The following is a 250,870-nucleotide window of genomic DNA, read 5'->3' on the forward strand; positions in this document are numbered from 1 at the left end:
TTTATATGGGCATTGGAAAATTTTTGTTTGCAGAAGTCTCCTATTCAACTGAATAAAATGAAATTGAGCCATAAATTGCCCCTGGAAAACAAAAGCCTGGTGCCCACAGGCCAGACTATTAAACTACAGGACTTCATGTTATAAAGCTGCAGCACACAATAGCTGTCAAGCTCCAATCTTACAGAAAACACTCACTGTATTTATGGAAAGCTGAATAAAATGGAATAAAATATGAAGTGATCGTTGCCATGTATGACAGCATACTAGAAGACAAGATCAAATACTTAAATAAGAAAGTGTAATACCAACGAAAGCATACAGTAGATGTTTGTTTTTTTAATAATTCATTTGGGGCCTGCAATTTAAGACCTCTTGAGGGAGCTGTGAAGTGCATTTGACTGGGGGAACCTGATGAATGGTGAAGGGACAGACTCATGGAGTGATTGTGTCAAATGTGAATGATTACAATACTAAATGAAATATGATTAGCAGCTGTACATTAAAGGAGCATGAACATCATGTCCTTGAGTGGTGATTTATTATATAGGGAGAAGCAAGCCAAACAATTTTGATCACAAAAAAACTGATCACAAAGCCAGTTCTTTCCCTTAAGGTTTATAATGGATCAGCATTTTATGATATTCATGGAAGCCAAAAGAAAATGTTTTGAATGAGGCCTTTAGATAGAGCAATATTTCTTAAGCATCAGAGGAATGTTTTGTTCTATTGAGATACTCAGAGTTAAGTTGACTGGCCTCTGGGATATCTTACTGTTTTACGAATTGAGGGCCAGAATGTGTTTTAATATATTTCTGGCTTTATATGAGTGTGTATGTTGATGTTAGTGTGTCTGTGATACTGTCTTGGATACAGACAGTGAAGGAAATCTTAATGTTAGTATCATCTCACCTGTCAAGTAATGTTGTTAATAACATGAACAGAACAATTATAGTATTTTTAAAAAAACGTATTAGAAGTTTTTCATTTAATATTAATATTTTATTTCAGATTTATATAAATTAACAAAAGCAATTTTTAATAGTTTTAGTTAACAAAAATAATGCTGGTTTGGAGAGGGTGAGGGGATTAAAGGAGTAGATCACTCAAAAATAAATATTATTGACTCACTTTCATGTGACCCGTATTCCAAAATCTTATTACCTTTTTCTGTTATCCAACACAACAGGATATAAGTTTTGACCCTGGTCTGTTTCATACAACAAAAGCAGATGAAAACAAAAACAACAACAACAACAAAAACATGAATGACTTTGTTTAACAGCCATGGTCACCATTGTACTGCAGCTTAATGTTTTAAACAAAGGGAGTTAATTGGTAAAATGATCAGCTGACCTCTCGAAACCTCCATATATCAGGCCACCTCATACCGTACTATTTGTCTCTTTCTCTCGACCCAACCCCCCTCATCCATTCAGCAAAATTTATCCAACATTCTCTTTCTTTCAGGTTGTATCGAGGGGGTCCTAATTGTCTGGCCTAAATATATGATTGAGACGGTACCTCTTTTATAAAGCTTTTATACAACTGTTCAATGAAAAACAAATGGCAATGTTCAGTAACTAAACTTTTAAACACAACGTTGGCAGTTATTTTGTTTACTCTTGGTCCAACAATGAAAACTAATGTGCTCCGCACATAAATAGTAGGCTTAATATTGTGCCAGATTTAATAATTCATTCCCTCTATTTATAAATTATGGGCACACGACTTAGGAAATCCGGGGAATGAAAGAGTAATTGTGTGGACGTTTTAGTACATTGAGGGAACAAGTTAGTAAATTGTGTGCATGATCCATTTATTTTTTCTTGCATGTCGTGTAGAGCTCCATAGAAAAAAGTTCCAGTCCTGGTAAAGCCACGTCTCCAAGCAACACACAATTTCCTTCCTAAATAAAAAATTTACAAATCTCACCAACACAATCACTTGTCGCCACCTACTGGCATAACAATGTGGTGTAGGTGTTAAAGGTTTTGTTCACCCCAAAATTTTAATTAGCTTTCGTTTTACTCACCCTCGAAGCATCCTAGGTGTATACGACTGTCTTCTTTCAGAAAAATCCAGTCAAATTTATATGAAAAATTATCCTTGCTATTCCAAGCTATATCATAGTAGTCAATGGAAGTTGCAATTAAACAGTCCACGTCATCAAATAAAGCTTGCGCATTCATTATAAAACGTGCACAGATGGCTCTGGGGGATGAATAAACTCCCCCTGTAGTGAATCCACGTGTTTTTGTAAGAAAAATATCCATATTTCAAAAGTAATAAACACTTGTCTCTCACTTCAATTATCTGTCATACGTGGATCCGTTCTGACAGATGACACAGCAGTTAAAATGCGCAGCGCGTGCCTCTGAGATATGCTAGTCTGCAGCACGTTTTATAATGAATGCGCAAGCTTTATTTGATGACGTGGACTGTTCAACTGCAACACCTGCTGACTACAACGATATAGCTTGGAATCGCCGGGATAATTTTTTATATAACTCCGACTGGATTCGTCTGAAAGAGGAAAGTCAGACACCTAGGAAGCACAAGCTAATTTTCAGTTTTGGCTGAACTAACCTTTTAAATGATTCTGTTTGTGGTTGTTATTTAATTTTTGAAAAACGTTATGACAGAAAAAAAAATTATGTCTGTTTTTTAGTTGAATCTCTTTCAGATGTGAATGTAGGCTATTGTGCTGTGGTCAAACCACTGGCAATTCTTTATCTGAATGAAGTTATGTGTACCTGTTTGTGCACCTTATGTTTAAATACATGAACTACAATAGACCTACTTATGTGGAAAGTTTGAAAAGCTACAAAACGGCTACAGTATTTATAGTGTTGAGTCATTTTCAAAAGCCTCAGTTAACCTTCAAAGTCTCAGACGAAACAAAAGACACTTTCTGCTGCCCAACATAATATTAAAGGTGAACAGACATACAATGATATAAAGGTGTGTTAGAGCTGGAATCTTCCTGTCCAGCCAGCAGACCCAAACTCCATGACCGCAGACTATTCCTTTTCTCCTCCCCTCTCTATTCTACAGGTTTTTTCACCCCACTTTTTTCAACCTTTTCAGCAGCTGCTTTTTCGTTTATCACACTATTACATAAACCTTGGAAAAATGTGGGAGTGGAGCTTAACTTCCCAGTCAAAGACCATCTTATGCAGGATTATAATGATTAATATCCTCAGTAATAGTATATGGTTAGCTGTGAGAGGTTTTCTCTTCCCAAAGACATTTTGTTCACCAAAGAACATCACAGATGTTTAGAGATCAGGTCACTTTTGTGACATTAATCCTTCAACATTTGGTCTAATTAACCATTTAAAGCTACTTTCACAGTCAAACTGAACAGATTAAGTACTGACCTACATAATGTAACCACCAGGTACAAACAATTCAAAAACAACTTTTGATTTGCAGTTCTGGCAATGATATTGACCTTAGATATGGTGAACACATGGAGTTGTTTTAGAAAAGACTTAGCTAGAAGAAAACAAATTGTGCAAACACTTCAGGGCATCTGGTGAGTGAATCAGAATAAGATCAGGGCTTAGAGCTACTCTTTTCCTAAGAATTGCTCACCCATGTGACTGTAGACCAGCACAGAGATAGGGACAATAGAAATAGATGAAGAAAAGAGAGAGAGAGAGAATCCAGACCTAAAACGCTTCCAGATTTGGAGGAAAAACAGAGAGATAATAAGAGAGAGACTTTCCTCAGACATGAGCTCAGTATCCTGCTTCACTTATGTTTCACTGCTGATTGATGCCCTGAGGAGGCCAGAAAGTGGACTGTTTGAAGACTAGAGAATAAAAACTTGGAGTACTGCTGCAACTTAAATTTAGGGAATGTGAGATTTTTTGGACTGACAATCTGACCCTTTATCCATAAAACACATCTCAAAAAACTAGGTCACTTGGACACATTTTTTATATTCAGCTGGATTCTATCAATCGCAGAATCCATACAGACTACACACACACACACACACACACACACACACACAAATAATGATACACACAAACCATAGAGTAACATAAAACTTCATATTACACTAATCCATGACAATTATTTAAAGTTATGGTGATTTATCAAAATGCTCAAATACTCACAAACCTGCACAGATGTATTTGAGAAAATTAAACGATGTGTCTGAAGACTTAGAATACTTGTCTGTTTTATTATTCACAATGGGCCAAAAAATGTTTGTGCCTTTTCCATCTTTATTTCATTCAACCCTTCATCCATCATTCTGTCTCACTGCCTCAATGCACGTATATTCTGAATAGCAGACTTTTAGTGCAGAATATGATGACTATGCAAATGTCATTAGGAAGATGTCATTCTCTCATTGTAGATTCACATCATGGACTTTTATTGCCTTTAGATCTTTCATCTCATTTCAGTCCGTACTTTTGCATTGTTTGCAAATGGTTTGGTAGCGCAATTAAAAATAAAAAAAAAAACATCTGCATTTGTAGCACTGCACAAGGTCTGTTCCAGTAACCATGGATTGTTCCTATAAACAATGAAATAGTGAAAAAGTGTGATCCCTGAGAGAATTTTATTTTTAGTTTATGGCATTAGGCACAAGACTCGCAGCCATCTGTGGTCAGAGTTTCTGTCACACTGTTCTCAATAAATAATAATTCACCAGAACGGTGACTTTTTCTTGTTCTTTCTTTCTTAAAAAAATAAAAAATTTAATAGCATTAATGAAAAAATAGCTAGCTACATCATTCGTGATAACATGCCATCATGTGCAATATACTTTGAAGTGCTTTTTAAATAAAACACAGTGGTAAAAAATACAAGGCTACAATCGACAAAAAAACAAACTCGCTGTCAGCTGTATTTTATTAAATATGACAGATATTTTTAAAAGCCCAGAATGACCTTGGCACTTTCCCTCTAAATCCATTTGAGAGGAACGTGGAATTTAATTAGGAAGAACTCAGCTTGGTTGAGTTCAGCATTATCATCCACAGAACAGATGTAATCACAGCTCACAGGAGGCCAGTGCTGTGCATTTTTTAACACATCATAATGAATAAGCATTGAGTCATGAAACCAGTGACGAATATGTCTGTGAATAATTAATATGTCTGTAAGGAATGAGATCTGTATATAACATATACTTGCATACAGTATAACTAAGCTGCCTGTATATGGTAATGCTTTAATATAGGGACCAATTCTCACTATTGACTAGCTACTACTTATTAGCATGCCTATTAGTGACCTATTGGTAGTTTATTAGTACTTATAAAGCACACATTCTGGATGACCATATTCTACATCCCTAATCCTATATACCCAATACCTAAGCTTAACAAATACCTTACTTACTATTAATAACCAGCAAATTAGGAGCTTATTGAGACAAAAGAAAATTAATAGCAAGAACTGGACCAATGTGACCATATTGGACCAGAATGTGTGTGTGTGTCTATATATATATACATATATATATTTATTTATTTATTTATTTATTTATTTATTTATGGACCAGTATGTTCACATTGGTCCAATTGGTATTCATATATAATATAAGGCAGTTTCTCTTTCTCAGTCTTTCTCATATTTTCTGCAACAATCTCACATTGACATCACAAAATTATCATTGCATTAGACTCTAGGCCAAATTTTCCTGAAAAGTTAATTGACCAGCCCTGGACTAACAGTGTATAAACATTTGCTGTTTTTTTCATTAGAATCTTATGCTGGGAATATGTCTAATTTCAGTCACAGTGTGGTAGGACATGGTGTGGCGTGATCCGCCTGACTCTGGCAGTGTCTTGGGCACAATGAAGGCATTTATAAAGCTCAGACGAAGTGAGACAGAACTGCTTCTGCGGCAGAGTTCCTGGCAGATTCACGGCGGTTTAACACTACCGCAGCTATTCCCGTTGAGCACGCTCCAACCATTACTGCACCAGAGAAAGCCCAGTGTAGGTCCACCGTTGGCCCAGCGTGGGTCTCTTCCAACTGCTTCAGTCCTCCCAACACTTACTGCATATGGAAAGCATGTGTGATCCTCCTCCCTGCATTAAATGAAGACCAAGTTGCTCTAAACATTTCCACTGTTTGAATATTTTGCACACCTTAGGAGTTTGCAGCAACACTCAGTTATAATGAAAATTGAAGCGTGTTTATGTATGTCCTCTTTCACTCTTCCTCTCTAGCCTTCATCCTGCTTTTATGTATGATGGTGTTTAACGGGCTTTTAAAAAAGACCAACCGCTCTGTGTGCCCATGCCAGTTAAAATGGATTTGTCAGTATTTGCCTCTTTTAAACACTTTGAAATGCTGACATCACTGTTCTGGACATCAGGAGATCCTTGAATGGATCCAGAGTGACTCAAAACTTATAATCCTCCTAACAGTGTGATACATTAAATGGCCTTTCACCAACATAAAACTGCTTCAAGGCACTGAGCTGATACAGTATATTGAGGGTGAAGTGCAGATTATTGTATGAATGGTGAGCTGATATAGTCTGTTAGAGCATAGAACAAGCAGCCAAGAGAATATTTTCAAATTGTCATGATATCAGAGTGATTTATGCTATGTTACAACACTTTTCGAAACTGGCCCCCGCATATCACCATAACCTTCAATGCTCCGGCTACATAATATTTACCCAATGTTTATCTGTTAGGAATCTTTTTTATATAACACATCAGTTTCCTGGCAAAACCAATGAGTCCTGATAAACATCATGGTTTCAACACCTTTTATTCTTTTTTGTAAATTTACTGAAGCAATCCATTATTATCATTGAAAGAAAATGTTTTGAAATTTTCTAATTTATCTTACTCTGTTTTCTCACTTCCTTATTTCTTCTCACACATTTGTCATTGGCACTTGCTCTCTCTGTGTGTGTATTTGAAGCAATAATGTATTTGATTTCTGTATTTGATGAATTCAATTAATTAATTTTATTAAAGTAAAATTCAAGTTGATGGATTTAATACAAGTAATAAATGACTTGAAATATGCATTCTCCCTTTTTCACATATACAGACACAGAAACACAAAAACATGACCATATTGGTAAAATGTGAAATAATGAAAATGTATTTAATTACAGGAGACAAATACGCAACATACAGTACATGGAGTGCAGATCATTGTGGTCTCTAATAAATGGCATCTTAAACTTTTAGACACAACATTTATGAATGGGGATATTAAGTTGTAAAAAGTTCTCATACATTTAATAATTTATTCATATGTTGAAACGATTTTGTTATTATTAATGTACCAATGTAACTTTTAACTTTTATCAATAGGAGTTAATGGGATAAATTGTAACAAAACGATCAGTCTGTTAAAGAAACTGAACAGTATTTATATAATTTTTTACCTCTGATCCACCACAATGTCAAACTGTCCTGAGCGCGTTCACAACATCTGGCCTGTGACGTAAAATAGATACGGTTTAGCAAAAAAAATCCACTTAGTTTGATATCAAAATCATCTTCCATTGTGATGACCTGTACTTCTGTACATGTATCTTTAGATCATCATAGTGCCAGTGAACACGTCCAGGATCTCTCTGCACTGTATAAATAATAACTGTTTTATACGCGTAACAGATTGCTTCAACACATGCATTCAACTGCTCCAGATACGTTGACGTATCGCGGCCCATAGAAACATTCATTAATGAGGCATCTGCTGTACTTATATATATCTATGTCTCTACTATACCAGATAAAAGATTATGTTTATCTTTACATGTAACATTGAGGCTGGATGGGAAGCTGTACAAACCTTCTTATTGAACTGAAACCTGCAGAGGTTAACTGGGCTAAAATTACCTCTTGTGTGCAGAAGACAGGATAAAGTGCTTCAAGAGCGCTTCAGACAAACTTGGCTAGAACATACTGGTATGATTGAAAATGAAGATACAAAGACACTGGACTGTCAATGAAAACATCCTTTGTAAAAAAAAATTGCCCTTAAAATCAGGTAAAATCAGGTATGATGACTGGGACAGCATTGGAACAGCATTCATGCAGATTGTTGAATGGTCAGCAATGATTGAAAGAACACAGGAAGTCAAACTCCAAGCTTTGCAATCCAAAACTTTGCCTTGCAACAACAGGACATTTGGGAATAAGCACGAAGACCATGAATATCTGAGAAACTCGGTATCTAAAACTCAGGGTTCAGGCAATGCAGTGAGGAAGGACACTTGGTTCGTGATCGCAAGCTGAGCTTAAAACATCAAATAGATGATGAGGACAACCTGTTGAAGAGGTTTCAGCAGTTGACAGCCAAACAAAAACAGACTCTGCTAAATGCTGTGGAGCCACAGGGAAACTGAAGAACCTCTCTCTGCAGCACCAGCTAGCAACATCTCATCCAAAAGCTGATGGACTCCACATGTATGCAAACAATCAAGTGAAGACACCATACAGAAGCATACACAGAAACCTCAACAACTGAAGCCAAAGATGATGTACAGTACTAGTAGGCAGTGCTGCTAAACAAGCCATAAAGGAGAGAGGTTAACATACAGTGGCATTAAGACAGCTTCAACAAGATGCACAAACAGTTTTACATCGTAAACAGGTTAAAGGTGAAACGTGAAGAAAGCAATTGTCATTGTTAATGGAAGTAGGAATAAAACTGCATGATGATAACCATTGCAGTAAGGATAACTATAAAGAAAATGGACTATGCCCTTTTAAATAGGTCACAGGCCGGCCCATGTCCAATGAGAATCTAACATCTGACAGCCTTGTCCATACTGATGAAAGACTCAGCCTGGCAGCACACAATGCCAAGAATCAAGTTTTGGCACCTTCAAAACAGGGGCCATGGTACAGTGCCCAACAAATGTGTCACAACAAAAATACAGGTGGGAAAGTCCAATTGAGGATCTTTTAGTAACTGATGCAGCAGTTAAGGCAGAGGGAAACAATGAGTGGAGTGATGTGAACTTGCCATGAGGGATAAATGGCAGTACTGTTTTTAAGAATCCAGACAGGGTTTTTAGGCTCTAGCTTGTCGCCTGAGGACGAAGACATGAACATATCAACACTGATAAACACTGTAGTGTCCTGCCAACAGGTTTGTTTTTGAACAGTTTAATTGGTAATTAGGCATATCTTGTTTAAAATCTTTTCATTGAAAAGGTACATTTCCCTTTTCTCTTGTGTGTGATTGCAGGTGTTCCAGCTTTACAGAGGATGAGCAAAGACGTCCAACGCTTGGTCCAAACTGCACTGGACACCTGGATGAACATGCCTGAACATCCACACAACACAATGACATTTGTCACTTGCACAAGATCCCAACATTAAAATAAAAAAAGGACTTAGACATTCAAGATAATGCAAACCTCACCATGAACTCTTATTCTGTCATCTTAAGCAATGAAGCCTGTATGCAGCATTCTGTATTCATGATTACTGAAAAGTATGTTTTGTGATCAAAAAGGGCGGATTGAAAGATTATGTGTATCTTTAGTCAGATGCATTTAAATTGTTAATGTGTCTCAGATGCAATCAACTCAAACTGTTTATAAAAGTGTGTCCCAAATGGCCCATGTAATTATCCATTAGGTCATCATTAGGTCAATGCATCATGGACTCTCCATGGGAGAGGTCCTATCAGGTCATCATGAGGTTTCAATATCATTGGCACTCCATGGGGTGTTATTGTATTGTTTGTAGCACATTTGTTACCAGGTATAAAGGTCTGTTCTCAGAGATACTTTGGGTTAAGATTGTTTGAAGGATGACATGCTAACATCACTGCTGAAGAACTACTACACTGCGACCTTCAATAAATTCTTCTCCCCACAAGACCTTTGGTCAAGCTTACTTATTTTATGTATTAGAGAAATCTAGTACATTGGTGAGCCACCCAAACTACTGCTCAGCCAAATACAGCAAAATCTAACACAGAGTGCGTCAAGCGCCAGATGTTGTGAACGTGCTCAGGACAGCTGGACATTGCAACGAAACAGAGGTAAAAAATGATATAAATACTGTTCAGTGTCTTTCACAGTGTTTTTTTTACTCTCAAAGCAGTGGAGCCCATTGACTGCCATTATATGACTGACAGACTGCAACCTAAGAAACAAAGTCACCTACATCTTTTTTCATTTTTGGGTGAACCATCCCTTTAAGCACAGAGCATGGAGAGCCCTCTTGTGCGCAAAAACACGGAAAATATCTTTTCTGCCAGACAGATCATTATTTACAGTCTTATCCATATTTGTGTTGGTAGCTGTTGCTCTGTCTCTCTCATTTTTCTCCCTCTTCCTTCTGTCAGTTTAACCTTTATTGCTTGTTATTTTCTAATTTTTTGAGATGGCACATTTTAGATTGCTTGACAGGGAACAAGGCGAATCTCTCTGTCTCTCAGTCCTAAGGTACTCATTTTTTCCACTCATTATGACAGAGCAGTATACATACTGAATCATCCTGTGTCTGCCTGCAGAGTCGGTGTACAGATGACTGCAGTCTTTGGCTTCTACTCCTGCTGTGCTCCTCACTGACTAATAACTAATAAAAGCCACTAGGTTTAATCCTACAAAAACACTGAAGCAGGGAAGCTTTAAAAGTAATATAACCCAGAACAACCCATTTAATACTTAGGTTGACTTAACATACGGTGAAATATTGGTAATGCAAAAGCACAGATACATGTATTTTAATGATCTGTTTCAGTCATATATTCATACTGTATATACATAATATGGAACCTGACATACTAACTTTTACTATTAATTAAATAACTGTTACATAAAAGTGTTTATATAAAATTATTTATAAGGAATAACCATAAATATGACATGACAAAATTAGTAGCGGCAGGCACACGCTCCCTCATTTAGAATAAACCTGATTCCCATCCCTAGACGTCTGTTGTGAGCTTTGCAGAATTTTGCATGAGAACTTAATGCAAACATAAATACGCAGTACACAAATGCAAATGATTATAAAACATAATTAATAAAGGCATATTTTAGTATGGTCTTTACACAAAAATTGGAGCAGGCAAAGACTGAGCCACCTTAGAGCAGCCTTGACTGTGTACTGTATGTCAGGGTTTATTTTAGGCCTACTTGTGTCTCAGGTCTCAAATGCCCTGCACAACATTTCAGACAGAGAGGATCAAACAAAAGGAACATGTGTTCTGGAAGTTTCGATGACTTCTTACAAGCAATCCAAATCCACATGTGTAGCTCATTAGATCCGGTGGTTCTTTGTAAACATAAACATCCTCTGATCTCACTAATATGTACTAGCACTTTGGGGATTTACCAAATTACACAACGGGGAAGGGGTGCATTAGTTTATTTCTTTATTTTATTGTTTACTTGTTTCTTGTTTGGAAATCAGACAATGTGAGCCATTCTTGCTCACTGCAGAGGTTTTGTTTCCATTTGTGATCTTTGGGGAATAATCGTAGCATAATCATTTTGGCACAGTTTGAATGGAGGCTGATGCGCTCAGACTCTTAGTAATGGAGGACAAAATGCCCCATGTAGGCTGTGTTGTGCTATGTGGATACCATTAGTAGACAACAGGAGAAGAGTCTCATGCTGAAGTTATGCCAGGAAAGACTGATGAGTGGAAGATGAGGAAGCCCTACACATAAATATTACAACTGCCACTGATTATTGAGCTCATTCAAATATACATTTTAATTCTGATCTGACATTTCACATTCTTTGGCATACACTGAACACATTTATCATCTGACCTATATGACCATACCTGAGTAAATATTGGGCCAATTCGAGTTCAGATTCTCTCTTTCTTGAAAGATTCTTCAGTAAAGAGGGTAACTGCAGGACTGTAATGTGCGTGTATGTACATTAGTCTCAGAACATTTCCATATGGAAAATGTATAAATGAATAAAGGGGTTGTGAGGGAAGCAGTTGACCACAAAACAGCTGGAAAAATCTCCTCAGCACTTCTTCAACAAACAAGTCCAATTCCTTCGATTCTCCCTGAGGAGACTTACCCCGTATTCCATCCCTCCCTCTGCCTGATTGCTGTGGACCTTTATGCATGGTGAGGCAGATCTTTATCCATAATGGCAGGTTATAGATAAAGATACATAATTTCTGCTGAGTGTGATTCAGTAGCTTTATGAACACATAGTCAAGTGGCCCTGTTTTCTTTCTCTAGGGTTCATTAACATTCTTCTCACAGCACATTTGATGCATTCATTCAAACTTTGTTGTAGTTGTCCCAGGGTTGTTATTTTAGTTACAGCATTTTTATTTACAAATGGATTTGGTTTTTAGTCTTTTATTTTGTATTTTTTTGTTTAATTAACTGATTCATTTGAATGTGTGGCTGTTTAACTATGATTTCTTCCAGGGATCAACATGGCTCCCAGAATTGCGTCACAAGGCTTTTTTTAACTTAATGGACTTGTAAATCTAGAGGTTTATAGAACTGGGCAGTAGAGCAGCTATCAGAAAAAAAAAATCTGGTGTTAGGTCACCATTGGACTGATTTCCTGGAACATGTGTGTGTGATAAAGGATAAACTCTAAGGGACCGAAGTCTTGATTAACCTTCTGACGCATCAGGGAGCTCATAACCAGAAGAGATTTGTAAGTTTTCATGCTTGTCTAAGCTCATCAGTTGTATTCCCTGCGTGCAAGTGCACCTGTTGATTGTTACATTCAACTTAGATTGGGACAGTGATAGCTTTGTAACGTTTGGTGGCCTCACATGTCGTCATCTGGCCCTTATTATTGGCGTTTCCACTCCAGTGACAATTAAGATATTTTCTAAAGTTCAAAAAGGTATTACAAAGGTTGTCCATATGTGCTGTATTCCTAGTCTTCTGAAGCCACAAGATTGTGTGAGAAAGAGACCAAACTTCAAGCTGTGAATGTGAACAAAGCTTACAGGAAAGGAAGATTATCAATGAATAACATCTCAAACTGTAGTCTGTTCTTAACACACAGCATTGTATGACTAAAGATGACCATGGGTTATTTTAACTGCTTTTATGGCATCTTTGCTGTGCTTTTGTGGTCTTTTTGAAGCTTTAAAGTTTCAGTCATCATCATAATTTTTCAGCATTTCTCCATTTGAGAATGAAAATCAGGTTTAGAATGACATGAGAGTTGGCAGGATATACTTTTTTGGGTGAACTATTATTTTAATACGATGCTTTTTTTTTTTAATGAAGACTGCATGCGTGTGCCTGTCCTCTCAGTGGTCTTCTAATAGGCTCTGTAGAACATGATGTCGGTGTATTCTGTTTCATGGCCCCACTGGCCATGTTCCTCCAGCATCTGTATCTTTTATGAGCGTCTTGCTCAAAAACTTCAGTAATTGAGTCTTATTGCCCTGCAGAAAATTCCATGGATTAATGATGAAACAACTGTTCTCCTATAATTCTTCCCTCAAAAGATTAGAACTGGCCTGGAGTTCCAGTTCATTCAAGGTTCAGGGCATTTAAGTCAGTGCCCATTTTATCCTTGCCAAGCTGATGGCATGAATTCAGTCTAACCACAAAGGAACCGTGTGCAGCCTTCATTTATTTAAGAGGCCCATCCAAGGGCGACATGATGACTTCAGTAGTATTTATGATGCATCCTGTGAGTGAAAAGTCTGGCAGAGGTGTGCAACTCACAACATAAGTCTCAGTCATAGTTTGGGAAGTATGATCATTTCATGCAAGGTTAAACTGACCTTAAAGTTAAAATGTTCTATGAAAAATACTAGACAGCTAACATTACTTGTTACAGACCCCTGTTATTAAGATCATTAGCAGGGCAACAGTAGGGGAAGTTCTCCAGGAGCTGGCATCGTTCCATCCACTGGGGTTTAAGAGACGGGCTAAATGTGGAGAGAGAGAGAGAGAGAGAGAGAGACGGCCCCCTTGTAGTGGATATCTGTAGGAGGAACATTGGGGGAACCAGGTTCAAAGGGGTACAGGGCGTCTGAGAAGAGGTACTGAAGACCATAAAATTAAAGAACTTATAAAGAATAGATTCTAGTGGAACGAATTCCAGTGTAGTGGAAAACAAGACTCCTTTTCTTTCTCTCTCACTGATTTTCTCCCAGTGTTTCTCCACTCTAGTGCATGTTCTGTTCTGCATCTGTGCTGATTATTATTACAATTTTTTTTTTACGGGAGTTTGAAGGAAAGCTATTATTCTGCAGGAACTTTGTCTCTGTATCAATGAGATGGTAGGGCACACATCCGTAGCATAATGAAGATAGTTCACTGCGGTATTCCCTATTACCTCATACTCACAGACAAATACCAGACTGGGGGACTATTTGCCAGGATTTAATGTTGTAAAAAAGCACATGAGTGTCTTGAAAAGTTTGTGTTGTGTGTGGTGTGTCTGTTCGCGTGTGGGTATATGTGTTTGCTTAAGAGCCATATGGTGAAATGAAAAAACGCTGGCAGTGTCTGTACAGTGTCTGTAAAAATGATGAAAGACGGTTGTAAATCCAACAAGGCTGAGCAAACGAGGCTTTTCAGGGCCAACATCTGATGTGATCCTCCATGATCCAAGTCTTGGAGTGTATTTGAGAATTTATCTTCATACGTCATATATGACATCACCATTTTTGTTTGTGACAGTTTCCACAAAATATTTGTCTTTTGGTTTTCTTGGAATGTGTAGTTCAATAATGCCTTGATCTTAGAGTATATACGTGTGATCTCACTGCTGTTCACCCTCTGAGTCTCTCTACAGGGGCCCTCGCAGGAAAAGTAGCACATCCTGATGCCGAAGCAGAACATTTTCTGCTCAGTCTCATGCTCTGTCACTCAGACATCCTCTTGAGGTAATCAGCATTAGTTGCTGAGAGACCTGTCTCTGAGAATGAAGACCTCCAGTATAAAGAGAAACACCTCCTATAAGACAAATTGAAGAGGGAAGCATGCAAGGTGACCATCTCCAGTGTCTGTATTGTCTCAAATGAGGACGCCCACATTCTTGGCTTTCAGCTCTTGCATGAGTTTATGACAGATTGCTGTAATATTTTAAGTAATAAACTGAAACGAGCATGTGTCATTGCAAAAGAGAGAATAATATAAAGATATAAGTATTTATAGAAACTGTTGGGGAAGTGAATGATAAATGCACACTGTAATGTAATACAATAATGTGTGTATTTATATCCGTATCCTTTTTTCACAATAAGAACTGTTATTCTTGATAATTTCACAGTTTTATTGGTTATGCAGGTGTCAACCATATAATATATATATAATCTATCCAGCACATTATATATATATATATATATATATATATATATATATATGCAAAGGGTCAGCAGATTTACAGCTTTAAATTTTTCTGCATTTTTGTTGCAGTGTTGCACTTTATTTTATCTCCTGTTTCAAAAAAAAAATACTGGACAGTGTTCTGCCTTTACCCTGCAATGAAAAGTGCAGCTAAAGCAGTTGATTCTAATAAAAATAAAGCAGCCTACATAGAAAATACAAATTCTCCACAATATATTTAATGTTTAGCCATTGTTTTAATAAAAAGTATCCTTTATTTGTTTTGTTTAACTTTATCCCACCCCCACTCAACTACTGAGATTTTTAGTTTTTCACGAGTTAGGGTTAAATAGCTACATTTTATTTAATTATGAATTAAGTTTAGAATTAAATTGAACGTGTTCTAAATAAGTGCAATGATCTCATAACAGTAATTTTGGCACCTCTTTGATTTCGAGTTTAATTTACCTTCCAGCCAAATTGTGTTTTGTAGCTTTCAGAAGCCCAGGTCTTTTAATGTCAAGCCCTGTAATGTGTTTTGGCTTTTAAGTGAAGGAGTGACGGGCTTGTAATTTGAGCGTCTGACCGGGGGTATTATTATCTAAACCTAGCACAGAGTCTGAACGGTCCAGATGTTCAAACAGAAACCAGGAAGGACACGGCGAGGGTCTGTGTGTCTCACGCCTGTTGATTTAGGCAAAAACACAGGCAGGAAAGCGGACTGGAAAGTTGCGATATCAAACCGAGGACGATTCTGTGTGATTTAGCTGTTTCTGCGTCGGGAGTGCGCGGTGTTTGGCGCTCTGGACATGCGTGGGGCTGGAGCAGGAGGGCTTGTCTAAAGTTTGAACAGCAGAGCTGAAGGTAGCCTACTGTCGACTGTGATAAGACAGAGATGGCTATGATGGCTTCCCCTCTGTTCCTACTGATAGTCTGTCTGCTCTCGTTGCGAGTCGGAGAGGCTTTCTTTGCGGGACCCCTGCACCCAGAGATGTCCAACGGCACCTTTCATCATTATTTCGTGCCGGATGGCAACTACGAAGAAAACGACGATCCCGAGAAATGTCAGATGCTGTTCAAAATGACCGACAATCGCAAATGCACCCTGGACGAGGACCAGGACTCGGTGATCCGGGACGATTTTATCATCATCAAGCGGCACATCGAGGACGCGGCGAGGGTGCTGGAGGGCATCGGGAAGAGCATCTCCTTCGACCTGGACGGAGAGGACAGCTACGGGAAATACCTGAGACGGGAGACGACCCAGATCAGCGAGGCGTTTTCTAACTCCGAGAAGTCTCTTCTGGAGCTGGAGGTGAAATTCAAACAGAGCCAGGAAACTGAGCTGAAAGAGGAGCACAAGATCAACGACGACTTCCTCGACATGATCGTGCACACGCGCGACGTCTTGAAGGAGACTCTGGACATCTCGCTGGGACTGAAGGACAAGCACGAGCTGCTGTCGCTCATCATCCGGAGTCACGGGACCCGGTTGAGCCGTCTGAAGAACGAGTACATGAAGGTGTAGAGAGGACTGTCTGTCTGCCTTCAGGAGCCTACCCAGGCAAACCCTTACCCTATGGCAAGGCTTTTTAACATTCATTCCTTCAAATGAAGTGGGCTATAGTAATTTACTTGTACTTGTTTTTAGTAAATAGTCAATTTTCCCAATAAAATTGTCCCAATCGTCTTTAAGTAATAGTACTGAAGCTATATACTGCACATAATTATTCAGTTCAAATTAATTTCTATGAAACACTAGGGTCAATCCTATCTCTTATTAGTAATATATAGGCTACTGTCTCACTAGTAACACAACACACACTGGTCTAACAAATGAAGCTGAAATAGTCTACATTTGTGACCCTGGACCACAAAACCAGTCATAAGGGGCCATTTTCTCAAAAGTATATTTATACATAATCCGCGAGCTAAATAAATAAGCTTTCCATTGATGCATGGTTTGTTAGGATAGGTCAATATTTAGCCAAGATACAACTATTTGAAAATCTGGAATCTCAAAAATATTGAGAAAAAGGTTTTGAAAGTTGTCCAAATGAAGTCCTTAGCAATCCATGTTAGCAATCAAAAATTATGTTTTGATATACTTACGGTAGGAAATTTATGAAATATCCTCATGGAACATGGTCTTTACTTAATATCCTAAAGATTTTTGGCATAACAGATAAATTGATAACTCTGACCCATACAATGTATTGTTAGCTATTTCTGCAAATATACCCTTGCTCCAGGGTCACATAAGAACTAGAGTAAATAGTTAATAGTTACTATGAAAACTGGACTAGATGCCAGCAAACATTGGAACACATACTAGTCCAGGAGTAGGCAATGTCGATCGTGGAGAACCAATGTCCTGCACAGTTTAGCTCCATCCCTGAAAAAAAAAAAACTAGCAGATCTGTAGCTTTACTAATCCTGAAGACCTTGATTGGCTTGTTCAGCTGTGTTTGATTAGGGTTAGAGCTAAACTCTGCAGGTCAACGGCACTCCAATTTTACCTATCCCTGTACTAGTCTGAAGTTAATTGTTAATGTCTGAACCACGGATCCCTATAGAACTCACTGGAAAAATATTTGGAATTGTTTCTTGTTACTATCACCATAGTTGTAAAATGTATTAATCACTTGGATTGCTTACTAAAAGAAGTACTAGTAACATAACAATATGCTTTTTTTTTAAGGAATAAATGTTATTTCTCTGTAACTACTTGGCAAAAGTGATGCAGCTATTCTGTGCAATAAATGAAAGCCAGTATTCACTTAATAGCTGCAATCATACATGATGGACAACCATTAAATGCTTTAAACGTGGCAATACTGCCCTTAAATTCTAGTCATTAACAATATTTGCAGCTTATGACTGGTATCTCAGTCTAACCAATATAGAGGCTTTACCTCTCAGAGTAGACATACGAAACACTGAGTTAGTGTCAGCATTGCGTCACTCATTATTTTCTCAGATAATTATGTAGGGTGTATTTGCATTTGCTCATTTCCATTGGCATTACTTGAATGTTTCAGTGAAAATTCATGTTGGTTAAACAGAAGGAATATAGTTTTCATTGTACAAATGTTAGCTGTCATATTAATATTTAGTTTATATAAGAGCATGTACTTGGAATATTTTTTAAGCATTCAGTCTGACAATCCTAAAAAATACTGGCATATTAAAAACATACATTTCTATTATTATTATTTTCTATGATACACTTGGAGGAATAAAAACACAATTGCTCTTCTTTGTACATGTAATTAAGTTTTATGTGCCCTAAGAAATCTATATATTTTATAATGAGCTTTTAAAATATTAAACTGTGAGTGTTTATATTTATGAAAAAGCATAACTGTATTCATTTTATGAAACTGTATGTATTCTTGTAATCCTCTGAGAAGTAATGGGAAAAGGACGATCTGGGATGACATATTCCAGACAAACCAAGATGACTGCGGGCAGGATTATTGGACTTGAAGAGTTCTACCATGTGTAGTTCCATTCCTGAGATACAGTATATATTGTGTATATTCCTTTTTGTAATAAAAATCTTTAAGATAGTATCTGTGTGAGTGAGTGAACTGCATTTTTCTAAAACATTCCAGAAAAGATTTAATGTAATAGTTGACCCCAAAAAAATGAAAACTCATTCATCCTTAACTCAGGCTCATGTTGTTCAAAAAAGTTGTATGACTTCTCTCATAAAATATATGAACAAATTATTAACAAATCATTCCTTTGAGTTGGTTGTTCTGATTCACTAAATGATTCATTCACAAACTGGTCTGATCTGGATCCTGAGATCAACTTGATTATAACAGCTCAATGAAGAGGGAAGATTGTCAGTGAATCATGCAGTTTTGTTTGTTTCACAAATATGTATCTTAACTTAGTGCGCATGTTGTTTGGATCACATGATACATTTGTTTTTTTTTTAGTTTATTTTAAAGCTTTCCAAAGTTACAACACTGATGGCAAAACTATTCAGAGGCCTCAAAACTATTAAAATAATTATATTGAGATTGAACATATTATGAATTAAAGCCACACAGGTTGATGCAGAACTATTAAGGTATGAGCAGTATGGTAGTTGCTCTAAGCATATGCAGGTGTCACTTTGTTTCATGTTAAAACACTGAAATTATGCATTACAAGACAGAGTAAATGCTGCGGTACTGCATCTCTCAGTTTTAGTGTGTGTGTGTAAGAGAGAGAATAACTATTAACTAGTTGCTTATTAGCATGCACATTACTGGCATAGTGACTATTTATTAGTATATAAAGCACATATTAATGCCTTATTCTGCATGATCATATTTTAGATCCCTTAATTTATGTTTCCTATTCTAAAGTGTTAGCATCTCTCTGTCTGTCATGTACACAGGCCTACTTCACACTGTACTATATATTATTATTTGAATTAATTTAGAATGAATGAATATATATTTCAATAAAATGCAGTATAGTAGGATATGGAAACAGTGTAGCATCTCCACATGACAACTGCAATAAAATGTAGTCACAAATACAAGCCTGGAACAGAAGTTATCGGGCAAAGCTGCACGTAATTTTGGCAGATGTGTCACATACAGTGGCGCGCACACAGCACACATCTCAGTGAGTCAAGTGTGTGTGTGTGTGTGTGTGTGTGTGTGTGCAGCAGCAGCGCTACAGTGCAGCTGACCTATCACCCACTTCCAGCACTGTGAGTTCTCACGCTTCTCAGCGCTATATAAGGCTGTAATAACCGAGCATACCTTACCCACGGCTTCACGGTAAGTGTCACATGCCGTTTCTGTTTTCCTCTTTTCTCATCACATGTAAATAACGCAAATGAAATTCAGTGGCTGGGCTGCGTTTAGTAAACAGGACGTTGGCGTACATCAGCCTGATGGATGAAAGATCGCTTGGTGTTGTTGAGTTTGTTGTAAGCGTCTCGTTATTTCCTCATGTAATATTTCATGAATGGAAAGCTCTTTAGTCAGTCAGCTGATCCACATATCATTTACTAAAGCGCGCGACAAACAAGGCGAGTGCTAAAAATACCCGGAAACAACAAGGCAGATACATATTTAGCTATCCATTCAAAATAAAGACAATACATGTTGAAGTTGAATTCTTTCTATTTCATGGCAACTGCAGTGAGTGTGTGTGTGTGTGTGTGAGTGTGAGTGTGTGTGTGTGTGTGTACGTGCTGTCGTAACGCTGGAGGCGGGAATGTGTTTGTTTGCAGAGTAAATGAATTGGTGACCTTTCACCTACTTCCATGTTCCCTGAGACACATGAGCTAAAGTGCTTCCACATTACATAACCAATGCTCAAAGGTCTGCTTAGGGTTCAGTGATTATATAATTATATCTATTTCATATCATGGACCCAAAAATGTGATTGTCGCTTTGCTGCCAGATAAACAAGTTATTTTCAGCTATTAAACCCTATTTGTAATGTGTGAGAAAAAATAAAGCGTTATAAAGATACCATGTTGTTTGCAAAAATTAATAATTGGCATTAGTAAAGTGCCAAAAAGTAAAAAAAAAATATTTGTATGAAGCTGACAGCACAATAGTGTTAAACAGTATATAAATCTCAGAAAAAAACTATGCCTTTTAACAGAATAAAATAAAATAAAAAATAAAATAACTGGAATTAATGGATCAGTAATACTGATAGTTGACATTCCAAATGTACTAAAGACAACTTATGACATTATCAATATTGTTAAGATGATTATGAGACTTTGAGCAGTGGATAGTGATTAATATATCGATTCTATCAAGTTTTGCAGAGTAATCTGTTTGGAATTGTAGTGAACATTGATTTGCATTTTTGAAAGAAAAATATCCATATTCAAAACATAGTAATCTCTTTAATCTAGCTTGCGCTCATTGTTGTAAATGAAGCTGTTCCGGGGGAATGACGTATGAGTTCGGCTTTGCGCATTCGCCACTTAGAAGTTAAAAACACGGAAGCACATTGGAGAGATCAAAACAAAACAATGGTCATTAATTAGAAGTACAAAACGAGGATTTGTAAAGAAGAATGTCGGAGGATTTCGATTTAAGCCAAGAGAAGACTGGTCTTCCTTTGCTAAAGTAAGGAAGCTGCTTCTTTTGATGCTGTTAACAAACGTTGGTTTTCACGAGACACTTTTCTTTATGGAAGGGTGCTTTTTATTTAACTTCTTTTGGACTGAAGCAATGCAACACCCACTGACTGCAATGACAGCTTGAAAATAAAAATGATCAAATAAAAATGTTAATATAACTCTGACTGGATTCGTCTGAAAGAAGAAAGTCATATACACCTAGGATGCCTCGGGAGTGAGTAAAGCGCAGCCTAATTTAAATTTTTGGATGAACTAACCCTTTAAAAGTTTCTGTAAAACTGTACACATTAGTCAAAATTCTTCCTACTAGTGTAAAGTAGAATTGAAGTGCAGAGTTCAGTAAGGCATAGTTTGATTAGTATGGCAGTGCTAAAGACATAAGGTCACCTTTGCCCCAGATTAGCCTTGCTTTTATCTTGGTTACTTTGATGTAATACTGTTTGTATTAGTGTTGTTATGCACCCTTACAGTCATTCAGATAATTGAGTTCTGGATGACGTCATTGCATTAATCATTTATCAAGAGCTATCTCAAATGCTGGGCTGTCAGACAAACTGTGACATGCAACAAATCAGTGACCTGCCTTCTCTATAAGAGCAAATTAAATTAAACAGTGATAATAATAATAATAATAATAATAAAATCTAGACTGGCTTGTGATTTTGTTGGGAACAGTCAGCCTAATATGAAGAGAACACACACTAACAGATTTTAATTTATGGTTCTAATGCACTACCGTTTAAACATTTTATAAAAGAAAAGAAAAAAAAAAAACATTTATTCAGCAAGGATGCATTAAATTAATCAAGTGTCTGTAAAGTCTGAATGTTACTTGACACACCTGTGTGCTGCTCACATCAGTCATCTTCAGTGTTTACAGCAGCACATTTCACTGTGATGACTCATCTAATTATTGTCTGAAAGGGTGTGGCTGTTATATGAACGCAATAACCTCTCGCTTTCTTTATCCTCAGACTAACAGCAGCTACTAACAAATCAGGATGTTGTCCTATCTCACTCGCTGGATGTCCAGAGGTGCTTTCCAGGCACTGAAGGGGACAAGCAGTCGGCCTCAACTGGTCAAGACACCTCATATTGGGAATCAGACTCTGGCAGCAGCTCCTCTGCCCTTCACTGGGGGGAGTCCAGGAGTAAGGCAGGCCCGGGCACTGGGCCAGGAGAGACTGCTGCAGATTGATTGGGATGATGGGAGTTGTAGTTTGTATCCATTCACCTGGTTAAGGGATAACTGCCAGTGTCCTCACTGCACGCTGCAGTCCGCACAAGCACGCAGTCTGCAGTTCTCAAATCTGGACGTGCACACCGGAATGGACCAAGTACAGCTGATGGACAATAAGGTTGGTCTTGGTAAGCAAAGCTTAAAGGGACAGTTCATGCTAAATAGAAATTTGTCCCCATTTACGCATTATCATGTCATTCCAAATGGATATGTCTTTCTTTAGCAAAACACAAAAGATGTTTTCCAGAATGTCCATGCTGCTCTTTTTGATACAATACAAGTGGAAGGAGAATAGAGCTGTTGCGTCCCATAAATATTGCATTGTGCTGTATTCCAGGTTTATACACTTTATTCCCATCCACTGTGGTGCTTTATTGTCATTTTTAGAGCTTGATGGCCCCATTGATTTTCACTGAATGACAAAGAACAGGCCTGTTCACACCAAGAATGATAACTATAAAGATAATTATACCGGTAATCTTATAATCGTCCATACATCAACACAGTAACGTTGTGTTTATTGTAAGAACATGCTCCTGTTTTGTCATCTGCCACTTTAAATGTCACAGTTTTTTTTCAATGTTGTTCATCAGTTGGAAATAAATAGTTTTGAAATTTATTCCCACAATATTGTTCCTCTTTGCCCTTTTCACTATACTGTAGCTGTTGTGTGGACTATTCTGTGTGGGCTATTTACATTTTTTTAAATTTATAACTATTTTTAAATCAATATATAGTTAACATTATAGTTATAGTTTTTTATGTGAATGGGCCTTTAGTCATAGAAGTTTAGAAACTAAATGAGTGAATGAGAAATTTAAATTTTTAGATGAACTATTCCTTTAAACCTGGCACTGTATTAAGACATTCTGAAACTAAAGCTGCTGAACATGTAACACAAGGAAAGTTTTCTCCATGCAGATTTAATTGTGTTGACCAACAGAAAGCTGCTGGAAACTTATTTCTGTGTGAGCTGTGCTTCACTCATTGCTAAAATAATGATAATGGACGGTGGATAATTTGACTGCACCTTAACACTGTATATCTGATGTACTTTTGTAGTATTTCTGGGTAAGACAGTTAGGAAGTCTCGTGTAGGCTCCAGCACTATTAGTATCTCACTAGTACTATGCTAGTGAGCAGCTATTCAGGGGTGCGTTTCCCAAAAACAACTATGGACGCAAGTTCCATCATTACCAATAGAGTTTAATTGAACTAATGACCAAAGTTAACTAGCGATGGTTTGGGAAACACACCCCTGGTCTTTTTACACCAAGTCATTGTCTAATAATCCATAAACCTGTTTTTCTGAACCTCATCGTAGGTGTCCATTACCTGGCCTGATCAGCACAGTAGTGAGTTTGATCCTGACTGGCTGAAGAAACGCTGTTTTTCCTCTGAGGCAAGACAGGCTCTGCAGGAGGAGCTCTTCCTTAATGGTAGGTTAATTGGGATCTGTTAGTCTTCATTGCCACAATATCTGTATTAGCTATGTCCCCTTTTTTTAGCTATATAGATCTTTAATCTTTCTATGATTTATATGGATATTATGAAATAATGTATTTTATATAGCAACCTGGGGATTTTATTTTCTGTACTGCATAAAGCTGCAGTTGGGTCATGCAGCCAAAACACTCTCAGCCTGCTGTTGTCATTATTCACTCGATGTGCCGCTTGAGAATATGTGGTGAATCTGCCTCATACTTGTTCATATCCTTATATAACAGTCCTTATAATGGCACACTTTGTGTTAAAATAATAAATCTGCCTAATTTTTTCAGTAAAATGTTTTTTTTATATTAAATGAAGAGTGGATGGGTTTTGGTTTTTGTTTTATTCATTTTTTTGAATAGCTCCATATATAGTTAAAATGCACTCATGTAAGCTAATATTTGTGCTATAGTTGAATTAATGTGTGGTCTGGACAGCAGTGAGTTTTGTAGTGCAGGCACTTCTCCTCAGAATCGCCTCTGAATGGAAAGACTTCTCTCCACTTCCTGCCTCATGGAATAGAGATTTAAGGCCATTTGAGAAGAGTGAGCTGTTGTGCTTACACCAGTCTTGAGGGATGCTGCGGTTGGAGCAGACTGAACAATGTGTCTGCCAGGACAAGCACCCTGCACATATTTGTGTGTCCTGAGATTTTAAGATTACATTTTGAAAATTAATGCACGTCACTGGGGTTTTGTAAGTGATTCGGTTAGCCACAAATGTTCTTTAGTCTTAAACATCTTACTGTTGTTTTTAACTTTGTGATTTTCTCTTTGAAGTTCAGGAAATTGTGCTGTTGTTTTGTTTAAAGGCACAAAAGGCCTCCTCTTGTGCCCCATAAATCAGTGAAAGACAACCAATAAATTTCCACGGTTTAAAGCGTAGACTACACATCACAAGTGTCTGCTTCTAGCTGAGATGTAAAACACACAAGGCTTGCATGTGTTTAACAAAGCTCCTTAACTGGCACACAACATGGCGAGTTCTGCCCCTTGTTTTAAGACCTCCCATATAAACTGTCTCCAAACTGTCTGAAATAGACCTGTAAAGCTCTCACCTTGCTATAACTCGTCTGTCTTGGGCAGTGATTTCCCATTAGCCATTTCCTGATAGGTTAGCACCATTTGTAGACAAATGATGTGTCTTCATGGTGTTACTCAATCTCAACAAATGAGAAGGACAATTTTGGCTGCTGAATTCAGCTTTTTTTAATCACAAGAATAAAAAGCATTTTAAAATATACAGTAACATTAAAACAGACAATACAGCTACTGTAATGACTGCTGTGTCTCTTATGTTTAACAAGGTTGCATATACAGTATATTTCATGAAGTTGGAAATAACAGGCAATTAGGCTGAATTAGGTCACACTAGTATATTGCACGCTAGGATTTTTATGACCCAGTGAACTGATTCACTTAAAGGAGTTTTTCAAGTGTGGCTGTAGTGTCTCATTTACAGGAGGGCACAAGTGTGCTTTACTGCGGACACAGCATGTCCTGGTTCAGCTGACATCATGCATGCAATGACATCATGATCCTTCAGAGCACCAAGACCGCATTGTTTCCGTCTTAAGTTCAAAAACAGCAAAACAGTCCCATTGCTGCATTAGATGAAAAACAGTTCACCCTTCCCACACAGAAAAAGACCACACTGGCACAGGCCAAAGATTAAGATTACTTAAATAACAGTTGAAAAAGTACTTTTAAAACCTTATTTTTCCAAATGGCTCATGGAAAACGAATGGCTTGACTCGAAAGAGGTGTCTTACTTCATTTTCTTGAGAAGCACATGGTACGTGAACTGAATATTGGATGCTGCGCACATGCAATTTGAGTTACTCAAATCAGATAAATCTATTTTCCATATCCCATTTGGAAATGATCTCTGTAAGTGGTTTGTTCTCTGATTGTGAGCTTCTGTCTGCCCTGCTCTTAATGAACTCTGCTCTGTGCTGAGCTCTCAGTAGGGACTCTGTTGACAGAGTTTGACTGGACGTAGCTGCCTGCCAGTTACAGCAGCCACGGCTTCACATTACCATAGCTGGAAAAATCACAGAGGCAATGCTGAAGGAAACTGTTCAAGCACACATAAGCTGACACCTTTCTTTTCCGGCATGCCTTTTTGTGAATAAATGTATGTGTTTCCATCTGTTTTAGAGACTGAAAGGGTCATTGAAACGTAATGTCAGTCTTTATTAAAGCATCTCAGAAGCCGCAGCTGGACAGAATGATAGCATGAGATTAATCTCTGTCTCTGAAGTCAACATTAGCACTGCCAGGAAACCCTAGTATGTCACTGAGACAGAGAATATTACACATTACACGCTTATAAGAGCTGAACATTACTGACCTGGACTGACTGAACCACTTCACCCTGGGCTCAGTGCCCAGCTCACTCGCTCTCTTTTTTTGATCAAATTCGTACCAGAACCTCAATATTGCTATGAGATAGTGGGTGTTTTCTCTGCCTTGTGTGATTCATTTTTGGTTTTGTTTGCATTAAGTTGATTGCATGGTTAAATGATTGCATATTCGTACTGCATGTCAGTGTATATCATGACCAATTTAGCAACATGGTTTCCTCTCTTTTAGGGTTATGTCTGTTTTCAATGCATTTTGTCAACTTGTCATTACACATTTTATAATAACTGTGGTTGGTATTAACAAAATACCATTCTAGTAGTCTGCTGTGTTGCCTTCAGCTTCTGAAGCCTGAAATAGCAGCATTTTTAGGTGACTCCAGCAAATGCATTCAGTAGTAAACAAGCAATGTTTCATTTTAGTGCCTCTAGTGATGCCAAACAGAAATGCATTAATACCCGTATTTCTAGGTTTCTTAAGCATCCCATTTTTCAGTTTAAATTTTAAGCCCTCTATTTACCCCCACTGTTTTAACTTTATTTGTATTTTTATGAGTATGTTTGTTACGAGCCACATTGAAACAGCTCTTATATTTATGCTCATAACCATGGATATCCTGCATGTCTGTCAGCTGTGGTTAAATTTTAGATGCACCTTTCCCTTCCAAGTAAAGTTGGCTGAGTTGGCATTATGGCTTCTACCTAGTCGAGGTTTGGAATATACAAACTTTATTCATCCTGTTGAGGTGCGACTATTCCTCTGAGATAAATACATCTGAGAAATCGTAAGCTTATTCATGCACATCATCATGACAAATTATTTTGAGGGGAGTATCTGTGTCAGGTGGAAATATGCTACCATTCCATTTTTTGTTTTTTCTTTATGTTTTCCAAACTCCCTGATACTCACCAAGACTGCATTTATTTGATCAAATCAGCATTATTATACAATAATTTAAAATAACTTATTCTGTTTAAATATAAATATATTCAACATTTTAAAACGTCATTTATTCCTGTGATGGCAAGTACTCCAGACTTCAGTGTCAAATGATTCTTCAGAAATCATTCTAAAATGCTGATTAAGAGCTCAAATCGCCTTTATGGTAAAAACAGTTGTGATTTTGGTTTTCAGGATAACAGTTTTAATTAATTAATCTTCATCTTTTAGCATTATACTGTACATGTATTTACTGTCACTTTTAATTAAATTAATATATCCTCAGAGAATAAAAGTATTCACTTCATTTTTTTTTCTCTGACCCCAGACTAATTAATGGTGGTGTACATGGCTTCTTAAATCGGGAAATAATTGGTCAGGAGTTCCTGAACTATATTTGTCTCTGGATTCTCAACTCAACAAATTCTCCAGTGGAACAGTTTTCTAAATCGAGAGAAGCTGAGAAAGAGGTGCGGGACTGAAAAATACTTCTTCAGCACAGAGGTCCAAGCAGTGAATTACAGACATCAGTGCAGAACGCTTGCTCTCACATGCATACTTCTCTGGAGGCCCTTTCTGTGAAAGTAGACACAAGAACCAGGGTTTTCCAGCTGTACTGCTTCAAACAGGCAGGCCCTCACACAGTGTTCTGACCAATGTGTTCTGGCCTTAACCCTGACACACACACACACAATCCTTCATTATGTTAAGACTCCTGGGATGGTTATAGGTGCAAAGTTTCTATCATGTGTTTATTTGCATTGTAAATCAGGATGCTTAGAAAACGAGTTTCAGATACACGAAAGATAGAAAGAGAAACATGTTTAGCTTGGAAAGGATTTTAGCTACTTTTTGAGTAATGCTGACATCATTCCCACATAATTATATAGACAGTTGAGCCACTGTTGACTTTGCTTTCTATTTTAACACTGGAACTTTTATTGCAGAGTTTCCTGAGCTATTTTATTTATTTAATTTTTATAAAAAAAAAATGTTGTGGTGGAACATCAAGAGGTTTGTGAGTTGCAAAAATTTTTTTTTTAATCAAATCATAAAAAATATAAAATTATGAAAATTAGTTTTCTGTTTCTTCATGACACTTCATGACACAAGACGCTAAGTTGTGTTATTTCTCTGTGATGTTTTGAGTTGTGGATTGTAATGTTAAATGCATATCTGTGTTTCAGAGCGTGAATATTGGGATTCAAGTCTGCAGATCCCTACAGCTGACTTTGAGGAAGTGCTACACGATGACAAGGCTGCCCTGACCTGGCTAGAGGCTCTGAGACGCATTGGCATTGTCTACCTGAGGGGGGCGCCGGCAGAGCAGGGCCAGGTGGCCAGACTGAGTCAGAGGATTGGCTATCTACGCCTCACCTTTTACGGGTATGGACTATGGCTTTGGCTGCACTCTAATTAAAACAATGAAATGCCTATTTTTAGATAATCATAACCATTTAGTGAGCAAAGACACAAACAGAGGCAGCAAATACAGTCATTGGACTTGGAAACAGTGCAGTAATAGGAGTCATTGTCATTCTGACAACTAGTATTACGACTTACCCAGTGATCAAGAAGTTCTAGATGGTTGACTGCCTATTTGCGTAGTGCAAAATATGCAAAAATGTTCAGTCTGTCACTGGAAAGTATATGAAAAATAATTACGTACATTTCAAATCCGGTCAAACTTCAATTACAAACTCAGTGGTAGTACTGTACGTTTCTCAAATCTACCATTTCAGAAATTGTTCAACTGATTTTGAACATCTGTGACTCTGTGTTTATTAAATTGTGCAAAACTACCATTTATGCCAGAACTGCCATTCTCACTCCAAGATCTACAAAGAAAGACAAATAACTTGCTGCAAAAGGGCACAAACCCATCATTCATGGAAAACGAAATATGGTGTGATGAGTAATGTGGTCTGATCTTCCACCCTAATGCGTTACATCTGGACAGGTTTATAACTGAAGGAAATAAAAAAGCCCCTCAACCCACAATGATGAAAACATGGTAGGAGATATGTAGTATTCAGGACACCCAACGGAAGCAAAGGCCATTTTAAAGGACCAGGTGCATCTTATAACCACGTTTTTTTTTCATGAGATTTTTATTTTTTTTGCTAGTTTGGTGTCAGAGAGAATTTTATGTAATATTTTTGAAAATCTCTTATGCTCACCGCTCGCTCAGAAATACAGCAAAAACAGTAATACTTTGAAGTTCAAATAGTTTTTTTTTAAGTATGTTTTCTAATATTGTCTTTACTGTCACATTTTTTCCACTTATTGCTATCTTGCTGAACAAAAGTATTAATTTTTTTTTTTTTGAAAAGTAAATGATCCTAAACTATACATATAGCTTGTTTCTCAAATGCCAAAACTTGTTAGACAGCATTTTAAGAAAGACTAAAATTAGTCAATAAATGACCTTAACCTGTCATTATACTTGGCACTGGTATGTTGTCAAGTATTTAAGTTATTTTGCCCATCCCTGAGAAGAATAATGGTTGCTTTTACCTTTATCTCTAGTCCTCAAGTCATATTTCTGTTTTTGCCACATGCATCTTGGCTATTGACTTGAGATTAATGTGCAAAATTGGTAATGCAACCACAGAACTGGACCATAGGACTGTTCCATTTAAATATGATTATCATGGATGTCACAGCATCCTCTGAAGAAAGCATTTCGTGCTTTAACTGTTGGCCAACATTCAGAACAATGTTCTGTTTTCAAAGAAAAAAGAACCGCCTCTGACGGCATCTGAATGAATGGGAAATGATGTGAAAGAGCTTTGCTTTACACTCAGTTAAACTTGTTCCATTGCTCTAGACGTACTGAGCCCATTTTAATAATCAAAAACCATTGAGATTCTGATTTATTTTCTTGCCAAACACCAAGGCCTCTCACAAGATCATGTAGAAAACATTTTTAATAAGTAAGGATGAGTGAATGGAAAGCCCAGCCTAGGAAAGACAGATAGAGGAGCTGGAGAAAAGAGACAGAACAGAGACGGACACACCGTGAGCTTCTGGCTGTAATCACAAATCCATGCATGTGAACTCCCTCCCAGCTGACACCTGTTGAGTGACAGGCTGAATGATTTAACACCGCACTAGCCCCAGGAGCTCACTCAAACTGGCCAAAAAGCAGTGTACAAAAAGCACTGCGTCTGCCAAATCAAGACTTCACTGGCTAGGGATCTTCAGACTGAAAAAGGGAGGCCATGGTGTGTCTGACATGGAGGATTCTGGTGTCTAACATGATCTTATTGATAGCACTTATCTGCCTCATTTCCTTTTGAAGAGCCTCAGATACTCCTCTTTCACACTCTTACTTCCTTTGTTTTCAATTTGATAATTTGATTTTTTAATAGAAACCTAAAATTAGTCTACCAAACCTCCTTTTTTGGTGGGTACAGAGTAAAAAAGTTTTTTTAGGAACAAATTTCCAATAGTGTCTGAAGAACTCAACTGTATCAAAAAGGCTGGTTCTGGATAAGTGTATTTATTGTTTGTTAAAGTCTTGCAAAAATCTATTTCTTATTTTATTGGTGTCTTCCAGTAAAATATCAAAGAAAAGAAACAAAATTGCGTAAGACTTGTATTCAGATTCAGTAAATTTTAGGCTTAAAACAAAAAAACAAACAAAAAAAAGTTCATTTACACAGATTTAGTTCTGAAATAAAAAAGGATATTATTATATAATAGTAATTACAAGTAGTCCTTCTTTGCTTTGCAGTGAGTAGTTTCAAGATTTCACTACAAAAAAAATCATTATTAATCATTAAACATTTTTTTAAATCATTAAAAATCATTATTCATTTTCATTTCTGCTTTGTTCACTTAAGTGATTCCTTAGTCTTTAAATTTACTCGCTAGGCCGTACCAAATCAAACAAGCATTTTACTGCTGTGGTTTCCGACAATAAATACATGGAGAAATGTAATAAAACTTTACAAGGCCATAGTCACCTGTTCTGATGCATCGCCCCTCTGTGATTCACAGACACACATGGCAAGTGCAGGACAAGCCCATGGCTAACAATGTTGCCTACACTTCTGGAGAATTGAGCCTGCACACAGATTACCCTGCTCTGCACCATCCACCTGGAGTGAGTACACACACACACACACACACACACACACACACACACACACACACCGTACTGTAATGCGTTACTCATGAAGGTGAGTATATGCATTCTTTAGATCAAGATAGGACTTCCCTTTATTGTGCCTTTTTTGTAAAGAAATTATTACACCCTTAATAGATAATAGAATACATGATTAATTTGACGAGAGGACTGCTGTTGTAATTCCTCTGGTTGTAGGTTCAGTTCCTGCACTGTGTCCGTCAGGCTGATCAGGGCGGAGAGAGTGAAGTGGTTGATGGGTTTCACATGGCGGAGCAGCTCCGCAGGGAGGACCCTGAGGCGTTTAACATCCTCTCCTCGCTCAGGGTGGATTTCACAGACAGCGGTGCTGACTACTGTGCCTTCAGCGTGCAGTCCAAAAACCACATCATCGAGTAAGACAGACTGTGGCTCCAGCAGAAGCATACATACTCACATAATCACGCATAGCTAATGCAGTGGATTCACTTTGTCACATCTCATCGTCATCAACACTGACTATATGTAAATAATGTGAAACAGCGCCATCTCATGGTCAGTTATAGAACTGGGATTCATAAGAGCTAAATTTCTACAAATTAATGCGTTTATAAGGTTATACATTTGCTCAAATCAGCCTAAGCTGGTTGACTGGTCTTAGCCGGTTCAAGCTGGAAGCAGGTGGTTTTATCTGGTCTCCCAGCCTGTCCAGCTGAAGAAGTGGCCAGAATCCCTCTAAAACCAGCCTGCTGACCAACTATGACCAGCTGAAACCAGCCAACCATCTTAGGCTGGTTTTAGCTGTTTCTTCAGCAGGGAAAACTGTACTGTGGTTGCTCTTTCCCATGCAATTCTAAACAACAGCAATACACTGTAGTAGTTTTCATAAATGCTGGTAACTTTCAATACAAGCTTGTATGTAATGTGCAGTGTGGACTCTGAGGGTCGGGTGACGAGGATCAACTATAACAACGCCACACGAGACTCAGTGCTGGATATGCCTGTGCATCAGGTTCAGCCTTTCTACTCGTCTCTAAAGGCCTTCGTGGAGCTGCTCAGCAGACCTGAAAACGTGTTCACGTACAGAATGGAACCAGGTCAGTCTGGCCAGACACAGCCACACAGTTCACCTCTTTACCTAATCAGATTACGGTTGTTATAGCTCACGTTTGTAATAAAGTTGACAGTCATAACTGCATAATAGGCAAAGATGAAGGGTTTTAAGTTTATGAATTTGGGATTAGGCTAAGGCTATTTTAAATCTAATGCCAGGGTTTTCAAAAATGATCCCTAGAATTATCCCATATTTAAAAGATTTTGCATCCCAAATGCTTTTCCTTTCCTCCTAGTCCTCTTACTAAACCAAATATGACATTGCCTGTATAAATATGGGACTGATGCTGGTTGTTCATTTCATCTCCGCGCAGGTGACTTGGTGACTTTTGATAACTGGCGTCTGTTGCATGGCCGAAAGAGCTACCTGTCACGAGGCCAGAACTCAAGACATCTTGAAGGAGCATATCTGGACTGGGATGAGGTCATGTCCCGTCTCAGGATCCTCCGGAAAGCTGTCCGTGGAGATAGCTAGACACTTCTCTTCATCCGTTACGATAGGAAGCAAAGCTGATGTCTAATCCGTTCTCTGGTTTTAGGCTGCCGTTGCTTCCTGATAACTTTAAAAACATCTCTTCACTGTCGAAAGCTTTAGGGCCTAGGGACATTTTCAGTTTTGGCAAGTGGATATTTGTTCTTCTGTAGTTAATATAATACTATAATTGCAGCCTTTTACTGAAGGCCTCTTGGAGTCTTTGGTTCTTTCTTGCACTTCATTTTCTTTGTCTTTGTGTGTATTACCTGTTCTTTGGTATAAGGGACAGTTTACCAGAGGTAATTCGGTTTTTGTCTTCATTTGTTAATGACGATCACAAGTGATGGTGAAAATTTGTTTAAAATGAAATGTTTAGCGTATGTATGGACAGCTGCCCAAAATATGGTACTAGTCTGAACTAATACAGTGGGTTTATTCTAAAGCACTGTTTTCATCAGTTAGTCCATGTTGTAACAAAAGTGACATCTCTGGCACAGTTTGAGATTTACTTTGTGATGTGTATATAATTTTCCCTTCAAGCTCTTATGTATTTCACAGATGGTGTCAACCATTCTAACAGTTTTTAGCCAACCTTTGATTCTTACAGGGATTATTGTTTTAACGGTCAGTACTTTCCTCTCTCCTCCACACAAACATTCTTGAAAGACCAATCACGATTAATGGTAGTTGGTAGTTTCCCCTTTTATTCTCTAATGAACCATACAGTTTATATTTGCTTGTATTGTAAATCGAGGTTTGGACAATGATGACACATTGACTCTTAAAGAGAAAATGTTTTTGAGGTATTGTACAGCAAAGCGTCTCTGTTTTGATACACTGTATGGAGATTGGATAGTTCATCAGTACTTGTATACTGATTGTACACCAGTAGACCTTAAGATCTTTGATACTTGAAAGGCCTTAAATATGAAATTATTAAAGAAACAAAGAAAACTGGCCAATGCAGCAACAATGCAAAACTAGCTCATGTGGCTAATGACTCTAATTAGTCAATTAGTTACAAACCTGCTATAGCCTCATCTTTTGTAAATACACAATGTCGATATTTAAAAAGCTCAGGATTTTGAGCACCTCCAGTAGGCTTTTTTTGGATGGGCCTCTACATAAAAATGCAATGTTTGTAAAAAAGAATATGCTGGAGTTGTAGAGTTACAATGATAATGATTTAGGAGGACGCTGACAGAGATTCTTTTTTTTCCCAAAATGCCAGTAAAATATATTTATAATATACAGAGATGTCACATTCTTTTTCATGCATGCACATACATAAACTCACATGCTGTGGTTATACATCTGCTGGGACAGTTTTTGAATATGCTGCTAATATAGATCTCCAAAATGTATAGCTGTGATTATTATGTTAATGTTACATTTATATTTGATGATTTTATAGCTAGTTATTCAATTGCTTTTTAAAAGCTAAATAAGTTGTTATATGATCAGAAAAAAAAATCTAAGAGGCAAATATAATCCCTTTTATAAATAAAAAATGTATTATGTGACCACTGAATAATAATGAATGCAGTAACAATATGCACAGTCCCAGAATCGGGTTTGACATCTTTTATTTTCATATTGCCAAAGCTGTACAGGTTCTATAAATATTTTTAAATGCTGAAATATTTACATCCATGTCTCTATTGTTTTTCCTTTCTCTCTTGTTCTTAACAATACAGACTAAAATGAAAGCCCAAATAATGTGCAACTGTATCTCTCTCCCACTTTCAAACAACAGACCTGATCCACTGTCCAACTCAAAACACCCGTTTTTTGGGAGACTCTGGGAAATCAGTTTTGTGCTATATACATCTCGAAACCAATATTGAGTGGGCTCAAGTCCATTTACAGTCTGCATTCAACAACTCAATTTAATGGAGATGCGAAACAACACTTAATACATGTCAATGATTAAAAATGTGAGCAAAACATAAAAAAACATTAAAACATGTAAACGTGACAGCTGTGCTGCCAAATCTAGTAGTCAAAAAGAGATGAAACGAGAAAATCTGCACCTCTGTGAACAGACACAATCTCTTGCCATCTGTGTTTCTAACACAAACACACACAATCCCACAGACACACACACACAGGACATTTTGGACAAGACTTTTCCATCACTATTTAAACAATCTCCAAATGCAGCTATCTTATAGATTAATAATGCCTTTTTTTTCATTGCGGTGTCAAAATAAGGACAACAAATGAACAGAAAACATGATGCCTGATCAGGTCTCTGATCTCCTCATTATGAACACAGGAGGACATAACTTGGTACCCACTAGTGATAGTATTGCACATCTAGAAAACAAACTACAGTATTTCCTTAACATTTTAGTTGCGTTTCCAGCATTGCTTCAGAAATGAACAATTCTTTTTTTAAATAATCTTTTTTTTTTTTTCAAGTGACATGCAAATTTAACACAGCAGTTCACAGACAGGGAACTTTACAGCAGAACTAGTACAGTAGTTTGAGCTTTTTGAGCTAAAGAGATGCACAGACCTTAGACCACTTACAGCAGGAAGAGGAGGGCGAATGGAACATTTACGAATGGGACAGCTGCTCCGTCGCGGACGGTCAAGGCAAACCCCTCATACGTGGCAGCGCTAGATTGCAAAGACTTGAACATTTCACCCACCACAGACAGAACAGACTGGAATTAACAGTACAACTTTGCACATGGATATTAAATACACAGCCTGTTGACTGATATCAGAGGGGGTTGAAGAGGGGAAAGTCGTTTGCCTGATGTCTGCATGCCAGTGCCAACTCGCAAAGAGCTGCGCATGGGATCTGCATGCAACCAAATGCCTCTTATTGAAATAAATAAAAGTCTACAAATGTGAGGACGTCAACCAATAGTAGTCAAAGTCTGTTCTTCTTCTGGTTGGTCCATATTATGAGAATGAAATGCCAGCATTTTAGTGTCCAAGGACTGGCATATTATATCAGATACATTATATGAACAGGTTGTTTCTTTTAGGATGAATGTGTAGAATATGTGAATGCATCTACATTTGAATGGGTAGAGGAGCAGGGGTCTTTAAAAGGAGCTTGGCAGGAGTGTCAGCTTGTATTGAACAGGAGTAGTATTTCAGGGAGGTCAGGAGCTGAGGGGTTGAAGTGAACATAGGAGAGAAGTGTGCTAGCTCAGTAGTGGACGAGGGGACAGCATCTTGGGCTTGCCCTCTGACTCTTTCCCCTTGACCGCCGCCATGTAGGAGAAGAGGCAGAGCACCGAGTAACAGATCTGGTGTGCCTGTCCAAGACAGAACAGATAACAGCTGTTATGGCAAAAACAAACCTACACATCGTTCTATACCATATTGTAGGGCTGGGTAAAAAGATTGATTTCCTAGTTAAAATCTCTGTAATCTTTATTTGAACAATCCTGATTCATTCTTAAAATCCCATGTATGTTTCTTCTTCTTCTATACCTGTATTTTCTGTACTACTTTTCACTGGTGTCACACCTTAAAATTAGGTATGCACGATATTAGATTTTTGCCGATATTTTTCAAATCATTTAGGTCAATAGCCGATGCTTGTATATATTGCCCTTTGTTTTGAAACAACACCAAGCCTCTCCTGTGCAGAAATGATAAACAAATTATTTTTTAATTTTGGTTAGTTTTGAGCAAAAACCTATTTGTTAAAAGTAATAAACTTTATTAAAACTTTATAATTTTTACGAGAGTACATTGAAAACCTTGAAAATAACTGTAATAAAATCAGTCTCTGCAGTTTTTTTTTCTCCTTCAGACAGGTTCAGTTGAAACCTTAACATTTTATTTGTAACAATTCTAAAATTCTTTAAGAGCTCCTTATATTTAAGTTCTCATAATCTATTTGAATAAATCTGTATATATAAAATTATTTAATTTACAAGTGCAATGTTTTGGTTTTTATGCAAGCTATAGTTTCTCTATAGCTTGTGCTAATGATTTATACATATTATTCTAGGTTTCTGTATACCCAGTATTTCAAAACAATTATACATGCAATGAAAACAGTACTTGGTATCAGCAGGTACCAGAAAATAAAAGTATCGGTAGCGGCCAATTCTGGAAAAAGTGGTATCGGTGCTTCCCTACTTTTTAATCAAAAACATAAAGCTGGATTAGCATAGTAAAAATCAAGTCAATGCTCTATACAATAGAGATTGAATCAAAGCAGCTTTATAGTGATAAACAGGAAAATCAATTATGCAAACTCAACTATGGCAACAATTCAGATTCTGCTGTAAAGCAGCTCTAAAAGACAACAATTTAGCTCAAGTCAGTTCAGCATTTGTTTAGTTCAGATAAACAAATTACGATCATAAATTCAATTCAGCTATAAGCAAAAATAAGGAAAATCTGTATTGATACCCAGCTCTACTGTGTAGTACTTTATGAATACTGAAATCTTACCATAGGAGTCTTGTACTTATGGATCACCACTTCTTTAGTTTCAGGAACTGCAAATCCCAGTGCAAGACACAAAATAAAAGTTCAACAGCAGTGGAATAACAAATATTCAATATTCAAGGCCAGGGGGCAGAAACGGGGAGAAAGAAAGAATGATAGAGACAGAGAGAGAGAGACAGAGAGAGAGAGACAGAGCGAGAGAGAAAGAGAGAGAGACAGAGCGAGAGAGAGACAGAGAGAGAGAGAGAGAGAGAGAGAGAGAGAGAGAAGGGGAGGCATACATATGGCCCATGACAAATGAATATTAATAATCTATATTTGACCCCTGCACATTTCAGAAAGAGCTACAGAGCACTGAATCTTGCAGCAGAAGAGCAGCACTCATAAAGATCATATGACTGAACAGGATTTATCATCAGTAGACGTTTCCCACAAGACTGAGAAACTCTTGTGCAATGAGGAACAGAATCAAGGTAGGCTCAAGGAGGAGAAAGAAAGCCAAAGGAAGAGTGGTGGGGGATAGATGGAGAAATCAGAGAGAGAGAGAGAGAGAGAGAGCAACAAAGGGAATATCATTGAATTTTAAAGTTGTAAGGAAATCCGGGGTCTGCTGGGTTTTTCCATCACTTATGGTATGACTTTTACTACAAGCATGAGTGTGTATGAACTCGAGTGTAGGAGAAGTGACATGTGACATCAAGGCAGTGCAGTGCAGATGAGCAGTCGACAGCCATTAGTGGTGAAAAAGGATGTGTGAGAGATGATGACATGAGGAGGAGAGGTTAAGAAAGAGAAGAAAGGATAAAGGTGACAGCACTTTACCTGCTGGAGAATGAAGGTTTTCATAGCAGCAAGATGAGGGGCGGATTACAAAAAGGAAGCACAAAGACACAGCACTAACCCAGTCTAGAGCCCACTCTATGACTACAGAAGAGACTTCATACACTGCACCTCCCTTCACTCTACAGATCTGCAAAAACGTCCAGTCTCTAAAATCTTTACTCGTTTTATTCATTATCTAAATCTAAAAAAGACTTCTATTTTGGAGACTGACAATTTCAGTTGAAGTATCATTAAAGCAGTATTCTTGATGAAAACCTTTGCAAAAGATGCATCAAAGGAAACAACTAGCTGATCAGTTAATTCGTCACAAAAGAACTTGAACTGTGCATTATTTCCTCAAATCTGCTGATGGTGTGAGACCTTATCCACCAGAAGAATCCTTTTCCTTTTCCTCCTTCTTTTAGCTAATAAACCGAGCATTTCTTAACCAGTTAACACTACATAAAGCTGTTAGCTTGCCAACTGAAGATGCACTGAAAACACAAAAAGGGAAAAGTTTGATTTAAATGCTTTCTATAATACAGTGTTATATGTGAATAATAAAACAATATTTTAACAGACTGTGAAATTTTCACATTATAACCAAAAAACAGATGACATTAAAACTGTCATATTTGACTAAATATAACTAAAATTTAGATCTAAAAAATCTAACCAATTGTTTCAATAGATGTTTCAAATTGTTTTTAAAAATGATCATGCAAATTAAAAGCATATTTGCAAAAAAATTGCATATTTGTTTAAAGATCACATTTTATATTTTACTATATTTCTATTACATAATTTGTGTTTTTACAGATGAATGTTAAGTGAGCATTTCTAGATGGCAAAGTACAAATAGAGGAAATGAGCATACATCCTTAAATATACAATCTCTGGTGTCAATACTCTAACATTAATAAAATATTAATAATAAATACACCACGGCCCAAGGAGAACAGGATTCTGCAGGCAGATAGGATCTGGTTCATTTTGGGGTGATACGTTTCATAATGTCATTCACAGACTGTGCATTACAAGAGCAACAGCTAAAAACAACACCCTACTGTCTTATTTATAACCTTTGTTCCTACTGTAAAGCTCATACAGACCTCCACATCTAACAGTACTGAACATGATAACTCAATCTGCTCTTCATGTGACTGGGTTACTGCTGTGTCACGTACAGGCCTAGAATCAAAATGGGGGTAATTACCAAACTCCTCCAGGACAAAGACTCCTTTCACTGTATTGCACTTTTTAATGTGACTCAGCTCTATGAAAACCTAAAAACAAACAAAAACAAACAAAAAAACAACAGGACACACTGTTACCAACTCAATCACGCACTTGTGGGAAAACAAAACAAAAAAGTATTTTCTGAAGAGATGACAATCTGGACAGTTAGTAACTGTAAACTAGGGAGAAACGAAGAAAGAACATGATAAGCAAGCTGTTGGAAAGCTATCAGAACTAAAATATGACTGCACAGAAAGAGAAGTTTCCATGTTGACAGGATTACATGGGCCATGAGCCGTGAAAGTTTCTACACCTGAGCAGCATTATGGGTCAAAAATACCCCCAGATCTATATTTCTTTTGTCGTTTTTACATTATATTTAATTAATCAACAAGTCAACACCATAGCTCTTAGGAAAGTCTATGTTTCAAAAGAAGCACTGTGTATTAACAATACTAGTCCAGAACTGCATTCATTCTGCACTACTCATGACGTGTTCTTGATTCACTTGGAGACTTGTATAACAGATGTATTTTTGAAGCACTTAAGACTAAAGAGCTAATATAAACCCTGCAGCTGTGACCATTTGCACCAAAAGTGGGAACAAACTCATGGCACTGATCCCCCTACGTGCTGAAAGGGCCCATGCAAAGATGTCCATGGAAAATTTCATCATCAGAAACGAAGACAGACACACAGACCAAAAAGAAACCAAAAACTGAGACAAAATAATACAAAAGACATCAAAAAAATCAGGCGTCTGCCAGAAAAGCTACAGTACAAGGAAAAGAAGGAAGAGGTAAATGAAAATGGTACACTAAAAAGCAAAGACTGCAGAGGTTGTGTACCTTCCGCTCCTTGCAGGGGGAGAGAGCATGGGAGAGAAACGGTTTGGATTATTATTGGACAAAAAGAGCACAGAACACTCTCTGGTGCTACGAGCCCACCCTTACAGTATTAAACTACAACCGCTGATTCCATCCAGAAGGAACAAAGTCTTTGTACATTAGCTGTTAATATCTTCCATTATGTGAGTGTTGAATCCCTGATGTGTTCCCACCCCATTACCCTCCATGCCTCCTCCACCAGCAATGAGGACCAGCTCCCTCACACAAGTCTACAGCCAAAACCATTACGACACACACAACTACACTACATAAACCATTTGTACAGTTTCAAGAGCGCTTAGCTCTTCTGCTGACATTTGACTTGTTAGCACTCTTTAAAAGCTCAAGTAATTGACTAGTGACCACAGGGAGGCATCCATGTCCTCAATATTAATTTAGTTTTTTTTTTTTTTTGTCCAGCTCATCTAGTTCCAAGCCTGTCATTCCAGCTCCTTCTTCTGCGGAACAGTTTCGGTGACCAGTTGACTTCCATTTTTTGGGACAAAAAAGCAAACATCTCTCAAAATATCTTCTTTTAAATTCCACAGAAGCAAGCGAGTCATACAGGACTGGGACGACATGAGGGTGAGTAAACGGGTGAACTATCTCTTTAAGTTCTTACGGCAGTGGAAGACTATAACCTAAGATAACCCAGGCAAAAGACCTATGTTGGAAATAAAATAAAAATAAATGACTTATTAAGGTTTGCATTGTTTCCTAATTGGTCCGGTCTTTTCCAGAGTTTCAGTGTTCCGTAACTACTGCTTTTCTCCTTGAGGGAGTTTTTTTCAAATCAAAAAGAAACCAGGATTTTGTTTTCTAGACATACATTCAGTTCGCATTAGAGTTTTATGAACAGCAGAGTAACAAGAGACAAATAACCAGGTTAAATAATCCCAGAACAGCAATATTAGCTGCAGCAGAAGGCGGACGTATGGTCTTAATCACTTAAAATAGAATATATAAAACATGTATTATTAAAAACTATTACCTGATTGTCTCCCATTAGAGCCAGTTTAAAGCATATGTTTTTATAGTTGGTTAATAAAATGTATTAGAATGAAAAAAACTCACTAAAAGTGGTTTTAAAGTGGGTTTTTAATACAAAATGTATTTTTTCAATCTCCCCAACAATGTATTTTGTACATGCTGAATATGTTTTGCACAAGGTTCTACGTCTTACCTCTGGCACACCACAACAAACCGACTTCACACCAACACTCACAAGCCGTAAGGACCAGAGCTGGGCGCCGTGACCATTAACACGTCATACTAACACACACAGCAGGTGGCATGTTCTGACATTTGACAAAGTAAATCTCTGCTTGTGATTATGCAACCCAAAAACAAACATCCAGCAAATAAAGCCAAACAACAACGGAAAAAAGACAACAGCTATTCCTCTTAAAGATTCTTCAGGAACAACACTTACAGACTTTTTCCACATCTTTATTTATTTTAGAGTCTAATATTAAAAAAACAAATGCTTCATACTTTAATACTTTAATTATTTAACCTTTTAGGGCAGTTTCTTATTACTTTGTCAGTTGTTCCAAAAAAATTCTCAAAGGAAGTCAGGCACAGATAGAAAGAAAGAGTGAGAGGATGGAGGAGAGACTTGGAGAGATGATGAGATGAATACAGATGAGAAGTGGCAGAAAAGAGAGACAGGATTGGATGGGATGAGAATGAGAGGAAGGGTGGTGTTGAATCTGGCAAGCACTTGGTCATGGTTATGATAAAGGCAACACCTCCTACCTGGCTGTGCATAAATTTGAGGTTGATGCCTTCCAGCGTGACCTGAAGGAGACCACCCTCCCCTGTCTTCATGTCCTGTACTGGAAACTCGCCTCCCAGCTCTGGACCTACACACATGAAAAAAAGCAAATCGCAATGAGAAATAAAACATTAATAAATACTTTGTTTATTCCAACAACAAGAAGCGGGATATTATATATCCAATAATACAAGGAGTAAATTGGGCCACTTTCATTGAGATGACTGCCAAAACCCATGCACTACAGTTCAACAGTTTGGGGTCAGTAAGAATTGATACTTTTTATTCAGAAAGGACACAACAAATTGTTTACAAGCAATTGTAAAGATTTCTATTTTGAACCACATCTTGAAAAATCCAAAACAAATATCTCATGGTTTCCACAAAAATATTAAGAAGCACAACTGTTTTCAGCCGTGATAATAATAATAATAATAATAAATAAATATTTCTTAAGTACCAAATCAGCATATTAGAATGATTTCTGTAGGATCATGTGAAACTGAAGGCTGGAGAAAATTCAGCTTTGTCTTCAAGGAATAAATTATAGTGCTGTCAAACAATTCCAAAATAAATCTGCATCCAAAATAATTTGTTTACATAAAATATGTATGTGTGCGGTGTATATTCATACATATAATTCATGTATTTTCAAAATATTGACATGTATTTTCATATTTATATATTTATAATCTCATATTTTGTATTATATATAAATATATTGAACATATAAACATAACATATGTTTCTTAAATATATACAGTACATGCATATGTTTGCATTTATATATACATAATACACTTACACATTATACACACATATATTATGTAAACAAAAACTTTTATTTTGGATGTGATTAATAATTTGACAGCGTTAATAAATAACATTTTAAAATGGATTCAAATAGAAAACAGTACTGTAATTTTTTGATCAAATGAACGAGCCTAAATAAATAAAAAGGTTAAAAAAAAGGTTGCACTTTATATTAAGTGCCCCTAATCCCTGTGTACTTAAATAATAATTAAATGTGTATGTAGTATGTAACCACAGTTTAAGTACACATAGTATCTACAGATCTAATATTTCTGGAGCTACACACATGTAACAATCCTCAGGATGGTTTGTGTAAGTACAAATGTGTAACAGGACATTGGTAACAACACTTTGTTTCACTTCACTAAGTACTTGTGTAGCAGGAATTATATAACTACAGTTTGTAACAACGATATGTATAAGAGTAATTGGGGCAGGTTTAGGGATATTTTAAGTGGGAGGAGTTGGATCTAGAGTTGGCGTTGATGCACCACTGTAATAACAGTGTACTCACATGGTAACTCCTCAGGAACTGTCCACTTAATATAAAGTGTAACATTCTGGACACCAACCACAATTTATATGTAAACCTAACCAATTGGTTGCTGCTGTGTAACATCAAGAGTAATTACATGATAAATCTAATGTAGAGGGTAACACTTTCTTTACCAAAAAGTGCTGTTAGTCCTGTTACAGATTTGTACTTTTATTACCAAAAAGTGTTGTTACCAATGTCCTGTAACACATTTGTATTTAAATATACCATTCAGTGGGTTGTTACAAATGCGTAGTAGAACAAACATGAGAGCTATAGATACTATGTACAAAAATATGTACCGTATTTTTCAGAATATAAGTCGCACCTGAGTGTAAGTCGCATCAGTCCAAAAATACGTCTTGACGAGGACAAAAACATATATAAGTCGCACTGGACTATAAGTCACATTTATTTAGAACCAAGAGAAAACATTACCGTCTACAGCCGCGAGAGGGCGCTCTATGCTGCTCAGTGTAGGCTACAGGAGCAATAATCAGCATAGAGCGTCCTCTCGCGGCTGTAGACGGTAATGTTTTCTCTTGGTTCATGTCAAATAAATTTTGATAAATAAGTTGCACCTGACTATAAGTCACAGGACCAGCCAAACTATGAAAAATAGTGCGACTTATAGTCCGGAAAATATGGTACTTACACTGAGGTTACACATTACTTACACATCTAGTTACTGTGTAAGTACACAGGTATTAGGGACACGATATAAAGTGGGACCAAAAAAAACATAAGACACAAAACTCTTGAATGGTTGTGTACAAAGATGCACAATGTACCTGGTTTGATGCTTTGTTGTCGTGCGGCAGCACGCTCCATGCTGTCTTTAACACAGTAGTACAGTTCCCGACACTTATCACACAAAAACACAGAAACAGAGAAAGAGAAGTACAGTAACTGATTCCAGTTTCCACTGACTATGCTGAAACAATATCAAATTTGTGAACTGAGAATGAGATATTGTCACATTTTGAAGTATGTGTTGTGTGTGCACTACAGTAGCCTTAAACTGATGTTTGTCCTACCTTCTTGGTGTAGAACTTGTTAAGCTGTGTTTCTTGACCGTTTCTCCTCCACAGACACAACACTTTGGTCTTGGGACAGTAGGTCATATTTATGAGCTTCTCATACCACCAGCGCTCATAGACTGTGCCGATGTTACTGCGCAATACGATGCAGTCGTCACACACCTATCACACACACGAGGATGAGGAAAGAAAGAGTGAATGCTGATTTACAATATGTTTTCATGCAGACTTGTTAAATAGAATAAAAGGACACACAAAACTCATACCTCCATGAAAAATATATCACCAGTTGTATCAGTCCCAGCATGCACAACGAATGTCTGCTTCTTTATGTGCCGGCTGCCACTTGGCCTGATGGGAAGCTCCCGGCCACTCTGCAACAAAACAAACGGTCAATCATTCACTCATCACCTGATCTGGCAACTGGTTTCCATCCAACAGCTGTAACTCTTCATTTAAACGGCTCTTACCAAATGTGCGAGGCGGTCCAGGACTTCATTGACCTCTTGACTGTGTGTGAGGCCAATGTGAGATTTCCCCATGAGACGCCGTACCTTCTTCCTGATGTCATTTTTATTGACCTAGACAACAGCAAGAGTTAATTTTAATGTAAGTTCATATTTTTGCAGAAGCCGTACAGTAGTACTTTTTTCCCAGTAGTCTTTAACGAACAGACATTTCTATAGAAGTTATTTGAGCCATAAATCCTTTGTAACATTATAAATGTCTTTACTGTCACTTTTGATCTAATTAATGCATTCTTGCCAAATAAAAGTACAGATTTCTTAAAAAAAGAAGAATGAATAACTGACCCCAAACTATTCCTGTATTTGAATGTAATTATTTGGTAACACTGAATGGCTGAATATATGTCACAACTGAACCGTACACTTTAAAAATCTCCATATTCACTTAAACCGATATGCGTATACCTTTATCATAAGCATGTAAGCGATCATGTTATGCAGAAGAGTGGCCAGTAGTCTGTCCTCGTCGTCCTCCAGTCTCTTGCGGTCATGCTCTGCCAGAGACAGATACCTGAGAGACCACAGCACAGTCGTATTTGTACAACATCATCCAAACAAAACAGCACAGTTTACATCTGAATCCTAGCATAACTAAATAGCTTCTAGCTTAAACCATTCCAAAATGCTGTCATTCTTCTGGAGCAGAACATGTGAAAGCATTTCAGCACGGTCGGATGGGTGTAATTTGTACAAAAGCATGTGAACAACCAATATGCATTCTGCCATCAGTAAAGTATGTAAACTGTTGAAAACAGAGGATTATGAATGAAAGAGACTCATACTGGACTAGTTATGCAGATGTTTTTCCATTTCGATTCGGTGTGAACACTAATGTAGGCACTTATATAACATACTAACCTGTCAATCATTTCTTGTGGTCCCTGATCCATCCCCATTCCTTCCCTTTCCAACATAACGGCGTCCAGGAAGGCATCCTCCCAGAACTGCATCTGATCCCACAGAGTAGAACGCTCCTTACCTAACGCATACACACACATTTTCACTCTTAACTCGAGTAAAACAGGATTTCAACATAACACGCCAGCATAAAACACTATTTATTGTAAATGTAAGATGTTCAAGATATGTATTCAAATAAAACATTAACAGAAAGAGACGTCAAGCACCCAAAGCAACTGCGCAGCATGCTGTAATAAATAGAGCTCGCCATCAAATCTCATGAAATTAATTTTAACACAGAGGTAACACACGCCTCCATACATCTGCTTTTTGTTTCAGCATTCCCATTCTCTCAGGCAGCTTTTATCACACAAACACATTTAATTACAAAATAATGTTGGCTTATCTGATCTGTCTGGCTTGGGTATTTTAATTCTCCCTTCATGCAAACATTACCATGCACACACCAATACATTCAAATATATTTCATTTCTTGGAAGAACACACACACACACACAAAAAACACCCTACATGCTCCATACAGTACTTTGTATGGATGTGAGGGAATGCATGTAGTGTCTAATACTACAACTTCACAATCCCAAAATACACACATCCCAAAGGTCAGAGTTCAGGCATACTCAGAGAAAAGGTCTCCATGGCGGCATCCTCCAGTTGGTCCCAAACTGAGCTTTTATCTCGCCCTTCGTGGCATTAAGCGGAAGAAGACAAAGAAAAAGGAGAGAGAGGGAAAAGGTGGTGGCCGCAGAGCAAAAGTCAAAGAATGTGTTAGTGTTAGAAGCAAAGCTGTGTGCTGTCAGAGATTTGCAAACCAAAAAAATCACAACACACTGGTTATAAATGAGGACAGCAAATTAACACAACACTTCTCTAATGATCAGAATATTAGCAGAGTTTACAGAACAAACTGCTGAAAACATTGTTCTGAGCCGCAGACATGTTATTACAACTTGAAAACACTGAGGTTATGGAAAACCTTTGGAAATACCTCATCATTTTAATGAACACAGACCTTAAAAAATATGCCAAAGTTGATTACTAAAGCCGTGAGAACGGACATGAAAGAAGAGAAGAAAAAAGGAAACAAAAGGCATGGAGGGAAAGGAATGTTGCATGGATTAAGGAAGCGGATCGACTCTTACCCAGCAGCCCCTCACACAGATAGATCCTCATGCTAACATCCTCGAGGGGCGGAGCTGGTGCTCCCTTATTAACACCAAGAGGCTCCTTCACTCCTGGCTTCAGCTTATGAGTCTTGCCCTATATGTGTGACATTGACAATTGTCCATATTCATTATTTTATTATCCTTCATTTGATTGGATGCAGTGAAGAGGAGGACTAAAACAAAGAGATCCTCACAAACACAGAGCTGGTCGCAGGGTTGGTCTCAATCTCGCTGTCAGACAGTGTGCCCCGGGACAGGTTGAGATGTTGAGCATGTCTTCCTGTCAGGCCGTCTCCAGCAGTGCTGCTCAGGTCACTGTCCGCACCCAGCGTCTCACCTGAGCTGTTACTCACCTACAGATCCAAGGTCAGAGGTCAGCAACAGGACGGCAAACAAGAAGAATTATGCAGCTACTTAATGGGATAATCCCTTATAAAAATGAAAAATCTAAATGTTGTTTAAAATATGCATGAACTGAGATTTTCTGCAAGACGACAATAAGCAGATTGTTTTATACCAAAGTTTGAATTGTTAAAGACATTTTTAATGATCTTGAGAAAAGACTGCTACTCAAAGCTGCAAGTATTTGATCAAAATATAATAATAACAGCTAGGGCTGGGCAAAAAAATCTATTTTTCGATTAATATCGATTCGATATTGATTCTCAAAAGCCACGAATCGATCTTTTCCGATATATGTTTCAGCAAACATTTAAAAGAAGATCTGATTAATGTGAATCTTTTCATTAGTCTTCTCCACTAGATGTTACCTTCTTATTTACCTTGCACAATGTCACAACAGAAAGCCTGTCACTCACTCATTCAGTGCTTATCATGGCAGAGATACTGCTGACAAAAACCAACAACAAAGCAATATGTGTGATTTGCAATGCTCAAGTAAAGTTCTATAGTAATACTAAAATCTGTGAAAGAATTTGATATCACGCGTAAAGGCACCATCATTTCCGTAATGAATGAATGGCGAATGGTGCAACGCACAGTTTTGTCTACACAAGCGTGGACTACGCTCAGGTGTTTTCAGCCTCTGCCGTCTCACTATGACGATATGAATACACAAGTCCCTTCATTAGCATTTTACCGTTTAACCTGACAAAACAACCATCATATCACATGCACAGCAGCTGCAAGTTCATCATTGAAACCCATCAAAATAAACGTTTGGTTTAACGTGAAGAAACTGTCAAAAATATATTACTATTTACAGTAGCAGTCTTAAGATTCAATATAACAACAAAGCTACTACTACTAATAATAATAAATATTAATAAATCTTTATTTTTAAAGGAATTACCACATTTGTGTTCGTTTTAATTTTATCAGTAAACCTCTGTTGTGCAGCACTTAACATTCTTATCAATTGTCTGGTGATCAGATGAAGGCATAAAACTATTTAATTTATCCTAATCAAACAAACAAAAAACATTAGGATAAATTAAATAGTTTTATGTCTTCATCTGATCACCAGAAAAATGTATAAGAATGTTAAGTGCTGCACAACAGAGGTTTACTGATAAAATTAAAACAAAAACAAATGTGGTAATTCCTTTAAAAATAAAGATTTGTTAATATAATAATTTATTTAAATAAAGAAAAATTAATAAGAACATTTTATAGGGCCCAATTATTGTTTAAAAAACCAACACACACACACACACACAAAGGTTTAAAATGCAGGCCTGTGGCACTTAATGTCTTTTATAAATTCACCATTTTTTATAAATGTTTACTGTTAATTTTTTGGAAATATCAATAGCATTTGCATGAAAAATATAGTCACTGAATATAATAATAAATACAAAAAAATTGAGAATCAAATTGAATCTAGAGCTTATGAATCAAAATTGAATCTAATAGAGACATTTGAATAGATGCCCAGCCCTAATAACAGCAATTAAAAAAAACAGATTTCTAATTTAATATATTTTAAAATGTAGTTTATTGCTGTGAAGGGACAACTGAATTTTCAGCATCATAACTCGAGTCTTCAGTGTTCAGAAATCATTCTAATATGCTGACTGGGAGCTTAAGAAACATTTCTTATTATTATTCTTTGATGAAAATAAAGTTCAAAAGAACAGCACATATTTGAAACTGAAACCGTAAGTAACTTATACATGTATTTACTTTAATTGTAGACTAATTAAATGCATCCTTTTTGAATAAAAGTATTAATTTCATTTACAAAAAACAAACAAATCCAGAGTTATTGAATGGTATTGAACACCCCAAAACCTTTGAACGGTAGCGTATAAATCGAAAGTGACTCAAATGAATAAAAGCTTCAAGCTTGGGCTGTCTTTTGTGGACAGACTGGATCCTAAATTCCTAAATCATTCATTCACAGGATATTAGATATAAGATTCAGAACTCTTGTAATATTGCATATGAGTCGTATGGACTACTGTTATGGTCAGTGAGACCATTCTCCCTAAAATCTAATTTTGTGGTCTATAGAAGAGAGAAAATTATGAAAGTTTGAAAGGAAAAGGGGGTAAAGTAAATCATGAAATAATTTGAGTGAACTATCCATAAATATAAACAGAAAGTAACAAACTTGTCTATGATACAAGATAGTAATAAATAAAGGCTGTAAAAACTGTGAAACAAGACTGTGTGTGGGAACTACATATGATCTGGATGGTATTTTAGGGAAAGGATGGCAGTGTCTCTGTAATGGCCGTGTCCTACCACTGTGCTGGCCTCAGAGTCCTGGCTGGTGCTTCTCGTCAGAGCAGGAGGCTCGGAGCTTGCCACGGACTCTGTATCACTCTTCTGCAGAAGGGACAAGCAAGAAGAACAATATGGACAACAATACGTACAGGTATTTTTACATGCATTCATCCATTTTTAAATAAAATAGTCAAAGTTTTAAGATTTATATCATGGTATTAGGTTAAAACCCGCCTGTGAGCCAGACGTTACACTGAGGCCACTGTCAGCACTGATCTGTGATTTCTTTTCCTCAGTGTCTCCACCTTCCAGACGCTGTTTTGCTCCATCAGCCCCTGTAGAAAACACATGATCAGCTCTTCCATCCATTAATACTCTGCACAGCATTCTGGGACATCACATGACTAACAGCGAGCTGAAGCCATCTCTGTTCTGGAGAGGGACAGTTATCGATTTCACCGAGGAGAATAATGCCATTCAGCCGGCTGCCACTCATTAGACTACAAGGGTCAGGCAGAGAGTAACAAATAATGCTTGCGGTCATATTGGGGAAACTCACAGAAGCAGATCAGAAGAAAGTAGCGCAAGATATCCCAGACACACAGACAGAAGCAGTCACACATGCAGGCAAACACAGACAATCAATCAGACAGGAGGAAGCTTCAGCTACAACTAGCGCACTCACTGCTTCTTAAATGAAGAACCTGATATTGCAATGGCAAACCCCAGCTTGGTTAAAATTGATTATGCTGTACTGTATGATGCATCATGAACAAATACAATAAATAATAATAAAACAAAACAAAAAATTCCAAAGCTGCATTCCAAATCTTCTGTAAAAACATTTTCTTTCAATACTCAACTGAAACAGGTTACTGAAATGTGAGATAATGTAGTTTATCTCATATTTCATACTTGCATAAAAAGTAAGATCATTAATTAAAAGGAGGTGGAAAACCAAATACAACACATGCCTGTGTTCAGTCCTTGAGACTTAACTGTAAAGAGAACTGTGCTTCAAATGTACATTTATTTACATGACCTGACAGCAAAGAAAAATTTTATAAATGTAGAAAGTCGTAGATAGAAATGTAGATAAATCTATTTCATCGTGGTGAATGCTTATAAGAAAAGTTGCCAAGTTAAAAACAGAGCAAACCAGTCTAGAGCAGGGATGGGCATTAGTACCAGAGTACTACAAAGAGACAGCATTGGTTAATAATGAACAATTTTGTGATTGGTTATACAGTACAATCCCTTGTTGTCTGATTGCCATGATTGGATGCCACCTACGCATGGAGGCTGACTTTCAGTCCACATGTAGTGTGTATACACTGAAACACGTGTTTTTAAAAAAAAGAGCTAAACTAGACAAAAACAATATTACTATGACAAATCATAAAAAACACTGTGCTCATGGTGTGAGACGCTTAAAAAACAATGATGTGATACAATGGCAATAGAAGGCCTTCTGACATTCTGCTCATTGCCCACCCAGAGTTCTCAAGTAGCCCAAGCTAATATGTGTCAAGTACTCAAGCTGTCAAAATTACCAAAATGCACATCCCTAGTCAAGAGTCAGATTTGCACACTTAGAAATATACTGGCCCAAATACTGATTTCATTTCAATGTGATTTAAATGGATTGGATTGCATTTTTTTTTTAGTTTGAATCTATATACCTTGCTCTTTATAAATAAATGCAAATTAATCATTGGAATAATGTTTGGCCCACATGTCTAAATGGGCTTTCTGAAACGTAGTTGAATATTTGGGGGCCAAATCTGCTTCTCCTCACATTAGAAAGTGGGGTAACACTTTCTATGAAGCCTGTATTTATAATACATTATAAGGGTATCCTTAAGGCATTATAATAAATGCATAATACATTATAAAACATTATAATATGTTATATCAACTCATGAATAATCATAACAACAATAATAATACATAACATTTATTTCCGGTTATAAGTTTAAGTATGATTATTTATAACACAATAAACAACATATTATATCTACTTCATTTACACTATAATGGACTGTATTATATCTTGACAATGTTTAAGATCTGCACAGTATCTTACTACAGCTTGTGAGTGATTAGATGTTGAGTGTTATTTGAGTCTTTCCTGTGGAGCTAATGTTAATTAATTGCTGTGAGCTTAATACTCCAACTGAAAAAAACAAAATGTTTTATATGGTTACATTTTATTTTGATTGTCCCCTTAATCAATCGACTATAAGTGACTTTGCAACTACATACCAACTACCTCTCATTAGAGTATTAGTATTCTCAAGAATGGTAGAATCTAGTATGCTAGAATAAGTTGACATACTTGCAAAGACACTTATATTCAGTTTATCTGTTGGTTGACCATCACAATAAAGTGTTAGCATATATTTACAGCAGCAGAAATACTAATACTCCAATGACTGCTAGTTGACATGTGGTTGCAGAGTTACTCATCAACAGCTGTCTAAAGGGTACTATCAAAATAATACAAATAATAAACTGATATTACAATAAAAATAGTTCAAAGCAAATGTGTCATATTACACATTCATCTGATTTGATATTTGATCTTATGGCTGTTTGAGATAATTTTTTATTATTATTAATATTATTACTATTTATAAGTGGACTTTGACTGCTTTAAGTAAAGTAGCATCGGAAAAATGGTAAGATATGAGACTTATAATACTTTATAACTATGAGAAATATAATACATTGTAAAAGTTGATGCAACATGTTTATTGTGTTATAAATCATCATACTCTTAAAAGCTATAACCACAAATAAGTAAATATTATAATATATTAAAACTGTTCTTATGAATATTCACTAGATGATACAAAATATTATAAGTTTTTTTATAATGCATTCATTATAATGCCTTAAGAATACCCTTATAATGTATTATAAATACGGGCTTCATAGAAAGTGTTACCGAAAGGGTTTAAGGGAAGAGGACTGGTGCAGATAGAAAGTCTCTGTTTGCAAAGTAAAGTCTAATTGGGTGCTTAGGGAAGTGATCTTACTCTGTTCTTTTTCCAAAGCTTTTTGCTTTCTGTTATCCTGGTGCTTGCTCCACAATTCTACCCAAGATGCAATGCAAGCAAGGAGAGAAAGACAGAGAGAGAATCAGAGAGCTGGTTGAATTGTCAGATATGGAGGATGAGCTTTTTTCTTTTTTTTTTTTTTTTAAGAGAGAGAGAAAAATAATAATAAAAAAAATCAATAAATAAAACTGAACAGGTGCAAATTGTAATTTTCCAAAACAAGGATGTTTTGCAATGATCACACAACCATATGCAAGCTAAATGATAGATCTGACACGTCATGTAAAACCATCCAATCATTTATAGCTAATGAGGTCCCATTACAAAACATCCTAAGCTCTGCGACCCTGTTCCTGAAGAGCCAAAATGATAGATTTCACAAAATCAGCCTCATGCCTTGGTTTTCTTTCCCCATTCTTGTCATCCATAATGGGCAATGGCTCTCCAAGGCGAGGGTGGAGATGTACAAGGCGTGAAATGAGGACGACAAATCAGCCTCACAGCTGTTGGATGAAATGAGGTGTTGCAAAAGCAGGGGTACATTCCGTAGAATTGCAGGTGCATTATTACCAATGACAGACAAGGCAAAGTTATGAGGGTTGGGCTTTGGAGAGGTTGAACGGTCCCCTGTACACAGACCCAGATATGACCACCAATCAGAGGCCTGGGCCTAAAAATCCACAAGCCAGACATCAGTGGTTAGCTTTAGGGCTCATCATAGGACTGTTAACAGGGGAGGCAACAGCTCAGGACCCTTTTAAAGAGAGTAGTGGTACAGTCCAAGACCTTCACCGTCCCACTTTTTCACTCTTAGCAGCTCTTTCACTAACATGCATCCAATGGATTTAAGGGGAGTTGGGACTGGCATACAGGATTTGAAAAAACACGCTGAACATTCCAGAAGTCTACATAAATTGGGTTCATATCCATCACAATATTCCACTAATATGTCTACACAAACCAATGCCACCTTAAAATTTAGCTGGCTCCAAAAGTTACTGAACTGGAGAATTTGACAACTGTTTTTGGAAGGAAAACTACAACGTTTAAACTAACAGTTCACCCAAAAAAAGTAATTTCTGTCATTTTCTCAGCCTCATGCCGCTCCAAACCTGTATGACTTTACTTATTGTCTGGAACACAAAAGTTTTTTCTGTCCATGAATGAAGGGTCTCGTGATGTTTTAGACCCCAATGACCTTCAAAACAACTTTTTTTGTTTGTTTTCCACAGAGGAAAGAAAGTCATACAGGTTTGAAACAACATGAGGGTGAGAAAATGATGGTAGAATTTTCAATTTTGGGTATAGGAACTCTTCAGCCAACTTAGTTCTTAACTTCAGGCAGAAAGTTTGTGTAGACAGTTAATGAAATAAAGGATGCAGCCCGAAGGGACACGTTGCCCCTAGGGAGTTCAAGGAACGTAACAAGCAGTTTGAAGGGGGGCATGCAATGGGGTCTACGGTTTACACACCAATGGAAGCAATAAAATTCTCCTCGTTCAGACTCCGGGTATCAAAATGCTGTGAAGATTTTCCAGAGGAGGGTGGTGGCAATTGGATACGGGGTACCAGGAGCACACCAGCTGCCCTGGCGTTCTCCATTCGACCCGATGGGCTCTCCTTACTGCCCGGGCTGCTAACCCCCTCCGTGGGGCTCCGTTTCCGCTTCTCTGGGTCTGTGAGCCGCAAGTGGGCACCAAGGAAACAGAGCACAGGAAAAAGGAAGAAGAGGAAATAGCAAAGACACATGGAGAAACAAAGGGTAGAAGTTAAATCTGAAGACATGCTACAGGTGATTCTTTTCTAAAAAGGTACGAAAAGGAAGGCTGAAACCCAAGGATTTGTAAAAGTTACTGACACCAACATGGACACGGCTGTGAAGAGGAACAAGACTCTCGAAAGCAAAAACTATTTGTGTTGGTACATGTCTATTGCTCTGAATGCATGCAGAAACCACGTTTGTTGCTAAATATTCACCTAAACATTTAATTGGGACATTTGAATGAGAATTACCTTTGGTTTGGTAGTGGGTGCGTGCTATCTCTAGCAGACTGAAGACACTGGCCATGCCTCCCAGGCCAGCATTAGTGTATGAGTGCTCCAAACTGGACACTGTGCACTTCAATAGGTCCAACATGCCTTTGTACACCTTCCTGTTTATCTCCTTTATATACAGGCACACAAACCACATAATCAATAAAACAGAAGTCAAATATTGGAGCCTTGCTTCGGTTCAGCACGTCACTTCTAACTCACCACATCTCTTATGACTTCCTGCTGAGCATCCTCTTCTGATTGGACCGACCGGTTGAGTTTGCTGAGCACAAAGACTCTGAGCTGTTCGTTCTCCAGCAGGCGCCGTACTTTCTTCATGTTGAGCCAGCCCACCCCCTGCCCATCGTGCACGCTCTGGACCACCTCCTTGAGAAACTGCTGGTTCTCACTGCACAGAAAAAAAGACCAGGTTTAACCGAGGAAGAGCTACATATTCACTTCATAGGCCCTCAACAGAGCACAACAGAAGTACAGAAGACGGTTAGAAAATAAAATAACATTTTAAATCCCAACTATTTTGTTGTTCTGAGGTTATTAATTAATGGTATATTTTTAACTATAGGTTTTTATTTTTAACACTATCAGTCAGGACAGTCAGTAAGCTTTCTTTTATTTGCATTATATTAATAAATATAAAAAATTCTGTTCTTTTGAACTTTCTATTAATCAAAAAATCCTCTGGACATTAAACATTAATAATGAGAAATGCTTCTTGAGCATAAAATCAGCATACATACAGGATTTCTGAAGGATCATTCTAACGTCATCACAAGAATAAAATACATTTTAAAATAAAATTTACATAGGACCATGTATATACAATGATTATAGATGAACAGTGTATTTCTAAATATTGTTATATATCAGTGATGCGCGGGTCAATGTATAAACAACCCGCACCCGACCGACGTTTTCAACTAACCCACCCGCAACTCGGACCGCAAAAAAGGAAAAAGAAAATATTGTACCCGACCCGCTTCTTGACCCGCATTTTTTACAAGTAGTAAATGCTCATCGTAGCGTCCTTGGGCCATAGACGTAGGAACTAGGCAAAAAAAAAAAATAATAATATGAAATACCTTAATATATTCTAATTTTGTCAAGAATGATAAAAAATCGTCAGTAAGCTCATAATCTGTACTAAAATAGTCTAGTCTGGCTATGTCTATTTTGATGTTTCTGCCAGTTCAGCAGACAGTGAGGTTCGGGTTTGTTCTGATCAGAGCTCGTGAGAGCAATGCAACTGCAATTGCACATGCAATGCAAGTGATCGTGCCGTTGCTCCCCAGTCTTCACCTTTTCTCTTGCTTCCTCCATCTCTACATGCAGACTGAGCTCATGCGTCATCTTCGCGCCAGTTATTCAGCCAATAAAGTGAAGGCCTATGTATTTCAAAATTGTGTCTAGTACTATATAAATTACAAAGGTTTAATTGGCATTTTTATTTCAAACGACCCGACCGACCGTGACCCGAATATCATTAAAAATATTTTTTGATGACTAGTGACTGCGGGTGACCGCGCATCACTGACACACATATACAATGCTGTAAAAAATGTTTCTACCCCCTTCATTTGTTTTTTCTTTTTTTGCAGGTTTGTCACTCTTAAATGATTCAGATCATCAAACTAATTTTTATATTACACAAAGATAACCCAAATAAATAATGATTTTATTTATTAAGGGAAAAAAGCTGTCCAAACCTGCCTGGTCCTATGTGAAAATGTAATTGCAAAAAATATGCAAATATGGAAGAAAAAAAACGGAAGGGGGCATATACGTATATATTCTATTATTTTAAAAGCACAAGGGGGTGGAAACTATTTTACTCTTTTGATATATGCAAGATAGTGTTTTCTTGCTTGGAGTAATCACATCTACTTGTATTTTTCTAATTTGTAAGATCCTTCCTTCAGATAAAGACACATAAATGAATAAATATGAGGGTCATTGCAGTACCTGGTGTTGTTGGATCTGCCCTGAGGAGATGGAGACTCTCTTTTGACGGTGGGACTGTGCTTAATGACAGAGGGTTTCTGATCTACCAGAGCTCTGGGGGCTCGAGAACCTACAACAGACCATACACTTCGTCAGACTGGATATAGAACTTATATGTACGAATGTGTGTCACATGAAACCTGCTTCCATGTGTTAACACCAACCTATCCACCTCCACACAACCCCTGCATAAACACTCACAAATAAAGCATGAATTTCTTTTAAATTCGTTAGTAAACAATCCACTTGAAAACACACATCAAATAAACACCACAGCAGAAACACAAAGACGACAGCATTAAAACACAGTGCAGTCTTAGACCTCTACACAGATGTTTTAACCCCGTGTCTGGTAATGGGACAGATTTAATAGAAGTAAAGGGCAACACACATACAGCTTTTAATAGACTTAAATACACACTAAAGCAACTTGCTAATATTCCTTTGCACCTCAGTTTTTTGGACACTGCAGTTAGGGAGTTTTACATGACTAATGATGCTAACGCTGACAGTTAGAGGTGCGACTGAAGGACTGGAGCGGTAAGGACAGCTACGGGAGCAATGATGCTGGTTGGAGCGCACACACACACACACACACACACACACACACACACACAGGCAGAGAACAGAGTGAGAAAGATCAGTGGAAGATTGGACGAGTGAGAAACAGACTTGATGGCAACAAGAAACACAAAAAAAGAATGAAAAATGCCCTATCGGTTCAGATGATCATACTCCACACACTTAGCTGTGAGTGTAAGGCAACAGCACACTAACACACAGTGTGTGTCTATACAGCCTCTGTGCATTCATCTGAACATTTACTTGTGCATGGATGGTTTGTGCTGCATACAAGGTCATTAACAGATGGACATCTTCACACATATTTCACACTGTGTGCTTAGATTGCACGTAAGATTTGGCCAGGGAATATTTTCAGACAAGACTTACACGCCTTATGATGAAAATATAAAAAAATCATATATATAATATATAAATATTTACCAGTGCAACAGATTTCAACAGTGATAATAATAAGTAATGTATCTTGAGCACCAAGTCAGCATATTAGGATAATTTCTGAAGACTCAGGGCCTGAAAACTGGAACAACGACAGCTGAGAATTGATAATAAACTACATTTTAAAATATATTAAAATAGAAAACAGTTCATTTAAATTTGAACATTACTGTATTTACTATATTTAATTTTATCAAATAAATGCAGCCTTTGTTACCAATACAACAAATCTTACTATCCTCAAACTATAATGTATAGTCAGAAGGTCAATATGGGAACAAAAAGACGGGATGATCAGGACACAATTGTTGTTCAGAACAATCTTCAATAACCCTGAGTCTGTTTATTTTGTGATAATTACTGAGTAATTGCCCCTTTTTTCCCCGCAAAATCAACACATTTATTTTCAAAGCCACTTTCTGCATAGATCTGCACATTCTGGACATTCTCTCACCCAACTTCATCTAATTTTTAGGATAATCCATAATCCAAACCCAGACTTTCTATATAACACAGCACAAGTTCTTTTTCTTTTTAGATTACAGGTCTAGTCCATCAACAGAACAGATGCCATGTGAAACAAAAGAGTCAAACACACACTTGACAGTGACTGACATCTGACATTAGGAATGAGGAAGCAATGGTGGAACAGGATGCTGGGAGATGTAGCTGACTGGCTTTGGAGAAGCATGCAGCTCACGCAGCAAAGGGCAGAACCCACCTTCTCCACTCCCCGGGCCGATCTCTGTTACAATCTCCATTAGAGAATTTAGCCCAAATACTGGACACAGAAGCCAGAATTAGTGCAGGGGTCAAAGAGGGGACAGAGAACAACACCGGCCCAGACAGAACCAGTCCAAACATCAACCCACAACCACAAGCACCGGACACATGTACATATACAACAGAGAAAACCAGCAGAGAGCATGGAATATGAAAAAGAGAGAGAAAGACTGAAATCAGAAAAATATAAGCATTTCACACTCCATTCCAACTCCATTCATAAAGAGAGAAGAAAAAAAAAAACACCATGGCATATAATGAGCAGAAATATTATTTAAACAATGTGTCAGTTCTAAATAAGTAAATTGTGCTTTTCAAAATAATTTATAAATGAACTTAAATATTTTTATTTTTAAAGTTGCCATGAAATAAAAAATGTCACTATTTGGTAAATGCATGTTATACATTATAATGTAAACAATTAATCTGTGCATGTTTAATTTTTCAATTATTTTATTTTTTTAATCAAATGTCATAACTCATAAATCATGTTTTTTTAGGTGGCCAAGCAATACTTCTCTAATCATTTAGTCCAATTAAACATAACAAAATCAATTGCAAGTTGCATTATTAAAATCCAACTAACAATCAATGAACAGAACAAAGTCCCCATTTTATTTGTATTTTTTTCCCCAATAATCCATTATATTGGGATGTACAGTCCAGATGCTGTTCCTTCCGTTTCAACTTTAAAGGAATGATCACATTCAACATGACATAAAAACCAGATTCATTCTGCTCAGTGTGAGTTTTTAAAATAAGGATAGGCATAATTATTTGCTTTATATTGTTAATCATATTTGTATTTCCTGTGAGTTTTGATACTGTTTGAAAAATATGTGCAAAAATTTACTTTTAGGATATAGCAAAGGGGGCAAACTGACAGAGTAAAACTACTGGAAGGACTGTCTGGTCGATAAAGACAACACAAGGGTGTTTGTGTGTGTGTGTTTACTGATCATTAAAAGAAAAAAATTAATCATGGAATGCTGAAATGCAGTGTGCTTTCGTGTCCTGGAGTGCTCTATTGCTTTTCTCCTGTACCCAGCTTTAAAAGCAGCAATACTACTGCTCTGCTTAAAGCGCCACACTATCTGTTCATGTAAGCTACAATCCTTGACATATCATTGATTTATTTTAAAACACCTACACAACCACCAGACTTCAAAGTCTCCTTCATCGAGACTTTGGTGGAAACCCATCGACCAAGTGTAGCAGAAACCACATTTCAGTTCTGAAGCTGATCAGAGCTTGAAATGAACCGAGAGGCTGCACTTCTCCCAGCGTGGTTTTGTTATCTTTCAGGTGGAATTGAATTGGAACAGACCTCAAATCTGTCTCCAACTGAGATGACACACAAATAAAGGAAAAACACACCGCACACAACACAAAGGGCAGTCAAAAATCATCTCATTCCATTCCTATGGAAACATCCTTTCAGTATAGAAAGAAAAAGGTTTTGAAATGCAACCACAAACTGGCTGTCGTCTATTAAGGTGCCACCATTATTATGTTCATTACTAACAATCACAGAATAGGAGGAGGAAAGGCATAGTGGATATATGTGAGCACAGATATATCCTCTTCCAAACTGCTGTCCCACAAGATTTTCTTTTCCAACCCTGAAATAGCACACATTATCAGTTCATGACAAGTGCTGTTTGGTGCTACAGTTGAGATTCAGGGGTGTAAAAGAAAGCATCAAGGACAGGAGTTAGGAGTTTCTCATTCTCTCAGGACTCAAAGGGTCTATATTACTAGAAACAGCAACTGGTTTCATCATTAGGGCAGGCTACAGATATGAAACATACCAGGACTCTCGGGACTGTCATCAGCATCGTCTGAGCAATACAATCATCCAAAATCATAAACAAACAGAAAATAAAGTCAGCAATAACAATAACAGATAGAAGAACTGAGGTTGCTAGTTTAGAAAGTGACTATATGTCTACACCACTATTTTCCACTGAATCAGTTCACAGTGCAAAAAGGAGGCAAGATATTCAGCACTTTCAGGGCAGCAACACTGGATAAAAGACATGGAGGGGCAAAGAAATCAGGCAACATTCCCACAAACCTTGATCTGTGTCCTCTGTTAAATCAAAATTAAAATATTCTTTAAAAGAAACGCAACAAATCATAAAGGAAGAAGAGAAAAAGTAGAACAATGAAAACTAAGAAGAAGAAATATTGCTTTTAAACAGCTGAGGTTGAGCCTTTCTAAAGCTAGTGCCTGTACTAAACAGATGTAGTGTTACTACAGAGTTACTGGAGTAGAATTAACATCTACTTATTTGACCCTTAAATTACTTAAATTCAATGGATGTTTTATAACAAGTTCAATCTAATTGGAGTGATTCAACTATTAGTCACACTGCCTTCGTAAAGCCAGAGTTAAAAAAAGAAGAAGGCAGGGAAAGGAAAGATGAGGGAAGCAATTGGAGAGAAGGAGAGGAAGAAATAGAAGAAGAATAGAAGATAACTGGACTAAACTGGAAAAATGAGAAGGGGTGAAATGAGTGGATGAGCGAGAAGGTCGCATGGAGAGATCTGGGGGGATGTGTGTACCTTTGAGGCTGGGGAATGGCGTGTTCTTCTCTCGAGCTTTATTAGGCAGAGCCAGACTGGACAGACTGAAACTGGTGCCATGGTTTTTATACAGGTTACCTGCACACATACGATTAAAGTGAGACGTACAACAGGGAACACACAATTCTGGGTGACACTGTTTAAGTTAACAACTTTATTAATCTCACAAGGGGCAATTTTAGTGTTAAATGAAAATAATTTGTTTACTGTTTTTTTTTTTTTTTTTTTTTTATTAAAAATTTTTATTATTTATTTAAAGTACTGATCCTATACTTTTGAACGGTAGTGTGTTAACAAATATTAAAGTTGAAAGAATGCAATGTAACCTTCTAGTATTTCTCAATCCTGTTAGCGTTATTCTCTTTTGTCAAGCAAACATATTCAAACATTCATTTGTGTTTCCAATATTTTTATGTCCAAATTTGCAACGTGAGCATAGGCTACTAAGGAATGAATAGAGGTTATGTTAAGCTGGCCACTCACTGGCGAAGGACATGAGTCCCCCGAAGCCATCGGTGCTGTTGTTGGAGATGGTGGAGTTCGGAGAGCTATTTCTGGAGTCCCCCTCTCCATCAGATTCACCCGGTAGCTTCAGGCTGCTGGGTCTCAATGGACGAGACGGTCTAAACACACACACACACACACACACACACACAATTCAAGGAGAGGATGTTGAGAGCTGGTCTGTGCAGCAGATATATAGATTCTGAGTGCTTGTGTAGGATTATCTCCAAGTACATACTTGTTGCCATTGAGATTCTGGTTGAATCGCGGTGTGTAACTCTCCTCCTGCTCATCTGCTTCAGTATCCTCCTCTGAAGGGAAGCCATACTGGGGCTCAAAATAGGGGTTATCATAGTCTCGCCTTTTATTGGATGGGTCAACAGGGACCGGATCAGGGGTGGGTCTTGTAAAAGGTGGAGCTCCCAATCCTGGGACAGAGTTAGGGAGGGTTATGCCTGCTGTCGCCTCCACCTCAGCGGGTTCCTTCTGTTCCTACACAAACAAACAAACACACACACTTTACAGATCACAGCTCATTATGCTTACTTCTAGCTTCAGATGTACACATGTAGTTTGGGGACTGACATGGTTGACTCCCTGTATGACTGTACTGGGGCTGGAACTGGCCGTCGTGCTGGAGCTGGAGCGCAGTGGCTGGCTGTCCGCTGCTTCCAGGGGGCCTTCTGGATCTGGGTCACCGTTGTCCCCCTTATACTCTTGGAAGTCATGAATCTCTACCTCATTCACGTCTTCCAGCGCAGCATGGGTCAGGGTGTCAACATCTAGAAAGAGTGTAAACATAACGATTATGAAGCCATTATTGGTGAGAAGAGGTAAGAAGAAGAATCTATTGTCAGGAAAGTGATTAAAAAAGGAGAAGCTAACTTGGGGTGTCCCCTTGTATTTCCCCTTTGATCATCTCATTCACAAAGTCTCCAAGAGACGAGTAGGAAGAGCTGGAGTCATCGTATGCTTCACTGTCACTGCCACTGAAATAAACAGCAACAAATAATATAGTTTTAAATAGACAATAACAAAAAAAAGAAGAAGTCTTTTCGAAAGAAGAAGTCTTATGCTCACCAAGCCTTCATTTATTTGACTACAAATAGTGACAAACAGCAATGGTTTTAGATTATTTTGATTTAAAAATAAACCTTTTCTATTTTAAAATGTAATTTTATGATGGCAAAACTGAATTTTCAGCAGCCATTACCCCAGGGTTCAATAACTAATAATAAATGTTGAAAACAGGATTCTTTGACATACAGAAAGTTCACAATAACAGCTTTTTTTTTCAATAGAAAACTTCTGTAACACTACACTACTAACACTACTAACAGTCTTCTTTACTTTCATTTCTAAACAGCTGAAAACATATGCTTGCTGAATAAAATTATTTAATCATCTAAATTCTTGAAAAAATAAAATTATAATCCAGACTTCGTGCATGTATATGTAAAAAAAGAATGAGTTTAGGTAAACGTGAATAAAGGTCTACTGTATGCGTGTTAGTGAGTACAAAGTATGCAAGGATGAGTGTGTATTGGGTGTTTTTTAACCTGTCATCTGTTGGGTCTGAATCAATTGTCTCATCCTGCAGGGGTCCACTCAGCGCCTCTGCCAGATGAGAGTTCCCATCGTACACACGGTAGAATACTGGCTGTAACTGGTGGGCATACCACTTAGGCTTATCGCCTATTAGAGAGGGGTCATACACATCTGAAACACACACACACACACAGTATAATTACTGGCTACATACAAAATGGGAAAAACATAATGGACACTCTTCATAGTGAAACTACATGCAGGTAAGAGTAAAGCTGCATTTAAAATGCAACAAACAGCATACAGACTGGAAGTCACAACTGAAGAGTGGGCTGAGTGGAGTTCTCACCATCTGCAGATATCAGACTTGATTTTAGTTTTGCACTATATCTACTGTACACACACACACACACACACACACACACACACACACATGCACACACATATATATATATAAATACTATATGTAAATACTGTAACTTGTGCAAATATATAATGTGTGACCTTCTGAACAGATATGATTTATTTACACAAGGTGAGAATAAACTATAATCTCTAATTTTCATAAACAACTGATAGTTCTCCAGAACAGGGCATTTTAGTAACCCATAATATGTCCCTTCTAAAAGTGTTGGCCATCATTTTTATGGGCAACTATTCATACATTATTCATTTATGCTAACCATGGTCAATAAAAACAGGTTCAATTCTCTTACTGTCAGTGTCTTCACAAATTGAAATTGATAACTATTTGAGAAGTCATCCCATATGAACTAGGGGGCGAACTGTGACAGTCTAATCTGGGGGGGGGGGGGGGGGGGGAATCTGTGAATCTGTGTCTCTCACTGTTATGAATCCTTTGGAAAGCCAGGTTGGTGGGGCTGAGAGCCCACTCTCCATAGTACTCCACTGCCTGGGTGTGGGAGAGCTTTTCGGTGAATCCATTCCGCCGCGGCCTAGAGGCCAGGAAAGACGTGGCCTGGAATGCCACCACAGGACGGGGGAAGAGCCGCAGAGTGCGAGTGTGCATCTGGAACCCTTGCAGCACATTTGGAGAGTTGAAGAACCTCACCATCGCCACCCTAAGGAGCAAAATTAAAAAAAAATTAACATTTCTATTATGTACGTTATATGGCAAAATGGTACAAATATTAGTATCTTTTTTAGGCTTGGTTCAAATACTGTTTTCTGGACCACTAACAAATGCAGCAGGTCTTATTTGCTAATTATTGTGTGGACTATTTATATTCATACATACAGGAAAATAAAAAACATTTGATTTACAATTTGTTTTTAACCTTATTCTAATGTTGATGGATTTGAAGTATTCCAAATGAGGGACAGCACACCCAAGGACAGAAATGTGCATAAAACATGCCCAAACCCGTTTTTTCATAAAAGCAATTGTATGCAGATATCACACACAAATCTGCATGTATACACGTTGAATGAGACCCATTGATTGTTTAGAAACTCATGGAAGCCTACAAGCAAACATTATGACCAGGTCTTCCATATGTTTAGAAAGAAGCATTATTTTTAGCTCCATCTGGTACTTCAAATTACACCGAAATCATGTTCTATTAATCTTGCAACTCTACCAGCCACTAATTCATGTCACATTTGATACAGTTAGATACAGTATGCTATATGTTATCATACCTTGTGGCAACATCAACTGAGTCCACATCATTGCCATATATGAGTGGGTTGAACTCAGTGGAGGAAGGGGAGGCTTTGTCACGACCAGGGGGCAATAAAGACATCTCTTGTCCATCCTGAAACTTCTCCAGGTTTAGAATAGGCTGTGTGTTCAGACTCATGCTAGCCAGAGCCTGCACAGAGGAGTCGATGACACAGAGCAAGAGAGAGAGAAGTGGAGGAGGAAGATGGATACAGGAAAGATCAATTTAACAATGAATCCTGACAGGAGAGACTGATGTAAGAGCACTATCGCCTCAGGCAATCATGTCTCACACTGGAGGCTTACAGTTACTAAAAATCGAATGAATTGCAAAGTTAAAATCAGTCACTATTTTTATTCATACAAGATTGCTTGTGATTAGATTTAGGGGATAGTTCACCCAAAAATTTTAATTCTGTCAGAATTTACATGCCTTGATTTTGGTTTATGGTAAGCTGAAGCTCAACCGTGAACAAACCCTGAATGGTTCACGCACAGTAAACAAGTACATTTGAGCTTTGGTTTACGATATTTAATGAGATCTATGTCAGTGTTGATAGATGAATCATATAAATAAATCTAATATAAATCATCATATAAAGTCATTATGTCTCTTTTGAAGATTAACATGGATTACATTTACAGTACAATGTCTTTATTGTCAATGTTTTGGTCAAATGTGAACTTGGACATAAGTAGCACGGGTATATTTGTAGCAATAGCCAACACTGTATGGGTCAAAATTATTGATTTTTCTTTTATGCCAAAAATCATTAGGATATTAAGTAAAGATCATGCTCCATGAAGATATTTTGTATATTTCCTACTATAAATTTATCAAAACTTAATTTTTTAATTTGTAATATGCATTGCTAAGGACTTCATTTGGACAACTTTAAAGGAGATTTTATCAATGTTTAATTTTTTTGCATCCTCAGACTTTCAAATAGCTGTATCTCGGCCAAATATTTACCAATCAGTTTTCAGATTATGTAAAAATCTCTGTTTCAAAAACCTGACCCTTATTTTGTGGTCCTGGATCACAAATGGACTTTCAGTGGAGGGAAAGAAATCTCTCAGCTTCCATTACAAATGTCTTCGAATGTCATTTGTTTTTCGAAGAGAAGTGATGGATGTCTTATGGATGTGGAACAATATAAGGGTGAGTAGCCGATGACAGAATTTTCATTTCTGGGTAACTATCCCTTTAAAATACAGAAAAAGTAACATGGGGATAAGAGAACGCTATTGCCTGAACCGACGGTGTTGCATCAAAGATTTAATAGTCAAAATGTTAGAGGGAAGGGTGCGTCACATAGAGCCATTAACAAAGCACTCTGGGAATTCTGCCATTGCTCACTCAATGCCTCTCAGCTGGCATTCCATCAGACCCTGGTCTCGCCACGCCATTTGGCCGGCACCAAACCAATCACATAATCTCCTCCAGCTGCTTACGATGATTTTTTGCTTTGGGTTATGAGCATAATGTAAGTGAGATGTTGCAATGAAACATGCTCAAGCCAAACATAGTGCTATGAGTTAAAATGGGCTATGTAGGGCCTTCATTGCAGGGAGGGAAGAGTGCAAAGAGTTAGGGGCAATGGAGGCAAACAGAGTCACAAGTGTGTGTGGAATAAAAAAGTATGTGTATGGCTTCAGTATTTGTTAAGTATACAGAGAGTGTAGGGCTACAGGTGTTAATGAAGTGGGGAGAGATTATTTTTCCGTGCACAGTCAAAATGCAAAGATTTGTGAACCTTGGAATCAGAGGCGAAGATCTGCTTTTGGGTTATCACAGTCAATCTTACCAGACACTGAAGGACACAAGAAAACATGGAGGAAATGTCACATGACTGCCTGTTACTGAGAAAGATTGGGAAATCATGTGACCAAACATGAGTGGAGACAATTCAAGGATGGGGAGAAATCACACAGAGCGAAGACAAAACACACCATGAACTGGACAGTATGAGTGCACACAGGACATAAAACACACCGATCTCAGGAAAATCAGTGGGTTATCAGTTGGAAAGGGAAGCAGATCTCACACAAACTTGCCATTGAAGAATGTGTACAAATCTCAAAATTTGACTGCAAACATTGTTTGGTAGGTGCTAGTCAACATAAAATGACATTCTCAACCTCACATTTTAATGTGATGCTTTTCAGAGTGAAACAGGATTTTCAACAAACAAAAAGTGAAACAAGTTGTTCTTTTTGGTTACCCAAAAAGAAATGACATTCTATTGAGATATATTATGACATTTTGTTCCTATGAATGTGCATTAAGGAATGAACAGAGTAAATGTTGATTTCATTTTGACAGTATGGATGTTACATAACATTTACTTAAAATCTAAAGCTAAACTGAGTGAGAAACAGAACTGAATGACAGTCACAAGAAAAGTATGATTTCCATATTGGCTCATAGAGCTCTTGAGCTACTTTGTGTGGTTCATGAATGATAGGGCAATAATTAACATCTATAGACCACTGAAAAAGATGACCTTCAATCTAAATCAGCTTTTCGAACAATAATGATCTGAAGATGAGAACCTGACTCATGATGATTCATAATGGTGAATGAAGATTCATGACTCATGGTCTGTGAGACACAACTGATGATTCAGTGTATTGACTATTTTGGCTTGACTTATTACAATGACAGCATGATAATTACGTTGGATGCAAGATGAAAAAAAAAGGTAAATCAATTTGGCTGAGAAATTCTGTTGCAGACCAGCAAAAACAAAAACAACAGACTGTGACCAAATTAAATGCATCTCTATTAAAAAGAAATGAGGAAGGACAGAGTTGGTCAGTATATGACAATGATTAATGACAACACACGGTTTATATGAATGGGGTTTGATTAAGCTCAGAGGTGCCAGAATCAGGTCAGAAACTCTAGATAAGGGACTATGTGGGATTGTAAAGGGTTAAGCGAGATAACTAGAACCATTATTGATTCTATAGATAGGGAAACTCAAAACTTATTACCTCCAAGAGCTGGAACAAAAAAAGGGGAGAATATACAGTGATTACAATACATATGTGATCATATAAAATATGAATCCGTCAACATAAACCCCAGAAACATCAGAAAATGTCAAATTTAATATCTGTATTTAATTTCAAATGACAGGGTTTAAAAAATCTCTTTGCATTGCCAGCCATCTCCTAGGTTTAAATGCAATTAGACTTGGCCATGTTTACAGCAGCTGTTAGAAGACAATATAATTACTATGCATTTCTTCTAGAATCCAGTTAGTATCCAATTCCTATTCAGAGCTAATGGTAGGGCTCCTCAGAGAAAAAGGACCATCTGGTTCGCTTACCTGCTTTAAATGTTTCTTCAGCTCAGAGGCCTCAGGTTCAGGAAGGGGAGGGAGAAATTCTGCGTTGCTTGGAGCAATGACCTACATTGATAAAGATATAGAAGCAACATAAGACCACTATAGTATATACATAATTCATTGTTAAAGGCTTTACAGAATGGTAGAATCTACAAGCCCCTGTCTGGGTAGTTACAGATTGATATACCTTATTGCAGTCCAGATCCACTAACCAAACATCATCAGGCATCTTAAAATCAGACTTGTACAGGAAGAAACTGGCAGGCACACCAATGACATATGGAGTAGGTGCTAGCAGGAGCTAGAAAAATAAGATATGTGTGTGACAAATCAAGAGAGCTTCATTATTTATACACCAACTGGTCAAAAAAGACATTGTGGTACCTGTTCTGCGGAGGCCATGCAGGTGGGCAACAGTGGAATGACAGGAAACATGTACTCAAGGGGGTAAATCATTGCAACAAATGCCATGACGCTCATTGAGAGAGCGTTATAATCTCGAGACTGCAATACCACCTACACACAGCAGAGGGTGAGAGTAAGTCTCCCGGTCACTGGACAAAATGATCATGATCAAATTATAAAATCTATACATACAGGTGCATCATAATAAATTAGAATGTTGTGGAAAAGTTCATTTATTTCAGTAATTCAACTCAAATTGTGTATTTAATAAATTCAATGCACACAGACTGAAGCAGTGCAGGTCTTTGGTTCTTTAAAAAAAAATATTGTGAATTGTTGGCCCTCCGAAAAGTATGTTCATTTACTGTACATGTACTCAATACTTAGTAAGGGTTCCTTTTGGTTCCTTTTTAATTACTGCTTCAATTCAGCGTGGCATGGAGGTGATCGGTTTGTGGCACTGCTGAGGTGGTATGGAAGCCCAGGTTTCTTTGACAGTGGCCTTCAGCTCATCTGCATTGTTTGGTCTCTTGTTTCTCATTTTCCTCTTGACAATAGCCCATAGATTCTCAGGTGTAGATTATCTGTGGGGTTCAGATCTGGTGAGTTTGCTGGCCAGTCAAACACACCAACACCATGGTCATTTAACCAACTTCTGGTGCTTTTGGCAGTGTGGGCAGGTGCCAAATCCTGCTGGTCAGCAGAAGGAAGCATGAAGTGCTCCAAGATTTCTTGGTAAACAAGGCAGTGACTTTGTTTTTCAAAAAACACAATAAACCAACACAAGCAGATGACATTTCACCGCGAATCATCACAGACTGTGGAAACTTAACACTGGACTTCAAGCAACTTGGGCTATAAGCTTCTCCACCCTTCCTCCAGACTCTAGAACCTTGGTTTCCAAATGAAATACAAAACCAGCTCTCATCTGAAAAGAAGATTTGGACCACTAGTCAACAGTCCAGTTCTTCTTCTCCTTAGCCCAGGTAAGACGCCTCTGACGTTGTCTGTAGTTCAGGAGTGGCTTAACAAGAGGAATACGACTGTACAACTGTAGCCAAATTCCTTGATACGTCTGTATGGCTTGAACCCAGCCTCAGTCCATTCCTTGTGATGCTTTTTAAAATTCTTGAATCTAGTTTGCTTGACAATCCTCATAAGGCTGCGGTTCTCTCGGTTGGTTGTGCATCTTTTTCTTCAACACTTTTTCCTTTCACTTAACTTTATGTTAACATGCTTGAATACAGCACTCTTCAACAATTTCTTCTCTTTAATGTCAGTCTTCAACACATTCACGAGAGGAGCATGCGTGTGATTATGTTGACCCAAGAAACCAGCAGCCAGAATTTTCATTTTTGGGTGAACTATCCCTTTAATTAAATTGGCCAATAACTGATACATGACCCTGGAGCACAAAGCCAGTCATATGTAGCACAGGTATATTAAATTGAAAATCATTAGATTATTAAGTAAAGATCATGTTCCATAAAGATATTTTGTAAATTTCCTACTGTAAATATATCAAAACCTAATTTTTGGTTAGTAACATGTATTGCTAAGGACTTCATTTGGACAACTTTAAAGGAGATTTTAATCAACATTTTGATTTTTTTTGCACTCTTAGATTCCAGACTTTCAAAATGGTTTCAAATATCTCGGCCAAATATTATCCTATCCTAAAAAAACTATACATCAATAAAATCACAGTTTCAAAAAAGGTTTTGTGGTCCAGGGTCTCATATGGTACTGGTAAATAATGCATCCTTATACAGTGAGGTAAATGTAAGCATCACCACATCACAGATGCATTATGATACAGATGCATATTGTATTTCTGTACATTAACTGTGGTGGCACCATGTTCTTTGACATAAGTTGGTGTACCATAAAAACAGTACACAATTATAGTAATCTATGGGTCTCTGTCATCTGATAGAGATTTGGTTGTGTTCCTCTGGCCATCCATACCTTGTGCTCCAGCAGAATGCAGGCCAGGACCTGCAGACAAGCATCAACTCCCAGCAGCTCCAGGGGCAGGTGGAGGGGGAAGTCTACAATGCTGAAGCGGGAAGGGTCTGGAAGGGCAAAGGTCAGGGCAGGCTGCAGGTCATGGGGGAGCACTTCCACATCAACACGTCGCTGACCAGCAACAGGCACAGGGGAGCGCAGCAGCCGATACACCCATGACTCGATCTCCCTCAGGTCCTGAAGCACCTGACTGCCCTTTTCCTTTTCCTCGACGGAGAGAGCCCCTGTGAACACACGCCACATTGTGTCCCTGAGGGAGAGAAATACACAAATACACATTTAAAGTGTTTGATCAGGATCAGGGTTCGGGTTCAAAGGAACAAGTATGACAAGCTCTCTTTCCATTGTTTTGTCTTTGTTCATGCTGCTCCTCAGTTCTGTTTCATTCCTTGAAATTATTTAACATTTAATTGTTCATTAACTAGTTTTTTAACTGTCCAGTACATTCAGGTATTGCCTTAGTCTAAATGATTTATTCTAGCATCTACACAGAAAACAGAAATAGCACAAAAACAGTGGCAGCTGGCTTCTACTGTTCAGGATTAAACTACTAATCACTTGAAGCAAAACGAAACAGCAGTGACCAGGCACACGGTTCAAAAGCTCTACAAGCACTAGACTACAGCATAACATACACAAAAGTGGTCACTTACTGTTTGCATTACCATATATTCTCATTCTTAATGCAAATATCTAATCGGTCATTCTTGCATCAGCAAATCAATGCATAATTACCTTATGTTCAACTGGCTGAATTATGCAAACCAAACATTAGAATGAGGAAGAAAATATTGCTGCACGGTTAGTCAAAATAAAACTATCAAATCAAAATACTATGCTTTAATTTAATAATTATATATGTGACCCTGGACCACAAAAATCAGTCTTAAGCATCTTGTGAATCTGAAAGCTGTATAAATGATCTTTCCATTGATGTATGATTAGTTAGGATAGGGCAATATTTGGCCAAGATTTGAAAATATTATTTGTATTATACTATTATAAAATATTATACTATTTGAAAATCAGGAATCCAAGAGTGCAAAAAAATCAAATTATTGAGAAAATCACCTTTAAAGTTGTCCAAATTAAGTTCTTAGCAATGCATATTACTAATGAAAAATTAAGTTTTGACATACTTACGGTAGGAAATTTACAAAATATCTTCATGGAACATGATCTTAACTCAATATCTTAATGATTTTTGGCATAAAAGAAAAAATTATATTTTTGACCCATACAATGTTTTTTTGGCTATTGCTAAAAATGTACCCAAGAGACTTAAGACTGATTTCGTGGTCCAGGGTCACATATATGATGTGTGTTTTACAGTATAGTGTGGTGTACAAAGTGTACAAATTGTGTCCTTACTCTATGAAAACTCTATGAAGGAATGTTTTCTACACATGACTTGAACCATAGGATGATAATAACAGAGTGGTCTGAGTATCTCAAGAGCCAGCTAATCTTCTGGGATTTTCACATACAGCAATCTCTAGTTTGTCTGGGAAATTGGACCGTACAAGATTGGTAAGGTCAGAAATAAACATCACAAATCCATGGATCCATCTTGCCTTTTCAATCATTCAAGGAGCTGGTGGCAATTCTGTAATTGTCTGGGGAATATTTTCACAGAATCAGAATCAGAATCAGCTTTATTCTCAATAATACTCTCAGTATAACTCAACAGAGAATCACTGGTATCAAGTATAATGTCCAAACCAGTTCTAAAAAAATAGTACAGTGCCCTCAGAAACTTTAGATGCTCCCTAGTCAAAAAGGGGTTTTGGATAATATCAGCATAAATCATAATGACTTCTTGCCTTGAATGCATTACAGTAGTGGTTCTCAAAACCAGGAGGGCTTAGCAAGGAGGTAGCAGGACGGCTTAAAACTATTTAACATTAAATATTTCAGTTTGTATTTTAAATATTGTGTTGGAAAATGGTGGGGCTTCAAGTCAAAAGAGTTGATAGCATTGAAGTAACTTGCAATAATCAATGAAGACCACAAATTATTTTCATTTTGCTTATAATAATGGTTTAATTTTGTCAAGGCTTTTCAAGTCGATCATTTTGGCCTACATAACGGTTCATATCAATTCACTGGAGCTGAAATATACAAGCTAAGCGTCTAAGATCCAGACAGGCCAGACTATGGCTGTGTGGGCTGAGTAGAGGTGCTGCAGTAAGTCATAACTGGTTCATCTGAGAACTCCCACTTCTCTCAGCTGCTCTCTGAGAACAGTCAGTGGCCTCAATCTGTCATCCAGCCTGTCTCCACCAGCTCCACGCACTCGCTCCAGCTCTTAAAGTGTTTTGTTCTCTCGCACTCTACCTGTCTTTTTCCTTCTACAATCAATCAATCAATTTGTATCGGCAAACCCACTGAGACATCTTCATTAATTGTGCTGTTGCTGCATACATGTAGTTAAATTGTTGCATATTAACACAGGCCTGTTAAGGGACACAAATGCTAATGAATATCGACTCTCTAGTCTAGCCAACCACAGCTGCGCAATGAAAAGTGATGATGCTAATCTAATATTATAATATGCAAAATAGTTTATGGTATTCAGGATTCCTGCATCTGAAGTTCCATGCTTTTATATTCCTTCCTGTCTTCCAAAATCTACAAAAAAATAAACTGAAACATGCACTACTCTTCAAAAGTTTGAGGATTGGTAAGATTTTTAAGTTTTAAAACGTGTTACGTGTTAAAAACCACTGTGCATTTGTATTGAGTGATAAAACATTTTTAGGATTCTTTTTCATTAATAGAAAGTTCAAAAGTACAGCATTCACTTGAAATAGAACTGTTTTGAATTATGAATATATTTACTGTGTATATTCTTTAATCCTGGAAACCACAATTTCCTCAAACTTCCTGGCTATCCATGACCACGGGTGTCCTGCGTTTCATTAAATGTGGACATCAAATGTGAAACTTAGTTGCTGTAGTGGTTTAAGTGAAAACTGATTTCTGGTTTGTCCATTAGGCCAGTCTACTGACATATGGTTATTCTCCCACAGAATAGCCCAGCTGAGAGCAGTATGACGCATGATGGTTTATCATTACAAGGTTGAGTCGTGCATACTGAAAGACCACAAATGTGGGTAAAGCCAAGGTCACTGCAGTACTGCGAGAACAAGGTGACTGAGTCAGAAATGGCCTTTAAAAGACACATTCACTGAAAAGGCACATAAACACACGGAACATTATCTCATTTTATCGGAGTCATTTATATTTGAAATTTTCAATGTAATGTGACATAAGGTCATATATGTTTGAGGCTGCCAAGTAGGTAGGCGCACTAATTAAAACAATAATTTAGAGTGTACTTAAGCATGACAAAAGAATGCGTTGATCAAATAACAGTCCATTAGCCAAATTGAAGGCTGTTTATTGTTGGCAAGCCAAAGTTTATTAATATTTACAACAGCTAAAAGCGAAGTTTGACTCGTTCTATGAATATAAACAAATTCATGCTTTATGTTGACTGCATGATCAAAAGGAGTTTAAACACAGGGACACTCTGATTCTGTATCAGTACATTAAAGGGTTAGTTCGTCCAAAAATATGCTTTGATATGAACTCTTTCTCACAATAGACACGGAAGAGAAGACAATGCTGAATAAAGTCGTCGCTTTTGCTATTTTTGGACCAAAATGTATTTTCGATGCTTCAAAAAATTCCAACTGACCCTCTGATGTCACATGGACTAGGCTACTTTGATGATGTTTTTCTTACCTTTCTGGACATGGACAGTATACCGTACACACAGTTTCAATGGAGGGACTGAGAGCTCTCAGACTAAATCTAAAATATCTTAAACTGTGTTCCGAAGATAAAAGGAGGCCTTATATGTTTGGAACAGCATAAGGGTGAGTTAATAATGACATAATTTTCATTTTTGACCCTTTAAAGTAATAGTTTACCCAAAAACTTGTTGCAATCCATTACCATTACCAATGGATCCTCTGCAGTGAATGGGTGCCATCAGAATGAGAGTTTAAACAGCTGACTAAAACATCACAATAATCCACAAGCTGCATGTTTGAAAAAAAAAAAAAACTATCAATCAAGACTTTTTCAACTTTAGACTGGCTCAAGTCCATAATCCATAAAATTGCTTTCTCCAATGAAAAAGTAATCTAGACTAAATCAAAAGAAAAATCCACACAGATGAAGCACCGTTTACAAGTAATAACATGTCTAAAACTGTTTTAAACATATTTGTCGGTGGATTTTGATCTTTGTAGACAACAGGAAAAAAGCATAATGGACTCATCAGTTTGAAGTTAAAAATGTTTTATTGATGGATTTATTTATTGTAAACAAAACACATTTAATGGACTGGAGTTGTATTGCCTGTGGATTAGTGTGATTTTTTTTTTATCAGCTGTTTGAACTCTCATTCTGATGGCACCCATTCACTGCAGAGGATCCAATGATCAGTAAGTAAAGAAATGCTACATTTCTCCAAATCTGTTCCAATGAAGAAACTAATGCATGTTCATTTTGGATGACCCAAACATTTACATTTTGAGGTCAACTATTCCTTTATGAATAAAAAGAACAACATTTAAATGAGCAAGCCAAAGTACATTTTTATTCATAGTATCACCTCCTCATCTCTACAAAAAGCTCTACACTCTAGTCTACACAATGTTTAACTAGCTAATTATGGACTAACACCAAATACAGCTAACTGTGGACTAAAACCTAGCAAAGTAAATCTAGCAGTTCAGTTTGAAATGGAGACGACTGAAATCCAGCTGAATGAGCAACATAGCATCTACATGGAATATGTGAACTACTGCAGATCTGAACACTCGACACAAGCTGCTATGCTGGATAAATTATTCTCCACACTTCAAGCAAATAAAAGGGGCTTGGCAGGGCAATTCAGCTGCAAACAAATTGAGGCCTGCAAATGCAACTGTGGCTCATGGTGGATGTGGTTGCTAGGTTACGCAAGAATAGACTCGGCTGAGGAAATCACAGAGAAAAAATACTTTCTACTCAATGCTTATTGATCTGCAACAGAGTGATATCGTACAGACTGTTTAACAATATACACTGAAGGATGTAGTAACCGTTACCACTGTGATATGTGAAGAAGATCTTAAAAGCTCTCCTGTGTGGAGCACCGCACTGCAAGGCCACTTGCACAACCCTTCTCTCCTTCACACTATCCCAGACCCTGTCACATGTAATCGCTTCTTCACACTACTTCCTTCTCGCTCGTCGTTCTCTCTAAGTCACAAGCACCATCACACATCCTTCCACTTGTGACTTCCTTTTATAAAATCATCAGCACCTTGTCACTTGTCAATTTAATCACAGCCACGACACTAACAATGTCAAACCCTCTTGGCATTGACAGAGTAACATATTTAAAGACCTAATACACCCCCAAAATTAGAATATCCTCATTGTCTACTCATATTCATGTTGCAAGATGTCAATAGCTATTTGTTTGTTTCAGTGTAATATCACCACAAACATTTGAATCAGTTCTCTCACATATATCAAGACATGCCAGGTTTGAAAGCATGTATGATGATGAGTGAGATCAGAGATGTTTTATTTTCTTCAGTGTATGACTTTAAAAAAATAATAATTCATTGCATCACTAGAATATAATTTTTTTTGTATGTGTGTGAATTAACTCAAAGCAAGAAATAAAAATGGAGATACTAGCAGCATTTGTAAACAGAGAGGCAGAATGTTGCCAGTTAGCATCTTCTGGCAGCACCACAGTGTTTGACGCTTACACGTCTACTGTAAGATATTGCAATACATTGCAGTCATTAGGCATCACTTCCCTGCACAAGTATTATCTTGCTGAATCTTAGGGTAACATTACATATGTGCATACTTCACAGAAAAGCAAAAAGAAGGCTGTTCTCACCGCTGTGTGGACTTGGCAGCAGCGGGTCTCTGGTTGAGCCGCTGGCTACAGCAGTCCACCATGCGCTTGAGGATGTACAGACACTCTCTGAATGTAGAAAAGAAGGGGTAGTGGCTCAGAATGCACAGAGAGGTTAACGTGCTGTTCCGGTTCTGTGGTGCCAGTCGACCACTGCGTTTGGATCGTGGAGACTTTCCACTGCTGCCTGGCTCGCCTGGTGGCAAAGTCCCATCTCCTGCAGGGGGCAGCGCAGATTCCCCTGGAAGAGTCAATGTGGAAGGGTCCGATTTCTCCTCTGTATGAGGAGCCTTTTCTCCTGTATAAAGAAAAATATTAAGGAGAAATTATTACAGCTATAAGTATTCAATTTCAATAAAACTTTAATAATCAGAACAGATGTCTAACCGACGTTATTAAAAAAACTTTAATATTTAAATAATCTATTGCTCAATTAAAAAAAATAATAATAATAATATATATATATATATATATATATATATATATATATATATATATATATATATATATATATATATATATATATATATATATATATATATATATATATATATAAAAATTTAATTCAGTTTTTATGATTTAATACACATTTATTTTCAAAAGCAGTGGTAATCAGTTAAATGCAAACAACTTTAACTTAAACTTTAACTCTTTTAAAATACCATTTAAATGTACTACATTAACAGACACATGCAGAACATCAAGACTTCATACTTAAACAGCAGTCTTTTTGCAGATTACTGTTCACAGACACTACTGCATATCACAATACTTTTGATGCATTCATCAACATTTTTTGCGAATTCCGTGATATTACATGTTATACGTGAAAATGGTTCTGCAACATATAACTGCTCCAAAATGACCTCTCACCTTTTCCTTCAGATCGTGGGCGGTGGTGGCCCTTCTGGAAAGAGCGGTAAAAGTTGAGGCAGATTCCGTAGCGAGTGATACCTGAGTCTTTGTCGGTAAGAGTGAAGACGAAAGAGGTGTCGTCACGAAGACTGACCCGGCGCTGGCGGATGCTCAAGCAGCCCTCAGGCTGGCAGAAGAAGACGACGTCAGGGGGCAGAGGGAAGTCATTGTGGTCCTCCAGTGGATAGCGCCTCAGCAGCTGAGGTGTTTGTGCCACGCTGTCACTGCTGGGTTGCCTGGTTAAGAGAAAAAGACTGTAGTGAGAGACAGGAAGACAGATCTCTGGCTTTTCTCAGCCCCAGCGCCTGTTCTTTTATGCATATTATATATATACACTACTGTTCAAAAGTTTGGGGAATGTTTTTTTTAACTAATACTTTTATTAACTATATTAACTATACTTTTGTTCACAAAAGATTTATATTTCAAATAAATACTGTTATATTAATATTTTTATTCATCACAGAATCCTGAAAAAGTTTGTAGGTTTCTACAAAACTATTAAGCAGCACAACTGTTTTCAACATTGATATTAAGATTCATGTGACACTTAAGACTGGAATGATGGCTGTAGAAAATTCAGCTTAGCCATGAAATGAAAATAATTTTACAACATCTTTGTATTCTCACTTCTGGAATGTTTCTATTATTTACTAAATGACCTCGTTCTAATTATAAATGGTCTATAATTCAAGATGTAACTGGTTTAATAGTTCAGTTCAGTATTTCTATAACAATTTCACAAACTCCTTGCAGCTCCCTTACAAACACCAGTTTGGAAAACAAAGGGTTATGGGAGTGGGGAACCCCGAAGTTTGAAAAGGGCTGCTCCACAAACATATTTCCCAAGATCCATCTTTTGTTATTCATTGTATTGTGATCTGATGTCAACACTACTCCAGACTTCATCATGATAACATACAATCCCATTTAACATTAACTGACAGCGTACACCTGAGGCTGGATGCTTGGAATGAATACACCTGCACAGGTCACATACAAACAAAACACACAATCAGTGATTCAATTCTCCTGACAACAATTTACTTAAGCACCTATAGAACCTATGTCTGAGCCCTATAGACACAAGCACGCCCACATAGCATTCAACAATCTCCCTTACCTTGCTCCAACTACCACTAGGTAGTCCAGGAGGCGGGGACACAGTTTCTTTTTCTCCATCTCTGTATCAGGAGTGTCTCTAAGTCATGGCAACTGAGCAACCATCAGCTCTCAGGCAGGCAGTCGTCCAATCAGGTGCAGCACAACTAGGAGTTGGATGATCGAGGCAGGCAGTGGCCAGTCATTGCAGTATATGGTGTGTAGGAATGGGGCCTGTGAAAGAGTAACAGCAAATAGAAGTAATCCATCACAAAGCAAATGCTCTGCAGTGAAATTAAACCTTCTGCACTACCACAAAGTAGAGACCTGCAAAAAATATATTGGGGACCCACGGGACCCAACACAATCTCAATTGGGGATCTCAATAAGAAGTTTTCAGTTGTTATTTTTATATTTGCAATATTACAATGGCATCCTCAAAGAGGGAAGTTTTGTAAGGAGGACGTGTGTCTTCTTCAGCAATGAATTTTGGGTACACACCAAAAGATAATTGGGTTGATTTTGGGCTAATTTCCCCCCTTCCGACAATCCTAGCTCTGTCCTGATTATCTTGATGGTTCTCAATCCATGAAAAACAGAAATTCTGATGTGTGGGAAGAACCCCGAGGACAAACGCGCGCACGCTCTGGAGATTATCACGTGAAACAAAACAATATCCAATCAGAAAGTGAATTATCACGTTCTTAAAGAGTGATGTAAGATCTGTCCCCGCTGTCTCCACGACTTCACCCAAACCCTTTTCTTTTTTTCCCCATGAATCTTTATGTGAAAATCATTCCAAATGCTATCATTGTAATTTCTTCCTGCATATCATCCACCATGCTTATTCTGAAGTCTCGCGAGATTTCGCGAGATTTCCTGTGTTCCCAGTGAAAATCTGTTTGTGTGTGGTGTGCTGTGTTTGTCAAATCATGGCACACCACACACTAAAGGAGCAAAACGGTTAAATCTAGGATTGTTTATCCTCATGTTTGTGGTCTATCACATTTTGAAAATCTTATAAGATGTAAAAAATCTTTTGGTGTGTACTCAGCATTAGTCTTTTTAAGTTAAGTTTTTTGGAGGGGTTTTTTGTTGCCGAAACTGAAATTAAAGTTTTCATATTGCTGAAACAAAGTATTGGTAATTAAACTTGGGTAATTAGGTAATTGAATTCTTTATGCTATTCACGGTGTCATGAAAGGCATATTTTGTTGTTGTTGTTGCTGTTGCTGTTTTGGTCACATATGTCAGAAGGTGCAGCAGTACTTCAAAATACTTGAAATGCTCCAAAAATATTTTGTGCCTGACTACTTGTTTGAGTATTGGATTGATAGTAATTTTGCAGTGGCACGTTTATGCACTCAAGAATAAATGTACTGTCCATACTAAACACTGAAAAGGATGCATAGTGTTCAGTTACAGCTACATACCACTGGAGTATGATTGATATATTTCTGACAGCAATCTTTACAGTCAAACAGAGTACACTGTTCAAGCCAAGCTTCTGAAGTCTCCACTAACACATCTTGACTGGAGGCTCAACTTCAGATGTAAACACACACACATTCTGATAAGCTAAAGGGATTGGAGCCCAGTTGTATCCTCACCACACAAATTGCCCACTTGTGTTCCTCATAAGCTTGCATTCATATGCATGAGCACATGCCTCAATGTAAATACAAATGAAAGCATGCTCAAATTTCACACAGGACAAACACACCTTGCATAATATCCAGCTAGATTGGCTGGGATGCTATCAATTCTACTACTGTTCAGTAAACCTGCTAGATGTTTGTGATTAGAAGAATGTATCTATTATCTGTATCAAACTGCAACTTACTCAAGCAAGACATTTCTGGATGAGTATATTCTATTAACTAAGCAAATACGGTTTTGAAAGGCTGTAAACAGAATTATGAAGTGAGAGCCAGACAGCCTTTCACAAGCAGTTGCTTGCAGTGTCTGTTCAAATCTGGGTCAGTGCATGTCTGAACTTCTGGATACTCTGCACTGCAGAGAGTTTTCCATCGTGCTCTAACACACAGACAGACACCTGCACCCTCCATCTGACAAACAACTGCCCAGAATTCAAAAGCCTATTTAAACTTATTTACGAAATTCATGATTTTTTTTTCCTGGCGCCTGCTGGAATACATTTACATGATTTAAGTAAAACAAAATAAAAACATAATTTCTGTGCAGATTTTACATTGTTGCGGCACGTCTAGTCACTGTGACTCTGATTGGTCTGCAGGCTCCAGTCTGTTGTGATTGGTCAACCTGAAAATAAAACGCACCTTATTTAACAGATTTCAGCTCCTGAGGTTTCATTAGCAGCTGTAAACAGTTTAGATCTACGATAACTCAGTTGTTGGTCTTGGAAGTCTAAACAAAACAAAAAAAAGTAAAACAAAAAAAACAATGCATCCTCGACATCACTTACCAAGCTGATCTTTGAGGGTGGATAAACCAGTAGGCGCATTATGCAAATGTGTAACAGAGTGATGCAGCTAAGTCATGTAAATAATGGCAGGACTACAAAGCATTTCAGGCAAGTGTTTTCTGCTGGCGAGAACTCCTATTGGCAAGGACTTTGTGTTTTGTAACTCTGCAGACTGTTTACATGAACAAACAGCTATATAACACATTAAAGGAAAGGTAACATAAATGTAAAAAGCATAACAGGTGCCCTTTAAATCCGATTACAGAAAGCAGTATCTGCCGATATGATCACCGATACCAATCTTTTAAAAGTCTTCTTTTTTATCATGTAGAATTATTTATATTGATGATCCAATCAAGATTTTTAGACATTTATTCAGGGCCTGAATTTTATTTTTGAAAATGAATTTTGAAAACGAATCCCTCTCTTGTGGGAGGATTTAAAAAAAAAAAATCATTTGAGGGGGCATTTTTCAAAAAATATATATTTATCTCATTTAAATGTTTGATCATGCACTGTATTTTTGTTTTTACAATTGTGTAATTGTTGCACAAAAGCTTACAACAGTGCAAGCCTGATTTTGTGAGCCGATTTTCTTATTTTAAATAACATACATCGTTCATGGGTTTTCTATTACATATTTCAATAAGAGACATCATTTATGTTATATTAAGCTATCCATGTCTTATTACACGGGGATCCCTTTAAGAATTTTAAAATTATTGTCTTGTTTATCTAAAAATGCTCTTTTCCTTTGAATCTATCCAAAAAACCACAGCCTATGTGTTGGCTGTGAAACACAGTAGACTTTTATTATATGCACTTATGGTGTAATAATTACTAAATTTTAGTGTCAATGCATGTTCAGATTTACGCAAACAATGCGCTGTTACTTTAATTCAGCGCTTGCAATGCAGCAAAAATAGACTCGGTGCGGAAACGATCTCTGCGCTGCTGCAGACGCACCGCTTCTAAACGCACTGCCAGACCGCAACCGTGTGTGCAGTGTGAACACTTTAATCTGTTAACATACACACATATGCACTGTAAACAAAATAAAGTGAACCTGGCTGACATTATGTGTGTTTGTGTGAGTATTAATGATCGCAATGTCTCCAGGAAAGTGTGCAAGCCTTGAATGGTTTAAACACTGGCAAGAATTAAAAAGAAAAAATGCAATTTATAAACTTTAGTGACACTGTCTAAAGCATTATAATTATTTAAACTGTGCCGGACAGAGACTGAGACGGTGTCGCTGCATGTCATGGCAAACCTCTCACGGCAGGCGCCTGAGATCGGTTTTATGAGATCAGCCTTTCTGCAAATGTGCAAAGAAACTAACATGACTCTATTCTCTATTGTGGCTGGCAACAGTAAATATTCTTGTCAAACCTATAATTCATAAGAATTAATTAAACATTCCTCAAAACATGAAGAAAAATGCTGCTATCCTCAAAGTCCATTACACTCAGTCAGATCCTCTGGAACATTTTAATTCTGGAAAGACCAGAAACATATTCATCTTGAACCTTGACTCAAACTGCTTTTGAATGACTAGTCCAATCAGCAAGTTTGGCCTTGTCTGAAAGGATGTATTAATCCCTGGTGTGAGATGAACTGTAGCATTCACACTGTGATTAGTAGCCTCCTCTTTCTGCTGGAGTAGCATTTTCTGCTCTTCCTCCATCACTCTCAACAGCTCAGAGAGGAAGAGGTGGTGAGAGGGAGGGAGGTGAGAAGATGGATGGTCTGTGGCTAAGACATCAATAACGCCTCGGTTTCTTCCTCTAAGCATCACCCAGGTCATCTGACACCAGGACCTCCATGCTGTTCTTTTCTTAAATCATAGCTCTCACTACTGATCCAACATGAATCACTTGCACTTGGAGCGGAAGCTTCTAGGAGCTATGGGATGCACTGGGGCAGGGGTGTAAAGTACATGAGTTATTATACTTTAATTATTTCAGGACTTTTGTACTTTCCCAGCGGAATACTGAAACTGTATACTCTTGCTCAATTACATTTCCAGTTGAAAAATGATGTTTCAATTCTCAGAAATTTATTTAGACCTTAGACCTAAAGTATTTTTTTTGCAGCTAATTGTGACATTAATCTTTTCACTAATCTAACCATACAATAAAATTACATGCCAGTGACAAGCACGTCCCTGTAAATGGCACTGGGACATATCTTTCACTGCCAAGACAAACTACTGAAGATGGATGAACTTGTGAATAGACATGTGAGAGTATTGGGTAATGCGATATATCAGGGTTAATGAATATGCACAATATTGTTATCGTGGGCACTTCTAAATACCATGAATAATTATATATTACAATTTATTCCAAATTTGGAATGCATTTTCATTCCCATCAACTGTTCAAAATGCACAACACTACTGTATGCTGCTTGCAAGATGCGTGTGCGCTCTGATGTAAACAAGCGCGCATGAGAAGCACATGGGGGAACACATGAGAGACACGCTGAATGAAATAACATTCACTCTCTGACAGCAGATGGCGCTAAACTGCAGAAAATACAGCCTTTACCCTAGAGACCCCACAAATAAAGCAGCTGCACTACTTTTTAAAACGTATTTAAATGGCCATTCAGATTTGTGGATTTGGTAGGGTGTTCATCACAGTGCCAAATATTTCGACTTAATAGGCCATTTATTTTAAAAAAAAAAAAAAAATTTATCTGGACTTCACATGCCCTAGATATTGTTTGAAAGTGTTTTGATTCTTTATTGTTCATTCACACTTTACGTTAGGGCTTCATTAGTTAACATTAGTTAATTCATTAGTTAACAAACTGCCAATTAAAAATTCTTCTGAACATTCATAAATCTGTATTTCAATATTTAATAACACGTTGTTAAAATCGAAAATTGCAACTGTGTTATTCAATGAGCTAACATAAACTAAGACTTGTATTTTTTAACAAATATTAATAACTTAGCAAATGTAGCTATTGCTCATTGTGATGGTTAATGCATTAACTTAGGTTAACTAATGTGATCTTATTGTAAAGTGATGTCTATTGATCTTTATAGTTCTTTTGCACTTTAATCTGTGTAAAATGTTTAAATTTATATATTTTTCTGTATTGCTTTATTGTATTTAAATGTTCAGTTATTTTTGTTTTACGAAAAAAAGTTAGTTAACCTGTTATACTGTATTATGACCATTTTTCTGAAACTAAATTTAAATACCGTGATAATACCATATACCGTGACAAAAGCATCAGCAATTAATCGCAACAGGAAAATTGGATACCAGCATATCCCTACTTGTGTACTATAAAAGTATTTTACCTCTATTTTCTAAACAAATGAACATATCTATGGCTCCTTTTTTCTTTTTTATCCACCTTTTTCTTCCATCAAGAGCAGATGCGGCCATTTGTAAATTCTATGGGTCTGGCTTATAGGTGTCCAGCTATTTTTACAGCTCATTTTATTGCTTGATATTAAAAACTGGTGTGTCTTACCATATTATTTAAAAATATTATCTTAATTATTCACACTGTTTTATAGTACAAACAGTTTTCCATTTACCGCACGTTGTCATACTTCTCGTTATTTCCCTATAGTGGTTGATTAAACGGAAGCCTAGCCCATAGACTTGGCGTGGAACAAATCCCAGACCTCGTCAGCTCCAGGGAACCTATGCGTTTACGTGTCTATGGGAAACGTGACATGATCTCGTGCCCTGTCAATCATAGTGTGTCTGCCTCATGGCTCTACAATCAGCCTCGGGTAATGAGATTCCACACGGTCACCGTGGAAACCAATACTGCCTCTTTTCATGAGCACAGCTGTGACGGCTATTTTAAACAGACAATACACTGTCCCAATCACCATACACACAGAAAGACAATGAACAGCCTTTGGCCAATAAAGTGAGCATGAGCAAAATGAAAATGAGCAAGGCTAATTGCTTCTTTCTCTCCACAGAAATGAAAAAACATTTGCCTTAGCAAATCATAAATGAGCAATTGCATCGGGTTAACCACAAAAGTGCACTCAGAGAAAACCCTTTCATCTCCTATAAAGGATCTGACTGAAGTTTAGGGTTTTTCATGCATCGGAGCCCAACATTGTGTTAAAACTCAACTAAACTGCATGACTGCAAAGAACTAGGGATGCATCAATCTGAAACTCAGTAACTGTATTGGCTCTGATACGGGAATTTTCAGTCAGGTAAGACCGATCAAAATCTGATATAGTGCGTATACTATTCTGTGTTTTTGTTAAGCCCCACAAAAGGCACAAAAACATTATAAAGCACCATAATGTTTTTGTGCACTATATTTCAAGGGTTCTGAAGCCATTCCATAGTTTACTGTGAATTATAGATGAATATTTAAGTCAAGTTGACGTAAACTCTTCTCCCCGCTCCGTCTGTCTGTCATACTCCCTTTAGCATTCAAACTGTGTGCATTCAAGAATTCAAAATGTTTTTCATGAATGTATTTTACAACAATACAAAGATGTGCAATGTGTAAAGCAACATGTAACAACTGAACAGATTGTTTTTATAAAATTATTGTGCACCCATGATTTTTCTAGAATAACTTCTGCTGCTGAATTATCCACTAATCTAGTTTATAATAGTGTTTTTGTCATAGATTATATATATTGTTTTCATTTGTTATTTTTCATTCAAATGAAGTTGTCTATATTTATCAGAATGTGTTTAACACACCAAGAGTAGTAGTAAGGTCAACCCACAGAAGTATCGAAAATCTACATTGATTTTATAAAAAACATAAATAAATGTAAAAAAATTGCGCTGGTATCGGATCGGAATTGGCTAATACTGGGTTTATATCGGATTGGTTGTGAAAAATGGTATTGTTGCATTCCTACAAAGAATACAGAGAAAAATGTTAAGATGTCATCGAGCAATTTAAGGGACGTTTTTGCAAAACACACAAACAAAATATTTAGAAACGGGTTTAATCTACATATAAGCACAAGATTTAAAATGTAATAGGCTATTAACAACTAAACTAACGCATACCCTTACTATGCTGACAAGCAATACAATTATGCATTATTTAATTCGTTGTCTCAACTTGTCGCCACGCACGTATATATCACAACTAGGGGTGTGTGATGGCAGGCCAATACTCACACAAATATGTAAAAATGACATGGTAATGACTTGGTCTAGGTAAGTATTAACTTAAGCCTTAAGTGATTGTAAATAGCTGGGAGACAACTGGATGTGTGGCAATATACTGGATCCATAAAGTGTCCTAAAGTGACAGCAACCTAATATACCTGCTGTTGTTTCTGTGTTGATCAAACAATTAAAAACAAAGTAAAGTCTCTTACTGCTCTTGACTAAATAACTTCTGTAGCTTTAATAAAAAAAAAAAAACTTGTTTATACAATGAAGACTACAATTCTTTAAAAAATATATATATTTCTGATAGACTTTCCTGAAAACTAGATTTTATTTATTTGTGCTAGAGCAATTTGTTCTAATTTTATTATTAAGCTTTTACTTATGTTAGTTAGGCATCTGTATTTACCGATTGTGATTTCGTAATTCATTTGTATTTATATTAATTTAGCATTAAACATTTTAAACAAATTGTGACACTTAAATATAGTTAAAATCACTACATAAATCTAAAATTAAATACAAATTAAATGATAAATCAATATCTAGCTGATGGAAATCTCTCATATTTTGATCACAGTGCAGAAAAAAGTAAAAAACTGAGATACAGTTTGAATTTAAAGGTCTTATCTTTAAGAGCTGCATGTTCTCCAACATGTGCTTCAAGACAACAAAACAAATAAAAGACTATTCCTCCACCTAGAAGACAAACACTTCTCCATTTAAACACACATACAGCAGCATAATGAAAGGTTTACTGTAACAAAACATGAAGAGCAATTTATATCTCGATGAAGTGATCTGTAGAGGAACTCTGAAAAGTCTAAACCTAAACATGACACTTCTTTTATCATTTGATGATGCTCTGTTCTAAGAAACTTAGCAGCAAGTGATTTCATGTTTCAACAATCCTCATATATACCACAGGTTATATCACAGGGTTACATAGGTTTAACATCACCCCGAAGCTTTTTTTTAAATTCTCAAGACTCTTAAGGTTTTGCACCCCCGGTTTTCACAGCTGGTTTATTTTTTTATTTTACTTTTTTACTTTCATTTATCTTACTTTTACTGTTACATCTTACTGGCAAGGTAACAAAAGGTAACACAGTCCAAAATCTAAATACACACATAAAAAAAAAAGTGCAAACAATATATGAGGTTGTTTGTTTGTTTTACACATCCATCTGTGACGCATCAGCACATGTACTTATTTTGGCACACATATTCACACTACCTGTGTCAGCATCTTCACTGAGAGTACAGTTTCTCACCCACAAAAACACAATTAAAAATGTGAATTTTACCAAGGCAACCCTTCCAAAAAACATAAATATTTTAACCCCGGGAAGCTATTTTTATCGGGGAACCTCCTGGAAATGCGCTTGGGCTAGTTTTGAGAAGCAACTGGGCAGGATTTGTTGTGAAAACCTGGCAACCCTGATCTGAACACACATGCTGGAGATATACTTCTAATTACAGGAGCATCTTGATGAGATGCGAATGAAAAACGCATTCGATATTTTGCACAGCCCTATACTCAATACCCGACTTAATATAATTTTGCCCCATACAATATTTTTTGCCTATTAATAAAAATATACCCCAGTGACTTAAGACTTAGGTTTTGTGCTCCAGGGTCAAATACTATAGTATGTAGGGCTGTCGTGATAAACGCAATATTGTAATAACGCACTTTTGACAAGCAAATCGCAGAGGAAAGATGGCAACCGCAGAAACCGCGGCAACCGCAGTGTTCAGTTTTTTTTTTTTTTTTTTTTTTAATAAGGCTGTGGCCTTCTTGGTTTTTTTTTCAGTTTGTCACTGTGCTTTCAATGTTAAATAAATTAATGATACAATATGGTTACGACTGTAATTTTCTCGTGAGCCGTTGTAGCTTTATGGTGCTTCGTTTGTCTTGAATAGGCCGGCTGAAACGATGGGAGGCGCTCGATCTGGTCCCAAAACCTAATGTCACGTCGCCAGTTTGGAAACATTTCGGCTTTCAACCCAATGAAAAGGGCGAGCCAGCGAATAGATGAGCCGATATGCAAGATTTGCTGCAAAAAGGTTCCTGTGACGCGGCAATAATTTGAGGTCATCGGGACATTCTAAAACGCTTAACATGAAAAACGCTTTAGAGCATGAGCAGATAACGATCATGAAAGAGCATGAGCAGATAACGAGCTCACACATGCTATCTGCTTGAGGAGTGCATCGACTCCAGCGTGAATCCACTGTCCTGGTGGGCCAGTGGTGGCGCGATAATCAGTCTAGATTTCCACTGCTGTCCAAAGTCGCGCGCAAAAATGTGTAATACATGTTAGAACTCTTTGATTTCTTAAAAAAAATTTTACTGGAAAACGCATGTTCTTGTTGCTGTTTGGCATTTAATAATAAACAAAAATGTATTAAAACGTGTCTCTCTGTCAGTTGAAAAAGCAACAATATATGCTACATGACTCAAAGATAGAGCTTTGTATGCAGCAAAATCAGGATAAATTAGGTATGAAAAAAAAAAAAAAAATGGCAGTAATACCGCATATCGCGCTATTGAGCCATCCATAATAGCCGCAGGGGAAATTTCTTAACCACGACAGCCCTAATAGTATGTAAATCTAAACTTTTATTTTGAATTGATTAATCGCAGCCCTACATAATAGAGTGACCTATTTACCCTCTGTTCAAAATAAATATGTCTGTCAGGCTTAATTTAATTTACACATGCTGTGACAGGCATACAAATCTGAGCAAAGTTTAACTAATACTGATAGTAAAACTAATAAAAATGCTTTTGTTAATTGAAATAAAGCTGCAATAAAATACAGTATAAATATTAGATGAAAACCCCATACAAAAAAAAAGTAAACCAATGAAATAAATAAAATAAAATAAGCTGAAATAAAATAAGTTGAAGTCATGTAAGCACTAAAACTAAAATTGAAATATAAATATAGCTAAACAGAAATAAAGCCCTACAAAATTACTAAAATATAATTAAAAATGAAAACTAAAGATTAAACAATATGGAACAAAAATAAAATTGAAATGCACTGTAACGGTCAATTCATCAAACCATTTTATAATGTACTTCTGTAGAGGAAATACAGTGTAAATTACTTTCAGTTGTTTTATGTCACAGATGTGTGTAAAATGTCTTTGATGAAAAAGGTCTTCGACTAAAATTTGAGAAACCACACTTGTAATTTTTTTTTTAAGCTGACATTTTATGGGAAGAAAAAAGTCAGAGCCAGGGTTTTCATAAAACACAAGCAGGCTAAATTGACTGGTTTGTACCCTTTTTTTGTTGTTATGTGCTTAATTCTGACAAGAAGCTGCATTACAAAAAAGCATGGTCATGCCCAGGGTATAAATTTCGACTTACAGTAGGGTGGACAACAAAAAATATTATTTTCTCAAGAGCAATATTTGAAGGTGACACAATTTATACAGCTAAAATTGTACTCGTAAGGATATGTATACACAGAGGAATGGCTTACTACTATTTGTGCAGCAGGAAGACCATGCCGATTTAGACAACTTCAAGCTGTTGTGGTCGTGCCGTGTCAGCGCTCGTGTCTGTTGTAGACATTACTATCAGACGCAGTGTTGCCTTTTCCCATGGAATTGGGCTTCTTTATCACTTATGCCGTGGATTGTTTTTCATGTCCGCAGGTTGAAGCGACCCCAATAACGTGTATTTTAGCCCCCAGAATACGATTTTAATCAGGGGACCTACTCAAAACGTGGATAGTTTGGGCTAGTTTTTTGTAGCAATTGGGCGGGTTTTGTTATGAAAATCCGGCAACACTTACCCTCAAGCAGGTAACGTTATTATTGCTAACATAGCAATATATTGGCATTTAATATAAATAATCACTTCATTCAATGTTTAAGTTAATAAAATAGCCTTGACAGCCTTACTTGCTGGAGTACCACAACTATTGACTTTCTTCTCTCTCACCGGACTCGTCTGTGTGTGTGTGTGTGTGTAGGTGATGTAAAAGAGGAAAGCGGGCATTTGGACCAAAGCACTGAGAGGCAAGGGAGGGGGAGACTCAAAATGTTTCTAAACTTAACATTTTTCCCCTATTTGTGTTGTTTTACTACTTACTTACACAATTATTTAAAGTATAAAACATTGTTATTTACAATGCACAGCATGGTTTTTAATCATATTATTAGGGGGGACAACACTCAGATGGGGGTGGTCCTGTTCCCCGGGAATTTCGGCCTATGATCATGCCTAGTAATAAGTTTGCAAAATTGAGATGTACTACCTAACTGTAATTTCAGGTCTAGTTGTGATAAAATACAGTGTAAACTGTGAAAGCCAGTGGCCATGCATTACTCAGACTTGTTCATGTGGTAGGAGAGAGGCTGAATGCCAAAAGCCATCCCACCCGTTGGCAGCACACATGCTCAGAGCACACCCCTCAAGCTACTGCTGTGCTCGAGATAAAATAAGCCTTTTCTGGCAGTGCTCCAGCCAGCCAATCAATAGACAGACAGCAATCCTATTGGTAACTAAAACCACCCTCAAAGAATCTTAGAGCTGGATTTCTCACAGGTAGTTGATACTGAATATTTATGGGAATAGTGAAATCTCAAATATACAAAAACTTGCTGATAAAGATCTCCATCATTTCTCTCTGAGGATATACAGTAGAGCAGAACCACACTTAGCAGGAGAAATGGCTGTGTAATTGCTTTCTAATCTCTAAAATGAGCTTCACTGCTCACTTCACTGTGCATCATGTGCAATTCAAACTAAATTCTGTCAGGAAGGAAAACCTAACACAATGACAGATTAAATCTTTGACATAAACATAAATCAGGATTAAGTGTGGAGAGGAGAGGCCATTTCAATCAACTCAGGACCCAGCATTCTCCAGTGGCCAAATCAGATCAAAGCCACAGACACTTCAGTCTGCCCACTCCATGCTTGCGCACGCACAGAGTCACAGCACCATTCACCACTGGGAGCACATAGTGAGCAAAAGGATGAGCTGGCAGGTTTAAATTAATATTGTCCTAACAATCATAAATATAGCCATGTTAGTTACTTACTTCCGGTGCTCAGAATACAAACCTTTAAAGTGATAGTTCACCCAAAAAGGAAAATTGGATGTTTATCTGCTTTCCCCAAGGGCATTCAAGATGTAGGTGACTTTGTTTCTTCAGTAAAACACAAACTGAGATTTTTGCAGTCCGTCAGTATTATAATGTAAGTGGATGGGAATCACAACTCAAACATACAGTAAAACTAAACACACACACACACAAACAAAACCAAATTAAACCCTGCGGCTCATGAAATTGATGTGTAAAAGACAAAAATCGATCAGTCTGTGCAAGAATCTGAACAGTATTTATATAGTTGTTGTTTTTTTACCTCTAATTCATGCAATGTTTGAACTGTTAGAAGTCTCTCGATCGCATTCTCAAGCAGGGCATGAGGCTTCTTCTTCTTGCTTTATGGCAGATCGCAGACTTATAAGTGCATTACCGTCACCTATCTTTCAAGTGTACCATTGACACTCATAATTGAGATTGAAGATAGAGTGTCAATGGTCCACTTGAAAGATAGGTGACGGTAATGCACTTATAAGTCTGCGATCTGCCATAAAGCAAGAAGACAACGACGTCCCATTCACTAGGGCTGTCGTGGTTAAGAAATTTCCCCTGCAGTTATTATGGGTGGCTCAATAGCGCGATATGCGGTATTACCGCCGTTTTGTTTTTTTATTTTTATTTTTACATACCTAATTTATCCTGATTTTGCTGCATACAAAGCTCTATCTTTGGGTTATGTAGCATACATTGTTGCTTTTTTAACTGACAGAGAGAAACATTTTAAAACATTTTCGTTTATTGTTAAATGCCAAACAGCAACAAGAACATGCGTTTTCCAATACATGTTTTTTTTTAAGAAATCAAAGAGTTCTTACATGATGTATTACACATCTATTTGCGCGCGACTTTGGACAGCAGCGGAAATCTAGACTGATTATCGCGCCACCACTGGCCAACCAGGACAGTGGATTTGCATTGGTGTCGATGCACTCCTCAAGCAGATAGCGTGTGTGAGCCCGTTATCTGCTCATGCTCTCCTGGGTATGGGCACTGACGCGGAAGTTGTCCGTGACTTCAGCAGGTATGCCTGTTACTTTCATGGCTGTATTTTACAGATTTCGCAAAGGCTTCAGCTACTCCTAACTGTCGACCGGTACCGGTCTGAGCTGTTCTTTTTGATGTTGCTCCGCAACCTGATGCTTGAGGGAGCAGCTGCGCTGGATGACAGGGGACACTCTAAAACTTACCGCGAAAAACGCTTTATCACTTATGCCGTGGATTGTTTTTCATGTCCGCAGGTTGAAGCGACCCCAATAACGTGTATTTTAGCCCCCAGAATACGATTTTAATCAGGGGACCTACTCAAAACGTGGATAGTTTGGGCTAGTTTTTTGTAGCAATTGGGCGGGTTTTGTTATGAAAATCCGGCAACACTTACCCTCAAGCAGGTAACGTTATTATTGCTAACATAGCAATATATTGGCATTTAATATAAATAATCACTTCATTCAATGTTTAAGTTAATAAAATAGCCTTGACAGCCTTACTTGCTGGAGTACCACAACTATTGACTTTCTTCTCTCTCACCGGACTCGTCTGTGTGTGTGTGTGTGTGTAGGTGATGTAAAAGAGGAAAGCGGGCATTTGGACCAAAGCACTGAGAGGCAAGGGAGGGGGAGACTCAAAATGTTTCTAAACTTAACATTTTTCCCCTATTTGTGTTGTTTTACTACTTACTTACACAATTATTTAAAGTATAAAACATTGTTATTTACAATGCACAGCATGGTTTTTAATCATATTATTAGGGGGGACAACACTCAGATGGGGGTGGTCCTGTTCCCCGGGAATTTCGGCCTATGATCATGCCTAGTAATAAGTTTGCAAAATTGAGATGTACTACCTAACTGTAATTTCAGGTCTAGTTGTGATAAAATACAGTGTAAACTGTGAAAGCCAGTGGCCATGCATTACTCAGACTTGTTCATGTGGTAGGAGAGAGGCTGAATGCCAAAAGCCATCCCACCCGTTGGCAGCACACATGCTCAGAGCACACCCCTCAAGCTACTGCTGTGCTCGAGATAAAATAAGCCTAGGGCTGTCGTGGTTAAGAAATTTCCCCTGCAGTTATTATGGGTGGCTCAATAGCGCGATATGCGGTATTACCGCCGTTTTGTTTTTTTATTTTTATTTTTACATACCTAATTTATCCTGATTTTGCTGCATACAAAGCTCTATCTTTGGGTTATGTAGCATACATTGTTGCTTTTTTAACTGACAGAGAGAAACATTTTAAAACATTTTCGTTTATTGTTAAATGCCAAACAGCAACAAGAACATGCGTTTTCCAATACATGTTTTTTTTTAAGAAATCAAAGAGTTCTTACATGATGTATTACACATCTATTTGCGCGCGACTTTGGACAGCAGCGGAAATCTAGACTGATTATCGCGCCACCACTGGCCAACCAGGACAGTGGATTTGCATTGGTGTCGATGCACTCCTCAAGCAGATAGCGTGTGTGAGCCCGTTATCTGCTCATGCTCTCCTGGGTATGGGCACTGACGCGGAAGTTGTCCGTGACTTCAGCAGGTATGCCTGTTACTTTCATGGCTGTATTTTACAGATTTCGCAAAGGCTTCAGCTACTCCTAACTGTCGACCGGTACCGGTCTGAGCTGTTCTTTTTGATGTTGCTCCGCAACCTGATGCTTGAGGGAGCAGCTGCGCTGGATGACAGGGGACACTCTAAAACTTACCGCGAAAAACGCTTAACGTGGCTTAATGTACTTAAAGACAGTGATATTAAAAGACCAACCTCACTAAAAATCATACTAATAAAGTATACTATCTATAAAAAAAAATCAGACGAGCATTGAAAATGAATGCAACTTGTTTAATAACACGTTAAGCCTTTTCCTGCCATAGAAAACCGTTATAAGAAAACACTTAATGTACTAAGACAGTGATTTTTAAGAAACCAAACTCACTAAACATTATACTAATAAAGTATACGATGTAAAAAAAAAAAAAAACTGTTGAGCCCTGATTATGAATGCAAGTCGTTTAATACGTTAAGCCTTATGATGATTTTCTATGGGAGGAAAAGGCTATGTGTTATTAAATGCAAATTCATATTCAGGGATCATCTGATTTTTTTGTAGATAGTATACTTTATTAATATGATGTTAAGTGAGTTTGGTCTGTTAATATCACTGTATTAGTACAATAAACCACGTTAAGCGTTTTTCACGTTAAACGTTTTAGAATGTCCCGATGACCTCAAATTAGATGTATTGCCACGTCACAGGAACTTTTGATATTTTTCTTACCTTTCTGGACATGGGCAGTATACCGTACACACAGTTTCAATGGAAGGCCTAAGAGCTCTCGGACTAAATCTAAAATATCTTCAACTGTGTTCCGAAGATGAACGGAGGTCTCACGGGTGTGGAACGACATGAGGGTGAGTCATTAATGACATCAAAAATCATTTTGATTTTTGGGTGAACTAACCCTTTAAGTCTTTAATCGTGATTTCCCCTCCCAAATTCACCAGTTAAAATATGTTTTATTTTTCAAAATTCTATTCTATTAATTATTCTGATTATTTAAATGAAGACTATTTTTTTTTAAATTGACAAAATGTAATTAGGGCTGGATATCAATTTTATTTTATTAAAGCTGCAGTCGGTAACTTTTGATGCTCTAGCGGTTAATAAACAGAACTGCTTGCGCCTTGCGGAAGAACATTGTAGCCAGAGCTACTTCTCTCTGTTTATGTCAATGAAGAATCACAACGGTACTCCGCTGCGGTACTCCCGAAGCAATCTAAAATAGTCCGAATATAAACACTTATTATAGATGTACACTAATGATTCAGGACAGGCTAAAAACACGGTTTGGAAAATGGATTCATGGTGTACTTGCTTATTATATACATTTTGTAAATCTTGAACACACAAAAAAGTTACGGACCGCAGCTCTGATTGGTTGTTTCTTACTGGGAGCGGATGAATTTCTGCAAATGGCAATAGGACCACTGGGAGGAGCCAGAGGAGCTTGATTTTTTTACGGATTATCTGTCTAATATTCTACTGTCAGGACATAATGACAGGTTTCAAAAATACATTTTTACAAAAGTTACCTACTTTACCTTTAATCCCAATTTCGATTCAGACATTTAGATATCAAACATATTTATTTTGTGTCTCTTTCTTCAAAACGTTTAATTGCTGCTGAATACTATGAATAAAATTCAGCTGATTACATAAAAACTGGACTTGATTAAGAGCTGTTTCTCTGCAAAATAGAGCAGTACAATTCTGGATAAACTGAGACTTTTTTTAATGGAGGATGTAGTAGACAATATATTAGACAACTGGAATTTATAAATGGAATAATTCAATGACTCACTCAAGGTTTACTTGTTTCATTACTGGATGAATCAGTGTTTTGGAATGAATCCCTTGAATAAATGATTCAAAAACAAATTAATTTTTTAACAGACCATTTTTGCCACCTAAAAAAATATGTGCACACAGGAATTGATAAGTGGAATTGAAATATCATCAGGTGTTGAGAACTGAGAATTTTCATATTTTTAAGTTAATTTCTGACACTTAACCCATCAACCTCATTCATGATCCAGTATGAATCCCCACTTACAGAAGGAACTGAGAATCACTCCTTCACACAGTTTCCATCTTTCATTATCAATACAGTTTTCAAAGCATCAAAGCACGGGAGATAAATTCAAAGATTAATTTATCCAGACATTTATACTACTTACCCCCATCTGACTCTTTAATTTAAGAGAGAGATGAAAGCATATTGCTGTGAATATAATTATGCCCTTAGTTGAAATCTAATAATGTGAAGGGTTTCAAACATATTATTTGACATTTAACAGACACTTGCACAGTGAAGAACGATCTCAAATACACATACTATCAACTAGGAAACTTCCACACCCAAATTAGCGCTCATAATACATTTCAGATTTAGTGACAAAAAACAGGCTGAACTGACAAAGGCAATGAGCATCTCACATTTCACTCAAGAGAGAAACAACACCACCCAAGTCATCATACAAACGGCCTGATGTCACAGATGATTCAAGCATCCCCCCCAAAAAAAACAGGTTTACTGCTCATGTTTAACTAATTCAGAGAGATGTTGCTGCAGGATACAGCCAAGCTTTTCCTGTGTCACATCATCATCATCTTGACCTACAACCCTCTGGAGACAAAACCTGTGTCCCTATGACCTCTGGAGAACAAACAGATGGGCTCTTACGAGAATCAAATCAAGAGGCTCATCTGGTCATTTGCTTTGGAAAACGGTGTATATAGTCTGTGGTTGTTATACTGCTGTTTATATCAGCCATCCCTATCAAATGCACTGAGTCAAAGGACATCAATTAACGATGAGAGCTCTGCCTATCGACAGCCTTGTTATTAGGCGCTCGTGACATTTAAAAGTCTTTGGTCATATATTATAAGCAGAGATCCAGCCCAACACACATTTATACAGTGACAAATAACGATAAGCAGCTAACAGGATCAAATAGCAGCACTGAGATAGATGTCAAAGCTGCTTATATAATAAACAGCTGCGTACATTTCCACACCGTTATAACGTGTTAAACACCTTCATCCATCCGTTCATCTGCTTCAGCGCAAACCATCATATAAGCACCATAAATCAGTTATAAGGTATAATGTTAAACGCGAGGATGGGAGTAGAAGAGATACTGACCTCCAGGAGATAACGCCACTGCTACTCGCTTCAGCCGTCTATCTGTGGCCCTGCTGCGGCGAAACAGCGTCTCAAATCGCGTTCGTCGTTACAGACGATGGCCAACACATGATGTGACAGTGGCACGACGCGACGCTCGCACATCCGTGTTCAGGGGCGGCGGGTCAGTCAGTGATGCAGAGACGATCGTGCCTGTAGATAAGTGCTGCCCGTCCTCCTCCTCTCTCCCTGTCTCTGCTTACAAACTGACCGTACGACAGCGACGTCCGAATCGTGAAGGAATCGTTCGATTGAATCGGTTCTTTTCAGTGAATCAGTTGAAACGGTTCTCCGATTGGTTCGTCTCAAATCGCATACTTATGCACTATTGTATGACCTTTTTAAGTATACAGTGCGAGGAGTGCGTTCACACCTATACAGTCTTTGGTTAAAAAAAAAAAAATAATATATTAACACATTAAATACCAGGATGATGCACCTAACCGAAAAAATAAGTGTTGAATGTTGGACAGATTATTAACTGATAGGGTGAAAGGTTAATAACTTATAACGAATAGCAGTTATAAATGAAAATAAATAAATAGATAAATAAATAAATAAAACTATTACTGGGTTTTTTCATGATTTCACTCTGAATGTCTGCGACAAATGAAATAAAATGTCAATAAGTATGCTAAATAATAATAACAAACACACACAACTGACCGATTACCCTGGGCCATAATAAAACAAGTCATAAGGGTCAATTTAAAAAAAGAATCTTGAACCACATACTGGTAAAAAATTATGGCCTGAAAGCACTGTAAGCTTTGGATAAAAGCACAATAAATGTAAATGTAGGTTAACTTTAAATGTGAGGGTGCAAAAAAAAAAAAAAAAAAAAAAAAAAAAAAAATATATATATATATATATATATATATATATATATATATATATATATATATATATATATATATATTGAGAATATCACCTTTAAAACTCTCCAAATTAAGTTTTTAGAAATGCATATTACTAATCAAATAAGTTAAGTTTTAGATATTTACGGTAAAAAAATTTTTTTTACAAAATATCTTCATGGAATTTGCTATTTTCTTAATATCCTGATGATTTTTGGCATTAAAGAAAAGTCGATAATTTTGACACATACAATGTATTGTTGGCTACTGCTTTTGCCACAAATATACCCGTGCTACTTATGACTAGTTCTGTGCTCCAGGGTGACAGAGAACGTTAAGAAAAGAACCGGTTAATTGAAACAAAACGTTCAAAAGAACCGACTCGAAGAAAAGAATCGGATTCCCATCACTTCTGTACGAGCCGCGCTTTAGTTCCGCATACTGTGGCCTGTACCATTCAGTCATCAAGAGGGGACACGCCTTCACGTTTAGGCTTACAGTCAGAAACGTGAACTGACGGTTTTCTGCCGTTGATTTACTAGTTAGACCGAGGTTGAAAATGAAAACATTCGTTATGTGCTAGAGAGTGGTTCAAACGATAAGATTGCACAGGCGCAAACTGACGTCCAATGACGTAGGAGACTGGTTATTTACATATTTCTCAGAGGGTTTGATTGAGCAAACAAACACAATATGCTTCCATCGGAAGCTCACGTTTCCTTGAATTAGGATGCTTACATAACACAAATGCTAACAGACAGATCACTGACACCAGTTTTGTAAGCTCAGATTCAGTATTTATTTACAGGGTCAACCCTGATCTATTAAAAAAAACAGCAGAATAATAAAAATACAGAAACATTACGGAGGTTCCCTGTTTCAGGTAAAAGTATTTCTGTATAAAGAATAGGCTTTGAGTCATCTAGGTTTTTTTCAGCATTTTTATCAGATAAATATATACTCTCACAGAACAAATTTAGTCTACTTTTAATTCATACATATAAAGCAGAATACATCCAAGGACTTAAGGCGTTGTCATCCTTCCATGACTAATGTTAATCAGAGCAATGACGTCCACTGAGCTGAGAGGGTACAAATAAATTAAAACTACAATCAACTTTGCATTACACTCTGCCTCATGTAATAACATTCTGTTAGAAAATCATTTTAGCATTTCAGTTAGGAGAAGACAGCTTAGAGCAGCGGGAGTAAACGCTCATTTCGGTGATGACTAGAATTTGTCTATGCCCTCACAACATGTGCACAAACATATGATAAGCAATGGCAAACCATCACTCATCAGGAAGATCGCTGAGGTTTAAAAATGCATGTCTTTCAGTGGGTTTTCTACCAAGTTTCAGTTTGGGAACTGTCTTGAGTTTGGCTGCTGAACAGATGAAGGTAAAAGAACTGCATTGACACACTTGTATCTTCAAGCCGTTGTGAAATATAGGAAAAGACTTGGAATAAAAATGAGCATGGACAAGTCCAATCAGAAATCGAAAAAGATCTTGAGAGAACCAATGTGCATTTAGCAAATACACTAGCTGACAGAAAGGTGGTATAAAAACGTGCACATCATCATCTGATTTAGCAAACAAAGTCTAAACAATATGCACAGTAAGGGCAAAGAATGCCACAGCAAACCAACTATTACTCAACCATAGAAATGATGTTAAAATCTATAACTGATTCAAAACAAACCATGCCTATCATAAAAGTGGCTTTTAAGATCAGTAAAACCTGAATTGTATGTGGTCACACCCGATGTTTGCATTGTTATGGTGAATAAGACGTTAAGAAGCGCTCTCATATGTCTAGTCCCTTTTTTCAGAGATACTGTTGAGTTGCAGTTCAGTTTCATACCAAAATACAGTTGTTTCGCATACATTGCCAATCTCAATGAATGTGTATGGGACAGATTTTATTCTGTGTGCATTCAGACTGTCTGAATATCATAATAATGTACAAGTACAACAAAATTGTGTTAAAACAGATTGTCAGATAATCACACAAAAAGAAATATTAAAGATTTAAATTAAATTATTTAGTACATGTAAATAAAAGTTGACAAAACTATCCTCATTGAAGAATGGGTGCATATAGAACCAAATATAACAATGATACAAAAAAAATTATACAACAAGAATAGCCCAAGCTATTTCCTATGACAATTTCAACCACTGATTTTGGAAGGTATACATTTCTGTACTGTTCGTTTGTGATTTGTATTCAGGGGAACAAAAATGACACACTGATCAAGACATAGGCATGAAACTGAGATTTAGTTTGTGTGTGTTTGTAATGTTTGAGAATGTTTCTCCAAGTATAACTGAGGAGTCAAAAAAATAGAAAAGAAACTACAGCATGTTAAGTTATGAGATTGCAGTAACTACACATGATAAAGTAATAATAATAAAAAAAAGAATAATCATGGTCTGCATTACGTTTTCAGAAGGCTTCACTCTTGAAGGTTATCTATCTACCAATGCATCTTGGTAGTTGCTGTTTGTTAAGCGGCACACTGATTTGAGTTAACAGCCCCAGTCACTCTTACTGATCCCAGACAACCATATGCTACACTGCAGTACTTTCAGGCCATTTGATTTGTCAGGTCTTCTTCTGAATATTCCAACCAGCAGAAAACAGAATTGCTTGTGCATTTTATGATATGCTGGATCAGTGTAACATGGGTGTTAACAGAAGATTGCATTTGAACAAAATTAAAGACTAAATGAGTGTCAAACATCATGAAATAAAAATGAGCAAATGAGTCCGTACTAACAGAAGACTGTTACTCACTGCTATGCATGATCCAAGCATGTTAAAAAAAAAAAAAAAAAAAGAAATCAGCCATCAACCAATCAGCTAAAGTGGAATCAAAAAACACTGTAAATAAACTACATTTCTGTAATGAAGAACCTTCAAGACAACCTCTTCTGTTAATTAGAAAGTAGAAACCATTGCCAAAACCTGCTCAAAGCTTTTGGTACCAGAAACATTAGGTATAAACAAGAACAACAACTAAAAAAAAATCATGAGCACACTGTTTGTGGCTGCTCACTCTAGCAAGTAAGTCTCTGAATCTAATGAGTATGGTCTAATAACCATTATCTGTTCTGAACGGTCCCTGAGCTACTTCTGGCCATACAGTCTAGCAATAGCACATTCAAAGGAAGCAGCTCACTGACCACTGGGCCCAAAATATAGAAGTCAAGGAAGAGAATGATGACAGTGGGAGATGTTTCAGCCCTTTAGGACATCCTGACCCTATGTTCTGTCTGTGAGGACCCCTGCCCACCCATGTTTCCCTGACTCTGGCTCATTCTGTCCTATAGGTGGAGCGCCCGGCTCACTCGTGGACATCCCAAATTTCAGATAGCAGAGGTGGGAGTTTCTTGTCTTGGAGGCGCAGAGCGAAGACTTGCTCTGAGTGGACGCTGCTCAGTGTGCGCAGGCTGACCAGCTTCATCAACATCCGGGGAAACATCAGATGATCCTTTGGTGGGGATTAATGAGCAGTTTACATAAGAATACTAGCAACATTTCAGCAGTTATACAGTGTTGGTATTGCTAAAAATGATGTCAACTGAAATAAAATATAAATATTAGAAAAACTGAGATTAAAAAAACCCTACAAAGAAAAATAAAAATGACAAGCAAGACAAAAAAATAAAACTAAAAAAATAAAATTCAACAGAAAATATAAAAATGACAGCTAATTTAACATTGATAAATGCTATCATAATATATAAAAATGGTTATATTATACGTTTATTGGTGCAAAAGTAGGATCATCAGTGCCACCAACTGGATGAAGAAGTACACAACACGCAAAATATATAATGTCAGTTTTATGATAAAACAATAATATATTTACTATAATCTTACATAGATACACTACCGTTCAAAAAGTTGTGTGTGTGTATATATATATATATATATATATATCATTTATGATGCTATAAAAACATTTTAAAAAATTATTTTAAATATAAAATAAATACTATTCATTAAAAAAAAAAATTCCACAAAAAAAGTTTTACTGTATTTTTTATCAAATAAATGCAGTCTTGGCAAGCCTTTGTGACTTCTTTCAAAACATTATTAAAAAATCTAACTGACCATAAACTGGATAACTTTAAAATGAACAAACTCAATCAAAACACTGATATTCTTTTTGCACTATTTTTTCTTCTTTAAGTGTTATGTTTGGCCTCTAAGGTGAATCATACTCACGTTGGGTCGTTTTATTCGGATGTAAGAGTGGAGAGCGTCCACATATGGCTGCTGTAGTCTTTCCACTAACTCATGATCCTGCACGTTCGGTCGGTCTGACCCCCACCACACACACACACACACACACACACACACACACACACGACAAGAATAGCAAGAGTTATTGACACAAATGTATAAGAATGATGCTGCATTTCATTTTTTTTTGTCAGTAAGTGCCTTGGGAATTACTGTAGGATGGATCATTAAAAAGCTCTCAAATTAACCAGCAGCACACCAGATGCCAATCTCAAATTAGAATCTACTAAATCTAATGGGTTATTAAAAATGGCTTCCCCTTTCAAAACATAAAATTGTATTAAACCCCTTATGACACTCAAACAAAAGCTTAATGATTAGAAATCCATAATAGCAAACTGATTACAAATAGTCTTCTATAGCAGGAGGTTTTGTGCCGTTATAAAATTGATTGTGCTCATAATTATTTTGCTGTTTTTTTTATTTCTTCTCTCCTGAAAATGTGGTGCACTGATATTTCTAAACCGGGATAGGGACAACAAAGAAAATCCTGATAAGACTCACCAGAAGACAAACAATATAATGTTGCTGCTTGTGTCAAACTGACCTGCTGAGAAAATGTTGATTGCGATGAGCAAAGCGTACTCCGCCTCATCCAGGTGGAGGTCATTCATGCCTTTTGAAAACTCAAAGATGGGGTTGATGAACTCAAACTGCAGCCCTGCGGACGAGCCAGAGAGGACAGAGATCATTTTAGAGCATGAACAACAAAAACAGGTCTCAAATAAAACCACACGTAATATTCATTAGGCTTGAACTAGGTGGGCGACTACATTACCAAAATCTCTCTTTTTTTTATTAATGATAAGAATACATTTCACAATATAGCTATTTTCCTGATTTAATTTATCTGTGCTATTAAAAATAAGAACAACAATGCAAATTAGACATACCTGTAAGCCTTAGTTATGACAAACCATATTCTTCTTTATTATAAGCATTGGAGATGTTTAAAACAAGAACCCATATAATAGTTTCATCCAGTACCTGCTTTGGCAAAATCTTCCTTATTATAACTGAAGTCTTTGAGGAAGGTGATGCTCTCTATCGCTGGGTTATAACGTCTGGAAGTCTCTAGCAGCATGATCTACAGGAGAAAATACAGTTTAGCAGCTATGTCAAACAAGCAGTACAGGCTGTGCTTAGTTATTATGAGAAACAACATTTGTCACCAGGTGGCATTTTTTCCAAAAGGACTTTGTGTTAAAAAAATAACTGCAACAACAACAGTGCCCCATCTGCGCACGCAAAAACAGCAACAGAAAATGACCGAAAACAATGTGGGTTAAGGGTCAGTCAAATCGAACCTCTATAGTTGAGGTCTTCAGCAGGGCGATCTGGTCCTCTCGGGTGAGCTCCAGGAAGCCAGGCAGCTGTTTAGCAAAGTCTACAATCTCCTGCACGGACATGATGGCCAGCTCAGTGAAATGAGCAAACCGCTGCTGTCGAACCTCTCGGTTAAGTGGGTCCTGACTCTGTGGCCAAGGCTGAAAAACAACAGATCCTGATGTAAACTTTTAGAATCAATGAGTCACAGATTCAATCTACGTGGGATTTGAAAGATTAAATACAGGCCTTTCTGAGCAAACACACAAAAAAAAGCACAACAGTAGTGGAAAAAATGCATTAAATGCTTTACAAAGCTGAGCAACAATAGCTTCACTAAAACCAGAGTAGTATGATTTCAGTCCGACGATTTCATTTTAAATCAACAAATTACTGTTTTGTTTCTGCTTTAAATCATACGTGTAAGGCTCACTCCAATGCACTTACAGTGACTCTGGGCCGGTCGAGAAAAGAGCGTTTGTTGCACTGTTTCTGCATGGACACCAGTTTTTCGATCATCTCCTGCTGTTCAGGAGCCAGAGGGGGCATCTCAGGAGCAGGGCTGGGGGTTGGGACTGCAGAGGTACGTGCCGTCTCCTCTTCCTGTTTTTTCATCTTTTTTAGTCGGATCTGCTCTTCTGAGAGCACACCTACAAGAGACGGAGAGATAAAGCTGCTAATAGTTTGATAAGCTAAACAAGTACTACATGATCGCAATGTCATTTACATTTATTCATTTAGCTGACGCTTTTATCCAAAGCGACTTAAAATTGTCATGTCATATGAACATATCATAACAGATAAGATAAAAAGATATGGACTGCTTGTAACATTCATGTTTATGAAAAACTCCAGACATGGGTAAAAAAAAAAAATGACACTGCTGTTCCAAAGTTTTTGATAAAATGTATATTTTTATTCAATAAGGATGCACGAATTCACAAAATGTTCTATTTCAAACAAAAGCTGTTGTTTTGAAATGAAAGAATGCTGAAAAAAAGTATAATGGTTTCTACCAAAATATTTAGCAGCACAACTGTTCTCAACATTGTCAATGATTAGAAATGTTTTCCGAACATCGAATCAGCATTTAAGAATGATTTCTGAGAGATCATGTTACACTGAAGACTGGCATAAAGGCTGCGGAAAATTCCACTTTGCCATCACAGGAATAAACTACATTTTAAAATGTTTTAAATAGGGCTGGGCAAGTTAACGCATTATTATCGCATTAATGCAGTAATTGATTAATGCCGACAATTATTGTATTGCGTGTTAACAGTTTTTTTATTATTATGAAAGTCTGTTGCTATCTGGCTCTGAATACACATACAGACAAATCATGGGTCACAGGAGGGGATGCTTCCAACCAAATTATTTCAGCTAAGCATCATCATTTACAAACCACTGTCCACTAACTGTGCACTACTGCACACACGAGTCTCAACCCGCCCATCAACTGTTGTCCCACGCTGCACTCTGCTGCGATGGGTCTGTGATCGTGCAGGTCTCTAATAGGAAGGTGCCTGTTATAATGTAATGATCGAGGCTCTTTTGTTTTTCTATAAGAAAATATGAAATATTTTGTATAAAAATGTTAAAGTCCTGCCAGTGACAAATAGCTTATTTTAGATTTCATTTAATTGCATTAATGTTATAAGTTGAGATTTAAGCTACAATAAATATTTTAACTGCTACTATGTAAAAGGAACACTGCTTTGAAAAAGAACCTTATTTGTTTAAAGTGTTTGCAAACCAAATGTTACAAAAAAATGTGCACAATACACTACTTTTGGATGCATGATTAGATTTGTGCATAATGCGATTAATCACTGACAATAATGCGATTAATTGCTCAAAAAAATTTTTTATCAATGCCCAGCACTAGATTTAAATAAAAAAAAAGTTATTTTTATTTTGTCATAATTTACAATATAACTGTTCACTGTATTTCTAATCAAATAAAAGCTGCCTTGGTGAGCATAAGAAACTTCTTTCAAGAAGAGTCAAAGAGAGTGACTTACATTGCTCCAGCATGCCGGCCTCCCTGCACTTGCGCAGACGGCACTGCTGACACTTGCGGCGCATGTACATGTCCATCTCGCAGCGGCCCGAATTTTTGCAGGTGTATTGCGCTCCTTTGATGACGCTGCGTCTGAAGAAACCTTTACAGCCCTCACAGCTCAGCACATTGTAATGAAAGCCAGAAGCTTTGTCTCCACATACGCTACACACCTCATTCCCCAGCATCTTGGGAGCAGGGCCTTTCTTTCTCTTGACTGGGTGACCCTCTGCACAAACACACAGGACAGAAACACTTCATATACAAATAAATAATGAGTTAATACCCTACAACCTTAAGAATGAGTGCATTTGTGTTCCCTTAACCAGTTATGCCAGTTCATCCACAGGTTCACACAGTCAAACTGACATGCATGTTCATACACGAGTAAAAGTCACATGTTACGTAATAGGTAAAGTTCAATTCTGCATGATCTGAATCCTTCTGCACTACAAGCAAGTTCAGAAGTGTCCTCCAGTCATTCAGTCTCACCTGGTGCAGGTGTGTCCTCGGTGGGGTACATCTTGATGTCGCCGGGCTCCATGAGCAGCGGTTCGTTCAGCTCATTGTGTGAGGTGCCGTATGAGGCCGTCTGACTGACAATCTCCTGTTTCACTTCTGCTGTCGCTGCTGAAGGCCCCTCTTCACTGGCACAGCACAGAGAGTCCCCTGTACACACACACACACACACACACACCAACAGAACACAGTTCTATTACAGCTGGGTCTGATTATTAACAAGGTATTCAAAACAACCAACTAGTCATGCTGATTATGCTTAATAAACCAAAAACGCACATGGTCATGTAAACGCTGTTACCCGTTTTCTTTTATCAGAATTAGCTCTTACTCCGATTTTGCACCAGTTATTAGATGCAATAACCCGCTTTCATTGAAGTGTGCATGTGTGATAAGTGACAGGAGCACATCGTTAGTGCAGATTTAAACGCATCTAGACAGAGCAAATGTTTAGCAGTAAAGAAAGAAGGAAATATATCACAAAAGCAGCCTCTTTCATGACTCAGAAAATGATAAAAGTGTTCTCATCTCGTGCAGCAGAAGTAGAAGTGGTTCAGTCAAAACGTTGCTATATAACTGCATGAGAGGATATGAGCTGGAAGTTTCGCGCTGACATGTTGCAAGCTTTATTTAACATCACAACTGACAAACACATGGAATACCCGGAGTCAGATATGCAAATGATTACATTTTGATGTCACTAAAAGCAAATAACCTGATTTATTAATAAAGTCATGTAAACACAGCTTACATGCTTTGTTACCGATGTGCATGTAAACGGGGAACCCTGGTTATTTTAATAAACTGATATTTGTGAGTTCTCAGCTTACTGTTGTGCATGTTAACGAGCTCAATTAGAAAGAAAGACTTTTTTTGTGTTGCATACACATGCCTTTTGGTCATTTTGCATGTTTATTATTATTATTTTTACTATTATACAGAGAGTCCTTATGACTATTCATTGACAAGGTACCAAATAGTTGAAAATATCTTGAAAACCTTGAATAGACATTTTGCTACATCTCTGGTTCTAATGGATGATTATTACAAATCACACAACCAACAACATGCATAAATATAACACATTACCCAAATTTGTATGTATCAATTTTTTTTTTCAACATCAAAACACCCTAAAAATGGATGATATGTTTTTAACCATATTTTTATATAAAAAATACCTTTACACAAATAGTAGCTTTATTAATCATGCAAAATTTATGCTTTAATTTAACTAAATAAATCCAACAGTAAACTCCCAGTTTGGACACCAAAATGAAAATTGTGGCATTTCCTGACTCTTTTGTCATTATAAATCTGTACTGTATGTCTTTTCTGAAGAATATTGTTTTGGTTACCAATGAGATCCTTTGTATTCAAAAGAATAAATAAATAAAATCACTGAGACATTTCTCAAAACATCTTATTTTAGTTCCACAGAATAACAGCCTGAGGGTGAGAAAATGATAGAAATGCCTAACACGAATACAATTTCTATCGGGTTTGATATTTTGTTATTTATACAATAAATTCAAACATTATCTCTCAATAACTAATAACATCTTTCTGACTGAATATTGCAATTACTTTTCAATAACTGGTGTCAAGGTGATTCTAGTTGGTATATGAAATCGGTTCCTCAAGTTCACAAACCTTTCATTAAATATGTTGTAAATTAAAGCTTGTGTTATTTTTCTTAGTAATAAAAATCCATTTGCTTTGATATTATATTATCAAATGAAATGACATTCATATATTTATACATGAGACTTCAGTGGTCAAATGTGTTCTGGCAACTTCTGATTTTTATCCCGTTATTGTATATGAACATTTGACATTCTAGTAAAAGAAAAATGAGAGTCTTACCATGACCAACATCAGTGATATCAGTCGTAGAAAGGGTGGACATCTTCCACACAGCCACTTGTCATAACGAACCAAGACTGCACCTGCAGAGAACAATAAAAGCCAAAGCTGAAGTCTTGAAAGACTGCCTGATTCTGTTTATGATGTTAAGTCACCAAAACTGCCTCAAACTGATACAATCTTTCAATATAAAACTTAATATTGAATCAAAACCATCTACAAAGTTGGGCAGCAAGCAGCCCAGCGTGTTCAGAATGCAATGACACACCTGACACCAGTACAGTTCCTTAAGTAGTCACACTTCTGTATATGCAGAGCTCATAAAAACTGCACGGTCACCCTTTCACATCATGGGATTTTTTCTTAAGCTAAACTGTGCACAGCAAAACATAAAAATACAATTGAGAAATATTCGTCAAAATGAACGTATTTTTTTGCCAACTAAGCATGCTGTACGAACCGATTTGAGAATAGGAACTGAAAGCGGAAAATATGTATATATTGGTCAAGACTGGTCATTCATGGGTGTTGCTTTGAAAGTTTTAAGAACATTTAAAAAAACTAGAGAGGGATATCCGATTTGGGGACAGTACTTTTGGATAAAGGTTCAATCACACTAACCCTGGTCTGACAAAAGTCAATGGGCAAAATAATCTGGTTATGTAATGTCATTTTTCTAATAGACTTCCAATGGCTGTTAAATTCCAGTCAAGTGGAATTCAAAGTTTAAAGTTTTTAGACATGTAAAAATCACAGCTCTGACCAAACAGCAAGTTTCTTGGTTTGCCAACAGAGTTCCTACACATTTTCCATTTTAAAAATCCATACTTTTCACCATGGGGGTGGTGGGTGTTTGTTCATTTGAGTTCCCTCTTTTCTTCGCTTTCAAATGGCTTGTAAAAGTGCCAAGAACATTTTACTTTCACTTTCAAATTAGCGGTAACTGAACTGCCGCAATTCGGAGTCAAGCAACTGTTCATTTGAGTTCTCTCTTTTCCTCTGATTTTTTGGCTTTCAAATAACTTGAAAAATGCTGTGCACATTTTACTTTCACATTCAAATTAGTGGCAATTTGGCGTTCATTAAATTCAAGCAACAACAACGTCAAACTCAAAGAACTTTTATTTAAAAAACGAATAAAAATACACTATATATATGACTATTAAAATAAATTACTTGGGCTACACAAAGTTTGAAAATAAGCAAACACTGTGGAATTAAATATTAAACATGGAATGTTTATTAACAAAACAAGTAAGAAAGTTTGGAGGCACGGCATATAAGCTACACCTTGACGTAAAATAAAATAAATTAATTGCACAAAGTTAAAATAAAGTATTCAGCAAACACTGTGGAACCAAATAACTAAGAAACTAATGTTTAAAAAAAAAACGCCCAGTCATTAGGCTTTTCAAAATCTAAAATATAGCCAAAAATGCGGCTTTGCATTTGCTTTCTAAAGAATCTTTTGCCATTGTTTCGTCCTTCTCACCTCACTCTTGTCAGTCAGCTCGACACACTTTCCTCATTTGATAAATAAAATCTGACTCCTGCTCTGTGGTTGTTCGGTTGTATATGACCTTTATATTTGGTATATAGTACAGTCATCAGTACTAAATTCATCTGTGAAAATTGGTGACAAAACAGATCCCCTAAAATAGCAAATAAAAAAAAAATGCTGACTTTTACATGCAGGCAATAAACTTTTTTGTGCCCTTGAAAAACTTAATGTAATTTTTTTTTGCATTTACATTACAAATTCTAGTTTTATATAATCTATTTCCTAAGTGCATCACTGGCATCTTACTATGAATAAGACGAGAGGATGGATGTACATTAATTAACGGAGATCTATTTGCTCAAAATTTGGCTTTTCTTGGTAGTATCTAGGTAGGCCTAATGTCAAATTTAACACATCCAATGTTGCAGCAGAGAAACCATGACACAAAATGGTTCAACGGTCTATAAGCAAGACTGATAGCTTAAAAAAAAAAAGTGTTTAAGATTTGGCTTTCATCAGGGCAGGATGCTAAAGGTCTCTTTAATGCATGCAGTGTGAATTCCATGACATCACACTGCATATATTGCCCTATTTGCATATATTGCCCTTTCTTAAGTTTAATGGTTTGTCGCGCACACATAAAAGTCTGTAGATTTTTTTGTTTTTGCAAAGGTCCTTGAGGCTATGTAATACGGTGCTAAGAATATAGTGAGAAGAAACCCAAAATGCTTATAACCTGCATTTTGCATAATGAAAAAGTGCATCTTGAATTCATTCAGTTGTATTTGACAATCACTAAAGAATCGTTAAACAGCTGCCATGAAACCTCCCTTTTTTATGATACATTTATTTTAATTCAATTATTAATTATCTATTAAAAAAAAAAAAAAAACTAAATAGGGGCAACAGTCTGGAAACACAAATACTTTTCCATACTCAGATTTCTTTTTTCCTTATTTTACAGACCTGGAAATTACTTGAATCAAATTCCATACTGCAGGATCCCTGGGCCAGTGAACTTTGTGTGAACAGTCCAAAGGCACAGGTCCTGCCTTCTTTGCCTGGGAAATTTTGCCATGCTAGGGTAAATGTGACCACGCCTTAAAATAAAGCAAAGTATGCGGATTCAATTCCACAATATGACCTTATCAGTTATAAGCAAAAAAAAAAACATGCCTCACAAAAATAAAATGCCTCCTAAGAAAACCAAAAACCAACAAGAAAAAAAAGGTAACATATTTTAATATCAATGTCCCTAATTGACAGGGCAAATGCATTCCAGCTCCTCCCAAAAAAATTATATTGATGAAGATATGAAGAAATTAAGTAGCATTCACTACTTACATTCAAATGCACAGTAAACTTTTTTTCTCAAACCAAACACAAACAAATGTTCATTAAATACCCAACTATTCATTAAAATAGCTGTACTTATTTTCTAATTCAAAAAGAATACCCAACTTCAGCTATAGCGTAACTATTTAGTTCAGTTTTTAGTACATTTTCATTTTCTGATTCTTTTCTTTCTTTAAGCAGTAGTAAAAGTAATAAAGATCTATATTATTGGTCATCATAACAATAAAAAATATTACCAGCTTAATTGTTGCATGCCAGAATTTAAATATATGCATATCTGAATGCTTATTGTGTTTTAAAAAGATCAGTTACAAAATATGAATTAAGTTGTCACAAAGCAGGTTTACAGAGCCAGAACTATAGACATAGAACGTGGATTTAAGCATTACGGTAAACTGAACAAAAAAAAGTGAAATCCTTTCTGCATACAAAAAAACACCTATAATGCATTGCTATTTACAGAACAGGTGTGCCCAGATCTGTTCCCCAAGGGCCACTGTCCTGCAGAGTTTAACTCTAACCCTCATTAAACATGCCTGAACCAGCTAATCAAGGATTTCCGACTAACTAGTAGAAACTTCCAGGCAAGTGTGTTGGAGTGGGTTGAAGCAGCAGAAGAAGTTCATGAGTGAGAGCTCCACTTACCCCTAGCGTGATGATTTGTTATTGTCTGTCCATGTTGTTCTCTGAGTCACTAGCAGCACATCACATTTATCCTCTCCAACAGTCTGGATGCCATCAGAGGAAACTTCTCTCCTATAATAGACTCTTCTGTGTTGCAGCTTTCTGACTGACAGCAAAACAAAGAGAGAAGAAAAATCACAATTCTGTTTGGAGGTTGAACGGCTCCAATGCTGAGGTGTCAAAACAAGAAAGAAATGACAGAAGAGAAGGTGGGCGAGTGAGAGAGAGAGAGAGGGAGAGGAGAAAAAAAGGAGGGAGGAAAAAAAGAGAGCAAGAGGGCACACGAGAGGTTACTAGCGGTCGTTCACATGGCTGTGAAATCCCTACAGAGGCCTGAGCTCCTGTAAGTGTGTCTCCCAAAGCACATCTTTTACACATCTTGGAATTTAGAAACATATGGAGTCACTGAAAAGATGCACAAAAAAAAACATACTTTTTTTTTTTTATCTAAATCACTAAAATTATGACATCCTGTAAAACCTGGATGTTATTTATGCATTTACTGAATTCAAAATAAGCAGTAATGGGAGTACCACACTAGGCATCATAAAAAGTTTGTGCTTTAACAGTCCGTATAATGTCAACCAGGAGACAACCCCGACATGCCTCATCCCAGGGTTACAGCTATGCCAGAAACTGATCAAAGTCCAGGTTATGTCACCACCAGCGGTACAAAACTTAGGAAATAAAACAAAGAAAATTAAAACAGCAACTATAAAACCATAAAAAGTCAGAAACTCTTAGCAGCCCCAGAGAATAAACAACAACAACAACCATTTCCAATACACACCCTGTAAATTAAAATATACTTTGCAAGATTCTAAAGAAAGATATGTATTTTTTCATAAATAGCATGACAGTCAGCACACATTATAGCGGCTGTAAGAAATAACAATGGTTCAGCTGAAAAAAGGAGAAAGAATCGAGTCATTGTCTCAATTCCCCTTTGTTCAAGGGTTCAATGAATTGTATAGATCCTATCTGAATTAAACGCCCATTAAAAAAACATTGAACGTGACCTGAAGTAAACCAATGGAAGGCTTCTTACAGTGTCCAATGTTCTGCACTTATCAGTGGGCTGTTACCTTTGTCCTGTCAACCAGTGTGCTCTACATCTGCCAGATCAAGAGTCAGCTCATCTGCTGGCAGATATGATAGTCTGAACAACTGAAACAAGAATAATTCAGACTACTTCATTTCAGAAGAGAGCCTAGTTCATTCGCTTGTGTTCATTCGCAGGGTGTTTATCTGCTGCCTGAGAGATTCAAACCCAGAAATAGGTTAAAGTTAAGATTCAGCTGGTTTTAGGAAGTGGTGTTTTCCAATTCTGTACAAGCTTCCTCTAAATTTGTCATGAGAATGAAGAGGAAGAAATCCTTACTATACATAGGATGCAGATTCATAATGCAAGGCGGCAACACACGATTTAGTCTAAATTACTATTGGCTTACACCCTCAACATGGAACTACTTTTGCTGATACAAAAAAAAAAAAGAAAAAAAAAAGCAAAGCAACAGAGCCGATGCGTGGGCTGGTTTCCATGTCTATCACCAAACTAAAAAAGAGGTCTTTTACAGAAAATGGCCACAAAATAAACCCACCATTTCATGCAGAGTATAAAATGGTGGGTGAGAGGTAAATTATACATGAACTACTGTATATATGAACAGGATGTCGCACTTGTGGCATCGCCTTAAAGGAAAGACTTTCTCCACAACTGTAAATAAACAACTTGTCAGACACAAATAACAGAACTGCTCTTTCACAGATATTCAGACAGCAATGACTGCACACTAACTCCTGCATTAAAATAACTGTATTCCTCACAAAGAGGTCTTGAATAAATAATGTCTCATAGTTGAAAATGGCACAAATTTAAGCACTTATTAATATGTTTATTACAGCGTGACATTTTAAAGGTTGGGTACAGTATATTAGGTTGTGTGTAATCATAGACACACTGCTATTGAAATTGGATGAAATTGAGATAATGGCAGATCTGAGAGAATTGGCTCTATCCAAAGGTTGCTGACTGGATTTTGAGATCCAAACATTGCACAAAAGCAATGGAAGTATGAGGTGTTTGCAGAACAAAAGTGGGCCTTTCTAAATTTGTGGGTATTTTCAAACTGGTGGGTGTTAATGAATCATGCGATGAAAATGATGCCTCTTCACCCCTGCCCTAAAAACAACCATCACTGTGATGTGAGCAAACTGAGAAGCTGCTCACTATAGAGCTGATGGGTTAAGTTCAACATCCAGCTACCCTTCGGCCCAACCACATCCTAACCCTCCCTAATCCTAACCTTACCCTACTACATCAAGCTCAACCCATTACATCCAGAGAGGGAGAGCTGGATGTCATTTGGATCTGCAGTGACCAAATCAGGTAAAACCATTAAAAACGCCCTTCCATTATGGCCCTGTCTGGTTACTCCAATAGACCAATGGAGGCAGCCGAACACAAGCTTGTAAGGATGGATAAAATCTTCTCCGATCATGTAGGGTATACAGTAGTCAACATTTGAAGAGGATCAAAAAACTTAATCAAAGTTTACCTATGACAAGGATGCATTTTGGTTTTAAGACACCTTTGACGAAAGGTTTTGATCCACTTCAAATGTTGACTACTGTATTCTCAGTATCATTTCAAATCTGGGGAGAAATGTTTCCCTCACATTGTGATATTTAGGTCAACTCAGCAGATCACAGTCTGCTCTTGCTCTGTCCATGTCTTCATCTCTGTGTTTCTAAATCATGGTTATTTAATCGGTATTTGGAGAGGATTCGTCTTTATTTAAATGATTTAGATCTAATTATTATTATTAATACCATTTCGCGCTCCGAGCTGCTGGAGACACTAAAGCAGAGATCTTCAGCTCGTCGCTGGAGGCAGGAGACACGCAACTACGTTTCAATTCTCGATTGAAAACAGATCTATTTAAAACAGTGACACTGCTGTCATCATAATAACAACTAGCAGACTTTTTAGGTTACTCGATCTATCGAATTAGAGGACCGGAACAGCTCACTAGACCTCTGTAACTAGTCTATCACACGCATTTCTATGAAAGGATTCCGAGTAGATCAGCCGGCTTTAGTCTGCACTTCACCCCAAATACTGTCACTCTAGGATTAGGCTCTAATAAACCCAGGACATGATCAAAAAGGCAGATTACGACTCATAAAACTGTACTTAAAAGTAGTGTTAATGGTGATCAGTTAGCCAAAACACCCTGTTAGCCTGGGCTCCTTAAACAACACTGGTGTAACAAAATAAACATTAAACAACCCCTTCAACTACAACTTAAAGACTGAGAGACTAAATCGGACAACTTTACGTTAAGTGTGTTCATGTCAAATGTCGTTTGATCCAGGGTGTTTACAAGTGTTATATTAAGCACCTAGCACTGACAGACATGTCTCCATCATGACAGCTAACTTAGATGAGCTAACACCTTATCACACAGACCCCGGTCCTCGAGACATCACGTGATCAAATGAAAATAACGCTTCTTTTCCAGTGATACCTGGCTTTGCTGAAGATGACAAGATCTTTAGTCCAGCACGGTGGCGACGTGAAGAGAGAAACGCGTCACGTTAGGTAGGCCACGGAGAGAGAGCGCTCTAAGATGGCTAACGATAGTTACACACAATCACAGGACTGTTGTTGTCTTCTGCCTTCAAAATAAAAGTACCTTAGTGATGCATCCGAATTATATATTTGACGGGATAATCGCTATAAACATGTCTAATAACTAAGTTTCTGTAAACAGTTGTGGGAAATGTAGGATTATTTTAAAGAATAAAAATAAATTCGGTCGAAAAACAACGTTGTAAACAAGATCTGTATCTGACCTGTCTAAACCGGTAACCTTAAGCTGTAGTTGGCGATATATACTCGTTTTATCCATTAGTACTGAGGGAACAGCAGTTGAAAGAAATTGAATAGTACACAAACACGGACATGAACTTGGGCAGTGTTTGTTTTCTGTATTTTTTGTAATGGGGAATTGTATATTTTTAGATGCTGTAATTTGACAATCTATTCAATAACATATTCACTCATTATTTTATATGCTATGTGTGATTTAGTGGTGATACGCATCATTAACAGAAGTAACTTATGTGTAAAAGTAAAAAAGCAAATATTTAAAGAAGAGTAAAATGTGTACTCTCATTGCCGAGGGATGCTTTCGGTTTAACTTACTGGTCTTCTGCCATATGAATACGTTTATTGCAGAAATAGTAAAATAGCACGCCTTACCGTGTATAAAAGAGTACTTTACAGACGTTATGGTCAGTATTTTTGAAGTCCGGCAGATGGCAGTAAGAGTCTAATATGTTTTGCTGCATCCATAAATGAAGAAAAACCGGTTCGACCGTCACGGGATTCAAACAAACAAAAATACAGTGTTAAGAAGTCATTTGACTCTGTTTATATAAGGGAACTTAAAAAAAGATAAGATATTTACGAAACGCATAATGCTTTTATACTTTTACAGCTTCGGTGTAGGACCTGGCATGTAAATGACCGAATGAATGAATGCTTGGATACAAATGTGTAGCAGAGTTGAAAGTAACGTTAGTCTTGAAATTACTGTAAAGAACAAATCTATTAACCATGCGGAGAAGACCACAGTCTGCGGCTTTGACATCGGCATTTTTAAGGTCACCGGCGTTATCTTCTTCAGCCTAATGTTAAAGTGTATTCTAATGCTGCAGTGTTATTTAATTTCACAATTAATGGTGCAATGTTACCTGAACAAGTCACAGTGTTGGGGGATTTACTGTACTGTCAAAATTTAGATTCGCCTGGCAGCTGAAATGCATGACATTATGATTCAATTAACTTCCTTTAAAAATCATGCTAGATTTATTTTATACTAGAATTTATGATGAACATGCTGTACTTTGTTTTAAAGCAGGGCTGGGAGTGAGAAACCCGTTTCTGCAGCTGCAGCACAGTCGCAGTTTCACACAGACCTCTGGCTCTGTTTCACTCTGCAGAACTGGATATTGGACTTTGGGAGGCCAATTGCTATGGTACAAGTTAACCCAAGCTGTGATGTTTACGCATTCATGAATTATATCTTCTTTAGTACTGATAACATTTTTTATATTTTTAATTTAGATCATAATGCCCCTGGAATGGTTTCCTCTAAATAAACCCAGTGTTGGAGATTATTTTCACATGGCATATAATGTCATCACACCATTCCTATTGCTGAAGGTACACTTTCTTCTTCTATACTAAGAATATTAACAGGAGAATGTATTTACACACCACAGTTGACCTTAATGTGAACAGCGCTCTCTTCCACCCTCAGTACCCATGGCTGAAGTGCTCCCATGCTCCCCGGGCACTGGATACTGTATATAGCACTGGATATATAGGGTGTGTGTTCACAATGTGTTCACTACTCACTGCTGTGTGTGTGCACTTGGATGAGTGAAATGCAAAGCACCGATTCCGAGTATGGGTTACCATACTTGGCAAATGTCACGGCTTTCACTTTCATATGTGCTTTCGCTTGAGATATAGGCCTATCTGTAAAATTAGACATTTACATTTATTCATTTAACAGCTCATATCCAAAGCACTTATAATGTAACCAGTGCTGGTAGATAAAGAAAGGTGAGACTTGTTGAAGCCCAGTCTAACTACTGCGTTCTGAACCATTTGTAAGAGGTTTCATTGCACACGATGGAAGTCCAGCCTAGAAATGACAAGAGCCTGGACAAGAAGTTGCGCAGCATGTTCCATTAATAAAGTGTTGTTTTGAACTAAACATGACTGTCTTAATCATTTTGTAGCTGATTGAGCGGAGTCCCACAGCCCTTCCTCGCTCTGCTGTTTACCTCTGCATCATCACCTTTGTCATGGGAGCAAGCATACACCTGGTAGGAGACTCTATTAACCATCGCCTCATCCTCAGTGGATACCAGCTTCACCTTTCTGTCAGAGAAAACCCCATTATCAAAGATCTGAAGCCTGCCTCACTGGTACAGTAGATAAACGCACAGATCAACCAAATTATTTGCTCTTTTGGAACAGTGTTTTTTTTAATGACAATGGTAACACATCTTTTATGTGGTTTCCAGATTGATTCCTTTGAGCTTCTGTATTACTATGATGAGCACTTAGGGCATTCCATGTGGTAAGTGTACTTTCCGTACTCATATTTTATCTATAACTGTTCTACAATTTACAAGTTTATGTGTGTAATACACCCCATGTTATCATTATAGGTATGTCCCTTTCTTTCTCATCCTCTTCCTATATTTCACTGGCTGCTTTACACAAGTTAAAGATGAGAAGATGCCTTACTCAGGCTGGCTGCTACTTGGCCCCAGTGCAGTGTACTATTGGTTAGTGAATTATTCCTTCAAATTCAAACAACAATTTTATTTCTGTTAAGTAATTTTTAAGTGAAACAGAGTATCTAATGAAACATTAATGTTGTCCAAACATTGCTGTGGTTTATTTCTTCAGGTACCTGATTACTGAGGGGCAGATCTTTGTCCTGTATGTCTTCACCTTTTTTGCGATGGTTGCCACTGTGATGCGCCAGAGGCGGATGGGCTTTGTGTTAGACAGCAATGGCCGTTTCCTTTTCTATAACTTCATCATTACTCTGGGATTAGTTCTGCTTTGGGTCGCATATCTGTGGAATGATAAAGTTTTGCGCAAAAAGTATCCTGGTATCATATATGTTCCAGAGCCTTGGTCCTTCTATACCTTACACATCAAAGGCAGTTAAATACTAACAGCAAATCTGAACTAGATTCAATTGACATTTCTCCAGTATAGTGCTTTGACCAAGTTTAATGGCACTTTTAGGGAAACTTAACATTTACTTTAGTTCCAGTGTTATTGAAAGGGATTGTTCATCCAAAAATGAAAATTCTGTCATTTACAGGTTGTTCCAAAACCCTCAAGGTGTTCCAAACCTTTACTCGTTTCTTGTTGACCACAAAAGAAGGTATTTTGAAAAATGTTGGTAACCAAACAGTTGACGGTAGCCATTTACTTCCACAGTATGGAGAGTTAAAAAAAAATTAATAAATAAAAAATAAAAACTGGTTACCAATATTCTTAAAATGCCTGATGTGTTCAACAGAAGAAGAAAAAACAGGTGAATGATGACAGTTTTCATTTTTGGGTGAACTATCCCTTTAAAGAGTTGAATCTAGTTTAGGTTTGAATCTTCACAAGGAAAACTATTCACTGACATGTTTGTAAGTTTGGTGTACTGGATAATAAAGTCATCTATTTATTATGACTTACAGTAAGAAAATGTTGCTTTTATGTCCTTGTTTTATCTGAATAAAGTGTGTACTCCCTATATGTAATGAGTCATTGAGTGTGGTAATGAGCTGCACCTACTGTAGCAGACAGTGTAATGTGACAGCTGGACTCCTATATCAATGTTCCTATGACAACAAGGCTATCAATTACATCAACTCTGCAGTGGACTTTAGTTCCTGCAGGTAATCCAGAGGGAGTGACTCTTTAACCGAACGGCAGAAACGTGTGTAGACATGGTGAGTTCGGTAGATTCTTTTTCTATTCTGAATTCAATTTTTCATTGATTCACGATACATTTTTTCAACTGCGCTATTTTTTAAAAATCTCTTTTTCAGGCAAAATTCTTATCACAAACTCAGATTGATGGTAAGCCGTGTTACACAGAAGTAATGTGTGTGTGATTTACGATCCATGAATATAGTAAACCAAAATTGTTGTTCTTTTAAAAAAGAAAATAACATGCAGTACATTATTAAGAAAATGTGTGGCATTGGTTTATACTGTAGTTTCCTTGTTCTCATGCAGAGTTCAAAGAATGTTTCTCGCTTTATGACAAGAAGCGAAAGGGGAAGATTGAAGCCAAAGACCTTATTACAGTCATGCGCTGTCTGGGTACAAGTCCCACATATAATGAAGTGGACAGACATCTACAAATCCACAAAATAGGTAACAATCTCTTGATTAACACGTGTCTTCCTTGTCTGCTCTTCCATAGCTTCCTTGTGTCACCACAGTTGGACTAGTGGTCTCTAAATGCTAATAAAAAACTGATGGTGAAAAACCCTTAATGAATCAATACAGTTATGGCAGTTGTTTTTTCTAAGGACAGTGTAAGAGCGCATTGAGGCACTGGTATCAGTCATAGTCTGAAGAAAAATTCTCAGTACTTAATCCTGAATTCTTTGCTTTCTTTAATGTAAGGAGTTCATACATCTTTTACTTTATCCTCACCACAGATAAGACAGGGGAGTTGGATTTTTCTACATTTCTAACCATGATGCATAGACAGATGCAGCAGGAAGATCCTAAGACTGAAATTCTGGAGGCTATGCGCATGACAGATAAACACAAGAAGGGTTACATTCTGGCCTCTGAGCTACGGGCCAAACTCACAGGCTTGGGAGAAAAGCTCACTGATAAAGAAGGTATAAATCATTTAACTTCTCTGTTTACATTGTTTTCATCAAAACTAAGCAAATTAAATGAAAAAAAAAAAAAGTTGTTTAAGTGTTATTTAACTGTGGATTATTTTTCAGTGGATGAGCTTTTTAAAGAGGCTAATGTTGGACGTGATGGACTTGTTTATTATGAGGAGTTCACCAGAATGGTCACACTTCCTTCAGTTGACTACTAGTCAAGAAGAGCCGGTTGGCCCCTTACCCTGAATATTGCAATTATTTTACTAGCAATAATGAGATATTTTTGTTCTGTGTAAACATTGTAAACAGCTGATTAAATTACAATAAAGAACTCAAAATGTGATATAGAGCTTAATTCAAGTGTTCACCACTAGATGGCAATCATGAAGTAATCTGAATAAATGTCATGAAAACTGTCATGATAATCACAATGTTATTTAATTAAGTTTGAAGATTGTTAAAAAAAAAATGAAGGAAATGTAAGCTGTTTGTTGTACCCATTCATTTATTTTACTCTATTTACAAAATACAAAACGGGAACCTATGACACTCCATCCTTTCCCCAATCCAGAGCTTTCATGAACTCCTCTTCAGTGAAGGACAACAGCTTGGCCGCTTCAAAATGCATCTTTCAAAATAAAGCCATGAACATAAAATGCTTTAAAATAGTGCAATTAGTGAGTTCAATATCATAGTACTGTAATTGGAAATGACAGATTCAAGTAATTGTGAAGAAACTGATTTCTTACCTTCTGTCGCTTTAAAATATCTATTAGCTTAAGTTGCTTTTTAAAACCCACAATGAGCTCAGCCTTCTGTCGTTCCAGTTTTCTGTTATCAGTTTGTAATGTTTCGATCTTTTGTTGCTCCTGACTGGTCAAATCCTTAGGTCGGATAAAAAAACAGAAGAGAAATGTGAAATGAACAAAAAATAATTCAATCTAAATCTGAAAAAAATCTGGAGTGTGCACAAAAAACTTCACTTGGTTTCTATTTGAGATGACTTTACCTTACTGCTTTGTTTGAGTTTGTTGAGTTGTGTTTTAGTCCTCTCAACCTCCTCCAGAGCTCTATTCAACCGCACCTCTGTTGCACTGTGGGTACTGGCTGCCTGCTTGTGGGTCCTCTTCATGCTTTCCATCTCCTAGAGTGTACAGACACAGGAAAAAACATTATGCAGATTGTGTGTTCAGATGTAGACGTTTCAATTCAAAATTGTGCAGTTTGTTCAAAAAGTTTAATCTTTAAAGCAGCAATTAATGCTTTTAACCTAAAATAAGTCTAAAGTGAGAAGACAGTGAATATTTTTTTCCCACAATATATCCCATTCTGTAATTATTTTTTTCTTTTTATCCGACTCTACCATTGTTCTCTATCCTTAATTAGTTTCCATGTCCCAATCAAAAGGGGAAGGGAGAGTTCCAAAGATATCTGTCCCAGAAGCCCAAGTGCAGTGTTCTCTGGTCTCTGAGCAGCTGTGGTGTAGTCTCACTTTACACACAGAGGACTAATCAGGTTAAAGGGCCCATGCCAAAAATTCCAAGGCTCTAGATCCTGGCACAACTGTAATTAACAGGAATTATGGTCTATATATACACTATACATTTCCTATAGGAAATGAGTAAAGGTTTATGATCAAAGGAACATTTTTTTCAGATAAGTAACAGTTGTACTGTCATGAGGTCACTTTTTTCATTGGATTGTGAGACAAACTTTATAAATAATATTTTGCCAACAGTTCAAGTACCTTTTGCAATGCTGCCACTTGCTGTTGCAGACCTTCAGATTTCCGACTTGATTCTTCAGCTAAAGCTCTTTGTTTCTCAATTTGAGTCTGCTGGATATTTGTAGTCCTCTGCAATCTTGCCTTTTCCTCCTCCGAGTCCTTCAGTTTATTGTTTAAAGTGCTGTTTTCATCATCCTTCAAGATCACCAAAAGACATTTTGAGCAAGAGTGATTTTAACTGACTGAATAGATGAACTAACCTTAACACATCTCAAACTTCTTACCTTCTTGTTGCATTCATATGCAAGTCTGTTCAATTCTTCCTGCATTACTCGAAGTTTAGCCTTCAAAAATCTGATTTGAGCTTCTGTAATTACACAAAATAAATGTACAAGCAATTATGCAAATAGTATAACAGTGCAGCCGATTCAATATATTAGTGTATTTGTCCTTTTTAACCCACCTGCACCCATCTCATCTCCAGCACTGGGCATGATGTCATCCTGCGAGTGTTCCTCAGTGAGATCATCACTAACTTTGCCTTCAATTATGCTGATTGTTTTAGCAAGTGAGAAATCCCCAAAGTCTTCAGGAATAGCAACATCATCAACCACAGTCTGTGGTGCTTTTCTATAGTTGGAAGAAACCGTTTGTGGCGGTGGAAAAATGCTACCCAAACATGTTCATCGCAAATATATAAACATAACAAATAAAGGCCAAACTTCATCCAGATCTCATAAGATTTGATCACACCTTACATTAATTAGTTTATTATTATTATAGTATGTACACATTTCTTTTAATAAAAGTTCTGAGAATACACTTACTGGGAATTCTTTCTGTTTCCTGATCCTGGCTTGTTTGGCTTTGAAGATTTTGCGGAGTAGTTCTTGTTTCTTATGATCTACATAACACAGCAGAAATGTTTCTGTAACTAATAGGGTCTTGTACATTTCCATTGATTCATATGATATTTGTTTGATTTGTTAAACAAGTAATTGTGTGCACATCCCACCATCTGGCAGGTGCAAGATGAAAGAAACTACTAAAGTGAAAAAAATGTAATGTCCGCAACACTGCTGGTGACGTACGACGCTGCTGACGTGTTTTCTGGTGCGCCAAATACAAAAGATAGCAAGTCAGCAGCGTCGTACATCAAGTCACAGCAGTCGCACTCACAACAGACACGGAAGAGAAGACAATGCTAAATAAAGTCTTTATTTTTGGACCAAAATTTATTTTTGATGCTTCAACAAATTCTAACTGACCCTCTGATGTCACATGGACTACTATGATAATGTTTTTCTTACCTTTCTGGACATGGACAGTATACCGTTCACACAGCTTCAATAGAGGGACAGAAAGCTCTCGGACTAAATCTTAAATATCTTAAACTGTGTTCTGAAGATGAACGGAGGTCTTAAGGTTTTGGAACAACATGAGGGTGAGTTATTAATGACCTCATTTTCATTTTTGGATGAATTAACCCTTTAAGACCAAGCAGGGTCGAAACTTTGCCTTTTATTAAATATGAGCAGTGTTGGGGACATTACATTTTTTCACATTTATTTGAGTTGTACCATTGCAGTGGGCTGCTTAGACGTGGATTCTCTTTTTGTCTCTGCCTTCCTGTTGAGACAGACAAAGTGTTATGCTGGCAGACAGCAAAAGATGTCGCTAATGCTCATATCAAACAGTGTGATGACCAATACCTAGAAACTTCAAAATCAAAGTCAGTATCAATGGAGATGTGGGAGGAGACTGGTTTGGAGAGCACCTCATTTTGATCCCTCTGAAACAATATTATCAAAAACAAACAGTGTTTGCATCTGGGTTTGTTGCGTAAACAGACACATATCACATTCTATAAACTATACAAATAAAAGTTAGTCTAAAAACACAGCTCAAGTTCTCTCAAATGTTTCTTGTCAGAATCAAATTTGTTGTTTTTCTAGTCTTACCATAACTTTCTCTGCTTCCCGAACAAGTTCTGCTGTTTTTGCTTCTAGCTCTGCATTGAGACGCCTGAGGAGCATCAGAATTGCAAGAGATTAACGTTGGATATTAAACATACTGCCATGTGATCTTCAATCCTAAATTCTTTATAGCACCTGTTATGCAGTCAATTGATAAAAGCTACATACAGAGCAGCGTAGATAAACTAATGTGCATTTAAGTAATAAATGCATAAATACTTGTATTCTTCTTCTCTGGCTAGGAGGTCCGTGTGTGGAGGTTTCTTTAAAGGAGCGGAGGAAGACCTGCTCTGAGCTCTGGGTCTTGAAGGCCTTTCTAAGCGAGACGTTTGAGGCTTTTTTAACTGTTTGGAAAGAAAGTACAAGTATTATAGCAGTTATTAATCCTCCTCTGTCCCCTTACTTTCTTTCCCATTTCTTACGCATTTTGATAATTTAAGACAGCTATTGCTCCGTTAGGGATATTACATTTTATGTCTCATTCCGAACGAGCAACGAAAGAACTGTCTATACTGAGATTTAACTATAATTATTTGATTTAACACACAGAAGAGTCCTTTAGGTGAAATTGTAATTAATAGGATATAACCTGAAGAGTTTTATTTCGTCAGACTTACAGCAGGTAGCGCGTGTCTGGGTGTGATGTCTGCCATGTTTGTTTGTTAGTGGAGAGACGCCGTTGCTAAGCAACAAGGACACGTTCATGTCACATGGAGATCAGTGAGGCGATTGTACCATAGACTGTATAAAACAGGAGTGTACATAACATGGATGATTGTACGTATACACACAGTGTTTATATTTATATTATATATATATATATATATATATAAACAAAACGAGAATGCAAGTGTTATAGGATCTTATTTATAATACCAGGAATCAGGGTCAAGTGTTTTTTATAAATAAAAAGAAAAAAACAAATAGATACAATAGAATTGGAATAGAGTGCTAGAGTTAGAGGGCCAAATTAATTTATCAATTAATTTTACTACTTTTATTATTTTCATTAATTTTTAACTAATTTAAGTTAAAGCAAATCAAAGGCAAAATCAGTATGTTGTGTATTTTTGTGTATTTGTATTTTGTTTTATTAACTCTTAAATGTGTCAAGGGCATTCCAGCACAACCTCCCAGATGGACACTAAACGTAAATAAAAATAAATAAGAAAAAAAAAAACACAGACGATTGAATATGGTGTGAATCTTGTAAAACAATGAGAATTATATTATCAATCCTTACTGACAACCAGTTATGCCTCAGACATGAGTGACTGATTATACTGTTGAACTACGTGAACTCGCTGCAGCTCCCTCGTGTGGGTCTGCGCTGCTGCGCAGTGCGCATGCGCGGTCCCGCAGCATCAGTTCCCCAGCGGTCGCCAGAGAGCGAGAGGAGGTAGTGTCTGACTCTGAACCTGCAGCAGCCCCAAGTGTTTCCCTGCTCCTGGTGCACGCGCGGGGCTAGTGACTTAAACTGAAACCGCGAGCCATGAATTACCAACGCGATCTATTAGAGTCGAGTCCGATTTGTCCGTGAAGTCAACAGGCGGTGATCGTGATGTACTATTTACGGAGGAAAGCTGTATTCTCCAGGTTCAGGTTAAGGCCTACTTGTTAGATCCCCATCCTCGTCTCAACAGAGTTGCATCGCGATGGCTGATGACCAGCAGCAGCCTGGAGCTGGAGCTGGAGCAGGAGCTTTACCTTCCGCGGTTCAAGGACTGCAGGGAGCTGAAGCCAATGCGTTGCAGCTAAAAATAAAGAGCTCGATCTGGTAAGCACTGTGCGATATATTGCCCTGTAATTGAGTGCTGCTGGATATGTGTGGGTTAATGGAAGTGAAGGCTCTCCATCTTAATTAACTCTATTGTAGATGGTCCTTCGTTTCCACCTGACAGTGTGTCACTATTAGTGTAACTTAATGTATTCAACTAATTTCACAGTTCTTTTCATTATTATAACAACGGTAAGTCAACTTATTAAAGTTGTTTGCTTTGGTCACCGACATTTTGGGCTGACCAGATTATGCATGTTAAAGTCTGAGGTGGGTAACTCGCCCTGATTGTCATTGATAGAGTAGTCGTTTTTTTATATATATAGAGCTGCTTTTGTCTTCTTATGAAAGTGTACAGAAAGTGAAATGTCTGTCTTGGATTTCGTGAAAGAAAGATTTCCCGCGACCACGCGTTCGCTACAGATTTAGTGGGCACGCGCTTACGGTGGTAAACAAGTCGCGTGCAGCAGCCGGGTACAGCGTTTAAACGGCCAGTGTGCAAAAGTATGCCTATGCTGATCTTCTTCATCTTTTGGGTTGTTTTGCGGCTATCCAAATCGTGTTTTAATTAATCGGGAAGCACTTAGTTACTGCTATTAATGACGAAGACGTCGTGAAGCATGCAGCCATGGCTCATGATGTTTACAGCATAGCAGCGCATGCGTTAGACCTGCATTTGTATTACTAAATAAATATTGTGAAGACAATGTATAGCTTCTGTGTGCATGGTCACTCAAACTAGTCTTGGGTCAGTAGTTTTACCTGGAATTGATCATTGTTGGTGCACATTGCTTGTGGCAGCAAAAATAAAAAACGCTGACGCGATTATTTTGCAGCCTCCGTCCCCCCTCACCACCACCCTTGTTTTTGCATGTTGAGACATGCTCTCAACGACATGCATCTGCAGCAGCGCATGTACTGTACTTCCAGTATGGGACGTAAATTAGTTTAGCCTCACGTGTTTACTCTCTCGCTATATATATATATATATATATATATATATATATATATATATATATATATATATATATATGGACACACATACATAAATACATACGTGCAGTTGCATACATATATGGTAGCATTTATTATGGGCGTTTCTGCTGAGCATTTGTAATCATAAAGGCCCAGTTGTTTTCATAACACACAAGAAATTTGTATTCAAAACTTCAGTTTCAAAGGTCTCCCAAGGTCAGGGAAAAAAATTGAAATATTAGTGAAAATCAAAGTATTTTAAAATGTTTAGCGAGCTACAAAGTACAGCATGTGTCCTTATCCAGTTCTTATGAGGAGCTAGAAAAAGATTATTCAAATAAATTTGTAGAAAGATGTAGGGATCCTTTTTGTAGCATATTCCTCATTACTATGTCTTTTTTTATTGAATTATCTATAAATTAGGGGTGCACCGATAAAGATCCAATCATTAATGCGCATAACGTCAGTAAATCCGGTTCTCTGGTAAATTCCATCAGGTGTGTGATTTAACATAGAGCAGCTGTTAACTAACTAGCTGCGCAAATAAACGCTGAACTTGGATTTGCGCAGCTAGTCAGTTAACAGCGGCTCTTGTAGTAACAGCTGGGCTGCGTTCAGCCCCGACAAAACGTTGCACAACGTTTTTTAAACAGAAACGGTGATGCGTTGAACACAGTTCTGATGACGCAAGAGTTCCAACTATGGCAGCTGAGAAGGCCATTCTTTGTGAAAAATTTTCGGAGCCATCTATTTAGCCTCACATACTGACATTATTTGTAGTTCATACGGTTTTAATACCCTGTATTTTCTTTCTCATTTTTAGGAAAAGTACTTAATTACCATTGTTTATTTCTTTACCAAATGTCATACACTTGTAATGAAGCTAAAAATATAAACGACTACATCATTATGTTGATATCCTATATTTTTACAATAAAACTTACGACAAACATTTCTTCTAATATCCTCAGTTGTTGCGTATACCGAACTGCAACGAACACATTTGTACATTATTTTCCTTGAAACCATTGTGCGAGTTCACTTTAATACCGCGTACTTTATATAAATGTAGCTGATGATTGGACTGCAGTTCTGACACACCCACCGACACACCCACCAAACAAGAGAAAACTCATCTCAAACCCCGTTGCACACCGGTGCACGCCGTTTCCAGGAAACATGACGTTCAACCCGGAAACCGTAGCAAAACGTTGCGCACTGTTTTGAACTTGAACATGCCCCTGCTCTATGTGAAATCACGCACCTGATGGAATTTACCGCTAAATAGAGAACAGGCTTTACTGAGATGCTCATTAATGATCGGCCGAACTTTATCGTGCACCCCTACTATAAATCAGTTCATACAGCTAATCAGTGGAGTGATGAAACCATGTTGACATTTTGACTTTAAATGTAAATTCCTGGGAAGCTTTAAGTAGATTGTTTTAGGATGACAAATACATAACAGTTAATCCAGTCACTGAGTTACAGTTTACGTTTTGAATGCAGTTTTGTCTCATATAGCTGCTCTTAATGGGCTACAGTAGACTGTTCAGTGGTACTATTGGAATAGATTCTTGTATACAAAATTGATAGTTATTTTGCTAGTTAATTGGAGTTAAACAAAACCCACACACAATATGTTTCCTGGACCTGGCCTTTACAGAGAAAAAAAAAAGTTTTTTGATAATCCATTTCACTCTTTAGGTTGGCTTTTTAGCAGTAAAATAATTATTTTACTTTGATCTGTATAACAGTGGATTTGATAATTACCGGTTTACTTGTCTAATCACAACATTGGCATACCAATACCGTTTTTTCACATGTTGTGATTGTTATTATTGATTTAAGTTGCTGTATTTGTCTCCTTTGTGAATTTGACTAATGTCTGACATTTTAACTTGAAGTTGTGCATCATTCACACTCAAATTCTGCTGTTTATTATAGCTCTAAGTACTATTGAATGGATTGACCATTTGAGCAGACACGCATATAATGAGTAGACTTCTCAGCCTGTGCTACTTGCCCTTCACTCTGAGGAGAGCTCTAAAGGTTAGGTCTGTCGATATGATAGCTGATACCCCCATCTGCATTTGGCATGCTGGTTGGCACATGGGATGGTCTCTGTGGAAAAGAACCGGGTATTTGGCGCTGGTGCTGGCAAACCCTGTGGAAAAGAGATTGTGATTTGCCAGTAGTAAAGTTTGTCACTAATGGGAATATCTTGTCATTTATACATTGATGTTGGAAATGATTAATGCATAAATACTGCTTACTGAATCAATAGCTACTGAAATGAAGGTAGACGACAAATCACTAGAATCTCGCCTGTTACTAATGGGGGAAATAATTTAGATTTAACAACAGACCAGCAGAGGGGGTTGTTTTGGAATGAGCTGTGATTCAATATTGTGATTTAGCGCTTTGAGCTTATTTTCAGGGTTCATTTGGTTTGTGCAAAATCTGTCAGGTTTATTTTAGATTATCAACAGACCTTAAATTGACTAGCCTGAGTTCGGACGGGGGTGAATTTGGTGCCTTATTTTTACATGGATGTTCATGTGTATGGACTTGCACGTCAGTGTGAATCTTTGTTCATCTACTTATGAAAGGAAATTGGATGAAATTGGGAGGAGGGGAAGAGATCCAGACACAATGGTGGTAATCACCTTCAAAGAGGAATGAAAATGAGCCACAGCACCGCTGGCAAGGAGCCCAGCGGTTTTTACCAAACTGCAGTCTCTGAGAACGGCTCACAATGGCTGCTTTGGTGCTGTTAGACGGGTCTGTTTAGGTTTAGCCTACATCTAGGCCAATGCTGCTCAAACAATAAAAAGATCTATGTCTGTGATTTTGCTGCACAAACATTCTATTAGGTCTGCAAATTACCCAATGAAGTTTACAGTTTTCCTGTTTGAGAAGACATTCAGCAAACTAGTAATCATAGCATGGATCATAGCATTTCCTCTCTGTATTTCTTCGAGTTACTTAGAATGTGTAAGGTTTTGCAAGTAGCCTATTTTTTAATTTGCACACAGGTAAAAAAAAATTAGGCATTTATATATTTTTTTCAAGAAAACAACACTTTTATTCAGCAAGGGTGCATTAAATTGTTCAGAACTGGCAGCAAGGTCATTTATAATATTACTAAAAATTTATATTTCTACGCTGTTCTTTTGAACTTTCTTTTCATCAAAGAATCTGTCTTGAGTCAAAAAAATAAAATCATTGGGAAAAAAAAAATTTCCACAAAAATATTACGATCAAAATAACATGAAATAAGTAATATTTCTCGGGCACGAAAATATCATATAAGGATAATTTCTGAAGGATCATGTGACAATGAAGACTAGAACAATGTCTGCTGACAATTCACAGGAATAAATGACATTCTAAAATATATTCATATAGAAACAATATTTTTAATTGTAATAATATTTCACAATATCATTGTTTTTATTGCATGTTTGAGCAAATACATACAGCCTGGGTGAGCTTAAAATCCCAAGCCTCAGAAGTTGAGCTATATAACATAATGTTGTGTAGTTTCTTAAAGGTAGCCACCCACGAAACTTGACAAAACGACACCAAACCTTAAACCTAAATTAAATTAATCCTTTGGGAACCGCAGCCTTTTCAAGATATCAGTAATTTAGCAGCCATGTGTGTGAGACCTTAGATGACCTCTCCGCTCACAGCGGTCTGGGAAGCCAGACAGTTCCTGTTAGAGGAGCAACTGGAAGGTTGCCTGCCATGCTCATGTTTTCTGCTATTAGCAGCACTCTAAGTGCTAATGGCTTTAGCATGCTGCCAGTGATACCCGTTTGTACTTATATATTATATATATACCAAATATTTGGATGTGTAAAATAAAGGAGAGGCTAAGTAAATATCACTTTACCAGTTATTTATCCTTAATTTAATTATATTATACCTGTATTATACACATAAATTACTCCCGTTTAAGTGTAGCATGGTTGTGTGCTCAGTACTGATGGCTTGAGTTGTGTTTGTTAGTTGTGTGTGTTAGTGCACACATGAGGTTATGAGATACGGCATGGTAGTAGATGAGTTCAGCAGGTTCAGTGGAGTTTTCTGTCTGTCGGTGAGAGAGAGAGAGAGCTTTCTCATCCTCAATCTCTCTCTCACATACACACACACACACACACACACAGACACACAAATATCACACATGTAGGTCATGCTGACCAGCAGTAGTGTTAGTCTCTGTTTTGAAGTCTGGCTGTTCTCAAGTCAGCTCTCTGCTCATGTGGAATTAGCCGTGAAGCTCACATGCCTCTGCCCTCTTCCCGGGACAGTCTTATTGAGAGCAAAAGGTAGAGACGTCCACAGCCATCTCTTCCAACCAGTGACACAGTGACCTCTCACCTTCCACCCCCACCCTCACCCCTCTCTCTCTCTCTCTCTCTCAGGCAGTTGTTTACGTTTCTGTTATGATCGGAGCACATGCGGCCAGCTGGAGGAGGGGATCTTAGGGGGAGGGGCAGTGACCGACAGGATAAAAGTCTGTGGCTTAAATCAGGACACTGTTTACAGGAAAAAACAAACCTTAAAGGGATAGTTCAACCAAAAATGAAAATTATGTAATTAATGACTCACCCTCATGTCGTTCCAAACCCGTAAGACCTCCATTTATCTTTGGAACACAGTTTAAGATATCTTAGATTTAGTCAGAGAGCTCTCAGTCCCTCCATTGAAGCTGTGTGTACGGTATACTGTCCATGTCCAGAAAGGTAAGAAAAACATCATCAAAGTAGTCCATGTGACATCAGAGGGTCAGTTAGAATTTTTTTAAGCAATCGAAAATACATTTTGGTCCAAAATTAGCAAAAACTACGACTTTATTCAGTCTTGTCTGCATATGAGACAAAACACTACAGTTTTGTGATTTCTGGTTTGCGAACGAATCACTCGATGTAACCGGATCTTTTTGAACCTGTTCACCAAATGAACCATGCTATTCCGTACATTCATAGGTTGTGTACATATTTTATGTCTTGCCAAACTGTGATTTATCTGACAGAAACGGTTCTTGACTCGAGAACGAGTCAATCATTTCAATGGCTCTCGGACTGAATCTAAAATATCTTAAACTGTGTTCCGAAGATGAACGGAGGTCTTACGGGCTTGGAATGACATGAGTGTCATTAATGACATAATTTTCATTTTTCGTGGAACTAACCCTTTAAATGACTTGATTTTAAGTTGTGTTTGGTTGTAAATACATGTATATGTATTGTATTTGCTTTTTGTAGCTGTATGTAAAATAATAGTTTGTTGTTAATACAGAGTGATGATTGAATGGGATAAAAGTGGTGGTATAGTCAATCCACGTTGCCATTAAGAGCCTGTTGACCCCTCACACCTCCCTCTCTGGTCCCAAATTCAAGTGCAAGGGATATGCACACATGCTGAAAAATCACACCAAATATTTATCATGAAAAAAGTAATAAAGACATGTATATTAAACTTAAATTCTCTATCATTAATGGCACTTAAAGGGATAGTTCATCCAAAAATGTAAATTCTGTCATCATTTACTCATCCTCATGTTGTTCCCATAGACTGTATAAAAACATGGACGTAGTGTCCGTGACGTCACCCGTAGGCTCTTGAAGAGGAGTTTTTGAAGCCTAAAGTGTGCAGAGCGAGCCGTCGCCATCTTGGCAGCGCGTCACCGCGCGACTCTCCCAGACAATCGAAAATGGGCAAAAGGGCGGGAACTGGTTGCTGAAGCCACGCCCACCTAGCGCGACGGCTGTGACAGCAGTGGCAATTCACCTGTCACTCAAGTGGCCACGCCCTTAATTATGCAGAACTTTAAGGCTTAATATAGTTTAAACGGATGAGTTATAAAAAAAATTCACCCCCCTCACAGTTGTCATGAAGGGCAAAATTAGCTATATAGACCAAAATCATTTTTTGCACCAGGCTGAAAACATTTTTTTTTCTGCTGTAAAGTTGGGCATTTTAATATGGGGAGTCTATGGGATTGACTCTCTTTTCCAGCCAGCCTCAAGCAGCCAGTCGATGAATTGCAGTTTTAGACACTTCCTTATTAGAGCGGGAGGTTGCCGGTCGGTTGTTCCAAACCTGAATGAGTTGCTTTATAATGTTGAACATAGAAGATATTTTGAAGATTGCTGGTAATCAAACAGTTGGTGGTTCCCATTGACTTCCATAGTATTTATTTTCCTACTATGGAAGTCACTGGGAACCACCAACTGTTTGTTTACCAGCAATCTTCAAAATATCTTCTTTTATGTTCAACATAAGAAAGCAACATGAAATGAACTGATATAACTGCAGTGCAAGATGAAACTGCTCTGCTCATTCACTCTTAGACACATAGAACACATTAACCTCATATGTTAATTGGTTTAATAATTACAGACACCAGTCCATATCACAATTTGAATTAATTTTAAAGCTTTACTTTAGGTTTACTAATCCAAAATTTGCTGAATTCTTTGACAGTTAATGTTATACAGTATATTATGTGTATTGATTTTATACTGCAAATCTATCCTCTTTTTCTTTATCATGAAAATCATACAAGTTATGCTAAGCATAACATAGGACACCAAATAGTATATTTCTTTTGACTTCTAATGATTTGCGGTTCATGTACACAAACAACTTATTATGAATGGGCTGGGCTGGGCATGAGATACATACCAATTGATGCATTGCTTGTGGAATTTCGGCAGCCCACTTATGATTTAACAACACACAAACATTTCCAGATATGCTTATGTCATGCATGACAAATAATATCACAATGCACTTATGGCATACTGCTGTCTAAATTAGGGCCATTTTAGGTCTATCAGGTGAACACTAGACTAAGAGAGTTAAACTTTGCTGTTGATAATTGCATGTTTAGCTTATTAAGTAAGTCCCAATCAGGTGTCGGCTTGTTGTTGCTGCAGGAAGTGACTTTAACGGGAAATCCCGTTTTTACTGCCTGCCTTGACAACAGTGTTTTGATCCCTTATTTGCTTCACCACTACCTAGATACAGTTTAATGAGAATTACCTGGCCTGAAGCCACATGGGAGCAAACGTCGACTCACCTAGTAACAGTTCATTAGTTCCCTGACCTCTTGCTCTTAGGCACAGTCATATGACTGCGTCTCTAAGAACACACATGTTGCTTGGCTTTTGCCTCTGCCATAAGCCTGAAAGGTTTTATATGGGATTAAGAAGTCAGAATGCTGGAACAACATGCTGCCTGATTGGATAGCCTATAATTAAAAGCCATAGTATGTGATTGGCAAATCGGGACTCAACAGTACGTATGGTCTGATGGCTCAGGACCAGTGCAAGAGAGATTTGGGCCCGTGTTGCCGCTATTTCGTACATTCATAGGTTGTGTACATATTTTATGTCTTGCCAAACTGTGACTTATCCTGTGACGTGTGATTGAATAGCAAAATTTGTAAAGGGTTGCCTGTCCATACGTTTGTCATTACATGAATTCATGTAACAAGTGTTGCTGGTTTAAATGTTCAGTTGTATCTAGCTGTTTAAGCCCCATTTGCAGATTATTTGGTTTTGACAAAATATTTTTATTTTTTTAAAACCAACAAGAGGCCAGAACTGCTGGGTTTCTGTTTCAGCAGCTAATTAATACCAAACCGCACATCTTTGTCAAATAAATCTTTCATAAATCCTTCAGTACAGACATCTTAGGTTTATTGCAACTGACTAACATGCTGCTAAAGAACATTGCTGGCCATTCAGTTTAAAGCAGATGTTTCCTTTACTTGTTTTATGTATTTTCAGATAAAGTTATGTATTTTGAGGGTGTATAATTGTTGATCAGTGACATGTAGCCTTCAGGTAATCTTTGATGTAGATTTTTATTATGCTAACATACTATTTTATTATACATACATACAATGCCTAAGTATTCATACCCCTTAATTTTTCAAAAATTCAGTTGAATGGGTATGATTTGGAAAGGCAAACATCTTAAAGGTCTACAAGCTGAACATGCATTTCAGGGCAAAAGCCAAGCCCTGAGGTCAAAAGAACTGCTTGTAGAGCTCAAAAACAAGTTTGTGTGAAGCCAAACATCTGGGGAAGAGTTCTGCCTCATTGTTTGAAACAACTAGGACTCTTCGCAGAGCTGGCTTCCTGGCCAAACTGAGCAACTGTTGGAGAAGGGCCTTGTCTAGACTAGTGACCAAGAAGCTGATGGTCACTCTAGTTGAGCTCCATGATCATATATGCAGATGGGAGAAACCTACAGAAGAACAAACATCACTGCAGCACTCCACCAAGCATCATGTTTGAAGGAAACCAGCTCTGCTCATCACCTGCAGATTAGCATCCCAAAACTAAAGTGTGCTATGGTGCAGTTTTTCAGCGGCAGGGACTGAGGGACTCAGAAGAATAGAAGTAACACTCATTGCACCAAAATATTGAGATCTCCTCAATAAAAACCCATTCCAAAGTATCCAGAACCTCAGATTGGGCAGAAGGTTCATCTTCCAACAGGACAATGAACCTAAGCACACAGCAAGAGTGGCTTATAGAATGTCCTTGAGTGGCCCATCCACCGCCTGGAATTGAACCCAATCAAAATAATTCTGGAGAATCCTAAAAACCTGACAGAGCTTGAGAGGAGAAGAATGGCAGATAATTGCCAAATGCTGACGGATAAAGCTTGTCACATCATAGCCAAAAAGGCTTTAGGCTTTCAAGGGGCTTCAGTTAAGTAGTGAGTTATGCAATGTACGCATTTCATTTTTTTTTATTAATAAGTTGTGACCGTTTTGTGTTTGCTTTGTCAATATGGTGTATGGAGTGTAAATTGACATGGGGAAAAAAAAGTAATTTAAAGCAGTTTAACATAAGGCAGCAACATAACAAAATGTGAAATAAATGAATACTTTTGCAAGGCATATATATATATATATATATATATATATATATGTATATGTATGTGTGTGTGTGTATATATATATATATATATATATATATATATATATATATATATATATATATATATATATATATATATATATATTATACACGTATATGTGTGGATGTTTTTTATTTATTTATTTTTCCATTTATTAAAGTATCATTTTTTACATTCATTACTTTGTGCGATGTCTGTATGTTTAACTGCAGTTAGTCAAGTGAACAACCAGTCAGTAATTACACTGATTTGCTGTTCAAAGTGCCCTGCTCTCTGTTGTCCTTGTGCCAGTTAGGCCTAAAAAGTGTGTGAAAGTGTCTTTACATGACCCTCTTTAATGTTCTGTACCTGTATATAGATTCCATACTGGTTCAATCTGGTCCCTTAAACATCCTGATGGTCAACACATTCTGATTGGCAGGAATATTTATAGACCCCCGTGTGATGGAACATTAATGCAAGATACTTTTTTTGTGCATGAGCACATGTGTTCCTGAGGATATATTGGTCTGAGCCAGACATGGCTTATGGTTAGAGGACGGAAAGATGTTTTGAATGCCACTGATTTATTAATAAAGCCAGCTTTATGAATGTTTCTCAAATTACTCTTGTGTCATACTGATTCTTTCTCTTGTCTTTTTCTCTCTTTTTTTGCAGCAAAACCGTACAATCAAAGGTGGATTGCATTTTGGTGAGTATTTGATATGGAAAAATATGATGAAACCTGTTGATTCACGGAAAATACAACACCAACAAAAATAATCATGCAACTAATCAAAAAAATAACCTGACCTTTAATTGATCAACAAAAAATAACCTGAGCTTTATCTAATAATGTAATATTATGGTTACAAATCTTACAAAACATTACAATAGACATACAAAAATGTGATTTAAACCATAGTAAATTGTATTAATTGGCATTTAAATATATTTGATTAAAGACATGGTGAATTGAATAATAATATCGGACAGTAACAAGTAAACAAAGCTTGATTTTGTTTGTTTAAAAGGTAGGCTGTCGAATTATAAATTACACAAGGTGTGTTAAACATAAACCCAAGGAGAAGGCGGTTAGGGTTAGGTTAGGGTTGGAGTTAATTGTTAGATAATAGGGTTAGAGGTTAGGTTTATTGTTGTAAGTTTCAACAGGGCTGATTGTTAAGTTATAGGAGGAGAAGTGTTTGTAAGTCAAATCTGTCAAAATGATGGCATTATACTGAAAAATACTGCTTCTGCTATCAAATATCAAAATACTAAAATGCTATCAAATATCAAAATATGTTCTCTCATTTATGGAGACAAAGAAATCCAAATGGCCTACTAAAGATGAGTGACTTTTGTTCCTTTTCTTATAATGCTAGAATTTGTATTTTTTTTTTTTATATTAGAAATGAAATTCGAGATGATCATCTTGTGGAATGCCCAAAGAGGTATTGGCTGACTTTGCTTTGACTTTTCTGTAGTTGTGTTTTAATTCAGAAAGGGTTTGGCTGGTTCAGCACTGATGTTGGTAGAGTAGAGTTCTGTTTTTAAGCGCAGTTTTTCTGTTGTGGTCAAAATAGTGACAAATATGATGATATTACAATAACAGAGTCACCGCCTATTATGGGGAAGCTAATCAAAAGTATAAAGAAAACTGTGAGACAGAGACACACATAAAGATCACAAGGCCGAGTCCAGAACAGAAGCAGTGTTCTTGTGCGCCCATCTTATTAGTCTTTCTGGCCACGTCCAAGCTCACTTACATCCTCACACCTTCGGGACTTTTGTAACAGTGGGCTTCGAAAAGTAAATGTCATTGTTCGCTGCATGCGACATACCCTGCATTGTTTATAGTGAGGAGATCAAGTGCGGTAGAATTTCAACACTTAAGTTTCCACATTAGTAAATGTTTTCAACATTGACAATAATAATAAGAAATGTTTCTTAAGCACTAAGGAGTAATGGCTCCATCTACACCATAACAATAGTTCATTTTAGAGAATATATTAAAATAGAAAACAGCTATTTTAAGTTGTAATAATACTTCAAAATGTTTTCCTGGATTTTAAGCAAATAAATCCAGCCATTGGTGAGCATAAGAAAATTATTTTTAGCAATTTATTGTAATATAATTGTCTGCGATGTCAAATAACTAGTGTGAAGCGTTCTTTAGTTATCATATATTTGAGTGAGGGCTGCATAAGGCGTTGGGTTTGTCAGTGCGGATGTTTGAGGTTTGTGAACAACTTGTGCATAGTTGAGGAGGTTCCCATCAGGTGATGTAGGACTGTGGTCAGTAAGGTTTTGAGTTATGTGGGGTGATGTGTGAGGGGAAGAGAAGGGGAAAGTGGTTTGTTAATGGCCCCTCAAGGTAAAGAGAAACACAAAATCCTCTCTAGATATTAGGCGGTGTGCCCTGTGTCCGCTGCTCACCTCGTCTGTCCTCTCCCGTCCCTCCTCCTCTAGCCTGCCTCTGTTGACCTCTGCAGGATGTTGCCAGCTCTGACTGAGTCTTGCATCAGCCTCCTCGCATGAAACTTTCATTCCATAGTAGTATCCCACAAAGCCTTGCTTTTTAACACTTACTACCTCACATTTACATCTTGCTAACCATGTCACTCAAAACAAAACAAAACAAAACAAAACAAAACCAAAAAAAAAACTGTAATGCATCAAAATGTTCAACATTCTGTCATAATATTTCAGTTTTTCTTGCAATTTTTGGCAACCAAGAAATTCAGAGCAAACAATCCCTGGTTTAATTAAATGAACATTTAACTCTAGCAGGGCATAATTAGATATTTTTGTGTGTGTTAAATCTTTGTTTGTAACAAACAAGGATACATGTCTGAAATTATTTTACTGCTTTATATATAAACCGGATAGTTAACCCAAGAATGAAAGTTTCAGATTGTTTATTGCAAATTGATATGACTTTTTTTCTTTCATGGAACACAAGGGAAATACTTTTGAGGCATCTGTTCCATATTAGACAAAGTTATATAGGAACAACCAGAGGGTGAGTAAATGATGCTGAATCATTTTTGGGTGAACTGTGCCTTTAAGAAGTTAATGTAAAATGCTGGAGATACAATACAATAATTCAGTTCATTATATCCACTCACTGTTCATTCAGGGGTTGAGGGCCTGACTGTTACTGAATCATCATTTTGTGCCAGTATTGTATTATTCCAGCATCCAGGCCTGAAAGAATATGCTTGTGTAAAGTCTGTAGGCTTGTCAGTAAGAACTGGGTTCAGCCCATCTGAATAATGCATGAGTTATTCATGCATGTCTAGTAGGCTCTGTAGTGCTGAGTAAGGGGTCTGCACACTACCCAGGGGACATTACACCTGTATGAATGAACTGAGCTACAGGTTCTTCCAAGCTTTGTCATGACCTGACTGCCAGTGTCTTCATGTTTTAAAAAAACCTGTTCCAAAATCGATTTGTGTATAATTCAGATGTCCAGGAGACCTTATTTTAGTCTCTACAGGCATCATAAATATGTATTGCTCAAATGGCCAGTTTGGTTTGTACACTACTGTTCAAAAATTTGGGGTCAGTAAAATAATTTTATAAAAGGATATTAATACTTTTATTCAGCCTTAAATGGATCAGAGGTGTCAGAAAAGGCATTTATAATCTCATTTTATAATTTTTTTTTCATCAAAGAATCCTTAACAAAAGAGAAATAGGCTATACAACAGTTTTCCCAGAGATAACAAGTATTTATTGTACTTATTGTACTAATTGTTTTCAACAGTTTTAAAAATAAAAAGGTTTTTTTTTTTTGTTTTTTGTTAACCAAACCATATCTTTTCCACTGTAGCGTATATGTGTTAATGTTTTGGTTTTCCACATGCTTATTTTTGCCCACCCTTAAGTCCCCCGAGTCCTCTCTTAAATAGGGTTGTTCACTTGGCTCCGAGACGTCTGCATTCTCATGCCATTTTTACTTACCTTTCTTACCCCTCTCCAATGTTAATGCTAACGGCGCTCAGTGGTTGATAACTTTAGCTATTTGCTGGCCATCTTTCCCTTAGCAACGAAGAGACGAATAGAAAAGACAGAAAGAGACACAACTATTCTTAGAATTCGACGGAAAGGGGAGGGCGGGAGAATCAGCGAGTGATGATGTTGATGATGAGATGTTTAGGTGACAGGTGCGTTTCCTGACAGCCTTTCCCCAAGTGTGTAGGTATTGTTTATTTTGACATGGCCCTTACCCCAAGGAGATAATTGTGGAGTAATTGTTGGTGTAGACACCATGAAAACAAAAGGCTTGTTTACGCTGGTTGGTTTAACTGACTGCTCTGATCGCTGAGGGATTAGGTATTCTTCAGGATTATTTTTACCTTGGATGACTTCCTGTTTAGGGTTATGCTGCACAATCCTATTGAAGTCCGTTTATTTTGATTTGCCGCTCACAGCACTTCAGGTCTCAGCCCAGCTTGCTGAGTAAATGCCTCTGAGTTTTAATATTGCATGAAGTTTCCTGGTGGTTGCCAGGTGCAGAAAACCTGTCAAAAATCACTTTAGTATTTCTATCCAATTTCTGTTTTCAGTGCTTTAGGAAAGGGGGATGTTTGGGGGTTTAAGTGTATGTTTGCGAGTGAGTAAGTGAAGATGGGAAGCAGTGCCTGGAGGGAGAGACTCGTGTCTGCTGCTCTCTACTCGGGCAGAATTTAAATCAGCTCTGCCCCACCCAAACATCTCACACATTCTCTTTGAAGAGCTGTTCAGGGCTCTCGCACACTTAACAAGAGCTGCCTGAAAGAGAAATAAAGAGACCAGTAGATCAGAATAAGGTCTTTATTGTAGAAAGTGAAAGGGAGTTCATTTGTATTTGATCATTTTTTTATTGTCGGGTAGCTGGTGAATCATTTTGACTTGGTAGGTCATATAACACTGACTCTGATGCCCTTCAAACATCTGTAATTTTGTAATGAAGTCACTTGATTTCATGCCGTTGACACATTGACCACTGACTTGTCTTTTTTTTTTTTTTTATAAAATATTTATTTGGCACGGAATGCATTTAATTGATCAAAAGTGTCATTAAATGTGTGACATTATATTTAAAATAATAAATAAATTCTTGTGAGCCTTGTATTCATCAAAGAATCCTAAATATGTATCTCAGTTTCCACAAAAATATTAAGCTCCTGCAACTTTTCAACATTTATAATAAAAAGAAATGTTTCTTGAGCACCAAGTCGGGATATTAGAATGATTTCTGAAGGGTCATGTGACACTAAAGACTGGAGCAATGACTGCTGTAAATGCAGCTTTGCCATCACAGGAATACTTTACAATTTAAAATGAATTAAAATAGAAAACATTCATTTAAAAAAAAATATATATACTGAACATTTAATATATTTTTGCTATACCTTTTTACTGAAAATAATGGACCTCTTTCAAAAACATGGAAATCTTGCCAAAAATTGTAGTATGATTTTTTTTATTATTATTTAGTCTGATTAAACTTGTAAACAGTTAAATGTTTACAGGTAAACAGTTAAACAGTTAAAAAATAAATAAAATTAAATACATAAAATTGTGGATTTGTTCATTTTGCTTCAGAACTTGATGTGCTTCTAAAGACGAAAGCTTGTTTTCAGTGTGACCACTGACCAGGAAGTAAAATACTGTCATATCACTTTTGTTTCATGATTTATCTTACTCTCTTACACTTCTAATTTTAACAGTGATGACTGTCGGTGCTTTACATTTGTGACCCTCTCTGTGAAAACCCAGCTAATGTCATTTTTTTGTGATTTACTGTTTTCTACATAAGATCATCCTTCATAAGGTAAAGAACATTCTTTGAAACCGTAACCTTTATATCTTTATTATTAACTGAGCAAGGCAATGTCAAAAATGAAAGTAATGATTCAAATCAAACTTTGACGTTTGTTATCTCCTAATTAGATTTTTAGACTTTGGCCTGGATTTCACAGAGAGGGTCACATTTCATATTCTTGAAACATGCATGACATTATAAATTCTTAATACTGAGCACACATTATCTCTGTTTCTGTTGCTTTGCAGCAAGATGTGGAGAATCTTACAGACATTGAAAAACTCTACCTCTATCTGAAGTTGCCTTCTGGAACCAGCAGTGGCAATGAGAAAAAGTGAGTGATCTTTATCGTGTTCTACTAAATTACATTCAGGCAAAATCAATGCAAATTCAGGGCATTGCAACCCTTCAGAAATGATTTTATCTTCTTTATCATATTGCATTTTGCTAATGGTAGGGGAACCACAGCTGCAAAACAGTATCTGTGGCTACCAAGTGTACAGTCATTCAAATTGTATTGTTAAATGCTTTCCTCTCAGTGAGCAGAGCTCCATTTCATCGAGTCGTACCCAGCAGTTGCATGCATTTAGCTGGATTCGCAGCCACCTTGAAGAACATCCTGAAACATCGCTGCCTAAACAAGAAGTCTACGACGAGTACAAGTAAGTTAGGATTCCTGTGCCGTCGTGCTTTCCCCATTCACCTAAAACTCAAATCATCTTGAAGAGATGGAATATGTATATATGTATAATGTACTTTAACAAGTTGTTTTACACAGAGCTTGAGATTCTTTGTGGTCTCTGTGCATATTCTTATTGATTTTTTGAAACGTGTGTGCTTCACAGGAGTTACTGTGATAGCCTGGGGTATCACGCTCTCAGTGCTGCAGACTTTGGAAAGATCATGAAGAACGTCTTTCCCAACATGAAGGCACGTCGACTTGGCATGCGAGGCAAATCCAAATATCCTTCAGTGTAACTTTTTGTAACAATCCCACCCCCCTTCTTTCCAGCCCCTCAAAGCATAGACACGTTCCTGTCCCTGAACTCTGTGTACTAAAACACCTGTTGCTGTAATTCATGTAGGCGCTATATATAGATCAGAAATTGAATCAAATTAAACTTCCTCCTCCTCCTGTATAGCAAACCCCTTCACTTTTGGCTGCCAAATGCTTGATCTTGAAAAGACATTCAGCAGTGCCCATTCATTTCTGTACAGCCTTGCAGTAGAGATCATTTCTCTATGGTAGTACAGGCTGTAGTCTTATTAACTTAGGTAACATCATTTGAAATAAAATATATTTTTTTACATTATTCTAAATTTGACCATGATAAATAAATTAATCATCTTATTTCATAGTTTAGTTAGAAAAAATCATAAGAGAAAGCAACAAAACAACAACATTTTTTTAGCTGTTGCGACAAATCTCAGAAATGATGATGTGTAACTGAGGTCATGGTTATTTTGGTTTTAAGTAAGGCAGGGTTAAAAGTGCATTTGTGAGTGATAATTATATTTTTACTTTGAGTGATGCGTCACTGATATAAACCATGCTTGTTATTGATGGTTGCCACTGCAACGGAAACCCAATCCTCACCAACTTTAATGCCTTAGAAAGCAACCCCATTATTCCAGCGGAGGACCTCTTGTATTTTCTTATCCTAGAGAAGTGAACAAGAGCTTTTTAATGATTCTTTTTTTCCATTCAGCTCTGCAGTAGTCATACCTTTTTGGTTTGTGAACGTCATGTTTGATGTAATGCCATACACCGTGTGCATCTAAAAACAAAAACTGGCAGTTTGTCAGCTTCCCGCCTGAGCTCTGTGAGATGGTCAGTAAAGAAATTAAGTTAAAGGTATGGTAGAAGTACATGAGCTGGAAACCCACTATAGACCTGCATACAGTCTCTTTACATACCCAAAATAATAGATGGGTTAACAGTAAATTATTGTTGTTGTATTTTTGGTTTGGTGTGTCAAAGTCTTTACTTGTTACCAACACCTCTGCCCTGCATGGCTTATGGCACTGGCTTGGCCTCAGTTGTGCTTTTTACATATTGACATTGATTCAACAAAAATAATATTTTTATTCCATACCATTAACAAACATTATTATGTTATTTGCTTCATGCCAAAGAGATCCAATACATTGTTTGATATGTGGACATCCACATACCTTTTATTTGTTTAATGGACAGATGTATTTCCTTGACTTCTGTGAATGTATTGCTATAGTGGGCTTAGGAAGAGGGCTTTTGTACAAATGCCATCTCTTCCCAACCTAGATCTTCACAAATCAGGTGATGGGGTGAGTAACTGCTCTTCTTTTTCATTTAATTATTTCATATCTTTCTTTCTTTCTTTTTTTTCTTACCTCTGTTTAGCTGCAATTGTCACTCTTATTTTTGATATCACTCAAACAGTGGCATGTGTCAAAGTCTAGAATATTATCTGTTCTATTGAAAACTTCTGATTCAGTTCTTTCACTTTTCATTATCAGTGTGAAGTGTTTGAACCTACTGGTCAACTGTCGAGTGCAGAAGATGAGGTGCGTGTGGCCGCATGTGGGTTGGTGTGCGAGTGGGCACAGAAAGTGCTAAGTCGGCAGTTTGACAGCGTTGAGGATCTGGCTCGATTTCTCTTGAACAGCCACTATATTGGAACTAAGTCTGTGGCTGCTCTTACTGTGATGACCGGTTCCCCATCAGGTACAGTAAACTTGTAATAGCCCATCAGTTGTACCTAAACTTGCAAATGTCTCCACCTTGTGGCTACGTCGTCGTTGTTCTATAATCGTTTCTCTTTTCTTTCCCACAGGAGCAAAATTGTCCATTCAATCATCTGCATTTGCTCCCACAACCGATGCACACTCATTCCAACCACAGGTTAAAACCCTGGTCTCACCCTCAGTAGATGCCAAACAGCAACTACAAAGGAAGATCCAGAAGAAGCAGCAAGAACAGAAACTGCATTCTCCACTCCCTGGTGAAGCTCAGGCCAGGAGGGCAGATGGGGGCATAACTCCTGGGGCAAGAACAGGCATACCCTGTGGAAGCCCTGCTCTTCTCTCACCTCAACCTATTGGGATTGTGGTTGCGGCTGTTTCCAGCCCTATCACGGTAAACTATGACTTTCACACAAAAGACAAAAATGACAAATTACATTTTAAAGAGATAGTTCACCCAAAAATGAATTACACACCCATGAATTTGTGTTGTTTCAAACCCGTAAGACCTTCATTCAGCTTTAAAAACAAATGTAAATATTTGGATGAAATTCTGACCCTGCATAGACAGCAACACAACTGACATGTTCAAGACCCAGAATCGTAGCAAGCACATTGTCAATATTGTCCATGTGACATCAGTGGTTCAACGTTAATTTTATGTAACTACGAGAATACATCGAGAATATGCAAAGAAAACAAAAATAAGGGCTTCATTCAACAATTTCCTAATCTCCCTTTCAGTCTTTGAAGTGCGTTCACAAGAGTACCACACTTGTAAATAAGGCACAGTGCCATCCGGGTTCTATGTTAGAATGCATGTCAAAGACAGACAGGGAACAAAATAAATTCTTGAAAAAAGTCGTTATTTTAGTTTTCTTTGCACACAAAGTAAAGTATTCTTGTAAATAAAATTATGGTTGAACCACTGATGTAACATGGACAATTTTTAAGTTTGCTGTACTTTCTGGGGCTTGAACGTGTCAGTTGCATTGCAGTCTATGGAAGGTCAGAAAGCTCTATATATAGCTCTATAGATAAAAATATCTATATTTGTGTTCCAAAGATGAATGACGGTGGTAGGGGTTTGGAATGATAGTAATTAATGACAGAATAGATTTTTTTCGGGGGGAACTATCCCTAATTTATAGTAGCACCTGTTCTTTGACTAATATTTCTCATTCCTCCTTTTTTGTATTTCCTGCAGGTTCAGAGGAGCAGGCAGTTGTTGTCTCCTAGCCCTGTTCCAATTGGAGCTGCAGACAGCAAAGTTCTTCCTGTAAACTTTCAAGTGGTTACCCAGTCAGTGCACCCTGTGAAGCAGTGCCCCAAGACACCTCATAATATTTCGGCTAGTCCGATAAGTGACCGGTCAGCCCGTCATCGTTATCCCCAAATCCTGCCCAAGCCATCTGCCTCAAGTGGCATAACCCTGCGCTCACCAACATTGCTTATCACCAACAGCCCCATCAAGACGGTGATGTCAACTCCGCATGTCAGTTCAGTCAATGTAGTCAAGATGACGACTATATCTCTGGGCTCTAATGGCAGTGGGACCAGCACACTAGCTGATACCCCTGCTAGCAACAAAGTCAGACCTGCATCTGCTGGAGTTGCCAGCATCAATGATGATCCACAGCCAGTTACACGTGTTCGCAGTGGGTCTATAGCTGTAATGCCATCTGTTTTGGCAAGGTTAGGCAGCTCAGCATCCACGACCCCTGTCATCAACACTAAAACAAATACTGAAGCCATAATTGGAAGTGGTCAAGAGCACGGTAGTACAAGTAGACTGGCAACCACTCTGGACACCGTTGGTAGTGTACAGCGGTCAGGGATATTCAAACCCAGAGCGGCTAGCGTACCCACTCCTCTTGACAAGGACTCTCTGGGATTGGACACTCTAACAGGGACCAAATGCAGTGAGAGGACACTCCTTAGTGTCAAAACTCTGTCTGTTGGCAGCAATAATTCGTCCAACACTAATGAAAGCACTTTGTACCGGAACACAAGTAGCACTCATTCAAACAGTGGTAATGGGGTTGTGACATCACCCAAAGATTCAGTGTTGGCAACCAGGAGCCCTCACAAAAGACCTAGCTTATGCACTGATTTGAGCCCAACACCTGTTAAAAAAGCCCATATTTCTGTTCTACCAGCAGGTGGATCCGATGGACTGAAGTCAAACATAATGGCAAAGCAAATTCCAAGATCAAGCACTCCTATAAGGACAGAAAGTGCACCTCTCAAAGTGACAGGCAAAGCTATTGCATGTCCGGTCAGGAATACTGGCTTCCAGACAGTTCACAGGCCTCAAAGCATCTCCCAGGGAAGATGGGAAGGAGCTTCATCAGTAATGGATTACAGAGTTCCTGTCACCTCTACAGCAGGTCAGGATACTTCAGTGGGGAATACCATGTTTCAGACTGTTTGCAGACCTCGAAGCATCTCCCAAGGGAGATGGGAAGGATCTTCAACAGGTGTCGAAGGTAGAGCTGTGGTCACCAGAACTGTTAGTGCTCCAGGACAGGCTTTGCTGCAACAAGTCGCCAAAAAGTCACAGGATTTGCTTATAGACCAGCCTGACTCTTCTGCCACATATGAACTGAAGAGTGTATTTTGGGATAGTGAGCTGCAAGATGCTACTCAACAACATCAGGAAGTTTATGGCCCGCAAATGGCGTCTGAGCCAAAGCAAATGTCCACCCCATTGATGGAGCCCCTTCCTGCAATTGCTCAAGCCTCTTCTTCCAACCAGCAGGCTCAGATGAGTGACTATAGAACCCAGGCCAACCTTAGCTACTTTCCGTTTGATGATGACATGACCCAGGATAGCATTGTTGAGGAACTTGTACAAATGGAAGAGCAGATGAAAATTAACAGTAGCATACAAAGTTTCAGCAACTGTGTGGATAATTCACTGCAAGGCCAGCAACAAACCATGCAGACTACCATGATGTCCACCCTCCAGACCAACACCCTGTATTACAGCTCTGCTCATAGCAGCAGCACTCCAATCCAAACACCCACTCCTACACCTACTCCCACTTCTGAGATGATCGGAAGTGGTCAAGGTATGATGCATGAAAGCCCCTGTTCGCGCTTAGCCCCAACCACTCCGGTCGACAGCGCTCTTGGAAGTAGTCGACAGACACCTATTGGCACTCCCCACTCCAACTGCAGCAGTAGTATCCCACCAAGCCCTGTGGAATGCAGGAACCCTTTTGCCTTTACTCCTATTAACTCCAGCATCACTGGATACCACGATGGAAGTATCGTCTCCTCAAGCCCTGTCAAGCCAATGCAAAGACCAATGGCCACACATCCAGATAAGACTAAACTGGAATGGATGAACAGTGGGTACAGTAACAGTGGTGGGAACACCAACAATGGCATTAGCATTCTGCCCAGCTACCAAGACCTAGTAGATGACCACTTTCGAAAGCCTCACGCCTTCGCCATCCCAGGCCAGACCTGTCAGTCGCAAAACAGATATCATGACACTCATATCAGCCGCTTGACACCCATTTCACCTGTCCAACAACAAGTGGCAAGCATGGCTAGCCTCAACAGGAAAGAGGGTTTTGCTGTTCCAGCACCCCTTGACAACAAGGCCAGCTCAGGGTCTGGAACATTTCGATGCCGCAGCGTTAGCCCAGCAGTCAGGCAGCGCAACTTGAGCGGGACCCAAAATCCCAGTGTTCCCCACTCTGTGGTCTCACCTTTCAACTCACCTGTAACACCTGAAGTGCTAAACATCTTTTCTAACAGTGACCCTGATGCAAGCATCAGCAGCATGGCACAGAGGAGTCAGTCTGTTCCAGTCACAGTGATGATGCAGTCTGAGGTTCTACCCATGCAAGCAGGCCAGCAGATGAATACCAAAAACATCAGCAATGTCCTCATCAACAAAATGGATGGCGATGGAGATGACTCTGTACGTGGCCTCGGAATCAACAACATGCCATCCAACTACACCGCCCGCATGAATCTCACCCAGATTCTGGAGACCACCACAGTGCCCAGCTTTCCTGGTAGTGCCAGCCACCAAGCTCTGATCTCGCCTTGTTCATCAGCCTTTGAGTCCCAGAAGCCTAGTTACCTCATGAAAAATGCCAGAGAGGAGCCGATGAGCTTCTCTGTAGATGAAAGCCAAGCACAATCAGCCTCAGGGGAGCACCAGTCACGACAACAGCAGCAGCACTTAGGCAGACGGCAGCTCCTTGGGCAGAAACAACAGAGTCAGGCCATGCTTTTGCCTCTACAGCAAAGCCTCCAGCAGCATCAGCACCAGCAACCCTTGGATTTAGACAGAACTGTTAAAGATCTTTTACATGAGGAAAGCTTGAATGCTGGCTGTGTGGGGCAAGGATCAGAGCTCCGTGCTGGGAGTTCAGTGTTTCCCAGCGATATGCGACTAACCTCAGAGCTTACCGGTAACATAAATGACTTAAATACATTGGACACCAACCTTCTTTTTGACCCCAGTCAACAGCAAGGACAATATGAAGACTCGACACTGGAAGAACTGAACAACGACCCACTTTTTCAACAGATATGCAGCGAGACTGTGAATTCTGCGGGCTTTGACTGGTTGGAGAACAAAGACCAGGCAACAGTGGAAATGTTGGGTTAATTTGTGCTTTTGTGTTGTTTTGCTATTTGGATAGGTTTCCATGTATGTATTTTGGAAATCTCATCAATGTATATATTCGTCTCGTCGTGCAGCACCTACTGCTATGAGCCCCTGGACGTCACAACACAGGTCTATATTGAAGTGCCAGGCTTAACAGAAATGATTGCCCTATCAAGATTGCTGGTTCTTTGTCTCAGTGGTTTTTGAGAAACAGCCTAACCTAGAAATACTGTCACACTTTTCCTGCTCTTTCTCACCAGTTTTGCAAGAAAACACGTCAGAGCTTTACATAAGAAGTCATCGGAGACATCTTTATGCCTCTACACTGTTTTGTGCATTCAGTTACACAATTTTTATACAATCCTTTGAACGTTTTGCAGTAAAAGGGTATTGTATGGAAGATTGGAAAATAACTTCTTTTTAACCCTTTATCTTGAAGAAAAATATTTTGTATTTTGAGGTAACACCAGCTATAAAGAGGTACTGTACCTCATCTAATTAGCTTTTTCACTCTGTAAACAAAATCGGTGCTTCCGTGTGCAGAAAATCAGCTTTGAACATGTTGAACATCTGTATTGTCTTTCAGTAAACAAAGAATAAGGGAAGATCCCATTAGCAATGTTAAACTTTCAGGCGATGCTTAATATTGAAATACAACAGCTTATACCTGCAGCCGCTGTTTACAAAGTAATAAATTATTGCACACAAATGTGCCACCATGTTAGAATTCGTAACGTGAGCCAGTAAACAATTTACATTTGCAGCTTTATTCTTATTGTCAACCACTATGTCAATTGGGAAGTATACATCTACTTGCACAAAATCGCTTGTTACATAAATGAATAAATGAGTGCACTTTTGAAATTTAAATTCACTTATGCTAAAACTTACTTAAATTGAAAGGTAAAAATATTGACCTATGTGGGGTTTTTTCACCCCTAAGCTGCATCTCAGGTTTCTCCAACCTCTAAATTGGAAGATATCAATCAGATTTTATCCAACAGAAAAAGTCAATGAATGATCATGGCACTGGTTATTGCACTAGCTGGCACCTTAATATTGCATTTGCTATTCGAATATGGATTTAAAATGGAAGAATTTGAAGTAGAAATTGGTTGGTTAATCGTAACTGGTGAACCCAAAATGCCAAAGTATAGTTGTAAAACAAAAAAAAGTTTTACAACAGTTGTCAAACTATCCCAAATGATATTGTTAACTATGCATTTATGTGGCCAAGAAATAGATGAGTAGCCACTTTTTTTTTATTTTTGTTATAAATTTTCCCCAATGTCGTTTGGCAGTTTGCATAAATGAGATTCATTAAAGTATATATTGTCTCGTGCACATGCCTTGTTTTGGCATTTTCAACGACTGTTTTCTACTTGAGCACTTCATTCAGGAACTTCTTTATAACATGCACTAATAAAGAGCCTTTACCCCTTAATCAAACCATCACACCAGCTGTAAAAACATCAGGAAACTAAAAAAATACCCAGATCACATTACTAATAAATGAGCTCAGCGCCGCTAATATCATCAGATAGTCCCCTGCCCCCACTCGCTTTGAAAGCTGGAATGAAGACATTTCATTCAAAGGGTCATAACTGTACTGAAGTACTTGATTAGTAGTCTGCTTTCAGAATAGCAGAGCTTAAGAGACACTTTGTTACTGAGTGCGGTAGTTATTGAATTCCATCTTAGCCTTACTTCCATACCAAAGTTTTGTAATTACTGCGAAAAAATAGGAAGTCTACCTTTTTAGCATCACCACTTTCAAATTCAATTCTTACCCCAGTTTTTAAGATGCATGTTTTAAAATGCATTTATGAAAATGTCACCCAGGTTTAAATGGGGCCAAGATCGTGGGGTTGAAAAGGGAATTTGTTTTATGCATAATTGTGTCCCTTGCATATGACCACTGTAGCACTTGAATTTTATTAACATGGCATGTCAGACTTCATGCTTCTGGTATTTATAGGATGAAGAAAGTCCACTATGGAATTTCTGTTTGTTGTGACGCTCTGTAAATAAGCTCCATTTATAAAAGGAAAAAATAACACTGTATTACAAGTTTGATTAACAATCTTGTTGACAATGTGACCATGATGATAGTGACCCAGTGGTCTTTGGCAAAGTTTTTGTTTTGTTTTTGTTACAATTAATAGTTTACATAACTAGACATCTCTTGTATAGATATACTGTAGCTTGTTGTGAGTTTTAATTTTCAAGCTTTTCTTCTCATTTATTTATTATTTGGCTTCCAGTTTTTGTTCCCACATAAGAGTGTGCTTTTGTGTGAGAATATAGCATGTGTTGTGGTTTTTTCATATCCTTTTTGTTTTTTTGCACAGGGTTAAGCAGTTAACACTGGAAATGTAACAACTGAAAATTCACTTCAAAATTCATTTCAAAGTTGTTCTCAAGTTCAATTCATTTCAAAGTTCTTCTTTTTATTGCACTAATTTCATTGAGGAACTTTGGCTTTGAGAATTGCAGTGCAATACATGAAGCCCCAGTACACTGTTTTGAGGAGCTACTGTTTGGGGGGGGGTTAAAGTAAAAAAGTGTCCGTTTGTGTTCTTATGTTCAGGAGCCCTTTGAGGATCTTGTTGAGAAATGCTTACATGTAAATGAGTGAAAGCAATTGAAATGTTCAATTAAAAACATTTAAATAATCCACTGTTCATTTACAAAAAAAAAAATGTAAATTTGCATTTGATCTCTGTACATATGTCATGACTTTATTTGCAGTAACAGTAAGAGTATTTCTGTCCAGCAGAAGAAAATTCACTTGTGACATAATTCGTTTTCTTGTCATTACTATTTCCTCCCTCTTAAAAGTATGTAAACGTTTGTTTTTTGAACAAGCACTACTATTTCTACTTTAATGAAGAAGCAGGCCAGAAACGTGACTGTATTATTCTTTGACTTTGACTTGGTAGAATTGTCCGTTCTATTCCCTCGTGTGGTTATTGTTTATGTACAGACGCTTTATGGTAGTTTGATGAAATTTGTTATGACATTTCAGCAAGATTTTCTTCATTCTTTTGTATTGAAAGTGCTTACTGATGTTGAGATTTTTTTAAAGTGGTTTTAAAAACCAGTAAACATTTTGTAAAGTATGGCAAATAATTTGTTCTCTCTGTTTCAGACTATTTGGAAAGCCAGGATTGTCTTGTGTAAAAATAATACAACACATCTCATTTGAAATATTAATTGAAATGGTTCTGTGTGAAGAATGCAAAGCTTAGTCCTGCCAGTATTATTTTAGAATAAAACAGTCAACCAGTTCAAGCTGTACTTTGAGCATGAACATTTATCATGTACAACCAACCTATTGAAACTGATATAACAGGGATTTATGAGAATTATTTGACAAATATGTTCCTATTAAATATATAGGGATATAGTGTTTATAGAAGCACTGTGTGTTTCATGTGAAGTAAAAGGGAGATTCTCTTTTGGCTGATGATGAGTCGCTTGCTTTGCATTAAATTTTAACTCGACATACAAACAGACCAATCACAAATTAAAAAAGCTTCACTTGACCATCAGATGGCGCCATAACGCACAATTTAACAGCGTCCTCATAAAACAGACCTTTCACTAACATGCGAGGTTTATCAAGACAAGCAAACATAGCCTATAAAACATGTCCTATTGAATGATTTATTGCTTCTGTACTTGTCTTGAGTGACACCACGAATGCGCGCGGCTGAGCGCATATCAGTCGCTGTATTCCCAGCGTGTGACTCACTGATGACGTCCCTGCTTCGCTCTTTAATTTGACTACAGCCCAGTTTCAGTTCAGTGTTGACAGCGGCGCGTGGCGAGCTAGTGGCTTTCTTATTTTAGATGACATTTTGTAACAAAACGGAAAACTGCGGTGGAAAGCGAGTTTAACTTTTAGACTTTGTGACCACGGATGAGCCATGGCTACAATAACGTGTCGAGTGCAATACCTGGAGGACTCGGACCCGTTCGTGTGCACAAATTTCCCCGTGCCCCGCAGACCTCTGCAGTATGAGCTCAACGAGCATTTGCTGTTGACCGAACAGATCGCCGGGATTCACAAGCTGCTGGAAGCACCTTTGAAGGTCAGTGATTTACTTCATGATGAAGGTGTGCTTACCTGCACCGAATACCTGCTAATAAGTGTCCGCATGTTTATGGTGTTATATCTATCTATCTATCTATCTATCTATCTATCGAAAATGTAGAAATGTTACGTTTACTTTTTTCGAAATGGGGGAAAATCGGCTAGATATGTCCTGGGAATTTTAAATTAGTCAATTATTTTGTAATATAAGTTTATTTATCTAATAGTTCACACAAATGCTACAGAAAACATGATATTTGTGCCTGTGTGACACCACAGTGTGTTTTATTCTTTTAATATATCGCCCGTGTAATGCAATGTTTGAAGGAAGTAAATGGTCAAATTCAAGCGCACATGGCCTCATTGAAGGATATGTGAATGTCTAGAAGTTGGGTAACAACTTGCCTAACTGAAGATACCGGAGCTTCAACTTTTTAATAATTGTGAACAAAAGATTGATAGGCCCATATAGTCTATGCTGCACACATTAGAACACTAGAAATGTGTTTCCAAGTGTTTTTATTTGTTCACAGAAAAAAGGTACAAAAAGCTGTCACTTGGACCGTACCTTTATAAAAGCCTTAGTATTTGCACTTTTAAGTACTAAAATGTGTACTAATGTGCACTCTTTAGGGATAAGGTACAAAGGTAGACCTTCTGTAAAGGTACCATTGACTGCTTTTGTACTTTTTCTGTCAGTGTGCTTCTGTTTAGCTATATGATAAAATAAGCATGCATGTAATTGTGTGTGATCCTTGAGTGCATGGAGGGAGGGAATGTAACTCTTTGAGAGGGTTGTCAAGAATTGCCTACAGCTGGAGAGCGAGTTGATGCTTGAGGAAAGGATGGGATCTGTAAACAGAGAAGCTCAGCTCCTCATTCAAACCATTGTTACGACACCATTTCAGATGGGACTCTATCAAACACCACCATTTAACAACAATGACCTCTCTTTGTTGTGCACTAGTAGACGGCTAATGATGGCTGTTTTGTTTTGTATGAGTGTATGTTCATATGCTATAATGTGAGTGTGTCTCAAGGGTTACGCATCTGAGATTGGATTTTTACTGTAGTTGTGATGTAGTTTGTGTCATGCCAGTCATGTCTAAATGTGTGGAAAGATGACTTGTCTTCCAGTTGCACATTCAAAAAGCATGAAGAGTCTAATATGAAACCATAATCTGTTTATGTGCTGTGTCAAGTAACAGTGCTAGGCAGTGATGATCTTCTGTCTCTCTCAGTTAGAGGAGTGTACACTGCAACTGGCTTCTAATGGAAACTACCTGGATCTGGATTCATCCCTTGCTGAACAGAGAGATGATCTGGAGCAGCTCTATGATGACGTGGAGTAAGAATATCTTCATATTTTGACATCCAATCTTCTCTCTCTTTCCCTTACACTGTCTTTTAGTTTAAGTTTTCCCAGAGATGGAAACTTGCATCCGAGACTCAAAAGATAAGACTTTTAAGCAACTGACTTGCCTTAAACTACGAAATACACTTTCAGACTTTCAGTCTACAAGGGGGAAAAAAAAGTTCTCGGAGCATTGTGAGATTGTTTAGATAAAAGGGAGTCTGTCATGCACTCTCGGTCATGAAAACAAAACTGCATTTTTTAACAGAATGGCATTTAAAAAAAGAAAACAAAAATCAAATTTCATTCAATTATTATTATTTTTTAATTTAACGAAGTTCCTCCCTTGCTGGCTTGAATGAATAAACTGTCAATTAAAAGTAGTATTAAAGATTAAATGAATTCATGAAAAACCCTGTCTACGTTGTGTTAGGGTGGAATTCATTAATAATCAGGGAAATCCTTCAAAATAACTAATTAAAACTTTATTGTTATTAGTGTAAATCAGGTGTCAAATCTTAGTCTTGGTTTGGCATTGAAAGACTTTGACTTGGTTTAGTCTAAGGTCGGGGACTTTTGAACATGTCAGCCCCCAGCTAACCCTTCTTTTAAATTTTTATAACAAATAGAAAAAACAGCATAAATTGCATTCTTGGGTCAGACTGAGTTCTTATTCATTCAAGAACCAAATTTGGGAGAATAGTTCATACGGTGAATGTTACTTACTCTCTCTCTCACACACACACACACACACACACACACAGATATTCTTAGTGAGGCCAGAGGGAAGGAGTGGACAACATTAGTCACAGATGCTGGGAACGTGGCTTTATAATGATAGAGCGTTTAAAAGAGAAAGTGAATAAGAAACTTGCAACACAACACACTGAATCTGGATTTTGGGATGTGCAAGAATGTAAAGTTTCGACCTCTTGGGATAGTGTTTTGGATGCATTTAACTGCACTCTGCAGCATTAGCTTTTTAAATACAAAGGGTGTTTCAGCACTGCCCTCTCTAATGCTATATTTAGTTGTTTTTCTATTACATGGTGGTGTCATCAGACTATAATTATGACTCAAGTGTTTTAATGCTCCTCCAGTAGAACACTTGTATGATGGTTTTGTAGATCTGATACAAAAGCTTCTTTTAGATAATAAATAAGTTAGTTAAATTAGTTTAACTAAAATAAATTAGTTTTTCAGTGACTTGATTATGCATAATAATTAGCAAAGAAAAAAAAATACTATTACAAAATGTAAAATGTAAAAAATAAATAAATTTGTATTTTTCATTTTTTGTTTATTTGCTCTAAAATGCTCACTGATCAAATATGTTTTCATAATTAGAATTGTTACAATTGTTAGAATTGTTCAAAATAAAGAGTTTCATTAAAATGTTCAAATGTTGTTCTGATAGTTTTGTTTTTGTGTGTGGTTTCATGGGTAGATGAGTTCTGAACTGATATTCATATGTAGTTTATGAAGTATGCAGGCCCAAATGGAGTCTCTAAATAGCCTTTTTGAAAGGATTCCTAGACTTTTCTTGAAATAAAAGATCTAAATTACTTTTCCAAAGCTTATATTTCAATAAAATACCATAAAAATTTACTTTCTGCAGGTTTTTACCAGTTTTTTTTTTTTATTTCAGCTTTGATTATAAGGTGTCCATTTGGAGTCCCCAAGTAGCTTTTTTGAAAGGACGCCTAGACTTTCTTACATATAAAAGCTTACAGAAACTACATTTTTGGGAGTATTATCTTCAAATTTGAATCAAAACATGGTCCGACATTCAGCTTTATGTTTATGGTATGTTTAGGCCTTTGGCATCAAAGTCCCATCCATTTTCCCTTAGTGAATTTCATTCAAACGTATCGTGAGTCACTTTCATGTACGTTTTACCTTGTTTTACTCTATTACTATACTAATTCTGAGATAATTTGGCTTCAGAGTAATAAAGGTTTAAACGTCTAGTTTCAGACAATACCAGATTTATAAATTTACACCATAGGGTTCAAGAGCTACAGACATTTTCATTTGGGTATGTCGTTTTTCAGAAAATGCTCAAAAATAGGGGCACAGGTTAAGAGGTTAAATTACTATTTGTGTTGATTGCTATAACGTGGATCACTGAATAAAGAAGTTCAAAACTTCTGTGGGATGCTTGTTAAAAAAAAAAGAAGAAAAGAACAGGTTTCAGCCAACACACTCTTGTGACATTCATAATGGTTTTAAACTTTGGTAAATTGGTGGCTAATTTGTAAGAATTCATACAATATAATTTGTACATTTCCACATTGTCTGCCCAACCAATGGTAAAGTTTAGGGACAGGGTTGTTAAGGGTGTCCTTTATTTATTTATTTATTTATTTGTTTGTTGTATATTTTTAAACCAACCTCATTTCAGACTTGCACATTATTTAAGCCATACATTGTCGAAGGAGGTCTGTCTGACAAAAAAAAAAAAAAAAAAAAAAAAATCAAAACATGTCCTGTATGTTTTTAGGTCTTAATCCTGGCACATCCATCCATTTGTTCCTTTTGTCAGATGGAACAGAATTTAAACAATGCTGCAGAAACTGTTGTAGTCAGGAAATGCACTGGTAACTCTATTCTCTCTATGTTTGTGTTTAGTCTTTGACACTATATTGAATTCCCCAATTTGAGTCATTTTTGTAAACTAATGTCAACAATGGCTAGGGTTGCAAAGGGGTGGAACATTTCCACTTAATTTCTGAAAATTCCCAAAAATCCTGGAAAGTTTCCAACATTTCTGGAATACTTCTGAAATTTGCTGGAAATTTTCTACCTTTTTGCAATCCTAACAATGACTTTTGTTCAGTCTTCTTGGATCATAACTGTGAATAAGTATTTGACATTTTATTTAGAAAAAGCTTTACTCGGGTAAAGGCACAATCATGCTCAAAAAAAAGAAAAAAAAAAAACATGCAATAAAACGAGCAGCAGTTTTGGGGGTGTACCTTGATGCTTATGATGATAGGGTGGTACACCATACAGCTTGGAGAAAATTGGATTAATAACAAATTAATGTTTAAGAATATACATTTTCTATATAAAAACAGGCTAATTAATAAGGATCTATGACTTTGGACATTATTTTTTCCTTTCTTCTGTAGTACAAATTTAAATGCACTTATTTTTCAGCTGATTGATTTATTATTCATTTATACAGTTGAAAACTTGCCAAACTTTTAAGTAGAAGGCCTTTGACCCCTGTTCAGCATTACCCAATTATGACTCTATCAGTTTCACTAAATTATTTACTAGTGTTGCTTAGTAAGGAACAGTTGTTGGTCCCACCAAAAGACATGAGTGATTTGACACAGGCAGAGCCAGCGTTTCATTGAGTGTGCTGACCACAGCTTAGACTGACAGTCTCAGAATTCAATGAATAAAGCTAAAACCCTGAACCGCAGATCTAGAACTCTGAGTCCGCTCAAACTGAGGGATTGCATAACTTTGGATCTGTAATGCTACTTATACTCAGGCTGTTTTTTTCCTGTTTTGTTCAGCCATGCTCTGGAGAACCACCTTAGAACCCAGTAGAGTGCTGTATTTGTGTAAAATGAATGTAAAATGAATAGATGTTCAGTCCGTTTGTTTGTTTAATTACAGGTTAAAAACTTGGGGACTATACGATTCCTTTTAAGACTATTTTTTCCTTTTAAATAAATTAGCAAGGAGGTTTAATTAATCAAAAGTGACAGTCATTTATACTGTTACTAAAGGTTTATATTTTAACTTTGTTTGCCAAAGAACCCTAAAAAAAAAAGTTTTGCCATTTCCACAAAAATATTAAGCAGCTCAACTGTTTTTAATATTGATTAAATGTTTGAAGACTGAAAATTTGGCTGATGAAAAAGCAAATAAATGTTTAAACCATACATATTTGTAAGCCAGCAAAATGTAGCTACAGCTGGCGCTCCTTCAGGTTCGCTGAGATTGGCAAGAGGAAACACGTCATTTGAAACAGCAGCACTTGCAAAATAAAAGACAATATTGGGGTGTGTGTAAGAATGTCTGTGTCTTTGTGACTGGGTGTATGAACCACACAGAACATCGTGAAGAAAACATAAGCCATGGATAGGTCAATTTTTAGCCACAAACACTCTTGATGCATAGTTTCCATGCATGTTTACTCTCTCTTTCCATACCTTAATCCCTACCAACCCATATTCTCTCTTTCTGACTCCAGTGTAGTGTGTCTCTAATAATGACAAATTTACAGTGTTCTGTAAATTTATTTTTCTCCATCGGTCTCATTATTAACATAGAATTCAAGAATTCAAGTGAACCGTATTCACCTAGAATAATGAGAAGCACAAACTGTTTCGGAATGATGTTACTGGTTTTGATGTGTGAGATCTTAATTCTCAAATTTTCTTCTTTCTACAGAAAAGGCAAAAAGCCCATCTTGATTCTTCGTACACAGCTCTCAGTACGGGTTCATTCCATCCTAGGTAAGAGCGTTCTGTATACACTGTACTACTGTATGATGAGCATATGACTGATATGCATGCTTATTTCATAAGCATTTGTATCTGTATTGCTGAGGAGGCAAGTATGTCATTCCTGGCTTTCCATTCTGGCTGTTGGTTTAGTTCTTCTTGAAGGCAGAAAAGGGCCACGTTCTCCAAAAAAGCTGAAATGGTATTATCCCTGTATAGTTTTTTTCCCCCTCAGTTGAGAACTTTCCAACGATATCTTCATAATCCTCAGTGACAACTTCAGGTTCAGCTGGCCTCTCATCGTTATATGGATCTGTGAAAGGAATGAACATAAGTGTCCCCCACTTAAAGGTGCACTAAGCAATAAAGAATAAAAACGCTGTTGACCACAGTGTCGGACCAAGTCCCAAAACGCACTTTAAGCCAATCAGCACTAAGGGAGCGTGTCTTATAATGATGGAGAGTAGAAAGATGGAGATGGAGATAAAAGAAAAAAAATATATATATTTTTTGTCGTTGCCATGGTTGTTTACGTATGCGTGGGTTGGAGATTTCAAAATAGGGGCAAAGTCCTGTTAGGCTTTGGGCGTGTTAGTTTTGGTTCTATAAAATATCGACATCTTTGGCAAAAATCACTTGGTGCACCTTTTAGTTCAAGTACAATTGGTTCAAGTCATGGACTGAACTGCTTCGTTTTTATATTGTACTGATCTCTGAAGTCCACTTATGTTATCAACATAACATAATTTCAAAGTAATAGGCTATTTTCTGTTCTGTTTTAACGCCCTCATCAGAACTGTGTCAGTGCTGTGGATTGTTAACTCTGCAGTAAATGCCCACTGCTGTGATTGGCTAATAGTTGTGTATTTTTGATAGCCTACAGCCTTCAGTGATTGCAGTTAAAAATACATAAATACTTGTTGCGTATAAAACGATCTGTTTAACAGACAAAGCAATAGTGACACACTTGTGTTGTGACATTACTGTTGGATCAAATATAGTCAGCACAGCATCGTTTTCTAGTGTCAGTCTTTTTGAAAATCCCGTGTCCAATTGTGCCTTGTTTGTAAATAAATCCATGCTAGATTTACTGATGCAGTCAGTCTTCATTGAAAAAGTTAATTCGTTTCTAACATTGGGAACCAAATGCCACAACTTGGCACTGCACAGTATCTTGTTGTCTTCAGAGCTTGTCTTTATTGTTTGGTTTCTGTGAACAGTCCAGATATTCTTCACTCTCCATCATTTCGTTTTTGGTTAAGTTAGACATGATAAAACATGTCATCTCTACTCTCTTTAATGACTGAGCCAAAGTAGCTTGACTAGATTCTGCTAACAATAAGAAATAAGTCCATGGTCCAATTTTGGCACCAGATGTGTCCAAAACTTCTTTCCAGTCCTGTTAAATGCATAAACCCCTTAAAAAAAAAATCGAATTTCTGATGTGCAGGGTGTAGAAACAAAGTTACCTCTGTGAGGGATTCCTCTACACATATTTAGAAAGTGCAGAATGAATGGCACTCCATCAATGTGACCAAACCAGAAACACTCCATTTATAATCAACATTTCCATCTGCACTGCAAGTTTCAGGTATACACAAATTCATGTGGTGGTATAAACATTTCATTGTTCACTTACTTTATATTTATTTTATTTAAATTGTTGTTGTTGATTTGTGACTTTTAAATGTTGCCAGGGCCCAGTCACGGCCTGTGATTAGCTGTTATTTTAATTTGTATTGTGAGACATGAGAAGATGGAAACAAGGCCTTTGGAAAACTTGTGATAACATCTGTGTATGCACTATAAATGAACATCTCTCTCCCCTCCATACTGTCTGGGAATGCATGTCTTGTCTTGGATTATATTATGCTGATGTATTTTTCTATTGAAGTGAAATGTTTGAATGGAAGTTTTTGTGTGTGTGTGTGTGTGTATTTGAGTGAGGCAAAGATAACAACATACCTCAAGACAGGACAGACTGGTCCAGCGCTGGGGTTTCTGGGTCACTGTGATGCACCACACAGATGGTGCACTGGATCTTTGGTTGGATCAGTTTCAATTGAAGAATATGCAATCAACCCCCACAGAGGTCTTGTAGTGTCTGGCATACTTTTACTTTATTAATTAAGGCATACTAGTATGCTCACGCTTTCACTCATTTGTTACAAGTGGCCAGGCTCCTTTCCAGTGCTTACTGTGATTGCATGGTCACATGACTTTGGCTCTTGAACATGTGCCACTCTATTGATGCTGTCAGTGCCAGCTGGCCCAGCCAATCAGATTCAAGTAAAAAGTGTCTGATTTTACTGAGATCCAGCATTTTAATAAAGCCATTGATATAAGTCATGGCTGTTTATTTATTTTCTGTTGGAACTGGAAAAGGCTTGTCATTTAGCTAATATCCATGTCTAGTCATGTCATGTCTTTGTCTTCAAAATAATACTTTAATTTTTTTTATCATAACTGTGCATATGAATAGGTCTATAGGGTTTACGACGTGCTCCTCCTCCAGTGACGTCATAGCTTGCTTTTCTTGCTTTTTTATCAATATTTAATGTACGCATTGTTCAAATGAGTGCTTCTGTAAACTTTAAAGTTAAAAAAATCAGTTCATTGAAAAACCTTTCCTTTGATAATCACAGCCTCTATCAGTTTTGGACTGTCGGCCTCTATCTTCCTTCTAAAGAAGTGTTCCTGTAGCTCAACTGGTAGAGCGTTGCGTTAGCAAACAAGCTAGCGCAAGGTTGGGGGTTCGATTTCCCCAGGAACACATGATCGGTAAAAAGCCTGAATGCACTGTAAGTCGCTTTGGATAAAAGCGTCTGCTAAATGCATTAATTTAATTTAAAGAGGAATTTAAATGGCAAACCAAGTTTTAATGTCAGTTTTAAAACATTTGCTAATGTTTTTACGTTTCTACTGAATAAATGGATTAAAATGGCAGTTTGCACAGGTTCACAGTGTACACAAAACAATGTAATTCATCATATCCAGTCAAGGGATTTGTCTTTCCTCGAGTCCTCAGCTTGCAGGTTCATGCAACATTCATTCTTGCTGCAACTAGATAAATTATGCAATATCGTATTATTGTGTCCTGCACATCCAGTTTTGTCTTGTAACTTGGAATGGAATGGGTTAAGTTTTTTGAACTGATGAATATTTTCCCACAATACTTTATATTTATTGTATCTTCTATTTTCTTTAAAAAAAAAATCTGGATTTTCTGGAAACCCTGGGTGTTTATGTAAATGAATGAAAATGAATAAACATCAGTGCATCTGCATTAAAATAGTAATTTAAAAAAAGCATGCATCGGATGCAGGTTGTATTGCAATGCATCGTTTCTAATATATCTGCATTGGCAAAAATCAGTTTATTTCTAAAGTATTATTAGTAGATGTGCTATACTTTTATTAAAGCGTGACAAATTGGTACCAGTTTTTTTTTTTTACATGTAGATTGATTTCATTTCCTCTCTATACGGTTTCTCAAGCACGTTCTCTCACCACTGCTGCTACGTGAATGACGTATCACAACACTACAGAGATCAGAATGAGATATACATGTATGTGTAGTATTGAATCAACACAACATTGGTAATTGAATGGATTTGGATGTCTATGCAAATTAAAAGCAACAATTAGCTGTCAATTTCCACGTGCTTAACTTTCAATTGAAACCGTGTCAGTTGAATTGGCCAACAGGAAATGCCATGCTGCAGATAGGTCATCCCTAAGTCCTCGGGCTTCTGTTTCCTCTCGTTTATGTGAGGATGGAGAGCAGCACATACTGTTCAGACTTGACCAAAGCCACCCATACACCTGTCAATAGCATCAACACCTCTACAGACCCCTCTCCCTCACATAGACGAGTGAATGTGAACCACAAACACTTTATGTAAGTGGCATTTCAAACCTTGAAGTGTACAACATAGTGCCAAAACAGGACAGCTGAGTTTATTTTTATATTTAATGCCACCCTGAAGATGGTTAACCTTCTTAAATCCCTCTATAATATCTTCTTTCATCTAGAGCTTAAATATTTAGCCCTCTCCCTTTTACAGAAGCAGCAAAGTGACTTCTGGATTTAACTAAGCTTTTGTTGACTGATCTGCTTCAAATCCCTGTCTCTCCATACTGCAGGGTTCCCACAGTAATGGCAAACCTTGGGAATCTTTAAATACACCTTTAAATATATGAATCTACATGTTTATTGTCCTTATGGGATAGTGAACCTCAAAAATGGTCTATGACTTGCCTTTTTTTTTTTTTTTTTTAACCCTTACAATGAAAAATCATTGGCTACACAAATCGTGTTTTGACCCGTATGAAAAAAAAAAGTTATAACCTCTTTTATTTTCAGCAGTAGAAAATAGGTTATACAGGTTTGGAACTGCATGGGGGTGGATAAATGATTTTCAGTGTTTGGGTGAACAATTATTGTTCTAGGGAAATGAATGTCAAAAGGTGTGGGAACCATGATATTAAAGGCAAACTGTTTAAACCGTTTGCAAGCCTGTCTCTGATTCCTTTATGTCAGCTACTCGTGTTCAGACTTGTTGGCTCTCTGTCCATAGTGTGATGAAATGCTCTGAAAGACGAGGTTGTAATCTGGGGCTATAATATCCTTTCCCAGTACTACTGACATCTAATCAAATACCATTCTATTGAACTTCACTGTTGCAGCTCAAATTTATTTATTCAATGCTAATGTATGTATAGTCACAATTGGATATTTTTTTGTTTGAATTGAGATAGTTATTCTTCTCAGACTCTTTGAATTTTCCACTATCCATTGCTCTAATATGGTTTTCTGAGCATGGCTGCCAATGTTTGGTCCATAGGGACGAGGACCCAGACATATTGGAGTCTATTTATAAAGAGGGTTTGTGTAGTGGCACAATGATATATGCCAGTAAGTACTCCTGTTCCACATTCAGTTTTTTTATTTTATTCCCCCTTCAAGCTAATCAAGGGCCGATGTGCCAATACATGCACTGTGGGTTACCCAAGTTTGCAAAACCCTAAAACATTTTTTCGTTCTCTTTCTTCTTTCCCTCTGTGCCCAAGTCATTTATGAGCATTACAGCCTGATCTCTCTCTGCCACATCTTTTCATGCCTTGTGTTCCTCGTCCACCTGACAGAGTCTATCTAAAGCGTCATGTTCACCACAGAAGCGTTTCACATCTCTCTGGGGGGGACTCATACCCTTGGTGACTCATTTGGACTAATTTACCTAAAGATAATCTCCCATAATACTCAGCTGCTGGTGTCATACTCTATTGCAAAAAATATGTGCTGAGGTCAAGTCTGAATCGGGCTTTGGCTGTGGATGTCATTACCCCAGGAAATGCTGCATCTATGTCTATCAAAGTTTACATGCATTTTCCAACTACACAGACCACACATGTAGCACTAATAATAGTGTTAATAACAATGCTGAGCATTGAACTGTCTTCATCAGGAAGTTTAATTTGTTTTTTTTTCAGTCAAACCCTTCTGACCTAAAATATAAATTTGAAGTACATCCGGAGATTTAAATGTATAATTTAAGAACATATTTTGGGATTTTCACAGTTCTCTGGTTTTGGTTAATGTTCACATGACGTGCAGGTTAACACATCAAAAGGGTTTAATTGTTTGTTTGGGTTTTTAAATTGTGTGGGGAAGCATGTGCCCAAATGGTTAAAACATCAGTTAGTCCATTTATTGCCCCCCCCCCCCCACACACACACATTTAGAATAATTTTTCATTTATTTGTATTATGACTGCGTAAGATAGTGTCTACACCTCTGCTTGTCCTGGAACAATCTAGGTCTGCAGAAAGGCAGTGGATGAGTATCATTCGCAAGTCTAATGTCCTGGAGGTACAAAAATAAAGGCAAATTATGTTTAGTCCATTTGCATGCTAGCAAAACATCAAGGTGTAATGGGTTAGAAACCAAGGGAAAGTCCAAAAGTCACTTTGGATAGAATGTCTGCCGAATGCAGAAATTGTGCATGTAAAATATTTTGTTTGCATTTTAGAAATAAAGCCTACAAACATGGAACCTTCAAACAAATTATGTAAAACTGAAAATCAATCATTTGGAAAGGTTCTCAAGACATTGCAAAGTGTTTACAGCTTATCTTTAATCAATATAAAACCCCCCTTGCTTTGTGTAAGATGCCAGGCACACTTGGCTGTTGTTACTAGTTAAGTAATGGGGTCAATCCTTATCACCAAATTAATGTTATGGCAACAGTGACCAGAATTATTTCATGCTGTGGTGCTCTTGGATCAACATTAGCAGCTGCCCTTTGACCATATAAGTTCTGTAGATAGGATTTTTGAAAATAATCACAAATTTGAAATTGATTTTATACATACAACATTTAAGTAAACTAGTAGTTAATATTAAGAGACTTACATTTTAGACACCATATTGCCTATTTTTTGCTCTATTTCTCCAACAAAAATGTTTCCAAACAAAGCCACAGCACTGTTTTGCATCTCTGAAAAACATGTTTCGCTCCTGAATGAATCAACAGTTTGTATGATTTGGTACAAAAACAACTTTTTTTTTTGTAATTTCAAATATAAGTATTCAACGTTTTAGATTAAAATATAAAAACATTATTTATACATTTTTTAACTGCAGGTTAAAGCATTCATGCTAACATCTAAATTAGTGCTGGGCGGTATAGCATTTCATACCGAAAACACGTGTATATATTTTCATTACCATGTTATTTTTTAATAAACTGCCATACCGTTGTATTTAATTACTCAACGTTCGAAACGAACGTTATGCTGCGCCGCAGCCGCGTATCACTGTTTCAGACAAACCCTTTACAATGTTGAACTTCTAAGCAGCGACTGCGAAGCGTGGTGAGGGTAAACACAGCAGTGCTCTGGTGTTACGTTATAACGCCAGTTTCAACCTTACTTCGTCTGCAGTATTTTTTTCTATGCACCCATGTTAACGGATTCCAGCGTTTATACTGCACTAAGTTGTGGTCCATCAGTGCATTCAAGGAGCGGTGCATCTGCAGCAGTGCAGCGACGTTTACGTACTAAGTCTATTTTTGCTGTTCTGCAGGCGCTGGGTTAAAGTGAAAGAACATTGTTCGCGGGAAAAATGAACATGGATTGACACGGAAATGCAGTCATTTCACAATAAATTCATACTAATTAAGGCGGTTTCACACGCAAAACATGGTTTTTTTGCTAGGTTTAAAACAAGAAAACGTGCACTTTTAGATAAACAAGGAAAACAATATATATATTCACATTTATGGAGGCAGAAAAACAAAGTTCATTAAGACCTGTGGGATTGCTTGTGATAAAGATTTAAATGCAAAAGGCACGAGTCTGTCTGTGGTGTTAATTTTAAATATTTTAACAAGAAAAGCAGGCTAATTATTGTTTAAATGTTTTATATCTATCTATCTATCTATCTATCTATCTATCTATCTATCTATCTATCTATCTATATCTTTATTTATTTATTTATTTTTTACATATGAAATCCGAACAAGGAACAAATGTTGAGTTTGTAGATCAAACAGCCGCGGATCAGTAGTGGACTGCAAACGCGTCCTGTGTGAAAGCACGAGTACGTGCTGCGGACTGCATATGCACTGCAGACGGAGAATGTGTGAAACAGGTGTTAAAGGGAAGATGGATGCTGCAGAACTAGGAGAACATGATACAGAAGAACTTGTGCCAAAAAGAGGAGCCTGATCGGTTCCCGATAACGCTCACTCTTCGCGTGCTAAGAAGACCTCGAAAGATATATCTTACCAAAGTTATTTATGTTCATAAGTTTGTTCCCCAAAGTGTCCCTTAAGAAGTTTCTTAGCACGCTGCCTCTTATGTCCGTTAAAAGAGTGCTGTCTCAAGTAATGGTGCTGAATTAGTTGCCATCGATTGCTCAGGAATCAATTTTCCACTTCACGCGAAGGTGCAATACGGCATTAAGAAATACAACCCATTCTATGCAAATAAAACATTCTTCAAATTATTACAGTAACATTTATTTTAACATAGTTTAAGTGACCAGTAATATATAGACTATAAATTAAATTATAAAGTGGTCAGTAATATGTTCACACGATATGTTGTGACGGTTAGACGGACCGCGTATCCTTTGCTAATCATCCACCCTCCTTATCCTGTTGTGCCACTTGTGTAATATGCAAAAATGCAAAAATTATGTAATACACTTTTATATTAATGGTAAGGTACTTTTGGTAAGATATTGATTGCCACAGGTTGCTTTTTATTGAAACATTAACCAATCTACAATGGAGAGTTAGAGAGAGAGAGAGAGTTAGAGAGAGAGAGAGTTAGATACAGAATATGCTGGGGAAGCTACGTAAAAAAGGGCACCAAGCCTCTCGTCAGAGGAACTTGAAGTTTTGCTGGACCTTGCCACCAGTTCGGATATCACTCCCCTGTGGTCCACTATAACCTGCACGTTTATGGCCGCGTATCCCTTTCGCGATAGGTACGCCTGATCAATCACTGATGGATTGGCGATAGGGATGAGTGTGCCATCCACCAGGATGTAATTAAATTTCTTTGTGGTCTTGGTTTTTTTTTTTTTTTTTTTTAACAAGGACTCATTTACTGTTGATTTTGTCTTGAACGTGGTCTTCTGTATTCTGGGAATAATTTAGATTACCCTTTTTGGCAACCAGCTCTGTGCGTGCTTTCTATTGATGCAGATCAGAAAAGAGAGAGTGGTTTTTCTAGTTTGCCCTTATAAGGCTGTACAGGATCTGACTTTAGATGTACTGGAACCACCGAAAGTGAAATCTGACCTATATTAAATGTTTAACCTATAACCTTTTGTTGTGGCACTGCTAAAAGTCACCCTTACTTAGTTTTCACAGGCACATTAAACTGTCCTCAGGGACTGTACCCTGTCATTTTTGGTGATTTCTGTACAAGCCTAGATCATGATCTATTAGGGGTGCAACAGTACACAAATATGATGGTTCGGTACGTACCTTGGTTTTAAAGTCACAGTTCGGTATGATTTCGGTACAGCAGGGAGTAAAAAGTAGTTTTTTTTTTGTTTGTTTTTTACTGAATAAATTGCTCTTTCTTTAAATACATTGTTATAGTTTACATTTTACAGTTTATATGGTGTAATATTTTGCTAAATGCTCTTCTCTAGATTTCTCTGAACTAACGAGCTGTGGCCACTGATGACTTGCTGAGGTAAATTAAATGCTACGTGATATTTTATTTCCATGCTGTATTGTTGTTGTCTTTCCGCGGTTGAAACACTGATTGGGCAATTACATGAGGCATGAGATGTTCAGTCAAGTTTATTTGCGTTAAAACTAGTAGTACAGGAAAGAACTGGCCGCATTCCCTCGTGCTATGCTCTGCTCAAATCTGCAGGGCATCATGGCTCCGACATGGGGACCGGAGCTGATCGCGACTGCTCTTGTCAGTGCTTGTTTTGGGATTACCCCATCACTTTTCTGAACCGTCCCTGAAGCGGCTCTCCGAGGTGTTTATACAGTGATCTGTCATCCCACATCAAAGACTGTCAAAATGCCATTTATTATTTGAATTTCCTTTTTTTTTCGGTACACGTGTGCTGGACCGACAGACCCGTACCGATAACGGTTCGGTATGAATACATGTACCATTCTTAATTTCTTATGGAATAGAGCAGTATAAGGAACTCACAGCATATCAGCTTTCAGAGGAACAGGTCCTGAGAAATGGGGATTAACTGAGGTAGTTTATTTCCATAGTCTTGCCAAGCCTCCACTGAGAATAACACTGAAATGCTGTAGTGGTTATAAATGTCAGGCCAGCAGTAACTTGTAGAGAACATTTGTTATGCAAAATTTAAATTGAGTTTCATCTGTGTACATGTTCTAACAAATGAACAAGTTCAGGCTGATTTAAAAAGATATTTGGTAACGCAAAACTTGAATGCCAAAGAAGGCCTTTCTGTAGAAGTTAATTCGGTCCATATGATGCAGTTACATGAAGCACTATCTGTTTTTCTCTGATTGATAAGGGATTATTACTGTAACTATTGAGATCTGTCTGGTATGCTCAACACAAGGCTATAGTTACTGATTCATGAAGTTGTCATTGTAGACCTTGTGATGGTAATCAGTTTGTGTAATTGTTTTTGTAAATATCTGATCCAGCTGATCTAAATTAGTAGCACTCTGTTTTCTCAAACAGTTTTGTTCCGAGTGATGTCTGTTACTCTTCCCTTGTCACTCTTCCCACATTTCCGTTTCCTGCCCATAATGGCTTCCTGTGTTGGAGTCCTCATACAATGGGCTTGACTTCTGAAGCACCCTTTGTCACAGTACTGCACGACTGCATCCTGACTAATAAAACATAGCTGGAGGAATATGGCATGGTGCGGAATTCGTAGCTTTTACACATGCTCTTTTGACAGGCTGACAATTGCTTAAATCAGGTTTTATCACTTACACAGTTAGCACTCTGATGTGTTGTTTATCCTAAAGTTCCTTTTAAACCTTGTTCTTGAAGTGATTCTGTGGTGTGAAGGTCAGTTATATCTAATCACTTATTTTTGTCAAACCTTAGATGCATAGCAAAAATTGTCTTGAGTTGGAGCAGTGAATTCAGAAATGGAGGCAGAGGCCATGAGGAATAATCTCATTCAGTGTGACATGAAGAATGTGCCAAGTCACAGTTCCCCTCGGATTCTGTGTCCTCTGTCATATTTGGTTTTGTCACTCGCTTGCCCTCAGATGAACCTAGAGCAGGGGTAGGCGAGTTCGGTCCTAGAGAGCTGCAGAGTTCAGCTTCAACCCTAATCAAACACACCTGAACAAGCTTATCAATCCAATCAGGATTACTATGATACAGGCAGGTGAGGGTTTTTTAGTTTTAGGGTTGGAGCTGAACTGTTCAGGACTGCCTATCCCTGACCTAGAGCGATCCTTTCTTTCACAGAAGGGTTGAAGCAATCCTGTATAAATTAAACCATGCTCTTTTTATAGACATTAAATAATAACATGTTAATAATGACATTTGAATTAAATATTAAATATTTAGAATTTCTTTTCTTTTTTTCTTGAGTAAGAATCTGTTTGTAATCCGTTGTCTAAAATGCGAGAAGGCCTTGTGTTTTGGGCTTCCCATAGTTCTGCTTTATGATGTGATTTAACAGTAGCTATTGTTGTATGACTGGGCTTGACAGGTTACGGTATATGAGGTCAGGAAAAGCAGCAATAGTAGAACTATGTAACGTGTCAATCATTTGTGTGCTTTGCATTACTGATCATGTAGGATGTGCACGTGACTGCTTGTGTAACAAGTGAGTTGGTATTAAAGAACTCTTTAAAGTTCACTTTCTAATGTGTTCGTTTGTTAGCTCTTGTCTCTCTGTTGGTTCACATAAGGGCATCAGAAAAACTCACAGATCTTTTGGTAGTTACATGTTTGTGTTTTAAAATCTTACTTTTAGAATATCCCCGTTTAATGTTTTCTGTTTTACTTTCATTATCTTTTGGCCGCATGCCTTTTTTTTTTTTTTTTTTCTTTGCTTCGTTCTTCTCTCATGAACACAACTGTGGGTATGTAGGGGAATGTTCAGCCCCAGTGTAGAGGTCTGCAAGCCGATGGGGCCCGACATGGTCCATTTTTTTTTTTTACAGTTCGGGCTCGGGTCAGGCTCATTAAGCTTCTCTCCTTTTTATTATGCCCATATGCACGCATATCATACACATGCTACTGTCTGAAATACTGTTATGATGATTATAGGCTATTATAATATTATACACGTATTATACACATCAATACTACGCAACGCATAATCAATCACAGCTGACCATGCAATCGGGGAGAAGTTGGAGCGTGGGGAGTTATTAAAAGTTCCCAATGCTTCAGGAAAAGCTGCATTTTGACAGTTTTGATTTGATTACCATGACAAATGACAAGTCAATTGGTCTTGTGCAGTGCTTGCCATCTTCTCATCAGATTCACTTTTAAGAAATGCATATATATGGATTATGGTTGTAATAAAAGAGTTTTTGTTTTCGATGCGTTTTATTTTAAGTACTAATTTAAAGCTTTCTATAGATATTTATCATGTCTGTGAGGCAGGTATTCTCTGAGTTTTGGTTCATTTTTGTGAAGTGCTCCTTTTCAAGACCAGACGGCAAAAAGTGCATATGTTTGTTTTCTTTATTTCATAAAAGCACAAAGTAAAAAAAAAAATAAATAAATAAAATAAAAGTAGACCCTTTACAGTTACGAATGATGAATTACTCTTACCTCATGAACAAGAATGATGGTATATCCATGGAAAACATGCAAGTGATCACGCTGGTGCCTCCATGTCAAAGCACGCATAGCTTCCACTCTCTGATCAAACTATTGAATATGGTGCACTTTTATCTAAGTTTAACGTTTAAACATTGTTATATGCTTGAACTGTTTTAGTATATCTATATATTATATTTTAGGCAAGTCTGGATAATTTGAGAAGGCTAAATTTGGCCTAAATTTGAGAATTGTGCAGGGCTTTACCCCAGTGATGTACAGTTTTAGACTCTAAAGACTGGTTTATGGTACCACATTTTCTGACTGTAAGAAAGGTTGGATATAATTTATTGAAAAGCTGTATGCTTTCATGCAAAGAATGTGCTAAGTGTATATTTGTCTAAGTGAGATTTTGAGGGATTTGTTTTAAATGTGTGCCACTTTCTACATGAAACTATACTTCCTTCTCTTCGTGTGTGTGTGTGTGTGTGTGTGTGTGACATTATCTGTAGCAAACTGCTGTCTGTGGTGGACCACATCATTCTCCGTGTTGTCATGGACTTTACCTCAGATGCCTGGCTGAACACACACACACACACACACACACAAACACAAACACTCTTGTCTGTCTGTACCCATCTATATATATCTCTCTTTCTCCTTTGCGTTTTTGAATATATACACACACACACACAAAGCGAAACTAACTGTAACAGAACACATCAGTCACAGACTTTTGATTTTTCGTTGTCAAAACGGATAACCAAAACAAATCTTGATTGGAAACCCACGTATTAGATAAAAGCCAGAAGCTTCTCATTTGACGTGCTTAATGACGCAAAATCAAGGGATCTAGTGGCCAGTGATGTTCAATTCTCATGGGATATTCATTTGGGCACATAATCTACAAATATTCACTGTTCATGACCAGTCTGGTTTTGTGAATCAAGATAAATCTCCCATGTTCTTTTGTAATCACTATTCATGCCCTATATTGTGGGATATACATCTGTCAAGTTGAGAAAACTTTAAAAGTTATTAATGTGTGTTGATATTAACATTAATTTAACACGCATTAGAGTTTTAATACCTGTTTGCGGAGTCTTAGACCTTTTGAACCAACAGGTTTTAAGTTGCATTCCAAATGTTTGTTTTCAAATGATGCTATTCCCAGGCATTGAGGAATTACTAGCCGCGTTTCCACTGTCTAGCTTAAACCGGGCGTGTTGCAGATCATTTCAAAAAGATAACGGTATTGAAGACTTTTAAAAATAAGTTGAGCTCAAAACTCACTCTTAGTCAGCAGCGAGTGTTTGAAATAACTTGATCCGATTTGGATTATAATCACTAAACAAGGCAGAAATATTTATAAGCGATGTAAAAGACTGCACGCTAAACATTAACGTTACCATAGTAAACATGGTAAATGAAACCAGGAGAAATCAGACGTCAGCTTCTTATTCTATATCACAATCGTGTATTTATTTAGTAACTACTTATCTGTCATAAATCTCGTCTCGAGAGTTATAGCTCCACGTTTCCTATTATAAAAATATTATGCTTTTATTCGGGAGCTTTTATAAAAATAAAGATATTATTAATTCTTAATGTGACGTATATAGGCTACTGTGGCTACAAATAAACGGAAACAGACTCGACTGAATAAGCAGGCTATTTTCATAACCGTTAAAAATAAAATATAAATGAATTTATTTCAGTGTGGTTTAATTTTGAATTCTGATAAATTGATTATAATTAATGTATAACTTATTCTTTAGTAAAACATCGATACTTTTGAATTTGAATATTTAATAAAGCATGCAAACAAACGGCCGCTTTTGTGTTCGTGTGTGATCGTGCATGTTCCAGTGATTTTATTTCTTGTTAGTTTTCTGATAACTTCTCTTTGTCGGTGAAATAATGAGGTTGCGTGACGATGTTCCTGAGAGGCGTGTAAAGGGCGTGTTTTAGTGAAGCGCAGCGGTGATTCAGGCTCGACTGGAAACCCTGTGCTATTCTGCCCTTGGTGCTACTGGCCCGAGGCTGTTAGCCCCGCCTGCCCCTTTTTAAGCCCTGGCTCGCACTGGCCCAGCAGTGGAAATGCGGCTACTGTTTAGTAAGCAGCTCTGCAAATTTTCTAAATAAACAGTTGGCAAAAGATGGTGAATAAGTCTGAAAATATAAGAGAGGCTTTTGTAGCACACATTGCCTGAGTGCATCAGCTTGTGTTAGCTATTTGAGGAAGATTGTCATCGGTCTGCTGTGCCAGATTCTTTCAATTCTTACAGTAGACACAGGATAACCAGCTCGACTGAAAGATCTGAGCATGATTCTCTCCCTCTTTCTCTCTCTCTCTTGACTGGTACAGTACAACAATTTTAAATGCTTAGAGAAAAAGAATTGTGCTTTAAAGGAGTGTTAAGTGGTCTTACTTGAATGTGTCAAGACTAACCTGTCAGTTGAGTGCTGAACATGTAAAAGGATGACAGGAATGTTAACAGGTAGTCAGTGACACCACCTCTCATTTCCTCGGATTCTGAATGATAAGCCAGTTAGAGAATTCCTGAGATCCTATGCTTAATGATGCCTTGTTTTTATCGAAAGGTTTGCTTGTTTACCACTTCACAAATTGTACTGGTAGGATCTAAATAGCTGTTTGAGTTATTCTGAATCAGATACTGTGTCTTAGACCTACTGCGAAGGTATATTTTTATGAGTAGGTATCTTGATAAGGTGTGTTTAAGTGCTCTTTGACAGTGTTTCACTGCAATAATAACAATCATTGCCTCCTAGATACAAGTACTGATGCCCTCTTCAGTTGACTGATAAATAACCAGTTTCCTCCCCTTCTTCCCTCTTATAGAGAAGTTGTATAATTCCCATGGTCCTGAGCTTCGACGGTCCTTGTTCTCATTAAAGCAACTCTTTGAGGTAAGATCATGAAAAACACACTCAAGTTTTTTAAGAGAGAAAAAGCTATATGTGAGTGAGTTGGATAATAGTCTCTCATAGCCAGACCTTCAGAGTGAAGACTGTAAGTCTGGAATCTATGGCAGCTTGCCTATGAGGCTGTTTGACTGACATGTCAAACAACCAATCACAGTTTGTTTCGTTCAGCGCCATGTTTCCGGGAGCGGAAGTGTCGCCACAAAAACAGATATTTTAAATATTCTATGCTGTGAACTTTTACATTTTGAGATACTTTTAGTTTATCCTGAAGTGCTCGTCATCACCGTTGTAAACACGACAGCTTTCTTCATTCGTGAGGGCATTTGAGGCCACATCATTTTTGTTTCCAGGCATAACATAAAAAAAACGTGATGCGCATCTGCCGGAAATCCTGTATAATTCAGCCAATCCCATGACGACTTCGACACTTCTGAAGATTTCCACTTTTGTGTCCTGTATGCATCAGACATTTCCCAGTCTGTGGGTGTGAAGTCTGAGGCTGAGACTAGTTTGATAAGGAAAATGAGATATTACAGACATCCCCGGCATCAAGAGGCTTAGCCCCTCTGTGAGGTTCTGAAGCCCCCTGCAATGATCTGAATGACCCACCCCCTCCACCCCTGGAATTTTAAATGCAGAAAGCAATCTAAAATAATGTGTCTTCAACCAAGGGGTATCCCTCGGATCTGATTTGTGGCACCTCAGATTCAATTTGACACCTTTCAACCCCTCGGAACTCCGTCGATTACCATTCGATGCAGACGATCACTGATAAATTCAAACATGTTTTCGCAGTTTGTCTGGCGCTGAGCCAGAGACGCACCCGTGCTTTTCATTGCCTATATCACAATAATTCTGTGTTTTAAACCACATACAATTTATTTCAGACATTTAAGATGCATGGATTTGTGAGTTTAACACACTGGTGTCTAAGGAAAGCTGCAGTAGCCTAATCCTCTAAATTAAAATCTGACAAAGTGTGTAGTTAAGGTTCACTCTCTTCTAGTTCAAAGGTAACTAACGTTTATGTATTTTGGGAGAAATGGGTGAATTCACGTGATGTTAATCCCAAGATCCGATTTTCTGAATGAGCATTATAAAATGCGAGCCCCCCCCAGGTCATGCATCCGGGCAACGGGACTTGTTACAGAGAGTGAGGGTTGGAACAGAACAGTGAAGTATAGTCTGAACTGAATGAGTGACAGACCGCATCTCTTCCACATGTAGGCTACTGTTATTACATTGGATTCTAAATGTTGTCTAAATTGTGAGGAAAATGAAGCACAAAATTAAATCCTGAGTGCCTCATAACAGGACACAGCTATACTGATACGATTCACTTTAACTCTAATGGTGCACCTACAATCCATATATACCCATATCAATGTTGACCCCAAAACAATTTGAACTCTAGTTCATAGCATTGTATGTAGTTGTACACAGAAGCAGAAGTTAATAGTTTTATTTTGAACAGGATGATAAGGACTTGGTTCCAGAGTTTGTGATCTCCGAGGGTCTGACGTGTTTCATTAAAGTGGGTGCTGAGGCAGATCATAACTACCAGAACTACATTCTCAGAGGTTTGTACTCCACATCACGTCTTTACTGAAACATGCAACTACGACAAAATAATTAATGCATGGCTCAATTCAAATGTTTAGCATTGTTAACATTATTAGCAGGGTTATTATGCTAAGTTGCTAAACCTGGTTCTTTCATTTATCATTGACATGACTTGAGGTGTGTGTGTGTGTATCTAAAGGAGTCTTATATGATATATTTATTATGCATGAACACCTCACATCTTGCATGCAGACTTCAAAAAGCACAAAGGATTTTGCACATTTTTTGGCTAAGTATCTGTAACAGGAAGTTTATACTGACTGGACTTAGACCAGCAAACAGGAAAGCTTTAGGACAAATCACTAGATCCTTAAGGACATGCCGGCACTGTACAGTAAACTCTACTGTCCTGTTCCCAGCTCTCAGTCAGATCATGCTGTTTGTGGATGGAATGAACGGTGTTGTGAACCACAATGAGACAGTACAGTGGCTGTACACACTGACTGGCAGCCTGGTGAGTGACAGAAACACACACACCACAGCATCGCTAAACACTGCCCACAATATAGAATAAGTACACTGTTCCGTCAGTGGCTGTGAATTACTGCACCTTGACATTTTAATACCACAACATGCCAGTTGTTTAAGAGTCAATAGATCCATTTTCAAAATGTAATCATGTGTGATAACCATTTGGTTCCTGATGGCTGTTAAATTATCCAAAGCAACTTACGAATGCTTTTTTATAGCTCAAACAGAACAGCATAGTGCTAGAAACCTTGAAGTCGCTTTGGATTAAAGTGGCTGCAAAATGTGTAAATGTTAAAAAAAAAAAAAAAATTAAGAAAAGTGGGCGGGAAGCAGTTCAGAAAACCAGTCAGTTCATCCTAATACGCAGTAAAATTATAAGTGTATGTATGTACGTATATATGTATGTTCAAGCTAGTGCAGAGATGTTGGTGTGAATCTGGAGCAAATACTAGAATTTTGATCTTTACTTGGAGGCTTCACTTTTAATTATTAAAGTTAAATATTACTACTGTGGGAGAATATTTCGCCAAATCTACCACAGACATGTTTATTACTAGTTACTGAAGCTAAAATGGCCGTAATAAACTGGCTGGTGTATGAAATATGTATGTATGTATGTATAGTTTTGGAAGGTTTTTTTATTGCAAAGTTAGTGTGAATCTGTTGACATGGGATTTGTACAGTTTTTGGATTCAGTCATCTTGAACATCAGTTTAATGTCACATCCTTCTGTGTGAGGAAGTGAAAATGAGAATGGCAGAGCAATCAAGTAAGTATCAGAAACCAAACCTGAACCAGACTGTTTTTTACAGCGAATACAGAATGTTGGAGATGCATGTTTTTTGTCATAACACATTATTATGTGCAGTACTTTATTTCACTATTACTTGGCCTCATTGAGGTTTTATACTGCCATCTTCTGTAAGATGATGGTAAATGCTGCCTCTTTATAGCCTATTTTTCTCCTTCCCTTTCTTTCAGTCTCGGCTGGTTGTGAAGACAGCTCTGAAGTTGCTGATAGTGTTTGTGGAGTACACGGAGTCCAACAGTCCACTGCTTATTCAAGCTGTCAGCACTGTGAATGGCAAGAGAGGTTAAACACATTTAAACATTCTCTCATAATACTGACACTCTGAATCATTCGTGTGTCATTCATTCCTTTTTCTGTCATTACCCTCACAGAAACTTTTTTTAGAGAGAGCACTTAAGCTGTATGTTATCTTTTTCAGGTGTAAAGCCTTGGGCATATCTAACAGAGATCCTGTCAGAGAAGAACGGATCAGACACAGAGCTGCTCATCTACACCATGACCCTCATCAACAAGGTAAACCACAGAATACACACCCAAATCTACAACACATCAGCTCAAGGTTGAGCCCAGATGTCCCTGATGCAGGGCTGGACTGGGACAGAAAATCAGCCCTGGACTTCATCCAGACCGGCCCACCATGCATGTAAACATGCGCGCACACACACACACGCACACTACATGTCTATACATACATTAATCTGGATGTAACATTACTGATTAGAATGTATTACTATCAAAACCAAGAAAAAACAAAGAAAATGTAAATTATTTTATCAGGCTTTATTTTAAATATCTAAAGATCTTAATTTATGTGCTTCTTATTATTCTAATAGAAATATTAATGCTTAGGGGTACACAATTTCTGCTGTAACTATATTTCATGTGCTGCAACATAACACTTGTTTTTTTATATTAATTCACACAAATTACCTCTGACCTGTTGGCTGCTTATAGTAGGCTAGTATTAAGACCACTGAACTATAGTAAGCATTATTTATAAAGACCACTGATCTACAATAAAATAAAAGAGTAATTAAGACAAAGAACGTTGTGTAGTGATTTATTTTAAATTTTTCATAACATAATCAAAGGCCTTTAAAAATCTGCAGCATAAATGGCTGCCCACTGCTCCGGGTGTGTGTTCACAGTGTGTGTGTGTGTTCACTGCTGTGTGTGTGCACTTCGGGTTAAATGCAGAGCACGGATTCTGAGTATGGGTCACCATACTTGGCTGAATGTCACGTCACTTTATTCAAATGCAGAGCTCAATGCTAGGGTTCAGAACTTTTCTTGCCCTGCCAAAAATAAATACATAAACAAAGATAAAAATAAAATTGCTATTGTTCTCTTTGTAAATAAGCTGCAATCTCATTTCACAATTGTAATTTCAATACCACAATAAACACTAACTATTAAGTTCAGACATTAATGAAGACAAGTGAACAGTCAGTAATAAAAATGTTAAAAAATCATCATAAATAGCACCGTTTTCAGGTACAGATATTGCATAATCAAATGTAAAATACTTTAGGTGAAAATATAATAAATATGTTCTGTAGTGCACATATTTAGCAAAATACTCCTTTCTTATGGCTATTTTTCAATCTCAACTAACCTGCTATGGTCTTTAAAGGGCTTTCTTGAGGTAAATGTAACATTCTGTGAAATAATTGTTCTCCTGCTGTTTTGACTGATAATTGATCGATATTATTTCTGAGGCATATATACATTTCTGTAAGTTGTACTGTATCTTTAAACAGAAAGTAACAGATGATCCGTTTACTTGAACTGAGGCGCTAAAGCGATCTGTCACGTCACATTTTCTGAAGCCAAAACAGTATTGTCTGAATTTTGTAATAAAATAGACAGAACTTGAGAGCTGAGAATTTTAAATGCAATTTATATAGATCCGTGAGTGGTGGCATATTACACCTGGAATATCCTAACTTTAAACAAAACAATGCAGTAGCCTCCGTGTATCATTACATTTCTGTCTCACCTCAGCAGTCAAGTCCGCCCTGCTGACGTCTTCACTTAAGTCTTTTGCCTTCCAGCAAATAATTTATTTATCTTGACACATTTGGTGGCATCTGCCTCAAGTGCTTGTCGTTTTCTCTCTCTCAACTTTCGGCCCCTCCTTTACGCGTAGATATTTTATTATTTAACATATTGAATTTCGTTGCAGTTGTAAAGCGGCCGCTTTTCAAGGCTAGAACTTGATTCTGATTGGCCAATGAGCAGTGAACACGTCACGTCTCGCAGCTCGCATCATGCGCACGCGTCGTTTTATCTGCTCTTTATACTGCTTTTTGTAATGTTTTAAATAAATTATTGTGACTAACGTAAAAACAAAAAATAAAAAAAACATCTTGCGGCTTCATGAGAGAGACACGTAAGGCCGGAATTGGACTAATATTTGCGATAAATAATGATTTAAAAACAAAATACATAACGCACCGGCCCAACCAGACCGCGGCCCACCGGGAATCTCCCGGTAGTCCCGATGGCCAGTACATGCCTGCCCTGATGTGTATCTATCCCTGTGCCCTCCCAGACTCTGTCTGCGCTTCCCGATCAGGACTCCTTTTATGACATGACAGATTGTTTGGAGCAGCTAGGAATGGAAGACATCGTCCAGAAACACATGACTGGCAGCGGCACCGAGGGTGCCCTCAAACAACAGTTCATCATTTATGAGGTTAACTCCCAGTACACCTCAAACACTCCATATCTCCAGTATATTATAGACTTTTGTTCAAAAGTTTGGGGTCAGTAAGATTTTCATTGTAGTTTAATTTTTAATAAAGAAATTAATGCTTTTATTATACACAATAAATTGAACAAAAGTGATAGCATTACATTTATATAGATTTTTGTTTAAAATAAATGCTGTTCTTTTGAACTTTTTAATTAATCAAAGAATTCTGAAAAAAAAAAAAAAAACTAAAACTGCACAATAGTTTTCAACATTTGATTAATAATAATAATAGTAAATGTCTCTTGAACAACCAAAACAGCATATTTTAATGATTCTGATGGATTGTGTAAAGCTTGGCTTCATTTAATTTTTAGGAATAAATTACATTTTTAATCACATTCGAAAATAGTCCTTTTAAATTGTATTTAATATTACAGTAATTGTCTTTACAGTCACACTTTATGCAGTATTAAGTGGTCTTCACTACTAATGCACTTAAATTTAAATTAATAATTTGATGCAATGCACATATTGTGTACATACATGTTTCTACCTTGTACTTGTATTTATAAAATACCTGTTGGTAATTACATCTGTAATTAACCTGTCCCTAACATTACCTGTAGCCCAGTGCAATATCAGCAAAAGTGTTTTGCAATAGAATATGAACCCAATAAGTACATTGTACTTATTTGTGATGCAGGTAAATAGTAGTTCAGGCCACCTAATATAAAGTGTGTCCGTATTTACTATTTGTGTGATCAAATAAGCAATGCAGCTTTGGTGATTATAAGAGTCTTCGTTAAAGTAAAAGATTCTGACTCCAAGCTTTTTAAATGGTAGTATAGCTACCAGTATAAAAATACTGAATGATTTGGGTGTTGTGTATATTATGTAGAATGCCCTCAAGAATGAAGATGATGAGATTGATGAAGGGACACCAAATGTCCGTAAAGACCGAAGGAAACTGACACCCAGCGAGCAGGAGGGCAGGAGGAGCCGACGGTCATCTTCTCATAATCTTACAGATAGTTCCTTTCAACCAGCTTCCCCAACTGTATCGGTCTCGTCTGACAGCCCTTCCCCAGGTATCTTTAATGCAGTCTCTCTCCGTCCCTGACCTTGTACCTTGTGCTGTCCCCTGAAGGGCCTGTCTCACACATTCACACATCATTTTCATTCACACTTATAATCATTCACACTTCTCTTGCACCTTTTGTGTTTCAGAAGTGATGGAAACAGCCTCCCCTCAGCTGTCAGATTCCTCTTCTTCTCCTGTTCCTGGCAGTCCTGTGTTTACCAGTCCCTCCTCTACGACCCCTAGCTCCCTTACTTCTCCTGTCACTCCAGCGACTACTGGAGCAGAGTCCACAACTACAGCGGAGCAGGAACACAACTTGTGAGTCTGAACCGTGCATTGTGTGTTTATGCATTCCTGCACATTCATAATCAGATCATATACTTGGAATGTTTATTACTAAGCTTGTCAATAATTTAACAGCAAGGATACATTGCATGACTTTCATACAGCAATGTGATGTTTCTCCACTGTGTGACAGTGTAAAGTAAGCAGACCTTTCAGTCGTGACACTGTAGGAAAGAAGGGTTTCATAAAGGATGATTTGTAGCCTTCACAGATATGAATCCATTCTGAGATCAAGTTCTCAACCAACAATAGCATTCATTCATTCATTGGTTCATCTCATGGATTCAGTTCATGTTTGGATTATATGGATTATTAAGGCAACAGCTTTTCTTTTTTAGTGTAATGCAAAATACCGTAATTCCTGAAATAAAAGCTGGGGCTTTTTTTTTTTTACCTGAACTGCAGAAGTTTATTAGAGGCAGGCCTTTATTTCTAATTCCTTCTGTTTGATAAGTAATTGTTTTAAATAACCCGTTTTAAATTAAAAGTGATTAGCGTTCCAGTGGACAGAGATCATAACATTAGCACAGAATCAGTTCAGAATTAATCACCAAAAGAACCAGTTCTGTGTCGGTCTGCTTCACGCTGAATCACGAATGTGCAGTATCATCAGCTCCTCGGTTCACAAATCAGACACGTCCGACAGAAACGGTTCTCAGTTCAGTGTACTGGTGATCCGGAAACCGATGCAACCGGTTCTTGACTCCAGAACAAGAAATGCTCCAGCAGTGGGCAGGTACGTTCGTTATCTGGCTCTGCTGCACAATAGTGATGGCCGATTCGTGAACAAATCGTTCAATTTAACCGGTTCTTCTTAGTGAACCGGTTGAACCAGTTCACCAAATCGAACTGAATCGTTTGAAACGGTTCACGTCTCCAATAAGCATAAATCCACAAATTACTTAAGCTGTTAACTTTTTTAACGTGACTGACACTCCCTCTGAGTCAGAATAAACCAATATCCCGGGGTAATCCATTTACTCAAACAGTACACTGAATGAAATGCTGTGAAGACTGAACTGAAGATGAACGCCGAGCCGAGCCAGATAATGAACGAACACGCCCACTGCTGGAGCAGTTCTCGAGTCAAGAACCGGTTGCTTCGGTTTTCGGATCACCAGTACACTCAACCGAGAATCGTTTCTGTCGGACGCGTCCGATTTGAGAACCGATGAACTGATATTGCGCATGCGTGTAATTTTGTAAGTATTTTGTTAAACATCTGAAAGTGTGATAAAATAACTATTTTATTTTGATTTTTTTATTATTATTTTTTTTAGATTGATGTTTCCAATCTGTATATTGTATATAATGTATAGGCCAAATGGGTTTTCAGGGAAGTTGGACAATAATTAAGACTCTAAAGACTCTTATGTTTAATAGGAATAAGGGATGATTTATGAGATATCTGTACTGTATTTATAGTTAATGATGACATTCACAAATTGAGTTTGTAGTAAACAGAACATGAACACATGACACTGAACTGCAGCACGTGCCGGTTAGAGCGATTCTCCTTCTCGAGTCAAGAACCGGTTGCATCGGTTTTCGGATCATCAGTACACTCAACCAAGAATCGTTTTTGTCGGATGATGAGAACCGATGAACTGATGATACTGCGCATGCGCGATTCAGCGTGAAGCCAACTGACTCTCAGCATGTCTGAACCGAAGGGATTCTTTTGGTGATTGATTCTGATTCTGTACTAGTAATGTTATGAGCGCGGGTATTTCGAGGGCTTGGATGAAGGGCAATCTGGCGAAACATAGGCTAAGCTCATTTAATAACAAATACATCGCAATGGATTATGTTTAGTAAGTGGATCATGGTTTCTGCGCTGATGACACCTAATTTATTTACTTTATATCTTCAAGACTTAAATCCTCATATGCACATTATTGCTGTTACTGTATTTAGGTGTTGTTGCAAAACTCAAATGTAAACTTTTCATGATTATGAGGTTTTAACTGACTAAAGTTATGATTACTGACTTTATATATTTGAATGTTTGATAGACGTGACGCCATTACGTCATCGCCAATGACGTCATTACGTCGAGCGTGAAAGAACCGATGAACCGTTTTTTTCAACCGGTTTATTGAATCGAACCGGTTCGCGGAAAAGAATCGAACTTCCCATCACTACTGCACAAGTAGTGCTTAGTTGACAAAGCAGCATTTCTATTTATTAATTGATATATTTATTTAAAATGACACCCACGCCAGTATGGATTTTATTATTTATTTTAAATAAATATGAATTAGTTAATAAATTAATTCTACCTAATTTATTTTGTTAGTTAGTTAGTTGGCTGGTTAGGGTTTTTTTTTTTTTTTTTTTACCTGACCAATCATTCCTTCTAGATTTGTGTTTGTTCTTTGACTCCATGTATTTTTTCCTTTGTGGATGAGGGTATGACAAACACAATCCTGCACTCTTATGCGGTCTTCCTTAGGTAGACACACAGCATTGTGGGTCATGTTTGAAATACTAAATGATTAGCACCTTCCTACTTTAGCTACCGTGTCCAGCCTAACTGGAATCTGCTAAACATTTCACAGTCATTATCAGAGTCTTTACACATGACCAAGATAGTCAGTGATTGATACATGCAACATTAGTGGTAAAAGTGATGAGTGTTAATTTTCCAGTCTGGGTATGTGAAGCCCTTAGGCAGGTGGCCTATTACTTTGATTCATTAGTTAATGTTTATTTTATTTCCTATGCTCTGGGAAATAAATAACCATGTGGCACTCAAGATGCACAACAAAACAATCTACCATTCTCATTTTTCACAAACCATTTATAAAACCAGAATTGTGGATAGAAAATTTAAGCTGCCATTTTATTGTATTAACTCAGATCTGCGTCACACATGAGTAGCCAGCGTTACGTTCTAGTTACATGTACGCATATAAGCTTGTGAATTTAATTTTACATTGTCAGATTGTCAGGTGTTTCTGGTTTTTGTACATGGGGTATGTAAGACGTTTTGGTAGCATGCGTCTCCCAGATTCCCAAGTGCTATTGCCTTTGGCCAAAGGGAAATGTCTTGAGTCAACAGTCCTTGCACATATATGTGAAAAGTGAATGTTTTATTTGGGAAGCTTTCCTCTCTGTGTGGAGCTACAGGAATGTTTTCAAGGGTTGGACGGGATGTGTTTGGTCCAAAAAGGTCCAGAACTGGACCAGTCACAAGCACAGGAATTAAATCCAATAATACAGCAGTTTATACTTTATTTTTATAAGAGATAATCACAAGCTATAATCACAACTGCATATACCTAGTTTTATGTTTATGTATAGTAGTACATAATTAAATTGCATAATTTATATATAGAACACATAAGGTTAGCATTATTTCTAAAACATCCATGTCGCGTAAATGATTTTTTTAATTTATTTTTTTAAGTATTTGTAATATTGGGTTTACACTGGTAACCATTCACTTTTGTGAATCCTTAATTATAACCGTTTCTGTTCATATGCTGTTTTGCTCCTCTTCTAATTCAGTGCTGCATATTTTCTCAGTGGCTCTGGGTGGTTGGGACTGTGTCTCTGATTCTTGCTGATGTTTTGGTTTCGTCAACGTATTTAACCCTCTGTTTGTCCATGTAACCACCACCTCTGTTTCTCCTCTTTCTCTCTACTTCTGTTTCTTCTCTCCCACAATTCCCTGGTCATTCACTAGGGGGCGCTCTTTTACAAGTCAGTACATAGCACACATGGGAATTTCTAGAAGGAGGTTAAAAAAGGAGCGGTCTATAACACAGGAAACCTCAAGCATCTCCAGCAGGTCTGTATCACATTTCCATCATGTTCTGCTTTCGAGCCTTGGACTAATTGTTTGGTGTTTGTTGACCTTGTCCTGGCTACTGATCTGATGCCAGTTTAGAGCTCATATTATATTCAAAGTAATCTGGATTTTGGATTGAGGTTGTAGATCAGCAAGCCAGAATAAGTTCAACAATAAATTAATCTAATTTCAACCTTTTCTGAACTAACAAGAATTACAACATAGAACTCTCATGCACATGTCATAGTCCCCATTTTCCCCAGTTTCTTTTTTAATATCTGACATTTGACAAGGTGCATCACATGAATGGACAAGTTTTTGGCAGTGGTGGCAGAGGATTATTGTATCTCACTAAAGATGTCCTGAATGCTGCTCTCTCGAGCAGAACTGCATCCAGGATGCTCAGCTCATCTGTGAAATGATAAATAAAAGTGCTGACTCTAATAAAGCAGCAGGAAGGTTTAAAGTGATCCATCTGAAGAAACGTCACATACAGTATATCAGATTAGCAAACAGCTGTTACTGCTGGCCAGTGCTGATAGACATTTATGAAATATGATTTGATAATATGAATTTGAAGCATTCATGACTATACTACTACTTATACTACTATACTATATGTAGAATTTAGTTGTTTTCCTTTAGTTTGCATTCATCAAAAGTGAAAGTAACATTTTATTGTTACCAAAATTGTTACAAATTTAAATTAAATCTGTTCTTTTGAACTTTCTATTCATCAGAGAATACGGAAAATGTATCAACCGTAATAATAATAAATGTGTATCGGACACCATTTCTGAAGGATCATGTGATGCTGAGGACTGGATTAATGGTGAAAATTAAGTTTTACCATCAATGGAATAATTTTCATTTTAAATAGAAAACCGTCATATTGTTAAAATGCACAATGTTACTGTATGTTACTGTATTTAACTGTATTTGGGAAGTCGTGGCCTAATGGTTAGAGGGTTGGACTCCCAATCGAAGGGTTGTGGGTTCTAGTCTCGGACCGGACGGAATTGTGGGTGGGGGGAGTGCATGTACAGTTCTCTCTCCACCTTCAATACCACGACTGAGGTGCCCTTGAGCAAGGCATCGAACCCCCAACTGCTCCCCGGGCGCTGCAGCATAAATGGCTGCCCACTGCTCCGGGTGTGTGCTCACAGTGTGTGTGTAGGTGTGTGTTCACTGCTCTGTGTGTGTGCATTTCGGATGGGTTAAATGCAGAGCACAAATTCTGAGTATGGGTCACCATACTTGGCTGAATGACACTTCACTCACTCACTTCACTTCACTTTATTTCTGATCAAATAAATGCATCCTTATTGGTAAGAGACTTGAGCCCCTTTCACACTGCACGGGTTCAGTTCCAGGATGAGCGTTGTGTGAACAAAAGCCAGATCTAATGCCGTGTCATAGTGATGACGCACGTTATCGCGCAGCTCTTTTACTGGCTGTTTTGAAGGAAGATCAACGTTTGCGAAAAAAAATGTGCAAACTAATGAAGTAGAGATCAGTTAGTTCCGGACTGACGCCTAGATTGTTCGCCAGCCTCAGTGAAAGTATAACGTGCCTATTGTTTTCGACTCGTATATTACACGTCACGGTGTGATGTTACGGGATCTTTACGGGTTGTATGTGAAAGCACGCACATATCCCGGGTAATCACTGGCAGTGTGAAAGTGCAAAATCTAGCAACCCAGGAACAATTGCCGGAACAATTTACACAGGATTTGCCGGAATTGCAGTGTGAAAGGGGCTTTGCTGACCCCCAAACCTTTTATCAGTAGTTTATTTTGAAATGAACCAAGATTAATAAATGCTGTGAAGTAATTCATTGTTCGTTCATTTTATCGAAAACATTAACATATGTTAACCTTATTTTAAAATGTTTTTCTCAAAGGATCTGTATCAGCATTGTAGAAAAACAGAATATGAAAATTTGATGAAACAAAGCAATGCGCCTTCAAATATTGTGTATTTTGGAGTGGATTGTGAGACAGATTTACTGACATTCACGTTCTTTTTGTGTATTTGTGTACATGTTGACCTGATTCACATCAAACTGACCATAGTGTGCTATAGCCTTTAGCTTGCACTAACTAACTGTCTCTCCACAGGGCGTCTTCCACAGAAACAGACTCTCCTCAGGAGATCCCTTCCCAGACGGGAGCGGAGCAGCCCAGCCAGACGGAGGGAAAGCAAGTCTTCAAGTAAGCAAGCAACTGATCCTGTGATGGGAGGAGTGAGAGGAAAGAGATGTGAAAGGAGGTGTAGGTATAAGAGAAGGCAGGACATGGGAACATTTTGGGAAGGTCTTGAGGAGCAAAACAAGGATAAGTTGAATGGTGTGAGCTGTTTTGAACAGTGTGATCAGTGTTTGATTTATATGGGAATTTACTGTTAACTGTGAAGTTATAGGAAAATAGGTAAGTTTTAAATTTTTTAGCTTTCAAAAACACTGTATTTATTAAATGTTAATGTGTTTATTTAATTGTTCTCAACTTAAAACTTTTAAACTATCTGGAATTGCTACACTGAGGATTATTTATTTTACATTCCTTCTAATGCCTAGGATCAGGCGTGTTTCTTTTTATCTTTCTACTTTCTCATCAAGTATTCTTTGCAGATTTAACAGATTTGCTTCAGTATGTTCTTTCCTGTTTTCTGGTCTTTTTTTTTCTTTCTGTTTTTGCCAATTACCTGATTTACCTATCTTGTATTCTCTCTGTGTGTATTCTCTCTCTCTCTCTGTCTCCCCTGCATCTTTCACTCCTCTGCTCTCTTCTCTCATAATATTTGGCGCATCTCCTAATCTCTTCCTCTGCTGTGGCGCCCAACATTCCTGCGCTTTGCTTCTCTCTCTCCTTTTACAGACCGCAGCAGGCAGACAGTGTTTGGTGAGTAGCTGCAGTGTGGCCAAAGAATGTGGCTTTTAGAGGTGCTAGCACTTTAAATTATTCTGATGCTTACTCATTTTGGTGAGACAAAGTCATAGAGGGAGAGTTGGAGGAAACAACTACTGGCTGGAAATTTTAGAATACATTGAATCAATCCATTTTATGGAGAAAAAGACTTAAACCACTTTTTTTTATATAGTTTGTTATGCTACTTGGTTATTTTTTATTTCTGATAATTCAGACATAACATTAATGCAAAGTTTAGAAATGAGAGAATTACTTTTTGTCATGAATGGACAATAATTATTTCCTCTGTGGCCATTTCCCCCCAATTGTCATTCTTTATTCTTTAAGTTCTTCTTTTATCTCAAGTTTCTACTCAAAGATACATTTATCTCCTGCCTTTTTTTGGGCTGGAATTATTTTTTTACTTTTTTCCAAAGCTTAAAATCCAAAGTTATATCAGATGTGGTTTAATGTGAGCAGGTTTTGCTATTGGCATTTTCTATACATTGAATGAGCCTTGTGAAGTGTAGTTAACAGAACTGTGTAAATTTAAGTGTTTTTCTTCAGTCCAGAGAGTGTGAATAGAGACTTGCCGGTTCTGAGGAATTATGCGTAAGTATAGAGCAACTCTCTTTGGTTACAGGCTCGCTTTCTGCATACATCAGCACGCAACCAGGTGTTTGGGGCATAACTCAGCTGCCATCCTCCGAAACTGAGGCTGTGTGTGAATGTTAACCTTTAGTTTGGCTATTTATTTTTAATTTCATGTAGTATGATCCTTATTACTGATACATGGGTAGAATTGCATGTATTAATGCAGTGGCATTGGGTTTAAAAATTATGTTCTTATCTACTAGCCTTTTAAAATAAAAATAAAAACTTGTATAAAAGATTTCATCATCAATATGTCATTCTTGAAGCAGTTTATTCCCTGCGCACATGCTTCAGTGTAACACTGAGTTTACCCCACTTCTTCTGGTGGATCACCGTGGAGTTAATCAAACCTGATCAGCATGGTGGTTATTGAAACAAGTAATACAGAAAATTTGTTTTCTGCATTGATTTATACATGTATCCAAGATTAAAAATCAATAAAATTGGAAATTGTGGGAAATAATTTCTATAACATTTATATGGTGGTGGTGTTGGTGGTGGGCTTTGTCAGACACAGGGCTGGATTTCTGTGATGGAACACAAGGGATTGTTTTTAAAATGCATTCATTTATTATTCCATATTGCATACCTTTGCCATTTTGTATGAGTAAAAAATTTTTTTTAATCCATTTTCTCTTTGCAATATAACTGCACTGTATCAAACAATTGTGTAATAACCTTTAAAATAATTGTATAATTGTTTTTGTGTGTTTAGTGTACTAAATAAAAATTTCCGGGAAAATTAAGTTTTTGGTCCCAAAAGCTAACGTTTTTACTAAATGTGAGACCCTGGACCACAAAACAAGTCTTAAAGGGATAGTTCACCCAAAAATGAAAATGTAATGTTTATCTGCTTACCCCCAGATTATCCAAGATGTAGGTGACTTTGTTTTAATTGACAAATTATGTTGCAATAATAATTTCTGTTTCGCTGTCTCTGTTGTAAAATGCATGGCAAATGGTAGCAATCTATGAGAGTAAAAAAAACATGCACAGACAAATCCATATTAAACCCTGCAGCTTATGATGATGCATTGATGTGTGAAGACACAAAACGATCGGTTTGTGCAAGAAACTGAACAGTATTTATATTGTATTTTTACCTCTGATTCACGCAGTGTCTGAACTGTTAGAACTCTCCCAATCACGCAGGGCGTCAGGGATTCTTCTTGCCTTATGGTCGATAGTTGACTTCTAAGTGCATTAGCTCCACCTATCTCTCAAGTAGACCTTTGACACACTATCTACAGTCTCAATTAGGAATGTCAATGGCCCACTTGAGAGATAGGTGGCGGTAATGCACTTATAAGTCTGCGATCCGCCATAAAGCAAGAAGAAAAAGAAGAATGCCTTGCGCTTACTGCTGTGAAGTGCTCACCAGAGTTCTAACAGTTTGGACATTGTGTGAATCAGAGGTTATATATATATATACACCATTCAGTTTCTTGCACAGACCGATCGCTTTGTCTTTACACATCATTGTATCATCATGAGCTGCAGGGTTAATTATGGATTTGTCTGCGCATGTTTTTTTTTTTTGCTTTCTTAGATTCTGTTATCATTTGCCATGCGTTGCACGACTGAGAGACTACAACGACTGAAGTTAAAAGTCATAATTTTAAGAAACGGTCACCTAAATTTAGGATGCCCTGGGGATAAGCAGATAAATATCAAATATTCATTTTGGGGTTTCCCTTTAAGTCACTGGGGTATATTTATAGCAATACCAAAAAATACACTATGGGTTAGAATTATATATTTTTCTTTTATGCCAAAAAGTCATTACAATATTAAGTAAAGATCATCTTCCCATAATTTTTTTTTTTTTTTTGCACCCTCAGAATCCAGATTTTCAAATAGTTCTATCTCAACCAAATATTGTCCTATCCTAACAATCAATACATCAATGTAAAATATTGTTTATTCAGCTTTCGGATGATGTATAAATCTCAGTTTAGAAAAATGTACACTTAAGACTGGTTTTGTGGTCCAGGGTCACACATGCCATTGTGATTTGAACTAGTTTATGGTTTCACACTATTCTGCAACCACTCATTTCAGAGCAGGTCTACTATATATAACTTATCCTCCGAATCAGAACACTTATGTCACCCAACCCTCCATTTACAGCCCAGTAAGTGAGTGATTCTTCTCTTCTCTGCTGTATAGAGACAATTTCTTGCGTAGTCTGGCTGCATCCCAGTGGGAGAAGAAGCAGAAGTCATACGGCGCCCATGAGAGACCTTCTTCTCCGAGCGAGAGTGTGGTGACTCCAGCCATAGAGTTATCTACTGAAGACGAGCAGCCAGTCTCCAGCTCAACCACCACAGGTGCTGATACCCTGACCTTCTGTTCCTCACAGTGTCACACTGTTGTCCTTTTACAATATGCATGGACTTCTTCATTTTAAGTCTTCTGCATTCCATCTTTACACTTCTCCTTGTCTCTTTTTGTTTAGTTGTTCTCTTCCTCTGCTTGTCTTTCTATCTTTCAAGACTCCAGTTATGATCTGACATTTTAAGCTCTTTGCTTTCCCCTCATCAGTGAAGCTTTAATCCTGAATGCATATGAGTGTGTGAGCGTATTTGTGGTCATTTTATTTGTCTGTTAGTATGTGTACACTGTCACTGATAATTATGAGCTTGTCATCTGGTTTGTCAAGCATAGATAGGAAGTTGCCTAACTTGATTAATGTTGTAAGGGTGGGATGAACTTTGTGTGTTCTTCTTCTGGAGTCATGGGTGTTACAGGGCTGAAAGTTCCTAGTTAAGTGTGATGTGACTGATTATTATGGAAGCAGAAATGCTGGTTGGCTAGTCCATATCACTGCTGTATCTAAAGAGCTATAGCTCATCAAGAGTAAATTAAATGCTCTAATTACTATATGAAGGGAAACGTCTTGCGGGAGATTTAAATTGATAGTACACCAAAAAATAAAAATACTGTTATTGTCCATGCAACGGAAGTCAGTGGGCACCCTGACACCTATTTTATTCTTTTAAAATATCTTTGGTTTTCCACAGAAGAAAGCAAGTTATACAGGTATAAAACAATGAGGGTGGAAAAAAAAATACAAATTTTCTTGAAGACAGGCAGAATTTTAATTTGGGGGGTCAAATATCTGTTTGTTATTTTTAACAAAAACTTTGCTTAAAGTTTTTTATTTTTTAAGAGGAATAAAGGTAACAAAATCTAAATATTACATGAAAAAAAATCTTTTAAATTAGTAATATCCACTGACTGAAATATTTAAAGTTGAATACTAAAATATTCGAACCAAAATTTTGGTTAGAAATAAAAGCTAATTAGATGTTAATTTTCCTAATTAAAATGCATTAAAATGACAAGCACATGACTAGAATAAAAACAGGAAAAAAAAAAAAAATCAAATTCAAAATAATGAATGCCATAATAGTATATGAATAATATTAAAGCTAATTTATTTGAACTTCCTATGGCAACTGTGTGATCATTGATAACAAACACATTTTCTCAAATCAAAACGGAGTAGATGTGCAGAACCAGACCATCTTTTAGACATTAGTAGTGTGCTTCATGATCGGTTACATATTCCAAACAGTTATATGGAATTTGTATGGTTTACAAAAACTGCTAGAATCCTTTTTTTTTTTTCTCTCTCTCTCTCTCTCTCTCCATTGTTTTCCAATGTGTATGTGTGTGTCTTGCAGGATCTATTAGTGGTCAGGAATCTCAAGAGGTAAACTTGACCGGGCACACCCTGGAGCAGCCAGAGGACACAACAACAGCCCACAATGAAGCAGGCAAGAAATTCCATTCCCACCACAACCCTCGGTCTCTGTCATTCTCATGTCACTGTGTCTTCCACATACCCAATTCAATCAGAGCTCACCCAGCCTTCACTCTGAAGAGTTCAGTTGTATTTCTGTTGTTCAGTTGTATTTATTGGCTTTTTGAGACATTTTGTTTAAGATTAATTTTAAGAAGCTACTTGCTTCTTTTACTTAGCAACTGCTTACCAGTAGGTTTCATAACCTGGTTTCTGCCCATTAAAAAATCTCAGACTACTCTGACATTGAGCAGTAGTCAAGCACTTCTGTGTTAGGGCTTCTTTGAGAAGTCAAAAGCTTTATTTCAAGCTAAAATCTTCAAAGTGGAAATATGTGCGTGATTCCATCTCTTCCTCTAGTGGCCTTGCTCCAAGTGACACCGCCACTAACAGGCCTTTCGTCCAGGGAACATAAATTAGCTTAAGTAGAGGGCAGATATGTAAACGGTTTAGATTTGGAGATGGGGATCTCCTCTTTTCAGTTTCCGTTTTGGCATGTAGAGTTTTTAAGCAGTTAGCACTTCAATGCCTTTAGAGCTCAGGAGTTACTGCTGTTAGTCTGCTCTGGGTTAATGATTTAACTAAAGGATGGTAGCATGTGGGAACAACATGATCTGTGCTTGCACTGGGCATTTTGAAGGTAGGATGGCTCTTTTAGCCTGCTATTATACTGAAAAAGATTATTGATGATTTACAGTGCAAATGGTAACACTTAGGTTGTATACTGTACTTTAGAGCAATTCACACCTATACAAATTCTGACCTGTATCAATAAGCAGATTTGTTTTTATGACTCATAACTAAAACCTGGCCGATATTAAAATTCTGAAGTATTTTTTTATTTTTATAGAATTTTAAGTAGATCGAATATGAAACACAAAAATTTTAAATGAGTCATTGTAAATAGCTACAAATCAATTTAGGCATTGTAACTATGGTCTTAAGGGTTTTTTTTTCTTGTTTTTATTTTTTATTACTAAGTTAATGAACCTACACAATTTTTTTTTTTGTATAATCTATACGTTTTTTCAGTGTAGCATTTATTATATATATATATATATATATATATATATATATATATATATGCGCGCGTGCGCGTGTGTGTGTGTACATATGTATATATACATATATTATAGAACAACCATAATATGCTTTTTTTTTTTTTTTTTTTTCTTATCCATGGACTGCAGATGTAATTTTTCTGTTTATCTAAAATACTAAATAAATAAAAATATTCAATATCAACTGATAAATAATTATACAAAGAACTCCACTCTATACTGTATGGTACAAAATGTATTGTGCATTCCTACTATTTTTCTTACAGCACTGAATGATTTTATTTATTTTTTGTTGTTCCTCTAGAGGGTGGTTTGCAGCGTCGGGGAAGTGCAGCAGAACAGCACAGCACCCTCTCTAATGACAGGAAGTTCATGTTGGATATGCTCTACTCCAAAAAAAACACCCCTGAAGGCCTAACAATTCCTGGTCTAGAAAGTACACTTGAGGGCCATGGGATCACCCGTATGGCTGGACGGCTGTCCAGGTTTCAGTCTAACACTTCTCAGCCCACAGAGGACACATCCAGACGGGAGGACCTGGAGATCCCTGAAAGTACTGCTCAGGCTGCTCGTGCCAGGCTAGCAGAGGTACGGGGCAAGAAGCTGCGTCCACAGTACAGTATTGAAGCGGAGACCCATTCACAGAGTTTAGAGAAGACAAATATGACCCCATTACCCAGGGGTAGTCGGGATGCCTGGGAGAAGCTGCAGCCCAGCTCCAGACCTCTGCGGATTAAAGATCTTGACTTCTCAGATCTGATGGAGGAGGAGGATATTGATGTGCTGGATATAGACACTTTTGACATTTATTCACCTGATGGAATACCACCGCCCCCTCCTCCAGGGCCAGGACTGTGCTCTGCTCCACCACCACCACCTCCTCCTCCTCCTGGAACTCCTGGTCTGGCTCCACCCCCTCCTCCTCCTCCTCCTCCTCCTGGAACTCCTGGTCTGGCTTCACCCCCTCCTCCTCCACCTCTTCCTGGGGGTTTAGGTGTGCCTCCTCCACCTCCACCTCCAGGACTCCTCCCTCCGTCCCCGTCTCAAGGAAATGCTTTTCTAAATAAACGGAAAACGGTCAAGCTGTTCTGGAAGGAGCTTAATCAGCCCGACAGCCCCAGGAAGTGCAAGTTTGGGTGGGGCACAGTTTGGGCTTCACTTGATAAGGTTGCAGTCGATACAGCTAAGCTGGAGCACCTGTTTGAGTCCAAGGGAAAGGATCTTCCAGTAGCAAAGGTGCGATGGGCAGACTTTTTTTTTTCTCCCTGATCTGTACTTATTTAAATTTATTAATAATAATAATAATAATAATAGTAAGAAAATTAATTATTTTTACAACTTCATTCTTGCACATTTGTACAAGTAACAAATAGCATCTGGATGCCAGACAACTCAAACTGGTAAACTTGTTTGTTGTTACACACAAATTAAAATGTATAAATTTACTAAAGCTGTTTTCTATCATAAGATGATGGGTCACCTCACTGGGGGAATGCTGCTATTGAATATATGGATGAATAAATGGTAAAGCAACAACTTTTCTTTGGCCAGTGCATGCTAAAAATGGTTCTATAATTCTCCTACAGAAAGGTGCTGAGATCAAGAAAGCAGCCATTTTAGTGCTTGATCCAAAGAGGAGCAATGCCATCAACATCGGCATGACTGTTTTGCCTGCTATACATGTCATTAAAAGTGCCATCCTCACCTTTGATGAGTTTGCCATCAGTAAAGAGGGCATTGAGGTAATGTAGCACTGGCTTCCACCACCAGGGGGCAGTAGAAGCTTGTTACATTTGTTTAATTTACCCTCATTTCTGTATTGAGCATAAATGTTTTTTTTATTTTTATTATTAATTATTATAAAACTAAGAAAGATTAAAATGATTATTTTGTACATTACAAATCTGAAATAAAATATCTTCTGCTTCTATCCTCCTGTAGAAAATCCTGACCATGATTCCCACGGATGAAGAGAAACAGAAGATTCAGGAGGCGCAGCTGGCCAACCCTGATGTACCACTGGGCACAGCAGAGCAGTTTCTGCTCGCTCTCTCATCCATCAGTGGCCTCACAGCCAGATTACAGCTCTGGGCCTTTAAACTGAACTATGAGACCCTGGAGAAGGTCAGTGCCCTACGACAATTAATCCTCTTCTTATACTTAGAATGAAAACCTGTTTACTCCAGCAGCATGATCATAATAAAAGGATTAATTGACTAAAGCGGTATAACTATATGTTAATTCTAGTCTGTTGTATTACACCATGCAAGAGTGATAGTGACGTGACATTCAGCCAAGTATGGTGACCCATACTCAGAATTTGTGCTCTGCATTTAACCCATCCAAAGTGCACTCACACAGAGCAGTGAACACACACACACACACACACTGTGAACACACACCCAGAGCAGTGGGCAGCCATTTATGCTGCGGCGCCCGGGGAGCAGTTCGGTGCCTTGCTCAAAGGGCACCTCAGTCGTGGTATTGAAGGTGGAGAGAGAACTGTACATGCACACCCCCCACCCACAATTCCTGCCGGCCCGAGATTCGAACTCACAACCTTTCGATTGCGAATTCATGAGCATTTTTACAGTTGCTTCAAATGCAGAAGACTTCACATATATACATACTTATATACACACACACACAGAGAGAGAGAGAGAGAGAGAGAGCTTGGTCATCACAGGAATGAATTACTTGGATCACTTTTAAATGGTCACCTTAAAAGTGACCATTAGGGAACCGTTAGGGAAGTCATGGCGTAATGGTTAGAGAGTCGGACTGGAAGCTCTCTCTCTCTCTCTCTCTCTATATATATATGTGTGTGTGTGTATATACGTACACACACTCTCACACACACACACACACATAAATATGTATATATGTGAAGTCTGCTGCACTTGAATCAACTGTAAAAATGCTCATGAATTCGCCTAATGCTGCATTGCTTGCCACCCTTACAATTATATAGTTATAAAGGATTATATCAATTGATCGAAGCATTGTTTACACCTATTTAGGGCTGGGCGGATATATCTAACGATACGATCATGCACATTTAGCCAGTAAATCTGGTTCAGTGATTACAGCTAAATCGCCATCACCAGCTTTCAAATGGAGAGGCACTAAATAGACAGAACTGTAGATCACTGACAAGCTACGCAACATCGTGTTCATTATCAAAGGCGATTAATCTGCAATAATGAACGCGATATTGCGTAGCTTGTCAGTGATCTACAGTTCTGTCTATTTAGTGCCCCTCCATTTGAAAGCTGGTGATGGCGATTTAGCTGTAATCACTGAACCAGATTTACTGGCTAAATGTGCATGATCGTATCGTTAGATATATCCGCCCAGCCCTACACCTATTAGAATAAATCTTTTAAATGTTTTACAGTGTAATTCTATTCATCTATTTTGATATTGGAACATAAACTTATTCACAGCCTCAGTGTGTTTCAGTATTGCATTCTTTCTGATCATTGAACTCTAGTACTGATAGTAGTAATTTAGTAATTTCTATAATGCATTTCTGCTGACCTTGAGTTGTAGTGACTTTGTGTTCAGTGAGGCTTTCATTTCCAAACATTTGTTCTCAGTCTCTCTCTCTTTCTCTGTCATTCTTCTGTCCCTTACACTAAAATGTTGCAGGAGATTGCGGAGCCTCTTTTTGACCTGAAACTGGGAATGGAACAACTCTCCAAGAACAAAACCTTCAAGCGTATCCTAGCAACACTACTGGCCATTGGCAACTTCCTCAATTGTGCCCATGTAAGTGCTCCATCTCCTCCACAGTGAGTCCTAGGAGCAGAGCTACCTTTAAAGCACCTGGATTTAGGGCAAGTTCTGCAGTCTGAAGCTTGTTGGACACGTGATTAGTCAGAGCAGCTCTGTTCTGATGTTTTAATCTTTTGCTTTTGCCTTGTGGAAGATAAGATATGATCAAGACTCTGCATGGCATGTATTTTCTGTGCTAAATTATGTCACAACCTCTTAAACTCGTATACACACAAGTAGTGAAGACCGTATTCACTCTGTACTACGATGTGTAGAACACTTTCGGTTTGAACCAGGGCGGACAGATCAAACTAATCTGATTTTAAAGGGATAGTTCACCAATAAATGAAAATTGCCCACTGATTTTCTCACCCTCAAGCAATCCGAGGTTTATATGACTTTTCTCTTTCAGACGAACACAGAGTTATATTAAAAAATGTCCCGGCTCATCCAAGCTTTATGATGGCAGAGAATAGTGGATGAGATTTTGAATGCCAAAAAAGTGCATCCATCCATTATAAAAAGTGTAATAAAGTCCTTCTGAAAAGATTCTACACATTTGTTACAAGGAGTAATTGACCTCAAAAGTGAAACTTTTCTCATCAATTCAGGCTCTCTTAAGCTTTACTTAAAAATATTCAGAAACATCATTAATTTTAATGAGGTCTTTAAAACAGTTCCAATTTTATAACTTGCTATCTGTTGCAATGCCATGTTAAAAACTTGACAGTTAGCAGTTAATAACGGTTCAGCTCATGATGTCCTTTAATTTGTGCCACTCGATTTAATGAGTAGCCATGTTAATATTTTTTCCCCACCTGTTGCCAACAAAGCTAATGTAGTATTTCATTAAACATCACATAATGACTTTAATTGGCACTTATTGTCTCTCTGGCAGGCTAAGGGCTTTGAGCTCAGTTATCTGGAGAAGGTTACTGAGGTGAAGGACACTGTACACAGACAGTCTCTGCTTCATCATACCTGCAATTTTGTGGTGGAAAACTACCCAGATTCGACAGACCTTTACTCTGAGATCCCTGCTATCACACGCTCTGCTAAGGTAGGTGACTCAGACACTTTTAAATGTAACCGTGTTCAACATTATTTATTCATTTGCCCTGGGATTTTCATTTCATTGCTCTCTTCTAGACTTTTCAAGAAGTCGTTTTTTTTTTCTATAGCACATCTTGTAAAGGTCGCCATTGTAATTAATTAACAAACCGCTGTGTACATTGGTTTCTTTTTTGTTCTGTTTCTCAATTTGAAGGTAACCGTGCAAATAACACTGTTCACATTCATAATTTATCACTACCTCCTTTCTGTTCCAACAGGTGGATTTTGAGCAGTTGTCTGAAAACCTGATTCAGTTGGAGAGAAAATGCAAAGCATCTTGGGACAACATTAAAGTAGTGGCCAAACATGAAACTAAACCTAACTTGAAAAGCAAAATGACAGAATTTCTGAAAGACTGTACTGAAAGGATCATCATCCTGAAAGTAGTGCATAGACGCATTATTAATAGGTAATAAAAAAACACACTGCAATACATTTTATACTTCATGTTAAATTAAAAGATATCAACTTCATTTCAATTCTTCCCATAAGTTAATGAGCAGTTAGTGTGCCTAATTTTTTAAATCTGAGCATACAATATATAACTCTTCCTTCCTTCATGCAGGTTTCATTCCTTCTTGCTGTACTTGGGTCAGCCCTCATACTCGGTGCGGGACACTAAAGTAACTCAGTTCTGTAAGATCATCAGTGAGTTTACCCTGGAGTACCGCACCTCACGAGAGCGAGTCCTCACGCAGAAACGCAAGCGTGCCGTCCACCGGGAGCGTACCAAGACAAGGGGCAAGCTGATCACTGAGGTGCAGAATGAACGCTCTTTAGGAAAATCACCAACTTAAAACACCAGGATGTCCTCTGATTTTAGTCTACTAACCTAATTCCGTAACATGTAATGTTTAAAACTTTTTGATATCATTTTTTAACCTGTTAACTGTCACCCGTCCGCTTTGTGGGACGCCTACATTTACTTCACTATATTACAATCTAATCTAATCTTGACAAACTATGTATCGTTGGAAAGGTCTAAGACTCCCAAATATATATTTTACCAATATTTTTTCTTAAGAATTATGTAGAAAAAGTAATCGATTAATTTATGACAAGAGTGCACCCTCAAAAATCTAAATTATAACTGGAGTTTTGACCTTTGTTTAAAAAGAAAGACTTCTTTGTTGCCTTTTTCTCTATCACATTTTAGAAATAATCAGAAATTATATATCAACTGAAAACTTAAAATCTCAAAATTCATCCTTTTAAAACCCATTTTAAAATCAGACATTGCATTACCATGTAAATGGTACATCAATATCATGTTACAAAATGTTTTCAGTCATGAATAATAAAAATTTAAGTTTGGATCGTGCACTACAATGTCAATATTCAAAAATGTTAGTGACAGTTAGGGGGTTAAACTATTTTAATTATTATTGCTCATGTAACAGTTTACTGTTATAGTCTTGAGTTTACACATACCTTGTAGAATCTGAATTTTTCAACAAATAGTAATAATAATAGCTGAATATTTATTCTAAATTTCCCTTTCAAAATTTTACATACATGCTTAAATTCTTAATGCTGTGAATTATTATTATTTTTCTGGATGAGCCACAGCTTTTATGTTTTGGATAGTCCAGTGCAGTTCAACTGATCTTCAGAAAAATCCTCCAGGAGTCTTTTTTTTTTTTTTAATACTAGGATTAGGATGAAGTGTCCTTGTTTTTGTGGCTTCTGAAGGGCAGTATTAAATAGAAAAAAAAAGCTCTTTAAACGAGACAATTTGACATCTTCATCGTTTCAGTGGCATCAAGGCCATTGCTAGATAAAGACCCATTTCTAGACAAAGTCTACCTCTGAACACTCCGCAGTATAAGGTATAAAGTATTAAGCCGGCCCCCTCAGCACAGGGCCTCCCCCTGAAGACAGCACTGATCGACATTATGCCACAAATGTTGTCAATAGTGCTTAACTGGTATTGAGCTCAGATCATTCATTTGAGGGAATGAACCAGTTCATGGTCCTCTCCAGAACCCCACTGTATCACCCTCAATCATCAGTTAGTAGGCTGAGAAAAAAAACTTTACCAGTAACTGATTATACTTTCTGAATCTTTCTTTCTCTCATAGACCGAGAAGTTTTCTGGAGCAGTTCCACAGCTCTCTCTGGAGGACAACCTGTCCCCGGTTTCTTCAACAGTAGAATCAGAGCCAGCCCAAGAGGAGCATGAGAACATGAAAAACCTGCTCATTGACAACAACGACAACAGCAAGCTGCGCAGGAGCCGTGCTGTACGAAGTAAGATACCACAACACACAGCAAATCCAGGTTATATAAGAGTTAGCGGTTTAGTCCTCCTGCTTGGACCCAGCCTTCCTGTGGAATTTAGTTACACCCCTCCTCTAGAACACCTGATTTAGAAACATTCATTAGATGATTCAGATTTTTTAAATTACAGTCACAGAAGGAACCTCTGCAGGAAGGTAGATCTCCAAGCCAAACTGAGAACTATGGTTTCAATCACAAAAAGTGTAGTTACCCAGCCCAGATGTAGCTTTTGTTTATTTATTTTTTTTATTCTGCTACAACATCTGTTAGGACTGTTTGGATGAGGATTATTTTAAGTTTTGTTTATTATTTTGTTTGTCCATTTGGGGATCTTTTATAGAGATTCTTACCAGTGGTGAGGACACTTCTCCAGTTTCACCCACTCTTCAGATGAGTGATGAAGGTAGAGCATTCGGAGCATGGATGTGTGCAAAATAAAGCAATTGTGCAGCTTTTAATATATCATAAAACTGTATAATTAATGATATAATGAGAGCATTAAGGTTGGGCCATTTGATCTCGCAGAGAGGCCTTATGACTCTGACAGCGTTCCTACTTCACCAGTAGAGAGCCAGTCAGCACATAATGATGATGATGAAGGTAGAGTTACTGCATAAGCTGCATGGAGTGGGTTTGCTCAACTAACAGAATTATTGTGAGCTAAATAGTAAATAAATCATGTCCTTTGAAATTATTTTTGAGGGGTAACTGACAAGACAGACATTGAAAATCCTGGATGAATAAAACATTGATTCAGACTTTGCACCCAACTTTGTGTTTGCCTGAATATCTGACAGATTTTCATTAGCTTGCCAAGATGTAATAGCAACCTCATTCATTTTAACACTTCCTTTGAAAGATCTTGGACTGGTTTCTAAAGTAACTAAGTGCACTAATGCTTGATCTCATGTAATTTCCACACAGGTCTTGGCAGAGTTAGCACAAGCATGTCTGTAGCCAAAGAGGACAGCCCCAGCTCACAGGACGATGCCACAGATGAGATCATGGATCGTCTGGTTAAATCTGTCACCCAGAATCCCACAGAGAGGACATCTAGTCCAAAATCACGGAAACGCTCCCGGCTTAACAGAAAGTCATGTGAGTACATTTTGACTGTCAACTGGGTTTTTTTGTTTTTTTTTGACCACTGAACTTCATAACCAGTTCTTGAAGGTTGTTTTAGACCTAAACCTGGGGGATGAGATTAAGGATTTAGTCACTGTTTGCATTCAACACTATCTGTGTTCAAAACACAATGTAATCTGGCTTCAACCATTACTTAGCTTTCAAAAGCCCCTAAATCTCCCTGTCAGATCCGTATCGTGCCACCTCTTTACTTGTGCTGGATTGAACTGCCAGACATCTCAGAAATCGAATGCCACAAAGAGTCTTTTGTAGGGCATTCTTACAACTGTACTTTTAAAAATGGAAAGTGAAAGCACACAAACCTCCAAACCTGAAAAATATTCCATGCAGCTGAGAACCTTTTAGGTTTATTTGTAAAATGCTGAAGCAGTCTATCAAATGTCTTAAGGCACAGTCACATTTACCATTGTTTCCAAATGAGTAGGAATATGAATTCATGTTATCAGGAATTTAACATGAGGCGAAGACTTTGCAACTGCTCAAGTTGGTAATTTTTGACTCCAAAACTTTGCCAAATATTAGCTAGTCTACAACTTTTAAGTTTTTTTGCATTTACATTTATGCTTTTGGCAGATGTTTTTATTTAGCGTGACTTGCGTTACATTCAAGGTACACATTTATCAATTGTGAATTACAGCCATGACCAAGGCATTGCTAGTGCCTTGCTCAACTGTTTGAACAACAGGAAAGCTTTTCCTTTACTGTTCCAGATCATTTTAGTTCAAAAGACAGTGTTTATACATGTGCAAACAGTTTGTATTATTTAGATTGTTTGACACTGAATTGCATGTTTTATATATCAGTATAACAGTGTTGTGGTTTTAATGGTGTGCTGTTTGTGTTGCAGTGCGGAGGACTCTGAAGAGTGGGCTGAGTGTGGATGTGGTGCAGGCCCTTGGCCTCGACAGTACTAACGGGAAGGTCTGAAGCTGGTAGTTCTCATCTGGGTGAAACTGTAGAAAGGCAGCAATGAGGGCATAAGGAGAGCTGCTGTAATGAAAGGAGGAACTGTGATAAAGACATTTCATGGGATGCCTGCAACTAAATTTGCCTGCCAATCTGGACGCTTTAGTGGAAGAATCATGTACTTCCAGCTGAAATACAAACATCTGCATTACTATACAAATTAATGAAGTGTGTGCATGATATCCATTAGACATATATCATGATTTGATTGGTACAAACTTTAATGGCATAGTATTAAATACCAGCCCATGTTTACTGATGGAGAATAGATGCATATATGATCCAGTGAATTAAAATGTTATATATTTTGACCAGGTGCACATATATTATTTTGCATAGAGCCTTAGATTACATAGATTGGAGCACAATTTATTGGTCAAGGATATGTACAGTATCTAAGGGTTTGAAAGGTTTTAAGGTAATACATTTTTTTTTTCTTCTTTTTTTTTTTTTCTTTTTTTTTTTTAAGACAAACCTTTTATATTTTGGCCATATCTTTTAGAATGGCTCGGCTCAAGGTTTGGATCTTGGAAGCCAGTAATTGAGATCAGTGCAATAGGGAAACTCAAACACACTGGTGCCCATTAATGAAGCTAAACCCTGGAATAAATGGCACTGTCAGTAATGATTGACCATGGAAAACTCCTTAGTCTTGCACAGGGTTTAATTTGTGTCTGGAAAGCTGACCCATGTGCACCTGGGTGGTGTTCAACTGAATATCCTGAGTACCAAGGAGATCTTGATTAGAGAGGACACAAACTAGGTCACATTTGTTTTTCTTTTATTAATCACAGAGCTCTCTTGAAAGGTTTGTGGATGCTACAACAGTCCTGTATTCTGCTGTATCACATTTCTGTCCTGATATTTATTTATTGTGCAGTTTTTTTGAGTTCATCTTTTTAGTTATACCATTTTTATGATGTTATAAAATGTGCATGGACCACTCTGTTTCTTGCTGAAGAGAAGTGTTAAAGGCACAGTATTTCTGTAGCAAATTTTTAAAACCGTTACGAGCACATATTTTAAGGATTTTGTTGGTATTGCTTTTTTTTTTTTTGCACAGGGGGTTATGGTTAGGAATTTAGAATCACTATGAATCACTCTGTTGTTTTATGTTTGACCTTATTACCAGTTTGCATGAGTGCATGTGTTCTTCACTCTGAATGTATCACTATTAGCGTGTTCCAGTGCTGGACGTCCCGTCACTACTCTTGACACCTGCACAAAGAAAGGTTGTTTGCAATGAAATCGTTTGCAAGTACAGTGCTTCTAATGTATTATGTATTCTAATTGTATTGTGTTTCAGAATTGCTACATATTGAGATGTTGGCCTTGAAGCTTTTTTAAAAATAAATGTTTATTAGACTTTTATTAGGCCCCCCGGTTTTTATTTGCTCATTGCCAATCAAACGATAAGGTCAGATGTCAGAAATGCTTAATTTTTTTGTCCTCCTGGGGGCGCATGTGTCTTTTTTTTAAATTTAATTGAGAGCTGCTTTATGAGTTAGTGATGATCTGATATTTAGAATAGACTGCGTAAATGGTTAAATTGATTATTCTGTTATAAAAACAAATCTATTTCTCAATTATGTAATGTTCCGTGTCGCATAACGCGAGTTTTGAATGCTCTGTGACTGTTTTGATGTGTGTGTGATGATGAGTGGCGGCTCTTTAAGAAGGACCTCCTCGTGCCCGAGCGAATCACGTGTTCCTATACGCCAGCTGCACCTTCGCGAGTTACCGGCAAGTGGAGTGTGTGTTGATGTTGTAAACCGGTAATGGGGCGTCCCGCGGAGGGCTTCCCATCGCAACAGGGTTGTATAAAAGCAATGAAGATGACACGCCGTTGAACACGCCAGAAAGATGCGGGGCTTGGGTTTGCTCCTGTTCATAACGGTGGCTCGTGATGCTGTGACTGACCTTTACGTGACAGCTGCATCGCTGCAGCCGGAGCTGGGGGCGAGCGCCGCACCTGCCGTCACATCCCCCGTCGCCTCGCGCTATATTCCAGAAGAGTACGGGCATCCCGGGATTGCGCTCGCGCGGTCTGCGGAGGAACCGGCGGCGCCGAGCTCGGAGGACGGAGAGTCGTCTCACCACCACGGCGGAGGTTACAAGATAGTGCAGTGGGAATGGAGCTACGTGCAGACACCTTACATTATAGCCAGCTGGCTTTTAGTGGCCAGTGTGGCGAAAATACGTAAGTTCTGTAATAATAATGTAATTTTCGCGTACTGAGCGAGTTGTTTTGACTGTGGTGCTAAGTCGCTTCCACTGGCCGTTTGGCGGAAAGTTGACTTTCTTAAGGACGTTAATTTCTAGGGTTTTTATTTTTTATTTTAGTAAAGCGCGGCGCGGTGTATTCAGTAGACGGCTGTAAAAGCGTGCGTAAGAAGCGCAAGGCACGCTGGCAGACGCTGGTGGTTGTCATGGCAATAAAGCCCATACATTTCCTCGGGGACATTGTGATACAATAATAGAAAAAAAGGCTTTAAGCTACACAGGAGATAAGAAAACGGCGTTAAAGGGATAGCACTGTACTTTTCGGTTTTGATGGGTTTCTATTTGTAAATATAGTTTTCTTGATTTTTCTTTATTGCAATCAGTGCTCTGAGCTCACCGTATTCCCGCCGATCCGTCCGGTACCTTTCCAAAAGCGCGAGCCCCTGTGTGTGGACAGTAGCGTGCTCTGAATCGTCATCAGTCTCGCGCGTTGATCTGCTGCTGATAGGTTCGATTCTTGACCGCGAGTCGGTTCTTTCTTACTGTTTTGAACACGTTTAAAAAAAATCGATTCAGTTCATTTGCTCACCCTCATGTTTTTCCAAACATGCAAGATATTTTCTTCTGTTGAACACATAAGAAGATATTTCGAAGGTATGTTACAAGCATTCTTAAAAATATCATCATCTGTGTCCAACAGCAGAAACAATAACAAAAAAAAAAAACTGTAGATTTTGTGGCGTAGGTTATTCATGAAAATACACTCATATTCATACACAAAATGCACTGCCTCCTGTATTTGCATGTGTGGGTGTCTCTCAGGCGTCTCTCCAGCTTGTATTTTTGGCTATGACATGCAGTTATATCAGATCACTTAGTTCTGGTAGCTCAATCATCTGTTTCTTCATGATTCAATTGCCACGGTAACACCATCAAAATCCACTCTGAATATTTATCTTGCATCTAGAGAAAGTAGCACTGTCTGAAGCACCTGCGCACAGTGTTCAGCTGAGTTCAGTGCTGAGTACACACAGCCTGAACAGGTGATTAGAAAGCAGTACAGACTGTTATAGCATGTCACCTACATACAGTAAGTGACAAAACCACAAAAGGCAACGTGTTTTATAATATCCTTAAACTACTGTATCATAATGGCACTCATAACATTGCATCAGTACATTATTGAAATTACTATATTGTGTAATTGGACTGGTAATTAGACACTTTTTGTCACACAGATTAGAGGCCTTATTACCCCTTATTGTGACAATAAGTCTCTTATGCTCTTATTTGCTCAAAATGAAAAACGTGTATGTATATATATATATATATATTACTAAAGTGAAATATTATTAATATTTAAATTACTTTTTCTGATTTTTAAAAATGTAATTTATACCTGTGATGGCAAAGCTGAATTTTCAGCAGCGATTACTGTAGTCTCAGTGTCACATGTTCCTTCAGAAATCACTGATGCTCAAAAAATATTTGATATTTTTAGTGATGAAAACTGTTTTGCTTCTTAAAACCTTCTTAATATTCTTTGATGAAAGTCCAATAGAACAACATTTATCTAAAACGGAAATTTTTTGTAACATTGTTTACCGTCTCGTACGTTAATTTTCATGAAAAAACAAAACAAAAAAAAAACACTACAGACACAGTGATCTGTCCTGTCACTTTCACCCTCTCATTTTTCAGAGTACTGCAGAACACACTCTTTTCAAACATCCATTCTCTCACAGTTGTAGAGTTTGAGTCATGGGATTTTATACAAAGCACCATCCCATTGCACACACACTTTAGTTTAATGACAGACCTGTTCTAATGTTAATAAGATCACCCCAATCTGTATTCCTAATTAGCTGTGCAAAAGTTCTCTCTCTGCCTGTCCTTGAAAATGAAGGGCGTCGGTGTAATTGGATTTAATATTCTTTCATTAGGGTTGTAATTATATGTGGACTGATTATTAAAACCTTATGTAAAGTAATCATTTAAAAGCAGGTCTCGTGATAGAAATGATTAAGCAGTAGCAAGAAGCATCATATTCACACGGTCTTTTCTATTACAGCAATAAGAGGTTGTACATGTGTCAGTATGAATGAAATGAATCTGTAGCTCTGTGTATTTTATATCTATATAGGCTTGTTGTTGTAAGTGTTTGTGTGTGCACACATGCATGTGTTTGTGCAGATGTCTAGTATGCTTTTTTTGGGTGTACGTCAGTGTTTTTCTGTCCTTGTGTGAATGACTCATGGTGAGCGGTGATTGTTATGTTTCTTGGCGGAGGTGTGCAGCGTGTTCTCCCTCCTCCACAAAATCACTCAGATCGTGGAAACATTAATAATTAGTGCCATTAGAATCTCTCAATATGCTGTAATGTGTTGTGATTTTACACACTGGCATTTCATGAGGACTACTTTTGTAAATGAGGTCAGTGTGTGTAATAAGCTTTATTACGTAATCAACATTATTTTCATTACAATATCCCCATTCTTTTTTATATAGCCAAACTCCCTGTAATCTATTAAATTCCTTTTTGTCCATGTAAACACTACTTGTGTTTTATATGAAGCCTAGGCCTCATGTTTCAGGGTCCTGATCCAGCCGACTACTAATTCGTGATGAGGAGGAACCAGGAACCTGAGTTATTGAGGATTTTGCGGTGTGATTGTTCCGCTTCTGATAATCACTTGTACGGTCATTTGATATGTCTGACTTGCAAATGGAAACTGGTCAGACTGAATTTCCCAGTGGAAATATTGTGATGAACTCTTTCGTGAAGTAAGGTCGTGCATTTTACTGGTAAAGTGAGTATGCAGTCACCTTGTTCAGTGTTTTGCCGTTTGTGTATATTATACTTCTTTCTTAAAACTGTAGATTGAGACTGATGTTTCTGTGACAGCACAATGTCCCTCTGTGACTCACTATTTGTCACTGCAAGGCATTGGACGTTAGAGTGGTGTTGAGTAACAATTCATCTGAAACCACGGTATGGAATTACAGCAGCAGCGACTTATAAACTACTCTTTAAATGAGGCTTGTTGGCTGCTGTGGGCCTTGAAGCTTTTAGATTTTAGCATGCTTTTTTGCATTTGTGTGTTTATAAAATTGGCATGTGTGCATCTGGAAGCAAGTTGGAAACTTTGTCACAGTTTTTCATCCTTTAATGCATGACATCCAGCACAGTGGACGTATCTTTAAACTGTTTAGAGTTTGATGTTTCATGCTGACCTTTGACCCTTAGTCATAATTCTGTATGATTGTCTTTTTATTTTTGTTTTTTGTTTTTTTAAATACGTGAATTCAAAATGACTGACAAAATTAGGGATGCACTAAGTATCTCTAAAAGATCACTCAAATATTGCAGTGATGTTTGAGATTTTGCAATCTAATTAATATGCAATAAAATTATTATGCTATATACTTGAGAATATAATCACTGTACTAATTGCTACAGTGCAGTACATGTATGCAGTGTGCTGTGTTTACATTTTGTGCAAAATCCAATTCAAGTCTGTTTGAAAAGGGTTACATTTAACATATAATTTTATGACTTTTAATGACACAGAATGGCAACATAATATCTCAATTCATTTTACCTTTGTTCCCTGTTCTCTTTTTTCTCTGGTCTGTAATCTACAGTGTTCCACTTCTCTCAGCGTTTCACCACAGCGGTCCCAGAGAGCTGTATGCTGATTCTGCTGGGACTGGTTCTGGGTGGAGTGGTTCTTATCGCCAGCAAGACGCAGCCGTACCAACTGGACCCAGGACTTTTTTTCCTCTTTCTCCTGCCAACTATAGTGGGGGATGCTGGGTATTTTATGCCAGCACGGCTCTTTTTTGACAACCTGGGTGCCATTTTGTTGTATGCTGTGGTAGGCACATTGTGGAACGCTTTCTGCACTGGATTCTGTCTCTATGGAGTTAAGATGGCAGGGGTCATAGGTGAGATATGGGCTGTCAGTTCCCAATATGACACTTCTTAAATGATCATAGATCATACAGCGCTTCAGCCATGTAGGCCTGTTTTGGAGTTATTAATGAAGAGAAATTATGAGTGGGTAAGCATATTAATATAATAAACATTGAATATAAATAAATAAATATATATATATATATATATATATATATATATATATATATATATATATATATATATATATATATATATATATATATATATATAATTATTATTTTTTTGGACATTTTAAGAACTGCATGTTCCTCAATAAAAGCAAGCATTGCTTAGGGGACAAAATAAAATAAGAAATATGATGTTTATATTTTTTCTAGCAACTTAAGATTCTGAAACTCATGTTGGAAGTTTATTGACTTCCCCCTAGTGGGCCCTGAACCCGGTTGCAAATCACTGCTTTAATAAAAACCAAACTAAGCTATTAAATAAGCTTTTACAGGCCTTTTGTTACTGTGATTTTACTTCAATTACTTATTTTGTTTAGAAAATGCAGACAACTGCAAGATTAAAGATGGGAACGTTCAATAAAAGATCAAATTTGGTTATAATAATAATCACCACCACAATTTTATCCCAGAGTTATCTAGTTCATAAGTTGTGGTGTAAGGATGTTTTAGTTCAAGAAACCTATAAAGTGAACATTTAGATGTTACTTTCATCCATGGCAACTTTCAGTATTCTTAGCACAAAGACATTCCCACATCAAGTGCTTTGCTCGAGGGCACTATGGTGAATCACCGCTTGCAATGTTTGAAGCTCCCATCACAGATCTTTAACTTCTACACCACACAATTAGGGCTGTATTACGGCCGATTCGGTTGTAATTACTGACTGCAGCTTACTTTTGTACTGTGTTTGTGTGCAGATGAAAAAGTGAACGCAGGTTTGATGGATTTCTTGTTGTTTGGAGCTCTGATCTCAGCTGTGGATCCTGTAGCAGTGCTCGCTGTGTTTGAAGAAGTCCATGTGAATGAGACACTCTTCATCATCGTCTTTGGCGAGTCACTGGTCAATGATGCTGTCACTGTGGTGAGTCAGGAGGATTTAGTTTTTAATCATCTTCCCTTGTATGACTCTTGTTTGCTTCGATCCTTTACTTATAAAAGACAAAAAAAAGACTTTTACTATATAAGCATGGGCAATGTGACACAATGTGGTCAGCAATGTGAGTGCGAAAATACACTACCATTTAAAAGTTTGAGGTCAGTAAGCTATTTTTTTTTAAAGTCTCTTATGCTCATCAAAACTATTACTCCAGTCTTTAGTGTCACATGGTCCTTCAGAAATTATTGTAATATGCTCATTTGCTGTTTCCCTTTATTAGCAGTGTTGTAGGAATCAGTGTGTTTTGAAGCACTGAAAATTCAAAATAATACAATTTATTGAAATAAAAATATTTGTTAACAAGAAAAAAGGCTTTTCTGTCCTTTTTGATCAATTTAATTCACCCTAGCAAATTAAAAGTATTAATTTCTTTTAAAAGATCTGTAGTACCATAGATAAGATTACTCAATCTTGGCATGACATTATAGAGTGTTTTGATATACCTACTTGCGCTAATTATTTTCTTGTGGACATTTGAGAATTTGGGGATTTAAAAGGCTCAGGGAGAGCTCAAGACATCCTTCCTTCTGTGTGCTCTCTGTTCAGTCGCATGTCTGTTGTTATGGTAACATTACACCAGAAACCTCTGCTGTGGTGCTGACATGATTATGTTATAAAACATAACCAGAAGTCATTTACTTGCTCTGGAGAAGTAAATCGATAGTAAATGACTTTGGCAAAGACATTTCCAGTGAATTACGCAAACCATTTCTTTGTATTTTTTTTATATAATGACTCTGAGGTCAGACAGTAGCTACTGGTTAGAGATAAACTGATTTAGTGTTAATTGTTCAGACTATGTCTGTGGTATAGAATATCAAGCTCTTGCTTGTGCAGTCTTGAGTTTGTGTTGACTGTATGCAAGTCTTTAGTTTTATAGCGATCACACTTGTTGACCCATATGTAAAGGATTACACCCAGTGACCCTTCATCACTAAACACCCCATCTACTTCACCTCATTCTACCCTACAGCATCAGCCTCACTCTGTCTGGAATGGAAAAGCACAGATGTATCCATCCATTTGTGAATGCCATTCAGAAGATTATTCTTCTGTGTCTGGATGTTTATGCTTGAATACACAGGTTACACAAGGAACAGCAGTAACAGACGGTAGTGGAATAGTTTTGAGTTGCTCTTTTATAGGTCAGTTGTGAATGTTGTAAAACTGCATCCAACACAAAGGGCAAATCAAAGATTATGAATTACCAGTCTGGACAAAGACAGAGACTCTTATACACTTTTAACTCTAAAATCAGAACTGACATTTTATTTTTTATGCCTTTAAGGGAGAGTTCACCCCCAAAATGACAATGCTATCATCATTAACTGTGTGACTTTGTTTCTTCTGCGGGATATAGAAGATATTTTGAGAAATGTCTCTTTTTATTTTGTACATATTCAATGGAAGCCAGTTGACAGCAGCACTTGTTTGTGTTAACAACATTCTTCAAAATATCTTCTTATTTATTGCCTCACAGAAGACAGAACGTCATACAGGTTTGGAACAACATGAGGGTGAATAAATGATGACAGAATTGTTCATTTTTGGTGAACTATCCCTTTAAATGGCAATAAATAACAGCTTCTCTCAGCCATAATAATTATCTTTTGTTCTCTTCATGTCAGTGCTCTTTGAGCTGGGTCGGTACGAGATTTCTATTGTACGTCTCATTTTTAGAAGCTTAGTTGTAAAGTTACCACTGTCACATTCTAGGGATTTTCCCCTTATGAGCTGGTTCTCACCAAGCTTTAGTGTAGAAGTGCCAGTGGGTTATAGTGTGATAGTATAAAACAAGTGGATACTATTCAAACCAGCATGCACTTAAAAATGAAAGGCTGTTACTGAAAATCCAGCTTTGACTTTGCAATCAGACTAATCTGTTGTTAATTAGACACTTGTCGTTATTGATAGGCACTGAATAACAGATTGAAAAAAGTCTTGTTAACAAATGACAAGGGGAAATGCTTATGGTGAACAGGTGCAGCCTCTTCTTATTATAATCATTATCAAGGATAACACATATAACACAATGTTAATTTAGTGATGAGAAGGAGCTGAACACATTTGAGTCAAATTCAGGGTTCTGTCTCTTGTGCTACTGGCCTGATGGCAATATCATAAGACAGGTTTATTATGCAAGGCAATTATGAGACATTTAAGATGGACAAAGCTCTTCACAAAATTGCACATCTTCAGTTTGGTTGCTGAGCTGCATATTAACTCACCTGATGTGTGCAATAGGAAATCTTATATTGCTATCACGGGGAACAATTTCAAATGCACTTTCAGTCTGTCCATGCACTTTCTACAGTAGCTTTGAATGTTAGCGTTGACTACATATATACATTCATTAATGTAACACTTTAGCTTAAGGACTAGTTCTCACTATTAACTAGTTGCTTATTAGCATGCATATCAGCTTTTTATCAGTCCATATAAAGCACATATTAATGCCTTATTCTGCATGACCTTATTTTAGATTCTTAAAAATCTGCATACTAGAATGCTTTTGTCACAAGGATCATGTGACACTGAAGACTGGAGTAATGAGTACTGAAAATTTACAGGAATAGATAATTATTTAAATTGTAATAATATTTAACAGTAACTGTTATCTGTATTTTGATCAAAAACATGGAGCCTTGGTGAGCATAATTAAACATTTTAGATTTAAAAATGTAAAAATCTTTCCGACCCCAAATTTTCAAATGTTATTATCATTTAAAGGTGTAGTGATAAATTTTCAATGTCTGTATTATTTGATTTTTTAGATGTATAGATTGGCAAATGATACATTTGTAATTCTCTCAACAGGTCTTATATAAAGTGTACATATCCTTTGTGGAAGTGGGCCCAGGAAATGTTCACACTGCAGACTATTTTAAAGGAATTGGTGAGTACAAAATGTATCAGTTGTTTCTGTCTAACTTAGTAGCTTAGTGAGTTAAAAAAAAAAAAAAATTCTTTATCTTACATTCAATTATTCCAGCATCGTTCCTCATTGTCAGTATTGGAGGGACTTTGGTCGGTCTCATCTTTGCCGTTATTCTGGGCTTTGTCACTCGTTTTACAAAGAAAGTGCGCATCATAGAGCCACTGTTCGTCTTCCTCTTGGTTTACCTGGCCTACCTGACGGCAGAACTCTTCTCTCTCTCAGCTATTCTGTCGTGAGTATTGCCACTGCTAGCATACTCATCTGAATCATTTGACTTATTTGAAAACATGTAAAATGCACTGTGACCAGGGAATTCATCTAGTCAAATACTATACAGTCATATACAGTAAATATTACTGAAAATATTAAATGAAAAAAGATTTGTATGAGCATGAGGGGATAGAAAATATCAGTAGCTTAGTATAAAAAATAGAAGTCAGGGGAAGGTTCCTATCATGATAGAAAAATAACTGTGTCTGTACAGCTCTGTGACAAATGCTGTAGTGGCTGACATTTAAAACGGTGAGAAGTTAAATGACAGTATTAATGCAGAGAGTGGGAATGATTCATGCCTAAGAGTACTACAACGAGAGAGAGAGAATATATGAGCATAATAGAGAAAGAAGAGCGAAAACATCAGGGTCAGGGATAAATTATACATTGAATGAAAAGTGGTGAGTGCGTTTGCTTAGATGAGCTGTATATAAATATTTCCACTACCAATTTGAAGATTGTTTCAGATTGTTTTCAAACCATTTGTGCTGACCCGTAAATCTCAGTAGTTTTTTTTTTGTTTGGCGGTTATAAATCAGATAAGGAGATTATGAAGAGAGGAATTAGATTATTAACCCATTTTAGTATTGCTCAGCAGAACATTAGAACAGATTTTAAGATGCAGAGTCATGCTCGAATACAACATGCCTTAAGGACAGAAATCAGTAGTACAAGATATGAAGTAATGATTTCTCTTGTATGTAGTTCAAAGTAAATGCCTGTCTTTCAGATTTTATAAGTACTGTACATGATAATGCATTGCTTGGAGCGCCCCCTAATGGCACGTCATCACACACACACACACACACACACACACACACACACACACAAACACACAAGGTGCAATTGAGTTAGGACTGAAATAAGCCATAGTAGGATTTAAAGATCATGGGAAAAGGCCATGTGAAACTGGATGACATAAATATGATCTCATCAATATAATTTGCACTTTTTATTCTTGTCTGTTCTGTGGGTAATGCAGAGTGACTCATGTAACACAGCACTATGAGTATATGGAATGTAAATATGGAGCTATCTCATATCTCTGTCTAAATATAGACATCAATCCAAAGGTACAAAGGTCTGAAACAATTTATATGAACATTAACAACCTCCCTGTTCAATTCTAAACTCAATTATTTATATTTTTTTCTTTGTATAAAAATACATGTATTCTATCATCATTATATCTAACGGTCTATCTATTATATCTATCTAATGTATATCGATAACAGGATGACTTTCTGTGGCATTGGCTGCAAAAAGTATGTGGAGGCAAATATATCCCAGAAGTCCCGGACCACCGTGAAGTACACCATGAAAACCCTGGCCAGTATTGCTGAGACGATCATCTTTATCTTTTTGGGTATCTCAGCGGTGGACAAGTCCAAATGGGCCTGGGACACTGGCCTTGTCGTCAGCACACTCATATTTATCTTAGTCTTCAGGGCCATGGGTGAGAGAGAGTCTATTCTATTCTATTTTTTTGAAAAAACATGGTAGACACATTGTATTGTTGGTACACTTTGGTTGCTGAAGTAAAAAACAAAAAGAGAACTGTTAATTGAAACTCTTCAGTCATAGTAAATTTTGCTTCAGAGTTAACTTTTACTTTGGCTAAAGGTTTTGGCTTTGGCACTTTGGCTCATTTATTATTGTAAACCACGAAAGCTGAAAGTATACCATATAAATACGTTTTCATTTAACTTCTTTAGTCATTTATAATGGATTGAGATGCTGAATTATTCGTTGCACTAAACATTGCAGTGGCTGCAGCTGTAACAGTTAGCCTATGTATTTGCTCGACATGTCATTTGCAGGTGTTGTTGGGCAGACTTGGTTCCTGAACTGGTTTAGACTGGTTCCCCTGGACAAGATTGATCAAGTGGTGATGTCATATGGCGGTCTCCGAGGTGCGGTGGCCTTTGCTCTGGTGGTACTTTTAGATAAAGAACAGGTGAAGGCTAAAGACTACTTTGTGGCAACAACCATAGTTGTGGTTTTCTTCACAGTCATGTTTCAGGTAACTGATGTATTTTTTCTGTATTCCTGCCAATTCATGTTTTCCCTCTCCATTCACCTTTACAGAATCATTATGTGTTAATAAAAGTGTTTTTTGTTCTGTTTCATGTTTCCTTATGCTCTGACTATTATTATTACTTGTGTGTGTGTGTGTGTGTGTGGGTAGAATGCAGGTAATTGCCTTGCAGGGATGACATTTCCCCACTGCTGTGTCAAATTGCTGTTATTTCCAAAGCTGGTCTGACACAGAGATGCTAATTATGATGAATGGAGTGATTTTGAAGGTGCTGCCTATGTGTAAATGTGTGTTTGTGTGTGTGTGATGTGCCCATCTGGCCAGTGCGAGGCATATTATCTTATTCCAATCTCATCCATTATTTAAGGCTGGAGGATCTCTGGAGGTCTATGTGCGTGTTGTCATATTGGTGTATTCAACATGCCACAGTATATCTGACTGCTGAAATCATTAGGATATACTGCCAAGCTTTGGTTAGGAACTCATCTTTCAATATAGATCCCACAAATATGCATGCTGGTTAGACCAGAAAAGTATGCCTGTATTGCTTAAAAAAAAAAAAAAAAAAAAACTTTAAAACATGAAATAATGTACATTATAAGACTGTCAGTCAGGGGATTAGTGGTGAAGGTTTTTCAGCAAGTCTGTCTGTAAGTTACATTGATATGCTAGCACTGTAGGTGCCTACAAAGTGGCTGTCTTTATGAGTGAGACATTGACTCATTCATTCAGCCTATTTGTTCAAAAACAATGATTCATACAAAACTTAAACAAGGGGCTGGCTAAATTTGAAACCACTTACTACTCATATTATCTCTACTCTATTAGGATATGGAAGGAATAGTTAGTGTAGTATTTATAGTGTGATACGATTCCAAATTCAGCCACTTTTTTTATGAGTGAGTCATTCATTCAACCAATTCATTTGAAACCCTCGCTGAATTTGCAACTTCATACTAACATACTGCTATATATTTTTGCCTTATACAAGTTCATTTAAAACCTCTTTCAGTGGTAGAGCAAAAATTCACAAAATGATCTTAATCAGTATTAACTTCTTGTTTATTCAAACTGTTACATAAAAGCAATATTACATATGTGATCACGCTGCTGGTCTAAAGTCATTCGTAGGCCATAGTCCTGCTGATTTTTTAAAAACAGCATTTTTGCTAGTGTGATCCTGCTTAATTAGGTAAAAAAAGTTTATTTAAAAGACCAAAAAGACTGACTTGGTACTTCTACTAGAAATATGAGCTGTGACATTTAGTTGAGAGGTTTGCAGAGGTTTCCTTCTCTCTGATTTGTTGACATTTTGCTAATCTTTCCTCCCAGGGTTTAACCATCAAGCCTTTAGTGAAATGGTTGAAAGTGCCTCGCAGCACAAACAGAAAACCCACCATTAACGAAGAGATCCACGAGCGTGTGAGTCAATATCACTTCCAATACTCTCCTGCCTCTTTTCTGTCTCTGTTTCTCATCATCTGTCTCCCTCTGTCCCTGCCTGACTGCCTGTGGTGAAATGTGTGAGTGAAGATGTTGACCTTGCTGTCTGTGCAGTGATGTGTTCTGACGACTGAAACAGCAGAATTGTGACCAGCAGACTGACGTTAGACTCTTCATTGCAATGAATTAATCATCAGAGCCCTTTTTTTGCCTTTCCATAAATAGATGTGCACACATAGGCAGAGGTCACACGGCCCCTTGCCATTTACCTCATCCTCTTTCTGAAGGCCTTACACACCCTGCTGCTGCATGCACACTCTGGGACTCAAGACTACCTGCTGAGCACTCTAAAACCTGGGCTAAAGATAGACCGTAGTGTAGCTGAGCTGGCAGAAGAGATACAGAATAATATAGGAGAGATTGAGAAAATAAAGCGGAATAGAAGAGACATTTTCTTGGAAAGCAGCAGTTTTGTTTGAACTTCCTATTTATTTTTAATGGCATCGCTGTTGAAGAGTAAGCTGGAGAAGTGCATTTATTCTTTTCTAGAGTTAACAAAAGTTATCATGATTATGATGTTCAAGACCGATGTCGTGCCAAATATCTGTAAACTGGGAAGATTTTAAAACAAGCAGTTAATACATAAATCCACAAGATCTTCTCTTCTTGCTGAGGACATACTGATTTGAATTTGTGCTCATATTTTTCTATATGCCTGTTTCCTTTCAAAAATGTTTTTGTAATTTGTTTTGTTATAAAAAATAGACTTGGATGCTGACATGAAATAAAGAGCCTAATATATACATTGGGTACGGAAAATATTCAGACCCCCTGAAATTTTTCCCTCTTTGTTATATTGCAGCCATTTGCTAAAATAATTTAAGTTCATTTTTTTCCCCTTCATTAATGTACACACAGCACCCCATATTGACAGAAAAACACAGAATTGTTGACATTTTTGCACATTTGTTTAAAAAAGACTGAAATATCACATGGTCCTAAGTATTCAGACCCTTTCCTCAGTATTTAGTAGAAGCACCCTTTCGATCTAATACAGACATGAGTCTTTTTGGGAAAGATGCAACAAGTTTTTCACTCCTGGATTGGATTTGGGGATCCTCTGCCATTCCTCCTTGCAGATCCTCTCCAGTTCTGTCAGGTTGGATGGTAAACGTTGGTGGACAGCCATTTTCAGGTCTCTCCAGAGATGCTCAATTGGGTTTAAATCAGGACTCTGGCTGGGCCATTCAAGAACAGTCACGGAGTTGTTGTGAAGCCACTGCTTCGTTATTTTAGCTGTGTGCTTAGGGTCATTGTCTTGTTGGAAGTTGAACCTTCGGCCCAGTCTGAGGTCCTGAGCACTCTGGAGAAGGTTTTCATCCAGGATATCTCTGTACTTGTCCGCATTCATCTTTCCCTCGATTACAACCATTCGTCAAAAAAAGCAAATAGCAAAAGGCTGCAATATAACAGAGTGAAAAATTTAATGCGGTCTGAATACTTTCTGTACCCACTGTAAATCTAAATGCAGAGATGTAAATAACTCAAATGAAATAACCATAAATAATTTACAGAAGCACTGAACATGTCTGTTCTTCTGTGTTCAGGCCTTTGACCACATTCTGACAGCTGTGGAGGACATTGCCGGTTTGAATGGATACCATCACTGGAGGGACAAGTGAGCGGCACTTATACTCTTATGATAATAAATGTGCTCAGTGAAAATACAAAAACTAAAAAGAATCATTGTTTTTTTTTTATCCTTTAGGTGGGAGCAATTTGACAAGAACTATTTGAGTAAGTTGCTTTTGAGAAAGTCTGTGTACCATAAGAGTGAACTGTGGGAGGCCTATCAGAAAATCAACATCAGAGATGCCATCAGTGTCATTGATCAGGTAAAAGTCTTAATGTAGCAATTTATGTGGTATACGTTCTGTCATTAAAAAAAGTATATTGGAACGGTCACATTCTTTAGACACGGTGCTGAAACACTGTTGTCATGTATGGAGCTGTATTTCTGCATTTAGACATACAGTATCTCTCCGTGGCCTTTTTAGTAAGGGTTTCCATGCTGTATTATGATTGCTGACCGCTAGATGGTGCCCACACTCAAGAAATAAAAACCACTTATATTTTCATCTGCTTCCACTCTGTGAAAGTTTTTATTCATTCAGACTTACTCACAGTCGTGCATCACAGTTTTTTCAATACATTTTAATGTAACTTTAATATAACTTTTTGAATGAACATTAACTATTGCGGCGATGTTACTTAATGTTCTTCATAAAAGTGAGACTGGGGTTTTTTTTATACTGGGGGGGGGGGGTCTCTGGGGTTGGATGAGAGTCTGGTTGGGGGTCTCTGGGCCTTTAAAGGCTGAAAGCCCCTGGATTATGGCATGCGCCGAGAAAGCACTGAGATCTTTTCTCAGCCTCAAGAGAGTCGTTTGAGAAGAGCAGAGGATAATTGCTCTCTTTGTTAGTTACGCTGACGCCACTGAGTCTCTGCCAGTACTGGCCTTTTGAAGGCATCTGATACCTGTCAGCTCCAACATCAAACCTATCTACAGAAATACTCAGAGATGGCATCATACACAGAGAGAGAGAGAGAGAAAGAGGAAAGAGAAAGAAGGGCCTCCAGCAGAGTGATGTAATGTATTAAAATATGAATGCATAGAAATGCACGTAATAACTGTTACACACTTCCCACTTGATTCAATTTAGTTTATTATAATTTGTCTTTAGTCACGTTAGATTCACCTTTTTAGAACACCTGGAATGCTAGTCAGGCAGCACTTTTGTCCTCGAGCGAGATCATTTCCTGTTCCCTTGAGTTTCATAGAGCTCGGCTTCCTGAGAGGAATTATCAAGCTAATATTAGCACAAGATTGAGAGATAGAAAACCTCTGTTTTTATTTGGACCACCCAGTAAAAGAGGCACAGAATCACTCTTAATATGGGCAGGGTAAAAACTAAATGTATCAACCAAAACATAAAAAGAGAGTGTGTTCTTTTACTTTTGCTCTTACGTTTACTTGCATTTCTTTCCCACAGGTGTGTACTTACTGTGTGTATATTTTTTTATGAACTAGGAGGTCTCATGTAAGAGTGCAGACCAGACAGTGTTTAAACATTGCTTATCCACATTGAGAATGATTAGTCACCCACATACCCGAGTAATTTGTGGTTAGATGTACCATCTATATGGAGAATGGAAAACAGAGAGCTGGAATCTATATCAGGAGCAAAATTTACATTTAGTCATTTAGCAGACGCTTTGACTGAAAATTGACTAAAACATTAAAAATGAATGCACACTTCAGGTGTGGGTGCACTTTGAAATATAGCTGTATTATCATCACAGGTGTGCATTATTTTCAGCAATGCAGGAACTGGAACTGCTTGATAGCCAGGCAGTTATAGAACATCAATCAATAGCTTTATAATCTACTGTATGTGTCAGAATCCGAATCCGAATCGAGCACAGAGTATGAGAGTTTGTTTGATTCTAGGGAATGTCTCTGTCTCTCTCTCAGGGTGGGAATGTGTTGACCTCTGCTAGACTCTCTCTGCCTTCCATGGCCAGCAGAACCTCTTTTCCAGAGGTCACAAATGTTACCAACTACCTGTGAGTATGTGAATATGTTTCAGGACATTGAAAATGCTTTTGTTTAGGTACATTTTAATTTACCTAAATTAAATGAAAAAGAACTGTTATTTTATGAAATAATAATACAATTTAAAATAACTATATAACTATATTTTATTTTTTTAGCAGTCATTACTCTAGTCTTTAGTGTCACATGATCCTTCAGAAATCATTCTGATATGCTGACTTGTTGCTTAAGAAACATTTTTTTCTGTGTGTTAGTGTGTGCAGGGACATAGGGAGACATTTGGTACATATATGTGGTCTAAGTGCACATGTGTTTACATGCATGTTGGTTCGTGTAACTTTTCTGTGTCTCTCTGTGTGTGATCCCTCAGGAGAGAAAATGGCAGTGGGGTGTGTCTAGACCTCCAGGTGATTGACACGGTGCCAGGAGCCAAGATAGAGGAAGAGCTAGAGACACATCATGTACTTGCTGGAAACCTCTACAAACCCAGGAGACGGGTACAGATCCTGCCACACACACACACACACACACACACACACACATCCTCTCACTGTGAAGAGGTCTCAAGCATTATATTGTATCAGTAAAATGGGTAACAATTTGTATGATGTGTATGCTTTTGTTGACCTCTCCTCCTATATTCCTGCAGTACCAGTCCCACTACAGTCGCCACTTCATGACAGTGGGTGAAAAAGAGAGACAGGACAGGGAGGTGTTCCAGAGGAATATGCGCAACCGTCTGGAGTCCTTTAAATCCACTCGCTACAAGCGCCACAAGAAGGACCGCAGTCAGAAAAAGGCAAGGGCTCAAAACTGCAGCAGAACTCACTTATGCTGAGTTAGGTGGACCTGAGGGAGGCCACGGTAGGCTAAGACAGACAAGTGTGTGTGTGTGTGTATCAGCCGCCCAAAGGCAATGTAGAGACACAGGTAATGTTTGTAGTTACTGGTGTGTGTCATGAGTGATGACTAGCTAATGTGTGTGTGTGAATCTGCTTGTGCATGTTATTGAGAGAGAGAGAAAAAGAAAGGGAATGTTACAATAATTCTTCATTATTACTTCTTTTAGTGAGTGATTGAAGTGACTGATATAAAGATATAATGTTTCACTGAAAGATATCCCTTCCAAATAAATGCTGTTCTTTTGAATTTGCTACTCGTAAAATAATCCTTAAAAATGTATGCTTTCCGTAAATAAAAAAATCAGATAAAAAAAAATATTAAGCAGCACAACTGATTATATTAATAATATTTTATCTTAATCACAACCTCAGCTAATTTGAATTGTTTCTGAAGGATCATGTGACACTAAAGACTGGAGTAATGGCTACTGAAAATTTTGTTTTGCCATTGCAAGAATTAAATACATGAAAAAATATAGAAATATATAAAAATTTCTAATAAGTTTAATATAAATTAACTGTTAATAAAATAAATGCTGAGCAAAAGAGATTTTCAAAAACATAAAAAAAATCTTACATATTGTACACACACACAAACACACACACACATATATGCATCTAAGTGTGTGTGTGTGTGTAAATATCTTATGAAGCTATGATGATTAAGATAAGTTTGCTTTTTGTTTTCCCCACCCACATTTTAAAATGTTGATAATATTGTTTTACAGCGGAAAGGGTCAGATGCTAAAGAGCAAGACACCAATGACAAACCCCGCCGAAATGTCAGCTGGCAGGACAAAGGTTGGTTGTCCAATTATAACTGTTTATTAAGCTATGTTCTGCTACTAAAAGTTCCCAGTGCATTGTGGGCAATATGTTTTTGTGCACGTCTTCAGACCCAGCTGTGGTTCCAGTGGCACCTGAGGAGGATAAACATGACCCTTCTGAACCAGATAAAGATGATGATGTAGGAATCACGTTTGTGGCTCGGAAAGCCCCAGAAACACCAAAGGAGAGACCAAAATCAGGTGAGCTATGAATATGAGAACTGATTGTGTTTTGTCCCCAACACTTCTATATCTTCTCGTGTCTCTTTCTGTTCGTCCAGTACCAGCTGCACTGGATGTTTGTCAGAGCCCAGTCGCAGCCCCTCCATCACCAACATGTGGAGAGAAAAACCTGCCGTGGAAAAGTGGCATGGGTTCCTACCCTCCATGTGTGTCCGTGGAGGCAACTAAAATTATCCCTATAGACCTGCAGCAGGCTTGGTACCAGAGCATCTCCTCTCTGGAGAGCCTGGCTTCTCCTCCAGCACCTCCGGAGCCTCAGCACCCACGTGTTAGCGCCCTCTCGAGGCTGGGAGGACCCCTGCGGACCCCAGCGAAGGGGAAAAGTAGTGGTAGTGGTGCAGGATCAGGAAGTAATACAGGTTCCCCAAGTTCAGGGCAGTTCAAGTTCCCTACAGGGAAGGAGGAAGAGGAGGAGGGTGCCCTCTCTCAGCAGCAGCAGGAAATGCAGCCGCTAATGTCATCTTTGAGGCCGCCTCCACCACCTCCTCCAGCACCTGCCGCGCAATCCGCCGGAAAGAGAAGGAATCCTTGTGTTTATCTTAGAAGTCTGGTGACAGTGCCACCTTCTGGTGCGGAGCCACAAAGCAGGAGGCCGACCCAGCTGTAAAATCTCCCTCTTTCCTGTTTTATCTTTTTAGGACCCTCAATCACCTAACTGCAGACATTTACCTCCTCAGGCCAGACTTTGTTTTTTAGAAAGTCAGTAAATTCCTTTCTAAGAGACCATTAATTTGGTTTCCTTTTTTTAACACGAAATAGGTTACGTGGGTTTAGAAATGGTTGGTAGAGTTTGCTGAGGGTCCAATCCTTTGTGTACAGGGCAGTTCCTTTCACAGTTGCTTTTTCTCTTAGTTTGAAGGGATCTGCCCTGTATTATGTACCTCTGCATATGTGATTGTACAACTACTGAACATATATAAGGCTAAACCACATTCCAAGGGCCTACTGGGTGTGTCTGTCAAACAGTGTTTTTTCACTCACATGAAAGAAAAGAAAATCACTTCATGGTTACTCATAACCTCACAGCTTTAATCTTTAATCAGCCAATCCATCTTTAAACAAAAATGAGTAATACTGAGGATGACAACGTACCAGATTACAGAAAGCACATGAGGTTAGGGTCACACCTCTTCAATCAGAGCCATTATCTCTCAGTGGGTTATAAATATGCATAACAAATCCACACCCACAGTATTGGGTGACAAAAACCCCACGATGGTTGTCATCAGGAGCATTTATGCGGTGTACAGGATATATAAGCTTCTATGCAGCACATTACCTGTCCTTTGTTGTTGTGTTTGGGCAAAAAAGCAAGGTGTGTTAATTTATTTTATATTTATGTATCATCTTCATGCCTTTAATGCTTTTGCTTTTTGAATAACGGGGTTATGTGAATCTGCATTTTAATCTACAAATAACCTAAGTGTATTATGTTAATTGTTTAGTGTAATTTTCGTCCATTATTAATTATGATACTATATTTATAATCATGAATAACTAATTAAGGATCATCCAAATTGTATTTGCTTAATCAGTAGTAGGGGCCTGAAAATGAACTCTCACCATGGAAATTGTGTGCCTAATAATATCGTAGGTCTGATGTGATGCAAAATGTCTACAGAAATAATTGATAGAGACAATGCACAGACTCATATATATATATATAATCGAATGCACTTATTTTAATGAGGTTTCACATGATCTGTATGCCGGCACAATGACTTGAAGATAGATGTAATTTCTTTCTTTTCTAAATATGTCACCTCTCAGTCTGTTGCTCTATACTACATCTTCACCCTTTACGTTTTTTACTGTACCATGCAATGGAACAGAATTTAGGTTTTGCACTTTATGTCGAATGCCATTTAGCCCAACTGTACTTGTGCTGTTGAAGCTGCTGTCCCATTGTTTTGTATTGCTGTGTAATTCTTTGTATGTACTGATGATTGTTGTGCCTTGAGAGGGACAGTGGTAGATTTTGAGAAAGAGGCCTTGTCGATCTTTATTGTGCCTGTAAACGGTATGGAGTGGTTTCGTGCTACTGTATGTTGTCTTACTTGAACTTGTCGTGTTAGCAGACATGTTGCCCCAGTCGTTTGACCCCCTTGAAATTGAACTGGAATTAAATTATCCATCCATTAAATTTAAATGAAATTTTAATCTCTTTTCTCCCATATGTGTTTATTTTTGTAGGCATCTGTATTAGGTATCTGTGTGCCAAATATTGACTTTGAACAGCTTCCTGGAATAAAGTTAACATAAGAGAGGACAGTGCTTTTGAATGCCACTAGTTGTTTGTCTCATCATTTCATGTTCATTTACCTTTCTAATGTTTAGACAAAAACTTATCATTCATGTATTCCAAACTGTGTCATATTTAGCTCAGCTGGCTTTTCGTCCATTTTAGGTAGACCCTCAGGAGGCCCAGTGAAGGGAACCTTTTGGTGAAGAATGAAGTTATATTCCCCCTTCAACCCAGGAGTCCCTGTGGTTTAGGCAGGGCTTCCCGAGGCTGCCCTCAAAAGACTACAGCGCATTTATGTGCTAATGTGCCATTTTCTCTTCCTCAAGTCCTGAAACAGATCTCGAGCAGCGATGAAGTCACTGGCGAGAGAACAAAAGTTAGATTTGAATGTGGAGACTTACAACTGATTCCACCAAGTGATTTTCCCACCTAACTAAATATCAGGGTTTTCTGTTGTTGCCCTCAGAAGTAATCTTAAGATTTCTCTGGTCATGTTTGATCCATGACTGTATCTATGAGCACTTTAGGCCTTTTGTTGAGTTTTAGAAATAAAAAAACTACAAATTTAGTTTGTCTATGTCCAATAGTAGTGATACTTTCTCTAACTGTAATTTTTGTCACATATTAGATTATGTATTGAGCTTGATAACATTCTTTAATGGAAGTGGCATGAGGGTGAGTAAATGATGACAAAATTATCATTTTTGGGTGAACTATCCCTTTAACTTTGCTAAACTCATTCTCATTCAATTCTTCCGCCAAGTAATATAGGTCGCTGTTTAGCGTTGCACAGCAGCATAGTTTGGCGCATTAATATTGCGACAACCGTTGGACGTACGTCATCCATTCGGAATGTAGAGCCAGAAACATCCATTAAACAATCAATATGTAACGTATTAAACAGCAACCTACATAAGTGAAATACTGAACTAGCAATGTAGCTAGTTACGACTACAGAAGTCGCATTTGTTTTGGATTTCTTTCAACTGTTCGACCTCTGATTATCGTGTCGCCCCAGGTAAGTTATCGTTATAATCATCGATCGCTGTCAAACGTAACGTTAACTCTATATAATGTCAAATAAATCCACAACAATGAGCAAGCAATTCTTAATTAAATATTACAGTAGACAGTGCTAGTGCAAGTAAATATGGATATTATAACTTAACCTGCAAAAAATTGTAGTCTAAACTCACTATATTTAACCTAAATGTATGTTTTTAAATGTATACACGTGCTCCTGTTGCGTTGGTCTGTGGGCCTAGGGATGTCGGAATGAGTTGCTCATTTGAACCGATACCTTAAGGCTTAAGCCGTCTGTTTGGAGATCACTGATCTGGAGGACCCGTTTTATACAGTCTATGGTCTGGACCATAGACATATAAATAACTAGACGCCTCATTGGCCGCTCTGAGCCGTTGCTGCGATACGTCAACGCCGCCGCCATGTTAGTGAGGGCAAGACTGCCTTAAAAATACATGGAAGTAAACGGGGAGCTCCGGTTTTTTCTGAATAAAAACACGATAACGTTCACATTTATCAACCGAATTCAGGTTTGTGATCTACGTGCAGTTAAAAACTTTGCCTCCAGTTATTTAGTTAGGTTTGGAAAATTATTAATTTTCGTAAGGAATTGTGAAAGCTCACATTTGTCTCACTTCTTGATTTCGTTTATTATTTTCGGTTTACAATTCTAATGTTAATTTAGTATAACTGTGACATATGAATGTAATTTAATTTGAATATTCATTTAATTAAATGTATTTGATTTTATTGCCTTGTCTGTGTTCAATCCCAACATTTTTCTCTTTTTTCTCTCTTTCGTGTCTCAGATCAGAACACAGCTCATTCCCTTTGAAATTCTGTGATAAAATCGAAGTAATACATCTTTAAACACTAATAATTTACTATTGTTGAGAAAATTTAATAAAACAAGTAAATACAAATCAAAAAGTGACACACTAGCCTACAGATGAACTCCACAACAAATAATAACACATGTAACTGATGAGGCTATGGATCCAGTGAAAATGAAAATATGAACTGATACAGTGCACAGTAGAAATATAGTAAAAGTGATATGTTAAAATAAAAAAGTACATGTGGTACAACTTAAAGTAAAGTGAATAATATGAAAAGCGAGTACAATGCTACAATAACATATTCGATATAATAGATTTATAATAGTATAAAATTATTTGTATAATATGAATAATACCATAATAAATAACTGAACAACAATAGGTTAACAATAACTGAACAACAATAGGTTAACAATAGCAAGAAGAATATGTAATATCAAGGGTGGAATAATACAGAATAGACAAAAATGAAGAATAAATTAATAGTAAATTAAAGAGTAAAATAAAAAAAATTGAAATGTAATTTTAAAATACTATTTGTGTAATAATTATTAATCAAATTCAGACACAATATAAAAATATTGTGGACGTGAGTTCCAGATTGTGTTTAATTAATGAGGTCCTTAAGTAAAATATATACATGTATAATATATATATGTACACACACACACACACACACACACACAAACACACACACATATATATATATATATATATGTGTGTGTGTATATATATGTATGTATATATATATATATATATATATATATATATATATATATATATATATATATATATATATATATATATATATATATGTTCTATAATGCACATTACACACACTCATGCAGAAAACACACACATTTTGAAACAGTGATTTATTTTTCCATGTATGTTAACAGTAACACATATAAATGTTTGGGTGTGAGTGTGTGAGGTTTACCTTGCACAACAAAATCTCGAAGTATAGTTGTTTATCACAGACCAGAATATGAGATGGTCCCCTCAAAAAAACTTTATATTAATCAAAATTAATAATATTATAACAACATCACAATGAGTTTATCATGATATTGCAGCTAGATTCACTATGAGTTCCTGTGTTTTTCATTTCTAGTGTATTAACATCATGTAGTTTTTGTGTAAAGACACACGCAGTACATTATCAGCATTAAACAGCCTGTGCAAAGCTTTTTAAATGCAGTCTATAGTATTAGAATATGAGCTGGTCATTCTGTCGATTCATTCAGGGCTGCTCTGGGTTTAGTACAAACACAACACTAGTCTGTGGAGGAATAGTCTCGTCTCTGAGAACAGCTTTCCTCAGCTTTCCTTAAGGCTGTCCTTGTCCTGTTTGCAAATGGCTAAAAGAGAAGAAAAAAGAATATATAGAATCAGTTCACAGTTTTATGAAAAGCAATGAAATCCTTATAATCAAGTGATGATAAACTTAATCTGTAACACTTTTGAAAAACGGTCCATTAGTTAACTACTTTAGTTAACATGATCTAAGCAAGAACAATCCTACAGCATTTATTAATCTTAGTTGATGTTCATTTCAACATTTACTAATGCATTATTTAAATCAAAAGCTGTGCTTGTTAACATTAGTTAATGCACTGTGAATTAGCATGAACTAACGATGAAAAACGATGATTAATACATTAACTAACATTAACTAAAGGACTAGTATTCTAAAGTGTTACCACTTCATCTTTGTAAATAAGTAACGGTAGTGAAATTAAAGAGAGAAGCTTTAGCTCCATCATTAATCTAGACAGTCAAAGGGCTCACTCTGTATATTGTGCTCATAACACCATTTAGTTTATTATATAAATGGCAATATAAGTTAAAACGTAATTAGAATTCATTTAAACTCTGAGTTCTTATGAAGTCTCAGCCTTCACTGCTAACTACGCTAGCGATATTATTAATCGTCTGTCACTGGTGGTTAATTAAGCTGTCAACATAAAGTTAAAAATGACCAAAAACATCGAGAAAGAACAGCTGAGTCTTACCTGTGAAAGATAACACCCCGAGATCTGTTTTTACTATCGTGTGACGGTTTGTAGGTGTCCAATCTGTCGATGAGTCAGATATGTTTTCTTCTGTCCTGATTTGAGAGTTATGACAGTTGCCCGCTCCAATATGGCGGCGACGTTGACGTGCGGTCGAGCGGCCAATGAGGCGTCTAGTTATTTATATGTCTATGGTCTGGACCATACTGGATGGACATCGTTTAGTTGTGAAACTGAGATCACGTGATGAATCGGTTGTCCGAACGAACTGTCCAGCTGTATTGGGTGTTCATACGTGCAATGAGATGCTATAATAATGTAATTGATAATAGGCCTAAATGCTGATTCCTTCTTTTGGGTGCACGGACCTAAAACATGTAGCTTTAGCTCTGTTGAATCTGGTAACTGAAAATGTGGTTGAAGCCACAAGCTTGTTGGGACTCTTGTAAAGGTGTGGACGAGTGCCTGATGAGTGATTTTAGAAGGATGTAATTGGAGCTCTTTAGGGCGAAGGACACAGGCTCAATCAGGAGCCACATTTCTCAGACCACAGAGGCCTGTTAGAGGTGATTAACTTGTAGATTTGAAAATTGTTTCCATTTGTTGGCAGTGCCTTGTCCTCCACCCCTGTAATGACGATGGCAAAGGCCAGATTCAGCTGCTGCACACCAAGGTTTTATTTTTTATATGATGTATTAACTCTGTTTGCATGTGTGCACATTCATTTATATAGTCATTGAGAAGCACAAATGTGACATTGCAGCTCTTGCACAGCTTTTGACAAATTAATTTCCATGTTTTTTTTATTATTATTATTTTATGGATTATTTGCAAAGTCATTTCCAACTTGAAACTATATAAAAAATATATATTTTTCTATTTATTTAAATCTGGATTTGCCAATAAATATCAGCAGACACCAGGAAGTTGTCTGGAGGGTGTTCCAATTTCCATATTACCTTGAACTTCTGATGTAATTAACCCCCCTGTGCAGGTTAACAAGTGTGCAGGTAACTGTATACATCACACTAATTAAAGGGTGTCTGCAAATGTACAATTATATGTTTGTGAGATAGAAATAAAGAGAGGATTGAATGATATTTTCAGGTTTTTGAAGATTAAAACACACAGAGCACATTTGGTTCCATTGGCAGTCTGCAGATTGTGTGTTTCTGGTGCACATTAAACTGATCAAACAGTAGTGTGTGGAGCTCACAGTTTCTGCCATCCCTTGTGCAGGTCCAAGAACGGAGTTATTCTTTCAGGGCTTAATTGTGGGCCTGTCCGGGGTAGATTAGAGGGCAGCGTTCATACAGCTCAGTCCTTATTGGCTGGGTGGAAATTGTTCCCCCGGGTGGAAAACCTGCTCACATTCTTAACAGACACTTTGCATTGTCACTGTGCAGCAGATCATCCGATATCTGGCTGATATGTCAGTGGGACCTCCAAACCGAGAACAGGAATTTTCCATGTCAGGCTGGAGCACTACCTGATTGAGCTCCGCAAGTTCTGTGAAAGGGCCCCATCTGGGTAATCACAAATTATGATCATGTGTGTTTTTCCAGAATAGTGTGGTGTATCACGCACATATTTTCTATTCATGGATAGTAGAGCTAATCAGATGATCTCAGATGAGGTTTTGCCACCCTGTCTTTTCCATCGGTGAAATAATAATGGTCTTCTGTTCCAGAACATTCACAGTTAATCGATGTGTCAGTCTTGGACAAATTTATGAAGTGAATATGATGAAAACAAAGTAGAGCTATTATAAAATACCCATGGCCATGTTTTGCCCTGACTACTCTTCGTAGACAATCAATACCTGTGAATTTGTTTTGGCCTCAGTTTGTTTTCCAGCATGTGTGTCTGTCTGTCTGTCTGTTTTTTTAATGTTTACCTAAGAGGCAGTCATGTGTGTGTAAGGTTAAATGGGGAAAATGTCATTAATTTTTTTATTTATTATTGAATCAGAGGAATAATAGAATCTGGCATTTCCACAAGAGAACATTGGATTAAATCAAAAGTAGTGTTGGTTGAGAAGGAACTGTGTGTTACATTTTGTACATTTTTTGCATATGAATAGCTACACATTTTGAACTGAAAGTGAGAGAGTGGATAGTTTGAAACAACCATTTGGTTCTCGCTGCAACACGTAGAGTGTATTTTCTTCATGGATATTTGAATACGTAGTCACATGACTTGTGGTTGTATAATATGGCTGTAAAAAAGGCTTCTGTCCAATGGAATGTGACTGTCTTAAGCCTTTATATGTCGTTCAGAATCTGAAGTCTAACACAATGGTCTGTAGATGCTGTTCTAACACATTTAGTGAAAGTGAAAGTGAAAGTGTTAGTTTGACATTTGTGGCTGTCAGGCTGTAATCAGCCAGATCTCATGCACCAGAATTATGTTAAGAATGCGTTTAAGTTTTCTTCTTTCAGAAGTGTCTGATTACATAACTGTGTAACAACTGTGTTGAATACAGTAGGTGGGATTTAAGTATAAGTGTGTTCACAAGAACAGTAAAGCATGTTTTGTTGTGTCAGTGTATAGTGGTTTTGTGTTTCTTAATCTACCTTTGTGTATCAGACAACATTTGTGCCACTGAAGTAAAGGTGTAGTAACATAGCAGATCATCAGTGGTGTCCTTACACAGTCACTTCCCAACCAAGCAGCTTTATATTAGTAATCACTTCAAATTTGCATGTTAAAGTTCACAAGACTTGAATACAATGTATCCATGTGGGGAAGTATTCTCACAGGTCCCTCACACAAATATCCCGATCACTGAGATTCCTATTGATATGGCTGATATTTCACCCATGAAATCTCAGCATACAATAATAAATGTAACCGGGCCTTTGTATGCGAAATCATTGAAGTGACAGATTTGTTTGAATTGATTTAGCAGTGGAGGTTAAGAGCCTCCAGACATCAGACGTGGTTTTCTGAACATCACCGCAAACTTGAAGTGAAGGTTAGGGGTGTAAAAGTTTAGCATGTTGCAGCGATTCCATGAAATAGGCCTTTGTCAGCACTAAAAAAGTCCTGACTCTTGCACCTTTAGTTTTCCACTTCCATGGCCTTGTTGATTATTGTTAGGTTTTTAGAATTAGTTTTTAGTGTGATATGTCAAGGGATAGTTCACCCAAAAATGAAAAATATGTCATTAATTACACACCCTCATGTCATTCCAAACCTATAAGACCTTCGTTCATCTTCAGAACACAAATTAAGATATTTTTGATGCATTCTGAGTCTGAGAGCTCTCTGACCCTCTGTAGACAGCAAGTGTCCATATATGATCAAAGTCCAGAAACCTAGCAAGGAGATCGGTTAAAATAATCAATTTGACATCAGCATTCAACTGTAATTTTATGAAGCAAAGAAAATACTTTTTGTAAGCAGAAAAAAAAAAAACCGAAATAACGACCTTATTCAACAATCTGTCTCCTCCGGGTCACCCTAGCAGCCTTTTGTAGAGTTTCCACTGAACATAAACCGTGTATTCTGTTCTGTGTCAGCTGTGCAATGCGGCTCCGTGTGGTAGTAGGTGAGTAATTAATGACAGATTTTTCATTTTTGGGTGAACTATCCCTTTAAATAACACTGAGAAGACCGAAGTCTTCAGTCATGTCTATAGAGACTTGAGACAGGAAGCACGCTTCACACTAGATCATGACAATGAATCTCTTATAATGTAAAGAACACATTCTGACGAGTGCTCTGGATCTGGAGAAAAGGAGAAGAGCAGGACACTCTCGTGCCATCTGAGACCCCCTGTCTAAATTCAGACAGCCCAGTTGTCGGCACCGTCACCATGATGAGCGCCCTGAGTATTCTCGTGTTTTACAGAGTGAGAAACGGAGTAGATTTAATGTGTGTTATGTCTTCTCCAGACCCGCTTGTGCCTTCACTCATGTTTCTCTTCAGTGGCTGAACTCCAGCTGAAAGAGTAAGCATATATACAGTACAGTTCAAAATGTGGGGTCTTTTTCTTTGAAAGAAATTAATACATTTATTCAGCAAGGACACATTACATTGATCAAATGACATTGACAGTGAAGACTAGGGCTGCACGATATTGGGAAAAAATTACATTGCGATATTTTATTTTTTTGCGATATGAAAACTAAATTTTTTCTTACAAACAAAAACGGGGTGAGCACACTTACATTCTCTTTTTAAATGATTTAAACATCGACACCATCATGTCAATTGATTAATATGCGCGAGGGAGAGACAGCAAGACAGCGTTTGTGTTGTTTGAAGACATTTAGCGTGCGGCCTGGGCTCTCTCTCGCGCGCACGCGCGTGCTCTTTCTCTCATGCCGGTGACAGGTGCAATATTTGAAAATCAATGATTATTAATTTATTTTTTAAATTACATTTATATCTGAATATATGTCAACCTATAGACTTTCAAACATCTAAGTGTCATGAATTAATATGAATCTGTGTACAAAATGACATATAAACATATTTTCCTATTGTATTTTGCCTGAAAACGCTTCCAGCACGCTTGCGTGTCACGTGAAAAATAGGCGTCAGTTCTATTTCTAGCATACACACGTTTTCCGCTCGGCCTGAGCCGCGCGTCTCATGCAGGCAGTCTACAAGCTCTTACCTGTTAACATGGGAGCCGAAATAAAAACAGACACGCCACGCAGCTGAGACGCTTGCGCCACGCATCTAGTGTGTCGCCAGCCGCGCGCTCTCTCTATCTCTCGCGTGCGCGCGCACTCTGGCCCATACAGTTTATGAATAATGGATCAATTATGACAGCCTACATCGCACATCCTGCGATGTGACTATCGTGGATTCGTACATCGCGATATCGATGCTTAAACGACACATCGTGCAGCCCTAGTGAAGACATTTGTAATGTTATAAAGATTTCTACTGTAAGTAATGCTGTTCTACCGAGCTTTTTAATCCTCAAAGAATCCAAAAAATATGAAGCAGGACAGCCGTTTTTCAACGTTGATAATAATAAGAAATGCTATTTGATCAAATCAGCATATTTCAGCATATATCAGATTTATGAAGGTTCATGTGACACTGAAGACTGGAGTATTGGATGCTAAGAAAAAAAATCAGCGTTGCCATCACAGGGATAAATTACATTTGAACATACATTAAATTAGAATGCATTTATTTTGAATTGTAATAATATTTCACAATATTACTGTTTTACAGTATTTTTAATTAAATAAGTGCTGCCTTGATGAGTCACTTTTGGATGATGGTGTATATGGTGTTTAATACATGGACAAATCCCAAAATGCATTTTGAATAAAAGTCATAACAGGACACGAGTTTAAAGCATGCAGTAAGGCTGAAAGCGGTTGAAGAGCATCCGGGTTGATATTTCCTGCCTGTATTGAGTTCCGATGATCTCAAGCAGAAGGATTTCAGTGACATGTCTGTCTTAAATCAGTCTTTAAGCAGGCTTCAACAGATCTGAAAAAAGCCCTTTGTTTTACACCTTTTGTGTCTGTGTCACATTCACACCTTTTGTTGGCAATTTCTGCTGACGTGAAGAGGTGGGTAAACCTGCTCTGCCAGAGTTCGAACACTTTCCATCCGTTTAGTGGTCCATCAAGTGCACGTCTTAGTTTTGTTTACATCACAAGCTAAAGGGGAATCGGTTTTGAACTACAGCAGGCTGTCTCTGTTTGCAGTGGCTGCGGTTCTTTCTCTGATGTGATGAAGCCCTAAAAAAATATTCTTTACAAATACAGAAAGTGGATATGGAAAAGGTGATGGATAAGAAAAGTAGTTTCCACCAAAACGTATTTTTTTAAAAACCTTCTAAGAACAATGTCAAACATTGTTAAATAACATTCTGCTCTTTATATTTTCCTCCGTTAGCATTTATTTTCATTTTGCACATGCAGATTCCATCCTGCAGCCGGTGTGTGACGGCGAGTGGACTTCAGGGCTGTTTTGTTAAGGGCTGTATATCAGGATGTCTTGTGCCTGTGAACATTTCCAAAGACCACAAGTATGAGTATGTTCTCTTGCTTTCAGTGCAAGTTTTTTGGCTTGGCTGTAAGTGTGTGGGTGGTTGTGAAAGGCAGTGCTCGAGGAATAGAGGAGTTTATTCTCCCTGAGAGAGAGAAAAAAGGAGAGAGAGGGAGGTTTTACAGAAGGGAAAGGGGAGGAGCTTTTTTTCGGCTGAGTTACCACAGTGACAGACAATCTCAGTGTGTGTATTAGTTTCTCACAGGGTGTTTTTGGTTTTTCCTCTCACATGCTGTCAGCATTACCACGGAGGGTCTACGGAGACTGACTGTTTTCTGATTAGCGTGATCCTGTAGGACTGGGGTCTGGGTCAGTGGAGAGATGCTGTAGTGCTGATACTGCAGATCTACTAAGGGTAAGTGACTCTCAGATTGAACATTTAGTGTCTCTGTCTCTTTCCACCTGTCTCTGGAATTCTGCCTCTTCACTCACTCAGCCTGCAGTCACAGCTCTCCATGCCCGAGCAAGTCATCCTGACTGTTGTTTCCCCCCACTATTCCTCTGCATGCTTTACTGTGTCTTTCCCTCCCTTTATCTCTAAACTCATTTTCCCATCGCTCTCTGAATAATTTGAAGACTTCTGAAGATCTAAAATTGCACTTCTTAGTTCTTTTAGCTTAATTTGAAGGCTGTTTGTGTTATTTTAGATAATTTAAAGTGATCTTGGGGCCCCCTGAAGTTCCTCAGTGGACACTTGGCCCCTGGTTGAGAAGCACTGATATATGTAATGTTGGACCATTCTTATATCTGAAAAGTGTTTGTTCTCTAATATAAATGTATTTTTTACTTCATGTGTAAACTTATTTTAGACATATGTGTGTTTCCATATAGAGAGCGATTAGTTTTTTTTGTGTTGGTGTTGTGCTGGAATGTGTCCTCTTGTTTTTGTGACATATCAGGACACAACTCCTGTATAATGACATGGGTATGACACAGGTATTACAAGGAGAGGGTGACTTATGAGGACATAACCCATGGCCCCATTTTTCAAAACGCTTATAAATCCTACAGAATTTATTTATTTATTTATTTATTTTTTTTTTTTGAGAAAGTAAAAATGCACAAAGTTTCCTGTGAGGGTTAGGTTTAGAGGTAGGGTTGGTGAAGGCTGATAGAATATACAGTTTGTACAGTATAAAAACCATTACGCCTATGGGATGTCCCCACTTTTCACAAAAACAAACGTTAGTGTGTGTGTGTGTGCGTGTGTGTGGACAGATGCCTGCACAGCTCAGTATTTTTGTTTTAAATAGCCCTGTTAAGACTTTGTATGCCATGACTGCGATGAGTTCACACCCCATTAACCTCACACACATAAAGAAGACCGTTCTTACATCAGCTAGGTCAATGAGGAGTCCAGATGAATGGTTGCTGAACTTTTAGACGTGGCAGGATGAATGTAACTGTTGATTTAATAGTGCTGCAGCCCCTGTTTGAAACCTCAGTCTAACCGGCACTTGTAATAGACACTGGTTTTGAATTCTCATCATCATCTGTCTGCTATGAAGCAAAACTTATGCCAGAGTAGCATATCATAATAAATATATACCCCTGATTGTCTTTTATTTTCCCAAGAAGTCCTGAACTGACAAACATGGGTCCCACCACCAGATCAAAGTTACCCTGACATTCTGCTTGTATGTCTGTGTGTCTTAATGCGGATTTATTTGTTAAGATTATGCTTTGCATTATCATTAAGAGGGTCAGTTGGTGAAGGTTTACTACTCTGGATTATGTTGAGACCCCTTTGTGAACCCTGTTCTGATGTGTACAGTGCTGTGCCGTCACGGCTGGTGCGTCTATCCACTACAGCTGGACCTGAAGCTACAAAGTCTGACCCAGAGGGCACTGAAAGTGTGGGAAACATACCTTCAATGTTTCTCTGTCCAGCAGACTTCTTTTCAACAGCACAAAATGAGAAATGAATCTTATATGCAGCACTGAAAATATTATGGAAAGAGATGCATAAGTCTTACTCAGTGAGAAGTATGTTTTATGATGGAAACTTGGTTGCAGGGAAATTGTGGAGGCACATGAAATTATTTATGTTGTTTGAGGGGATTTGTTGGACTGCCAGCGCCAATTGAAGTAATCGCAGATTTGCCTCAAAGTAGTTGACAATTTTTATCAGTGTCATGTGTGATAAATTAGCACTGCCTATTAGGCGGATTAACCATACCACGTCCACGGGGCACCATGCAAAAAAAATTCTGCGGTAAAACAAGCAACGTATTCTCAAACGTTTATCTGGCCGTGGCCTATACATACGTTACCCATTTATCAGAATTTTTTTTTTTTTTTCATTTGTTGATCAGTGGACGCCTGATCAATCGGCAGATTCACACATAGGCTAGCCTGCGTGAACCCGTGTGCTTTCGTTTCGACAGCCATATATTGCTGTAGCACACCTCCCGTCTCTTCAGCTGAAATGCATCGCTCATTGATGTGTGAATCCGCTACGGAGTGTCAGCCTTGCGCTTTCACATTGTACTTTGCAGCCATTGGCAATCAAGAAAGGGTCGAAGTGTAAACGAGTGAGTTTGTAAGTTTTCCTTTCAGTTCAAATCCTCACAAAACTATATGTAGCTATATACAGTGCTGAACTTATATATTAGACCCCCTCCCCCCATCAGAAACCTGTTTAAAACTAAAAATTATGTTATCATTGAAACTAAATAGTCTTTATTTACACATAACAACCAAAAACTAATAAACTGAAAAATATAAATAGGCTACTTTGGCCTTGATTAAAAGTCTGTATTCTTTTTCTTGCTGGCATAATTTTTATGCACTTTTCCAGTCTTTAGTGTTACTGACTTCCAAATAGATTAGTTGTTCCCTAAGACTTGCTTTTGATTAAACTTTTGTGCAATCTAATCATTCAGAATCATTCAGTCCCGACAATAATTATATTTTAGCATTAGAAACTCTGTGACTAAAGATCTTACACATTCTGGTGGATTAACCATTACAGAAACATAACAAGGGTCATTTTTGGTAATTACCAATACTTCGTTTAGGGCAGCTGTGGCAAAAACCTATTGGGTGGTGGCCTAATAAATTTGTTGAGCACTGTATATGTAATTGCTAACAAGACCATGCACTCATTGTTGCATTTCTAAAAAAAGCAACCTTTTTACACAAGGGAGTAAGACATTAGAAAATGTTTTTGTAAAGTAAATATAAATGACTAAAGAGATTATCCACATTTTCCTTTTTTCCATAGAGTCTGAAGTGATTAACAGATTAGATTATTATTATTATTATTATTATTATTATACCTGTAACAGTTAGCGTTGCTAGTTATAATTTTTTTTTAATTTGCTCAGATTTATATCACATCTTAGTACAAATTACAGATCACCTGTAAGAAGTGAGTTCACAAGTTATAAATAATTTCTAGAATAATATATTATATAAATTATATAGAAATATAATAATTATATATTCATTTCAGGGTACACTGTAAAAAGTGGTAACCTGATTCTGTAATGATTTTTGTAGCCTTATCAGATCAGTTTATTAATATACATTTTTGCAAAAAATAAAAAATAAATAAAATCTAAATGATCACATGAAGCACATTTCATTCATAATTTTGTTTTTATATCTATTTTGGGGGGGGGGGGGCACTCTAGGTGTCATTGTCCAGGAGCGCCACAGAGTCTTAATCTGCCACTGTGCCAGAAACAAAATGTTTATAGGTGGGCCCCTTCTCTGCAATAGAGGACCCACCTCACAGGGCCTCAAACAGCTGCTGCCTAGTATTAGGGCTGATTAGGAGTAAAACATTTTTTGCTTGAATAGACATGAACAGAAAGGGAGAAAAAATAGGGATAGACACAGGCACAGGATATTACAGATTGTCTGTACTGGACAATAGGGAATACATTGCTCTTAAACTTCAATTTCCTTTGCTGAAGCTTCAGTCATCTGCCTTCTCACATCCCAATACGCATGTGCTCATGCATTGCTTAGACGCAGATATGAGAGAGAGAGAGATTGAAAAAACATTGGCAGTTAGTGCTCGGCTATCGGATTGTCTGATTTTCATAACCTCAGGTTAAACTCTTCACTTTTTTTTTATGCAAATCAAATGCATATCCTCTATCTCACATTTTTTCTTTCTCTCGGAATATCCTGTGTTTCATGTTTAAATTACACAAACAGTCATGTGATTTCCTCAGTGATGGTATCTCGGTCTCATTCGTTTTGCATAACATATTGGCTGTAGGTGAATCCTTTGGCTTAACAGGGAAGATGAAGTGGGTTCACAGAACTGCAGGCGGGTCCAGAAAAGAGAGAATGTTTGCACTCCACCTAAGAGAAATTATATATTGAAACTGAGAGTTGATTCCCTTCGAAAACGGTTATATTTATTTCAGTAATGTTTTATTTAGTTTGAAAATGTTGCCTGACGCCTTGAACATCCAACGGCTGGGAGGAAGTTCCTTGAACAGGATTACAAGAAGTTTCACTCATAGTCATTGTTTCAGAAGGTGAAGCTTGGATGAAAAAGTGACCTTGAGTCATCTTTGCACATTTATTTATTTGTCTTTTGCAGGACAGCAGTTAGATAGGAAGAATATTTTGGACTCTTCTCGTGGCGGACAGACTGTAATATTTTGCAGAAAACCTCAGCTCTTGTTTACAGCCACATGTTGTTCAGTTTTTCCACAACATTTATGAATGGGATATCTAATAAGAACAAGCAGAGTGTTAAAACAAAAACAGATGCTCATGTATACGAGATCTGGTTTAAATCTCTACTGCATCACAATGAAGGCCTGTCTCGTTTTCATTTAGTGAACCACCAAAGGATCTGTCTGTCTCCCCTTTTTTGCCCAAATAATATTGCTTCAGAGAACAGAATAAAGATAGAAGAAACAGAATGATGAAAGAGGGCATCCATGAAGAGAAAAGCGAGAGATAATAACTGAACTGAACTTAGTGAATAAATCCTCATATATTGAAATCTCAGTTGGGCTTGAGCGGACCTGCTCAGTCCTGCTCTGATATAACACTGAGACTCAGCACGTCACATAGTCTCCTTCTCTTCATCCGTGTCAACCAGCCGTTAAGAGACGTCATACTCCTCCTGTTTTGCCAAAACATGCTTTCTGTTAATCATATAGGTTTCCACTGTGAATAATTTAGAAATTGGTAAATGTGTGTATCATTTAATCACAATATTCTGTATTTATCCTCTCTTCTCATTCATCCAAAAATAAATAAGGTAAATCATTCATATGGTTTGAGAGGCCTAGTGGGCGCCTCAGAAAACACCCTCAGGATTTCTAAGATTATTTAAATTAAGACAAAACAAGTATTCAAATGAGCTAAAACAACAACAAAAAAATCAAGGTATTTATTTATCTATTTATTTTTTGTTAGATTTTTCTTTAAAGAACCAGGGTTTTCATGGAAGACCTAGAAAAGCCATGTAAATTATTAAAAGCTTAATGCTCCCTGCAAAGCTCTGAAATATTTTATCATGTAGAAATTGAGTAAAATTAAAATATATACATTTTCTTTAAATTTATTCTTTAGATTAATATTATTTCTTTCGAAAAGTTTGAGAGCCAGTGCTCTAGGGGAAATACAGTACTCAACATTTGAAGTTTATCAAAACCTTTCACCAAAATGTGTTCTTGTCTTAGGATAACTTTGAACTTTTTTGATCCACCTCAAATGTTGCAATCCTAGCAAAGTGTATCCATGTGTCAGATTAAGGATGATGGAAAGTGGAGACAAAGCAAGACACTCCGAGTGAAGGGGTGGGCCATTCTAAGGGGTCGTTCAACCACCAATCAGCTTCATCCTTTCCCGTAACAACATTGAAAACTCAGCCAAGATGAAGGAACAGATGATCATAGCTGTATATGGATTGCCACTTTGAAATAAATTTAGTAGCAGAGCTACTGCAAGCGATTTTTAGTGCTGCAAATCCATTTATCCTTTAGTTTTCATGGAGAGAGCAGGTCATGGACGCCTCAGGAGCGCAACTGGCCGAATGCTTTGGAAAGAAGGAGAAAGCGCCGCGCCTAGCGTTTTCCACGTGTTTTTAGGCGCGATATGTGAACGGCCCCTAAGGCTGCTTCTGAAAACTTGGGCAGCTGATTTCTCGCTAGAAAATTTTTATTTCTCTTAAATTTCTCGCTAGAAATGACATCGAAAGTGGAAAACGCTGATCAAAAACGTACATTTACACAAACACTCACATCTTTATTTTTTAGCTTAACTGTCACAGAATGGAACGCACAGGATTGTGGGATATCAAAGGCAGCGAAGTATGTATCTGTGCTGCCTTCAAAAATCGGCCAGATGAAGGCATCTCAGGAGACAGGAGCTGAAGCTATCATTGAATTCGGACGTGCCTTGATGCCTCCCTATCTTGGAATGTGTCCTTCGAAAGCAGCATCTTTCAGTTTTCGGATACAGCCTATGTGTTTCAATCCGTTAGCTTATTAATCAGTGCTCTGTCCAGTAGTTATGTTGCAGGAAATTGTGTCATCATTTAGTTGATCAAGGTCCTTGCTTTTGCCTGAATTTATTTTCGGGATATGAAGCTGAATGAGACTCTGTGTAGGACTTCACACGGTAAAGCAGCATACAGACGCACCCTTCTGATTAGGCACAGGTGAGGCGTGTCATCAGGGCTCCACCTGTTAGTGAGTTTCTATATCACATTACTAATCCACACTCCTAAAAATGTTAAGCCCTTTAAGTGGGTTCTAGTTGTTTCAGTCATATTCCTACAGAATCAAAATTCAGTGTGTAAAACTTAACTATGATCCTACAATAATGAATGCGTGCATAATTCATCTGTGCTTAATGCATAATTCAACTGCTGATTCTTATCTGGTTTACAGATTTACAAGTAAAAAACAGATTGCTTAATATTGTGTGTAAAAATACAAACAAAAAAAAAAAAAGTTAATTATTTAACTATGTGAAATCAGTGAAATATATGCTGGTCACCATCACTGTGGCATTTCATCCCACAGTGGCCTGCATCCCGTCCAGGCCCATCATTCAAACAGACATTGTAAATAAATATGCTGGAGGGTTATCTTTGCTATTTTTGAAGGAAACTCATTTTCTTTGAAGGCAATGGATAATTTATCCTCCGTATTTATTGAAGCTGAGGTTAGGGGTTAATGATGTTGGTGAGTCTCACTTCATGGCTTATGGCTGAACTCTCTGAAACACTGATGTGTACAGATAGTCTCCTTCTACAGTATTGGACACATTTTGCTCTGGTGACACAGGCATGTGTCATGGGACAGGCCTTGTCAGTGAATTTGCATGCACAAATTATAATCCAATATGTACTGATCAGTTCATAATTTTTTTTTTTATTGTTATTGTGCACATCTATATTTATATTGCCTACATCATTTTGATAAGAATATTTATTTATTTATTTGCAGCATGAAATATTTGTTACTGTCGTAGCTTTTTTCAGCTTAAAAAGAGCACTGACTTGTTCAGCCTGTGTGTGCTGTTTCTAAAATAAAAACGACTCCGCAGCAATCTGTATAATGCACACTTCAGTTCACTGCCTTCACAAAAGGTTTCATTTAAACCGCAAACCTCTCACGTGTGTCCCAGAATCAATGAAATGTGTTGAGGGTGTATTTACTCATGTCATACATAAAAACGTGGATGTTTACTCAATAGGTAACCTGCAGAGCACCTAATAACATCTCACACAATTTGTTGATTTTAACCTAACCTCAGCTTGGAAAAGAAGCATTGTGCTTTATTAGACTTATGCTCTGGTTTTACCTATTCAAAGTACAGGTGCACTTGAGAGCATGTGTGGACTTATTATTTTCATTGAAGATTACTTGTGCTTATGTCCACAAAAGCACGTCTAGCTGTGGTTAACCGTCTATTCAATAGACACTTAGTGCACAAACAGATTAAAGTTAATAGAACTGAAAATGAACTACTCTGATGTAAGGAGATTTAGTAAGTAGGCCTAGTTATTTAACAGATGGTACACTTAATACAGGCACAATCTCCTCTAGATATGACATCAGAATGTGATTCTGGTGGAATGATTATGACATATCTAGATGTATATCTCGTCTTTGTTGGGGCGGTCGCTGACAGGTGCACAGAGCTGCAGTGATTTACAGAACTAAAGTCAATATTTAAGATTGGTGTAATGCCATCAGCCAGTCATGGTTTTATCTGGAGGAAATCCTCACAATGGACCAAAGAAAGCACCACCCTTATGCTTATGCTGAAGAATAAATGTTTGTGTGAAATCTTTTCTAATTGCAAGTTTTTATACTTTTGAGTCAAAAAACATATGTGCTTGGGGTGGGTGGTGGTCCCTGTTTTTCTGTTGACCTTGATATTTGAGTGGGTAAAAACAAATTGCCATTGAACTGAATGTTCATTTAGAATCTCTTGTGATTCAGCACAAATCATTCCCATTCTAAGGGAAATCTAAGGTGGTATCCTGTGGTTTAGAGATGTTAGCTTTGCTGATATAGATTGGGGGTATGTTTATGTAGCTTGTTTTCTGTCCATCTGTCACAATGGCCATGAATTGAATGCCACAAAGCCCCCCCCCCCCCCCCCCCCCCCTGTCAGAATTGCTGTAGTCAACTCTTTCACTATTCTTGGCAGATCAGGTTTACTAGTATGTAGCTACTTACAACAAAATGCACATACCTGGATTTATAGATATGTTGATGAGATCTGTGATGATTCTACTTACACATTTTGTTTTCTTAGAAGGAAAACAGACTCTCTCTTCATTCTCTTTCAACTTTTTCAGCAAATGGAAACACATGGCATATTCATTCAGTAAACCTCACATGTGTGTTCTGTCATTCATTTGTTTAATCCTTGTTTTCATTGCTGATATTGTTGGAGCTCAGATTGGCTATTATGCTTCTCTGTATCTCTGTTGGTTTTGGCTGGTAATGTTCACCTCTTATGACAAATTTTGGTGCAAATAGATGGAATTATCATAGGATCACATGAAGGTTTATTTCAACTGTCTCTGAGATAGTTTGCATTTTCTTCTTATAATTTAAGGTCATATCTGTATTACTGCTTTTTATCCATTCATAAGATATAATGGAAAAAACATGTCCTGTTCTTGATTTGTTATTCTCTCTCTCTCTCTTCTCTTGCTCTTATTCTCTTGTTGTCTTTATATAAACTGTGTAAGCTAATAAATGTAAAAATGAATCAGTTTCTCAGTCATTTGATCCTGTCAAAATGCAGAAGGGCTTCAGGTTAACTGATATCAGCAGTGCTTTAGTCAGTCATGCCAGACAAATTGCATGGCTTTTCATGTTTAATCACTAAATCAGATTAAGTTTCGGAGAAACAGATCAGGACAGACGGTCTTGTTTTTCCATCATGTGCTTGTGGATGTGTTTTTGAGAGTATCTGTATGTGGAAGCAAACAATGTAGGAAAGAAGTCATTGTAAAAGTGGATGAAGTAATATCATGTTTCCACCAGGAAATTTCATATTCATTTTCCTAAATATCCAGTTTGGCTGTGATCTTTGACTTTTAACGTTTAAAAACTTACACCAAAATATGTCAATTGGAATAAATAGTGTATAAATGGAATTCCAAAGATTTGTATGGATTCAGGATCACTCAATATCATACAAGGATACTATTATAAGACACTATCATAGAAATATATGGCAAAAAAATAATAAGAGTAGGATGGCGAGCATGCAGTTCTAAATTAGACTGATTTTATTCTTTTTTTTTTTTTCATGTGTAAAATGACATGGTTTATTTTAGGTCACGGAGTGACTTTTCATTTTCTAGGCATACTTTAGATCAGAGAAGCCATTGCAAGAAACATAGTCTAAACAGGGCTCCAAACTGCGACTAAAACGGTCGCATTTGCGACCATAAATATTAAAATGCGAGTGAAGTTTTTGCTGAGGTCGCCACTGGCGACTAGGCCTATGTATTTACATGTTATCTCTTAAAAAGTTGCATGTAATGCCTTTTTTCCTGATTGTTTTGCATTCACATATTTTGTTATGTTCGCGCATTGAGTGAATGTGCATCGAAGTTTTAGTGGGAAAAAGAGTTTTAAACAGTTCTCATCTGCCACGCAGCAGCGCTGACACACACCTGATAAACGGGCGCGAGAGAGCGAAATGATGGAGACTTGAAGAGAAAAAACAGCGTCTATTTCGTTCATAACTTGAACAAACTACAACAAGTAAAGCTGTCATCTGTGTGGATTTTGGCAATATCGTTAGCAGTTTATAATCATAAGGCTTCTTCTTAACGATCTTAGTCCATGCTGTATTCTGTTAATGCATGAACTTCATTATATGAAGTGCACTTGCCGTCCAGTAATTGCTTTGTGCTTTGTTACTTTTTAATTTACAAAGTATCAGCTTTAAAATTATTCCAAATTCATAACAAAATTCAAACAATAAATACAGTTTTGGTGCTCTTTAAGGGGACGTTCACATATAGCGACTAAAAACGCGTGGAAAACGCTAGGCGTGCCGCTTTCTCCTTTTCAAAGCGCTCGGGCAGTTGCGCTCATGAGGCGTCTGCCTTTGCTAAGCAACCATGACGTGCTCTCTCCATGAAGACGCGTAAATTTCAGCAAAGGATAAATGGATTTGCAGCACTAAAAATCGCTTGCAGCAGCTCTGTTACTAAATTTATTTAAAAATGGCTATGATCAGCTGTTCCTTCATCTTGGCTGTGCTTTCAACCTTGGTACTGGAAAGGATGAAGCTGATTGGTTGGTTCTTGTCACATGACCTGCGGTGCGCGCTTGCGGGATTCTGAAAAGTTGAGATTTTTTAACTCGATGCGATCACGAGTAGTGCCTCAATTCAAGCAGCACGTGAACCTATCATACCTTGCTCTTTACTACTAGAGTACATAATGAACATGAATTAACATCAAAATGTAGGCTATTTTATAAGAGATTATACAGTACAACACTTTCAAACTGCGGAAAACGTGTAAAACTTGTTAACATTGCTGCGTAATATTAACCTTAAGTAACCTTTCGTGTCCATCATCAGTCAGCTAGAAAAATAACTATAAAGAGGAGCATTTTGCTATATTTATGTCACAGTGTCTGGGTTGTTGTTCCCCGGGGTTCCACTAGATGTCCTCCTTCTCACGGTGTCTGTCCCAGATCACTTCCTGTTCCCTTATATGGTCACCTTCCTCCTTGTTACGTAATTGATTGTTCACCCCACCTGTCTCCTGTTTCCCCATTATCCTTCTGTGTATAAATACCCAGTCTGTCTTAGTCTATGTTACGGAGTCCTTGTTTAATGTTTAACGTTGATGTTAATTCATTCCGTCACCCTTGCCTTGCCTTGCCTTGCCTTGCCTTGCCTTGCCTTGCCTTGCCTTGCCTTGTCTTGCCTTACCTTACCTTACCTTACCTTACCTTGCCTTGCCTTGCCCTGTGTTCGTGTCCTGTTAATGTTTGTTGTTGGATTTTCTGGTTTTGACCCTGCTTGGACTGTTTACCCCTCTGGATTTGCCCTATATTAAACTCCTCATACCTGCAATTGGTTCTCTAGCCTCGTTCCTGAAACGCCGAACGTGACAATTTATGAGCTATTGAATTTTTATATTTTTACTTAACCTGTTTATATGATTCAACTCTTCCTATAAAATTTAATTTTACTAATTAAGAAAAACAGACTGAAAGTGTGAAAGACATGCACTCCTAAACATAAAGGAGTTTAAAAGGTTCTTCACAGAACAATTTTGGTTCCTCAAAGAACCATTCAGTCAAAGGCTCTTTGAAGAACAATCTCTTTCTGACCTTTTCATAATCTGTTATTGTCTTCAAATGTTAAAGGCTCTTTATGAAACCATTTAGACAGGAAAACAAGGTTCTTCTATGGTATCATGAAGCACCTTTATTTTTAAGAGAGTATGACAACATTTACAGGATGCATTGAGGAGGTCCCCAAACTATACTTGGGGGCCAAGTGATGCTTATGGTACATGATATTGGTACGGATTTTGTGTAATAAATAACACATGAGTGTATATTTCAAGTTGGAAAAGACATTTAGCTCCCACTTTAAGTGAACCTTCATTCCCAGGTCATCTACAAGATGGATTAAAATGCTGATAAAGTCAACAAAAGATGAGACATAAACACATCAGTATGATTAAAAAGTTTAAATGTAAAATAACTAATTTAAATAAAACACATAAAACATGTTTATTCTGTGGCACCTAAAAAAATCATTTGGCACCTAAGTTTTTTTCTTATAGGAGCCAATGGCTCCTTACTCGATTTTTTGTTTGTTTGGAGCCCTGCTAAATTATACCAATAAATAGCTAAAAGAAAGACCAGTGTTTGTTCCTTACTGGTTTGTATTTAAAGTGTATATAGTGAGTAAAATGCATGTGTGGTTTCATAAAACTTGATGTTGGAGATTTGCAGCTCATATCAACAAACACAGAGAGAGGGTGAAATATTCAGTTTGTAAGTACAGTACTTTAGGGTTCTAGGTGTTTATGTGTTGCACCATTACCCTCCACTCCACAGTTTATTCCTCATTTGCTGGCTGCCTGAGGCCTGTGCATGCCTGTTGTGCTGTTACTTCAACACATACACACCGATTCCTATCTCCGGTATGTTTGGAGATGTTTGTAGCCCTACTCATTTATGACCGTCTTTGCCATTAAAGGTAAGAAAACAGCTGGAGTGATCATTTGTCCCCATTTTCTCCTTCCTACTTTTACTGTTTCTTCCTTTTTTTGATGTTGTTTAAGAGCTATAATGCTGTTCAGTCATTACGTTATCTGATCTCTCCATCAAAGAACGGTCATCAAGCACACGCTCACTCTGGCCTGTAGATGTAGTCCTTCAACCTTGCCACACTCTGGATGATGGGGTGTGTGTGTGTTTGTGAAACCTGCTTTAAAGAGGTATCAGCTTCTGAGATTTCCTTCGGACATAAATCCTCACGACTGATACAATTGCTTGGGAATCAATATATATTCCCGTTGATCTCAGTTTAATTCAATTGGAAATAATGGCTACCCGATTACATCTGGTATAACTGCTCGAATTAGTGACTTCAGTCCTTCTCACTTTACATTTACTGTTTTTTGTACTTGAGGCCAAAGCAAAATTTCTGTAGCAGAGCAGCTCAGCTGTTCCTTTACCTCAAACTCTACTCTGTTTGTGTAGCCTGTGATAAAGTGTGCTGCAAACACACACACACGCACAGAGGAACCAAGCATTACTCCTGATGAAAGCCTTGGGTGAAGGACCATGTCGTATAACAGGCCATTAACAAAGGCTGCAGTACAAGAGCTGCTTTTTGTCCCATGGCTAAATATCCACTCTCCCTCCGTTTTCCACTTCCTGCCATACAGCTACTGTGTGGACTTAATGAGATCATTTTTGTGTCTTTTTACAAGGTGACATGTCAGTGTCAAAACTGGTCTTACAGAGGGAGACAGAATGCACAAAATACACAGGCATGTGATAATTATAATATATTATGATATTAAATTAGACCTGTATACCACACATTTTAAACCTTTATGTACAGTTTCTTAATAAGGAAACCCAATGGCTGTCATTAATGGCTTTTTTTCCTTGGAATAATTTATTTGTATGCAGCTAAGCTGGAAAAGCCATTGGAATTATGAATGTAAAGGTACAGTATACGTTTATATTTACGTTTCTATACATATATTTGTATACGTACAGTATACAAATATATGTCATGCCAGTAAAGCTCATTAAAATTAAACCATTTTGAACAGGGGAAAAAATATTTTACATTTTCAATATGAATGTTTTTGGCATGGCAGTGAGTTGATCTTGCTGTTTGAGGAATCTTTCCTACATGGCTTCCTGCTGTTGCTGTTTGCAGCTGGAATGTGAGTGTTCATATTCCAGCCACTGCCGAGCGTGTTTGGCTCCCCCTGGTTACTGTATTTAACTCCTTTCCTCGAGCTCAGCTCTCAACAAACTTTTAGTGTGAGAGAAACAGACAGCAGTATGACTGATTTGCACCATCAGATACCTGTAAGAGGTTTATTATCACAGCTCAGCTTCTCAAATCATCTTCAAGTGAAGTACATTTCTGTTATGTTAAATATATAATAGATAATGAATAAAATATAAATTATAAATTCAAATGCAGTGTTAAATAAAGGTCAACCAAAAGAAGCCAAAGTTCAGCTTAATGTTTAGTAAGATTTGACTGTACATTAATAATATATATATATATATTTTAATGTTTGTGCAATGTAGACAGGAAAACAAAGTATAAAAATACATCAATATGGTGCTGTACCAATGCTATTATAGGCCAGGCTTAAAATGCTGTGCTTATTTATATACTACAGGGGTCCCTGGTCCATCTCTCTATCCATCAAGTGATCCTTGGCCTGTAAAAGGTTGAAGACCCCTGGTCTAGAGCCAAAGGAACATGTGTTTTTTACATGCCTGGTGAAAAGTAAATATAATTTAATTGAGGAACGGTCACATGCTTGACATTGAGAGTTTTAGTGAGGTAGGGCTTTGCACTGCACAGGCTCTGTTTATACTGGACCCCTATAAAAATAGATAAACCTAACCCAGTGATGAAAAACTTAAATACACTGACCCACATATGTGGGTTCAAATTAGTATGACCTTAATTCATTGTTCAGGTTCACATGCAGCGTGGTAGTTGAAATCTCCTTTGTGCTCTTGCAGATCAGCCTCAAAGCTTAATGTTTGATTATGAGGGCTTCCCATGATGTTTCATTAATTTGAACAATATTAATTCCATCTGTTTTCATTTATGAAATAATGTATTTTATTTGCTTTAATGGTTAAATGATTGATTTAAGGGCCCTGTCAATGTTTCTTAAGAAAATCAATATCCAAGATGACACTGAAAGGCATTGGTTGAAAAATTGCTTTAACCTAGTTTTCATTTAACCAGTTGTATTTAGCAATTTATCAACACTGAGTAACATTTGTTTGCCCGGTATGAAGGTCCTTGAGCACCAAAGCAGCATATTAGAGTGATTTCTGGAGAGTAATGGAGTCTGAAACTTCAGCTTTGCCATCACAGGAATAAATTACATTTTCAAATATATTAAAACAGAAAAGTTATTTTAAACTGTTAAAGAAAAAAACTCCAACAACTGCAGATGGACAAGAAAGAGGCATACAGACTTTTAAAGAAAGAAAAAGCATTCTGAGGTACAAATAATGAATCAATCATTCAATTAATTAACTGTGTATTAAGAGGTGACTTAATTCTGCTCAGACCAGCTGTGCATTTGGCTGAGTAAGTGGCCCCTTGTGCCCCCTCACGGTCTGTCTTTCTCCTGGTTGATCCCAGCTCATCTTTAGACAGTGGTGAGCAGATCAAGTGTCAATCACTCATCTTGGACAGCATGTCCCCTCCCACTAAAGCTCTCTGTCCATTCACTCCGTCAGCGGGAAGCCAGTCTCTGGGTGTGTGTAGCTTTCTCACTGAAAAGCCAGATTACAGTGTTTCCTACTGTGTTTTGTCAAGAGTCCTGTGCAGTAAATTAAATTTGACTGAATGATGTATTTTGGTTAACATTTAATTTCAAAAGTGCTGTTCCCATTTATAACATCACATAAAGTCAGTTAATGTTACTTAACCGTGTCAGTGCGTTACTTAACTGTGTCAGTGAGTTCAGTTATATATATATATAATATTATTTATATACTATTACAGTCAAACCAAAATGTATTCAGACAGCTTCAACATTTCTCACATTATATCACAGATTATTTGCTATAGTTTAGAAAATGGTAATAAAATATGTCAAGAACTCAAGAGTTAAACTGTCAAAACAAATTCATATTAATAATATCAGATAACTTTGATAGAAAAGTATGTAATGGATTACAATCAACCAAAATTATTCATCTGTTAAATTTAAATTCACAATTAGATGATACCAATCAAGGTCAACCAATCACCAAGCAATGCTTTGTTCAATCTGTGATATAAAAAGATTGCGGTAGCAATTAAAGAAACCCACATAAGCAAAATATGCTCAGGTCAAAGTGTCTGAATATTTTTGGATCCCAAGTTTTACTGGTAGTCCATTGTATGAAGGATGTTTGGGTATAATATGTCACAGTTCACTTTATTTTGCTATCCTCACTTACATTTATGAACTATAGTGTCCTGCACCCACTCGTAAAAAAAATATTAAATTATATATGGTGTCTGAATATTTTTTGGTTTGACTGTATATTATATATATGAATATTTTAATTTGAATTTTATATTCATTTTGACTTCATTTGTATTAGTTGTCTTTTTTGTCTATTTAGCTAATTTATTTTTATTTTAATGTAAATTAATACAGTGCTTAAAAACAGTAAACTTATTTCCATAAGTTGCCAAGTTTTTTTGTTTTGTTTATTTCAGTTACTGGAAGGTCACATTACCAAAACTGGTTGGATGATTTTAGCTGATCAGAATTTGATGCATGATTGTGTGAAAACATTATTTTGAAGTAAAGTTTCGCAGTAAAATATATATATATATATATATATATATATATATATAT

General features: G+C 37.5%; 10 protein-coding genes across 46 annotated transcripts; 7 read left to right on the forward strand and 3 right to left on the reverse strand.

The window, feature by feature from the left end:
• The first annotated feature begins 15,752 nt into the window (after positions 1 to 15,752).
• On the forward strand, positions 15,753 to 17,191 carry LOC113106016 (fin bud initiation factor-like). The gene has a single exon (XM_026267512.1). It carries the CDS (start codon positions 16,151 to 16,153, stop codon positions 16,781 to 16,783), a length of 633 nt encoding a protein of 210 aa, XP_026123297.1. The 5' UTR covers positions 15,753 to 16,150; the 3' UTR covers positions 16,784 to 17,191.
• A 2,721-nt stretch (positions 17,192 to 19,912) lies between these two features.
• Positions 19,913 to 34,356, forward strand: bbox1 (butyrobetaine (gamma), 2-oxoglutarate dioxygenase (gamma-butyrobetaine hydroxylase) 1). Its single transcript, XM_026267529.1, has 8 exons — positions 19,913 to 20,042; positions 22,348 to 22,731; positions 23,938 to 24,052; positions 28,594 to 28,792; positions 31,412 to 31,517; positions 31,737 to 31,933; positions 32,448 to 32,614; positions 32,945 to 34,356. The coding sequence occupies exons 2-8, from the start codon at positions 22,375 to 22,377 to the stop codon at positions 33,103 to 33,105; spliced, it is 1,302 nt and encodes a 433-aa protein (XP_026123314.1). The 5' UTR covers positions 19,913 to 20,042; positions 22,348 to 22,374; the 3' UTR covers positions 33,106 to 34,356.
• A 318-nt stretch (positions 34,357 to 34,674) lies between these two features.
• Positions 34,675 to 97,785, reverse strand: madd (MAP-kinase activating death domain). Of its 28 annotated transcripts, XM_026267514.1 has the most exons (40): positions 97,355 to 97,776; positions 78,957 to 79,168; positions 77,792 to 78,069; positions 76,901 to 77,216; positions 70,924 to 71,233; positions 68,935 to 69,066; positions 68,738 to 68,851; positions 68,533 to 68,613; positions 68,195 to 68,203; positions 66,952 to 67,008; positions 65,173 to 65,345; positions 64,357 to 64,592; positions 63,522 to 63,681; positions 62,848 to 62,951; positions 62,548 to 62,744; positions 62,201 to 62,454; positions 61,942 to 62,081; positions 61,438 to 61,536; positions 60,681 to 60,710; positions 57,028 to 57,136; positions 55,270 to 55,456; positions 55,027 to 55,177; positions 54,486 to 54,689; positions 52,993 to 53,049; positions 50,186 to 50,286; positions 49,970 to 50,053; positions 47,455 to 47,613; positions 47,237 to 47,354; positions 46,715 to 46,777; positions 46,032 to 46,152; positions 45,579 to 45,684; positions 45,117 to 45,227; positions 44,913 to 45,020; positions 44,644 to 44,808; positions 44,398 to 44,470; positions 42,240 to 42,346; positions 40,443 to 40,451; positions 39,572 to 39,641; positions 37,537 to 37,583; positions 34,675 to 36,383 (listed from the first exon to the last, which is right to left on the reverse strand). In XM_026267514.1, exons 2-40 carry the CDS (start codon positions 79,013 to 79,015, stop codon positions 36,270 to 36,272), a joined length of 5,013 nt encoding a protein of 1,670 aa, XP_026123299.1. In that variant the 5' UTR covers positions 79,016 to 79,168; positions 97,355 to 97,776; the 3' UTR covers positions 34,675 to 36,269. The 28 variants fall into 28 exon arrangements, 14 of the variants coding, with proteins under 14 accessions (XP_026123299.1, XP_026123301.1, XP_026123300.1 ...); XM_026267516.1 differs by lacking the exon at positions 68,195 to 68,203 and having other exon boundaries at positions 97,355 to 97,775; XM_026267515.1 differs by lacking the exon at positions 40,443 to 40,451 and having other exon boundaries at positions 97,355 to 97,774.
• Positions 97,786 to 99,028: 1,243 nt separating this feature from the next.
• Positions 99,029 to 115,559, reverse strand: nr1h3 (nuclear receptor subfamily 1, group H, member 3). Of its 2 annotated transcripts, none has more exons than XM_026267541.1 (11): positions 115,412 to 115,559; positions 111,843 to 111,983; positions 108,341 to 108,423; positions 106,448 to 106,624; positions 105,918 to 106,184; positions 104,341 to 104,543; positions 103,875 to 104,054; positions 103,555 to 103,654; positions 103,115 to 103,228; positions 102,490 to 102,584; positions 99,029 to 101,749 (listed from the first exon to the last, which is right to left on the reverse strand). In XM_026267541.1, the coding sequence occupies exons 3-11, from the start codon at positions 108,381 to 108,383 to the stop codon at positions 101,603 to 101,605; spliced, it is 1,326 nt and encodes a 441-aa protein (XP_026123326.1). In that variant the 5' UTR covers positions 108,384 to 108,423; positions 111,843 to 111,983; positions 115,412 to 115,559; the 3' UTR covers positions 99,029 to 101,602. The 2 variants fall into 2 exon arrangements, with proteins under 2 accessions (XP_026123326.1, XP_026123325.1); XM_026267540.1 differs by having other exon boundaries at positions 111,843 to 111,987; positions 115,412 to 115,555.
• A 660-nt stretch (positions 115,560 to 116,219) lies between these two features.
• Positions 116,220 to 118,940, forward strand: cln6a (CLN6 transmembrane ER protein a). Its single transcript, XM_026267544.1, has 7 exons — positions 116,220 to 116,552; positions 116,810 to 116,927; positions 117,016 to 117,114; positions 117,699 to 117,887; positions 117,987 to 118,042; positions 118,134 to 118,253; positions 118,378 to 118,940. The coding sequence occupies exons 1-7, from the start codon at positions 116,506 to 116,508 to the stop codon at positions 118,643 to 118,645; spliced, it is 897 nt and encodes a 298-aa protein (XP_026123329.1). The 5' UTR covers positions 116,220 to 116,505; the 3' UTR covers positions 118,646 to 118,940.
• Positions 118,941 to 119,286: 346 nt separating this feature from the next.
• calml4a (calmodulin-like 4a) lies at positions 119,287 to 120,675 on the forward strand. Its single transcript, XM_026267545.1, has 5 exons — positions 119,287 to 119,429; positions 119,529 to 119,559; positions 119,719 to 119,859; positions 120,150 to 120,338; positions 120,450 to 120,675. Exons 1-5 carry the CDS (start codon positions 119,427 to 119,429, stop codon positions 120,545 to 120,547), a joined length of 462 nt encoding a protein of 153 aa, XP_026123330.1. The 5' UTR covers positions 119,287 to 119,426; the 3' UTR covers positions 120,548 to 120,675.
• A 126-nt stretch (positions 120,676 to 120,801) lies between these two features.
• tex9 (testis expressed 9) lies at positions 120,802 to 126,755 on the reverse strand. 2 transcript variants are annotated; one of them, XM_026267543.1, is made up of 12 exons: positions 126,574 to 126,755; positions 124,254 to 124,378; positions 124,020 to 124,083; positions 123,771 to 123,850; positions 123,639 to 123,687; positions 122,886 to 122,962; positions 122,522 to 122,688; positions 122,343 to 122,425; positions 122,080 to 122,253; positions 121,342 to 121,476; positions 121,082 to 121,216; positions 120,802 to 120,960 (listed from the first exon to the last, which is right to left on the reverse strand). In XM_026267543.1, the coding sequence occupies exons 1-12, from the start codon at positions 126,598 to 126,600 to the stop codon at positions 120,874 to 120,876; spliced, it is 1,203 nt and encodes a 400-aa protein (XP_026123328.1). In that variant the 5' UTR covers positions 126,601 to 126,755; the 3' UTR covers positions 120,802 to 120,873. The 2 variants fall into 2 exon arrangements, with proteins under 2 accessions (XP_026123328.1, XP_026123327.1); XM_026267542.1 differs by lacking the exon at positions 126,574 to 126,755 and adding an exon at positions 124,652 to 124,713.
• Positions 125,398 to 152,180, forward strand: LOC113106020 (DNA-binding protein RFX7-like). Its single transcript, XM_026267530.1, has 9 exons — positions 125,398 to 125,811; positions 136,396 to 136,429; positions 141,781 to 141,866; positions 142,072 to 142,194; positions 142,378 to 142,494; positions 143,755 to 143,839; positions 144,032 to 144,239; positions 144,349 to 144,650; positions 145,464 to 152,180. The coding sequence occupies exons 1-9, from the start codon at positions 125,690 to 125,692 to the stop codon at positions 148,890 to 148,892; spliced, it is 4,506 nt and encodes a 1,501-aa protein (XP_026123315.1). The 5' UTR covers positions 125,398 to 125,689; the 3' UTR covers positions 148,893 to 152,180.
• Positions 152,181 to 152,489: 309 nt separating this feature from the next.
• Positions 152,490 to 203,933, forward strand: LOC113106021 (FH1/FH2 domain-containing protein 1-like). Of its 8 annotated transcripts, XM_026267531.1 has the most exons (29): positions 152,490 to 152,989; positions 154,233 to 154,339; positions 158,759 to 158,823; positions 173,941 to 174,008; positions 175,501 to 175,606; positions 176,009 to 176,103; positions 177,102 to 177,213; positions 177,350 to 177,444; positions 179,486 to 179,629; positions 180,528 to 180,717; positions 180,857 to 181,028; positions 184,747 to 184,851; positions 186,972 to 187,064; positions 187,728 to 187,751; positions 188,325 to 188,369; positions 190,581 to 190,741; positions 192,101 to 192,193; positions 193,585 to 194,516; positions 194,867 to 195,022; positions 195,222 to 195,404; positions 196,932 to 197,051; positions 197,956 to 198,117; positions 198,389 to 198,579; positions 198,736 to 198,928; positions 200,252 to 200,420; positions 200,791 to 200,853; positions 200,976 to 201,050; positions 201,375 to 201,548; positions 202,444 to 203,933. In XM_026267531.1, the coding sequence occupies exons 1-29, from the start codon at positions 152,825 to 152,827 to the stop codon at positions 202,521 to 202,523; spliced, it is 4,338 nt and encodes a 1,445-aa protein (XP_026123316.1). In that variant the 5' UTR covers positions 152,490 to 152,824; the 3' UTR covers positions 202,524 to 203,933. The 8 variants fall into 8 exon arrangements, with proteins under 8 accessions (XP_026123316.1, XP_026123319.1, XP_026123317.1 ...); XM_026267534.1 differs by lacking the exon at positions 200,976 to 201,050; XM_026267532.1 differs by lacking the exon at positions 187,728 to 187,751.
• A 214-nt stretch (positions 203,934 to 204,147) lies between these two features.
• On the forward strand, positions 204,148 to 224,161 carry slc9a5 (solute carrier family 9 member A5). The gene is made up of 16 exons (XM_026267539.1): positions 204,148 to 204,762; positions 208,431 to 208,733; positions 209,630 to 209,793; positions 212,686 to 212,764; positions 212,861 to 213,038; positions 214,315 to 214,535; positions 214,900 to 215,102; positions 216,450 to 216,539; positions 218,168 to 218,238; positions 218,329 to 218,455; positions 220,096 to 220,187; positions 220,547 to 220,673; positions 220,826 to 220,975; positions 221,807 to 221,879; positions 221,975 to 222,106; positions 222,187 to 224,161. The coding sequence occupies exons 1-16, from the start codon at positions 204,426 to 204,428 to the stop codon at positions 222,753 to 222,755; spliced, it is 2,916 nt and encodes a 971-aa protein (XP_026123324.1). The 5' UTR covers positions 204,148 to 204,425; the 3' UTR covers positions 222,756 to 224,161.
• The last annotated feature ends 26,709 nt before the right edge of the window (positions 224,162 to 250,870 follow it).

The sequence above is a fragment of the Carassius auratus genome, chromosome 7 (genome assembly GCF_003368295.1).
Source record: "Carassius auratus strain Wakin chromosome 7, ASM336829v1, whole genome shotgun sequence".
NCBI lineage: Eukaryota > Metazoa > Chordata > Actinopteri > Cypriniformes > Cyprinidae > Carassius > Carassius auratus.

Bases quoted from the DNA above. Each gene is read 5' to 3' on its own strand.
- madd (XM_026267514.1), bottom strand. From the start codon at position 79,015: ATGGAGAAAAAGAAACTGTGTCCCCGCCTCCTGGACTACCTAGTGGTA. The intron at 46,153-46,714 runs GTATGCCTGAAC...TGTATGCGTTAG, and splicing joins CATGGAGACCTTTTCTCTGA to GTAAGGAGCGTTCTACTCTG. The intron at 44,809-44,912 runs GTATGAGTTTTG...TGTGTGTGATAG, and splicing joins GTGATATATTTTTCATGGAG to GTGTGTGACGACTGCATCGT.
- nr1h3 (XM_026267541.1), bottom strand. From the start codon at position 108,383: ATGTCCACCCTTTCTACGACTGATATCACTGATGTTGGTCATG. The intron at 106,625-108,340 runs GTAAGACTCTCA...GTGTGTGTACAG, and splicing joins TATCACTGATGTTGGTCATG to GGGACTCTCTGTGCTGTGCC. The intron at 104,544-105,917 runs GTAAGTCACTCT...CGTCTCTTGTAG, and splicing joins GGCCGGCATGCTGGAGCAAT to GTGTGCTCTCAGAAGAGCAG.
- tex9 (XM_026267542.1), bottom strand. From the start codon at position 124,687: ATGGCAGACATCACACCCAGACACGCGCTACCTGCT. The intron at 124,084-124,253 runs GTATTTATGCAT...GATGCTCCTCAG, and splicing joins GCCAGAGAAGAAGAATACAA to GCGTCTCAATGCAGAGCTAG. The intron at 122,426-122,521 runs GTGGGTTAAAAA...GTGTAATTACAG, and splicing joins TGGAGATGAGATGGGTGCAG to AAGCTCAAATCAGATTTTTG.
- cln6a (XM_026267544.1), top strand. From the start codon at position 116,506: ATGCGGAGAAGACCACAGTCTGCGGCTTTGACATCGGCATTTTTAAG. The intron at 116,928-117,015 runs GTACAAGTTAAC...TTTTTAATTTAG, and splicing joins TTGGGAGGCCAATTGCTATG to ATCATAATGCCCCTGGAATG. The intron at 117,115-117,698 runs GTACACTTTCTT...ATCATTTTGTAG, and splicing joins CACCATTCCTATTGCTGAAG to CTGATTGAGCGGAGTCCCAC.
- slc9a5 (XM_026267539.1), top strand. From the start codon at position 204,426: ATGCGGGGCTTGGGTTTGCTCCTGTTCATAACGGTGGCTCGTGATGCT. The intron at 209,794-212,685 runs GTGAGTCAGGAG...TTCTCTCAACAG, and splicing joins TCAATGATGCTGTCACTGTG to GTCTTATATAAAGTGTACAT. The intron at 221,880-221,974 runs GTTGGTTGTCCA...GCACGTCTTCAG, and splicing joins TGTCAGCTGGCAGGACAAAG to ACCCAGCTGTGGTTCCAGTG.
- LOC113106016 (XM_026267512.1), top strand. From the start codon at position 16,151: ATGGCTATGATGGCTTCCCCTCTGTTCCTACTGATAGTCTGTCTGCTC.
- LOC113106021 (XM_026267531.1), top strand. From the start codon at position 152,825: ATGGCTACAATAACGTGTCGAGTGCAATACCTGGAGGACTCGGACCCG. The intron at 198,580-198,735 runs GTAATAAAAAAA...TCCTTCATGCAG, and splicing joins CATAGACGCATTATTAATAG to GTTTCATTCCTTCTTGCTGT. The intron at 201,051-201,374 runs GTAGAGTTACTG...ATTTCCACACAG, and splicing joins ACATAATGATGATGATGAAG to GTCTTGGCAGAGTTAGCACA.
- calml4a (XM_026267545.1), top strand. The intron at 119,860-120,149 runs GTAACAATCTCT...TCCTCACCACAG, and splicing joins TCTACAAATCCACAAAATAG to ATAAGACAGGGGAGTTGGAT. The intron at 120,339-120,449 runs GTATAAATCATT...ATTATTTTTCAG, and splicing joins AAAGCTCACTGATAAAGAAG to TGGATGAGCTTTTTAAAGAG.
- LOC113106020 (XM_026267530.1), top strand. From the start codon at position 125,690: ATGGCTGATGACCAGCAGCAGCCTGGAGCTGGAGCTGGAGCAGGAGCT. The intron at 143,840-144,031 runs GTGAGTAACTGC...TTTCATTATCAG, and splicing joins TTCACAAATCAGGTGATGGG to TGTGAAGTGTTTGAACCTAC. The intron at 144,651-145,463 runs GTAAACTATGAC...TATTTCCTGCAG, and splicing joins CTGTTTCCAGCCCTATCACG to GTTCAGAGGAGCAGGCAGTT.
- bbox1 (XM_026267529.1), top strand. From the start codon at position 22,375: ATGTTGTCCTATCTCACTCGCTGGATGTCCAGAGGTGCTTTCCAGGCA. The intron at 31,518-31,736 runs GTGAGTACACAC...CTCTGGTTGTAG, and splicing joins CTCTGCACCATCCACCTGGA to GTTCAGTTCCTGCACTGTGT. The intron at 31,934-32,447 runs GTAAGACAGACT...TGTAATGTGCAG, and splicing joins TCCAAAAACCACATCATCGA to TGTGGACTCTGAGGGTCGGG.